Source organism: Bubalus kerabau, chromosome 13, assembly GCF_029407905.1.
Source record: "Bubalus kerabau isolate K-KA32 ecotype Philippines breed swamp buffalo chromosome 13, PCC_UOA_SB_1v2, whole genome shotgun sequence".
Taxonomy (NCBI): Eukaryota; Metazoa; Chordata; class Mammalia; order Artiodactyla; family Bovidae; genus Bubalus; species Bubalus kerabau.
The window spans coordinates 51,645,642-51,893,358 of record NC_073636.1 but is presented as its reverse complement, the minus strand read 5'-3'; the positions used below and the strand labels follow the sequence as shown (position 1 = coordinate 51,893,358).

The following is a 247,717-nucleotide window of genomic DNA, read 5'->3' as shown; positions in this document are numbered from 1 at the left end:
GCTGACAGCTGTGGCCACCTCTGCCCAACTCACAACCCATCGTAGTCAGTTGTGATCGCTTAGTCTGCCCCAAACACTTTTACCTAGTGTCTCCTAATCACACCAGGTCACACATTTAGCTCATTTTGCAGGGGAAACAAGAGGAAGGGACCTTGATCAAGTGAGGACAAGAGTCTTCCCTGAGAGAAGGCCTTGGTGCCTGGGCCCGGTAGAGAGGGTGCTAGGGTACACCTCTCCAATTTGGGCTGGGCCAAGACCTCCCTGTCCTGGGAATTTCAGGGGATAGGGCAGAGGTGCTGCAGTCCCTATCAGGAAGAGAAGATATAACTTTATTCCTGGATGATCAAAAAGAGGGGTGGATCAGGCAAGGAAGCGGTTTAAAATCCTGGGCTGTCAGCCAGTTTTAAAGGTTGTTTTGCTTATGCCAAGTCAGGGCAGGAATTCCCACCTCTGGCTAGGAGCCTGGGAGCAGCCACATGCAGCCTACTCACGGTTTAAGAGTCACACAGGATCCTGTGCTAGGCCTGACAGAGTCAGGGGGCTGGGGATCATTGGATTTGCTTGCTATTTGTCATTTGCAATGACAATTTAAAGAATGTTTTCTTTTTAATTTGGGTAAAGACTGACATTTCCTCAAAGGTACATATCTTAAACATAGGGCACAGATGTGAGAAGGCACCACACAGCTCAACGTGTCGACATGTCTAGCATCCCAGAAGGTTTCCTCCAGCTCTCTCCCAGTTACCTACACTCTGGACTCACCACTAGTTGACCTCAATTGTAGATTCGTTTTACCTGTTCTTGAGCTTCATACAGTTTTGTGTCTGACTGTTTTCACTCAGCATAATGATTCGAGGTCCATCCTGTTTCTTTTACCAATAATTTATTCTCACTATATGGATATATTCCTAAATTAAATTGTTCGTTCACTTTTTTTCTTCTGGCCTTTAAAATTTGGGGGGTTGGGGGCTTGCCATCCATCTTGCAGGATCTTAGTTACCCAACCAGGAATTGAACCTGAGCCATGGCAGTGAAAGAGCAGAGTCCGAATCACTGGATGCCAGGGAATTCCCTGGCATTTATTTGTTTACTTATTTGGCTGCACTGGGTCTTAGTTGTGGCCTGTGAGATCTAGTTTCCTGACCAGGGATTGAACCTGGGCCCCCTGCATTGGGAACATGGAGTCAGTCACTGGACCACCAGGGAAGTCCCTCCCTAGTCTTTAAATCCTTTAAAAATTAAAGCAAAAGATTCAGTCTTTTGTGTATATATTTCTGTGAGTTTTGATAGATGTACAGTTTGGTAACTGCCACCACAATTAAGAGATAGAACATTTTCATTCTGCCCGTAGATTGTTTGAGACTATTTCAAAATGTGATGGAACTATACCAGGGGTGGAACTGTTGGATCATAGTGTGTGTATTTTCCACATAGTTCTCCAAGGTTGCTATACCAACTTAGCTCCCACCAGCTGTGTCTGAGAGTTTTGTTGTCCCATATTTTCATTAGGATTGGTAAATTTTAATTTCTCTCTTAACCAGAAAATGTGATTGTTTATAGCAAAGAGCTCTGTTCACTGTCCAGAGCTGCATGCACCTACATGCTGGGGTACGGCAGTAACAGGAATTTCAGCCTGTTTTCTGACTCTCCTATGTTGAAATGCTAATCTTAGTCTTAATTTTTTCTCAAGTCAGATTCTTTAAAAAGTTAAAGTGACCCTTTAGGTCACTGGCTTGTAGGTCACTGGCTTGAGTCCATCCAGTGACCACAGCTCACAGTCATCTAGAAAACTTGATGATTTTTTAGAAGTCTTTATCCCTGGGATTGAACACAAAAGCACCCTACTTTCCAGAAGCAATAAAACTGTTGGTACAGAAAGGAAGGATGTTTAGACAAGAAGGTCTGTAGCCATGTGGAATCTGGAAACAATCAGGAGAGGGAAGTTGAGCAATGATGGAGAAGTTGCTGTTCTGCAGCCTTGAAATCCGTGCCTTGAGAGAATGTTGGATAATGTGAAGTTATTCAGCCTATTGTTCAAAAGAGACAGTTGGTTATGAGACAGAAGCTAAGAAGCATTCCCACCCAACAGGAGTTTGTGTGGATGCCAAGCAGTGCTGCTAGGATTGCCTCCTCCCCCACCCTGCCCACACCAGCGCTCACACCCCGGGGAAGGGTGGTGACCGCAGCTGCCAGGCTCTGAGTCATCTGGGCCTGGGGCAGCGGGAAGGGAAGGGGCCTCACGTGGCCGGGTCTGAGCTGCCTCGTTGGGCCTCCTGGCTCTCAGCCCTGCAGGAAGAGCAGCCTTTTGAAAGGACAAATCACAGACTGCCTAGTCCTCCTGGAGCCCAGCCAAACATGGGGCCTGGGGCTCCCTGAGGGGAGGGTTCTGGAATGGGCCTTCTGGGTTGGGGGTGGGAATACCAGGGAAGGAGGTTATCCAAACGGGGTGGGAAGGGAGCTCCCAGGGTTAGATTATTGCGGGTAAGCAGAGCTGGGGTTATGGCCTCTAGGAGTTGGCGGTGGGGGCTGACAGTCTCTGTGGTGACCCTGAGGGGATGGAGGAGAAGGGGACACAAGGGGACGGCATGAAACACACTGAAATTTATGGACAAGGATTGATCTCAGTGCTTCAATTTCCTCATCTGCAAAATGGAGATAGTAAAGCCCCTCCATCAAAGGCTTGTGAATTGGATCAAATGAGTTGGTGTATACAAAGCACTGAGAACAGGGCCTGCCTATTCCAAGTGCTATACAAGAGTCTGCTATGGTTGCTATTACTTAGAGCCAACATGGGAATTACAAGACCAGATGGGTAAAAAGGATAATCCTAAAAACATTTAATTAAAAGAAAGGGGCCAACTTGAGGGTTTGAGCCTTTTCTGCACATGGACATGCCCCTAGGTGATGGATTACAAAGGAAAATCCCAGCTACTCTGTGTAGGAGACTGTTGTCCTACTGCACCAGAGAAGCAGTTAGGAGGCTGTGGATGGGATTTGGTACAGAGGCAGAGGGAGCTGTCTGGTGACCCACCTAGGGCACGTCATCTCTGAGATGGCCCAGGGAGGTGAAGGGGGATAGAGGTACAAGGCTTGCCTTACTTTGGTCTTCTTTATTCTAGGGCAGCCATATCCACTCAATCTCAGCCTACCTGAACTCGCAGTAAATCTCTTCCTCTTAGTTTCCTCCTCTACAATTTGAGAAACAGCTAAAAATTCTTGAAAGTGAAAGTGTAGTCGCTAAGTCGTGACCAACTCTTTGTAACCCCACGGACTGTAGCCTGCCAGGCTCCTCTGTCCATGGAGTTCTCCAGGCAAGAATACTGGAATGGATTGCCATTCCCTTCTCCAGGGGATCTCCTCCACCCAGGGATCAAACCCAGGTTTCCCATATTGCAGGCAGATTCTTTACTGTCTGAGCCGTCTGGGACATTCTTATCAAACATTAAAAAAATCTGCCTGGGGCTGACAGAATCCATGGAATTGCCCTCCCCTCATCCAGATGTAGGTGATGGCTCAACTGGTCTGGCCTGAGGTCTCAGGGTTTGTAAAGATCATCAGTAAGCATTCCCAGCTGTCTTGGGGGTGGGTTTCCTCTGTCCCTGGAGGTGTGTAAGCAGAACCTAGGGGTTGGTCCTGATGTCTGGGAGAAGCAGTATAGCTTTCTAAGCCAGGCTGCCCATCAGTGTTTCAGGACCCTGCAGTGGCTTGGGTGAGTGGGGAATGGAGACTGCTGTCCAAATTGAGTATCAGTCATGATGTGCATTCTGGTGGTGGGCGTCAAGGGGGATGGGAAGGGGAAAACACAAGGCTGCCTGCCACTGTGGGGCAGGCCTCACCTAGAAGTAGGCAGAGAGCAATGGAGAATGAGAGTGTGGGGAAGGGACTTCAGGCAAACCCCCCAACTCAGACGGCCACTGAGAAGGGTGGAGCTGGGGATCAGGGTAATGGGCATCTCTGCCCACAGCCAGAGTAGGGGAAAGGGAAATGATGGGAAAGTGTAGCCCCTGGTCGCTCCTAGGCAGGTGAGTGAGGCCTCAAATCCAGCCAACTGCTTCCTTCAAGTTCCTCTAATTTTTTTTTCTCTAATTTTTTTATAGTGCTTTATTTATTTCAGTTTTTTTATAATTGATTTACAATGTTGTGTTAGCTTCTGGTATACAGCAAAATGATCCAGTTATGTATATAATATATATATATATATATACACATACATATTTATAAAGAATATACATATATTCTTTTTCATTCTATTCCATTGTGGTTTATTACAGGATACTGAATTGTAGTATTTTATTTCACTTTTCTTCTTCTGAAACTGCCTCCAGACCAGAAGGTTCCACCTGCTTTCCAGTACTGACCAAGGCCTTTCTGACACCTTCTCCTATCCTGCTTCTGCATTAATGTTTGTCAGCATTTACTGAGTGCTGACTATGTGTCAGGCTCTACTCTTTCCACTTCACATGTTGCCTCACTTAACTCATTTGAGTTAGGCTGTACCTAATAGACTGCTTAATAGATCATAGCCTTGTTGTGGTAAATAAGTAAGTAAGTGTTAGTCGCTCATTTGTGCCCGACTCTTTGCGACCCCATGATCTGCAGCTCACCAGGCTTCTGTGTCCATGAAATTTTCCAGGCAAGGATACTGGAGTGGGTTGCCATTTCCTTCTCCAGGGGATCTTCCCAACCCAGGGATTGAACCCAGGTCTCCTGTATTGCAGGCAGATTCTTTACTGACTGAGCTACAAGGGAAGCCCTGTTGTGGTAAAGGGATTTGCATAACTCAATGAAGCTACAGGCCATGCCAGGCAGGACAACCCAAGATGGATGAGTTCCAGAGAAGAGTTCTGACAAAATGTGGTTCACTGGAAGAGGAAATGGCAACCCACTCTAGTATTCTTACTGCGAGAATCCCATAAACAATATGAAAAGACAAAAAGATATGATACTGGAAGATGAGCCCCCTAGATTGGAAGGTGTCCAATATGCTACTGGAGAAAAGCAGATGGCAATTACTAATAGCTTCAGAAAGAAAAGTGGCTGGGCCAAAGGGGAAATGACGCTTAGTTGTGGATATGCCTGGTGATGAAAGGAAAGTCTGATGCTCTAAACGACAGTATTGCATAGGAACCTGGAATGTTAGATCCATGAATCAAGGTAAATTGGAGGTGGTCAAGCAGGAGATGGCAAGATTGAACATTGACATCTTAGTGAACTATAAGTAAAATGGATGAGAACAGGCATATTTAATTCAGATGACCATTATATCTACCACTGTGGGGAAGAATCCCTTAGAAGAAATGGAGTGGCCCTCATAGTCAACAAAAGAGTACAAAATGCAGTATTTGGGTGCAGTCTCAAAAATGACAGAATGGTATGTTTGTTTCCAAAGCAAATCATTCAACTTCACAGTAATCCAAGTCTTTGCCCCAACCACTAATGCTGAAGAAGCTGATGTTGAACAGTTCTATGAAGACCTACAATACCCTCTAGAACTAACACCAAAAAAAAAGATGTCCTTTTCATCATAGGAGATTGGAATACAAAAGTAGGAAGTCAAGAGATACCTGGAATAATAGGCAAGTTTGGCCTTGGAGTATAAAATGAAACAGAGCAAAGGCTAACAGAGTTTTGTCAAGAGAACACACTGGTCATTGCAAACACTCTCTTCCAACAACATAAGAGATGACTCTACACATGGACATCACCAGATGGTCAACACCAAAATCAGACTGATTATGTTCTTCGCAGCTGAAGATGAAGAAGCTCTATACAGTCAGCAAAAACAAGACCTGGAGCTGACTGTTACTCAGATCATAAGCTCCATATTGCAAAATTCAGGCTTAAACTGAAGAAAGTAGGGAAAACTACTAGGCCATTCAAGTATGACCTAAATCTAATTCCTTATGATTATACAGTGGAGGGGATGAACAGATTCAAGGGATTAGACCCATTAGAGAGAGTGCTTGAAGAACTATGGACAGGAAGTTCTTAACATTGTACAGGAGTCAGTGACCAAAAACACCCAAAAGGCAAAGGAATACTAGAAGGCAAAATGGTTGTCTGAGGAGGATTTACAAATAGCAGAGGAAAGAAGAGAAGTGAAAGGCAAGGGAGAAAGGGAAAGATATACCAAACTGAATGTAAAATTTCAGAGAATAGAAAAGGAGAGATAAGAAGGCCTTCTTAAATGAACAATACAAAGAAATAGAGGGAAATAATAGAATGGGAAAGACTAGAGCTCTCTTCAAGAAAATTGGAGATATTAGGGAAACATTTCATGCAAGGATGGGCATGATAAAGGATGGAAATGGTAAGGAAGGACCTAACAGAAGCAGAAGAGATTAAGAAGAGGCAGCAAGAATATACAGAACCATACAGAATGAATATACAGAAGAATATACAGAATATAAGACCAAAAAGGTCTTAATGACCTGGATAACCACAGTGGTATGGTCACTCACCTAGAGCCAGATATCCTGGAGTGTGAAGTCAAGTGGGCCTTAGGAAGCATTCAGTTCAGTTCAGTTCAGTTCAGCCGCTCAGTCGTGTCTGACTCTTTATGACCCCATGGACTGCAGCACGCCAGACTTCCCTGTCCACCAGCAACTCCTGGAACTTGCTCAAACTCATGTCCATTGAGTTGGTGATGCCATCTAACCATTTCATCCTCTGTCATCCCCTTCTCCTGCCTTCAATCTTTCCCAGCATCAGGGTCTTTTCCAGTGAGTCAGTTCTTCACATCAGGTGGCCAAAGTATTGGAGTTTCAGCTTCAACATCAGTCCTTCCAATGAATGAATATTTAGGACTGATTTCCTCTAGGATTGACTGGTAGAAAGCATTAAACAAACAAAGCTAGTAGAGGTGACAGAATTTCAGCTGAGCTATTTCAAATCTTAAAAGATGATGCTGTTAAAGTGCTGCACTCAGTATACCTGCAAATTTGGAAAACCCAGCAGTGGCCATAAGACTGGAAAAAGTTTTCATTCCAATCCCAAAGAAGGACAATGGCAAAGAATGATCAAACTGCTGTACAACTGTGTGCATTTCACAAGCTAGCAAGGTTATACTCAACATCCTTCAAGCTAGGTTTCAGCAGTATGTGAACTGAGAACTTCCAGATGTACAGGCTGGGTTTAGAAAAGGCAGGGGAACCAGAGATAAAATTGCCGGCATTCACTGGATCGTGCAGAAAGCAAAGGAATTCCAGAAAAATATCTACTTCTGCTTCATTCATTACGCTATCATCTTTGACTTTGTGGATCACAACAAACTGGAAAATTCTCAGAGAGATTAGAGTACCAGATCACCTCACCTGTCTCCTGAGAACCTGTATTCAGGTCAATAAGTAACAGAACTGGACATAGACAAATGGACTGGTTCAAAATTTGAAAAATATTATGACAAGGCAGTATATTGTCAGCTTGCTTATTTAATTTATATGCAGAGTACATCATATGAAATGCCAGGCTGGATGAATCATAAGCTGGAATCAAGATTGCCAGCAGAAATAGCAAAAACCTCAGGTATGCAGATGATATCACTCTAATGGTAGAAAGCAAAAAGGAACTAAAGAGCCTCTTGATGAAAGTGAAAAAGGAGAGTGAAAAGGCTGGCTTGAAATGCAACATTCAAAAAACTAAGATCATGGCATCCAGTCCCATAACTTCATGGCAAATAGGAAGGGAAAAAGTGGAAACAGTGACAGATTTTTATTTTCTTGGGCTCCAAAATCACTGCAGACAGTGACTGCAGCTATGAAATTAAAAGATGCTTACTCCTTGGAAGGAAAGGACAAACCTAGACAGCTATTAAAAAGCAGAGACATCACTTTGCCAACAAAGGTCCATATGTTCAAAGCTATGGTTCTTCCAGTAGTCATGTATAGATATAAGAGTTGGACCACAAAGAAAGCTGAGCGCTGAAGAAGTGGTGCTTTCGAACTATGGTGTTGGAGAAGACTCTTGAGAGTCACTTGGACTGCAAGATCAAACTAGTCAATCCTAAAGGAAATAAATCTGATGCTGAAGCTGAAGCTCCAATACTTTGGCTACGTGATGTGAAGAGCTGACTCACTGGAAAAAACCCTGATGCTGGGAAAGATTGAAGGCAGGAGGAGAAGGGGACGACAGAGGATGAGATGGTTAGATAGCATCACTGATTCAATAGACATGAATTTGAGCAACTCACAGAGATAGTGGAGGACAGTGTAGCCTGGAGTGTTAGTGTCCATGGGATGGCAAAGATTCATCCACAACTTAGCGACTGAACAACAGCAGCATCTAACAGAAACCCCATACAGCAGTTGAACAAAATAAATATATGTGCTCCTCATTCAGCAAGAAGTTTCTGCAGTCTTTGGGGACCCAGGCCCCTTCCTGCCTCACTGTCTCAGCACCTTGCTTTGACCTTGGGGGCACAAGTTGGCCTATGACACAAGTTACCAAAAGTTGAAAATGACATCTGAGCCTGCTATACTTACCTTGACACCACCTCCATCTGGGTCACCCCTGACCTCCAGAAGCTCAGGCCAGCTTCTCACTGCTGTCTCCTCCATGTACCTCACACTAGCCTGGGACCTGGAGTGGACTCACTGCCTGAGGAGTGGACTGAGGCCAGAATAGTGTGTTCCAGATGTCACTTGGCCCCCAGCAAACAGTGCCCTTGGTCAGCTCTTTGCTGTAATCAGCTGGCAGACATGAGTCCTGCCTGAGAGCGATAGGGACCAGGAACTGAGCCAACATCATCCCAGTCTATTGGCTGAGGCCCCACTATCTCTGGGATTGCCCCTCCACATACAAAAATATTTACATATTGTATCTGTGACCAGAATGCCCACATGCTCTGGCCAGCACCCAGGCTATCTCCTCTAGCTTCCCTTCCCTGCCTCTTTGCCTGAGTCCTATGGCCAGAGGAGCCCAGTCTGCACACCAGTTTCTCTGCCTGAGCTGCACTGCCCTTCTTTCTTCAGTCACCAAGGAGTGTGTTTGGGTTGCCTGCAGGTCGACCTTGTGTTTGGCCCTGGTGACTGAAACTGGGCATCACAGCCAGGGTGTATCCCATAGGAGACATCAGCACCTTAGGCAGACCCTCACAGTGGGTGTAAACAGGACAGCAGACCACTAATGGGCAGTCTAGAAGGAAGGCTTCCCCTAAGTTTTGGTCTGAGTACCTTTTGAAGGGCTAATAAAGGGGAGGAAAGGGCAGGCCAGGCCGAGGGAAATCACCAGTGTGGGGTTCTGAGGCACAGAGCACATCTGGGTAGGTTGCAGCAGTTGACCTGCCGATAGGTAAAATGATTATGTGTTGGGAGGTAGGGGGCTGGGGAGACCAGGGCAAGCCACGTGGCCCAGAGAAGTCTTGCAGGGCGCCAAACACTTCTAAGCCAAGACTCCAATAGGGAAGTACTTACACATACACATACACACGTGCACACACGCCTTTTAACATATATTTATTTGGCTTCACCAAGTCTTAGCTGTGGCACACAGGATCTTCCAATGCTTTGGCATGTCCACTCTTAGTTGGAGCACATGAGATCTAGTTTCCTAACCAGGAATGGAACCCAGCCCCCCGCATTAGGAGCACCGAGTCTAGGCCACTAGACCACCAGAGAAGTCCCCTATGTATACTTCTGATAGCCTCCCTCAAAGAGGGGGCAAGGAAGAAGCTTGTTAGAGGCAGGAGTGTGAAAGGAAAAAATTAATCGGTCTACTAAACCCTATGGGGCTTCACTGGGGCCCAGTAAAATGACTGAACTGTCCGTGACAGCTGGAGACACGACTGGGACCACAGTTTTAATCAGTCCACTCCAAGTCAAGCCCTAGTCTTTTCCCCTCCCCTCCTCAAGCCCTAGTCTTAACCCATCGGAGGAACACACACACAGAAGCCCTGCTCCCTCAACTTCCTAAATATGCTTGTTTTCCCCCAAGCCTTCATTCTCTGGGCCAAAGCCCAGCAACCTGAATTTTAACAGGTGCCCTCAAGATTCTCTGGGGCTTTCCTGGTGGCTCAGACGGTAAAGAATCCGCCTGCTACGCGGGAGTCCTGGTTTCGATCCCTGGGTTGGCAAGATCCCCTGGAGGAGGGCATGACAACCCACTCCAGCATTCTTGCGTGGAGAATCCCCATGGACAGAGAAGTCTGGCAGGCTACAGTCCATGGGGTCGCAAAGAGTCGGACACGACTGAGTAAGCACACACACACACCGCGGGTTCCCACGCAAGTGGGCCAGTTTGACATCCGCCCGCCCTGCCCCTTCAGACCCTGCCTCTTCCGGAAGCGCCACAAGCCGGATCGCTACGCCCCCTCGCGGCCGCAGGGGAAAATGGCCTGAGACTCGGCTGGTGCAGGACTACCAGTGGGAACCTCGCATACTCAGTGAGTGACCAGCATAGGCCGCACGGTGAACTCGGGGCTAAGGGTCTTTGTCAGACCGTGCAAGTCGCCCACACCCCGCCCTCGGAGCGCATTTCCGGAAATGAGACCTCACCCACCCTGAGACTGTCACGCTCGGACGCGCGCCCGCTACTGACGTGCGCAGGCGCCCCGGTGCCGCGCAGCCGCCATTTTGCCCCTTTACCGAGGGACTTGGCCCGTTATTAGAAGTTTGCAGGCACGAAAGGAAAGGTGAGTACCACGCCTTGAGGACAGCGGCCCGGGGTTGCGGTGCACACTCAATCCGCCCCACCCCACCCCACACAGTTGGTTAGCTGGGGGCAAGCAACTACAACCCCCCAGATGCACTGCGCCTCGGGGTTGCGCGAGACCCGTGGCGAAGGTTGATGACGTAATCTTCTCGTGGCTAGAGGGTCATGGGAGGTCAGCTCAGGTCTTCGGGCTCCGGTTTTAAAACGCCTTCTGGAACCTTCATTTTTAACTGGTTTAAACCGACGATCTATTTACCCTTAGTCACAGATCCCTGCTACCTTTCAATCCCGGGTGGTCACTTAGCCAGTCAGACATTATTATTATTTCTATTTCATGGTCTTTGTTTGGACTTGATCTCACGGAGAAGGCAATGGCAACCCACGCCAGTACTCTTGCCTGGAAAATCCCATGGACGGAGGAGCCTGGTGGGCTGCAGTCCATGGGGTCGCTAAGAGTTGGACACAACTGAGCGACTTCACTTTCACTTTTCACTTTCATGCACTGGAGAAGGAAATGGCAACCCACTCCAGTGTTCTTGCCCGGAGAATCCTAGGGACGGGGGAGCCTGGTGGGCTGCCGTCTATGGGCATAGTTGGACACGACTGAAGCGACTTAGCAGCAGCAGCAGGCTTACAAATTTCAAGACTGAAAGAAACTTTTTATAAAGAAGTCCTGTATACGTAATATTCTAATTCAGTTTGTTGCAGATATGATGCTCCTTCACCTGTGTATTTAGAAGTACTTAAAGTGTGTATTTTCTAAAAACAAGGATATTCCCCTACGTTCAAAACCAGGTAGTATTGATCAAGACGATTATTTAACCTGTAATGCATATTTAAATGCTTCCAGGTATCCTAATAATGCTGTAATTTGAAGCTACCTATTTCTCTGCCAGGGTTGTATTCCTCTGTCCTGTGTCTTTGGCCTTCTTCAGTTTGGAGCATCTCCCCAGTGTCCCTTTACTCTGATAACTTACAGTCTTCAAAATAAAAGAGAGAGAGAAAATGCTTTATAAAATTACATTTCAAATGAAACTTTAATTTTATAAAATTAAGATGAAATAAAATGAAAATAAAATTAATTTCATAAAATTAAAAAAAAATACTATGACCAATAAACCTCATGCCTACTACCAAAAAAAAAAAAAAAATTCCTGGCCAGCAGTTTGTAGATTTGGCTTTGGGGTTGTCCAGGATATCTTAGCCACTAGACTCTGTTGTGGGCAGAGGTGCTGGCCAGAGCTGGGCATGTGTCTTGGGTGGCTAAGGAGGACCAGTGACCAGCCACACCGCCCTCCAGACGGAGCTAGGCCAGACATTTTCTGTGGTTGCCTCCCCTGCTGGGGTTATACACTCATTTCACTGAAGTGTCTGACTTCTCTGTATCATCATTCCAGAGCCATGGTCCATGCCTTCCTCATTCACACCCTGCGGGCTGCCAAGGCTGAGGAGGGCTTTTGCCGAGTGCTCTACTCCTGCTTCTTCGGCGCCGAGAATTCACCCAATGACCCCCAGCCACACAGTGCTGAGAGGGACAGACTTCTCCGAAAGGAGCAGATTTTGGCTGTGGCCAGGTAACCATACCATCCAGCCCTGGCCCAGGGCTTCCTAGTCAGTGATTATGATAGGTTTTCTGGGATGGCACAGAGAAACAGGAGGACTAAGGAGCAGAAAGTTTTTAGACTAGTGGTTTCAAAGTCTTCCCGGTTGTTCACAAGTATTACATGAAAAGGGGTTAAAGAAATAATGTTATTATCATGATTATTTATTATAGTTATTTAGCATTTACTATAACTTTTTTGTAGTTAATATTATTTAGCCTGTATGTAGTAAGCATTTTATGTTCTGAGTATTTCATGTATATGAACTCGTTTTATCTTTGAAACAGTATTTTGAGGTAGGTATATTATTCCTACCTTACAGATGAGTGTATAGTGAGTTAAAGGAATTTGAAGATTATGGATGAGCTATAGAGAGTCTAGAAAGTGAAAGAGCTGGGATTTGAGTGTAAACAGTACAGATTAAACATGCTTTGAACGCAGGACTTTTCAGGGCCCTTAGTGTGCCTTTAAGCTTTATGAATCCTTAAAGAGGCGAGAGAATGTAGTTTATGGGAATTGGCACCAAAGGCCTCCTGAAAGCCTAGGATCCAGAGAGTATACAGTTGGGAAACACTGTTCCAGATGGGGTAGCTGGCCTGGGACCTTTTCCTCCCAGACCCAGACTGAACCAACAGGTGCCGGAGTCTCCGGGCCGCTCTGCATTTTGGGTGGAGGTTAACACTCTGGGGCAACTGTGGGCCAGCCTCTTGTTACCTCTTTGTTTCTCTGGGCCTCCTCCCGCTTTATGTGGCACAGAAAACCAAACATGTCTTTAAGAGCAGCCTTTACATGGCCCAGGTTGAAAGGTGATTTCATGAGAGGTCAGAGAGTGATTTCAAAAGCCTGGATGTCCAAGTGGAAGGTTTTTCTTTTCTATTTGCAGAAGGCTTCAGGATGGGGTGAGGGTGGAGAGTTTACAGAAATCCTGGGTTGGATGTAGCTTATACTCCACTTCTCATCTCTTGTTGAGATGTTGAGGAGGCCTCTGTGAATCAGTTAGGGGAGGGATCTTCTTCCCCTGATGCCCTTTCCCAGTCCAAGGAGCTGTGTTCAGTGCCTGCCTTCTCTTGGCTGCATAGAGTGAAATGGTTCAGAACCTGGAGGCTGGAGCCTAAATTCCTATCTGGGCTCATGCTTTCTGTAGTGTGGTCCTGGGCAGGGTCACTGCACTTAGTCTTTCCAGGTCTCAGTCTCTACATCTAGTTAGGGGGATAATGGCAGCTCCTAGCTCCAGGGGTGATCCTGAGGATGACAAGTCCATGACCCACCTATTTTCCATAGGCAGGTGGAGTCCATGTACCAGCTGCAGCAGCAGGCGTGTGGTCGGCATGCTGTGGACCTGCAGCCCCAGTCCTCAGATGACCCAGTTGCCCTTCATGAGGCCCCATGTGGGGCCTTCCGCCTGGCGCCAGGGGACCCTTTCCAGGAGCCTCGGACAGTGGTGTGGCTAGGCGTGCTCTCTATAGGCTTTGCCCTGGTGCTGGATACTCACGAGAACCTGCTGCTGGTGGAGAGCACACTTCGATTGCTGGCTCGCCTTCTCCTTGACCACCTCCGACTGCTGGTCCCAGGAGGTGCCAACCTCCTGCTGAGGGCTGACTGCATCGAGGGCATCCTCACCCGCTTCCTGCCCCATGGTCAGCTGCTCTTCCTCAATGACCAGTTTGTCCAGGGTCTAGAGAAAGAATTCAGCGCTGCCTGGTCCCACTGACCCACACTGGGATGGGAGTCCTCACAAGGTCAAGGAGATGGTGTTAAAGGGACATACAGGTAAAATTTGGCATCTGCCTCCGCCTTCCCAGCCTGCTCTCAGCTCTGGCATGCTGCCACACCCAGGACAAATGGATAGGACAAGCTGGCAGAAAAGGGGTCTGGGAAGAGGGTGGAGAGGCGGAATCACAGAACATCCTGTGCCTGGAGCTGCCTTGTGGCTTATTCAGACCTCCGCATTGGGCCAGCCCTGCTTGTCCTTGACCCCATTTTTCCCCATCCCTGCCAGCCAGCCCGCAGTCCACCAGTCCCTAGTGCTGGGGTAGTAAGGAAGAGCTACTTGGAACTCAGCCCACTTTCTTCTTCGAAACCCATAGTCATCGGAGTGCAAAAGGAGTCTCTTGAGACTTTCAGAGTTGGGGAGCTGGCCTCTGCCTTTGCACCTACTTAGGCACCATCATCAGGGATTTTGTTTGTCAGTGTCCAGCCCTACCACAGTTCACAGAGGTGTGAGTTGTTCAGCAGAGAGGTTCCATAACTCTTTTTGAGCCCAGCCCATGCCCACCAGCAGTCTGTGGGGTGAGAAGGTGGTGTCAGGTGGATGCTAGAGGTCTGATGATGTTGTTTTCATTTTGAATTAAAAGCACCGAGTGTGTGATTTCACCTTCTGTTTCTGTGAATTTCATTAATGCACGTCTGCTCCTCTGCTACCCTGAGTTGGGTGTCTGAGCCTTCGTGGTCAAGTATGTCCTCAGGAGGCTTCTTGGGAGGTCTCCACTTCTTGTCCTTCTTATCACCTCTGTCTCCTTATATGCCTCGTTTGGATGGTAGCACTTGCTTCCTCTACTACAATGTGGTGAGTTGGTGTGGATCCCTGAGGAGGAGCGCCTGAGACAGGATTAGGTACAAGCAGTTTATGTTGGAGGTGATCACAGAAAGCCCTGGAAGGGGAGGCAGATTATGTGTTAAGAAGAGTAGTTAGGGGGCTTAGTGCATCAAGTGCTTCTGGGGCCCAGTGCACAACAGTTGCCTCTGAATGACCTCACCTAAGGGTTGAAGGACTGTGGTTGTTTGCCTGGAATTCCCTTCCATTTGATTGTGAGATGCTCCCAGGGCAAATTCCCTGGTTCTTTCTATACCAACAAAAAGCCATTGGGCCTACCCTGTGGTCAGGCCCAAAAAGTTATGGGGCAGGCTACCCAGCTCCTGTAAGGGAGACTTTACTCAGCAGTTCCTAGTGACGGTTTAAAATGATTCAGTTGAGGTCTTCCTCGGTGGTCCAGTGTTTACGACTCCGTCCTCTTAAGGGTTCAATCCTTGGTCGGGGAACTAGATCCCGCATGCCACAGCTAAGACCCGGCACAGCCAAATAAATAATTTTTTTTAAAGAGTATGAACATTATCTCTCAACTTAATGAGCACCTATTACAAAATAAAATGATTCAATTGGGCAAAATCTCAGTTACATGTGTTTTCATGATCTACTTGTGACCTGTGAGGTATGGCTTTCTTACATGGGCATAACGGGCCCCACTAATGTAGTCAATCTGCAGGTGTGGGCCCAGTCTCATGTTTACCAAATGTCAGTTGCCCTTTGGCACCCAGGAAGGACCCACCAATATTCATTTAGGAGGCAGCACTTGTAGTTGGAGTTTTGCCCTTCCAAGTGCATCCAAGGCCATCAGCCATGCCATGCCTTCCACTACCACGGTCACTGTTGGGACAAGGCCATGTTCTCCACCCTAGGGTGCCACAAATTACGTTCTGACCTTGAAGCCCTAAAGGGATCCCAGTATGTATCTGTGGCAAGCTATGCCATTGGAAATGTCTCAGAGGCCCCCATTATGACACCCCTGCCCCTCTCCTCTAAGCTGGTGGTCCTGGTGGAGTGGCTGTATTCTTACAAAAACAGGCCCCTTCAACTTTGGTTTAGGGCTCAAGCTTGGCTGCCTGAAACTTTTCTGCCTATTTTTCAAACTGAACTTGAGGATGAGTTGTGGTTTAGTTGCTAAGTCATGTCTGACTCTTTGTCATCCATGGTCTGCAGCATGCCAGGCTTCTCTGTCCTCCACTGTCTCCTGGAGTTTGCTCAAACTCATCTCCATTGTGTTGATGATGCTATCTAACCATCTTACCCTCTGTCGCCCCTTCTCCTGCCCTAAGTCTTTACCAGCATCTGTTCCCATGAGTCAGCTCTTCACATCACATAGCCAAAATATTGGAGCTTCAGCATCAGTCCTTCCAATGAACATCCAGGGTTGATTTCTTTAGGACTGACTGGTTTGATATCCTTGCTGTCCAAGGGACTCTCAAGAGTCTTCTCCAGCACCACAGTTTGAAAGCATCAATTTTTCAGTGCTCATCCTTCTTTATGGTCCAACTCACATCTGTACATGACTACTGGAAGAACCATAGCTTTGAACATACGGACCTTTGTTGGCAAAGTGATGTCTCTGCTTTTTAATAGCTGTCTAGGTTTGTCATAGCTTTCCTTCCAAGGAGTGAGCATGTTGAGTTTTAAGCCAGCTTTTACACTCTCCTCTTTCACCTTCATCAAGAGGCTCTTTAGTTCTTTTCTGCTTTGTGCCATTAGGGTGCTATCATCTGCATATCTGAGGTTGTTTATATTTCTGCTGGCAATCTTGATTCCAGCTTATGATTCATCCAGGCTGGCATTTCACATAATGTACTCTGCATATAAGTTAAATAAGCAAGGTGACAGAGTACAGCCTTAACTTATTCTTTTCCCAATTTTGAACCAGTCCTTTATTCTATGTCGGGTTCTAACTGTTGCTTCTTGACCTGCATACAGGTTTCTCAGGAGGCAGGTAAGGTGGTCTGGTATTCTTATCTTTAAGAATTTTTTACAGTTTATTGTGATCCACACAGTCAAAGGCTTTAGTCATAGTCAATGAAGCAGAAGTAGATGTTTTTCTAGAACTCTCTTGCTTTTTCTGTGATCCAGCAGATGTTGGCAATTTGATCTCTGGTTCCTTTGCCTTTTCTAAATCCATCTTGTACATCTGTAAGTTCTAGGTTCATGTACTGTTGAAGCCTAGCTTGAAGGATTTTGAGCATTACCTTGCTAGCATGTGAAATGAGTGCAGTTGTACAGTAGTTTGAATATTCTTTGCCACTCCTCTTCTTTGGGATTGTAATGAAAACCTATTCCAGTCCTATGGCCGTTGCTGAGTTTTCCAAGTTTGCTGGCATATTGAGTACAGAACTTTAACAGCATCATTTTTTTTTTTTTTTAGGATTTGAAATAGCTCAGCTGGAATTTCATCATCTCCACTAGCTTTGTTCATAGTAATGCTTCCTAAGGCCCACTTGACTTCACACTCTAGGATGTCTGGCTCTTAAGTGAGTGACTACACCCTGAGGATGAGAGTGAGACGCTCTTCTCCGAGAAGCTCTGGGAAGTTGGGATTAGGGGAGGCTCGTGGTGTTGGTTCCCATCAGGTAGAGGAAACTAATATACAGAGAATGACAGAGGTGAGACACATCTGTAAGGTCACTGAGTCCTTGGTTTCTGTTCAAGATGTCCAGTTAGTACTTGGGTTTTCTTAATCATGCAAGTTTGTCCAGCGCACTTGCTGTATATTTCCACTTTTGCCCCAGGACTTCTGAGCTGGCTTTCCACCACAACTTATGCTTACTTCACTTTCATTGAGCCTGCCATGGACCTGACACTCTGCTAGGTGCTATGCAAGGTGTTGATTGGGATTGCATTGAATAGATGTGGATGAAGCTGGGAAGAACTGAGATCTTGACGGCATTGAGTCTTTTATCTGTGAATAGGGACTATCTTGCTACTTATTTACTTCTTAGATTCTTTTTAAAAATTACTTATTATTTGACTGTCAGATCTTTGTTGTGGGACACAGGATCTTCATTTCATCATGAGGGATCTTTCTTTTCGGTGCATGGACTCCAGCTGTGATGTGTAGGCTCTCTAGTTGTGTTGAATGGGCTCAGTAATTGCAGTGTATGGGTTTAGTTGCTCTCTGACATGTGGGATCTTAGTTCCCTGGTCAGGGATTGAACCCACATCCCCTGCATTGCAACTGGACTACCAGGGAAGTCCCAGTTCTTGGATTCTGTCATCATAGTTTTCTTCAAGGAGATCTTGTACATATTTTGTTAGACTTTACTTAAGTATTTCATTTTGGGGCGTTAATGTAAATGGTAATTATTCATTTTTTAATATTATTGAAGACCCTATTACCTGAGAAGCTGCGGGAAGTTGGGGTATTAGATGAGGCTTGTGGTGTTGGTTCCCATCAGGTTGATTTACAGTGCTGCATTAGTTTCTGGTGTACAGCAAAGTGGTTCAGTCAGTTATACATACCTGTTGGTAGATATTTAGGTTGCTTCCATGTCTTGGCAATTGTAAATAGTGCTGCTATGAACATAGGGGTACATGTTTCTTTTCAAACTAAGTTTTCTCTGGATATACACCCAGGAGTGGGATTGCTGGATCATATGGTAACGCTGTTTTTAGTGTTTAGAGGAACTTCCATACTGTTTTCCATTTGTGTGTGCTCAGTTGCTCAGTTGTGTACGACTCTTTGTGACCCCACAGACTGTAGCCTGTAAGTTCCTCTAGCCATGGTTACAACTTTGCTGTGATTGTTTATTAGTTCCAAGAGTTTTTTGGTTGATTCTTAAACAGATTTTTGTCATAGACAATCACATCAAATGCTAACAAATACAGTTTTATTTCTTCCTTCCCAGTTTACTTTGGGCTCCCCCGGTGGCTCAGTCGGTAAAAAATCCCCTGCATGCAGGAGACACAGGAGACGCAGGTTCAGTCGCTCTGTTAGGAAGATCCGCTGGAGGAGGGCATGGCAACCCACTCTAGTACTCTTGCCAGGAAAATTCCATAGTCCATAAGGTCGCAAAGAGTTGGACATGACGGAAGCGACTGAGCACACACCATTTACTTACCTTTTATTTCCTTTTCTTGTCTTATTGCATTCCTTACCTTGTTACTGATCTCAGTGGGAAAGCTGGTTTCTCACCATTAGGTATGATGTTTCTTGTAGGTTTTTGTAGACGTTCTTTATCAGATTGAGGAAGTTCCCCTCTGTTTCTAGTTTGGTGAGAGTTTTTTATCATGAATGGATGTTGAATTTTGTAAAATATTTTTCCCTTGTCTATTGGTATGATCATGTGATTTTTCAGTCTGTTGATGTGATGCCATTAATTAATTTTCAAATGTTGAGCCAGCCTTGCATACCTGGGATAAATCCCACGTGATCATGCTGTATAATTCTTTATACATTGTTGGATTCTATTTACTAATATTTTGTTGAGGCGTTTTGCGTCTATGTTCATGAGTGATATTGGTCTGCAGTTTTCTTGTCTGCTTTTGTCAGGTTGTGGTATTATGGTAATGCTGGTTTCATAGAATGAATTAGGAAGTGTTTCCTCTGCTTCTCCATCTTTGGAGCAGATGTTAACAAATTGGAGTGTTTTCTTTCCTAAATGTTTGGCAGACTACTTACCTAGTGGACCCATTTTGGCCAGCCTTGAATTTAAAAAAAATTTTTTTTTTTTTTTAAATTAAATTCTGTGGGATTTGCTTGGTGGTTCAGTGGCTAAGACTCTGCACTCCCAATGCAGGGGGCCTGGTTCAATCCCTGGTCAGGGAACTAGATCCCACATGCCTCAACTAAAAAAGAAAATCCTGCATGCTGTAACCAAGACCTGGTGCAGCCAAATAAATAAATACTAAAAAAATTAAATTTTGCTTTCTAACTAAGTAACATGGTTTAGAAATCAAAATGATAAAAACATTTTTACTGAAAAACTTGGTCCTGCCTCCTCATCTACCTTGTTTCACTCTCTGCTTTGTTGGATAATAGCCTTCTAGGTTTCCTGCATATGTTTCTATTTCTCTTTATACAAATATAAGCAAATGTGTACATTATGTACATATGTACAAATATGTGTTTTTTTATTTAATACTTCCTGCACTGTTTTCTTACACAGTCGGTTGCCTGCTGTATATAGGATTCTACACTTGTTTGTTTCCCTTAACAGTATATCCTGGTGATGTTTTTAGAGTAGTACATAACATTCTTATTCTTATCCATTGTGTGGATCCCCTTGAGAAGGGCATGGCAAACCACTCCAGTATTGTTGCCTGGAGAATCCCCATGGAGCCTGGTGGGCTACAGTACGTGGGTTCACAAAGAGCCAGACATGACTGAGCGAATAACACACACATTGTGTGGATATATTGTAGTTCATTTATTTAACAAGCTAAAAATTACTGTGAAATAGTTCAGGTTTAAAAAAAAGTGCAGAGGGGGACTTCCCAGGTAGTCCAGTTGTTAAGACTGTGCTTCTGTTGTAGGGGGTGTGCGTTCGATCCCTGGTTGGAGAATTAGGATCCCACATGCTGCACAGCACAGCCAAAAAAAAAAATTGGTATTAGTTTTTAAGTTATGAATTTTCCTCTCACTGATGCTTCCCTCTCACAAATGTCAGAACATTTGGTGTTTTCACTGTTGAATATTTTCTAGAAAATCTACATCTTTAAAAAAGTTTTTTTTTTTTCCTTCCTCTGATTCCCTATTTCTGTATGACTTCTTAAGAATGCTATTCCTGAATTCTTGTATGTTCAAAAGCAATTTTTTTGGAGCCTTTATACTTGTTCTTTTTGCCTGAGTGCCTCAAGGATTCTTTGTTTTCTAGTATTTTTTTTCCTTTTTACTGTATTTGTAATATTTTTTTAAAATTTCAAATTGTATTTTATTTTTAATTGGAGGATAATTACTTTACAATATTGGGATGGTTTCTAGTATACATCAGCATGAATCAGGGAACCCAAAGCCTCTGCTCTGTGACAACCTAGAGGGGTGGGATGGGGAGGGAAGTTCAAGAAGGAGAGGACATATGTTTATCTATAGAATATGTCTTTTAATATAAACATTGTTGTGATTTTTTTCAAATGTAGATTGAGATCCTTTATTATTTCAGAAACATTTTCCTAAATTATATTTTTAAATGGCTACTGTATTTCATTTTTTTTTTCCCTTTCAGGCATTCCAGTTAGGCACTACTTGGTTCTCCTTTGCCTGTCATGCATAACTATCTTTTTTCTCCATAATCCTGTTAACATGCCAGATCCCAGAAAGCACAAAAAAGAAAGTGTACTTCCTGAAGATGAATCTCATATTTCAGTGAGGCAGAAACTATATCACAATGGCCTCAATGGACTCAGTTTAGCTTAACCTAGGAGAGAACCTGCAGACTATGAAGTTCATGAGGCTCACGCACGTGACTCAGATCTCTGCCTTCTGGGTGGTTCCAGGTCTTCCACCCCTGTGGAACTGGTCTGTCCCTTAGTATTCCAATACCAATTGCTTGACGTACTCCTTTCCCAGTTTTGAACCAGTCCATTGTTCCATATCTTGTTATAACTGCTGCTTCTTGACCTGCATACAGGTATCTTAGGAGGCAAGTAGGGTGGTCTGGTATTCCCATCTCTTAAGAATTTTCCACAGTTTGTTATGATCCACACAATCAAAGGCTTTAGCATAGTCAGTGGAGCAGAAGTAGATGTTTTTCTGGAATTCTCTTCCTTTTTCTGTGATCCAGTGGATGTTGGCAGTTTGATCGCTGGTTTCTCTGCCTTTTCTAAATCCAGCTTGAACATCTGGAAGTTCTCGATTCATGTACTTTTGAAGCCTCACTTGGAAAATTTTGAGCATTACTTTGCCAGCATATGAAATGAGTGCAGTTGTGCGGTAGTGTGAACATTCTTTGGCATCTTCTTTCTTTGGGATTGGAATGAAAACTGACCTTTTCCAGTCCTGTGGCCACTGCTGAGTTTTCCACATTTGCTGGCATATTGAGTGCAGCACTTTTAACAGCATCATCTTTTAGGATTTGAAATAGCTCAGCTGGAATTCCATCACCTCCACTAGCTTTGTTCGTAGTGATGTTTTCTAAGGCCCACTTGACTTCGCATTCCAGGATGTCTGGCTCTAGGTGAGTGATCACACCATTGTGGTTATCTGGGTTATTAAGATCTTTTTTTGTGCAGTTCTTCTGTGTATTCTTGCCACCTCTTCTTAATATCTTCTGCTTCTGTTAGGTCTATACTGTTTCTGTCCTTTATTGTGCCCATCTTTGCATGAGATTTTCCCTTGGTATCTCTCATTCTCTTGAAGAGATCTCTAGTCTTTCCCATTCTATTGTTTTCCTCTATTTCTTTGCATGTTCACTAAGGACTTCCCTGGTAGCTCAGGTAGTAAAGAATCTGTGTGCAATGCAGGAGACCTGGGTTCGATCCCTGGGTCAGGAAGATCCCCTGGAGAAGGGACTGGCAATCCACTCCAGTATTCTTAATCTGGAGAATCCCATGGACAGAGGAGCCTGGAAGGCTACAGTCCATGGGGTCGCAAAGAGTTGGACAGACTGAGCGACTAACACTTTCACTTTTCACTTTCACTTAGGAAGGCTTTCTTATCTCTCCTTGCTATTCTTTGGAACTGTGCCTTCAGATGGTTATATCTTTCCTTTTCTCCTTTGCCTTTCGCTTCTCTTCTTTTCTCAAGTATTTGTAAGGCCTCCTCAGACAACCATTTTGCCTTTTTGCATTTCTTTTTCTTGGGGATGGTTTTGATCATTCCTTGGGGAAAGGAGTACATCAAGGTTGTATATTGTCACCTCGTTTATTTAGCTTATATGCAGAATACATCATGAGCAATGCTGGCCTGGATGAAGCAGAAGCTGGAATCAAGATTGCTGGGAGAAATATCAATAACCTCAGATACACAGATGACAGACACCACCCTTATGGCAGAAAACAAAGAGGAACTAAAGAGCCTCTTGATGAAGGTGAAAGAGGGGTGTGAAAAAGTTGGCTTAAAACTCAATATTCAAAAAATTAAGATCATGGCATCCTGTCTAATCATTTCATGGCAAATAGATGGGGAAACAATGGAAACAGTGACAGACTTTATTTTCTTGGGCTCCAAAATCACTGCAGATGGTGACTGCAGCCAGGAAATTAAAAGATGCTTGCTCCTTGGAAGAAAAGCTATGACAAACCTAGAGAGCCTATTAAAAAGTAGAGACATTACTTTGCCGGCAAAGGTCCATCTAGTCAAAAACTACTGGTTTTTCCAGTAGTCATATATGGATATGAGAGTTGGACTCATAAAGAAGGCTGAGCACTGAAGAATTGATGCTTTTGAGCTGTTGTGTTGGAGAAGACCCTTGAGAGTCTATTCGACAGCAAGCAGATCAAACCAGTCAATCCTAAAGGAAATCAACCCTGAATATTCATTGGAAAGACTGATGCTGAAGCTGAAGCTCCAATACTTTGGCCACCTGATGCAAAGAGCCAACTCACTAGAAAAGACCTTGATGCTGGGAAAGATTGAAGGTAGGAGTTAGGGAAGACAGAGGATGAGATGGTTGCATGGCGTCGCCAACTCAATGGATATGAGTTTGAGCAAACTCCATGAGATGGTGAAGGACAGGGAAGCCTGGCGTGCTGCAGTCCATGGGGTCGCAAAGAGTTGGACATGATTGAGTGACTGAACAACAGTAACAATTGCTTGAGCCTTCATCCTGCCTGAAGTGGGACACTCAGTATTGCCCTGGCACATCATATGTGTCTCATGAGCGTCACTTGTCCTTGTCCTCATCTTCTGCGACATTGTCCATCTTACTTGGGTCTCAGTGCATGTGACTTCTCCCTCTCCCTGCCCTGATATATTTGCTTAGGTGCAGAATACATGCTTTTTGCCTTGATACCACCAAAGAATCAGGTTTTTGAGCACAACAGACTTTTTCTAAACTTTGGGGGATAGTGGATGGTTATCTTATAGAATGACAAAGCAAAAAACTTAAGATTTAGTGTTAGACACTCATGTTTCCTGGTTCTCTTGACCATAACCCGTAAGGGGGTCTTATCACTCCTAGTTAGCCCTTGTCCTTGGCCTCCCATCAACTTTCAAGCTGCTCCCTTCTGCTTTATTATTATTATTATATTTACTGAAAACTTTTTTCATTTTTTTATTATAAAATATACATAACATAAAATTGAACATTTTAACCATTTAAAAAAAATTTATATTTCTTTAAAATTGTGAAAGTATAATGACATATTTACAGGAGACTTGGAAAATACAGAACAAGGTTCCACTGTATATTACAGTTGTTTTATTTAGGTAGATAAATTAAGATTTTTAGTTAGAGTTTCAATATCAAACTTTCAAAAATTAATACAGTGAATATACAGAGAAGTAGAAGGGTATAGTAGACCTGAAATGCACTGTGAACCAATACAACATAATGAAGATTTATACAATCTTCATGCAACAGGAGGAAACAAATTCTATTTAAGTTCCCATAGATTGTAAACTAGGAGATACTGGAAAATATCCAGGTATATAAAACAAAGTGTAAAATTTTCATGGTCTAAAGGTATTAAAATCATATAGAATCAAAAAGAAATACAGAATCTGTTCTCTTATCACTGTGGAATTATGTTAGAAGTCAATATCAAAATATTTGAAAATAACACATATTTTTAAGTGAAATGTGACATTTACCAAGAGAGATTCTTCAACTTAGCCATTGAAAGTCTCAATAACGTTAGACTGAAAAAAACACAGAGGATGACTGCAGAGAGGAAAGCATTTAAATGAGAAATTACTATCAAAATGAGAAATTAATGCTAAGAATACAAAAAAAATCCCATGTATTTGGGAATGTCCACTTTTAAATGATGGGTATATCTAAGAAGCCATAACAAGGAAAATTAGAGAATATTTGCAATAGAAAAGAAAAGAGAATTTATGAAATTGAAAATGAAAAGAGAATTTATCAGAATTTGTTGCATGCAGCTAAAGCTGCTCAATGCAGTTAAATATAGTGTGGAGTCTTGAATAAGTTATGCAAATAAATGATGGACACTAGCATAAAATTTTATGAAATTTGAACAAAATCTATAGTTAATAATACTATATCACTTATTAATTTCCTGTTTGTTTGTTTTTTTTTACAGCATAGTATTTCTAATCCAATTCTCAGAATTGGATTCGAGGTTTCAAGCCTGATTCAATTTTTTTCTTTAAATCACTAAGATCATAAATTTTCTAGAATTTTAGCAGTAATACTAGATGCCAAAATACTAGGAACTATATCAAAGTTTTGAGTGAATATAAATTAAAAATCTAGCATTCTATTCATACCTAGTCAAGTGGGATCAAAATGTCATAATTTTTTTAGGCAAAAATTCATAAATTTTCAAAAATATATATATTAGAAAGTGAAGGTCGCTCAGTCATGTCCGACTCTTTGTGACCCATAGTCCATGGAATTCTCCAGGCCAGAATACTGGAGTGGGTAGCCTTTCCCTTCTCCAGGGCGGGTCTTCCCAATCCAGGGATCAAACCCAGGTCTCCCACATTGCAGGCGGATTTTTTACCAGCTGAGCCACAAGTGAAGCCTAAGAATACTGGAGTGGGTAGCCTATCTCTTCTCCAGTGGATCTTCCTGACCCAGAAATCGAACCAGGGTCTCCTGCATTACAGGCAGATTCTTTACCAACTGAGCTATAAGGGAAGCCCCATACTCTTATACATGCTATACATATGTATACAAAAGCTTTTTTACTATGCTTGATAAAGGCTTGAGAAAGAATAACAACAAAAAAAAAGAGACGGAGAAATTGGAAAACAAACTGAATGAAATAGGAACACTGAATATGAAATAGAAAAAGTGAAAGAAATGAGATAAAAGCAAAAAAATCATCATAGAGTCCAGTTTTTAAACATGGATGCTCCTTAGAAACACATATGGAGCTTTGGAGAAAAATAGCGATACCTGGGCATTTGTATTTTTCAAAAAATTACAAGATAATTCTGTATGCATCTGGATTTTAAAAAGCAATTACAAGGTTTTCTATTAAATGGTAGTTTTAGTGATAGATAATTCTCCTATTTTCTGTTGACTAATCATGATATTGTGTGCTTAATCACTCAGTCGTCTGATTCTTTGCGACCCCATGGACTGTATGTAGCCCGCCAGACTCCTCTGTCCATGGGGATTCTCCAGGCAAGATACTGGAGTGAGTTGCTATGCCCTCCTCCAGGGGATCTCTCAACCCAGGGATCAGACCCAGGTCTCCTGTGTTGCAGGTGGATTCTTTACTGTCTGAGCCACCAGGGAATCCCATCATGATATTAAGCAAATAATAGGTACATAATAAAAATAGTAATTGACAGTTTTCACAGTCAATACCCAAAGAAGAAATAAAAGAATTACATTGCAAGCCATAATGGAAACATGATTAATCTAACAATATAAAATAATTACATACGATTTGAGGGGTTAGGTTGAGTGATGTGGTAAGTGGAAGTGCATACACACACATGCTCTCATCTGCCCTGCTGCTGCTGCTGCTAAGTCGCTTTAGTCGTGTATGACTCTGTGCGACCCCAGAGATGGCAGCCCACCAGGCTCCCCAGTCCCTGGGATTCTCCAGGCAAGAACACTGGAGTGGGTTGCCATTTCCTTCTCCAGTGCATGAAAGTGAAAAGTCAAAGTGAAATTGCCCAGTCATGTCTGATTCTTCGCCACCCCATGGACTGCAGCCTACCAGACTCCTCCGTCCATGGGATTTGCCAGGCAAGAGTACTGGAGTGGGTTGCCATTGCCTTCTCTGCATCTGCCCAGCTAGTCTACTCTATTGGATGGTGCATTTAATCCATTTACAGTTAAGGTAATTATTGATATGTATGATCCTGTTACAATTTTCGTAATGTTTTGGGTTTATTTTGTGTAGGTCTTCGCCTTCTCTTGTATTTCCTGCCTAGAGAAGTTCCTTTAGCATTTATTGCAAAGCTGGTTTGGTGGTTCTGAATTCTGTTAACTTTTGCTTGTCTGGAAAGTTTTTGATTTCTCCATCAAATCTGGAGGGTGTTGCTGGTAGATTATTCCTGGTTGTAGGTTCTTCCCTTTCATCACCTTAAATATATTGTGCCATTTCTTTCTGGCTTGTAGAGTTTCTGTTGAGAAATCAGCTGATAACCTTATGGGAGTTTCCTCCTATGTTATTTGTTGTTTTTCCTTTGTTGCTTTTAATAATTTGTTTGTCTTTAATTTTTATCATTTTGATTACTATGTATCTTGGTGTGTTCCTCTTGGGTTTATCCTTCCTGGGACTCTCTGTGCTTCCTGGACTTGGTTGACTATTTCCTTTCCCATATTTTCCTTACCCTTTCAGCTATTATCTCTTCAAATATTTTCCGGAGTCCTTTCTCTCTTCTCCTTCTGGGACCCCTATAATGAGAATGTTGGTGCATTTCCTCTTGTCCCTCTTGTCTTTTAGGCTGTCTTCATTTTTTTTCATTCTTTTTTTCTGTATTCTGTTCTGCAGCAGTGATTTCCACCATTCTGTTCTCCAGGTCATTTATCCGTTCTTCTGCATCAGTTATTCTGCCATTGATTCCTTCTAGTGTACTGTTCATCTCTGTTTGTTCTTTAGTTCTTCCAGGTCTTTGGTAAACATTTCTTGCATCTTTTCAATCTTTGCCTTCATTCTTTTTCTGAGATCCTGGATCATCTTCACCATCATTATTTGGAATTCTTTTTCTGGAAGGCTGCCTATCTCCACTTCATTTGGTTGTTTTTCTGGGGTTTTATCTCGTCCCTTCAAAGATCTGGGGCAAAACCTTTTGCTTTTTCATCCTGATTAACTTTCTGTAATGTGATTTTGTTTCTAGCTGCTGCAGGATTGTGGTTCTTTTTGCTTCTTCTGTCTGCCCTCTGTTGGATGAGGCTAAGAGACTTGTATAAGCTTGCTGATGGGAGGGACTGATGGTGGAAAAACTGGGTCTTACTCTGGTGGGCAGGGCTGTGCTCAGTTCAGTCGCTCAGTCGTATCTGACTCTTTGCGACACCATAGACTGCAGCATGCCAGGCTTCCCTGTCCATCACCAACTCCCGAAGCTTTCTCAAACTCATGTCCATCGAGTTGGTGATGCCATCCAACCATCTCATCTTCTGTTGGTCCCCTTCTCCTCCTGCCTTCATTCTTTCCCAGCATCAGTCTTTTCCAGTGAGTCAGTTCTTCACATTAGGTGGCCAAAGTTTTGGAGTTTCAGCTTCAGCATCAGTCCTTCCAATGACTATTCAAGGTTGATTTCCTTTAGGATTGACTAGTTTGATCTCCTTGCAGTCCAAGAGACTCTCAAGAGTCTTCTCCAACACCACAGTTCAAAAACATCAATTCTTCAGTGGTCAGCTTTCTTTATAGTCAAACTCTCACATTCATACATGACTATTGGAAAAACCATAGCTTTGACTAGATGGACCTTTGTTGGCAAAGTAATGTCTCTGCTTTTTAATACACTAAGTTTGTCATAGCTTTTCTTTCAAGGAGCAAGCGTCTTTTAATTTCATGGCTGCAGTCACCATCTGCGGTGATTTTGGAGCCCCCCAAAATCAAGCCTCTCACTGTTTCCATTGTTTCCCCATCTATTTACCATGAAGTGATGGGATTGGATGCCATGATCTTAGTTTTTTGAATGGTGAGTTTTAAGCCAACTTTTTCACTGTCCTCTTTCACTTTCATCAAGAGGCTCTTTAGTTCTTCGCTTTCTGCCAGAAGAGTAGTGTCATCTGGGTATCTGAAGTTACTGACATTTCTCCTGGCAGTCTTGATTCTAGCTTGTGTTTCGTCTAGCCTGGCATGTCGCATGATATATTCTGCATATAAGTTAAATAAGCAGGGTGACAGCATACATCCTTGACATATTCCTTTCCCAATTTGGAACTGGTCTGTTGTTACACGTCTAGTTCTAACTGCTGCTTCTCAGTAAAACTTTAATCCAGTTATCTGCTGATTGGTGGGGTTGTGCTCCCTCCCTGTTAATTCTTTGGCCTGAGGGGCCCAGCCCTGGGCTCTATGGTAGGGTTAATGGTGACCTCCTAGAGGACTTACACCAAGGGGCCCCTTCCAGGACTGCTGTTGCCAGTGCCTCCATCCCCATGGCAAGCCACTGCTGACCCAAATCTCCATAAGGGACACTCCAGCACTAGCAGGTAGGTCTGGTTCAGTCTTCTGTGAGGTCACTGCTCCGTTGCCCTGGGTCTTGGCACACACAAGATTTTGTTTGTGTCCTCCAAGAGTGTAGTCTCTTGTTTTCCCCAGTTCTTTGAAAGTTCTGTAATCAAATCCCACTGGCTTTCAAAGTCAGATTCCCTGGGGATTCCCAGTCCCTTTGCATGATCCCCAGGCTGGGAAGCTGACATGAGGCTCACATCAGTGGGAGAACTTCTTTGATAGCACTCTTCTCCGGATTGTAAGTCATCCACCCAGCTGGTATGGGATTTTATTTTATCATGTTGGGCCCCTCCTACTATCTTGTTTCAGCTTCTTCTTTGCCCTTGGACATAGTGTATCCTTTTTTGGTGGGTTCCAGCATCCTCTTGTTGGTGGTTCATAACTAGTTGAGATTTCGGTCCTCTTGCAGAAGGAGATGAGCACATGTCCTTCTACTTCACTATCTTGAACTGGAAGCCCTTAACCATTTTGAAGTGTCCAATTTAGTGGCATTAAGTACACTCATATGATTGTATCTATTTTTTTGGCCAAGCTACACATGCAGGATCTTAGTTCCCTGACCAGGGATTGAACCTGTGACCCCTGGAGTGGAAGCACAGAGTCTTAATCACTGGACCACTAGAGAAGTCCCTATTATATTTATTTTTAGAATGTTTTCATCATTCAAAATAGGAATTCTGTACCCATTAAACAATAACTCTCTGTGCTCCCTTCTATACCCTCTGGTCTCCAGCACCTCATTTTTCATTCCTTCTTCCCTGTTCATGTTAAGCAGTTTAGGTCTCCATCCCCATCCAACTTGGTTCCACACCTAACTTTAATAGCATAGCTGTGTCCACCTAAAAATGAGAGCTGCTCCGTCTTCAGCAGCTCAAAGCATATTTTGAATTCTGCTTTGAAATCCCAAACTCTTATGGAATGTGATTAAATTCTCAGGGAAGACTTCCTTTGTCACTAATGTACATAAGCTGAAGAGGATCATAGAAAGATATATCTTCGAGAGATGAATCATGTGTTATATATTCCCCTGAAGGGGCAGGTGTAGCTGTACTAATTTTTTTCTTCTTGGTTTGCATCACAAGCCTTTTAGAATCTTATATCCCTGACTGAGGATCTAACTGGGGCCCCCAGCGGTGGGAAGCATGGGGTCTTAATTGCTGGACCACCAAGAAGTCCCTGTATTAATTTTTACTAGCTTTGTTCACTCCACTCCAATTGTGTGTTTTATTTGTGTGTTTTATAGTTTAATGTTTCTTTTTCCCATCACGTTATAGCCTCCAAGAGGGTTTATATTGGGTCTGTTTTCTACGTTATACTTACCCCTGGTACATAGCAGCCACCCAATATAGAATGAATGAATGAAAGTTGGTTTACAGAAGTCTCCTGGGGCCAGAAATTCTGCAACATCACCATGTAACAACTTTTTCTTTCTCCTGGGGAGCAGAGAGAAACAATAGACTGTGTCTGATATCTCTTAAGGTTGGTAGTGCCCAGGATCAAAGGTCCCTTTCACAGATGATAAGCTGCTTGTTATAGCAAAGGAAACATCATGCACCATCCGCAAGTTTCCTGCTGCAAGGTCCCCTGTGTTCAGAAGTTATACTTGCTTGCTTTCACATTTCTTTTAATGAATAGGAATTTATCCCCTCAGTGTTTTGAAAGAGGTCAGAATTATGATCGACTATTACTACAGGCCTATAATTTCTGCCCCTAGGAAAAATGAGTAAAAAGGTGGACAGAAATCCTCTTTCTGAAAGTCACCTGGAGATGGCTTTGTCCACCCTAGTTATACAAGCCACATCAGCTTGAGGGCCAAAAAAGTCTTTGGACCAGTAGAGACTCCACCTTCAGCTAGAGCTGGGAGCAGAGCATTTACTATCTGGACATTATTTGAGATTGATATTTAATCAGAAGCAAAAGGGCATTAAAACCCTTTGATAGGTCTCTGGCTCATATGGCTCCATAATATCCATGTAATGAAAACAAAGTAAATCATGGGCAAGAGGAGTCTTCTATGATCCAGAAAGGTCCTAAGGTAGGTGGTGGATAACAAAAATGATCAGTAAAAATAACTTTCTTATGTCCATGAATAACAAGTTAGTAAATGTAATGAAAGACAAGATCTCACTCAGGATAAAGACAAAAATTAGAAAATGCCTAGATCCAATATAATTAGAAATACATTTGTCTGTACAAAGAAGATGTATGAACTATGCTCAGATGCTATTATAAAACCGGTCAGTGAAAGATTGATGAGCAACAGGATTTTTATGTAGCCTTTCCATGAATTACTTATTAGTTACAAATGAGGAAATAGTAAATCTATGGTGGAGAAACTGGAGGACACCCTCTTTATCAAGTGATTGAAGTGAATATCCTTAGTAGTGGGACAAATGGACATCCAGTGCCTCCTGATGTGCAGAAAGGACACAGTGTCACTTCTGAGCATTAAGAATGTTTACCCTGAATCTGATTAGGAGGATAAAACCAGACAAACCCAAGAAGAGGAAAATTCTGACATACAGTTTTCAAAAATATCAAGGCAGTTAAAGGCTGAGGAACTGCTTCGTCTAAAAAGAGAAAAAAGAAACATGACAACTCAAGGCAATGGGTGATCACAAGTTGGATCCTGAATCTAGGAAAAATTGTTATTGTCAGGGCATTATTGGGACAGTGATGGGACCTGGAAGCCAGGACCCTCAGTGGATCCATGGAGAGAATTCATGGAATTCTGCAATTCAGATGAGGAAGAAATGCATCTTTTTCACTAATTACTAGCTAAAATTAAATTTTCATTGTTCTTTTCTCTATGTTATTATATGAAATGTGTGAAATGCTGCCCAGACTTTGTAGTGTCTTGTGAAGTACCTGCATGTTTTTAACTGATTGCGTTTTCAGTGTTTTCTCGCTCCTCTGTGTTGGTGCATAAAGGCGTTTCCCCAACACTACAGATATTTAAATTGTGTGATTGATGAGATTTGATATATGTATATATACCCATGAAACAGTCACCACAAACATGATAATGAACATATCTATTACTCCTCCCCAAAAGTGTGCTTTTTGTAATTTCCTTCCATTTAAAATGTTGGCTAAAAATGAATGCTATTAGCCGGATCTAAGACTGGGTCACCAAAAGAAATTATGGGTATTTTGGTATTATGATAGAGTTGATGCAGATACCTGAGATTATCATCTATGCATGACACTGCTTACATATTTTACTTATTTACTGAAACAATTGTTTAATACTTTAATGTATTTCAGTAGTGAGTTTTTTTTTTTTTTTTGTAACCCTATATATCTTTGCTGCTGCTGCTAAGTCACTTCAGTCATGTCCAACTCTGTGCGACCCCACAGACTGCAGCCCACCAGGCTCCTCCGTCCATGGGATTTTCCAGGCAAGAGTACTGGAGTGGGGTGCCATTGCCTTCTCCGTATATATCTTTAAATGCCTTTAAAAACATTTTTATGGCCTATGAATGTTACCAGAGAGCCCAAGGAATCACTGGTCCACACCAAGTTAAGTGCTCATGTTTTAAAGATGAGCAGCCCCATATGTAAGACCCTCCTGTTCTGGCCTGTGTGACTTCCACAGGCCAGTCCCTATCTGCTCCTTCAAAAGCAAGCCAACCCGTGGATGTGCACAAAACTTCCCTGATGCTTTTTATTGACTCGCTCTTTTCTTAAAAATATTTATTTATTTGGCTGTGTTGGGTCTTAGTTGTGGCACTGGGGCTTACTTGCCCTATGGCATGTGGGATCTTAGTTCCCCAACCAGGGATTGAAGTCACAACTCTTGTACTGCAAGGCAGATTCTTAACCACTAAACTACCAGAGAAGTGGTGGTTCATCTTAATATGAGCAAAGTTCACCAGATATTTGGGGAAAGCCTCCAGTGTAAAAGAGAAACTTTATTTAGTTTTTTTGCAAACAGCAAGAAATGGCTTCAGAGAAAAACCATGTAGGAACATAAAAGAATTTTTTTTTTAAAGAAGATGTTTTAATTTTTCTTCTCAGTAATGAGATTCAGGAAGAGATCCCATCCATAAAGCAACACCAGGAAGAACAGATAATGAGTTCTCAATAAATTGTTATTCCTTAAATTAAAAATCAATTAGAAGATTTAGAAAGGTTAAGGAACCTAAGAAACATGATATAAAAAAGGGACAGAAACAGGTAATACAGGGAATCTTGTTGCTTTGCACAAAAGAGAATCCGGGTACTTGGGATTTGCTGGCTAGTTCCAGAAGTGGGAGACATGGCAGGGGCTGTGGACTAGTGTGGTAGATTACCCTAACTTTTCAACCCACCGTTATTCCCACTGTTGCAGTGTGGCTTTACATTACCTTCTAGACTCCATTACCTTCTGGTAGTGGAGTCTATTTCCACTACCCTTGAATTTGGGCTAATCTTGTAACTTGTTTTGATCAATAGAATGTGGCTGAAATGATGTGCCATTTGGAGCCTAGGTCTAAAGAGCATTTTGCTCTCTCTTGGAAACCTGCCCAACCACCATAAAAAACAAGCCTAGGCTAGCCTGCTGGAGGATGAGATACACGTGGAGCAGAGATGATCCATTTCAGCAGAGCACATCCAAACCAGTGAGTTCCCAACAGACTGGCAACTGACTGCAAAGTCATGAATGAGCTCAGATAAGAACTACCTAGCTAAGCCCAACCTCAAAGCACCAACCCACAGAAATGTGAGCTAAATAAATAGTTGCTGTTTTACTCTAACATTTTGGGGTAGTTTTTTAATCAGCAAAAGCTAACTGATAAAACTGGCTCCCTCTATCTCCTTACAGAATGCTTTCCTATATTGGGCAGAGGCTACAAAGTAAGAAACTACATTTCCCAGATTCTTTTGCAGCTAGAATTAAGAATATTAAGATCTGACAATTAGATGCCCCACCAGAGTTTGGGTTGGGGGGCAGAGCCCATTTTCTTGCTGAGACTTGTGCTCACAGCAGGAGACAGAGAGGTGAGGGTCTCGAGCCAGTCTCAGATGCCAGACTCAGCCAGATGTTGAGACAGAGCTATGTGGAACTGGAGGTGGCATCAGTGGCCTTGCTTCCAACTGTGGTTATGGTGATGTGCTCTTGAACTCAGTTACTCCAGTGGCAGCCTTCTGACTCCTGCTCCTCCAGTCCCCTTCACTTATTATGCACCAATTCCTTGCATGAAATTCCTTACTGTGAAAAAACTGAGCATGTCAAGTGTTGGTGAAGAAACAACCTGGAGCACCTGGAGCCATTGACACACTTGCTGGTGGTAGTGTAAAGTGGTGCACCACTTTGGAGAATTGATTGGAAACTTCTAATAAAGTTAAACATACCTTACCCTATTGTCCAGCCATTAAAAAATTATTTACTTTTGTTATTCATTTTTGACTGCACTGAGTCTTCATTGCTGTTCATGGGCTTTCTGTAATTATGATGTGCTGGCTGCTGCTTGTGGCTTCTCATTGCAGAGATCTAGGGTGCAAGGGCTCAGTAGTTGTGGCTCACAGGCTGCTAAGATTGCAGCATGTGGAATCTTCCTGGACCAGGGATCTAACCCATGTCTCTTGCATTGGCAGGTAGATTCTTAACCATTGGACCACTAGGGAAATTTTAACCACTGAACCACCTGTCCATCAATTTTTAAATGAGTGCATAACTTCACAAAAAGACTTTCATGTGAATATTCACAGCAATTTTTTTTATATATATAAAGCATTTCTTTTAAAAAACATTTGTTTTTTGGCTGTGTCAGGTCTCAGTTGTGTCATGAAGTATCTTTCATTGCGCACGAAGTCTCCCATCTGAGGGATTTCTGTTTTCTTCACCGAGTTCCAGATTCTGGGGGAAGGGCCCTAGGCAAGCAGATGGCAAGAGGGGCTGAATGCAGGTTGGGCACCAAGAAGGGGACTTCCCTGGGGGTTCAGTAGTTGAGAATCTGCCTTCCAGTGCAGGGGATGTGGCTTTGATTCCTGATTAGGGAACTAAGATCTCGCGTGCTATGAGGCAGCTAAGCCTGAATGTCCCAACTATAGAGCCCTCACCACAACAGAAGATTCTGCACACTGCAAAGAAGATCCTGCATGCCAATTAAGGCCTGAAGCAACCAAAAAATAATAATTGATTTTAAAAAAGAGTGGGAGGAAGCTGGGGTCTTGGAGGGATGTGTCTGCAGGGAGGGCCAGGGAGTGTCTTCTGCACTGGGAGATGTGTATGAATTTTAGGAACTCCAATTTGTAACTTCAAAGGCATGTCCTACCCATGCACTCATTTTCCTGTTTTTGCCGCAACTCCAAGTAAATGTCTGTTGCCAAACAACTTATGTCAGTAGTTCTCAGAAAGGAAGGGCAGGATGGCAGCCCCTGAGTGGCAGGTGATGGATGGGCAACATGATCTCCTGAGCCTGACGAGGCCATACTGACCATAGGGGGCTGGATAGCCCCAGAGGAGCTTGGCTGCAGCAGGGAACTGACCCACGAGCTGACACAGACCAAGCCCCTGCCTTCTCCTGAGACCCTTGAGAGGTAAGGTGGATTCATACCAGACCCTTTTATGTCCTTCCTATGCAGCTAGTGAGGCAAGGGTGATTCCAGAACTGAGGACTCGGAGTCTCATATTGTAGAAGAGAAAATACTAGAAGAAAAGACACCAGAGTGTCACCAGCAGATTTTTTCTGGGTGGTGGCATTATGAATATGAATTTTGATTTTCTTCATCAAATATTTTTGGTTTTCTCCATACTAAATATGTAAGCATATATTAATTTTTTTTACAATAAAGTTGACAGTGTGAAAAGATAGTTTAAAGAAATGCAGTTTAAAAACTTACTTTAAATTGTAAAGGCAAGGATTGTATTTTGTTTTTCAGTTCGGAGAGTCCCCTGAAGGGACTTAGACATGAAAAATGTCCATTTTGGGGGCACTCTGGGACTGTCTTTGGATTTGACTTTGCTATCTGGTGGGAAACATGAGCTAGGTGGTTGTCGACTTTTCACATGTGAGCCACAGCCTTTCTTGGAGCACTGGTTTGGAGACCTGAGCCACTTTTACTGGGGAAGGGGCCTCTGAGGATGCTCTCTGGACTTGCCCTTCCTCTAATAAATGGAAAATGATCAATAAATCCTATTCATGAAATAGGGTGGGATGCAATCAACAGTAAAATATAAATAGCCAGCTAGATGCTTTTAAAATTTTATTTCACTTAAAATTTTCATTTTGAAATAATTTCAGACTTAGGAACAGTTGCAAAAATAATACAAATGTTCATATCTTATGTAACCACACAGTACAATGACCAAGACCATAAAATTAACTGTAATAGAATATTAATTAATCTAAAGGCCTCCGTAAGAGTCCATTTGTCCCACTGATGTCCTTTTTCAGATTCAGGGTCCGACCAAGAATCCCACATTGCTTTTAGCTGTTCAGTCTCTTTATTCTCCTTTAATCTGGAGCAGTTCCTCAGTCTTTCCGTGTCTTTCATGGCCTTCACATCTTTGGAAAGTTGTTCTGTAGATGAGTGTTGTCCAATACAAATAATAAAAAAACTAATAGAACTCTCTGTGATGATAGAAATACTCTGTGCTGTCCAATATGATAGCCATTAGCCATGTGAAAATAGCATTTGAAATGTGGCTATTAGGGTTGAGGAACTGAATTTTACATTTTATTTAATTTTGATTAAAATGTGTGTGTGTGTGTGTGTAAAAGTCACTCCATTTTGTCCGACTCTGTGACCCAATGGACTATACAGTCCATGGAATTCTCCAGGCCAGAATACTGGAGTGGGTATTCGTTCCCTTCTCCAGGGGATCTTCCCAACCCAGGGAGGGATTGAACTGGGGTCTCCTGCATTGCAGGCAGATTCTTTACCAGCTGAGCCACCATTAATTTTATTTAATAGTGGCAACTGGCTACTGTATTGTATTGGAGAGCTGTTGAATGTTATTTTGGGTTGTTTACTGTTTCCTCATAATTCACTTCAGATTATAAGTTTTAGTAAAAATACCACAGATGTGATGTTGTGCCTTTTTGGTTCCCTGACAAAGGTGGCAGGAAACCACCTAGATCTGGATTTTTGTGTGTGTGACAAAATATATGTAATGTCAAATTTACCATTTTAACCACTTTTAATTATAAAGTTCTGTAGTATTAAGTACATTTATATTTTGTGCATTCCACCATCCATTTCCAGAACTTTTTCTTCTTCCCCAGCTGAAACTCTACCCATCAGACACTAATTCTCCATTCTCCAATGCTTCAAGACCCTGGCAACCACCACTCTACTTTCTATGAATTTGACTACTTTAGATACCTCCTGTCGGAGAAGGTGATGGCACCCCACTCCAGTACTCTTGCCTGGAGAATCCCATGGACAGAGGAGCCTCGTAGGCTGCAGTCCATGGGGTCGCGAAGAGTCGGACACGACAGAGCAACTTCCCTTTCACTTTTCACTTTCATGCATTGGAGAAGGAAATGGCAACCCACTCCAGTGTTCTTGCCTGGAGAATCCCAGGGACGGGGGATCCTGGTGGGCTGCCGTCTGTGGGGTCGCACAGAGTTGGACACAACTGAAGTGACTTAGCAGCAGCAGCAGCAGCAGCAGCAGCAGCAGATACCTCCTGTAAGTGGAATCATACAGTTGTCCTTTTGTGACTGGCTTATTTCACTTAGCCTAATGCCTTCAATGTTCAACCTTTTATAGCATGTGTTAGAATTTTTTTCATTAAGTCTGAATAATATTCCACTGTATGTATATACTCTATTTTATTTTATCCATTCATCCATCAGTAGAGACTTGGGTTGCTTCTTCTTTAGGCTGTTGTGAATAAGGCTACTATGAACATAGATGTACTGTTTGAGTCTCTGCTTTTACTTTGGGTGTATATCTAGAAGTGGAATTCCTGGATCATATTGTAATTCTGTTTACTTTTTTGAGGAACTTCCATACTATTTTCCATAGCAGCTGTACCATCTCACATTCCCACCAGTGATGTATAGGGGTTCCAGTTTTTCCATATCCTTGCTGATATGCCATTTTGTTTGTTCTGAAATATCCATGCTAATGGTTAATATTTCTATAGACCGAATGGTTATGTCTACTCCTCCTCCCATTCATATATTGAAAACTAATCCCCAATGTGATATTTGGAGGTAGTGTCTCTGGGAGGTGATTAGGTCATAAGGGTGAAGCTCTCATGTATAGAATTAGTGCTCTTTTAACAGACCCCAGATAGCTGCCTTGCTCCTTCTGCTGTCTGAGGACACAGTAAGAAGACTGCATCTGTGATCCAGAAAGACAGCCCTTATCAGATACCTAATCTGTTGGACCTTGATCTTGGACTTCCCAGCCTCCAGTAATAAATGTTTGTTGTATAAGCTGCCCAGCCTATGGTATTTTTGTTAGATAGACCCCAATGGATTGAGGCAATATCTCATAGTGTTTTTGAGAAAGCTGTATTTTTTAATGCTTTGCGAGGTCCAGCAGACAGGGAGTGACAACTGCATTTGGAACTCAGTCACCATATTCCCAATAGTTTTCCTGTGAGAATTAGATACGAGGTAACTGAATTTGGGGTGGGTAGCAAAGTGAGAAATAGATTTAAGGGCCTAGATCTGATAGATAGCGTGCCTGATGAACTATGGAATGAGGTTCGTGACATTGTACAGGAGACAGGGATCAAGACCATCCCCATGGAAAAGAAATGCAGAAAAGCAAAATGGCTGTCTGGGGAGGCCTTACAAATAGCTGTGAAAAGAAGGGAAGCGAAAAGCAAAGGAGAAAAGGAAAGATATAAGCATCTGAATGCAGAGTTCCAAGGAAGAGCAAGAAGAGATAAGAAAGCCTTCCTCAGTGATCAATGCAAAGAAATAGAGGAAAACAATAGAATGGGAAAGACTAGAGATCTCTTCAAGAAAATTAGAGATACCAAGGGAACATTTCATGCAAAGATGGGCTCGATAAAGGACAGAAATGGTATGGACTTAACAGAAGCAGAAGATATCAAGAAGAGGTGGCAAGAATACACAGAACTGTACAAAAAAGATCTTCATGACCCAGATAATCACGATGGTGTGATCACTGACCTAGAGCCAGACATCCTGGAATGTGAAGTCAAGTGGGCCTTAGAAAGCATCACTACGAACAAAGCTAGTGGAGGTGATGGCATTCCAGTGGAGCTATTTCAAATCCTGAAAGATGATGCTGTGAAAGTGCTGCACTCAATATGCCAGCAAATGTGGAAAACTCAGCAGTGGCCACAGGACTGGAAAAGGTCAGTTTTCATTCCAATCCCAAAGAAAGGTAATGCCAAAGAATGCTCAAACTACCGCACAATTGCACTCATCTCACATGCTAGTAAAGTAATGCTCAAAATTCTCCAGGCCAGGCTTCAGCAATATGTGAACCGTGAACTTCCTGATGTTCAAGCTGGTTTTAGAAAAGGCAGAGGAACCAGAGATCAAATTGCCAACATCTGCTGGATCATCAAAAAAGCAAGAGAGTTCCAGAAAAACATATATTTCTGCTTTATTGACTATGCCAAAGCCTTTGACTATGTGGATCACAATAAACTGTGGGAAATTCTGAAAGAGATGGGAATACCAGACCACCTGACCTGCCTCTTGAGAAATCTGTATGCAGGTCAGGAAGCAACAGTTAGAACTGGACATGGAACAACAGACTGGTTCCAAATACGAAAAGGAGTACGTCAAGGCTGTATATTGTCACCCTGCTTATTTAACTTCTATGCAGAGTACATCATGAGAAACGCTGGACTGGAAGAAACACAAGCTGGAATCAAGATTGCTGGAAGAAATATCAATAACCTCAGATATGCAGATGACACCACCCTTATGGCAGAAAGTGAAGAGGAACTAAAAAGCCTCTTGATGAAAGTGAAAGAGGAGAGTGAAAAAGTTGCCTTAAAGCTCAACATTCAGAAAATGAAGATCATGGCATCCAGTCCCACCACTTCATGGCAAATAGATGGGGAAACAGTGGAAACAGTGTCAGACTTTATTTTTTTGGTGCTCCAAAAATCACTGCAGATGGTGACTGCAGCCATGAAATTAAAAGACGCTTACTCCTTGTAAGGAAAGTTATGACCAACCTAGACAGCATATTCAAAAGCAGAGACATTATTTTGCCAACAAAGGTTCGTCTAGTCAAGGCTATGGTTTTTCCAGTGGTCATGTATGGATGTGAGAGTTGGACTGTGAAGAAGGCTGAGCGCTGAAGAACTGATGCTTTTGAACTGTGGTGTTGGAGAAGACTCTTGAGAGTTCCTTGGACTGCAAGGAGATCCAACCAGTCCATTCTGAAGGAGATCAGCCCTGGGATTTCTTTGGAAGGAATGATGCTTAAGCTTAAGCTCCAGTACTTCGGCCAGCTCATGCAAAGAGTTGACTCATTGGAAAAGACTGATGCTGGGAGGGATTGGGGGCAGGAGAAGAAGGGGACGACAGAGGATGAGATGGCTGGATGGTATCACTGATTCGATGGATGTGAGTTTGAGTGAACTCCAGGAGTTGGTGATGGACAGGGAGGCCTGGCGTGCTGCGATTCATGGGGTTGCAAAGAGTTGGACACGACTGATCGACTGAACTGAACTGAACTGATGTGCTCAGGCATTTGCAAGTGATCTCAGCCAAACCTCTTAGCTCTCAGTTGTCTTTCTTTTTAAAGTCACAATATTAAATGTAACGATCTTAAGTGTACAGCTGATGCATTTTTGCATATGTGCAAGCCCAGGTACTCACCAGCACATCAAGATATTGAACAGTTCCATCACTCCAGAAGGCTCTCTTGTACGCAACCCTTAAGCATTCCCCAGAGGTAACCAGTGGTATGAATTCTATTTATATAGATGAGTTTTGCATGTTTTTGAACCTTATCTTACCTTGTGACTGGGAACAGACAGCATGTTCTTTTTGTACTTAGCTTGGTTAGTCATAGTGCCTATTCATCCTGGGAAGATTCATCCTGTTGTCTGTATCAATAGTTCTTGTCCTCTGTTACTTTTTGCTACTACTATACACCAGGTTTGTCTCTCCCTTCTGTCGATGGGCATTTGGGTTGCTTTCAGAGTTGCCTATTGTGAATAAAGCCACCATGAACAGTATAGTGCATGTTCCTAGGTGGACTCATAGGTCAACCAGGAGAGGTTGCTGGGTGATAGGGTTGGCATATGTTTAAAAATTGCCAAACATTTCCCCAGATCTTTAAATCTCTCTTTAAAACAGGAAAAAATAAACTTCTATGTGGTTATTTTGAGAATATTTAATGGGCCCTAAGACTTTAAGTCTGTACCTGGAACAGAGTGGGCACTCGGTAATTGTCCTTTGGCCCAGGAGAGGAAGGGCGAGCACTGTCGGGAGGTACCACCCTAAATCCTTGAGCCTAGAGGCCTTTCACACGCAGCACTCAAGGCCCACACCCTGTGTGCAGAGCCAATCTTGGCGCCCTTGCTCTGCATACACCTACACATCCCGATCCTGCCTTCTCAGGCCCAGAAAGGGTGTCACTTGGTTGAGCACTCGAACCCTTGTGACACCCGACATTTATTGAGCACTGACTGTGTGCTAGGCCCTGTGAGTCCAGGAGCGAACGACATAAAAGCCCTCAACCCTCACGTTATTTCTCGGAGGAAGGTAGGTTTGTGTAGGAAGCGTTGGGACTGAGCCCAGCTCGGTTTCTACTTGGTTTCTAGCCAGACCCTAGACTTCCCCCTGGAAGTTGCTCGAAAGAAGGAAAGATCATCTTCCCTTCCGATCACGCAGTAGAAAACCAGGTCAGTTCTGATCCCAGGTCCAGCGCCGCCAGGCTTGTCAACCGAGGTCAAGTGCCGGCCCACGCTGACCAGCCAAGACAGCAGGCCGCGAAGCCCCGCCCCCGCGTCTGGCCAATGGCCGCGCGGTCCCGGCCTCTCTCGTCCCTCCCAGCTGGGGAAGGTTCCCAGCAGGCGCAGTTGAAGGCAGGTCGCCGGGTCGCGGCTACCCTAGGTAAGATCGCCGACTCAGGAGCTCGGTCCTCTGGGCTCAGGGAGCACGGACGCCTTTCGGGGAGGTGGTCCGCGGCGCAGAAGCCGAGTGGGACTCGGAGTCCGTCGGGGCGCAAGAGGCTTAGGGCGCAGGGGTACTGGAAACAGCGGATCTTAATGCACAGCGGGGTTCGCGGCAGCGAGAGCTCCGCGTGCCGCATCCAGCACCTGGGGCTCTGGAGGTGGGTGGCGCGGACGTCTGCCCGGGCTGCAGGGGAAGTTGGGCCGGAAGGAGAAGGGCTCTGGTTACTGAGTTCCTCCAGCCATCCGCAGGCCCAGGGTGACCCCAAGGCGAGGCCTAGCCCGGGTGCGTGAGTCTCAGCGGCCGCACCTTTAGCGGTCGCGACTGCTGCCCTCCCCAGGTCTTGGCTGTTCTCGGAGATGACACCTCAGAACAGCCTCCTGGCCCTCGGCGGACCTGCCCTGGCCCAGGAATTCTGGATTCCGAGCAGAGGTTGTGAGGCCTCGTCCCTTCCGGGATCGGGGGCGGGGGCTGCTCTCTGAGACTCTGGTGCCCTCCTAGCGGCGACCGTCAGGAACACTCCAGAACACTCCGCGCACAATCTTTTCTGAGACCCGGAAGGCGGTGCCAGGAAAACTTTGGAAAAAACAAAACTGACATCCTTATTTTGAGGACTCAAAAACATCTGGAAGGACCTGAGAACTGGCACCTGTGGAGGGCAGGGCTAAAACGTCCTCAGACCTGGCCGAAAGACTTCCGTTTCTCACAAGAGAAGGGACTAAATATTGCATCTTAGGCACACTCACACTCAGCGACCTCTCCTCACCCAGGCCGTGTCCTTCGCCTCTCCGAGGGCTTGAAGGCAGGGGGCTGTGTGAGTCTCACTTGCCACAGAGGTCTCTGCCCTCAAGATGTATGGTGAGACATGCCATGAGGCAGCAAGTCCTGGGTTCCAATTCTGTTAGGCCACTGGTCAGCTGGACAACTTGGCATCACTTCTCCTCTTAGGATTATGGTAAGAATTAATGAAAGAAATTTAGGGTGTGCCTGCCTATAGTAGAGGGCTTACGTGATAGCTCAGTTGGTAAAGAATCCGTCTGTAATGCAGGAGACCCCGGTTGGATTCCTGAGTGGGGAAGATCCACTGGAGAAAGGATAGGCTACCCACTGCAGTGTTCTTGGGCTTCCCTTGTGGCTCAGCTGGTAAAGAATCTGCCTGCAATGCGGGAGACCTGGGTTCGATCCCTGGGTTGGGAAGATCCCCTGGCGAAGGGAAAGGCTACCCACTCCAGTATTCTGGCCTGGAGAATTCCATGGGCTGTATAGTCCATGGGGTCGCAAAGAGTCGGACATGATTGAGTGACTTTCACTTTCACTTTACCTATAGTAGACCTTCAGTAAGTGTGAACAAATATGAGCTTCCTTTTTTTTCGGTTGAGACTATTTTATACATCCACACTTCCCAAACTCTATACCTTGAGGGCTGAGGTTGGAATGCAGAAGAATGTATCACCTGACTCTCTCCTGGGGCCTCCCTGGATCCTGTGGGAGGGAAGAAGGGATTGGGTCACCACGACAGAGTTCTGTGTTCCTCTCTTGAAGGCTCAGAGGACCCCTGCCCCACCTCCCTGATCCTCTTGACTTCTGTTGTTGGTTCTTGCCCCACAAGAGGTATAGCACTTGTGGTTGGCAAAGAAAGTCATGCAGCATGCGGCCATGGGGCCAGTGGGCAGCAGGTAGGCAGGACATCTGCACCATTTCCCACGTGGCAGGGGACTGGGAGCCTCAGCAACTTTTGGGCACTCTCTGCTTTGCAACACTGTCTCCTAGAGGTCTCACCAAGCTTGACACCCATGTTTCGACTCCAGTCTCCCCCTCTATCCTCTGCCCACTTCTCTCCCTGAAAACCCCTTTGAATATCTGATAGCATCTCAAGCTTCACTTGTTGAAAATGGAGTTCTGGAGTCTTCTCTGCACCACTGCTTCTCCCCCGGATTTTCTGGCTTGCTAAGTGACACCCTCCATCCACCCAGTGCCTAAGGAGTAATCCTTGATTCCTCTCTCTCCTTCATCTCCCATATCCACAAAATATCTGAATCCAGTCACCTGTCACCACCTCCATGGTTATCATCCTGGCCATACCTGTCATGCTGTGACCTCCTGACTTGTCTCTCTGCTTCCATCATGATCCCGCCACAGCCCAGGGTCCTTAAAACCACCACAGAAATCTTTAACATAATCAAATCCTCTCCTTTTCCTGCTTAGAACCCTCCAACGGCTCCCTGTTTCACTCCAAATAAAACACAAAGTCCTTTCCTATAATGTCCTACATCAGCAGTCCTTCCCAACCTTCTTGACCTTGATATCTGCCCCTCCCCCTCGCTTTCTAAACCTGGACAACTCCAGTCTACTTTCTATTCTTTAAACATGTCAAGCTTGTTCCCACCTTAGGACTTCTAACTTGCTGTGTCCTATGCCCAAAATACTGCAGCCAAGAACCATTCAGCTCAAATGTCAATTCAAAAAGACTTCCTTCCCCACTCCAGTTCAGGAAGCATCCCCATCTTCAGGGACTGTCTCATCTGCTTTATTTTCTCTATAACCTTTATTGCTATCTGAAATCCTTATTTATGTATATTTTTACTGATTTGTCTGTCCCATTCCAGTAGAATGTAAATTGGATGATGGCAGAGATCTTGTCTGTCTTATTCCCTGCAGCTCTCTCCCATAAGAAAGGCAAATAAGAAACAAGCAGGCACTTCCCTGGTGGCCCAATGGTTGAGACTCCATGCTACCACTGTAGGGGACACAGGTTTGATCCTAGTTGGGGAACTAAGATCCCTCATGCTGCTTGGAGGAGCAAAAATAAATAAAATAGAAAAATTTTTTTAAAAAGGGAGCCAGCAAACAGATCTATAATTGAAAATTGTGGTGAGTGCTACATAAGCAACCGGCAGCAATTGACTGTATTTGGAGCACTTTTATGCGTGTGTGTGTGTGTGTGTGTGTGTGTGTGTGTGTGTGTGTTTGGCCATGCCTTGTGGCGTGTGAAATCTTTGTTCCCACCAATGACCCCTGCAATGGAGGCATGGAGTCTTAACCACTGTTATGCCAGGGAAGTCCCTGGGGCATTTTAAAATTTCAGTCTTATAAGACTGAACTACTGTATTTTCAGAACAACCTCTTGAACCATTTTAGGGGTGAGGATAAACCTGGGAAAGGCTGATAACTTTCCTGGAGTCATACCCATGAATGGAACTTAGCCTCCTACCCTGAAAATATGTACGTGGCAAGTTTTAATGTAATGGTGGGCCTGCAGTCAAGTTCTGGGAAGAACCTGATCCCAGATCCTAAAGACCTCAGTTCTTTGCTCTTCTACTAACTAGCAAGCCCCCTTAATTCCTTGGTACTGCATTTTCTTCATGGTAGGAATAGGCCTGATCCTATTATTATGTTGGGTGCCTTGTTCTTCTCCGCATTCTCTTCCCCTCCCCCTTCCCCTCCCCCCATTTCTTCCCCCTCCTCCCTCTCTTCCCCTTCCCTCTCAGTATTCTCCAAAGAAGCGGCCCTGTTGCTATCAGCAGCTGGGGGCACATTCAGACCTGGGGATGATGAGGCAGGAGCCAGAGCTCTTCCCAAACACTGACCAACCTGATGGGCAGAATTGGGCCCTAGGTCTTCTGAATCTGATTTTTTTTTTCCCTATCAGTTTGTTTTTAAGCAAATTAATTGAGGGCCTCTGATACTAAGACAATAATAAAGTAGGATGGCGACTTCCTTGGTGGTCCAGTGGTTAAGATTCTGCCTTCCAATGCAGGGCTCATGGGTTTTATCCCTTGTCGGGGAACTAAGATCCCACATACTGTTACTAAGATCCGATGCAGCCAAATAAAAATAAGCAATAAAGTAGGATGATTAAAAAAGCGAACGTTCCAAAGAGGTGGAAAAGAAAGAATTGCCTTTTGTCCAACCCTACCCCCAACCTGGTTGCCATGAATGCTCTGCTTTCTTCCAGCCTTTATTCCTCTCAGTCCATCCACCCTTCATGGGCCAGTTCAGAACCCAGACAGTGATGACGTTTGCCGAGGACAAAACTTATGAGTATATCCGCTACAATCACAGCAATTTTTGCAATATTCATGTTCTGGATATTCTGCCTCACCTGTCCTGCCTCACAATACATGACCAGGTAAGCCAGGGCCCGACAGCCAGGCACTGACTGGGGGCAGGGTTGTGGAATTCAGAGCTTCTCCCAGGCCAGGACCAACTCCTTCCTTCTCTGTCGTCTGTATCCTGTTTCCCATTGTTGACAGTTTTCTAACATTCAGAATGACGTGTGGCTCGGGGTGTCCTTTCCAACCCCACTGAGGTTCTTGTGTTGTTTTGGTATAGTGCTCCAAAATATAGCACTGAGATTTCTGGGCTCGGGGCCCCTTACTCGCTTTCACTGGGACCTTCTCCATCTCTTGTCCTTCTTCCTGCTTAGTCTCAATTCCTTTCTCCTGGTCATGGGACCCATTCTGGCAGAGTCCCAGGGCTCAGCTTTCATAGTCCTTGGGAGCCAGATGGTGCTAGCCCTTTTGGCACTTGCTGCGGGCTCCTAGTGAGGTGATCCCAGCCCCTCCCAGTTTTAGCTGTCTCCACATTGAACCCCGAGGCCTCCTTCAGCTTCCTGCATGCAGATGCTGGTGGTATTTGAGTTTGTGGCTGGTGGAGTTTGGCTCCTTTCTCTTGTATTTTGGTGTTTGCAGGAATTCCTTATCATTTAGTTCTGCTGTAAATGTATTCTGTGGGTTTCTGTTATCTGGTCACTTGTTTGTATGTGCTAAGCCTCAAGTTTCCTCATCAGCTGAGTAGGGATGATAATAGCATTAAATAAGACAATTCACGCAAAGCCCTGAGAAGAGAGCCTGGGACACAGTAAAGACCTATTTCCTGGATCTGGAAACTTGGGCTCAAAACTCTGGCCTTGTCCTGGGCTCTGACCCAGCTTCAGATGGCTGCCTCCATCTTGTAGCTTTCTAGGTACCTCCACTTGTAGCTGTGGGAGGGGGTCAGGGCTACCTGACTTGATCTGGGTGGCGGGGCTGTGTCTTTCAGGACCGACTTCGGGCCCACTTTGACCGCTGGGGGAACCAGGGCACCCTCTGGAACCTCTTCGACAGTCTTCGGCGGAGGAACGGCTGGGTGGATTCCTTCATCCGGGCACTGAGGGCCTGTGAGCACACTGTTCTCGCTGATGAAGTGGCCCATGTCTACCAAAGCAACCTGCCACGTGAGCCACCTGCCCTGGCCCTTCTTCTGGAACTCCTCTCTGATTCCCCTGGCCTTTGCTCTCCCTCTCCCCTTACCCTATACCTGCTGTCTTCCTCTGTCACCCTCTCTCCCATCACTTCTGGGCAGTGGGCAAACCTGAGTGTAGATCCCTACTTAGCGACTTATTAATCTTTATTAACCCTTTGACCAAGCCCCTTCATTCCCTAAGTCTCAGTCTTCTCTGTAAAATGGGACTAATACCAACGTCTAGCTTGTAGGGCTGCTGTGAAAACCACAGGATGATGACATGTTGAGCACTTAGCAGGAGCTGGCACCTTCCACGTGCCCAGCAAATGGAGCCTCCTCTAATTTTTGCAGCTATGATGTTTGCCTGCCACGCTTTTCTCACTTCCTCCTGTCTCCTCTCCCGTGTTCACCTTCCTTCTCTCTATTCATCTCTTCTCTCCCCATCCCATGACTGTCTCTGCTTTCCTCCTCATGGGCTTCTTCCTTCCTTTCCCCTCATCTCCTCCCCTCCCCCTGGTTTCCCCTAGAGCCTCCTAACCGCCCACTCCCTCCAACCCCCAGTTGCCCCGCTATCCCTCCGTGCGCTCTCAATGCTCCCTGCCAAGCCAAGTACTCAGAGGGGGTCCACTGGGGCCAGGGTCTCAGGGCCTAGGCAGGAAGAAAACTCACACAAGACCTGTCTATATTTCAGATAGAGACAATTCCTGACACACTACTCAGATCCACAGCCTTAAAAATATCACCATGTTTGCCTTTCTTTCTCCCCACCCCTCTTCTTTCCTTCCTTCCTAACTCATCTCTTCATTTGTGGAGATTAACAATTTGTGATTTCCCCAGACACAAACAGCTGTGGTAGGACCAGGCATGGTTGGAGGGGGCCAAGGGGAGGGGTTAAGGAAGCAGCTTTAGGTCAAGGGTCAGTTAGTGGTGAAAGCCACCCACAAGGAGGAGAAGAAAGCCACTGTGTCCAGAATGCCTGGGGACAGAGAAGTGGTGACTGCTGATACAGGCATGGTGGTGAGAGGCTTCTGAGGCGCACCCTGCGCTCTCCCGTCTCCTGCCTCTACCACTCCTTGCCCTCTCCATCTCCACTCTCCCTCTAGTACCTACCTTCCACTTGGTGACATGGGTCTCCTCTGAGGAATGCCTTCCACCTCAGGGTAGCTGTTGATGCTGTGGGGAAACTGATAACCATGACCTGGGAGTACCCAGGCCTCTCCTGTCCCTGAGAGTCTCCAGTTCCTCCTTGACTGTACTTTATCTTTATCCTTCAGGGCATCCAAACCACCCTCCAGCCCCACTGGAGCCACCATCAGTTCCTGCTGAGATTCCAAGGCCCTCCACACCTGCTGTGGCCCCCAGCATCCCTGGCAATGGCCACACAGAGTACAAGCCAAGTTACCCTATGCCTGTCCAGGATACCCAGCCACCAGAGTCCCTGGGAGAGGTGCGTCCACACACCTCCTGCTTTTGTGTTCCTGTCTTCTTGCTTCTGCCCACCCAGCCTTCTGGAAGCCCCCCATAGATCCTGCCTAAACTCTGCTCAGAACAATGTGGATCTGCCCCAGACCAGCTGCCAGACTGTTGACCAGGTCTTCACCACATGGCAGCCTCACCCCTCTGTCATCAGTCAGCTGTGAGGTCACAATTTTGAGGTCTTTGCAATGGTCCATTTAAGATGTTGAGCTGAGTCAGGGGATCAGGGTATGACCAGATAGGGGGAGTGAGGGAGCAGGAGGTGGTGGGGTAAGGGATGGATGGTTGGAGCTGTAATCATCACCAGTAAAGCCAAGTTTTGGGGAAATATGTCTGCTTCTATTGGGATATGATGACTGGGCAGTTAGATGTCCAGGAGACACCAAATCATGAACCTGAAGCCTGAGAAAGGGTCTGTGCAGTGGCCCCAGAGAGGGAGACTTTTCTTTAGGGCCAGACAGATGAGTAGAGACTCCCCCATACGATGATTTTCTATGAAGGAGGTTCACAGTCACCTGTAGACAGACGTTCTGGCAATGGCCAAGGCCGAGGTAAAGGCTTCCTTGGTCCTGTGCTCTATGGCATGGACTGTGGCCTGTAGGAGCTGTCTTAAGCATAAGTTGCCCTTTGCCAGCTCCCGGAAGAAGCGACTGCCTTATTCCTATATTCCCTCTTGCAGAATTCAGAGAAAGCCCCACAACCATCCCATTCTGGGGCTGTCCTGAAGAGGCTGGGTGGCCCCCTGGAGCCCTTGTCTGACACGGTGGCCCTCAGCACTCTGCCCTCCAGTGTACATCAGGAGCAAGACACAGAACTGGGCAATACCCACACAGCAGGTATGCATGGACTCTGGAATTATAGTGCCTTTCTGACCACCCAGTGAGGGTAAGAGGGTTGTCCCTCTGGCTTTCTTGGACAAGAGGCAAAGGTGGTATTCCCCAGGGAAGAACCTTCCTCAGAGGACATATTGGTTAGTATCTGCTTGTAACATACAGTCTCAGAATTTGGTAGCTTAAAATAACAACTATTTATTCAGCTCATGATTGTGTGGGTCAGCAATTTGGGCTGGCTCAGCTGGGCTGAATTCCCTCTTGTATACACATCAGTTTACATATAAGTTGTTTATGGCTCTTGGTTGGAGCATCTCGGTTCTCTTCCATGAACCTCTCGTCTCCCAGTATACAAGCCCATTTCATATACCTAAGCTGAGCTTTGTTCTGAGAGAGGGAGAGAGGACTCCTGGGTCACAGGTTCAAAACTGATGCATTTTTCCTCCTGCTTCTTTCTGTGGGACAAAGCAAATTACCAGGCCAGCCCAGCATCGAGGAGTAGAAAGATAGACTCCATCCCTCGATGAGAGGACTGATAAGGTCACATTGCAGAGGGCGTGGATACAGGTAGAAGAAGTGAATTAGGGCCATGTCTGCACTATGCCTAAGGGACTATATAAGGGATGTGCCAGGACCTAGAGGACAGTGTAAGGAGAGTACAGGCTGGGCCAGCTGTTGGCAGGGAGCACTGCCCCATCCCAAAGGGGTCTCCAGCTCCCAGAAAATCACTCAAACATTTCAGTCTCCAGAGGAAGTATATTTTTCATCATCCAAGGGCCTGGACCCTCACATCAGACGTCTCAGGAGTATAATACTGTCTACTCTGATCTTTCAGGCTGGCATATTTCCTAAACTGAGTTCCACATAACATTGGTGCCCAGCCAGCCCCCAGTGCCCATGGAACAGCCACAAGCACATGAGCAGTTAAAGGTTCAGAGAAGCCATCCTTAGTGTTCCATGCTCCTGTCACTCTATCTCAAGCATCCTTTTGCACTTGGCGTGCCAGCCTGCTGTGGAACACCTTTTCAGAAAATACTGCTGTGGACCAGGGAGACAAAGGGCACTTTGATTTCAGTATAAGTATGGACACAGGTCCCATGAGATGTTATGGTGGTAGATTTGGGGTAGGGGTGGGGTGGACATCAGAATCACTCCTGACCTTTGTCAGATGTAGGGCCTGGTATGTGTGTTTTCAGAGTTCCATGGCAAATCCTTATATAACTGCCTTTATGGACCATCACCACCTACTCCCTCCTGCTTCCCCCAGTTCAGGCCCTCTTCCCAAGGATGGTTTTGTCTCTGCACCCACAAGCCCTTAGGCCTCCTAGAAGGGGGCGCTCACTGGGCCTCTGGTGCCATATGACTGGTGTGAGCTCTTCTGCTTGAGCCATCCTGCTGCCCCTTGCCCTGGCCTCTGATTGTTCCTGCTGAGAAGAAAGATGGCAATGGGAGCAACAGTCAGGATTCTGCTAGTCTAAGAAGAGGTTGAAAGAGGCAGACAAGAGAAAAGAGGGTGTCCCAGGCAGGAGAAAAAAATGCAGAGAGGAAAACTAATAATGATTTTCAGGCTCCTAGACCCTGTTAGAGGGAGGGATCATTTTGCTCTTGTGAGACAACAAGTCAGGGACCGAGGAGGGACAGGACCAAGGATTTATCTGCAACCTTTAGGCCTTCAGCCCTGGGATCAGTGACTAAAGGGACTGGAGACTCCTCCACGGGTGGGAGGTTGGATGCAGTAGGGATGGTGTGAGTTTGGACAGAGAGACCCTTCTCTATCCCTCTGATCCAAGGATAACACTCCCGTGGGTTTGTGTTTCTCGTTTTCTTTCACCAGCTGCAGGCGTGGTCTCCAGTTCCATGTCACTCCATGGGCCTGTGTCTCCGACTGTCTCCGTCCAGCCCTTGGCCCGTTCTACCCCCAGGGCAAGCCGCTTGCCTGGACCCCCAGTGTCAGCTCCATCTGTTGGCACCTCCTCCTCCTCCACTGGCTTGACCTCTGCAGGAGGTGCTGGTGACCAGGCTGAAGGTACCATCTGCTCCAGTGGGGCAGGGGTGCCCAACAACCCTATGACTGCCAGCACAGTGCCCTCCAAGGTGCCCACCAACTCAGCATTTGGCAGCTCAGTGCCTTCCAAGTTGCCCACCAGCTTGAAGCCCCCTGGTGCAGTGCCCACCAATCTAGCACCATCCAGATTGCCCATCAACTCAGTGCGTTCTGGCATGGTGCCACCCAAAGTGTCTACTAGTGGGATACCTGACCACAGGATACCTGCAAGCACAGTGCCCAGTAAGGTGCCTGCCAACACAAGGCTCGCCATGAGGAGCAGCAATAGACTCGTGAAGGTGAGTTCTTATCCCTCCTAGCAGTGATCCAAGCCTCTCCCCCCAGCCCCTCTCCAGTCTCCATTCTGACTCCAGCCTGATCCAGGGCTGATCCAGGGATCAGGATCACAAAATCCTGCTTTTTGAGGCAATAGGGGAACTGAGACCCAATCTCATCCAGACCTAACACCCTATTCTTTAGAATAATAATGGTCAAGTGTGGATGCTTCAGGAGGGTCAGGCTTGCTAGACCACCTCTGCTGGTCATGTGCATTAACCCATTTAGAGCTCATGGCTCCCCTTTAAGCTCAGCAGTGTTATTTTGCAGATGAAGAAATATTCCTATTTGCCTCAACACCTTGCTCTTCACTGCTGGGATATCTGGCTTGCCCCACCGTGACCAAGGTTTTACAAACTCTAGTCCCAGCCCATCTACTCTGACCTAGTAGCCTCCACAGTTGCCTCTGAGCCTGCTTATCTAACCCTACTTCTGCTGTCTGCCTGGCGGAACCAAGTCTATGGCCCAACCTCTGACCCTGTGGCTGCTTCATGGCCATCAAGCCCAGGCAGAAAGTCAAAGTAGAGCGAACCACACATGACCAACGGTTCCCTGGGGTAGAAGTGAGCTCAGAAGCAGGCCAGTGAGTAGAACTCTCAGCCCTGGAGGAAGTCTTACCACTGATGCTCCTGCAAGGCCTTAGTCCCCTCTTCCCCAACTGTCTTCCTGCACCATCAGTGAGTTGAGTCCCCAAGAGAAGATTGCCTTTTGGCACTGTGGGCTGGTTACTGAAGGGTTGGGGTTTCAGTTTTTGGCCTGTCCTGGGAGTGGGGCTACCCGACCTGGCTTGTCCCCTACCATCCTCAGTCCCTCTAGTTCCTCCTTTCTTTCCCAGGAGACTCCAGCATCACCAGTGCCCACAGGCACTGCCACTGGAGGCACATCACTCTGGCCAGACAGCAGCTCTGACTGCTGTGGCTCAGAGCCGGAGCTGAGCAAGCCTGGCAGGCTGGTATCTATGGACAGCCAGCCGTTCTCAGGCTGCTCCGCGGATCTCGCCATCAGCCACAGTAACTCCCTGGGCATGGGGCCTGACAATGCCCCCGAGGAGAACGAATATGTGTCGGAAGACACCATTAGGATCCATGAGAACCCCAGCACCTCCCTCCTGGGGGACAGCCCCGGGACACACACTACCCCGGAAGAGGACGAGTTGGAGGAATTGCCTGTGGTCAGGACCATGCCCTGGGCTCCGTGGCTCGGGGTGGCCATGGCCGGGGCACTTCTAGTGCTCCTGGCTTCACTGTACCGGCGGCGCGTACCCCAGTGAAGCTCCTGGGTCCTTGCCATTCATCTTCTCTCTTTCCCATGGTACATCTGCCTGAGTCACAGAGCCGAGCTGTCTCACCATCCTTGACCCTTTTCTCAGGGCTGGCAGAAGCTGGGTCAGAAGGGAGGCAGGGGGCCACAGGCCTAGTCCTTGGGGGCAGTATTTCTGCCCCATCTCATGCCCTTGGTGGCTCCCCCACCATCCTTGGCTTACCGGGCCCTGGGCTGCTTGCTCCTGGTGTTCCAGTCCTCGCCCAACTGGCCATCTGGTTGTTGCCCTTAATTCCTGGAGGAGGTGCTCCTGTCTAGGCCTTATCCCTCTTTACCCAAGTGCAAGAATCAGGAGGTGCCACTGGGGACCACAGTGGGTCGGAAACCTTCCCCATCCTGCCTGGTCCCTGCAACCAATAGATGGGGTAGGGGACATCGCTCTAGCCCTCAGTGGCCCAGTAGCCCCCTGCAGAGCAGCAGGGAGCTGCTGCTCATTTTTAAGGACTTAGTCCCCTGTCTCTCTGGTTCCCCTCCCTACCGCATAAGGATGGGAGGAGGTCCAGAGAGTCCCATGGACCCCCATGGGAAGCCTGATCATGTGCTAGACGTGAGGAGCACCCAAAGAGCCCCTCTCCAGCCTCCTGATCCCAGTCTCTGTTCTCTTCAGCTCCCTATGGGGGTTGGAGAGGGAGAACGTGCAGGCCAAGGTTTGGATTTCAGCTCCACCTCTTCGTGGGCTGTGTGGCCTTGGCAGATAATCAGACTTCTCCGGTCTTGCTTACACATGTGGACAATGAGGATTGCATCTCATCCTTCACTGAATTCTCCTGAGATTGGAGCATATGGATCTTTGTCAAGTGCCTGGTCCAAAGCAGGAGGCTACTAAATGCTCCCCTCACCTTTCCCTGCCTAGCCAGGTAGAGATGAGGGCATGAGAGGCAGAGTGCCCAGTGGGTATAAGTATGCACTGCTGCAGTGTAGGGTAAGTTAGGCCCTGTTCTGTCTCTTACTAACTCTGTGCTCTTGGGCAAGGAGTTAATCTCTCTATGCCTCCGTTTTCTCACCTGTATAATTGGTATGAATAGTAAAATTATATAGATACATATGTCCTAATATTGTGAGGATTAAATGAGTTTATCTACATAAACCTTAGAATGGTTCCTGGCATTTTACTTACTGAAGTTTGCATGCATGTTGGTTTTGTCACTATTCAAATGTGGAGGGGCTGGAGCACTTGACCACACATTTAGAAGCAGACCCAGCCCCTCCTGCCTATGCCCCTTTCATATTTATCCCTTACTTTGTTCCATGCATTGGGGATTGTTGGGGAGTGAGGAGGGAGACATGTCTACTGGGGCATCTGTGCAGGGTTGGGGCTAGGGTGCCCCCTGCAGCAGCCAGATGGATTGAAGGATATCCTTGTGGGTGCTTTCCAGGCAGCCATTGCTGGACAAGGGCCAGGCACAGGAGCCTCAGGAGCTACCTTCATTTCTGGGCTCTGGAAGGGATAGGGACTAGAGCTCTAGGGAGACATAAGAGTTAGGGGGTCACTGTGGCCCACCCCCAAGCTGTCAGTCTGCAGAGTCCTGCACCCTGCTTTGGCTACTACAGTCTTTCTTTGTACTGCCCTCAGGGACTTCAGCAACCTAATGGCTTCTACCTCTACCTCTGAACTTATCTTCAGCCCTCTCTCCAGACTGAACCACCTGTACCCTGAAGCCAGGAATGGTCCCTAGTGAAGCTGTCTGCAACCACTCCGTGTCACCTTTACTCTTAACCAGCCTTCTGGGCTCCTTCTTCCTAGGTACCTAGATCAGTGAACAATTCATGAACAGGTATTGTTTTTAATGTGTTATCCTCCCAAGATAGCTTTGGAAAAAAGTATCTCCAGAAAGCAGTTTGTAAACCCAAAGAATGCTTCTTAAATTGCAGGATTTCAAACAGAGTGACCAGCTGTTTTGGAGAAATCTGTGGATAAGGTGTGTAGGAAACATTCAGGGACTGTCCTGGCACTTTTCAAATTATGCTGCCCAGAAGCCCTGACTTAGCCTGCGTTGTGCAGCATTCCTATTTTGGCTGTTGTAACTAAAATGCCAACTTCAGGCAGGATTGGGATTGGCTGTTGGCAAGGAGAGGGCTTGGGGTAGTTGATGAGATGCATCAGATCTCAAGAGTCCTGGGTTTGGAGTATGGTTTCAGTTGCAGGAGGTTGCATGTAGGAGGGAAACCCAGGCAAGTCACTGTGGTCTGGATGATGTGAAGGGAGTGAGGAAGGACCTTACCCCCAGACAGGGGTCTAGTCACCTATACTTGGAGATGGGAAAGTACCTTCACCTTGGGGTAAAAGCAGGGCTGAGGTCAGAGAGCCCTAAGCACTTAGGGCAGACTTGGTGATAGGTATCTGCATATAAATCTCTCTCCATCTTTTCTCTTCCCTGTTGAAGCATTTCCTTCAAAGCCCAAGAGTCACCACTGCTTCTCTTGCCCTGGGAAACACCTGCCAACTTCGCTTGATGACCCACTGGAGGCAGGCTAATACCACCTTCTCACCTTGTTTCCTTGGTTGGACGTGCTCAGATTTAGTTGATCAGGGGAATTTCTAGTCAGAGAGCAGTATGCCCTTTACTTTTTCAGCCCTTGGGTTATTCATAGTCTCTTTTATGAAACTTTTTTATTATGGAAAACTTTTAAGGACACACAGAAGTATAGAAAATAGAATAATTACTCCTCCCCTCCATATGCCCATTGTGCTATGTTCTGTTGCTTCAGTCATGTCCAACTCTTGCAACCCTATGGACTGTAGCCTGCCAGGCTCCTCTGTCCATGGGATTCTTCCAGGCAAGAAGACTGGAGTGGGTTGCTCCTCCTCCAGGGGATCTTCCTGACCCAGAGATCGAAACGGTCTCCTTCATTGAAAGGCGGGTTCTTTACCACTAGTGCCACCTGGGAAGGCCATATGCCCATTACCCAGCTTCAGTAATTATGGACTCGGGACTTCCCTGGGGGGCCAGTAGTTAAAACTGCTTCCATTGCAGGGAGCGTGAGTTCAAACTGTGGTTGGGGAACATGCTGTGGTCATGATGGTGGTTTAGTCACCAAGTCATATCTGACTCTTTGCAACCCTATGAACTGTGGCTTGTCAGGCTCCTCTGTCCCTGGGATTTTCCAGGCAAGAATACTGGGGTGGGTTGCCATTTCCTTCTCCAGGGGATCTTCCCCACCCAGGGATCAAACCTGGGTTTCCTGCATTGCAGGTGGATTCTTTACCAACTGAGCCACCAAGGAAGCCCCCACATGCCGTGGGGTAAGGCCAAAAATATTAAAAAAAAAAAAAAATATGACTCCTGTCTTGTTCATCCCTGCCTGATCCCTCATTTTTTGTACAAGTTCTTTTTGTAAGTCAGAAAGTGAAGAGTTCAAAAAGTCAAGGGGAAGACTTAGGACAGGAGGATTTTGTAGCCAAGGCCCTCTTTTAAAAATTTTTTTTCCCAAGACATTCTCCACTTGTCTTTTTAGTCTCAGTGGGTGACATCCCTTTTGAACCAGTTCAGAGTATGAGCAGCACTGGTTCTCTGTCTTAGGAGGAGAGAACCAGAGGAATTTCCTTCACTGACAAGCTCCTTGAAGGTGTTTGGCTACTGCTCCTGTCCCAGAGAGGTGGGGACCAATGGGTGTGTCCAATGGCAATTTGCTCCATTGCATTAGGGGTCTCCTTTAGGCTTTCACAGAGCCCTTCCATCTGGCAGAAATTCCCATCCTTGGCCAGATTCAAACTTCACAGCATGACTCCTGATCTTATAGGAGTCTCCTTGGGATGGAGTCATTCAGGCCTTAAGGTCCTTTGCTTCCTAGCAGTGCACTATGGTAGCGTTCAGGATCCCTGGGCTAATCTGTGCTGTGATAACTCGTTATGGGTGAAAAGCACATGCTCCCTTGTGCTCCTCTTTCTGCCCTTTCCCTATAGCCCAGGGTCATGAAGTTCACATTTGGTGCAAGGCGTGGTCACTCAACATTCCTCACTCCTGCTGCTGTTGCTGTTAATAACAGCAAAAATAAAAAGGGCTACCACTTACCCCATACCTTGTTGCATGCCAGGTGCTAGGCAAAGTGCCTTACATGTATTAACTTGTTTAGTCCTCGCAATGACCCTATGAAGGGGGATATAATTGTGACCCAATTTATAGCTGATCTGCAAGACCGAGAGGGAGGAAGGGTCAGAGAGGACAGTCCAAGGAAAACTGGCCCCTGAGCCTGAGTTGGATGTTTTCCATGCCCCTGACCCTCAGCTGATCAGGTATCTGTAGAACCTGGGGCCCCATTTCAGGTGAGATTTCACACATCTCTTCCTGGTGTTCCAAGAACTGCCACTTGCACTAAGAGTATAATAATATTCAATATATAATTTAATATAGTCTCGGGGATTTGTGACAATATGAATATAATCATATGTGTGTCCAGACTCAATGGCCTGAGGCTGCATGAGGCGAGGCAGCAGGCACAAGCCGGTCCTCTGGAGGCCAGTTTGGTTTAATAGATGTTTTTAAAGGATTCCCGTGTGCCAGGTCAAAGGCCTAAATTGAGTAAGTCAGTTGTACCCTTCAGAGGCCAGGAGTGACTCACAGAGTATGGTGGAGACAAATAGGCTTTCATGTCATTTTTTTTCCCATGTATTTACAACAAATATTTATTTTGCTCCTACTGAGTGCAGAGTATGAGGATAGGCCTTGGAGACACATAGTAATAAAGCAAAAAGCCTACCTTCAGTGCCCCCTTCTATCACTTACTGTCTTCAATTTAATTGTGAGTGGCTTAAAAGCATGAACAGGAGTGGGATAGAGGGAGAGAAAAATGTTGTTTTGATTATGTATGTATGTTAGTCACTCAGTCGTGCCCGACTCTTTGTGACCCCATGGACTGCAGCCCACAAGGATCCTCTGTCCATGAGATTTACCAGGCCAAGGATACTGGAGTGGGTTGCCATTTCCTTCTCCAGGGGATCTTCCCAACCCAGGGATTAAACCTGGGTCTCCTGCATTGCAGGCAGATTCTTTACTGTCATGTACTATTAACAATTATAACAATGAAATCCAGGGAAACAGTAAAACTTAGAGCCTCTAGGGAACAAGAAAAATTTTAAGTATAAATTTACAGACACCTACCAGAAAGGCTAAAATGAAAGTGTCTGACAAGATCAAGTGTTGATGAGGACCTCCCTGGTAGTCCAGTGGTTAAGAATCCACCTACCAATGCAGGGCGCATGGGTTCCATCCCCTAGTCCAGGAAGATCCCACATGCTGCAGAGCAACTAAGCCCATGTGCCACAACTTCTGAGCCGGTGCACCTAGAGCCTGTGCTCCACAAGAGAAGCTACCAAGATAAGCCTGTGCACCTCAGTGAGCCCCTGCTTGTGACAACTGGAGAAAACCTGTGCAAAGGAACGAAGACCTAGCACAGCTGAAAAAATAAAAGATCACATGTTGATGGAAATACAGAGCAATTTCTTAAACTTTAGGAGGAATGTAAGTTAGTAAAACTCTGTTGGAAAATTGGCAGTATCTACTAAAGCTAAACACATGTATAACTTATGACCCAGCAATTCTACCTTGGGTATATACATGACAGAAGCAAGAGCTCGTGTCTACCAAGATATGTGCAAGAATTTTTCTAACTGCACTGTTCATAATAGCCTCAAACTGGAACCGATCCACAAGGCCTATCCATAGTAGAATGCATATATAAGTTGGGGTAAAGTCATACAGCAGAATATTGTTGTTGTTCATTCACTCGGTCTTTTCCGACTCTGCCACCCCAAGGACTGCTGCATGCTAGGCTCCCCTGTCTTTCACCATCTCCCGGAGCTTGCTCAAACTCATATCCATTGAGTCGGTGATGCCACCCAACCATCTTGTCCTCTGTTGTCCCCTTCTCCTCCCGCCTTCAATCTTACCCAGCATCAGGGTCTTTTCTAATGAGTCAGTTCTTCGTATCATGTGGCCAAAGTACTGGAGCTTCAGCTTCACCATCAGTCCTTCCAATGAATATTCAGGGTGATTTCCTTTAGGATGGACTGGTTGGATCTCCTTGCAGTGCAAGGGACTCTCAAGAGTCTTCTGCAACACCACAGTTCAAAAGCATCAGTTCTTCGATGCTCAGCCTTCTTTATAGTCCGATTCTCACATCCATACATGACTACTGGAAAAACCATAGCTTTGACGATATGGACCTTTGTCAGCAAAGTAATGTCATAGCTTTTCTTCCAAGGAGCAAGTGTCTTTTAACAATGAGTTTGAATGAAAATATTGCTACACACAGCATGGATATATCTTACAGACATGATATTGAGAAAGAAGTCAGTATACACCGAATGGAATATGTGATTCTATTCCTATAAAAAATACAGAAATAAAACTGATCTATGGCATTGAAAGTTTACCTTTGTTACATTTGATTTGGGTGTCAACTTTCATGAGTACTTTGAGTTTGTGTCCAGACTCGCTGTTAGAGATAGTGGAGGTAAACCAAGGTCATCCAAGTGAGAATAAACAGAAGCTGTTCATTCTGAGCTTGCAAAAGCACGTACCATCATTTGCATTTGGCAGGGAGGGAATCAAAGACAGGCAGGGACTAGGAAAACATGGTGAGTGAAAGAAAGGGAAGGCTTCAGAAGTGCTATGATAGGAGGTTGTTTGCCTGGGACACTGGAGGTTGGCTAACTAGAAGAGAGGCATCTTACTATGATTTGTTGGTGAGTATATTTGGCTTCCTCTGGTTGGTCCTGAATTGGAAAAGAGGGAAGAGGTGGTTGTGGATTGGGAAGAAGGTGGCACACTTTATCCAAGACCTGATGATTCTGGGATGATTGCTGCAGAAGTGGTCTGGCTTTCCAGGCTGATTACTGCAGAGAGTTCTATGGTCATATATGGTCTGGCCACAGTCCTTTTGTGTATTCAGTCTCTTAGAGGGAAAGAACTGCTGGAGTAGGTTGGGAGTGGGCACATACACACTTTATCCAGCTCCCCATCCCTCCCTGAGGTCAGTGGTGCTGCCTGTGAGGATAAGGCCAATGGCTGGAGGACTGTGCTCCAATTCATTGCTTATCTACCGCACCCACTAAAGTTGTTTTCTTTAAGGCCTAGCTTAAAGCCCAGCTCCTATTGGAAGTTTTCTTTGAATAGATCCCTCTCAGTTATTAGCCTTCCTAATTCTTGTGGCTTACCTCAGATTCTTCAGAGCAAATTCTCATCTTCCTGCCTGTGTTTTGAAAACTTACATTGAATATCTTCCTTCCACTTACTCAATGCTGTTTCTTTGAAAACAGCAACAAAACCAAAATACCCCCTCAACCCCACAGCTTTTTATTGAAGTAAAATGTACATGCTGAAAAGGGTACTCAGAAAAAGAAGGGAGGTGGTGGGGGAAGCAGCCAGAAGGGTGGTGGTGGAGACAGAAAATGAGGGGTGGGTGTTGAGAAAGATGAAGAAGGGAAGGAGCCCTGTGTTCTAGTTTTGGGTCCACAGCCAACTTCTGGCATCTCTTTCCTCCCTGGATCCATAAACTGTGAGGCTAGACCAGGTGATGTCAAATTCTCTCTCCTCCAGAGCTCAGTCCCATCAGCCCTTGAGTGTCCTTGGCACAGCCGGGCTGTCCTGGCTTCCCCTGTTGTGTCCCCCTTCCCCATCCCCAGGTGCTATTGCCCTACTGTCTGAATTGCTGACTTCCTAGCAATCAGATGCTGTTTCCTATTTAATCAATTTACTTGTATTTAACAGAAAGAAAAATCCTTTCATTATCACATGCAGCCAGAAATGAGCTTCTTGCAGGAGACCTGTCCAAAGGAATCAGAAAAGAGAGAAAATGTGGTAATTATTGAAAGAATGCTTTTTTCCCTACTTGCTGTCAGGACAATGTCTTTAGAATTATGGGCACATGTTTGCAGAAATTCAGCTATTATTACCTCTATGACTTAAGATCCTTTAACATTTTCTTTATTTAAGCCCAGGGTTCTGAGAATCTACCCTGGCCAGATATCTGCTTCAAGCAAGGCTTCTGCAGTGAAAGTAAACAAAACTTTAAATCTAGGGGGCTTGTTCAGGACCACCCCCCACCATTTCCCTCCTGCCTTCACTTTCAAGAATCTCTCCTCAAGAGACAAGCACCTCTGTTCCTTACATGTGGCCCTCACCTTCTGGCCTCAGTAGACTCCTTCCTTCCCACCCAGTGCAGGCCAGGGGTGGAGGGGGTCAGTCTCTCCTCAGGATTTTCACCTTCCTTATAATCTAGTGTTTTTATTTATTTATATTTAATATTGAGTCTGTAGAGTGTATTTATTAGTTTTGGCTGTGCTGGGTCTTCATTGCTGCACGCGGGCTTTCTCTAGTTGTGAGTAGGGGACTACTCTTTAGTTGCAGTGAGTGGCTTCTCACTGCAGTGGCTTCTCGTTGCAGAGCATGGGCTCTAGGTGCTCGGGCTTCAGTAGTTGCAGCACAAGGGCTCAGTAGTTGTGGTGCACAGGCTTAGTTGCTCTGCAGCATGTGGCATGTGGGATCTTCCTGGACCGACGATTAAATTTATGTGTCTGCATTGGCAGGTGGATTCTTAACCACTGGACCACCAGGGGAATCCCATAATCCAGTCTCTTTAAATCATCTTCTAATTACACAGGTAATACATGAATATGTGCTCACAGTAAAAAATTTAAATTCCAGAGATTTCCCTGGTAGCCTCGTGGATCCCAGCTTTTCATGGCCATGGCCTGGTTTCAACCTCTGGTTAGGGAACTAAGATCCCATAAGCTGCATGGCATGGCCAAAAAATAAATAAATAAAAAAAATTCCACAGCTAGAGAAAGAGAAAGACTAATACCATATGATATCACTTATACGTGGAATCTAAAATAAAATTTATATATGAAATAGTAGATGCAAACTATTACATATAGAATGGATAAACAACCAGGTCCTACTGTATAGCACAGGGAACTATATTCAATATCTTGGGATAAACCATGATGGAAAAGAATATAAAAAAGAATGTATATATGTGTATACGTGAGTCACTTTGCTGTACAGAAGAAATGAACACATTGTAAATCAACTATATTTCAATTTAAAAACGTGAGATAAAAAATTCCAGATTATACTGAGTTATATAGGCCAGACTTTCTCAAACTTCATTAGAGATACAGATCCTTTGGGGATCTTCTTAAAAGCAAGTGCTGACTCATTGAGTCACTGCATTTCTAAGAAGACTTTTGTGACTTAGGACAAAAGAGCAACAATTGATAATGTCCTTCAATCCCTTGCAATTCTGTTTTGTTTTTAAGGGGATTGATAGACATCACTCCTGGCCTCTCTCTTGTACTTCTGTGCCATTTGGTAGCCCTGACTTAATCCTATCTTTGGCCTGGGGCTGGGGATGCTCTCTGAAGTCCTTTTCATAGCAGTTGGGGTGCAGGGCCTTCTGGCCTCTGGCCTTCTCTACAGCTCCCTGTAGTGCTCCACAAACTATTGTTACCAAACTTAATGATTCTTTGTTGAGTTGAATTTAGCTCATGCAACAATCAAAACAATTTGGTCATTGTTTCAGTTGGTTGAGGGCCCTCTGATTCTGGATTTTTCTCCACCATGTGTAGGATAAGCCACCAAATCACTAATGAAATGGAGAAGAGGGCAAAGCCAGAGCCCCCCCACACAATGCTACTCAAGACCATTGGTCAACTGACCTCATCATTTATTGATTAAGCAACACTCTACTTTCCCTACTCATCTAAAAGCTAAGTATACATAACACAACCGCTATGGAGGTGTACTCATTAACTAATGCTGCAAGAGAAATTATTCCAAAACTTTATAGCTTAAAACAACACATTTAGCATCTCAGATTCTGTGGGTTAAGATTTCAGGTGCAGGTTTGATGGGTCATCTGGCTCAGGGTCTCTTACAAGACTGCAGTCAAGGTGCTGGCCAGGGCTGCAGCTATCTCAAGGCTCAGTTTGGGGAGGATCACTTTCAAGCTTACTCATGTGGTTGTTGCAGGGTTTAGTTCCTCATTGAATTGTTGCTCTGAGGGCTGCACTTCTTTTTTGGCTGTTGACCAGAGATGGTGCTCAGTCCCTCACCACATGGGTTGATCCATTATTATTGTTCAGTCTCTCAGTCATGTCCAACTCTGTGCAACTCCATGGACTGCAGCCCGCCAGGCTTCCCTGTCCTTCATCATCTCCTGGAGCTTGCTCAAACTCATGTCCATTGAGTCAGTGATGCCATCAACCATCTTATACTCTGTCATCCCCTTCTCCTGTCTTCAATCTTTCCCAGCATTAGGGTCTTTTCTAATGAGTCAGCTCTTCGTGTCAGGAAACCAAAGCATTGGAACTTCAGCTTCAACATCAGTCCTTCCAATGAATATTCAGGACTGATTTCCATGAGGATCGACTGGTTTGATCTCCTTGCAGTCCAAGGGAAGAGTCTTCTCCAACACCACAGTTCAAAAGCATCAATTCTTTGGCGCTCAGCTTTCTTTATGGTCCAATTCTCACATCCTTGCTGCTACTGCTAAGTCACTTCAGTCGTGTCCGACTCTGTGCGACCCCATAGACGGCAGCCACCCAGGCTCCCCATCCCTGAGATTCTCCAGGCAAGAACACTGGAGTGGGTTGCCATTTCCTTCTCCAATGCATGAAAGTGAAGTCGCTTAGTTGTGTCCGACTCTTAGCAACCCCATGGACTGCAGCCTACCAGGCTCCTCCATCCATGGGATTTTCCAGGCAAGAGTACTAGAGTGGGGTGCCATTTGACTATATAGACCTTTGTCCACAAAGTAATGTCTCTGCTTTTTAATATGCTGTCTAGGTTTGCTTCCAAGAAGCAAGCATCTTTTAATTTCATGGCTGCAGTCACCATCTGCAGTGATTTTGGAGCCCAAGAAAATAAAGTCTGTCACTATTTCCCCATCTATTTGCCATGAAGTGATGGGACTGGATGCCATGATCTTAGTTTTCTGAATGTTGAATTTTAAGCCATCTTTTTCACTCTCCTCTTTCACTTTCATCAAGAGCCTCTTTAGTTCCTCTTCACTTTCTGCCATGAGGGTGGTGTCATCTGGATTTCTAAGGTTATTGATATTTCTCCCAGCAGTCTTGATTCCAGCTTGTGCTTCATCCAGCCCAGCATTTTGCATGATGTACTCTGCATATGTTAAATAAGCAGGGTGACAATGTACAGCCTTGGTGTACTCCTTTCCCAATTTTGAACCAGTCTGTTGTTCCATGTCTCTGTTGTTCCATTTCTAGTTCTAACTGTTGCTTCTTGACCTGCATACAGGTTTTGCAGGAAGCAGGTAAGGTGGTCCAGTATTCCCATCTCTTTAAGCATTTTCCAGTTTGTTGTAATCCATACAAGTCAAAAGCTTTAGCGTAGTCAATGAAGCAGAAGTAGATGTTTTTCTGGCATTCTCTTGCTTTTTCTGTGATCCAACAGATGTTGGTGATTTGACCTCTGATTCCTCTACCTTTCTAAATGTAACTTGTACATCTGGAAGTTCTTGGTTCATGTACTTTTGAAGCCTGGCTTGGAGAATTTTGAGCATTACTTTGCTAGCATGTGAAATGAGTACAGTTATGTGGTAGTTTGAACATTCTTTGGCATTGTCCTTCTTTGGGATTGGAATGAAATCTGACCTTTTCCAGTCCTGTGGCCACTGCTGAGTTTTCCAAATTTGCTGGCATATTGAGGGCAGCACTTTAACAGCATTATCTTTTAGGATTTGAAGTAGCTTGGCTGGAATTCCATCACCTCCACTTGCTTTGTTTGTAGTGATGCTTCCTAAGGCCCACTTGACTTCGCACTCCAAGATGTCTGGCTCTAGGTGAGTGATCACACCATCGTGGTTATCTGGGTCATGAAGATATTTTTTGTATAGTTCTTCTGTGTATTCTTGCCACCTCTTCTTAATATCTTCTGCTTCTGTTATATGCTATAGGGTGGCATGTAACATGGAAGCTTGCTTCATTAGAGCAAGTAAGAAGAAATTTAAATCTCTAAAAATAGAATCAAAATGGAAAAAAAAATGGACTCAGTTATATATTGAGTTGTTGGCTGAACTACACAGAAATAAATTATTTCAAATGGCTTTAAACCACAATTTGCTTTTTCATTCCTAGTAGAAGGCATTCTAAGGACAGAAAGGACTGCATAAAAATCTTAAACAGTATTTAGTAATTACATTATTGATAATATTGATATTTTTACTCTGAAACTATTATCTATATATTTAAAGATAAAGCAAATAAGTAATGAATGTTGTTAAGTCCTTTGATTTTCAGGTTAAAATAAAAGAAATTAGACAAAAACTCTGTAACCTTAAAAATGAATGCAAATTAGTATAAATCCATGATATATTTTTTTTCTTTAAAATTTTCTAGCTCTATCCATCAAGATGGCCTAGAAAAAATGAACAGCCCCGTAGCAATGCTCACTCTGAGTGTCCAAATCGTAGCTTTTAAATACCATGTTCCATTGAAAGGAACAATTACTCCTTGAAGAAATGGCTGATTCAAGATTTGGACTAAAAATTTAGAGTTGAGGTTGGAACTTCTTGTTATACAAGGCAGCTGTTTAAGACTACTAGAGTCACTTTTTTTGTTTGCTTTTTAAGTTTTTAAAATTAATTAAAAAATTTTTGGTCATGTTGTATGGCATGTGGGATCCTAGTTCCCTGACCAAGGGTCAAATCCATGACCCCTGCAAAGGAAGCATGGAGTCCCAGCCACTGAACCACCAGGGAAGTGTCTATAGTCATGTTTAAATGACCAAGGAGTCAATCTAAAGGGCAAACATGGAACAATTTGAACTCAAAAGGGAGAGTGACTCTAATGTATTGAAAGAAATTGAATATATTTTAAAAAGGCTTAAGTTTAATAATAATACTTAACAATACTTAAAATAATTCATTGGTCACCTCTAGAAGATGCTAGAAAATGAATTCATTCCAAAATACCATGTTCATGGTCAATAAAAGGGAAGAATCAATCCTGCATTTTCCATATAAGTTGTACTTCAGGATACCATAGAGTTGATGAGGGAAGTTTCTTGTTTATTAGATAATTCCAGTTAATCAAAGGCAGAAGAGACAACAGAATTAAAATATCACAATTTCATAGCCCTTAATCAAATAATATATATCACCATTAGGCAGTATTACCAACAGGTAATAGGTAAATAGCTTTCCAGTAGGTGGAAAGCTGGGATGGAGAACTTTATAATGGTTGGACCGGTCTGATGATCCCTGAACCAAATCAAAAAAAGATCATAGGGGCTTCCCTGGTGGTCTAGTGGCTAAGATTCCATGCTCCTAATGCAGAGGGCATGGGTTCAATCCCTGGTCAGAGAACTAGATCCCTCATGCCCTAACTGAGACCCAGTGCAGCCAAAAAATTAAACATTTAGTATATGTGCTGCAGAAGCAAGCAGTAAACAAATATATTTTAAAAAAGAGATAGTGATGCAAAGTAGTTGATGTTATGAACTAGAATTTTTCTGTTCTCCTGAGGAGATGAATAAGAAGTAAATAGCTCCACCTGTGAGGAATTATTTTAAAGAAAGCAAACCTAAATCTAATCAAACCTCTAGCTCTATCAGATTATAAGAACTATAGGGGAGAGAAGAACAAGTTAAATTACAAACATTCAGTCATCAAGATCCTGTATGTGGAAGCTCTTCAAACAAACAACCTGGTTTCTTCAATAAATAAAATGCAAAGGAAAAATAGAGGGAAAACCTAGAGGTTAAAAAAGATTAAGAGACAAAATAATCAGATGCAATATGTTGACCTTATTTGGAAATTAATTTGAGCAAAACAATTGTTTAAACAAAGACTGACAATAATGTAAGTTTAAACACTGTAGTTAATGATATTGGAAAAATTAATTTTTTGTGTTATAATGTGCTCTGTGAAAGTGTTAAAAAACAGTCTTTATCCTTTATGAGTATCCATAAGAGTATTTATGATGAAGGAATTCTGTGGCAGTTCTAGTGGACAGGTTAGAACCCAGTGCTTTGGGACCCAGGTTCGATCCCTAATTGGGACCTAAGATCTCATAAGCTGCAACTTGCAGCCAAAAAGAAAATAGAGTATTTATGATAAAGTGATGTGTCTTGGATTTACTTCAAAATAATCCACGCAGGCATAGAAGGGGTGAGAGCAAAGATGAAACAAGAAAGACTATGAATTGAATATTGTTGAAGTTGCATGATAGGAAGTAAGTGTTCATGATGTCTGACTTTTGTACAGTTTTGATGTTTTCCAGAATAAAATCTTAAGTGTTAATTGCTCAGTCGTGTCTGACTGTTTGTGACCCCATAGACTGTAGCCCACTAGGTTACTCTGTCCATGAAATTCTTCAGGCAAGAATATTGGAGTGGGCAGCCATTCCCTTCTCTATGGGATATTCTAAACCTAGGAATCGAACCCGGGTCTCGGGCATTAGCAGGTGGACTCTTTAATGTCTGAATACCAGGAACCCACATTTTTCTTGTGTCCTGATAGCATGACTTCCCAAATCAATTTGCTGAAACCAGAGAGCCATGTTCCCCACGTCATTTATGGTGGAGTAGAAGGATGTGTGCTTATCTCCTGTGAGGACACCAAAATTGCAGCTAGCTGCTGAACAACCATCCACAGGAGGATGTTGGAACCCACCACAAAAAGATACCACACATCGAGGGACAAAGGAGAAGCCACAAGATGGTAGGAGGAGTGCAATCACAATAAAATCAAATACCAAAGCTGCTGAGTGGGCAACTCACAAACTGGAGAACAAGGATAGCAAAGTAGTTCTCCCATTGTTGTGAGGGTTCTAGGGCCCACATCAGGCTTCCCAACCTGGGGATCCAGCAAAGGGACTGGAAATCCCCAAGGAATCTGAAGCACAGCAGGATTTGATTATAGAGCTTCCACAGGACTGGGGCAAACAGAGATCCTTGGCAGGCACAAACAAAATCTTGTGTGCACCAGGACCCAGGGGAAAGGAGCACTGACCCCACAAGAGAACGAGCCACACCTACCTGCGAGTCTTTGAGGATCTCCTGTGGAGGGAGAAAAAGTTGATGCTGTTAAAGTGCTGAACTCAATATGCCAGCAAATTTGGAAAATGCAGCAGTGGCCACAGGGCTGGAAAAGGTCAGTTTTCATTCCAGTCCCAAAGAAAGGCAATGCCAAAGAATGTTCAAACTACTGCATAATTGTACTCATTTCACACACTAGCAAAGTAATGTTCAAAATTCTCCAAGCCAGGCTTCAACAGTATGTGAACTATGAACTTACACATGTTCAAGCTGGATTTAGAAAAAGCAGAGGAACCAGAGATCAAATTGCCAACATCCACTGGATCATCAAAAAAGCAAGAGAGTTCCAGAAAAACATCTATTTCTGCTTTATTGACTATGCCAAAACCTTTGACTTTGTGGATCACAACAAACTGTGTAAAGTTCTTCAAGAGATGCGAATACCAGACCACCTTACCTGCCTCCTGAGAAATCTGTATGCAGGTCAGGAAGCAATAGTTAGAACTGGACATGGAACAACAGACTGGTTCAAAACTGGGAAAGGAGTATGTCAAGGCTGTATATTGTCACCCTGATTATTTAACTTATATGCAGAGTACATCATGGGAAATGCTGGACTGGATGAAGCACAAGTTGGAATCAAGATTGCTGGGAAAAATATCAATAACCTCAGACATACAGATGACACCAGCCTTATGGCAGAAAGCGAAGAGGAACTAAAGAGGCTCTTGGTGAAAGTGAAAGAGGAGAGTGAAAAAGTTGGCTTAAAACTCAACATTCAGAAAACTAAGAACATGGCATCTGGTCCCATGACTTCATGGCAAATAGATGGGAAAACAATAGAAACAGTGACAGATTTATTTTCTTGGGCTCCAAAATCATTGCAGATGGTTTCTGCAGCCATGACATTAAAAGACATTTGCTCCTTGGAAGAAAAGCTATGACCAACCTAGACAGTATATTAAAAAAGAGTCATTACTTTGCCAACAGAGGTCCATCTTGTCAAAGTTATGGTTTTTCCAATAGTCATGTATAGATGTGAGAGTTGGACTATAAATAAAGCTGAGTGCCAAAGAATTGATGCTTTTGAACTGTAGTGTTGGAGAAGACTCTTGAGAGTCCCTTGGAGTGCAAGGAGATCAAACAAGTCAATCCTCAAGGAAATCAGTCTTGAATATTCATTGGAAGGACTCATGCTGAAGCTGAAACTCCAATACTTTGGCCACCTGATGTGAAGAACTGACTCATTGGAAAAGACCCTCATGCTGGGAAAGACTGAAAGCACAGGAGAAGGGCATGACAGAGGATGAGATGGTTGGATGGCATCCCTGACTTGATGGACGTGAGTTTGAGCAAATTCTGGGAGCTGGTGATGGACAGGGAAGCCTGGTGTGCTGCAGTCCATGGGGTCACAAGGAGTCAGACACAACTTAGTGACTGAACTGAACTGAACTATGGAGGGAGGATCAAAAGTGACCTGCAGGAAGGACAAGGGCTCTGGCAGCAGCAGTCCTGGCAGGCATGTGTTGGCTTAAGTCCTTTTTGGAGGTCAACAGTAGCCCTACCACAGAGCCTGTAGACTCCAGGACTGGGTTGCCTCAGGCCAAACAACTAACATGGAGGGAGCACAGCCCCACCCACTCAGCAGACAACTGGATTAGAGATTTACTGAGCATGGCCCTGCCCACCAGAGAAAGACCCAGTTTTCCCCACAACCAGTCCCCCATGATCAGGAAGCTTGTACAAGCCTCTTATCCTCATCCATCAGAGTGCAGACAGAAGAAGCAAGAACAATAATCCTACAGTCTCCAGAACAAAAATCACAATCACAGAATGTTAACCGAAATGATCACATGGATCACAGCCTTGTGTGACTCAACGAAGCTCTGAGCCATGCTGTGCAGGGCCATCCAAGACAGGTGGGTCATGGTGGAGAGTTCTGACAAAATGTGGTTCCACTGGGGAAGGGAATGGCAAACCATTTCAGTGTTCGTGCCTCGAGAACCCCATGAACAGTATGAAAAGGCAAAAAGATGACACTAGAAGATGAGTCACCTAGGCTGGTAGGTGTCCAATTTGGTACTGGGGAAGAGTGGAGAAATAGCTTGAGAATGATGTGTCTGTTGGTGAAAGTAAAGCCTAATGCTGTAAAGAACAATGTTGCATAGGAACCTGGAATGTTAGTTCTATGAATCAAGTTAAATAGGACTTGGTCAAGCAGAAGATAGCAAGAGTAAACATTGACATTTTAGGAATCAGTGAACTAATGGACTGCAAAATGGACTGGAATGAGCAGATTTAATTCAGATAACCATTATATCTACTGTTGTGGGCAACAATCCCTTATAATAAATGGAGTAGCCCTGATAGTAAAAACAAAAAAGAGTCTGAATACAGTACTTGGGTGCAATCTCAAAAATGATAGAATGATCTTGGTTCATTTCCAAGGCAAACCATTCAAATTCATAGTTGTGGAAGTCTTTGCCCCAACAACTAATGGTGAGGAAGCTGATGTTGAACGGTTCTATGAAGACCTACAAGACCTTCTAGAACACACAGACAGACAGACAGACAGACACACACACACACACACATATCCTTTTCATCATAGGGCACTGGAATGCAAAAGTAGGAATTCAAGAGATCCTTGGAGTATCAGGCAACTTTGCCCTTGGAATACAAAATGAAGTAGGGCAAAGGCTAACAGAGTTTTGCCAAGAGAATGCACTGGTCATAGGAAACAGCCTCTTCCAACAACACAAGAGATGGCTCTACACATGGACCCAGGTGGTCAATACCAAAATTAGATTGATTTTATTCTTTGCAGCCAAAGATGGAGATACTCTATGCAGTCAGCAAAAACAAGACCTGGAGTTGACTGTGGCTCAGATCATGAGCTCCTTATTGCAAAATTTGGACTTAAATTGAAGAAAGTAGGGAAAGCCACTAGACCATTCAGGTATGACCTAAATCTAATCCCTTATGATTATACAGTGGAGGTAACAATAGACTCAAGGGATTAGATCTGGTAAACAGAGTACCTGAAGAGCTATGGATGGAAGTTCGTAACACAGTACAGGAGGTGGTGACCAAAACCATTGCAAAGAAAAAGAAATGCAAGAAGGCAAAGTGGTTGTCTGCGGAGGCCTTACAAATAGCTGAGAAAAGAAGAGAAGCAAAAGGCAAGGGAGAAAGGGAAAGATATACCCAACTGAATACAGAGTTCCAGAGAATAGCAAGGAGAGATAAGAAAGCCTTCTTAAGTGAACAATGCAAAGAAATAGAGGAAAACAATAGAATGGGAAAGATTAGAGATATCTTCAAGAAAGTTAGAGATACCAAGGGAACATTTCATGCAAAGATGGGCACAATAAAGGACAGAAATGGTATGGACCTAGCAGAAGCAGAAGATATTAAGAAGAGGTGGCAAGAATACACAGAAGAACTATATAAATAAGGTCTTAATGACCCAGATAACCATGATGATGTGGTCACTCACCTAGAGCTAGACATCCTGGAGTGCGAAGTCAAGTGGGCCTTAGGAAGCATTACTACAAACAAAGCTAATAGAGGTGATGAAATTCCAGCTGAACTATTTAAAATTTAAAAGATGGTGCTCTTAAAGTGCTGCACTCAATATGTCAGCAAATTTGGAAAATTCGGCAGTGGCCACAGGACTGGAAAAGGTCAGATTTCATTTCAATCCCACAGAAAGGCAATGCCAAAGAATTTTCAAACTACTGTACAATTGCTCTCGTTTCACATGCTAGCAAGTTAATGCTCAAAATCTTTCAAACTAGGCTTCAACAGTCTATGAACCAAAAACTTGCAGATGTACAAGCTGGATTTAGTAAAGGCAGAGGAAACAGATCAAATTGCCAACATCTTTTGGATCATAGAAGAAGAAAGGGAATTCCCCCAAAAAATCTACTTCTGCTTCATTAACTATGCTATAGCCTTTAACTGTGTGGGTCACAACTGTGGAAATTTCTTAAAGAGATGGGAATACCAGACTACCTTACTTGCCTCCTGAGAAAGCTGTATGCAGGTCAAGAAACAACAGTTAGAACCAGATGTGGAATGATGGACTGGTTCAAAACTGGGAAAGGAGTATGTCAAGGCTGTATATTGTCACCCTGCTTATTTAACTTATATGCCGAGTACATCATGCGAAATGCTGGGCTGCATGAATCAGAAGCTGGAATTGAGGTTGCAGGGAGAAATATCAACAACCTCAGATATGTAGATGATACCGCTCTATTGTCAGAAAGTGAAGAGAAACTAAAGACCCTCTTGATAAGAGTGAAAGAGGAGAGTGAAAAATATGGCTTAAAACTCACCATTCTAAAAACTAAGATCATGTCATCAGTCCCATCACTTCATGGCAAATAGATGGGGAAAAAGTTAAATAGTGAAATTTTATATCCTTGGGCTCCAAAATCACTGCAGACGGTGACTGAAACCATGAAATTAAAAGACTCTTGCTCCTTTGAAGAAAAGCTGTGACAAACCTAGACAGCGTATAAAAAGCAGAGATATCACTTTGCCTACAAAGGTCCATAAAAATCAAAGCAATAGTTTTTCCAGTAGTCATGTATGGATATGAGAGTTCCACCATAAAGAAGGCTGAGCACCAAAGAATGCTTTTTTGATGCTTTTGAATTGTGGTGCTGAAAATGACTCTTGATAGTCCCTTGGACTGCATGAAGGTCAAACTAGTCAATCCTAAAAGAAATCAACCTTGTATATTCATTGGAAGGATTGATGATGAAGCTGAAGCTCCAATACTTTGGCTATCTGATGTGAAGAGCTGACTCATTTGAACAGACCCTGATGCTGGGAAAGATGAGGGCAGGAGAAGGGTGGACTTACATGAGATGGTTGGATAGCATCATCAAGTTAGTAGTTGTGAATTTGAGCACACTGTGAGACAGTGAAGGTCAGGGAAGCCTGGTGTGCTGCAGTTCATAGAATCGCAAAGAGATGGACATGACAGTGACTGAAGAACAACAACCAAATAGTAACTGTACAACAAAGGAGTATTTGTTAATACTTGTTAAATAGCTGATATTTGTTAAGCACTTACTCTGTTGTAGAAAAAATGCTAACTGCTCAATGTATATTATTTAATTATCCCCGAAGCCCCTTTTAAAAGTTTTTATCTTTCTATAACACAGACTATATATGTGTTTATATATATTTTTTCAGTTAAAATATTGTAGGAATCACTCCATAGCATAAAAAAATTTTATAAATTCCTTTTGATGGCTGTATAGCTTTCCATTGTTTAGACCTGTCATAGTTTATTCAAATAAGGTTTAGCTAGGGTAAGCAGCTTAACCTAAATCACTCAGTTGGTGCAGCCAAGATTACAAAAGTTTTTGTTGACTCTTAAATATACATTTGAAACTACTCTGTCTCAAACTTTAATACATGTATTAATCACCTGAGGCTCTGGCTAAAAAATGTAAATAAAGTGGGTCTGGGGGTATGGCCTGAGAGTATTCATTTCTTACAAACTATTAATTATGCCAAAGAAAGTCAGCCTAGTATGCTGGCTATCAACCTTGACTGCACATTGGAATCACCTATGCTATGCTAAGTCACTTCAGTCATGTCCGACTCTGTGTGACCCCAGAGACGGCAGCCCACCAGGCTCCCCCGTCCCCGGGATTCTCCAGGCAAGAACACTGGAGTGGGTTGCCATTTCCTTCTCCAATGCATGAAAGTGAAAAGTGAAAGTGAAGTCGCTCAGTCGTGTCCGACTCCTAGCAACCCCATGGACTGCAGCCCACCAGGCTCCTCCATCCATGGGATTTTCCAGCAAGCATACTGGAGTGGGGTGCCATTGCCTTCTCCGTGGAATCACCTGGGGAGTATTAAACATTACTGATGCCTGGGTCCCACCTCTAGAGGTGCCAACTTTATTTGTCTGGGATATAGCCTGGCTATCTTTTTTTCCCCAAAGCTCCCCAGGTGATTCCTGGGTGCAGCCTGGGCTACTCACTACTGCCCCAGAAGTCTGATTTGTTCTGAGGGATTCTTCTGCTATCATTAACCTGCTCCTAATCAAGCTGGCTTCTGCTCAGGAGTGGATTGGCATCAGAAGAATTCTATCTGAGAGTAGTCTGATGTCATATTATAGCCTGCTCCAATCATCTTATCTGAAGTTAGTTCTGCTTTTATATTTTTGGCCCACTGTGTGCTAGCCATGTATCTTTTGGGCTGGGAGAGGGTATACAAAGATGATAAAGCCACAGCTCTTTCTCTCAAAAATGTTTGTGAACCAGCTGTTTTTCTCTTTGAGGTAAGCCCTAGAAACAGTAAGAAGAATAGAGAGTATTGAGTTTATGAGCCCAAAGCATCACACCCCTTTCTAATATTTTTCTAGGAGACAGAGACAGGAGTCCGATAGTGTTCAAAATACCATTCTTCTAAACTTCTGAAGCTGGTTGAAGAGTATGGTTTTAGGTCTATGGCTCATGCTCCAGCCTTGATTTTGACAGTCTTGTCCATCTGTTCACAGTGTTCTGTATACTTCAGGCCTCCCCCTCATCCCCACAGGGGTGACTTCTTACTAGGTGGTAGGTAGCAGAGCAGAAAGCACATACCTGACAAGCCCCTGACACCGACAGGGGAGGGAGTTAAGGCCCAGCCAAGCCTGCCCAGTTCCTTCTTTCAAATTTATCAGTGAGATGATACATTCCTCCTTCTATGGGGAGAGAAGCATCCTTATCTTGTACCACATGGGTAGCTGCCATCTCTGGCCATGCTTAGGGCCAGCCCCAGTGCCATGGCTGGTTGTGCACATGATTGGAGCTTACTGGCTCTTGGAGTCGGTCAGGTTTATTTGTTAACGTCCCAGAACCTCAGCTGCTCTGACTTTTGTGGTCTTCAGGAAAGGTACGTCAGTATGCATGCTTCATCCTTGAGTATTGATAGGTGTTTTTGGAAGAGTTTTGTTTTTGCTTTGTTTTGTTTTACAAATCATTTGATTCCTTTGGGGTTTATAGTTAAGGCCTCATTCATTTGGAGACCTTTGATTTCAAATTGAAGATATTTCAGGCAGGGGCCAATCTGATTTTTCTTCTGCTCAGATAGTCAGAAATATTTATTAAGAGCACTGGACTAGGCCCTCTGGGCTCAGTGACACACCAGTGACCCAGGGTCCTTGCCTTATGGAATTTCAGTCTAGTAGAGAGCTGAGTGGGAAATGAAAAAAGAAGTATGCAACAAAAAGGAGTTTTAAGTTATTGAAAGCTGTAACGAAGAGTATATGAGGGAAAGTTTCTTTTTTTTTTTTGGCAGCATGGGTTGTGGGACTTCAGTTCCTTAACTAGGGATTGAACCTGGGCCCTTGGCAATAAGAATACAGTGTCCTAAAAAAAAAAAAAAAAAAAGAATACAGTGTCCTAACCACTGGACAGCCAGAGAATTTCAAAGGGAAAGTTTCTTTTCTTTTTTTTAACCCTTTATTTCCTATTGAGGTATAGCTGATTAACAATGTTGTGATAGTTTCCGGTGAACAGTGAAGGGACTCAACCATATGTATGCATGTATCCATTATCCCCCAAACCCTCCTCCCATCCAGGCTGCCATATAACACTGAGCAAGAGTTCCATGTGCTATACAATAGGTCCTTGTTGGTTATCCATTTTAAATATAGTAGTGTGTACATGACCATCCTAAACTCCCTGTTTGAAGGGAAACTTGCTTATAAACATTTGCCATATGACTCAGTCCTTGGGATGAAATCACATACACACAAACAGAGTTGTACACGAATTTCATAGTAGCTTTGTTTGCAATAGCCAACAATTGGAAACAACCCAAAGATGCCCACCAGGTGGTGAAAAGAGGTATTTTCTGTATAGTGGAGTACTACTCAGCAATAAAAATGAACTAACTACTGATATACCAACATGGATGCATCTCCAAAACATTATGCTGACAAAAAGAATTTAGCCTGAAAAGAATATATTCTGAATGATTCTCTACATATAAAAGCCTGGAAAAATCAAATATAACCCAAAGAGATGGAAATCAGAGTGGTGATTGGCTGGGTCCAGGGGTGGGAATGCTTGGGAAGGGGTACAAGGAAATCTTTAGGATGATGAAAAAGTTTTTGATTTTGCTGATGGTGGCTACATTTATCAAAACTCATCAACCTGTGCATTTAAAATGGGTGCACTTTATTATATAAATTATACCTCCAATATTTTGGCCACCTGATGCAAAGAACTGACTCATTTGAAAAGACCCTGATGTTGGGAAAGATTGAAGGCAGGAGGAGAAGGGGACGACAGAGGATGAGATGGTTAGATGGCATCACCGACTCAATGGACATGCGTTTCGGTAAACTCTGGGAGTTCGTGATGGACAGGGAGGCCTGGCGTGCTGTGGTTCATGGGGTCGCAAAGAGTCGGACACGACTGAGCGAATGAGCTGAACTGAACTGAACTGAAATTTGATCAAAATGCAATTAGAGTAGAGAGGAAGGAAGTGAAAAAAAGAGATGAATAATGGGCAGGAAAGGGAATAATACCTATTTAGAGAGGGTGGTGGTGAGGGGATTCTCTGAGGGAGAACATTTAAGCTGAATGTTCTGCTTAAATGTATCTGCCTGCCAATGCAGGAGACACAGGAGATGCGGGTTTGATCCCTGGTTCAGGAAGATCCCTTAGAGGAGGAAATTACAACCTACTCCAGTATTCTTGCCTGGAGAATCCAATGAACAGAGGAGCCTGGTGGACTATAGTCCACGGGGTCACAAAGAGTTAGACATGACTGAGCTTCTGAGCACACCATGCTATGCATGGAAAGGACTAAAGGAATAAAGGATGAAGACAGTTGGGCTGGAGTGGGGAAAGGGGTTCTCCAGGCAGGAAGAATAGCAGATACAAAGGCCTTGAGGTAGGGAAGAGAAAGTAAAACTGCTTTGGCTGTGATAATTAACTGGATGAAGAAGATTGACTGGAAGATGTCTGGCCTACTTAAAGTAACAAAATATCTGAGAAATTTGAGTAGCACCCCCATAACCTGCAAATGTTAATGATCAATAACAAAGCATCTTCATCTGTTCACTGGTACAGGTCCCATAAAGACCTCTTGATACTTTATAAGCCACTCTTAAGTCAATATAAGAGCGTAGTGAAAATACGCTCTTGAGAGTAGTGAAAATAGTTTTCATTAAAATCACTTTCATTAATGTAGATTGGTGTTCTCTTTCAGTGACTATGACCAGTAGTAGGGATTCTGAGAGGAGAGTATAATAGAGAAAGTTCTGCAGAAGACTCTATTTGCCAAAATAAGGTAGACATTTCTTCTTTTGTGCATTTCAGTCTCTTCAGCTGCCTGAAATTTAAGGTTCCTTCAGAAATGGATTCTTAGCCCTTATGGTTGTTGTTTAGTTGCTAAATCATATCTGACTCTTTTGTGACCCCATGGACTGTAGCCCACCAGCCTCCTCTGTTTATGGGATTTCCCAGGCAAGAATGCTGGAGTGGGTTGCCATTTTCTTCTCCAGGGGATCTTCCTAACCCAGGGATTGAACCCTAGTCGCCTGCATTTCAGGCAGATTATCATTAAGCCACCAGGGAAGTCTCAGCCCTTAAGGTGGGAAAGTTAAAATTCAGGACATTAGATCTAGGGAGAGGACAGAGTAAGTGGCCTTGACAATGAGGGCTTGATCTCCATAAGCTCTGGTTTCAGGAAACAATGAAAGCTAGATTAAGAAAAAAGGGGGGGATAGGGTGACTTTGGAAGTGTCTCTGAATGTTATGGAAAGAACCAAAAGACATGCATGTGTTTAGTTCAGGAAAAGATGAAAATAGGCAGGACTGGGAGAGCTGGAAAAGCATTCTGTTTTGCTTTGTGTATCTGTTTATTCTTGGGTTTATTTGCAGACCAGCTTTCTCTGTTTCTTTGCCTTCATGCAGAATATTACACTTTCAGAAGTGAGTCCTCATTTCAAAGTAGTATGGTTATGAAGTATACAAACTTGGCTGTTGGGGCCTAATCTATCCAAGGATAGGGGGAGTTCTTGGAGAAGAGCGGATAGTTGGAAGCTAGGCAGATACCAAACTTGTTTACTACAAAGATGTTAGTATTTTAAAGAATTCCAAAGTTGCTCTGTTGGCTTCCCAGGTAGTACAGTGGTAAAGAATCTGCCTACCAATGCAGGAGACCTAAGAGATGTTGGTTTGATCCCTGGGTTGGGAAGATTCCCTGGAGAAGGATATGGCAACCCACTGCAGTATTCTTGCCTGGAAAATCTCATGGTCAGAGGAACCTGGTGGCCTACAGTTCATGGGGTCACAGAGTTGGACACAACTTAGTGACTGAGCACGCAAAGTTGCTATTGCCACTGTAATTATTTCATTATCAACACATTTGTGTGTGTGTGTGTGTGTTACTCTGTGACAGGCACTGTAGGTGATATGAAGAGGCAAACTCTTATTTTAGTAGTTCTCATAATCTAGCTGGGATTACTAAGTATACCAAGAATTTTACGACAAGGAATTGTTGTAAATGCCATTAAGAGTGATATAACATCTCTTCACAATTAATTAAAATTTGAGATATTTCCCTTTTTATTATTTCTAGTTTTGTCTATTTGAATAAATTTTTTATTTAGTTAATACTATGAAAGTTCAGTTCAGTTCAGTCGCTCAATCGTGTCCAACTCTTTGCGACCCCATGAATCGCAGCACGCCAGGCCTCCCTGTCCATCACCAACCCCTGGAGTTCACTCAGACTCATGTCCATCGAGTCAGTGATGCCATCCAGCCATCTCATCCTCTGTCGTCCCCTTCTCCTCCTGCCCCTAGTCCCTCCCAGCATCAGAGTCTTTTCCAATGAGTCAACTCTTTGCATGAGGTGGCCAAAGTACTGGAGTTTCAGCTTTAGCATCATTCCTTCCAAAGAACACCCAGGATCGATCTCCTTTAGAATGGACTGGTTGGATCTCCTTGCAGTCCAAGGAACTCTCAAGAGTCTTCTCCAACACCACAGTTCAAAAGCATCAATTCTTCAGTGCTCAGCTTTCTTCACAGTCCAACTCTCACATCCATACATGACCACTGGAAAAACCATAGCCTTGACTAGATGGACCTTTGTTGGCAAAGTAATGTCTCTGCTTTTGAATATGCTGTCTATGTTGGTCATAACTTTCCTTCCAAGGAGTAAGCATCTTTTAATTTCATGGCTGCAGTCACCATCTGCAGTGATTTTGGAGCCCCCAAAAATAAAGTCTGACACTGTTTCCATTGTTTCCCCATCTATTTCCCATGAAGTGATGGGACTATGAAAGTATTAACTTTTAATTTCTTCATTTTGATCCTTATACTATGGTTGTGCAGGATGTTAACATTAGGAGTAGCTGAGTAGTGGTATATGGGAACTCTCTCTGTATTATTCCTGAAACTTTTCTGTAAATTGAAAAATTGTTCAAAATAAAAGTTTTTTTTTAAAGCAGAAAAAGTGAAATATTATAAAAGATCAGAAGGTTTACAGCTAACTGTAATCAATGAAGACTTTAAGGAGGAGGTATCATTTGGTGTAAGCCATGAAAGTTGGATTGGATTTCAATAGGCAGAAATAGGGTGGGAAGGAATTTCATGTTGGATGAGCCAAGTCTTAGAGCAGAATAAAAGTAAGGTGTCTATCTGGAGAACTGTGAAATTTACTTTGCTGCATGTTGTATAAGCATATGAGAAGTAATGAGGAAAAGTGGAAAAATGCCAAATAATGGGGTTCTTTGGATATTAAGTTGTTTGGACTTTATTCTGTAGGCAAAGAAGCCGTTGAAATCTTTTAAACAGAGGAGAGATTATAAATAGGATGATGGGGAGTTCTCTGGTGGTCCAGTGGTTAAGACTCCAAAGCAGGGGGCACAGGTTTGATCCCTGATTGGGAAAATAAGATCCCACATGATGTGCAGCATGTCCAAAAGATGTAAAATAACAGCACAATGGTTTAGTAAGATTAACTGACCAGTAGGCCAGAAAGTAGAGAAACTAGAAGTGGAGCACACATTTAGGAGGTAACTGAAATAAATGACTGATTAGATAATGCCTCTTTGTCCAGATGATAGCCACTAGGCACTGTGGCATTTGACCACTTGTCATATGTTGAAATGATAGTATTTGGGATATATTGGATTAAATAAAATATAATATTAAAATGAATTTAACCTGTTTCTTTTTACTTTTCAAAACATGGCTACTAGAAATTTTACTTTTTTTGAGGGGTGGAGTCTGTGCTGCTTGTGGGATGCTAATTCCCCAACTAGGGATTGAACCTCACTCTCCACAGTGAAAGCATGTAGTCCTAACCACTGAACCACCAGGGAATTCCTTAGAAATTTTAAATCACACACATGATTTGCATTATATTTCTATTGAACACTGCTGGATGCAAAGAAAGAGGGAAATAAATCAAGTTGCTCAGGGCAATGGAAATGGCACTATCAATAAGAGAGCTAAGGAAAGTGGGACTGTGAGAAAAGAGGATAAGCTTGTTTTCAGAAAAAAATGCTTTTACATAGATTTATTTGGGAGTGAAATAAAAAGTTGTACTTAATTTTACCTTAAATTTCTCAAACTTATTTGACCATAGATAGTTTTTCTAACAATTATTAAGTGCTAAAATATTAGTGCTTATCTAGTGTGCGGGTGTGCTCAGTTGCTAGATTGCGTCTGACTCTGTGACCCCCATGGACTGTAAGCCACCAGGCTCCTCTGTCCATGGGCAAGAATACTGGAATGGGTTGCCATTTTCTCCTCCGGGGGATCTTTCTGACCTAGGGATCGAACCTGCATCTCTTGTGTCTCCTGTGTTGGTAGGTGGATTCCTTGTCGCTGCTGGGAAGCCAATCCACATCAGAGACATTCAGTCAAAGATAAGATAGGCCTTGAGCTTGCAAACTAGGAGAAAATTTCAGTCCTTTCAATACCTGGGAAGGAATAGAATCTTCCATATCTAGGATCTCTATCCCTCCTCAATAGTAGATTGTGGGTCAGGGGTCAGGCCTTGGAAGACTGTCTAGGAGCTTAAGAACTTCGTGTTCTATATATCTTTGTCCTTTGGGAAAGACTGTAGGCAAGGTTTTCCCCAAACTCCCTACACTATTATACTCTGAAAAAAGTTCTTGTGCTTGAAAGAGGCCTGATCTACACTTTTTATTTCCTTGGCACTAATGGAGTCTGATGAAAGGAGAAAGAACTTGTGGCTTCACATGCTTGTGATCATATTTTCCTTTTTACTTTCCAGTGATCCTTTACTTTAGCTGCAAGAAAACTCATTGGAAACTCAGAGAGTCTGTCCCCTGGTTTTTGAGAAGTATTTAAGAGGATATGACTCATTAGGAACCAGAAGACACACTGTGGGCTCCAAGATTGTTTCCAGTGATTCTTTCTCTCCTGGTATTCTTATCCTTGTGTATTACCAACTCATGTTGGGCTGGTCTGTGTAATATGTGGAATATCGTAGAAATGACAGAATATGACTTCACAGGCTAGATCCTAAGACATTGCAACTTCTTCCCTGTTTTCTCTTGGATCACTAGCTCTAGAAGCTAACTGCCATGTTGTGAGGACACTCAGACAGTCCTTTGGAGAGCTCCCATGTTGTGGGAGCTGAGGCCTCCTGCCAACAGCCAGTTTTGTGAGTAAGTCATGTTGGAAGTGGATACTGAAGCCTATTATGCCCTCACATGAAAGACCCTAAGCCAGAACCACGCAGCTAAGTCACTCTGAATTCTTGACCTACAGAAAGTGTGATAATATGTATTACTATTTTAAGCTACTAAATTTGGGGTTATTTTACCTAATAATCAAATTCCCACACGTGTGTGTGTGTGTGTGTGTGTGTGTGTATAATATATATAGTCTCTTGATTTTTCTTGATTTCTCTGTACTATAACTGGGTGAATTACTCATGTATTGGGCTTTCTTCACAGCTCAGTTGGAAGAATCTGCCTGCAATGTAGAAGACCCAGGTTCAATCCCTGGGTCAGGAAGATACCCTGGAGAAGGAAACGGCAACCCACTCCAGTATTCTTGCCTGGAGAATCCCATGGGCAGAGGAACCTGGTGGGCTACAGTCCATGGAGTTGCAAGAGTCGGACATGGCTTAGCGACTAAACCACCAATGTGGTAGAAGTGTGTTTTAAATGACGTTTTGTTGCTGAAATGGCTCTAAATTTGCAAGTCATTACTTTAGAATTTGATTAGTTCTTCTGAAGCACTATGCTTACCATGACCCCTGTTCTTCTTATTCTGGTGTGTACATCACAATATTCACTTCTCCCCAAGGATAAATAATTGAGAGAAATGATAAAGAACTTAATAACTGAGAGAAGTGATAAAGAACTTAATAATGCTCTCCCTATAAAATAAACTAATAATCACAGAGAAAGAAAACCTCTTACTTGCTACTTTAATTTTTTTTTTTTTGCAAACTGCCCCCCTCCCTGAAGCTTAATCATGAATTTACTTTGCTCCAAGTCAAATATTCAATTTTTTAAAAAATAAGTTTTACTTAGATATAATACACATACAAAAAAAGTGAACATCTTGATGAAATGTTACAAAGTGGACACACTCATGTAACCACCATCCAGACCAAAGAAACCAAACATTAGCAGCCTTTTAGAAGCCTATCTGGTATCTTCTACCTACTACTCTTTTCTCACCCCTCAAAGTAACAAGTATTCTTCCTTCTAAATCATTTATTTATTTATTTTATTTTTATTATTTTTTAACACCAAAAACATTTTATACTGGGGTATAGCCAATTAATAATGTTGTGGTAGTTTCAGGTGAACAGTGAAGGGACTCAGCCACACATACACATGTGTCCATTCTCCCCCAAACCCCCTCCCATCCAGGCTGGCACACAACATTGAGCAGAGTTCCATGTGCTATACAAAAGGTTTTTGTTAGTTATCCACTTTAAATATAGCAGTATGTATGTGACCTTCCCAAAGTCGTTAACTATCCCTTCCTCCATCAGGAACCTTGAGTTCATTTTCTAAGTCTGTGAGTCTCTTTCTGTTTTTTAAGTAAGTTCTTTTGTATCATTTTAGATTACACATACAAGGGGTGTCATATGATATTTCTTTCTCTGACTTACTTCGCTCAGTATGACACTCTCTAGGTCCATCCATGTTACTGTAAATGGCCTTATTTCATTCTTTTTAATGACTTAGCATTATTCCATTGTATATATATACCACATCTTGTTTATCCATTTCTCTGTCAATGGACATTTAGGTTGCTTCCATGTCTTGGCCATTGTAAACAGTGATGCAATGAACATTGGGGGTACATGCATCTTTTCAGGCCATGTTTTTCTCTGGATATATGCCCAGGAGTGGGGTTCCAGGGTCATATGGTAGCTGTTTTTTCAGGAACGTCCATACCGTTCTCCATAGTGGCAGTACCAATTTACATTTCCACCAACAGTGCAGAAGGGTTCCCTTCTTTCCACATCCTCTCCAGCATTTGTTTGGGATTTTTGATCATTTTTAACTTTTACTTTTCTTGGTTGTGCCACACAGCTTGCAGGATCTTGATTCCCTCACCAGGGACAACCGTGAGTTCCCTGCAGTGGAAGCATGGAGTCCTAACCACTGGACCACCAGGGAAGTCCCTAACATTTTTTATCAATGTTGAACTTCACATAAGTGGAGACATATAGTATGTATTCTTTCATGTATGATTTCTTTTCCCCAATTTACATTTTTTTTACTTAGGATTATAAACACCTTGCCTAATTGTCATTTGTTTCTGCTTCATCTTTTATTTTGGATAAACTTTAATGACAGCCACAGACTGCAAGTCCACACTAGTGAGTGAAGCTGTGTGTATGTATTTAAAACAAGAAAAAGCCTCCCAGTAATTTATTGGAATGTCACTGAACCTGTGCCTTTTGGTTATCATAAGGCAGTAAGTAGTTGAATTTCTCAGGAATCCAGACTGTCAGTTTTTCAAGCTGTATGCCTCTGAATAAGTTGCCACATCATCCAAATGTTCCTAGGAGGATTAAGTAACACGTAAAGACATGTAAAGCTCAACATTCAGAAAACTAAGATCATGGCATCTGGTCCCATCACTTCATGGGAAATAGATGGGGAAACAGGGGAAACAGTGTCAGACTTTATTTTTCTGGGCTCCAAAATCACTGCAGATGGTGACTGCAGCCATGAAATTAAAAGACGCTTACTCCTTGGAAGGAAACTTATGACCAACCTAGATAGCATATTCAAAAGCAGAGACATTACTTTGCCAACAAAGGTCCATCTAGTCAAGGCTATGGTTTTTCCAGTGGTCAAGTATGGATGTGAGAGTTAGACTGTGAAGAAAGCTGAGTGCTGAAGAATTGATGCTTTTGAAGTGTGGTGTTGGAAAAGACTCTTGAGAGTTCCTTGGCCTGCAAGGAGATCCAACCAGTCCATCCTAAAGGAGATCAGTCCTGGGTGTTCATTGGAAGGACTGATGCTAAAGCTGAAACTCCAATATTTTGGCCACCTGATGCGAAGAGTTAACTCATTGGAAAAGACCTGGGTGCTGGGAGGGATTGGGGGCAGGAGGAAAAGGGGATGACAGAAGATGAGATGGCTGGATGGCATCACCCACTCGATGGACATGAGTTTGAGTGAACTCGGAGAGTTGGTGGACAGGGAGGCCTGGTGTGCTGTGATTCATGGGATCGCAAAGAGTTGGACATGACTGAGCAACTGAACTGAAAGACACATAAAAAAGAAAGGGTACACATATTTCAACTGTTGTTTTGATGTTCGGTTTGTCTTGGTGTCTCAGGTGATGATTCTTGATTCTTCAGAATGATTTATTGTAGCTCAGAGACTTGATGTAAAGTCCCTGAAGTCAAGGAAAACCATATTATTTTTTGTTGGGGGAGGCAGAATATGCACTGTTGGGCACCGAGATTTAGAAGAGTAGCTATAGGTTTTCTTGGTTCTTGTAGGATGCCTATGGTGTGGCTTCCTGCAGGAGACAGAATTTCCAGAGGTAGGAAATTGGATTTCCAGTTATTCCTACAGTGAGGGGAGCTAGTTTTAGGTGAACACGGTAATTCTATTCAACAAGCAAGAGAAAAGCTCATCCTTCTTGTTCAACTTACCACTAGCTGTCTTAACTAACAGGAAAGATGAACACAAGGGGCATTACAGTCTCTGAGGGAAAGCACTTATGATATAATTAGTGAGCCAGATCCCACTAAACTTGACGGAGTGCCTAGGGGGAACAGCGTTGTGGATCATTCCAGGCGTGGGCAACCTATGGGAGAAGAGCTGCTTGGATGGACCTTCAGTATCTCCGGTGAGTATCTCAGGGCTGGAGGTGACCATGTTCTCGCCCCCCAAAAGGTGATGATTCAAAAATAAAAAAAACCAACTAAGCAAAATCTCCAACAACCCAGGCCCCGAGGCGACCACCAAACCCTTCTACGTCCCCCAGCGCACACCACACAGGAGGGTCCAGATTCCATACAAAAGCCAACCCTACTTCCTGGCTCCCACACCCTCCCTCCTTCACTACAGGAGGGTGGTGAAGGATTTATAACCCACTTCTTTCTTCCAGTTGCCATGGATACCAACCCCAGTCCTTTCATTCCTTCTGGTACTGGGAACAGTCTCTAACGCAAGAGGAATGGAGGGCTCTTTACCCAAACCCGCCAGTGGGAGTGATGGGGGAGGGGGTGGCGGTTAAACAGAGCGCGGAGGACTGGTGGTCTAGACTGCAGCGGTAGAATCAGGACAAAAGCTAAGTTCAGCCGCGGTTCAAGCCCTTCCGTTCGCCAACACTTGCGACCAGACCCTGCGGGACACTGCTGGGCTTAGGGGAGGGGCAAGCCGAGACGACGGGACGCGGGCTGCGGGTCGGGGCGCGAGGCGGCTCCCGGGAGAGTTCCGGGGACCGGAGCGCCGACTTGTGCACTACTAGCTCAGGAGGGTGCAGAGGCTGGAAGAAGGTGCAGGCCCCTCCACCCACTAGTCCATTGGGCGGCGGCACCATCACGCTCTGCTCGGCAACACCGCTCTCCACCTCCGCCCAGCCAGGATCCCCTCCCCCGCCGTCCTCTGCTCCGCCCCGTCCTGGGAGCTTTTCATTGGACGGAGGCGCGGTCGATTCGCCTCGAGTTAGAGAGCCGATTGGACAGGAGGCCGTCGGGCCGCCCCCAACCAGCTTGGATTGGCTTGCTTCGCGTTGGCGCAACGGAAGAGGCGGCCTGCCGAAGGTGCTCTTTTGCTCCGACTGACTTGCCGCGGAGGAGGCGAAAAGGGGACCAGCGCTGGGGGGCTGGCTCGGGCGGCAGCGGTGGCTGCTGCGGATGGGAGCCGGTTGGCTTGCCGTGCCCATGGAGCGCCACGGCAGGGCCGCCGCCACCTCTGCCTCGTCGGCCCGGGAGCCGGTGCCCGGGGGCCCCGATGGGCGGCGGCGGGAGCCACTGCGGCGCCGGGCGAACAGCGCGTCAGCTCCTGCCGTCGGGGCCTCGGCTTCGGCCTCGCCTTCGGTGGAGGGCGTAAGGCGGGATCGGCCAGGTTCCTACAGCGGCGCTACCTCGGCCTCCCGTCAGCGAGTCGAAAGCCTCCGGAAGAAGCGGCCGCGTAAGTGCCCGGCTGGGCGCCTTCGCGCCTCGCCCTGCCCCCTTCCGGCCCGGCCGCCGTTTTTCCCGCGCGCGCCGGCGCGGAGACAGTGCCCCCGCACGGTGGTCCCAGTTGGTGCTTGAGGCTGCAGGCCTCAGGCCCCCCAACACGAGGGCCTCGGGTTCGGCTCCGTCCGCCCCTTTTGTGCAGTGGTTCGCTCTTCTGCTTCTCAGTTGTCCGAGTGGAGCGTCTTTTCTCAGGACCTTTTCTCCGGTTCTTAGCTCCTTGTGCATTCTTTGTCCGAGAGTCACATGATTTTTTTCCTCGAGAAGGCTTCTTTTTCACTCTCTTTCACCACCTCCCTTCCCCCCTGAGTTGTTTGAATCACCAATGTCTCTTCAAGACGTTACATCCTTTTTATCTGGAGATTTTGGGCTCAAGGGAGATGGTTGAGTTGTTGCAAGCCTAAAACTGGATTCCGTGTTCTGTGCGCTAAGCTTTGGCTGCTTTTCTTCCCATGAGAATTTGGGTCTTCTCTCATCCAGATATCGTCTCTATTTTCTTTCCATCTCATTGCCGATGTTCACAATTCAGTATTGTTGCGTTCTGGGCTTTTTAGGAATTTTTCTTTTGAGGGAAAAAGACATCTTTCTGACTACCGTCTAGGCGATAGCACATGCCTTTCCCAAAGAATCGGTTTCCCTGTTTTATTATAGCGTCTCTTTTTCTGCTTTGTGGTCTAGTCCATATATATATATTTTTTTTTTTTTTTTTCCTTCCCCTTTCTCTTTACGGGTCTTCAGTTCAAGTCTTCTATCAAGCGGCCATTGCAACTCTTGAAAATATCCACTGTCTTGATACTCTAATATGAACTTTTGGATGGAATAACAGTTTACTAATCCATATGGTTATACTGTTTTTTTCGCTTGTTGACAGATTCCTATTTCAGGAAACCAACTTGTTTTAAACGCAGAATTTGAGAGTGAGAAAGTGGCAGTAAGGTCTTTATTGGATAGTACCTCAGTCTTTATTGGATAGTACCTCAGCCCAACAACCCATTTGCTTTACTCTTCTATGATTTGAATCATTAAATATTAAATGCAGCTCTAGTTGGCTGTGAAAAGTTTGAGAGTTTTCAGTTCTTTTGTCTTTCCCCGTGTTCTTGAAAGAAAGTTAGGAAAGAAAAAAAGAAAAGAAATTGTATACTCTCAGCCTATGCCATTTTTAGAGCCTGGTGTTGAGAAGCACCTCATTTTTAAGTGATGCAAAACTCCTTCATGGTTTTGAACTGCCTCAATTCCAGAGATTCAGCAAATAATCGCAGCCAGGCAGCCAGCTCTTTGTGACCATTGACTACAAAGATTCTAAGTAAGTATTGTAATTTGGGTGTTTGCCACAAGTCAGGCACTCTTTAAAAATTTTTTTCATGTACTCTTCTGAAAGTTTTAATAAACTCCTTTTGACCCCATGGACTATACAGTCCGTGGAATTCTCTAGGCCAGAATACTGGGGTGGGTAGCCTTTCCATTCTCCAGGGGATTTTCCCAACTCGGATCGAACCCAGGTCTCCGCGTTGCAGGCAGATTCTTTACCAGCTGAGCCACAAGGGAAGCTTGCTAACAGGTGTACCACTGGACAATACAGAAAGAACAAATGGAAGGAAAAACACTACCATGTCTATTTCTTTAGGTCTCGTTATCTGAGAGATGGCTTTTCATGATTCTTATAAGGACTGTGAGTTCATTATAAACTCACAAAGGGCTTTCCCAGGTGACTTAGTGCTAAAGAACCTGCCCGCCAATGCAGGTTTGATCCCTGAGTCGGGAAGATGCCCTAGAGAAGGGAATGGCAATCTACTCCAGTATTCCTGCCAGGAGAATTCCATGGACAGAGGAGCCTGGCGGGCTATAGTTCATGGGGACATGACTGAGCGACTTTCACTTCACTTCACACCAGTTAGCTGTATTGACTGCTGATCCCTTCAAGAGTTATGCTTTGGTGTTAACTTTGAGAGAATTCAATAAAGGTGAAATCTTTGTATTTTTTATTAGAATTAGGTATAGGGTGGTGCCACCTTTTTTGTTCGGAAACCTCATTCTGATGTTATTGTACTACTTATCTAAAGGTATAGGAGGCTAGTTGTTATTAGAAATTAGAAAGAGCTGTTTGGTTTATCTTAGGAATTATGAACCCTGATTATAGTCATGTTCTGCTACACATGTTCCCTAGAGCAGCATGATTCCCAAATCTGTCCCCATCTCAGACTTAACACCACACATCGCAGTCATTAGAGAGATGGCTAGGTATGTGTGTGTCTAAGAAGTTCTTTGAACATTTTAGATTAGCTGGAGTATGTTTCATAGGTCTGCTGCTAAATCGCTTCAGTCGTGACCAACTCTGTGACCCCATAGATGGCAGCCCACCAGGCTCCTCCATCCCTGGGCCTCTCCAGGCAAGAATACTGGAGTGGGTTGCCATTTCCTTCTCCAATGCATGAAAGTGAAAAGTGAAAGTGAAGTCACTCAGTCGTGTCCGACTCTTGGTGACCCCGTGGACTGCAGCCTACCAGGCTCCTCCGTCCTTGGGCTTTTCCGGGCAAAGAGTACTGGGGTGGGTTGCCATTTCCTTCTCATAGGTCTGAGAGAAATATAAAGATTGGTTTAAAATGATGGAAACAAAGATGCTAATGATAGTAACATAATACTTAGGTGTTTATATTAAACACTGTGCCATATACATTTCTTTTGAGTCTTGCAGTTATTCTCTGAGATGGGTATTTGTGATCTCCAGTTTCCAGATGAAGAAACAGGCTCAGAAATTTTCTCTTGGTCCAAGGCCATATAGAGAGTTAGTAAGGGAGCTGTGTTTTGATTCTAGTTTCGGGTGTCTGACGTCAGACCTGGTGTTTCTTGGACTTTCCCCATCTTGGAAGGTACAGGAGACATAATCCAGAGTAGTGGTGGAATCACTCAGAAGCTAAAAAACAAAGACTCTGATCTGCAGAGAGGTCCAAAAACATCTTTTAATTGTTAAAATCTTATTTTTTTAAGTTTATTTATTTTTGTCGTGCTGGGTCTTCATTGCTGCATGGGGTTTTCACCAGTCACAGCAGGAAGGGGCTACTCTCTCATTGTGGCGCACAGGTTTCTTACTGCCATGGTTTCTCTTGTTGAGAAGCAGGGACTCTAGGGTGCCCAGGCTTCAGTAGTTTTGGCACACGGACTTTAGTTGCTCCAAGGCATATGGGATCTTCCCGGGTCAGGGTTCAAACCGTGTCTCTTGCATTGATAGGTGGATTCTTTACCACTTAGCCACCAGGGAAGCTCCAATTTAAAAAATTTTATTGAGGCATAATTACATACAGTAAAATGTACGATTTTGACAAATGTAACAAGAGAACATACATTTTAATCTGGAGCCCCAGATGTACAGCAGATGTGCAGGAGGTGTGTGGAACTCGGGGATCACAGTGCTTTATGGCAGTGTGGGGGGATGAGCTGGATCTTGGAAGGTGATGTTTAAGCATGTAGAGCATGTTTCAGCACTCCAGGGAAAGTTTCATGACCTGCTGATTTTGAACTCATACCAATCATTGAATGTCCTTAACCTCCATTAGTCTAGAAAGTAAAGCTTTTGTTTGTAGCTTGATAGTACTAATCTAGAAAATAGTTAGCTTTTCTTTGGTATTTGGGGGCGCATCAGTGTTGTCAGAATGAGACTGGTGCCTGGGTCCTGTGAGGCTGCCTTTTATCTGGTGCAGTGTTTATCTTCAGTTAGGGAATTAGAAAGGGCCACCACCAGGAGCTCAGGGAAAGTTAGATTTCTATTTCTTTGTAGCCCATTTTTGAGGGACAGAGTAGGAGGGGATGCTTTTTTTTTTTAATTCATTTGGCTGCATCTGGTCTTAATTGCGGCAAGAGGGTCTCCCCTCGCGGTACATGAACTGTCTAGTTGTGGCATGGGCTCGGTAGTTGCTGTATGTACTCTGGCTCAGTTGCTCCGTGGTGTGTGGGATCTTAGTTCGGCCACCAGGGATAGAACCTGCATCCCTTGCATGGCAAGGTGGATTTTTAACCACTGGACCACCAGGGAAGTTCATTAACTGGTCACTTAAAAGAGCATTGAGGGATTTCCCTGGTGGTGTAGTGCTTAAGAATCTCCCTGCCAGTGCAGAGAACAGGGGTTTGATGCCTGGTCCTGGGAAGATGTCACATGCTGCAGGGCGACTAAACCTGTGCGCCCTAGAGCCTGTGCTCCACAACAAGAGATGCCGCCACGGTGAGAAGCAGGCGCTGCAACTAGAGAGCAGTCCCCGCTTGCAGCAACTAGAGAAAGCCCCCAAGCAGCAAGGAAGACCCAGCGCAGCCGAAAATAAATACTTTAAAAAAAAGTATTGAGGTTCTTTGGGCTTAAATTTATAACCTTGTGAGCTCTTTTCAGGTTCATAACTTGGGGGTATGAAGTTCGTAACTTTAAACACTTCTTTCTCAATGTTTTCTCTGTTTTTGTCAGCAAGGTAGACTAAGATGTGAAAGTCCTTTATAATGGCTTAAAGTTTGCTTTCTAAAAGTGAACGCTATCTTGCAGTTTTTAGTTGGCTATTAGGTTTTGTTATTCATACTTCTTGAATATAAAATTTATTATTGATTCTGCTGGTTTTATAGTAGGTAGTATTTTATAAGTATCTGGTCCCTGAGTTAAACTATTTTGGGAATATTTTTGAGGTCTGTCTTTTAATCTGAGGCCAAAGCTTTCTGCTTAGAGCAGCCTAGGGGTTTGGGTTTGCAGTGTCTTAACCATGTGTGGTGGTAAAGATTTAGTTCATAATGTTGAAAAATTGAGCACACTTTTATAAATCATATATTTCTCATTGGAAAGCATTTCAGTTGTTGGCACCTATTATCAGAGTGCTAATAATGATTTTACATAGATTTGTGAGAGAAAGTTTAAATTCTTTCTAGGAAAGTATCCTAAGTCAAGTGCACTTTGTCTAGACAGAGTGCCTTGGAGGAAATATATCAGAAAATATGCTGAAGGCTGAAAATAGACTCAAATATCTGTGAAAATTGAAAGTGATAAAATAGGCCTTCCTTTAAGAGATGAGGGGTTTGATGGCATAGCAAAAGCTACTTTTCCCATGTCTTTTCTTGCAAGAAATACGTAATTTTTGAATGAGAATTGGGAGGCTTAATCCAGTTATGTTATAGTATATGGGGCAGTCTCTCAGTTATTGAGAAGGATCTAACCCCCCTTTGACAGGCTGAATGTTTAGAAATAACAGAATGTATGGGCTGAGAGATTATCAGAGAGCGTGCTTCTAATGGACCTCCCATGTCTTTCATTGTCTTTCAGTTCTTATGGGTATGTAAATGGTTTGATTAGTAGTATAATGGAAAAGCCAGAAACCAGTGCAGTCTGAAACCAGTGAATAAGACTATGAACTGAGCTATTTACTCTTTCAGCCTAAGACTCCTTACTTTTTCTTACAGATTGTTGGTAAGAATACCAACATACCTCTTTTTCCTAAGGTATGTGTATTTTTTTAAACTACTTTTTATTAAAAAAAAAAAAAAATTAACCCCCAAATATGTGTTTTGTGCTCATAGGTTTGTATATACACTGGTTAAAAGATACTTGTTAAAGGATTTAGGAAATCTGGGCTTGAGTCCCACCTTTTCCTTTTCTTGACTGTGACCCTGGGCTCCTTTCTTCGCACTTCAGTTTCTTAACTGAAAGTAAAGTGGGGTGATTACCTTGCTTGGTTATTGTAAACATTAATTAAGTTCATGCAGTGAAGTGCTTGGCTATTAATAGATGATCATTTAAAACAAAATAGCCAGTAAACTAATGTTTCACCTTTTTAATCTAAGGAAAGGGGAAAAAGGCTTAATTTGTTTTAAGCCTTGCAATCTAAAGACCATTGGTGTTAGTTATGTCCAAAACTTCAGATTCCAGTGCTGTTGATGAGATATATTTGTTAGTAGAGTGCTCTGTCTTTGCTATCCACAAGGTTGGCATCATCTTAAAGTTGATACTTAAAGAATGGTGCTTTTAGTAGAAAAATAGGAATTGAATCTCCTTGCTTCAGTCATACCTAACATTGTTGTTTCCATGATTGCAGAAACTTTTTATTCTTCCAGTCAGGGCCAGACTTCATGACTTATGCAGTGGGAATGGAGTTTCTGTGGGCATTTAAAAAAAGAAAAAATCATGACTCCCTGCAACTGAGGTGAATGGCTGCTGGGGAGTCAGCCGCAGTGTTCTTCTCTTTAGAATTGCATTGACACTGTTAGATTAATTTGGGGGAGAATTGGTGTTTAATAGTAAAGTTTTCCTTCCTGGAACATGGTATATCTTTCCATCATTATGTCTTTCAGTACATCATTTTAATAATAGTCATACATGTTTTAGTATTTATTTCTAAATATTTTATGGGTTTGTTATGCATGACATTTTTCATATTATTTTAGTATTTATTTCTAAATTTTTTTTTATGCATGACATTTTTTTCATATTGTTTTCTTGCTGGATTTTGCTTATATAGGAAAAGCTATTGGTATGTGTTTTTTTTTTTTTGGTGTGTCCAGTTACTAAAAATTTTTAAATTCTGTTGGCCAATTAAGCCAACAGAATTTATCTTAATTTTTGTTTTATGGAGTCTTATCGAGATAATCATGGTTTTTCTCCTTCAATGTACTAATGCACATTTTCTCCTTAAGTGGAATTTTAATTGTGAAAACTGTCCTTGCCTTTCAGAGAAGAATCCCTTTTGGCTGTGGTATATTACTCTTACTGCATAACCGGATTCTGTTTAATACTTTAATGTTTTTGCATTTATGTTGTGGGACACTTCTTTTGTAGTTTTGATGAGGTTAGAATGACTTGAGAATCTTTCTAGATTTTTGTGTGTATGTGCCCCAGAAGCTGTTAGTGGTTTGCCTGGAAACTGTCAGGGCCTGGTACTTTTTTGTTGTTGGTTGTGTGGTAGATCTTTGACCTTTAAAAATTTTTTCAGTGCTTTTGACTGCGTTTTCTACTTCATTTTGAGTCTCTCTTTGTATTCTTTTTTCCTCTCTGTTTATGGTACATTTTAAATTCACTGTTACATAGATTGTAAGTTGGCTTATTTGTACAATTTCTGGTTATGTACTTCATCTTCCTTGACTTTTTTTGTTTTTTGGTCTAAAGAAAAGCTATATCTTTTTTTTTCTTGGATATACTTACCAGAAATTTGTTTGTTTTAATGGCTTTTTCAAAGCTTGATTTTACTGATTAGCTCTGTTGTGGCTTTGTTCACAATGATGTTTTTCTAATTACATTTACTTCTTGCTTTCATCTTTAATAACTTTCTTCTGCTTATTTTGGGTCTGTTTTATTTTTTTAGCATTTCAAATTATATGTGACATTCTCTTTCATTTAGACTTCCATATTTTGAATACATTTGATATCTAAGGCTAGAAGTGTCCATTGGAGTTCCACCTTGGGTAGATATCCTATTCTTTTTGACACATAGAGTTCTCATTGTCATTCATTTAAAAACACATTTTGTTTTGATTTCATCTTCAATCTCAGAATTAATAGAAGTGAGTTTGAAGATTTCCAGGTGGATAGACTTATTTCTTCGTGTCTGTTGGATTCATTTCTTTTTAGGAAAATAGTTTATTTGGCTGTGTCAGGTCTTCACTGTGGCATGTGGGCTTAATTGCTCTGTGGCATGTGGAATCTTGTTCCCCAACCAGGGATTGAACCCTCATCCCTGCATTGCAAGGTGGATTCTTAACTACTGGACCACCAGGGAAGTCCCCTTAATTTCTTATTTTGAGGTATTGTGGAAAGTGTGTGTGGTTTTGTTATTTGGAATTTTAGATCTGCTGATTTGTAGATTTGATAATTTCTTGTTTTTAATGTTTTTTGAAGCATATGTCAGGGTCATATCAATTATACTTTTATATGCACGTGACATAATTTCTTTTTGTCCCCTTATAATGCTTTTTGTTTTGAATGCTTTGTAGACTTCTAGTATTGTATTTGCTTTCTGTTAATATTTGCTTGATAGAGTGGAGTAACACTGTCCAGGCATTTGTTTTGCTTACCTGAATTCAGCTGTATAAATGTGACAAAGCATGGTGTCAATGACTGCTTACTGCTTTAGTCAATGAATATATAATTGCAAGTGAGTTTAGGGATGGTAGACCACTGTTTGGAGGGGCACCCCTTATATTGTGAGCCCTTGATAAATGCAGTGTTGGTCTTGAAACATGAGGTTTGACTTTTACTGTATCATGTTTCCTGAATGTAAGTCAGCTGCTCTATCAGTCTGCAGTGAGGTGCTTAAGATTTTGATTTACTCATTTTTGACTGAATGTCATTTTCATCTTAAAGCATCCAGCTCCTCCTTATGGAACTGCATTGTGTTTTACTGTTTATTTACCTTCAATCTATTTGTGTTATCTTATTTTAGATGTCTTTTTTTATATAAGCATATAGTTGAATTCTCTTTGCTTTTGAACTGATCCCCCCCCCCCCCCCCCCCCCCCGGGGCCCCTTCCAGTTGTTTGAAGGTCTTATGTTCATTTTCTCTTCTTCTGGAGTTGCCTGTAAATTTTTAACACATTTAAACCATCACTTCTTTATTCTTGTTTAGAAATAATCAGAATCTGTATTTTCTGTTCCCTCACAAGACAGAGCTGCTGCTTGCTTTGACTTCCCTCCCCTTTCTCTTCCCTTTTCGACTTCCTATGTTGAAATCATGTAAATATTTTAGTTCCATGTTGCTTATTTTTCTAAAAGTCAGCATGTATTGCTTCCTGTGCTTATCATTGTTCCTTATAACTCCTATCATTTTGGGTGATTTAAAGTGTTATATCGGAGTGTATCTACTAACTCTTTCAGAGAAGGTCTTTGAGTAGTAAATGTTGAGCTCTTTCATGCGTGGAATTGCCTTTCTCTTGTACTCCCACTTGAGAGCTGATCTGACTGAATACGAGTTTCACATTATTTTTCCTTCTAACTTTGCTGGTGTTCTGTTATCATCTAGTGTCTGTGTTACTGGTGTGAAGTCTAATTTTACCTTTATGTGATCTATGTATCTTTGTAGGAATTCACTTTTTTCCTTTGGGAGTTTTCAGGATTTCCTGAAATTTCAATAAGATGTCACTGTAAATCTTCCCTTATTCCCCACAGAAAATTTCTACAACTCCTAAAACATAGATGTTGGGCTTTCTGGTTCTGTGATTTATATATCTACCTTTCTTTCATACTCGAGGCATTTTGGGAGAATTTCTTAGTTTTGTTTCCCTTTTTTTTTTCTGCAGCTTGTTTGTTATTAAATGTATCTGTTGAACTTTATTTTGGAAAGAAATATTTTAATTTTTCTATTATAAAAGTGACTATTGAATATAATTTATATATAATAAATTATATCTACTTGAAGTGTACAGTTCCATGCATTTTGATAGATATATGCAGCCATAAATCTCCCCTATTGCCCCCAACAATTAAGATTTAGGTTATCACAGAGTTTTCTCCTACCCCTGTACAGTCCTTCCCTCTCTCCTTCCCTAAGCCAGTGAATGGCTTTCTATCAGATGCAGAAATGGTTAGTTTGCATTTTCTAGCATTTCATATAAATGGACTCATATATTTGCGGAGAGTTTCTTTCACTAAGCCTTTTTAAAAAATAAAAAAGTATTTATTTATTTGGCTGTGTTGGGTCTTTCTTGCGGCATGCTGGGATATTTAGTTGCCACTTGCAAAGTCTTAGTTGTGGCGTGTGGGATCTAGTTCCCACACAGGGATCAAACCCGGGCCTCCTGCATTGGGAGCCTGGAGCCTTAGCCACTGAACCACCAGGGATATCCCCACTTACCCTGTTTTTGGGAGTTACTTGTAGCTCAGCTGGTAAAGAATCTGCCTGCAATGTGGGAGACCTGTGTTCGATCCCTGGGTTGGGAAGATCCTCTGGAGAAGGGAAAGGTTACCCACTCCAGTATTCTGGCCTGGAGAATTCCATGGACTATACAAGTCCATGGGGTCGCAAAGAGTCAGACACGACTGAGCTATTTTCTTATTTATTATTATTATTACCTTAAGTGTATTGTTACCACCCCCCAGAATCCTTTTTTGGTTTTGAAAGCTTCATATATCACACGAAATGCTGGGTTGGATGAAGCATAAACTGGAATCAGCATTGCTGGGAGAAATATCAATAACCTCAGATATGCAGATGATACCACCCTTACGGCAAAAAGTGAAGAGGAACTAAGCCTCTTGATGAAAGTGAAAGAGAAGAGTGAAAAACTTGGCTTAAAACTCAACATTCAGAAAACTAAGATCATGGCATCCGGTTCCTTCACTTCATGGCAGATAGATGGGGAAACAAGGGAAATAATGATAGACTTTATTTTCTTGGTCTCCAAAATCACTGCAGATGGTGACTGCAGCCATGAAATTAAAAGATGCTTGCTCCTTGGAAGAAAAGCTATGACAAACTTAGAAAGCGTATTAAAAAGCAGAGACATTGCTGACAAAGTTACATCTAGTCAGAGCTATGGTTTTTCCAGTGGTCATGTATGGATGTGGGAGTTGTACCATAATGAAGTCTGAGCACCAAAGAATTGATGCTTTTGAGCTGTGGTGTTGAAGAAGACTCTTGAGAGTTCCTTGGAATGTACAGAGGTCAAACCAGTCAATCCTAAAAGAAATCAAACTTTGAATACTCATTGGAAGGACTGATGCTGAATCTCCATACTTTGGCCACCTGATGTGAAGAGTTGACTGGTTAGAAAAGACCCTGATGCTGGAAGAGATTGAAGGCAGGAGGAGAAAGGGACAACAGAGGGCGAGATAATTGGATGACATCACCAACTCAATGTACATGCGTTTGAGCAATCTCCGGGAGATGGTGAAGGACAGGGGAGCCTGGCATGTTGCAGTCCATGTGGTCGCGAAGAGTTGGACATGACTGAGTGACAAAACAACACCCCCCCCCCACTAGGAAATTAACATTGATACCACAGACCTTATTTAGATTGAACCTTAGCTCTTTTGTGAATGTGTATTTAGTTCTGTATACTTTTATCACATGTGTAGATTCTTGCAGCCAAAACCATACTTGGCAATAATATCTTAATTTCTAATTTTTCTTTATGGCAGCTTATTCATTTTTAAAATTAATTTATTTTTTATTGAAGTATAATTGATTTACAATAGCTTATTTTTCGTGGATGAAATCTCCTTTTACCTTGGCCAATATTTATGGTTCTTTTAAAGCCTCCTCTTTGTTCCTGCAACTGTTTCTTAAGATGTTAGCATCTTGTTTTTGTGGTGTTGCTTTCCCTTTGGGTAATTCTGGTTTGTAAAGTGATAGTCTCTGGTTTAAGGAATGCTATTCTCCTGTCGGTGGGTGCCCTGTGAGTTTACTCATTGGTCAGGATGGATTGTAGGGGAGAGAGGGGAAGTGTGGCCAGTTGTAGGGGCTTCCCACTTCCGGGTAATAGTAGCTGTGTGGATGCCATACTGATTGTTGAGCTCAAGTGCCTGTGCTCAGTGAAGAATTTGCCTCCTTTGAGGCTGAGGAAGGGAGTGACTGGCCTGTGCAGTTGTGCCAAATGCATTTTCCCACCATATGTCTTGCAGCTGCACCAGAGCCTGCTTCTGTTTCCCCGTGGCGGCTACCCCATCAACACCTTGAATGGAGCACCCCTCTGCTTCCCCCACCTTCATAGCTGCTCCCTGTTTTAATAGCGTTTTTCTCTTGAGGGTTCTGGACAGTTACTGCCTCTGTTAGCTTAGTTCTGGTGATAGTGTCACTTCTTGTTTCTCACAATTATTTTAGAAAATCAATACATCTGTCTTAGTCATTTCTAGGATTTAAGATGGGAGGAGAAGACATGTATAGGCAATGTAGTTTTATCTTGATCCAGTCTCCTTAAGGCATTTTTTGGGGATGGATTTTTTGGGGGATGCTGTGCCGCATGGCACGTGGGATCCTAGTTCCCTGACCGGGGCTTGAGCCTGCACCCCCTGCACTGGGATCATGGGAGTCTTAACCACTGAACCTTCAGGGGAGTATTGGGGTAGATTTTTGGAGATGGATATTTGAGTCACTGGTAAAGAATCTACCTTACCAACGTAGAAGATGCGGGTGTGATTCCTAGATCAGGAAGATCCCCTGGAGAAGGAAACAGCAACCCTCTCCAATATTGCCTGGGAAATCCCGTAGACAGAGGAGCCTGGTGCAGGCTACAGTCCATGGGCTTGCAAAAGAGTTGGACACAACTTAGCGACTAAACAACAAATTTGGGTATTAACTTTGAAATACCTGTTCTGTTGATGGCCATTTAACCCTGATTGATTGACATTGACTGCTGGAGCTTATAATGTTACACAGGGTTCGGAATTTCCTCTGCCTATAAGTTGGGTTGGCTGTCACCGTGATATTTTTCTTTTTGATCTTTGTAGTTTTTTTAATAGATTTGCTTCCAGATCAGACAATCATATTTCTTCTCCCTCAGATCTTTTTGTTTATATTTTGTATGGTTCTTGGAAACCTCAGGGTATGAAATGGTTAATAAGTGTGAATTTAGTTTTCAGGGGGATAAAAGCTGTTTTGACTTTTTTTTTTCCTTTCCTCATTTAGTTTTTCCTTGGTTTGGCTTGGATATTGGTGGAACCCTGGTCAAGCTGGTTTATTTTGAACCCAAAGACATCACTGCTGAAGAAGAAGAGGAAGAAGTGGAAAGTCTTAAAAGCATTCGGAAGTACCTGACCTCCAATGTGGCTTATGGGTCCACGGGTATTCGGGACGTGCACCTGGAGCTGAAGGACCTGACTCTGTGTGGACGCAAAGGCAATCTGCACTTTATACGCTTTCCCACTCATGACATGCCTGCTTTTATTCAAATGGGCAGAGATAAAAACTTCTCAAGTCTCCACACTGTCTTTTGTGCCACTGGAGGTGGAGCGTACAAATTTGAGCAGGATTTTCTCACAGTATGCATTTTTTAGCTTATATACAATTATAGTAATTTGATTGTTAAAAATAATACCCATAGCAAGTGGTGGAATTGTTTCCATCTCTAATGGAATTTGAATTTTCTTGAGTCAAATTAAGATTAAATAGTGATAGGAATTGCCATTTAGAGATTGTTGTATAGTTTACTTTTTGCCCAGTTCAGGTGAGTTGAGAATCAGAACCACTGAAAGCGTAGCATTTTGTTGTTATTTTAGTATGAAAAAACAATAAAATTGTAATAAGCAGAGGACGGAACTACCAGTGAGGAGCTAATATCATTGTTTTGAACAACTAAATTGAAAAATAATTTTAAAAAATTAATATCATTTCATGTTAAAAAGTTGTTTCCAGTCTTATCTACCACTTAATTTTCTTAACCTCCTTGTTTCTTGGCGGTTTTACTATTTAGAAATATGAGGAGCTCAGGTCCAAAGCAGTGTATTTTCCAGGCCTCAGGGCTAGTCAGAGATGTTGACAGGGCTCTCTGTGCTTAGTCGCTTAGTCGCTCAGTTGCGTCTGACTCTTCGCAACCGTGGACCAGCCCTCCAGGCTCCTCTGTCCTTTCGGATTCTCCTGGCAAGGATATTGGAGTGGGTTGCCATGCTCTCCTCCAGGGAATCTTCCCATCCCAGGGATCAAACCCAGGTCTTCTGCATTTCAGGCGAATTCTTTACCGAATGAGCCACCGTGGAAGCACCATTCTGTTTTCCCCCAAATGCCTTTTGGTGTATCCTGAGCTGCATGCTTGTTACCAGGAGTCTGGACACTAGGGGGAGTGCCAGTGGGCACTTGATTTTGTTTTCATTCAGTAAGCGTCTGTAAGTCCTTGAGGCTAGGTCTTTTGAGGGTGGATGTGGGCATAGATGGTAGAATTGATAAATGAATTTGCCAGGACTCTCATCTTCAGGGAGCAGTGTAGATTTAAAATATCTTCAGTGACCATGGTTTTTATGCCACCAGTGAAATTGCAGAGATTCTGTCTTTGCTTATGTTATTTTTCATCCATCTCCCTGCTTGAGTGTCAGTGTGTGTTTGTGACTTCTTTCTTTGTCCTCTATCTTCTTTCTCCCATAACCTGAGTATAACCATAAATAGGATTGACATGAATTTTATTTTTATTTATTTATTTTTTTTTGACATGAATTTTAAAATGAGGTTTTGCTTGAGTTTTTCGTGGTTTCTTTTCTCCCTGTGAGTTAATGGAAAGATAGCAGGAGGAGAGGAGGTCCCCTTCCTTTGAGGTTGTAGTGGACTCTGGATTGTAACTGATAGGTAAGGGTGAAACTGATAGGCATCACCACCCCGATAGCATGAGTTTGAGCAAGCTCCAGGAGTTGATGACGGACAGGGAAGCCTGTCGTGCTGCAGTCCATGGGGTCGCAGAGTCAGACACGACTGAGCGACTGAACTGACTGAAAGAAGAAAACCTACATATTTCTCTAACTGGAGAGGTGCCTTTGAAACATATTCGAAAACCATTCAGAGAGAATAAGGGCTTCCCTCATAGCTCCGTTGGTAAAGAATCTGCCTACAATGCAGGAGACCTGGATTCAATCCCTGGGTTGGGAAGATCCCCTGGAGGAGGAAATGGCAACCCATTCCAGTATTCTTGCCTGGAGAATCTTATGGACAGAGGAGCCTGGCAGGCTACAGTCCATGGGGTCACTAGAGTCAGACGTGACTTAGCAACAAAACCACCACCAGAGGTTGTGTAGTAATCCAAGGAGAGAGGCAGAGTAGCTTTTAGACCTTAGTTGCCTCCTAGGCTGTTGGGGTTTCTAATCTGTGTGCATCAGTGCTGTTCTTGGAAACTGTATGAAAATGAAATGCCTTACTAATGCTGCTTGTGCATTGGGAGTGATGATTATTTAATAAACCACAGTGAAATATTTCTAATAATACGGAGTTTATCCTGTCTCTTTTTTAATGTGAATCAGATTTCCTTGTATTGAGTTTTCTTGTTGGTACAACACCTACATTATGAGTAATTTGATGAAATAACCTATGTATTAGACATATTACTATGTCAATTAGCCTGAGATTCATTAGGAATAATGGCACAACAGGATGGGAAAGATAAAAGGAGGTCTTAGTTGGCATACAGTGGCAGAAAACTACTTTGATTTCACTTAGGCCACTAATGAAAATGCTGACACTTGAGATTCAAGTGTCAGGAAGTCAAAATTGAATTCATTGTGACAGGGAGGGCATGAGCAGATGAAATAAGTACAGCCATGAACATTTTCAAGGGTTTGGGTTTTATCCGAGGAGTAACTTAATATTCTTAATTAGGGATTAATTAAGGATTAAAATGAAGTTACCTGTTAACTTCCATCTCCTCTGGATCAGAATAAATTGAATATAAATGTAATCAAACAAGAGTTGAATGAAAAGGGGGAGGACTTACGGGGCTAAACTTGGTTGTAAACAGAAATAGTTGTTTTATGGAGTTGAGGCATCTTTGTTGCATATATTGAATAGATAGATATGCTGGTAGCGTTTGTTTGAAGGTTGGGGTAGAAGTTCATAGGTAAAAAGTGAAAGTTTATATCATCTCTCCAAAGTTAGCACTGTTAAAGGTTTGTGTATCTTTTGTTTCTCTGTGCATGACTGACATAAACATGGGCATCTAAACATGGTTTAAAGATAGGTAGATTGAATCATTTTATAAAATATTTCTCAGCTTACTTATTTTTTTTGACTTGTCTTGGAATTCTTCCCACTTGATCTTAATTGAGTAAAGATCCTCTTCATTCTTGGGATTTCCCTGGTGGTGTCCAGTGGTTAAGACTCCACACTTCGACTGCACAGGGCATGAGTTCTGTCCTTGGTTGGGGAGCTAAGATGCCACACACTGCATAGCATGCCCAAGAGAAAAATAAACAAAAAAATGTGCATAAGGATCCTCTTCATTCTTAATTACTATACAGTGTTCCATAATACGAATAATAATTTAATCATTCTTTCTGAACTATTTAAATGAAATTAAGTTGATAACACTTATTTATGTTTTATGGCCTGAGAAAGACTTATTTATACACCCACAATACAAATAACATTGTTCCTAACTTTCTAGTGGTTGTTTCATTGCTTTTGTCCTTTTTATGGACAACATCCAGTAATTATTTACATACAGTCATTTAGATCATAAAGCAGATAACATTAATGTTATTTGCCTCTATCACAGGGACTACAGTATCTGGAATTTTTATTAAGAAGGCTTAATTTGAGTGGTGAATTCTCAACTGTGTATCTTATGACTAGAAAATGACACTTTTAACTTTTAAATTTTGATTGTGCTAAACTCCCTCCACCCCCCGCAGGTTATCACCAGTTTAAATAGTGAAATATTTTACTTTCTTTGGGCCCCCTGTGTTGGAAGGTGGAATCTTAACCAGTGGATACCGGGGAAGTCCCCTGGCCACTTTCAGTCCTTTGGCTGGTTGTTATTAATATAAATTGTGGCCTGCTTTAATACTGCTGTATAGCCTTGAAGGTAGTCTTTGGAAGGTAGATGTTAAGAGTGCTTGTTGCTCGCACCATATGTTTCTAGGTCCTTGCGTCTTAGATTTCTTAGAGTTTGATTTCTGATGGGACTGTGGCCTTAGCTGTGCTCCTGCCCTGTGGTCCCCATAACAGGTATCTTGGTTTCTGCTTGGGTTTTTGGCACATTTCTTCAGCTCCTGTGGTGGTTTATAGGTAGAGTGTATTGGATCTGTGGGAGCAGGAATCTTGACAGTCCTTCCCTATATTTGTTGTCTCCAGACAACAAAAGCAGATCTGTTGTGTAGTTCAGTTCAGTTCAGTTGCTCAGTTGTGTCCGACTCTTTGCGACCCCATGGACTGCAGCACGCCAGGCCTCCCTGTCCATCACTAACTACTGGAGTTTACTCTAACTCATGTCCATTGAGTCGGTGATGCCATCCAACCATCCTATCCTCTGTCGTTCCCTTCTCCTCCTGCCTTCAATCTTTGCTAGCATCAGGGTCTTTTCCAACGAGTCAGTTCTTTGCATAAGGTGGCCAAAGTATTGGAGTTTCAGCTACAGCATCAGTCATTCCAATGAATATTCAGGATTGATTTCCTCTAGGATGGACTGGTTGGGTCTCCTTGCAGTCCAAGGGACTCTCAAGAGTCTTCTCCAACACCACAGTTCAAAAGCATCAATTCTTTGGTGCTCAGCTTTCTTTATATAGTCCAACTCTCACATCCATACACGACTACTGGAAAAACTATAGCTTTTACTAGATGGACCTTTGTTGGCAAAGTAATGTCTCTGCTTTTTAATAAGCTGTCTAGGTTGGTCATGACTTTTCTTCCAAGGAGCAAGCGTCTTTTAATTTCATGGCTGCAGTCACCGTCTGCAGTGACTTTGGAGCTTAAGAAAATAAAGTCTGTCACTGTTTTCATTGTTTGCCCATCTATTTGCCATGAAGTGATGGACTGGATGCCATGATCTTAGTTTTCTGACTGTTGACTTTTAAGCCAACTTTTTCACTTTCCTCTTTCACTTTCATCAAGAGGCTCTTTAGTTCTTCACTTTCTGCCATAAGGGTGGTGTCATCTGCATAACTGAGGTTATTGATATTTCTCCTGGCAATCTTGATTCCAGCTTGTGCTTCATCCAGCCCAGTGTTTCTCATAATATACTCTGCATATAAGTTAAATAAGCAGGGTGACAATGTACAGCCTTGACATACTCCTTTTCCTGTTTGGAACCGGTCTCTTGTTCCATGTCCAGTTCTAACTGTTGCTTCTTGACCTGTATACAGATTTCTCAAGAGACAGGTCGGGTGGTCTGGTATTTCTCATCTCTTTAAGAATTTTCCACAGTTTGTTGTGATCTGCTCTGTAAAGAATGCACAAATAATACACATCAATGAGCACTTTTATGGTTTGTCTTATGTAAAGGACATATTATGCCTTATTAAATGGAATTTTTATTGCTGTTTGGCTTGTTAAAAAAATCTGCATATATTTTTATTTCATTACAGATAGGTGATCTTCAGCTTTGCAAACTTGATGAACTAGATTGCTTAATAAAAGGAATTTTATATATTGACTCAGTTGGATTCAATGGACGGTCACAGTGCTATTACTTTGAAAACCCTGCTGATTCTGAAAAATGTCAGAAGTTACCATTTGATTTGAAAAATCCATACCCTCTGCTGCTCGTGAACATTGGCTCTGGGGTTAGCATCTTAGCAGTATATTCCAAAGATAATTATAAGAGGGTCACGGGTACCAGGTAGGTCTTTTATATAAAGGTCATTGTTTATTCTTGATATTATAATGGGTTAAAACTGAGTTTTCCAGTATTGTTTATCAGTACATCTTCAAGAACTTGTTAAAATTATGTGAAAGGTATATTTCTGTGGGATTATGCAAGCAAATATTGTTACTCTTTGAAAATTATGATTTCATGATCTACTTTTCTTTAATCTCTAATCCTGAAGTTTCATTGCCATAGTTTTACAAACTATCTCATCAGCCTCATTGCACCCATGGTCCCTGTCCTCAGGTAGTGTATGCTGTGTCTATACCATAAAGTAACCAAAGCTGCTAGGTGGCATTTATAAGGAGAGGGCAAGGCAAGATCCAGCCTTTGAAACTGGTCTAGATTTTACATTCATACATACACATATGTAGCTAGGGGATGTTGTGAGCTGGAAGTTGAGGTGCTGAGCAGTGGAAAGATAATTGGGGGAAGGTAGTTAAAAGGGAGGATTAGGTGGCAGATGAACATAAATACTTTTTGGTTTAAGGATTAGTGATCACTTGAAAAACAGGAGCTGGAGATTGGGATAAGCAAGTTTCGAACATGTGTAAGTTAAAGAAAGAAAGGAATAATTTTGAGAGAGAAAACATATTCATGGAGGAGTTCTAGTAGGGTAGAGGGGGCTAAAGACCCTGGATGACAAGACTCTTGGATGAGGATGACGCGGGGCTTGTAATTGGAGAGAGAAAGGAAAGAGGTGCCACCGTGGCCCTGGTGGGCTGATCTGTACCTGAGGCTCCTGGTACCCAGCAGGTGCCCAGTGTGCATTGGCAACATAAGGAGGTGGGCCCTGTGTTTTGCCACTTTGTTGGCTTATGTGAATATGTTATCCTCAAAGTGTCTGTTAGGCGCTTTGTTTTTATCTTTTCACAACCTTGTTTTCTACTAGTGGCATCTGCATAATGGAGATGGGGCAAAATTGGATTGATACATGAATATGGTTTTCAGTTCATAAATTCTACTTTCCTCTTATTTTGAAAAATGTTTCAATACTATGTTTGTTTTTAATCACAGTCTTGGAGGAGGAACTTTTTTTGGTCTTTGCTGTCTTCTTACTGGTTGTACCACATTTGAAGAAGCTCTGGAAATGGCATCACGTGGAGATAGCACCAAAGTGGATAAACTAGTGAGAGACATTTATGGAGGGGACTATGAGAGGTTTGGACTGCCAGGCTGGGCTGTGGCTTCAAGGTAAGGGAAGGGGCATGTATGCTCTAAGAAATACGGGATGTACAGTGGGATATTATCAGCTGTAAAAAAGAACAAAATCATTTGCAGTAACATGGATGAACCTAGAGAGTCTCATGCTGAGTCAGGTAAGTCAGAGAAGAACAAATACATGATATTTCATGCAGAATCTTAAAAAAAAGCTACAAATGAACTTACCTACAATACCAAAACAGAGTTGCAGATGTAGAAAATAAACTTCCCATTATGGTGGGGGAGTGGTAAGAGGAGGAGGGAGGGGTAAATTGAAAGATTGGGGTGACACACACACACTGCTGCACATAAAACAGACAACTAGTAAGGCCCTACCGTACAGCACGGGGAACTCGACTCAGTACTCCAGTGTCCTGTGTGGGAAAGAATCTACAAAGTAGATACGCGTGTGTGTGTAACAGATAGACTTTGCTGTGCACCTGAAACTATCACAGTGCTGTAAGTCAGTTATATACACCCCAAGAAAACTTTAAAATAATACGGGAATAAAATATTAAGTATTGGGTCTGTTTTTTACTCTTTAAATAGCTTTGCATGCTCTGAAGTCAGCTGTTTAAAGTGTACAATTTAGTAGTTTCTAGTATATTTATAGAATTTTGCAGTCATCTTTGTAATGTAATTTTGGAATATTTTCATCATCCCAGAAAGAAACCTTGTTTCCATTAGCTCTCTCTTCCCATTCCCTCCCTCTTCCCATAGTTCCTGGTAAACACTAGTCTGTTTTTTGTCTCTATGTGGCATCATCATACAAGTGATTTTTGTGACTGGCTTCTTTCACTTAGCATAACATTTTCAACGTTCATCCATGTTGTAGCATAAATCAGTACTTTGTTCCTTTTATTTGAATAACATTCCATTGTATTGATATACAACATGTATCTTTTGGGTTTTAACTGCCTTAACAGGTATAGAAGGATGTCTCATTTTGATTTGTATTTTACTGATGACTAATGATGATCACCATTTTTTAATGTTTAATAAGTTTAATATTTTAATAAACATTTTAAATATTTAATAAGATTTGGCTTATGGGATCTTCCTGGACCAGGGATGGAGCCTGTGGCCTCTGCATTGTCAGGCAGATTCTTATCCACTGTATCACCAGGGACGTCTGGGTGCAAGGCTTTTAATACTAAGAAAAGGCACTTGTATACTTGTTTACTAATTTTAGGTATTTTGTAAATTCTGTAGATTTCATTTTCTGTGTTTGCAACATTTGATGAATGATAAGATCCCTTTTCTGATTGGTTGGGTTTGTGATAACTCATAGTTATTTATGTATCCGTTTTGCTCATCAGGCTTCCCTGGTGGCTCTGACAGTAAAGTGTCTGCCTGCAGTGTGGGAGACCTGGGTTCGATCCCTGGGTCAGGAACATCCCCTGGAGAAGGAAATGGCAATCCACTCCAGTACACTTGCCTGAAAAATCCCATGGACGGAGGAACCTGGTAGGCTACAGTCCATGGGGTTGCAAAGAGTCAGACATGACTGAGCGACTTCTCTCTGTGCTTGTCGGGTGCTTTGAAATACTTGATCTTCTAGGGAAATCGGAAACTCTTAGTTTACTTAGGGACTCAGCTGTCTGTACTTTGCTTTGCTCAGATAAAGCAATTTACCGGATGTGAATGTGACCATTCAGCTGAGTGGAACAGCTCTACAGTTGGGAGAAGATCACTAATTGAGGCATGTTCCTGGAACTTAGCCTGGTTTCAGAAGGAGCATGGTGCCTTCAGTGGATCTTCCTGTGCAGATGTGTGTGCTTAGTTGCTCAGTCGTGTCTGACTCTTTGCAACTCCATGGACTGTAGCCCGCCAGGCTCCTCTGTCTATGGGGATTCTCCAGGCAAGAATACTGGAGTGGGTTGCCATGCCCTCCCCCACCTCCTCCAGGGAATCTTCCCCATCCAGGAATCGAACTTGGGTCTCCCCATTGCAGGCTGAACCTGGTGTCAAAGCTGGATTTCATAGAAACCTCAGGGAATGCCATTTGCTCATTCAGAATGCTTGAGTTCTTCAAGTTGCCTTTCTTTTTGAGCAGATGTTCTGTTATTTTGTAACAAAAGTTCGAAGATTTGAACAGTGTTGCCCTGAAAGTTACTTTTGTTCTGTTATGCTGTTCTACCTTTGGTTTAGCAACCATTTATTTATTTATTTTCCATCACAGCTTTGGAAACATGATGAGCAAGGAGAAGCGAGAGGCTGTGAGTAAAGAGGACCTTGCCAGAGCGACTTTGATCACCATCACCAACAACATTGGCTCAATAGCAAGAATGTGTGCCCTTAATGAAGTAAGGGGACATGGATTTCTTTAGTTGCTCTGAGGAAAATACAGAACTTACTGTGTGGGCCCCACCTTGTATACAACGTCTTGTCTTCTCCGAACAGTGCCTAAATGTAGTTGTAAGTGGTGGATTTTGTTTCATTGGCATAGTTAAACTGCTTCACATGTAGATTAACCTGAACAGATTTTTATTTTCTTACTCAAGATAAACACTGCTACTGTCTAGAAGTAGAGCAGAAAGCAGAGGAAGGTAGGGAAGGTAGCCAGTTTTGCAGATAAAGGGGACTGTTGGGTGGTGGTGAAGGGTGGCGATGCTGAATATAGATGCCATGCTCACCGTTGAGCTCAAGAGGCCCTGGGAGTGAATCCAGAGGAAGGCACTGAAGCTGGGAGACACTGAGTGGGCCGAGGCGCGCCCACCCTGCTCCGCTCCCGCTGGCTGCAGCAGAGCTGTCTTTGTGCTTTCAGCTTCTTTACAGTGCTGCCTTGTAGCATTCAGGTCAAGCAGCATTGTACAGGGCTATGAAAGAACTAAGAATGGCCTTCCTTGGGGATCCAGTTGGTGTAACTTGTCCCTATTTATACACTTTGTTTAAAATAAGGCTTTTGAATAGATAATTCAGGCATGTGACTTAAAGAAATCTCAAGTTACAAAAGGATTGTCTCATTTTTAATTAAAAAGACACTATTTTCATGAAGAAATTTAAAATTCTTTATTTGAATGTTTGAACACTTCTATTTTCTTTGTTGCACGTTCCTTTTCCTGTGCCTATGTATTTTAAGATATTTTAGTTGATGTACATACAATTTTGTTTTTTACTTATGTATTATAAATTGCAGGGTTGTATATTTGATTTCTTTTTCTATCATAAGTCATTCACATAGAACTGGGCATTTGGTTGCTTGTCAGTGATCACTCTGTGATAAAACATTTTTAAGCGTGAAACTATTTCCTTGGATGGATTTATTCTTTTTTTTTTTTTTTTTTTTTAATGCTTCTTTTTGTTTATTTGACTGCAATGGGGTCTTCTTGCGGCATGTGGGATCTAGTTCCCTGACCAGGGATTGAACCCAGGCCCCCTGCATTGGGAGTTTGATGTCTTACCACTGGACCATCAGGGAGGTCCCTGGATTTATTCTTGATAAAGGATTTATTCAGGAGTGAGATTTCTCATCTAAAGAATATCATACCTGTGGGACTTGCGTGGTGGTCCGGTGGCTGAGACTCCACGCTCCCAGTGCAGGAGGCCCGGGTTTGCTGCTTAGTCAGGGAACTAGATCCCACATGATGCAACCAAGACCTGGAGCTGCTAAGTAAAGAGATAAAATAAATATTAAAAGAATACCATGGTTATGAATCTTGATGGATATTGCCAAGATGCCTTTGCACAAGGGCCACACCATTTTAGATCATTTTTAGCAGTGAATGAATGGATCGGTTTTACCACAACTTGACTAATATTGGGGGTTAGTTAGAGTTGTTTTGCTGACTTTTTTTTCTTTTAGTGCCTATTTGAAATACAGTTTTATTTAAGACTGTGTTTTCTACTTACAGTGCTTATAAAGTACAATGTTATTTCCTTTCCCTGTGTGGATATTCAGCGTTATCAAGAATGCCCAGTTGTTCACTATAGGAGCTCAACTTTAAAACTGCCTTGGAATTTGCTTGTCCTTCAGTGTTTTGTGTGAAACAATGCTAAATCCATACTAAGTTGGTGTAGTCAAGCTTCAGTGGTGGGCCCAGATGAAGGTGCTCCGCCACCAGGGAAGCCCCCAGGCATTCCTCCTGGCTGGCCTCTCTTGCTCTGGTACAGCTTAGTAATGACAGACTTGCAGACTTTTTTCCAGCTCTGTCTGCCTTTGTTTCGATTCTTCCTTCACAGTATGTAGTATGTAAGATCTTGGGTCATTCAGACATCCATGGAAGGAAACTGTCAACATCTAGAGTCTTTGCTAACTTTTAATGGCTCTAAAATTTTACTTTTTTTGCTTATTTAGTGAGGTTGAATTTTTGTGTATGTAATATTTTCTCTTATAATTTGCCTGTGTGTTACTTTTCTTCTTTGAATTGGTCTTAGTATTTTTTTTTTAACTTATCTGTATAAAATTTTGTATTTAATTGTAGTTATGGTTTGTCATGTTAATTCAAATGCTTTTCCTAATCTTTATTCTCCTGTGACATTTTCTGGCATGCTTTGAAGTGGGTTTAGAGTTGTCTGGGGCTCAAATTTAAGTAGCCCTGGATCAACTGAAGTAAATGTAAATACTTTCTTTGTATCAATAGTCAACTAACAGAAACTATGTACATGATACTGTCTTTGGGGTAGCTTTTATGAGAGAACAGAAATTAACATGAAAACTAATTGCCTTTTTTTGATGTGCTCAGAACATTAACCAGGTGGTATTTGTTGGAAATTTCTTGAGAATTAATACGATCGCCATGCGGCTTTTGGCATATGCTTTGGATTATTGGTCCAAGGGACAGTTGAAAGCACTTTTTTCGGAACATGAGGTAAGCAGAGTTATTTCCTGTGACATGTTACCTTCATAAAGGGCATGCTGTTCACCCTATGCTGGAATTTAAAGCAGTATTTATTGTTTCTGTACTTGTATAATATGGTTAACTTTGTTCATGTTCAAAAGCTATTTCTTACCTGATTTAACGTAAGGTAAATATTGGTTAATTTCATTGTGAGCTTTAGCAATTTTAAAGAAGAAAGTCTTGACAAACATCCAGCTATATTCCTGATGCCATTTTCTTTTCCGAACCATCCTTTGTATTTTCCCCGTTGCAGTTTGTACTTACGTTGTAAGTGTACTTAACTCTGAGTTCTTTTTTCATTTTTCGATGTCAGTTTTTATCATGTTAATATAGTTCTTGTGCCAATTATTTTATTTAAGATGCATGTCCTCAAACCAAACTCCATCAGTAAAAAGCATTCCAGGATTAGAGCCACACTGTTGTAAGAACTTAACACATAGGCTATGTGAAAAAGAATACTTGAATTGCCCAACCTGATATCCTATTTTGGAAAGTGTCTTTCTGATTTGAGGAACAGTAAAACCAGAGCTATGAAAGGGACTTTGTCTTTCCTCCCCTTGGTGTTGGGGCAGTTGGACTCTTTCAAGTGTTAAAGTGGATTGTAGATACTGTTAGCATGAACACTTTTCACAATTGCGTCTGCATACTTACTTTAGGGTATGACCCTTTATGAAGTTTGGTTTTCCTCTCTGGCTAGCCTGTTTGCTGTTCGTCCTTGTATTTTCCATTTTCATTTAGGCCTCTGGCTCTGATGTTGATCTCTGTACTTGTGGAGCTCTGATTATTTTAGGTTCTCTGAGTCATGAAATACACTCCTGCCTGCACAGTGAAGTCATTGTGCTTACTGTTGTGAAAGCTTTGTATAGATTGTTTTCAAGCCTTTCTTTTTCATTGTTCACTGTTCTCATCTTAACACTTCTTGGCTTGTAACAACCTCTGTCTTTTACTAGATAGTAGCTTGGGTCTGGAGTGGAACTCAGTATAATGGCTAACTTTATCCCTTCTTTTGTTGTAAAATAAAACTCAGATATAGAATATCATGTAAAATAAAGTGTGTAACTAACTATTATGACTCTGTGTTTCCCCTGCAGGAGGCTCTGGTTTAATCCCTGGATTGGGAACTAAGTCTGCTTGCTGCAGGGCATGGCCACAGATTTAATAATAATAATAAAGTGAACGCCCTTGACTTCTGTCCTCTGGCTGTGGCTGAGGGTTTCTGAGTGTTGTGGAGTCTTGCCCAGCTGTGTCCTCCTACAGTTTCTGACTTTGTCGTAACACGTCTGTGTGGGCGCTTTTTTTTTTTAATTTATTTTTAATTGAAAAATAATTGATTTACAGTATTGTGTTGATTTCTACCATACACAAACATGAATCAGCCGTCGGTGTACGTATGTGCCCTCCTTGAACCTCCTCCCACTTCCCATCGCTCTAGGCTGTCACAGAGCACAGTGGGAGCTCTCTGAGTCACACAGCAATTCCCCTGGCAGCTTTACATGTTTGTCCTGCTCTCCCCACCCCAGCCCCCGTCCACACATCTGTTCTCTGCATCTGTCTCTGTTGCTGCCCCGCATATAGATTCATCAGTACCACCTTTCTAGTTTCTATATATATGCTTTAATATGCAATATTTGTTTTTTCTCGTTCTGACTTCAGTCTGTATACTAGGCTCTAGGGTCATCTACCTAATTAGAATCAACTCAAATGTGTTCCTTTGTATGGCTGAGTAATATTCCATTGTGTATATGTCCCACAGCTTCTTCATCCATTCGTCTGTTGGTGAACGTCTGGGTTGCGTCCATGTCCTAGCTGTTGTAAATAGCGCTGCAGTGAACATTGGGTTACATGTGCTCTCTCAGTTCTGGTTTCCTCAGGGTATTTGCCTCGTAAGGGGATTTCATATGGAAATTTTATTCCTAGTTTTTTAAGGAATCTCCATACTGTTCTTCATGGTGTTTGTATCAATATAAATTTTCACCAACAATGCAAGAGGGTTCCCTTTTCTCCACACCCTCTCCAGCATTTATTGTGTGTAGACTTTTTGATGATGGGCATTCTGACTGGTGTGAGGTGATAGGTATCTCATTGAAGTTTTGATTTGCATTTCTCTAAAATTGAGCATCTTTTCATGTTCTTGTTAGCCATCTGTTTATGGCTATGGCTATGTATGTCTTCTTTAGAGAAATGTCTTTTTAGGTCTTTTTCCTACTTTTTGATTGGGTTGTTTGTTTTTCTGATACTGAGTTGTATGAGCTGCTTGTATATTTTGGAAATTAATTCCTTGTCGGTTGTTTCCTTTGCTATTATTTTTTCCCATTCTGAGGGTTGTCTTTTCACCTTGTTTATAGTTTACTTTGCTGTGCAAAAGCTTTTAATTTTTAAATTTTTGTTTATTTTAGTTTTGTTTTTATTTCCATTACACTAGGAGATGGGTCATAGCAGACCTTGCTTTGATTTATGTCATCGAGTGTTCTGCCTATGTTTTCCTCTAAGAGTTTTATAGTTTCTGGTCTTATGTTAAGGTCTTAATCCATTTAGAGTTTATCTTTGTGTATGGTATTAGGAAGTGTTCTGATTTCATACTTTTACACATAGCTGTGCAGTTTTCCCAGGACCACTTTTTGAAGAGACTGTCTTTTCTCTATTGTGTATTCTTGTGGCTGCTTTTTCTTTTAAAGCCAAGAAATAGAGTGAAAGGGCAGGCCTCTCTTGTGTGGGCGCATGCTCTTTGAAGAAGCTTTTCTTGGAAAATAGACAGAACCTTAGTTATTTATAGTGTTTCAGAGACTTACCATGTGTTCTTCTCTTCCACAGCAGGTCTTTCAGGATCTTCCCACTCCCTTTGTGTTCACTTCTCTCTCGCAGTGCTTTACCGTGTGATTGCATCCTTTGGAGACTGACAGATCCTGTATCATTGTACGATTATTCTCTGTTACTGGCAGTTCCTCTCTGCCAGTGTGGGTTTTGTCTCATTTTCTGTTTTCTTTTTAATTTATTCACGTGTTGGTTGTTTTTGACCTCGATTGCTTAATTCAGGAGATGGTCCAGCATGGTCTTCTTCAGCCGCTGCTTCTCTGTCTCACGTTTCTGCCTTCCCCTCCGGTGCCTCTGTTCTTCAGATGTTGCTCCTGACCTCACCTGTCTCTACATGGTGCCTGAGGGTTCTGTTGTCCTGGCTGCTGCCCGGCTCCAGATCTAGACATCTGGTGGGTGTGGCTGCTTGGCTGCCTAGGGTACCTCAGCTTTGCACATCCTGTATGGAGCCCCCTTCCTTGCTCTCTACATCTCTTGCTCCTGTGTCTTTGTTCTCAGGGGTGGTGTGACCGGATGTGGGGGAGGGACCTCAGCCTCCTTGCCACCCTCATTCTCTTCTTCAGGCCAAGTCTTGAACCCATCCCACCCCATTCTTTGCTCTCCACCTCCAGCCCAACAGGGCCCTCACCCTCAGTGACTTGTCCCTGCTCCTCCTCCATTGCACTTCATGTCTCGTCTTCCCTTCATTCTGGAATTGTCTTGAAATGCTCCAGGCCCCCATTGCTTCTCATCGCCTCATTCCCCAGGAGATGGCCCAGGTACTCTCTCTTAACCAGAGGTGGTGGCCACTGTGGGCCTCAGAGCTTGTGGGGCCCCCACTGAGGGCTCTGGTCTGATGTGCCAGAGTGCCCTCCCCTGCCTGGGAGCTCCTCAGAACTTCTCTGCTGGCCTTGGGCTCAAGCAAAATGGGCGTCAGGAAATGAGTGGCAGGAATTAAGGGCCGTGTTGGCTTTAATACTAGTAATCATATTTATGGTAGTATAAGTAAGTCTAAGGAGAATTTCTCTTATTTTTCTTTCTTTTTGTTTTCAGGGTTATTTTGGAGCTGTTGGAGCACTCCTTGAGCTATTGAAGATCCCCTGACTGTTAACCTGGGGAGGGGTTCCTGGAACCTTCCACAATGGGATCTGTGGATGGACTCTTTTTTTTAAGACTTACTCAGTTTTATGATTGTCTACTACCTGAATCAAAGCGAGAAAGGACAAGTGTATTTTTCTAAGACATCAAGATAAATTCTTAAAAATTCAGTCTGAACTAATAACCAGTAAGGAAATGTATATGTATTAAAAAAAAAAAAAGTGGACCATGTCGGTGAGGATTCTCTGTATTTAAGTTGCTCTTCAGTATAGCTTTGTTCAACTTGCTGTGTAGTTTTGAAATTCAGCATCACTCAGTGGAGCCACTTCGGGAGAGAGCTGTTCTTTGTTCAGCTGGCTTTAGTTTTGTGTCGTGTTGAATCTGGTAAATATAAGGCAAGCAACTCTGTATTACAGTCTAATCATACTTTTTGTCAGTGTGGCCTTGGAGAGTGTCGTCTTTGTGTTAACTTTGGTGTGTATAGCCTTGTGTGAACGTTGAAAAACGTTTCAAGGTTCTGCAAACTTACTGGGTAGATGAATTCTTAATTCTGTGCCTGTGACTTTTAACAAGCTACTTTTGGAAGGGCAGTTCCAGGTTGTTTTACACTGTAGATCCTGGGAAGGTGTGTTTGGAATGACAGGACTTCTCCCCTGGGCAGGATTTCCTTGGGTATTGGACAGATTATGGACAATTATGTGACAGAAGTGAGTAAGCTAGTAGAAAAAGCATATCTGGAAGGGCCAGACAGAAAAACAGAAAGGGCTGCTAGTGTTGACATCTTTTCAGGGAATGGGGGGAGTCTGGTTATTTCAGGCCAGTAGAAAGGGAGGAATGGAGCTGTTCATCGATTAGCCCATGGAGAAAGGGCGGGGCTTCTACTCCTTGCCTTGTGCTTGCCTGAAACTGCCTGGGAGTTTGCCTCAGTTGGATATAGTAGCGGAGGGGTTGTATGTGGGAGGCTCAAAAGGCTGCTTGAGGAGAGGCAGATTTTTAGATGGAGTCTTGGTGGAGGTTGACTTTGAATTTTTTGTTTCTGCTGTGCAAAATGATTTAAAAACCTCCTTGGAGAGAGAGCAACATTTGTATCTCATTTTGGTATTACTTGGTGCCTGCATCCCTGGTGAAGCCAATGAAGGTTTTATATAAAGCAGCCTTTGAAACAGAAGGAAACCCCAAGGCTCTCTGGCCTCTTTGTGCCCCTTGGCTTCAGGCGAGGAGACTGGCCTGGGAGGGACCACATATGGGAGGCAATGTTCCAAGGGACAGAGGGGCACAGGAGAGTGGGGTTGGATCACCGAGGGAGGAGGGAGTTTGACCCCACAGTCCCCTCCCTCTCGGCTGTTGTCGAGAGTCATGGTCTGCCCACCTGCAGGGAGGGCACAGCCTGCGCGGGGTCAGCCCAGTGCCGTTTCCCAAGGGTGGCCACCTTTGCACACTTTCCTGGGCACGTGTAGGTGGTGGTGCTGCTGGCTAGGGCAGGCTGTGGAGCTGGAGGGACGCTGGGGGGTGGGAACTGCTGCCCAGGGCCATGTGATCAGCTTCCTCTGTTGCTGCTGCCCCTCCTGGGCCTCAGCCTGAGTCACCTCCAGTCTTGTCCTCCTGTCTTCTGCCCATTCCAACCATGTGCTTGTAGCCCCAACTTCCCCCCGCGGCCACCAGAGTCAGTGCCACCACCCACTCACTGGTACCATAGTCATGCTTTTTAAGCCCCTTGCATGCCAGACCCTCTTTCCTGCTTCCACTGGGCAGAGGAAGGGAGTCCGAGTAAGCCTGGTTGCTGCCCGTGGACACCCAGGTTGGCCTCTGAGGCCTCGTGGGGTCCTGCCTTTTCTCCTTGCACTTACCGTGTTCGTGAGGCTGTGCCAGTGCCTTTTGTGGGTCATGTCACGCAGCCCTTGTCATCCCCACCATCTAACAGAAGAAGGCACCTGCCGAAAGTCACACATTTAGGATCCGGCAGAGCCCCCTTTCCTCTTACGCCTTGCAGTTGCCTTCTGTCTCCATGGATTCACCACTTCCTGCTCTGGAGAAACTGCTTCTGTGGCTACACTTTGTACTTCTGATTAGCCGATCCTTTTACTACAGCGAATCTCATTGCTAAATCTGATGGACATTTCATGTTCTCATCTTTAGTTCTATCATTGCAGTCCACACTTGCTTTTCCTTCTGTCTCCTACGCCACTTTATCTCTGCCAGTTTATTCTCCACTGAAGACAGAGATCGCCAGCTCTCAGGCTAAATCCTGGATCTACTTAAGCAGACATCACTCATTTTGATTTCCAGGGTAGCATGTCTGGCCCAGTCCTTGCCTCTAAGCTCATCTCAAGGCAGTGACTGCCCTTTTCCTTTGCCCCCTTTCTCCCTTTTCCTCTGTATTTCCAGGTCATCTTTACACAGAAATGTCTCCATCCTCTCCCCTGAACCTCCGCCAGCATCTTCTCCCAGTTACTGCTACTTCACTAACTCCAGTTTGGAAGATGCGTGGATGCTCAATCTCTCTTCACCACAGGCACCACCCCGATCTAAACCACTGCCCTGTCTCATCTCAGCAGTTATCCCTTCCAGTCTGCCAGCCTGGGTAGCCTGAGGGTCTCACCCCACACTCCCCCACTAGAGGCAGTGGGGGTGGTAGTGGCTGTAATAATGGTCCAGGTGTGAAAGGAAGGTGGGCAGCCTAAGATGGGAGCAGTGTGTGGTCAGGTAGAGAGAGGTGCTTTGGTGGGTTTAGAGATGTGGGGGAAGGAGGTTCTGTGAGGGTACTTAGGCTTGCTGGGGGGGGCTTGATCTTGGGCTGCCTGAATTTTGATGCTAAATAGGCAGCCGGATATTTAGGTTGGAGACAATAGACCTGAGAATGATGTGCATGTAGGTGAGGATTTAGTGAGTCCTAAGGTAGAGTGATGAAACCAGAGATGGGCAGAGGAGGACAGGGCTGCGAAGAACATTGAAGAGGGGACTAGCGCAGGTGGCCCATGGCTCAGGAGACTGGAGGAGAGAGGAACCCTGCAGGCACTTCCAGTAGGAGGAGGTTTCAGAGTTGGCACAGATTTGGTTGCAGGTCATGGATGACTGTGAGGGGAGCAGTTTCCCTGAAGCTGTGGAGCCAAAGCTGAGCTGTGCAGAGGTCCTAGTGAGTGAGGGTTGGTGAGTAGAAACAGTAGCTGCCACAGGATGGCTTTGGACTGAGATTTTGTTTCTCCTCCAACAGAATAGTTGGTATTTCCAGGCCTGGGATATAGCTAGAGGAGTGAGGTGTGGGCTGGTTCCACCACTGCAACCCTCCTGAGTACTGCCGTCCACATTCGGGAGACTGCTTGACTGTGTCCCCCCACATTTCCGGTGCTGAGGCCAGGGTGGCAGGGAGCCCTTGGCCTCTCTGCCTTCTCCCTTGCTGTGGCCTGATGCTGTACTGCTCATCCCTGACTGGCACCCCACACCACAAGGAGACAAGCTGGCGGCTCTCTGAGTCACCTGTTGCTGGAGATCAGTTCCATCTGTTCAGAAGCACTTACCTTGACTTTACAGCTCTTGCCACATGGGCTTAAAGGGGATGTGGGTGACCAAGGGTATGTATGTGCTTAGCACAAAGTATTTTTAAAATCTGCTTTTTATTTACATTTAAGTCAATTACATGCATGTTTTATTTTTTAAACGAGTAATTAGCAAAATGCATTAAAGTTTTAAAATAGCAATTAAATATACAAAAATATATAGCTTATAAAAAAACCGCAAATGTTTAAAAATATTCTGCTGCAGAATTCATAGTGTACAAACATGTCTATGAAACCTGAGGCTCAGCGTTTCATAAACTTCTTTTTTTGAAGGAGTTATACAATATCTAGTGAGTAAACCCCAGTAGGCTTAAAACTATAAGACTAATATCCCCTCTTTCTGGCAAAGATCTGTCAAGAGACCGAGAGAGGACAGTTCAGGAACACTTTCTTGGAAGACTGAGCTATCATCAGGAAAGAAACACTAGCCCCACCTTATTCTCCTGTTCTGGGCCTGAGAGGGAAGGATGGATGGAAGGATGGTGTGCACCTGGCCTGAGATGCAGATTTTCCAGGCTTGTACTAGCTCAGGGAACTGTGAGGGGCTTCATCGAAGTATAGCCAAGGCCCTTGACGCTGGTAGGTATGTGTCTCTGGAGCAGGGAGCCCCTGACTGTATAGCCAAAGAAGTGATTTCTGGGTTGGTAAGCCACATGTGCTGATGCTTGGTCTAAAAGTGGAATAAAACTCTGCATCTTGCAATAACAATTCAGGCTCTGAAGCTGAACTGGAACAATAACAGATTTACTGAATAAGCCCCTCTATTTTCCTCCTCATGTTCCAATCAAATGGAAGCACATTCTGTGGCACACGGGAGCCTTCATTAATCTTAGAACTAAAGGAACGTGGCCCAGCATTTTCCAGTTATCAACTGCAGATTTCATCAGAATTTAGACACAGTCATCTCCTTTGCTCAAATTCCTAAATACTAATAATGAAAGAGGTTCACCGATAGAAGAAGGGTGGTTTCACACATAGTTCCTTTCCAAATTTCTGGTCACAGGCTTAAGTTACACTTTTAATCCAGGGAATCCCTGGGCTGCTGCTGTGGGTGGCAGGATACTGGGGAGGTGGGTGGGTAAAGAATGAGAGGCACAGGTCCCTGCCCCTCCCCCCAAGGGCTGCCTGGAGGAAGAATCTTTTTTTTATTTTATTTTTTTTTTTTTTATTTTTTTTTTTTTCGGGGCACTCCTGAGAGGGTGGGGGTGGACGACCGGATGTTGATATTCTCACTGGAGGAAGAATCTTTAACTTTGATCTGCAGAGGGAAGAATGAACTTTTAAAAAAAAATTGGTGGGGTAATTTCTCATTGACTGGAAAAAATGTTGGGCGAAGAGAAAGTTCTGTGGGAACATTTGCTTTTTAGAGTGTGCATAGAGTTGGGAGGGAAAGGGAATAGGTTCACGAACTTGAACATGAACATTCAGGTATACGGCAGCTGACCACCTATTTGCTTAGCAACATTTGAGACATCTGCCCCACAAAACGAATTGCTCAGCCTGTTGCTCCAACCCCCGCCTCTCAGAAACATGGGTTTGCATAAGAAACCATGGCAGTTGTAGCCAGATGTCACTGCTGGGCTGTCAGTCCTCGCTGGAAACTGGATTGGGGGCTGGGGTGGGCCTGCAGCCTGTGCTGCTGCTGACTTTGCTCTCCCAGTGCAGGGGGCCCGGGTTCAGTTCCTGGTCAGGGAGCTAGATCCCACATCCCACATCCCACATCGGGGGAAAGAAAAAAAAAAATGGTTGTGCTCTCTTGTTGTTTGGGCATCTGTAGTTAGGGTCAGGGAGGGACTGTAGTTCGATTTGCGTAGGAAATGAAGATTTCATCATGCTGCAATCAGTGGAAAATATGCCTTACTCAAAAGGAATGTGATTACAAAAACATCCCCCAATTCTGGCTCACCTTTTTACAGATATTCTGACTTCTGGGATGGGTCTTCCCATGACTAGGAATGGTTCTTGAGTAGTACTTGTCTGGTATTACATAAGTGGAAAAAGAAAAAATTATACACATACAGTTGATTCTTGAACAAGATGGATTTGAACTGAGGTCTACTTACACATGGATTTTTTTCAATAAAGACATTCTACACGGTCCAAGGTTGGTTGAATCCACAGATGCAGAACCACCGATACGGATAGCTGACTGTCAGGTTACATGCAGGCCATACAGGGTGTCAGCACACCTAACCTGTGTTGTTCAAGAGTCAGCTGTGTATATATAGATACATATACACACACACATACCTACATACATGTACGTGTGTGTGTACTTGCTTGTATATGCATGAACGAACTCGGGAAGGTTCACAAGGAACCAACTAATAGTGTGTACTCAAGGGGTGGGAAACTTGGCTTACTGGAGTTCAGGAATGCAAGGACGACTTAACTTTATGATTTGTGAACCACATGAAGGGATTACCTATTCAAAGAATTTAGAAGGAATATTCAGCGCTGAGCGAAACCACATTGAGGAGCAATGTGTGGGCAATGAGTGGGCAAAAGTAAATGGAAATGACTGAGGCAGATCAGGAGGGGAAAGGGAAGGGAGCCAGGTGAACTGGGGCTCAGTGGAGAGCCCCTAAATCTCAGGAGGCTTTCAGCTGTGGTTTCTATCAGGACAACAGGGGAGTCCCATGTGGCCAGCATGATGATGTCACTTAGTAGCACCAGCTCCTATGACCCCCCAGGCCTGCCTGCTGGGCTCCAGACATGGTAGTCAGTCCCCATAAGGGCTGGTGGGGACACCCTTGGTACACACTCCTGGGTGAGCAGCTAAGGAAACAGGCTTTGAGAGGCTAACTTGCAGAAAGGCACATGGCTAGTGAGTGGCAAGGGGGTGGCTGAAAACCTGAGCAGCTTTTCTGTCCAAAACTCTGGGGAATGTCTCCTTGTGTGCATTTCCTCATTCCCAGAAAACCTCTCAGAAACAGTTACTGTAGTTGTTCAAATTAACTTAGAGTGGAATCAGGCCATGAAAATGATAGGCTTTGGAATAGGGATGTGGAAAGAAAGGATCTTTGTTAAGAACAGGGCATTTAGCCACGGTGGGAGGTCCTCAGTATCCCTTAGCACAGAACTCTCCATGGGCCACCTGCTCCTATCTGACCATTACTTTCTTGGCCTGACCAAATCTCTGTACCTACTCAGCCAAGAATCAGGTCAGGCTGGTTTTGTTTCCTTTTCCTGCAGCCAGCCAAATTCAGCTGTACCCCTAGTAACAACTAGATAATGATTGACCCACCCGTGGAGTTGAGTTGAGGCTAAGTTCTGCTCCTCTAGCCCATGGTACACAAGCCACACCCAACTCTGAGCTGCTTAAGACATGTTAAGACTAAGTTATAAAACCACGTCACCTGCCAGCAGCCCAAAAGCAGACCAGAGTCCTCACAGATTAACAAAAGGCGAATAACTCATGGAGATAGATCTGGACAGCACAGCCTCACTGTCTCACTGTGAGCCTGACCAAAGAGTGTTAAGGAATCTTTAACTTCCTTAATAATGGAGATTTTGACCTTGTCCTTCACATAAAACTGATTTTAATCAGAATTAAAGGAAGATGTAAATTAAACCCTGGCCACTCTGTTACAGCGGTGCAGCCCAGTTAAGTCCTGGAGGAGGACCTAGATGGGAGCAAACATTTGTGTTGCGTTGTTAGGAGGCATAAGAATCATGAGTGACACTGGCCAGGTGACACAGTAGGACACTAAGCCAGGAAAGGGACGCTGACTACTAGCAGAGTCAACACTCAACCACGTCAGTGTCAGGCCCCACCTTAGTGGAAGAGCCGAGTTTTTAAAAGCCCTTCACGTTCACAAATGCTGAGATGACTACAAATACAGGGACTTCGTGAGTCTGTCTCCTTGGTACTGATACATTGAAATCCTGTGAAAGCTGTGAGATGAAAATAATTTGCAAGCACAGAACACAAGAATTCCTCCTCTGAAGGGAAAAATTCTTTTTCCTATTGGAACTTTATAACGAAGATGTGACATTTGTCCCAAGGCTGTTACATGAAAACGGTGAGTGTTGGCTATTAATGAGGCAAGTCCAGAAGCAAGCCTGCCTCTGACATCGGTCACTGAAAACATTTCACTGGAAACTGAGTGCTTCCCAGCATTCACCTCTACTGTGCTACAGTGAGTGCAGAAACAGGGTGAAAGTACGAGTGTGCAAATAGCTCTTTGCATGGGCGCCAGACAGGCTAATAAGGCTTTCATATAAAACTATTCCACACTTCCCTTGCCCTGTTTAAAGCAGCAGTCCAGCTGGCATACCACAAATAGGTCACATAGGGTACAGCCAATTCTGACCAATGGATTTGTAATTTTCCAAACTGGATTCTGCCCAGCACTTTTCTAGGCTAATGGGAATTTTCCTCCTCATCTGATCCCAGCCATCTGAGCCAAGGATAGGTTCCCTCTCCCATCCTAAGACAGTAGAGGCTGGATTCCAAAAATATTCCTGGAGACATTCCCTGAACAGAGTAGCAAAGTTTCCTCCACCCCCGCTCCGTGTCATACATGCTGCATTTCCCATGAGAAGCTGCCCCTATTCGCACCTGTCGGGTGGAGCAGAGGCAGCGCTGTTGAGGAGGCCACCCCTAATCTGGAAGGAGGTGGAGAGCAGGGCTGTGGAAGAGAACTTGCTGTCTGACCCAATGCTGCTTCACATAGTGAACCTATAAAGTAGTCATGAATCCTGCTGGACTCAGTCATTTCTAGAAAAGTAGGACAAAGAACCAAAGAGCAGCATGCGTTTTTCTCCTGTAACGACACTCAGTTATCGTCGTCTGAATACTGAGGCACATGCCAATGATGAACAGCCCTGCAGGAGCTTCCTGAAACTACAATTCCAAGTGCATCCCTGGCTTCAGAATTACATCGGGATGTTATTTGCGATGCTTTAAAGTTAAAATGTCAACGACAGGTGTTTTCTCTTGAGAAGAAACAGACAGGGAAGGGAAGGGAGGAAAGAGAACAGAGGGCAGGACAGGGAGAGGCAAGGGGTTAGCAGCCTCCCCAGCTCAGCAAGGCCAGGAGGACTGGCCATTATCAGAGAGATGCTCCTTTCCGGAGCCATGGGAAGGGCTCACAGCAGCTTCCTACTGGGGCAGTGGGCCAAGACTAGCAGCTACACTGGAGCCACATTGTATATGTGGGGATGTGGGCAGCACCCTGGGGTGCTCGGGTCATACAGGGAGAGCATGGGCTCAGAGACCCACCCCCTGCTGGGGCTCCTGATGGTGGCTTGGCTGTGCCTCACTGGTGAGTAGGAGGGGAAATAAGAGGAAATGGCTTTTGACCAGACCATTCCAAGCACATGTACTGTTTTTAGCTCAGATGATTTGTAAGCAAATGTGGACTTGAAGAATCAGTGGCGGCAGCTACTGCTGCTTTGTTGTAACCAAGCCCCTGGGTTTCCAAGATGGCCTTACCAAAGGAACGTAATGTGAATGGCCTTGTTGACACTGCCTCCGGCACTGCAGCCGGCTGTGCCTGGGCTGAGGTAACCGCTGTTTTCACTTGGCTTAGAGGCTGCTGGGAGGGTTTGCTGCTGCAAAGGTGTGCAGGGTCTGCAGAGAAGCTCGTGTGTCCCCAGGGTGTGTGTGTGTGGGGGGGAGGGTAGGGGCTTTAAAGACCTGCCTTCAGTTCCTTTCTGTAACACTTGGGTTTATCTTCCCTTCTGGTTGATAAAGATTCATCTTGGCGTGGAGATGAGTGTCTGGGAGACAGAATGTAATGGAGTTAGCAAGAGATCCTCATGAGGTTTCTTGAACCAAATTGCGGGCTCATCCATTCCTCTTGGCACGGGGTAGTGTCAGAGTACTTTGGTTGTCACAAGACCCAGAAATCTGGGTTCCCAGCCTAGCTGGCCCGAGAGTTCTTCATGAGACAAAGGAAGCAGCAGCTGGTGCCCTAGGTAGACCAGCCAACACGGAGACCACTTGTGTTCCTCCCAGCTCTGCTCCTCCCAGATCCTGCAACAGTTTGATCATTGTGGTGAGCTATACAATGTTCTCTGCCCCAGGGAGGGGTCCCTGTAGGGGTCCACGGTCCTGCTTACTGTGCAACTGGGCCAGCTGCAGAACTGGCATGTTGCACAGTGGACATACTTTGCGAACTTCCAGCCATTTGATAAGGCACCTGCAGAATGAGACACCACAAGAGGCAAGATGTCAGTCTGTGTCTGCGGCACCACCTGCCCAAACACCTCACATGCTGAACATTTTGGAAACCCAGATCTGGGCAGTGGAGTGAACAGCCAGGTCCCGAAGAGTCCTACCACTGGGTGGAGAATGCATTTCATTCTCTGGAGGAACCAGAGACTCCAGTTTTCCAAGAAGCTACAGTCAGCATATATCCTCAGTCATCCATGATTTCTTAAAGAATGAAGTACACTGAGGAGGGTGGTGGGAAGGAGGAGGAATAAAGTTTTCTAGTACACATATAAAACATAAAATTGTAAGAGAGGGAGGAATCTTTAACATGTCTGTAGGAAGGGGAAGAGATGGTCCTACACTACTACTTACACTGACTTTTTTATTTTGATTTAAAATAATTATGGTTTTGATTAAACTTTTAGGAAAGGAAATTCTTATTGAAAAGTTCCAGTAAAATAGCTTTTTATAGCCTGGGTCTCCAAGGAGGTATGGGCTTGTCTGACTCTGCCTTAAGTCCTGCCTTGGTAGTCACATTACCATTACCCTGATCCCTCGTAATGTCTGTCTGTCTGTCTCTTTCTCTCTTACACACATACACACACATAAATACAAATGCCACTCAGTAGGGTGCTTTCAGCTTTCTACATTATAAACCAATCATGAAGTCATCAGGCTTGTCTGGCATTGCCCCAAGCCCATGGGTGAGTTGGTCAATGTGCCTCAGACTCAGGTCCTCTTAAATAATCCCACGCCAATACTCACTTTCTGTGGAAGGCATGCTTACATGGACAAATCCCCAACTCATCTCGAGGCTTGAAGTCTTCTAGACACACTGCACAGAGCTGAAAGACAGATTTGCAAATGAGGCAAAGTATCTGCTAAGTCATTCCCCAGGCCAAGGTAAAGTGCAGGCCCCTGAGGCCCAGCCATTTGAAAGGACTTCAGTATCCCACAAGTCTTTGAGTGAAAGAAACAGGATCAAATGGGCAAGGTCTTCTGAAGAAGAGTCTCCTGCTCTTCCTGCACATATCTCAAAATTTGAGGGCAGATGGGAGAAGACAGAAAGCAAGAGGCAGGTTCCTTTACTTCAGTCCATCAGAAGAGTCTGACTTAGGTTTTTTCTTATTAGATAGACTGAACATAATTTTTTGTGCTGTGCCAAGGAGCTGACTTTTTGTAGGAAATGCTCTGCCTACTCATCAGTAGAGCCCCTGAAAGGACTGCTCGGATCCTGAGGCAGGTGCTGGGGCTCTCCTTTTTCTGCTCTTCATAATGTGGAATCTGTAAACCATAGCACAGCCTTCGGTAATATGCTTCTCGTAGTTCCTGGGGTCCCTCACTCTGACACTGTCCTGTGTGTCTGTCTTTGTCATATAAAAACTGATTCAAGAGTCACTGAATTTAAACTTGGGAAAATGTGCAGATGGGGCCAGGATTGCTCTGATAGGTGGCTAGCCTCAACTGCTTGGAAAGAAGCCTTATTCAAACCCAGATGCTGGGTTCCAGCCACTACTTCTTGAGCACTTACCAGGGCCAAGGGACACCATTTACTCAGTTTACAGATGGGGAAACAGAAACTCAGAGCAGTAACCATGTTGCCTGGAGGCAGTGCAGTTGGTGAGTGCCAGGCCTGGCTGAGGATCCAGGTCTGTAAACACTTTCATTTGCCCAAAGCTTGAACTCCTCCCTGCTTGCTTCCCTGTCCATCTCCAGGGATCCTGGTTAAGCCATCACCATTTCTTGTCCAGACTGCTGACCAGCCTCCCTGTCACCCATTTCTTAACCTATAATATGTAATCCAATATTCTCAGGTTTTGTGACAGGACATGTGGCTCTTTGTGCCCTGTGGCCAGTGCTATGAATGTTGGTCTTCCATCACTCTTCACAGAACTCTCAGGGCCTTGTGTATACAGCAGACAAGATCTTCACAGGAGGAGGAGAATGGATAAGTGTCTTATCAGCTTGGATTACTGCTGAGACAGCATGAGAGGAGGGAGGAGAGCAGGACAGATGGCTGGCCTCGGCTGGGACACCCAAGCTGTGTGACTTCTGCCATCGTGATGCCCCTCAAGCTCTGTTCCTTCATCTGCAGGGTAAGGACATTATGTGCCTCTCCCTCCCTCCACCTGAGACTGTCATCATGTCATCAGCTCAAGCTGGGGGCAGGCCTGAGGAGGTAGGAAGGCATTCTACTGATACCAGTTTTTATTCATACTTAAATTTAGTGATGGGAACACTATTTTCAAGCCCATTTTTGTTTTCTGGAGGAAGGTTAAGAACAACCTGTGGGTAAAGATGAGGAACTAGCAGTTTTGGTCTTGGGATGATCTTTTGGGCTTCAGCTTCCCATCTGTAAAGGGGGAATGATGTTCCCACCTCCTACACTGTGTGAACAGGTCCTCTGGCCTTAACATCTAGCTTTCTTCCTGGCATAACCTTCTGAAAAAAAAAAAAAACTGAGGACTGCTGGCTCTGCCCTGTAGAGATTCAGTGCTGATCCTACCAAAGGGCAAGATGTTGGATGAGTCATTCATTTTTATTTGGTTATTTTCCCAGAATCCAAAATTAGATTTGTAGCTTTTTCAAATGGAGTTACTATTAATGGCTATTATGTTCTTTTAAAAAAATTCTAAAACCATAGTCACCTGAAAAAAAAGAACAAAATAAACTCTGACATGTTAACTGCTAAAGGTGACCAGAAGCCAAGGGCAGTCATGATGAGAAAAGCTTAGATCTGACTACTTAGCAGTTCGCTCAAGGGTCCAACTAATTTTACAAATTTACAGATTGTACTTTGCAAATGAGCTTTATTCTGCAGTATTTCAATGAGACTGTTTTTTTCACTCCTTCTTTTAAAATGGAGCTATAATTCATACACCATAATATTCACCCTGTAAAGCATACAATTCAGTGCATGCTAAGTCACTTCAGTTGTGTCTGACTCTTTGCAACCCCATGGACTGTAGCCCATAAGGCTCCTCTGTCCATGGTCTTCTCCAGGCAAGATACTGTAGTGGGTTGCCAGTTCCTCCTTAGGGGATCTTCCTGACACAGGGATTGAACCTGGGTCTCCTGCATTGCAGGAAGATTCTTTACTGTCTGTGCTACCAGGGAAGCAATTCAGTAGTGTGTGTTTTTATTTTTTTTTTTAAATATATTCACAGAGTTGTGCAACCATCACCACTATCTAATTTCTATGTCAGCAAATTTGGAAAACTCAGCAGTGGCCACAGGACTGGAAAAGGTCAGTTTTCATTCCAATCCCAAAGAAGGGCAATGCCAAAGAATGTTCAAATTACTGTACAATTGTGCTCATTTCACATGCTAGCTGGTGGCTCAGATGGTAAAGAATCTTCCTGCATTGCAGGATACCTGGGTCGGGAAGATCCCCTGGAGAAGGAAATGGCTACCCACTCCAGTATTCTTGCCTGGAGATCTCCATGGACAGAGGAACTTGGGACTACAGTTCATGGAGTCATAAAGAGTTGGACACAACTGAGCGACTAACACACTCACACATGCTAGCAATGTTATGCTCAAAATCCTTCAAGCGAGGCTTCAGCAGTACATGAACTAAAAACTTCCAGATGTATCAGCTGGATTTAGAAAAGGCAGACGAACCACAGATCAAATTGCCAACATTTGCTGGATCACAGAGAAAGCAAGGGAATTCCAGAAAAACATCTACTCCTGTTTCATTGACTATTCTAAAGCCTTTGACTGTGCAGATCACAACAAACTGTGGAAATTTCTTAGAGATGGGAATACCAGACCACCATACCTGTCTCCGAGAAACTGTATGCAGCTCAAGAAGCAACGTTTAGAACCAGACATGGAACAACAGACTGTTTCAAAATTGGGAAAGGAGTACATCAAGGCTGTGTATTGTCACCTCACTTATTTAACTTATATGCAGAGCACATCATGTGAAATGCTGGGTTGGATGACTTATAAGCTGGAGTCAAGATTACCGGGAGAAATATCAACAATCTCAGATATACAGATAATGATGCCACTCCAAAGGCAGAAAGTGAAGAGGAACTAAAGAGCCTCTTGATGAGGGTGAAAGAGGAGAGTGAAAAAGCTGGCTTAAAATTCAACATTCAAAAAATAAGATCATGTCTTTCGGTCCCATCACTTCATAGCAAATAGATGGGAAAAAATGTAAATAGTGAGAGGCTTTATTTTTTGGGGCTCCAAAGTCACTGCAGATGGTGACTGCAGCTCTGAAATTAAAAGATGCTTGCTCCTTGGAAGGAAAGCTATGAAAAACCTAGACAGCATATTTGTTGTCGGCAAAGCAGAGACATCACTTTGCTGACAAAGGTCCGTCTAGTCAAAGTTATGGTTTTTCCAGTAGTCATGTACGGATGTGAGAGTTGGACCACAGAGAAGGTTGAGCACCAAAGAATTGATGCTTTCAAATTGTGGTGCTGGAGAAGACTCTTGAGATTCCCTCAGACTGCAAGGAGATCAAACCAGTCAATCCTCAAGGAAATCAACCCTAAATATTCATTGGAAGGACTGATAATGTAGCTGAAACTCCAATACTTTTGGCCACCTGATGTGAACAGCCTACTCATTGCAAAAGACCCTGGTGCTGGGAAGGATTGAGAGCATGAGGAGAATGGGGCAACAGAGAATGAGATAGTTGGATAGCATCACCAACTTAATGGACATGAGTTTGAGCAAACTCCAGGAGATAGTGAAGGACAGGGAAGCCTGGTGTGCTGCATGCAGTTCATGGGGTCGCAAAGAATTGGACATTACTTACCAACTGAACAACAACAAATAAGCAGTCACTATCCATTCTGCCTTTTCCCCTGGTAACCACTGATTAATTTCCTGGCTTAATGTATTTGTTTATTCTGGTCATTTCAAAATGGACTGGAATCACGAAATGGCATCATACAACATGTGGTCTGTTGTGTCTATCTCCTTTCACTTAGAATGATACCTTTATGGGTCATCTATATTGCAGCATGAATCAACACCTCATTTTAATGGCAAAATGGTATTCTGTTACATTGAATATACCACCTTTGTTTATCCAGTCATCTGTTGATAGCAACTTGGGTTGTTTCTACCTTTTGGGTATTGTGAATAATATTGCTCAAAACATTAGTGTACAAGCATCTGTTAGTTTTCAGTTCTCTTGGAGTTTTCAGTTAGGAGTAGAATTGCTGGGTGTTTTTGAGGAACTACTAAACTGTTCTCCAAAGTGGTCAAACCATTTCACATTCCCATCAGCAGTGTATGAGGGCCCCAATCTCTCTGTATCTTCAGGTTATTATATCTTGTTGATTTATATACAATCTAGATGGTATGAAGAGATGCTTTATGTTTGAACTGGATTGCCATAATGACTAACGATGTGTTTATTGACCATTCATACACCTTCTTTGGAGAAATGTCTTTTCAGATTCTTGCCAATTTTTTAGTTGGGTAATTTTTCTTTTTCTTTTTGAGTTGTATGAGTTTTTTTATATATTCTAGACACAAATCCTTTATCAGATAGCCAGCTGACTTTGACAAGGGTGCAAAAGAGTCTATGGCAGAAGGATGGCCTTTCGGCAAACGGTATTGGAGCAACTGGACATCCAGAGGCACCAGAAGTATGATAGGATCCCTAAAGCAACCAAAAAAACTTGGTAAACTGGACTTCATCAAATTTAAAAACTTTTGTTCTACGAAAGATCTGTTAGGATAAAAATACTGGGATAAAGTGTTTGCAAATCTTTTTAATTTTTAATTAATGAGTGAATGAATGGCTGTGCTGGGTTTTTGTTGCCGAACATAGACTTTTCCTAGGTACGGCAAGTGGGAGCTACTCTTTGTTGGGATGCATAGGCTTCTCGTTGTGCTGGCTTCTCATGTTGCAAAGCACAGGCTTTAGGTGTGTGAGCTTCAGTAGCTGCAGCACATGGGCCCTGGAAAGCATAGGCTCCTGTAGTTGTGGTGCGTGGGCTTAGTTGCCCTGCAGCATGTGGAATCGTCCTGGAACCAGGGATTGAACCCACATCCTCTGCATTGGCAGGTGGATTCTTTTTTTTTTTAAATATTAAAAAAAATTTAATCAGAGGATAATTGCTTTACAATGTTGTGCTGGTTTGTGCCATTCATCAACATGAATCAGCCATAGGTATACATATATCCCCTCCCTCTTGAACCTCAGTAGCACGTAGATTCTTAACCACTGAACCACCAGGAAAGTCCCAGATCTTTTTATTTTGTAGGCTTTTTATTATTGAGTTGTAAAAGTTATTTATATACGCTGAATACCAAACTTTTCAGATAAAAGATTTGCAAATATTTCCTTCCTGTGATTTGTCTCTTTACTTTCTTGATAATGTTCTTTGAAGCACAAAAGTTTTAAGTTTTGATGAAGTTCAATTTATCTAGGTTTTTCTTTGGCTGTTTGTGATTTACGTGTCATACCTAAGAAACCACTGTCTAATCCAAAGCCATGAAGACATATATTTATGTTTACTTCTAAGAGTTTGGTTATTTTAGTTGTTACATTTAGGTCTTTGATTCATTTTTGAGTTATTTTGTGTATGGTGTGAAGCAGGGCTCCAATTTCATTCCTTTTTTTTTTTTTTTGCAAAAACTTTTACAGTTAAAACCCCCAATATGACTTCTAAGTTATTATTTTAAAAGCTTTTATTTGACTGTAGTAAGAATAATATAATCAAATCAATATAATCCAGTCAACATCCTTTGACTTATTTTCATTTCCAAGGAAAGAAAAATACTCTGTACATGAGTAAATATTGGCAAGTTGAGCACAAAGTTATATATGATGACTAATTTCCTTCTTTTGTGTGTGGGTATCTAGTTATCCCAGGACCATTTGTTCTCCCCACTTTTTCAAATTATGGGAGTAAGGCAACTCATTTACAGGAGACTTGGAAAATACAAAGTTACATATAGTTCTACTATATATTATAATTACTTTTTAAGTAGATAAATTAAGATTTTAATTGGAGTTTCAATATCAAACACTAAAAAATTAATAGAATGAAAAGACAGAAAAGTAGAAGGATGTAGTAGACCTGAAAGGCCTTATGAACCAATTCAACATGATTAAGATTTACACAGTTTTCACACAACAGCAGGATACAAATTCTATTCCAGTTCCCATAGACTATAAACTAGGAGACACTGGAACATATCCAGAGACATATAACAAGGTGCAAAAGTTTCATGGTCTAAAGGTATTGAAATCATACAGTCTCTTCTCTTATCACTGTAGAATTATGTTAGAAATCAAAATCAAAAGATACTCGAAAATAACCCACATATTTTCAAGTGCAATGTGACATTTACCAAGAGAGGCCTTTGACTTAGCCATTGAAAGCTTCAATGAAGTTAAAAGACTAAAAAAAAACAGAGGGCGATTGCAGAGAAGAAAACATTTAAATGAGAAATTAGTATCAAAATGAGAAATTAATATTAAAAATACTTTAAACAAAATCCCATGTTATTTGGAAATTAAATGTCCACTTTTAAATGATGGGTGTATCTAAGAAGCCATAACAAGGAAAATTAGAAAAATATTTGTAGTAGAATAAAAATGAAAAGAATTTATCAGAATTTGTTGCATGAAGCTGAAGCTGCTCAATGCAACTAAATATAATGTGGAATTTTAAATAAGGTATGAAAACAGATAATGGACACGAGCATAAAATTTGGTGAAATCTGAACAAAATCTGTAGTTAATAATACTGTATCATATGTTAATTTCTTGTTTTTTTTTTTTTTTTTTTTTTACAATATAGTATTTTTTTATATTCTCAGAATTGGATTAGAAGTTTCAAGCCTCATTCACCTTAAAAAAAAATTAAGAAGATAATACGCTTTCTAGACTTTTAGCAGTAATACTAAGTGGAACAATATCAAAGTTTTGAGTGAATATAAATTAGAAATCTAGCATTCTACTCAGTCAAACAAGTGAAACCAAAATGTCACAAAATTTTTAGCTAGGCAAAAATAGGATCCTAAGTTTCTTAAAATGTATATATTATATATACTATATATATATATATATATACACACACACACACATATACACAAAAGCTTTCTTATTATACTAGATATTAAGAAAGAACAGAGGAGAAATTGGAAAACATAAACTAAATGAAATGCAATACTGAATATGAAATAGAGAAATGAAACAAACTAGATAAAAGTAGAAAATCATCATATAATCCAGTTGTTTTTAAAGAAAGCTATTCATTAGAGTCACATCCAGAGCTTTGGAGAAAAAAACAATACCTGGGTATTTGTATTTTTCAAAAAATTCCAAGTAATATGCATCTGGATTTTAAAAAGTGATTACAGGTTTTTCTATTACATGGTAATTTTGGTGATATAGGGTTCTATTATTTATTTTGACCAATCATGATTTAATGGTACTAAGTGAATAACAGCTACATAATCACAACAGTAAAAGATGTTTATTAGTTTTCACAATCAATATCCAAACAAAAATAAAAGATAATTACAATTGCAAGCCATAATGGAAACATGACTAACCTAACAATATAAAATAATTACATACAATTTAGGGGATTAAGTAGAGTGATGTGGTAACTGGAAGTGCTTATGACATGCATATGTTTTCATCCATCCAGCAAGTCTATGTCCTGTGGTTGGCACGTTTAATCCATTTACAGTTAAGGTCATTATCAATATGTATGATCCTATTACCATTTTCTTAACTGTTTTGTTTTTTGTAGGTCTTTTCCTTTTCTTGTGTTTCTTGCCTAGAGAAGTTCTTTTAGCATTAGTTGAAAAGCTGGTTTGGTGGTGCTGAATTCTCTTAACTTTTGCTTGTCTGTTAAGCTTCTGATTTTTTCATCAAATCTGAATGAGTCTTCTTGGTTGTAGGTTCTTCCCTTTCATCACTTTAAATACACTGTGCCCTTCCCTTCTGGCATAGAGTTTCTGTTGAGAAATCAGCTGATAACCTTATGTGAGTTCTCTTGTATGCTATTTGTTGTTTTTCCCTTGTTGCTTTTAATATTTTGTCTTTAATTTTTGTCAGTTTGATTACTGTGTGTCTCAGTGTGTTCCTCCTTGGGTTTATCCTTCCTGGGACTCTCTGTGCTTCTTGCACTTGGTTGACTATTTCCTTTTCCATGTTAGGGAAGTTTTCAGCTATTAGCTCTTCAAATATTTTCTTGAGTCTTCTCTGTCTTCTCCTTCTGGGACTTCTATAATGCTAACACTGGTGCATTTAATGTTGTCCCAGAGGTCTCTTAGGCTGTCTTCATTTTTTTTTTTCTGTATGTTCTGCTTTGTGGCCATGATTTCCACCATTCAGTCTTCCAAGTCACTTATCCATTCTTCTGCTCAGTTATTCTATTGATCCTTCTAGTGTATTGTTCATCTCTGTTTATTCTGTAGTTCTTGTAGGTCTTTGGTAAACATTTCTTGGATCTTTTCCATTCTTTTTCTGAGACTGTGGCTCATCTAACTATCATTCTGAATTCTTTTTCTAGAAGATTGCCTATCTCCATTTCATTTAGTTGCTTTTTCTGGGCTTTTATCTTGTCCCTTCATCTGGGACATAATCTCTGCTTTTTCATTTTGATTAACTTTCTGTGATGTGGTTTTCGTTTTGGTGGCTATGGGATTGCAGTTTTTCCTTATTCTGTCTGTCATCTGGTGGATGAGGTTAAGAGGCTTGTATAGGCTTCTGGATGGGAGGGACTAGAGGTGGGGAAAACTGGGTCTTGTTCTGGTGGGCAGGGCTGTGCTCAGTAAAACTTTAATCTGATTGTCTGCTGATGGGTGAGGCTGCACTCCCTCCCTGGCAGTTTTTTGGACTGAGGTGACCCAGTCCTGGAGTCTATAAGCTAGGGTTAATGGTGAACTCCAAGAGGGCTCATGTGCCAAGGGGCACCTCCTTGGACTGCAGCTGCCAGTGCCCCCATCCCTGCAGTGAGCCATGGCCAACCCACAGGACATCCTCCAGCACTAAGCAGGTAGTTTTCTGTGAGGTGACCGTTCCTTTCCCCTGGGTCTTGGAACACACAAGATTTTGTTTGTACCCTTCAAGAGTGGAGTCTCTGTTTCCCCCAGTTCTGTGGAAGTTCTATAGTCAAATTCCACTGGCCTTCAAGGTCCGTTTCTGTGGGGATTCCTAGTCCCTTTGCCAGATACCCAGGCTGGGAAGCCTGACATGGGTCTCAGAACCTTCATAACAGTAGGAGAACTTCTTTGGTATTACTGTCCTCCAGTTTGTGAGTCACTCACCCCACGAGTATGGGATTTGATTTTATGGTGACTGCAGCTCTCCTTACCATCTTGTTGCAGCTTCTCCTTTGTCTTTGGACATGGGGTATCTATTTTTGGTGGGTTCCTGCATCCTCCTGTAGATGGCTGTTCAACAGCTAGTTGTGATTCTGGTGCTCTTGCAGGAGGAGATGAGCACATGTCCTTCGGCTCCACCACCTTGAACCAATCTACAGCACCGTTTGTTGAATAGACAGTTCTTTTCCTATTGAATGTCTTGGCATCCTTGTTGAAAATCAATTGACCATAAATGTATTGGTTTATTTCTGAACTCTCAATTCTATTCCATTGATTTTTATGTCTATCCATCTGCTTGTATCACACTGTCTTAAATACTGTAGCTTTGTGGTAAGTTCTGATATTGGGAAGTGTGAATCCTCCAGTTCTCTTCCTTTTTGAGATTGTATTTGGCCATTTGGGACTGTTACAGTTCCATGTGAATTTTAAGTTCTGCTTGTTTATTTCTACAAAAAAAGGGCAGCTGTGGTTTTGATAGGAGTTGTGCTGATTTTGTAAATATTTGGGGGGAATACTGCTGTATTTAATAATAGTAAGGACTTCCCTGGTGATCCAGTGGTTAAGAATCCACCTGCCAATGGACACAGGTTTGATCCCTGGTCTGAGAAGACTCCACATACCACAGGGCAACTAAGCCTGTGCACCACAATTTGAGCACCCTGGAGCCTGTGCTCTGCCACAAGGGAATCCATTGCAATTAGATGCCTGTGCAATGGCACCCCATTCCAGTACTCTTGCCTGGAAGGTCCCATGGATGGAGGAGCCTGGTGGGCTGCAGTCCATGGGGTCACTGGGAGTCGGACACGACTGAGCGACTTCACTTTCACTTTTCCCTTTCATGCATTGGAGAAGGAAATGGCAACCCACTCCAGTGTTCTTGCCTGGAGAATCCCAGGGACAGCAGAGCCTGGTGGGCTGCCGTCTATGGGGTCACACAGAGTCCGACACGACTGAAGTGACTTAGCAGCAGCAGCACTGTAACCAGAGAGTAGCCACAGCTAGAGAAAACCTGCAGCAGACATCAAGCGCAGAAAAAACAAACAAACCCAAAACAGTAGGTCTTCCAAATCATGAATACAGGATGTCTTTCCATTCATTTATGTCTTCTTTAATGTCTTTCAGTGATTTTTTTTTTTAATATTTAGCAGCTTTATTCATAATAGCCCCAAACTGAAAGAAACCCAAGTATTCTTCAACAGGTGAATGATTAAATGAACTGTACTACATACATATCATGGAATAATATTCAGGAATAAAAAGAAACAAACTATTGATACAACAGCTTGTATGAATCTGAGGAAATTGTGCTGAGTAGGAAAAATATCTTAAAATTTTACATGTTACATGATTACAGTTATATAACATTTGAACATCAAAATTTAAGACCACAAATAGATACAGACCTACTGAAGCTTCAGCTTTCTTTGACTTTTTCTGGACCTTCTTTTCAAAGGGCTTATCAGATGAGATCAGACCCACTCACACTCCAGAGGAGAGGATTGTACAGGGTATGCACATCGGTGTGCTGTTGCTGCTAAGTCACTTCAGTCATGTCCGACTCTGCGACCCCATAGACGGCAGCCTACAAGGCTCCTCCGTCCCTGGGATTCTCCAGGCAAGAACACTGGAGTGGGTTGCCATTTCCTTCTCCAATGCATGAAAGTGAAAAGTGAAAGTGAAGTCGTTCAGTCGTGTCCAACACCTTGCGACCCCATGGACTGCAGCCCACCAGGCTCCTCCATCCATGGGGTTTTCCAGGCAAGAGTACTGGAGTGGGTTGCCATTGCCTTCTCCTACAGTGATGTTTTATAGTTTTCAGTGTACAAATCTGAGCATCTTTTGTCAAATTTATTCCCAGGAATCTTACCCTTTTTGGTGCCATTGTAATTGGAATTGTTTTCTTAATTTCATTCAGATTGTTCATTGCCACTACAAAGCTGATTTTGTATATTGATCTTTATTCTGAAAAATTTCTGAACTCATTTATCTCTTGATTTTTGGTGCATCTAATTGCAATGGATTCTTTTGGGGTTCCTGTGGCTACAAAATCATATCTACAAATACAGTTTTACTTCTTAATTTCCAATCTGGATGCCTTTTACTACTTTTTCATGCTCAACTGCTCTGGCTTGACCCCCCCAGTACAATGTTAAATAAAAGTGATTAGAGTAGGCATCCTTGTCTAATTTCCTTTTAGGAGGAAAAGCTTCCAATCTTTCAATAAGTATGATGTTAGTTGTGGGTTTTTCATAGAAACCTTGATCAAGTTGCAGAAGTTCCCTTCTGCTCCTAGTTTATTGAGTATTTTTATCATAAAAGAATGTTGAATTTTGTCAAATGCTTTTTCTGCATCTATTCAGGTGGTCATGTGTTCTCCCTACCCCTTTATTCTATCAATTGGGTGTATTACATTGACTGATTTTCCTTTGTTCAACCAACTCTGTATTCCTGGGACAAATTATAATCCTTTTTATATGCTGCTGATTTTGGTTTGCTAGTGTTTGTTGAAGATTTTTACAACTATATTGATAAGTGATATTGATTTGGAGTTTTTTCTTTTTTATGATATCACTGACTGGTCCTGATATCAAGATGATACTGGCCTTACAGAATGAGACAGGAAATCACTCTTCATTTTTCAAAGTCAAAGAATAGATCCTATCAGCCCTGTTAGAAACTGGGCTAGGACATACATTTACTGATTGGTCACTTGAGGTCATAGATACTTGAGGCCATTTGTTTTACATGATAAAAGGCAGAAAGGTCCTTAACACATTGTTGACTAGAGATATATTAATTCATCGTTTGTTACCTGAACATTATTGACCAGAGATGTATTAATATATTTTTTGACAGTGATACAATTAACATTACCATGTGAAGTTGTTAGAGTTTAAAATTGATCAAGGCTTCATTATACAACTTATGATTGTCATGATCATTCACATTTTGCTCTGTTGGATTTTTCTTCCAACTTTGTGTATGTTATAAATGCAAGTTTATTACCGTAAAATTTTCAAAAATGACACATTGTGAAATTTTGAGTAAATAAGAATTTTCCAGTAAATTTTATGCAGATACTTTCTCTGTTGTCTGTGCAACATATATACTAGTGCATCAGAAGATGATTTTTCAGAATACACTTCTAATTCAGATATGAATATTCAGTTCAGTTCAGTCACTCAGTTGTGTCTGACTCTTTGCAACCCCATGAATCACAGCATGCCAGGCCTCCCTGTCCATCACCAATTCCCGGAATTCACTCAAACTCACGTCCATTGAGTCGGTGATACCATCCAGCCATCTCATCCTCCGTCGTCCCCTTCTCCTCCTGCCCCCAATCCCTTCCAGCATCAGAGTCTTTTCCAATGAGTCAACTCTTCGCATGAGGCGGCCAAAGTACTAGAGTTTCAGCTTCAGCATCAGTCCTTCCAAAGAACACCCAGGACTGATCTGCTTTAGAATGGACTGGTTGGATCTCCTTGCAGTCCAAGGGACTCTCAAGAGTCTTCTCCAATACCACAGTTCAAAAGCATCAATTCTTTGGTGCTCAGCTTTTTTCACAGTCCAACTCTCACATCCATACATGACCACTGGAAAAACCATAGCCTTGACTAGACGGACCTTTGTTGGCAAAGTAATGTCTCTGCTTTTCAATATGCTATCTAGGTTGGTTGTAACTTTCCTTCCAAGGAGTAAGCGTCTTTTAATTTCATGGCTGCAGTCACTATCTGCAGTGATTTTGGAGCCCCCAAAAATAAAGTCTGACACTGTTTCCACTGTTTCCCCATCTATTTCCCATGAAGTGATGGGACCAGATGCCATGATCTTCGTTTTCTGAATGTTGAGTTTTAAGCCAACTTTTTCACTCTCCTCTTTCACTTTCATCAAGAGGCTTTTTAGTTCCTCTTCACTTTCTGCCATAAGGGTGGTGTCACCTGCATATCTGAGGTTATTGATATTTTTCCCAGCAATCTTGATTCCAGCTTGTCCTTCTTCCAGCCCAGCGTTTCTTATGATGTACTCTGCATAGAAGTTAAATAAGCAGGGTGACAATATACACCCTTGATGTACTCCTTTTCCTATTTGGAACCCAGTCTGTTGTTCCATGTCCAGTTCTAACTGTTGCTTCTTGACCTGCATATAGGTTTCTCAAGAGGCAGGTCAGGTGGTCTGATATCCCCATCTCTTTCAGAATTTTCCACAGTTTCTTGTGATCCACACAGTCAAAGGCTTTGGCATAGTCAATAAAGCAGAAATAGATGCTTTTCTGGAACTCTCTTGCTTTTTTGATGATCCAGCAGATGTTGGCAATTTGATCTCTGGTTCCTCTGCCTTTTCTAAAACCAGCTTGAACGGTTCACGTATTGCTAAAGCCTGGCTTGGAGAATTTTAAGCATTACTTTACTAGCGTGTGAGATGAGGGCAATTGTGCGGTAGTTCGAGCATTCTTTGGCATTGCCTTTCTTTGGGATTGGAATGAAAACTGACCTTTTCCAGTCCTGTGGCCACTGCTGAGTTTTCCACATTTGCTGGCATATTGAGTGCAGCACTTTCACAGCATCATCTTTCAGGATTTGAAATAGCTCAACTGGAATTCCATCACCTCCACTAGCTTTGTTCGTAATGATGCTTTCTAAGGTCCACTTGACTTCACATTCCAGGATGTCTGGCTCTAGGTGAGTGATCACACCATCGTGATTATCTTGGTCGTGAAGATCTTTTTTGTATAGTTCTTCTGTGTGTTCTTGCCACCTCTTCTTAATATCTTCTGCTTCTCTTAGGTCCATACCATTTCTGTCCTTTATCGAGCCCATCTTTGCATGAAATGTCCCCTTGGTATCTCTAATTTTGTTGAAGAGATGTCCAGTCTTTCCCATTCTGTTGTTTTCCTCTATTTTTTTGCATTGATCGCTGAGGAAGGCTTTCTTATCTCTCCTTGCTATTCTTTGGAACTCTGCATTCAGATGCTTATATCTTTCCTTTTCTCCTTTGCTTTTCGCTTCTCTTATTAGACCAACAAAAATGACAAAAGACCTTAGTGATTGATTCTGATATGGAAAGTGAAAATGAAGCTCGTGGTGCTGGAGAAGACTTCACAGGTGTGTCAGGTGTAACTATTGAATGTAATAACCTGCAAAGTGTTAGTGAGGCAACAGAACTGATTTTTGGCCAGCCAAAATAAAAATCGCCATCCACAGGCATTAGTTTCGGCAAAAATCCGCTAGTCAATAGCAAGTTAACTGACAGCTCTTCAGAGAATAGAAGGGAGCTGGGATTTCAGAGTGATTTTTTCAGCTTGGGGAACAGCAGAAGCTTCAACTTTGTGGGTACAATAGGGGCATCATAACGTGAAGGCTCCAGACTAAAAAAGATAAAGGGCCATCTGTTTTTCTCCACACTCAGAAGTTGGAGGATATGTCCATTCTCCTCAACTTTTTTAAACCTCAACTGCTATAAAAGCAAAACAAGGAATAACACTTACCCTACCTAACCTTCGGAGAAGGCAATGGCACCCCACTCCAGTACTCTTGCCTGGAAAATTCCATGGACAGAGGATCCTGGTGGGCTATAGTCCATGAGGTCGCTAAGAGTTGGACACGACTGAGAGACTTCCCTTTCACTTTTCACTCTCATGCATTGGAGAAGGAAATGGCAACTCACTCCAGTGTTCTTGCCTGGAGAATCCCAGGGACGGGGAGCCTGGTAGGAGGCCATCTATGGGGTCACACAGAGTTGGACATGACTGAAGTCACTTAGCAGCAGCAGCAGCTACCTAACCTAAATTTTTTATAGTGTGAGTTCCCTTGCTCCTGAGATAAATTATATGAAGAAACAGACATCTTGGTAATCTTGCCACCTGGAATACATGATTCCATTTTTTTTTTAACTTTGACATTATACCCATAAAAAAAACAAATTTTAAGGGAAAATGGCTTTTAGGGACCATAGCACACTGGGAAGAAGACTTAATTTTCTAGTACTCACAGAGTATATGATCCCTAAAATGCCCAAGAAGGAAGGATTTGACATTTTCCAACGGGCTGACACAATCTGTAAATTTACCTCAAATGCGAGCTAGGGAATGGAGAGTCACATGGGGAAGACAATGTCATACAATGAACATGACCCACAGCTTATGTCATTTAGCCAAAATGATTTTCTTTTAAATAGACAATCATTCTTTGATGGTGGTAGTGGACAATAATTATTACACTTTTCCTTGAATAGTTACAAGGATAATCATATATTTGCAAAGGCAGCATTCCCAATTCAGAGGTGTCATTTAATGTTGGAATCTTTGAAAGCTATGAAAGCAACCTAAACATGGCTGTGCTGCTCAGAAGAGATCTGACTTTCTTGTTCCAGCCTGAAATACAATGGGCAGTCCCTTCCATGGCCTTCATGTATTCGTGTGCTCAGCCCATTACTGTCCTAGCCTCATTGGCTTATGACTTTCTCTCCCTCTTTGAGGGAAGGGAGGGACTATACTCTGTTTACTCAGTCTCTAGGGTCTAAATATTGTCAGTTCCCTACACATGCTTTGGGCTTTTTTTTTTTTTTTAAACAATTTTTTACAATGTAAACTTGGGACAAACCTCAGTTGGGTTCTAAGTACTTATAATTTAAAAATAAATTTCAGTAATGTGATTTATAAGAAGATTGATCAGTAATCTCAGAAAGATGAGTGGGTTTAAAATCTCCTCCCACATAAGAAAGGGATGTAGTAAAACTTATAGCAACAGAGTCACCTCCTCACTGGACCAAAGGGAAAGGAGTGGGCTTGTGGGGAAGTGAGAAGGAAAAGATATTCTTAAAAAAATTTTTTTTATTTCATTTTTGGCTGTGCTGGATCTTTGTTGCTGCCCAGGGGCTTTCTCTAGTTGCAATGAGAAGGCTACTCTAGTTGTGGTGTGCAGACTTGTCATTGCCGTGGCTTCTCTTGTTGTAGAGCATGGGCTCTAGGCGCTCTGGGTTCAGCAGTTGTGGCACTTGGGCTCAGTAGTGGTGCTGCATGGGCTGAGTTGCCCTGTGGCATGTGGGATCTTCTTGGACCAGGGATCAAACTGTGTCCCCTGCATTGACAGCAGATTCTTTTCTTTTTAATTAAAAAATATTTATTTTATTATTTGGCTGTACCAGGTCTTAATTGTGACCTGTGGGATCTAGTTCCCTCAAGAGGGACTGAACCCCCTGCATTGGGAGCATGGAGTCTTAGCCACTGGACCACCATGGAAGTCCCTAAAATATTTTTTAATGTTAACTTTTTAAATTGAAATATAGTTGATTTGCAGTGTTTCAGGTATACAGCAAAGTGATTCAATTTTTTATATATATGTGTATGTATATGTATATAGATATTAAAGGTGGCGCTAGTGGTAAAGAACTTGGCTGGCAGGCAGATTCTTAACCACTGGACCACCAGGGAAGTCCGGAAAAGATGTTTTTAACTTCATTTTACACAAGGGGCGACTTCATGGGGTTACCTTCCTAGAGTCTCTTTCTGTGGAAACTAGGGTAGAGCAAGGCCATAGCGTGTTTGCCACATGACTGCTCATTCACTCTCTGCCTGACCCAGGAGTTTTCCTGGTCCTTGTGCAGCTAGGATCCTAGCTGCTGAGATGCAGGAAGGAGCAGATTCTCCTTTCCTTTCTGCAGTATCACCCTAACAGAAAAGGTGATGGACCCAAACGTACTCAAATTTGGAAGCTACGTGGATGTCTGTATCACTGTATTGTACTGTGTAGATACAGGCCTAACGTTCTGATTGGCCCACGTGGCCACAGAAGGTGGATAAGGCTTGCTCTGGGAGAGTGGCAGGATAGAAAGAGTACAATACAGAAAAAATATTTGAAGAAATAATAGCTAAAAAGCTTGGTGAAAGACAAATCTACATATTTATGAAGCTGAGTAAACTCCAAACAGGAAAAATCCTAAGAAATCCATGCTGAGACAAATCATAATCAAAATGCTGAAAACAAAAGGCAAAGAAAAAAAATCTTGAAAGTAGCCAGAGAAAAAGGACACATTATTGACAGAAGATCAATGATTTGAATGACTACGTTTTTCTCATCAGACACCACAGAGGTCAGAAGGAAGGGGAACAACATTTTAAAAGCGCTGAAGGAAAAGAAACGTCAGCCTAGGGATAAAGATGAAATAAAGACATTCTCAGCTGAAAGCAAAGTAACAGAATTCATAGCCAGCAGATCTACTGTAAAAGAATTGCTAAATGAGATTCATCAGATAGAAGGAAAATTACATAAGAAGGAAACTTGGAACAACAAACTGTTTTTCCCCTCCAGAATTCTTTAAAATATATCTAATGGTTGAAAGTAAAAAATACAACACTGTCTGATGGGATTTTCAATGTATATAGATACTATATACTTACTATATATAGGGGTGAAAGTAAAGGGATCTATATGGTGGGAAGGTTTCTACATTCCAACTGAAGTGCTAAAAAATTGATTCTAGGTATTTATTTTGTAATCCCTAAGCAACCACTAAAAAATTATACAAAAAGATAAAATCATAATATGATTTTATGAATGTTTAAATGAATGTTTAAATGACCCAAAAGAAGGTAGGAAAGGGAAACAAAGGAATAAAAAAGAGAGGGAAAAGAAGATGATAAAAAAGAGTTGACCTAAGTCCAAACATAGTAATAATTGCATTAAACATAAATAGTCTAAGCACATCATTTAAAAGACAGATTGGCAGGGTGGACTAAAAAACATAACTATATGCTGTTTATAAAAACACTACTTCAAATATAAATAGACATAATGTGTTTACAGATTAGATGACTCAACATGGTAAAGATGCTAATTTCCCCCTAACTGATTTACATATTTAATGCAAATAATAATAAAAAAGCAGGATGTTTGTGTCTCTCTGTGTGTGTAGTTATAGACAAGTTGCTACTACAATTTACACGAAAGAGCAAAGGAACTAGACCAGCTAAAATAGTTTTGGAAAAAAAAATAAAGTTGGAGGAATCATACACCTGATTTTAAGACTTGCTATAAAGGTACAATAATCAAAACTGTGGTACTGGTGAAGGAAACAGGCACAAAAATCAATAGAACAGAATCCAGAAATAGACTCATAAGAATATGGCCCTTTGATTTTTGATAAAGGTGCAAAAAAGATTTAATGGAGAAAGCAACCACTCACCATAACCAGAGCTGGGGATACTGTGGTGAACAAATCAAAGACTAAATGCAAATGACAAGGCTCTCGGGCTGTTCTTAAAACAAAACTCAGATCTGGCGATAGCTGGCCTCTATTCCCCTGGAGCTGAGTGCTGACGATTTCTTTAACACAAGACCTTGCCTGCCACAGTGTGTCACAGCTTCCAGGGCACCTTTCTGTTTCTCTTGATACCAAGATTCCATTAGATGCAATTCATTATCCCACTTACATGACTGTCCTGTTGTTTTCTCTCAGAAATCTGTTTCTCTGGATCTATGTCTCTATTAAAAGATGGAGGAATAAAAGATAAACAAGGAAGACTATGGGTTTTAAAAGAAGGTATTTTTTCTTTACAGAAGGGCAATATATTCTCATGATTTTAATATGTACACATCATCTCCTTAGTTTCACATGTTGAGTGTTGCTCAACTCCTAGACTGGTAGAACAATGTAAACAAAAAGTGATATAAATAATCGTAGCTGTAGAGTGGTCTAAGAAGTAGGAGGGGTGGGTGGTGTTTGGGCAGCTGAGTCTGCAAGGTCCGAGGAAGGTTCCATTAGGGGAGCAAAAGCCAAGAAGAAGCAATTGTGCAATAGTGGAGCCCTCAAGAGCTTCTCACTGTTACTTCAGATAACACAAGGCACCCTTCTGTACATTCGTGTGTGATTCTCATTTATAGTCTTCTGTAATAGATGGTTAATGTCTTAAAAGCAGAGATTAGTTATGTTTCTCTGTGTCTCCATGGTTTATTACAATGTCTGATATATTTTATGTATTCAGTAACTTTTAAAATTACAGTTGACCCTGGAACATAATGCAGGGGGCTATGGGTTGCTGACCCTACATGCAGTTGAAAAATCCATGTATAATTTCTAGTCAGCCCTCTGTATCCATGGTTCCTTTGTATCTTTAGTTCCTCTGTATCCACAAATTCAAACAACACAAAGAAGTCTGACAGAAAATAGTTTCAACACAAAGAAATGCATCCAAAAAGAACCAAATGAACTGTGAAAAATATATGTTCGGCCTCTGAAAACAGTTGTACAGCCAGGTTAGGTTTTCTTAGTTACAGTGAAACTGGAATTGATAGGTGCAGCTGGGATAACAATTCTGACACAAAATGATACACCACAATGTACTTTTTCAGGATAAAGATGCTAAACTAATGGGTCAAACCAATAAGGAAGACTTCTATTCCTGACAAACATGGTTATTCAGTATTGTTAATGTGTGTTAGAATTTGATCTTTTCAATTATGGTCATCAAAATGACCCCAAACAGAAGAGGATCACTTTCTATTACTGTTTTGGGAAAATTTTTAAAGTCAAATAGTAACTGATGCTTGAGTTTAATTCATGATTAAGTCTGAAATGCTGTACAGATTCTGTACCAGCTGAGCTACCAGGGAAGCCCAAAGGGCGTGTTGCCTCCCGGATGGGGAACCCTGGTCTCCCGCATGACAGGCGGGGATACTCACCACTACGCAATGAGGAGGGTGTAACCATATCAACTCTTTGATAAAATATATGAAGAAAGAGTAAAGAAGCAGTGTGTGTGTGTCTGTTGCTCAGTTGTGTCCAGCTCTTTGCGACCCCATGGACTGTAGCCTGCCAGGCTCCTCTGTCCATGGAATTCTCCAGAATACTGGAATGGGTTGCCATTCCCTTTTCCAGATAATCTTTCTGGCCCAGGAATTGAACCCAGGTCTCTTGCATTGCAGGCAGATTCCTTTTTACCATCTGAGCCACCAGGGAAGCCCCCAAAACCAGCAATTCAACAATAACACAAATCATTATTTTTATTATTATTCAAATACTTTTACAGATTAACTCTCTTTGAAGAGATTGGCAATGTAGCTTCACCATAGTTAGGTTATATAAAACATAGGTATTATAATGTGAAGCTTTTCAAGTCCTTACTTTAAATACCAATTAAAAAACTCAGTAAGGGTGGAAGAGATAGGGCTCTAAAAATAAAAATTCTGAACATTTATAATCAGAGGCAACACAGGAATAAAATAAACAAGAATTACTATAGATTATTTGTCTTAAGGTGTACAGCAGGACACACACACACTTTTGTATTTACTTTAGATAGCATAACAACATAGTGAATATCCCAACCCCACAACCTCATCACTAAGTAACAACTGCAAGAGTTCTTCTCTCTCCTTGTATGTTCTTCCCCGTTCCATCTTTCCGTCTCACCTCCCCAAATCCCCACTGTCATGAAGCAATCACTGCCTTTTTTGTGGCATTGGTAAGAAAAAACTTCTGGGAACATTTTTAAGAGTGAAATTAATGCAAATTCACCTTGAGTAGAAAAACTTGTTTAGATTTGTCTCCTACTCACATAGTATGGACAGCAAGCAGCATCCCTGCTGCTATGATATCTTATGTTGGCAACAATCCCATTAAAAATGAGTTATTTTACTCTCTTGTAAGTCTTTACAAAATGGATTTTTATGTGACCTCACCCTCAAATATTCTATTAAGCTGATCAAAATAAGCCTAATTTTTTTTTCAGCTTCTGAAAATAAAGACATTTAAGCATCTTAGAATATACTCAGTGGTGGTGTGTGTGCTCAGTCATGTCTGACTCTTTGCAACCCCATGGACTGTAGCCCACCAGGCTCCTCAGTCCATGGAATTTTCTAGGTAAGAATACTGGAGTGGGTTGCTGTTTCCTACTCCAGGTGATCTTCTGACCTAGGGATCAAACGTGAGTCTTCCATTTCTCCTGTATTAGCAGGCAGATTCTTTACCACTGAGCCACCTGGGAAGCCCCCAAATAATCAAGAACAGATTAAAATACTTATAGGCAACTTACCTCATGCAAATTCAGTTCTTTTACTTTTTCTTTTAATATAACCTGTAAGACAAAAACGTATGCTTTTATGCCCATTTATATCTGTAATTTGAAATATGTCTCATTTTACTCACAAATATTTTTCTTTTATATTCTTGTGTATATAGCTCATATCACCTCATATTCAGTATTGGGGAGAATCTCTTTTACAGTTTGAGACAGAACATTTCAGCAATATTCTTTTAACTTGAGCAATGGTGCAATATTCTTAAAAGCAATTTTAAAATCTCTTTGAGAACAGATTAAATTCTGGGAGACGACATTAATACACAGCAATCTGGAGTAATTGCTAATATGGGGGGAAAGTAAATGAGATTGCTTGCCTCATGATTTGGTAAAACACAGTTTTGACTCATGGGACTGACTGGTAATTTATAAAAGAATGAAAGGTAAGGTCAACCTTAATTTTTGAAGCTTTGCTTATTATTATACATCACTATCCTCAGAAAACTTTAGCTCTATCTAGAGTTATATAAATGGGCTTGAAATTCATCCAGGTGCTGTCCCTAACCTAACTTTATGGAGATTGCATGTATGTGTGCTCAATTGTGTCCAACTCTTTGCCACCCCATGGACAGCAGCCCAACAGGTTCCTCTGTCCATGGGATTCTCCCCTAAGAATACTGGAGTGAGTTGCCATTTCCTCCTTCAGGGCATCTTCCCAACCCAGGGATCAAACCCATGTCTCCTGCATTGGCAGGTAGATTCTTTACCACTGAGTCACCTGGGAAGCCCAAAGGAAACCATAAACAAAATGAAAAGATAACCTATAGACTGGAGAAAATATGTGTCACAATTGACATTTCAGTCACAAATGATGTGACTGAAAAGGGCTTAATTTCCAAAATATACAAACAACTCATACAACTCAGTAACAAAAAACAACCCAATTGAAAAATGGGGAGAAGACCTAAATAGACATTTCTCCAAAGAAGACATACAGATGGCCAACAGTCATGTGAAAAGATGCTCAACATTACTAATTATCAGAGAAATGCAAATCAAAACTACAGTGAGTGCCACCTCACACCAGTCAGAAAGGCCAGCATTAAGAATCTACAAATAACAAATGCTGGAGAGGGTGTGGAAAAACAGGGAATTCTCCTGTGCTGTTGGTGGGAACGTAAGTTGGTGCAGCCACTAACTACGGAAAACAGTATAAAGGCTTCTCAAAAACAATTTGAGACAAAATTGAGACAAACAGATTCATTCCATTAGAAAACTAAGACATTTATCTCTGTAAATGAATCCCACGGGACCCATGGAGAAGAGTGGGGTTACCTATGAATATCAGTGTGGACATCCAAGGAACTCACCAATGAGCTCAGATTTCAAAGCAACACAGACAAAAGATGGACAAAAAGATATGTAATTCTAAAATGATGACATGGTTCTGTAACATCAGTATCAGCAAGATTAAAGACCCAAATAAACTGAAGTTTGTGCCCCGCCTTCTTTCCCTCTCCCAAACTACTAAGGATGACAAAAATAATTTCAAAAGAAAATTAAGGAACACCTAGGCCCACTGTTTGGTGTCAGTGGTAAAATATTAATGGATGACACATGGAAGAAAAAAAATTTTATGGGCCTTCAAGAAAAGCTAAATTTATTACCTTAAAGAGCAAATCAGCAAAGGGACAGTACTGAGGGCAAGGAATTAACAACAATGACAGAAGTATCTGGACTTCTCAGTGGTATGATGTGAACTAATATTTAAAGTAAAAAGGGAGGAGATGAGATCAGTATAATACACCTGGTTACCTCCAAGGAACCAGTATGTCTTTTAACAAGGAGGAAGGTAAAAAATTCATTTACTGGACCTCTGAACTCCATTAGAATAATGGTAACTTTAGGATTTTAAGCTACAGCATTTCCCTTTAGCAAAATGTTCTCCAGAGTTCCCTGTTAAATTGTATTATTTTATCATTTGAACTTTCTATAATTTCAAGTAATACTTAAGAATACTTAAAGTGAAGTGTATTGTACCGCAAACTGACAAGCAAAATGCTAAAATGAACACAAGCAAATCCAGTCTCAGTTCAAAATATGTGTGGAAATCTGAGCCCTCATTATTTGGTGAAAAACAAGATCAAAGCCAGTCTTAAGTAAATCTCTCTCACCTGTTTGTAGGCATAAAATTCTTTGTGTGCTTGATGTCTTAGCCTAAAAGACAGAAATGAGCAATGCAATATTGAGATTTCCATATAAGACTTTGAAAAAAATTTTAAACTTCCTATTTTTGGTATTAATTTGTATCATTTATGGTTTAAAATCTAGAATCTTTATTCTAGAATACACTCAAATGACATACCCACTACTATGTTATGAGAAAGTGACCAGTGAACCATAGAACATTATCCAAACATGTAAGATCAAGTGCAATCTCATTAAAACAAAATCTAAAATATTTTAATGAAGCGTCTTTTCCTATTTATAATATTTAATATATCACATTTTTCTTAATTAAAAATTGAAGTATAATATACATCTAAAAATGAACAAAAGCCTCAAGAATACACATTTTAAAAAATAATTATACACACTAGTTTAACTATCACCCAGATCAGTACATAGAACATTTCCAGCATCCCTGAAATGACTCTTCCCAATCAACATTCACCCGTAAAACTCCTAATTTTTATCACTGTAGATTAACTATGATTGTTTTTGACCTTCACATAAATGGATCATTTGGTGTATACTCTTCTGTGTTGACTTCTGTCAGTCAACAATTACTTGAGAAATGCATCTATGTTGCTGCAGTTATTGTTATTTTTGACGGACATAGTGTTTCATTTTATGAATAAATATGAAACTATCCATTTCACTGTTGGCAAATATTTAGGTTAATTCGGTTTGGGGCTATTACAAATAAAGCTGCTATACAAATTCTTCTGCGTGTCTTTTGGTGGACACACAGACTCATTTCTGTTGAGTATATACCTAGGAGTAGAACCGCTGCTCCAAAGTGCTTGTACAAGTTTTACTCCTATGGATAGGTAGTATACATGAAAGTTCTAGTTGTTCCACATCTTTGCCACAGCTTGGTAAGGTCAGTTTAAAACTTTTTGGCCAATCTGGTGAGTGTTCAGTGGTATCTCATTTTGGTTTTCTTTTTCTTAAGGTTTTTTTTTTTTTGATGTGGACTTTTTTTTTTTAAAGTCTTAATTGAATTTGTTAGAATACTGCTTCTGTTTTATGTTTTGGCTGCAAGGCATGTGGGATCTTAGCTCCCTGACAGGACTGAACTCACAGCCCCTGCATTAGAGGGTGAAGTCCTAACCACTGGCCTGCCAGAGAAGTACCCTCTCATTTTGGTTTTAATTTTGCATTTCCCAAATGATGTTTAGGACCCTTTCATATGCCTGTTGCCTGATTGGATACTTCTTTTTGAGGCAGGGCAGTGAAGCAGAAAAGGATAGCTTTATTAAAGTTTTGTCAGGCAAAGGGAGACAGGACAGGTTTCTGCCTTGAAAAACTATGTGTCTCAACCCCAGGGAACTTGATGAGGGTTTTTATAAGGGCTCAAAGGTGGTATCTGACAAGATTAAGGTGTAAGCAGGGCTTGCAACTCCTTTAATCTCAATAATCCTGCAATGCAGGAGACCTAGGTTTGATTTCTGAGTCGGGAAGATCTGCTGGAGAAGGGATAGGCTACCCACTGTAGTATTCTTGGGCTTTCCTGGTGGCTCAGCTGGTAAAGAATCCACCTGCAACGTGGGAGACCTGGGTTCTATCCCTGGGTTGGGAAGATCCCCTGGAGAAGGGAATGGCTACCCACTCCAGTATTCTGGCCTGAAGAATTCCATGGACAGTATAGTCCATGGGGTCACAGAGTCAGACACGAGAGACTTGCACTTAATCTCATCTCAGGTGACAGGTCTCCTAATCTTGATGGGCTTCTCTGGTCCCTTTAATCTTGCCTCACTGGTTTCTTGGCTGCTGCTCCTTCTTTGATTAGCAACTGTTTTAATCCACCCTTTGGAACTCAGGGAAGGTAATGGGAGACTGAAGTCTTGCCTACAAGAAATGGGAGACAGGGAGGGGACATATGTATACCTATGGCTGATTCATGTTGATGTTTGACAGACAAGAAAATTCTGTAAAGCAGTTATCCTTCAACCAAAAAATAAATAAATTAAAAAAAAAAAGAAATGGGAGACAGAAAGGCCTCCATCCTTGGGCACCCCATAGAGCCCTGCCTGGTTTCAAGATCACACCTGGTCTCTGGATGTAATGAAGCTCTGCTTCATTACAATAAGACTTTAAAGTCTCATTGCAGAAAGATTTAGTGAGAGAAAGTAATTGGTAAGAAGTGGGTTTATTTAGAGAGAAACACTCCACAGACAGAGTGTGGGCCAACTCAGAAGGTGAGAGCTGCCTGGATATATTCTTTTATGAAATGCCTATTCAAATATTTTGTCCATTTAAGAAAATGAGTTGACTGTCTTTTCCTTATTGATTTGTAGAAGTTCTTTAAATATTTTAGATGCAAGTCCTTTGTTGGGTATTGCAATTATTTTCTCCTACTCTATGGCTTTTTTCATTCTCTTAATGTTATCTTTTGATGAACAACAGCTTTTAATTTAATAAGCCCAGTTGGGTTTCCCAGGTGGCTCAGTGGTAAAGAATCTGCCTGCTGATGGAGGAGACTCAGGTTCGACTCCTGAGTCAGGAAGATCCCCTGGAGGAAGAAATAGCAACCCACTCCAGTATTATTGCCTGGATAATCCCATGGACAGAGGAGCCTGGCAGGCTGCAGTCCATGGGGTCACAAGGAGTTGGACAATGACTGAGCACACATGCACCAGTTTATCACCTCTTTCCAATAACATCAGTTCTTTTTGTGTGCAGTTAAAGAAATCTTTGTCAACCTCCAGATCATGAAGATAATCTCGTGTGTGTACTGTGAAAATAATTTATTTTACCTATCACATTTAGGTTTATGATCCATCTGAAATTTGTATGTATGACATGAGGTAGAGGTCAAGATTCTTTTTACCTACATGCAGATTTTCATTTGACTCATTTATTGAAAAGATCCTTCCCCACCGTGTTGCCATGATATATCTGCTGTTTAAGTCAGACCAGTATGTGGTTCTGTTTCTAGAGTTTCTGTTCTGTCCCATTGGTTTATTTGTCAATTCTTGTATACTAGATTGAACAGAGCCCCCTCAAAATTAATATAAAACTGCTACTTCAGAATGTAACCTTAATTGAAAATATAATTTTTGCAGACTATGTATTAGTTAAAATGAGGTCATATTATGATGAAGGTGGACCATAAATCCAATAAGACTGTTGTTCTTAGAGGAAGATGAGAGGACATACACAGGGAAGAAGGCCAGGTGAAGACAAAGGCAGAAACTGAAGTGATGCACCTACCAGTCAAAAAACATCAAGGATTGCTGATAACCACCAGGAACTAGGAAGAGGCAAGGAAAGATCCTCCCCACATAGCCTTCAGAGGTAGCATGGCCCTGCCAGCACCTTCATTTTGAACTCCTAGCCTTTAGAACTGCGAGAGATTAATACATTTCTATTGTTTTAAGCCATCTAGCTTGTGGTTCTTTGTTACAGAAACCCCGGGAAACTAATGTGCCTTGTGTCAATACCATGCCGTTTTTTTTTTTTTTTTTTTTAATAATCTTGGACTTACAGGAAAGCTGCAAAAAATATCAGAGTTCACAGATACTTCTCTCCCTAGTTTTCCAATATTCACATCTTACACAACCGTAGTACAATGATCAAAAGCAGGAAATTAACACTGATATTTTGATATTAATACTCATATAGAACTAACTAAGGAGAAGGCAATGGCACCCTACTCCAGTACTCTTGCCTGGAAAATCCCATGGATGGAGGAGCCTGGTAGGCTGCAGTCCATGGGGTCGCTAAGAGTCGGACACGACTGAGCGACTTCACTTTCACTTTTCACTTTCATGCACTGGAGAAGGAAATGGCACCCCACTCCAGTGTTCTTGCCTGGAGAATCCCAGGGACGGGGGAGCCTGGTGGGCTGCCGTCTATGGGGTTGCACAGAGTTGGACACGACTGAAGCGACTTAGCAGCAGCAGTAGCAGTATTAACCAAACAGATTTTATTTGAATTTCACCAGTTTTTTCATTAATATTTTTTTCTTATCTTGTGATTCAATTCAGGATCCCAGCTTGCCTCTAGTTACATCTCTTTAGCTTTTACTAATCTGTGACAGTTCCTTAATTTTTCCTTGTTTTTCAGGATTCTGATGTATCACTTGGCTATGGCAGTGTCTACTGGGTCTCCCCATTGTAAAGTTACTATTTTCCCCTTTGCAACTGATCGATACCAGTTGCAAATATCAATATAGTTGGGGGAGAGATGTTGAAATTATGAAAATTTATTTTTTCTCAAGCTTTTGCCCACTGATTTTAGCATCAAGACATGCTGCTTGCAACAATTCTGTATTGTTTGCCTAGTGGTGGTTTCATGGTTTCCTAATTCCTTGTCCATTAACTGGGATTATTCTGTAAGGAAAAGATGCCCGTCCTCCCTCATTTGTTTATATCAGCATGGACTCATGGATATTTGTGTTAATCTACAGGTTATAATTTAATATGATCATTATTTTGTTGCTCAGATTTAGGCTTTTAGGCCCTCCTTCAGATTGACTCTTGTGGCCTTTCAACATGTCCTCATCCTTTTCCATGCATTTTCTAGCTCACTGGCACCAAAACATGTTACAAGCTCATCTTTTACTTTCCATGCTCAGTTGTGGAGTTAATGACTTCTTTCAAAGAGCTTTGATTCCTTTTACTACAGAATATCTGGGTGCTGGGTGAAGAGCACTCTGTTTTCCGTACTGGACTTTTGTAACAAATTTTGGAGTCTGGTAGTGTAAGTCCTCAAGCTTTGTTCTTCTTAACTATTTTGGTTATTTTTGGGCCTTTGCATTTTCATATAAATTTCATGAGCTCATCAATTTCCACAAAAAACCTGTTGGGATTTTGACTGAGATTGTGTTTAATTTTTAGATTAACTGGGGAGAAGAACTGACATCTTTGTAAGATTGAATTTCCAACCTATGAATATAGCATACTCTATTTATTAGGTCTTCTTTCTCTGTACACATTTCTATGTGTAACACTTACATATCCTTCACTAAATTTATTCCGAGGTATGTGATAATTTTTGATTTACTGTAAATGGTATTTAAAAATTTTTTTAATTCGAATTCTTTGTTGCTACTACATAGAAAAAATTCAATTTTTGTACATTGATCCTGTATCTAGTGACTTGCAAAGTTCACTTATTAATTCTAAACAGCTTATCTGTGGAAGTTTTGGATTTTAAAATATACAATTATTTTGTCTGCATATAGTAACAGTTTAACCTTCATAGATTTTGTTCTTTATTCTTTATTTTACTTTTTTCCCCCTGCACTGGCTAGGACCTTGACTATAATATTAAATAAAAGTGGTGACAGTGAATGTCCTTATTAATGCTGCTGCTAAGTCGCTTCAGTCGTGTCCGACTCTGTGCGACCCCATAGACGGCAGCCCACCAGGCTCCCCCGTCCCTGGGATTCTCCAGGCAAGAACACTGGAGTGGGGTGCCATTTCCTTCTCCAGTGCATGAAAGTGAAAAGTGAAAGTGAAGTCGCTCAGTCGTGTCCGACTCTTAGCGACCCCATGGACTGCAGCATACCAGGCTCCTCCATCCATGGAATTTTCCAGGCAAGTTTTTCCACCCCACTGGAGTGGGGTGCCATCGCCTTCTCCCGTCCTTATCAATAGTTACTATTAAATACAATGTTTTCTCTAAAATTTTTGTAGATATATTTATTCAAATAAACAAAGTTCCCTGTATCCTAGTTTTAGATTTAAAAAAAAGTCATGAATAGGTATTAATTTTTGTCAAGTACTTTTTTTTCCCATCATACTTTTCCTTTTTACTGTTAATGTGGTACACTGTATTGATTGATTTTCAGATGTTAAAACAACCTTCATTTCTGGAACAAAACTCCATTTGGTTGTGATGTACCACCAGTTTGCACACCCCTGAATTTGATTTACTAATATTTTGTTCATGAGAGAGATTAGTCTATAATTTTCATTCTTATAATGTCCTTGTCAGGCTTTGGAATCAAAATTATCTGGCCTCATTATCTGAGTTAAGAAATACTTCTTCCACTTCTGTTCTCTGGAAAAGTCATATAAAAGTAGTATTTTTTCCTTAAATGGAGAAATTCACTGGTGAAGCTACCTGGCTTGCAGTTTCTTTGTGGGAATGCTTTTCTTATTAGATATATAGTTATTAATACTTTCTATTTCTTCTTGACTCAGTTAAAAATACTATCATTCTTTTATTTGTATTCATAAAACACACAATTAACCATCTTAAAGTATATAATCCAGTAGTACTTAGTATAGTCACAACATTGTGAAACCACTCAGTTCAGTTCAGTTCAGTCGCTCAGTCGTGTCTGACTCTTTGCGACCCCATGAATTGCAGCACGGCAGGCCTCCCTGTCCTTCACCAACTCCCGGAGTTCACTCAAACTCACGTCCATTGAGTCAGTGATACCATCCAGCCATCTCATCCTCTGTCGTCCCCTTTTACTCCTGCCCCCAATCCTCCCAGCATCAGAGTCTTTTCCAATGAGTCAACTCTTCTCATGAGGTGGCCAAAGTACTGGAGTTTCAGCTTTAGCATCATTCCTTCCAAAGAACACCCAGGACTGATCTCCTTCAGAATGGACTGGTTGGATCTCCTTGCAGTCCAAGGGACTCTCAAGAGTCTTCTCCAACACCACAGTTCAAAAGCATTGGTTCTTTGGCGCTCAGCTTTTTTCACAGTCCAACTCTCACATCCATATATGACCACTGGAAAAACCATAGCCTTGACTAGACCTTTGTTGGCAAAGTAATGTCTCTGCTTTTCAATATGCTATCTATGTTGGTCATAACTTTCCTTCCAAGGAGTAAGTGTCTTTTAACTAGTTCACTTTAATTTCAAAACTTTTTCGGGCTTCCTTGGTGGTCCTGTAGTTAAGAATATGCTTTGCAATGCAAGGGACACCAGTTCAATCCCTGGTTCAGGAAGAGTTAGGTTGTGGAAGAACTAAGCCAGAAAGCTGCAACTACTGAGCTCACACACTGCAACCACTGAAGCTTGTGTGTCTAGAGCCCATGCTCCACAACAAGAAAAGCCACTGTAATGAGAAGCTAGCACACTGCAGTGAAGAGTAGCCCCGACTTGCCACAACTAGAGAAAGCCTGAGTGCAGCAACAAAGACCCATCACAGCCAAAAAATAAAATAAATAAATAAATCTTAAAAAAAAAATTTATTCATCAAAAATATCTGGTACTCATTAAGTAGCTGGTCCCCATCCCACCTTCCCTGCTGTCTCTATGGATTTGTCTATTATAGATACATTACATAAAATAAATCATACAACATATGACATTTCTGTATCTGGCTTTTCATTTAGTATAATGTTTTCAAGCCTCTTTCTAGTTGTAGCAAGTATCAGTACACCGCTACTTTTTTATGGCTGAATAATATTTCACTGTATGTATATGCCACAATTTGACTACCCATTTATCTGCTGATGAGCACTTGGGTTGTTTACACCTTTTGGCTCTCTTGAATAATGCTATAAACATAGTATACAAACTTCCTTGTGGACATACTTCTTCATTTGTCTGGGGTATATACCTGGGAATGAAATTTCTGGGTCTTATGGTAATTTTATGTTTAACTTTCAAAGACCTGATGAACTCTTTTTCACAGTGACTATACCATTTTACATTCCCACCAGCGATGTATGAGTGTTCCTATTTCTCCATATCCTTATCAACACTTATCATTTTCCATATTTTTGACTATAGCATCTACCTGTTGTGAATTTTGTTGTGATTTTAACTTACATTTCCGTAATGACCAATGCTGTTGAACATCTTTTCATGTGTTTGTTGACCGTCTATATATCTTCTTTAGAGAAGTGGCTATTTAAGCCCTTCACCTATGTTTTTAAAAATATTCATTTATTTAGGCTGTGCTGGGTTGTGGTGGCTTCTCTTGTTGGGGAGCATGGGCTCTAGGCCGCACAGGTTTCAGTAGTTGTGGTGTTTGGGCTCAGTATTTGTGGTGCATGGGCTTTAGTTGCTCTGCAGCATGTGGGATCTTCTTGGACCAGGGGTTGAACTGGTGTCCCTTGCATTGCAAGGTGGATTCTTAGCTACTGGATCATCAGGGAAATCCCTTTTACTTATTTTTAAATTCAGCTGTCTTCTTGCTGTTAAGAAAAATATTATTTTTCTTTATTTTCTAAAATTAAGGAGAATATAATATGTTAAAAAAATTTTTATAATGTATTTTGAAAGCCTAAATAGGTAATATTCTTCCTTAGTTTAAACTGTTTTACAAAAAATTAAGGGTAGAAATCAGAATAAGTCTTCCTCATGTCTGACACCACAGTAGATTTTTAATAGAACAATCACCATTAAATATGCATAATAATAGTACTATGCTACACTAAATGTAAAATAACACCAGTAATACAGTCATTACCCCTGGGAACCTCAATCAAAAGCAGTCACCAAGGTTCAGTTCAGTAGCTCAGTCGTGTCTGACTCTCTGCGAACCCATGGACTGCAGCACACTGGGCTTCCCTGTCCATCACCAACTCCTGGAGCTACTCAAACTCATGTCCATCAAGTCGGTGATGCCATCCAACCATCTCATCCTCTGTCATCCCCTTCTCCTCCTGCCTTCAATCCTTCCCAGCATCAGGGTCTTTTCAAATGAGTCAGTTAGTCCCATCAGGTGGCCAAAGTATTGGAGTTTCAGCTTCAGCACGAGTCCTTCCAATGAATATTCAGGACTGATTTCCTTTAGGATGGACTGGTTGGATCTCCTTGCAGTCCAAGGGACTCTCAAGAGTCTTCTCCAACACCACAGTTCAAAAGCATCAATTCTTCAGCACTCAGCCTTCTTTATAGTCCAACTCTCACATCCATACATGACTTCTGGAAAAACCATAGCTTTGACTATATGGACCTTTGTTGGCAAAGTAACGTCTCTGCTTTTGAATATGCTATCCAGGTTTGCCAGAGCTTTCCTTCCAAGGAACAAATGTCTTTTAATTTCATGACTGCAGTCACAGTCTGCAATGATTTTGGAGCCCGAGAAAATAAAGTCTGTCACTGTTTCCATTGTTTCTCCATCTATTTGCCATGAAGTGATCATGGATGCCATGATCTTTGTTTTTTGAATGTTGAGTTTTAAGCCAGCCTTTTCACTCTCCTCTTTCACCCTCACCAAGAGGCTCTTTAGTTCCTCTTCACCTTTTGCTATAAAGGTGGTATCATCTGCATATCTGAGGTTATTGATATTTCTTCTAGCAATCTTGATTCCAGCATGTGCTTCATCCAGCCCAGCATTTCGCATGATGTACTCTGCATATAAGTTAAAATTAAATAAGCATGGTGACAATATACAGTTATGATGTACTCTTTTCCCAATTTTGAACCAGTCCGTTGTTCCATGTCTGGTTCTAACTGTTGCTTCTTGATCTGCATACACGTTTCTCAGCAGGCAGGTAAGGTGGTCTGGTATTTGTTCACAGTAAAATTTCCTAAGGCCCCCTTAACTTCACACTCCAGGATGTCTGGCTCTAGGTGAGTGATCACATGATTGTGGTTATCCAGGTCATTAAGACCTCCGAGGATTAGTTTTTCCATTTCTGTATCAAAGGTTATTAGAATTTTGAGTCTTTGCACTGAATCTGTTGATTGCTTTGAGGAATACTGCCATATTAATAATAGTAAGTCTTCCAGTTCCTGAAATCTTTCCATTAATTTAGGTTTTCTTTATTTCTGCAATATTTTATAGTTCTCAGTGTGTAAGTCTTTCACCTCCTTGGTTAAACTTATTCCTAGGATTTTAATTCTTTTGGATGCTACTGTAAATGTTTCATCTATTTCCTTTTCAGATTGTCCCTTGCTGGTGAGAAGAAATATAACTGATTTTTTTGGTGTTACTTCTATATTCTCAAAGTTTGCTTGTCTGTTACTCATAGATTTTGTGTGTGTGTGTGTGTGTGTGTGTATTCTATGGGATTGTCTATATATAGAATCAGGTCATCTTCAAAAAGAGATAGTTTTACTTCTTTCTTTCCAATTGAATACCCTCTATTTCTTTGTCTTGCCTAAATCTTCTGGCTAGAACTTCTAGTACAATGTTGAATGGTAATGGTGAAAGTGAGCCCTTTTTTTTTTAAATGAATATCAATGCTTTTATTTTTTTTTCCCCCACTGTTTCTGTTGAGAAATCAGATCCTTTTTTTTTTTTTAAAAAAAATACACAATGACAGGTATCTACCACTATGCTGTGCTTAGTCACTCAGTTGTGTCTGACTCTTTGCAACCCCATGGACTATAGCCTACCAGGCTCCTCTGTCCATGGGGATTCCCCAGGTAAGAATACTGGAGTGGGTTGCCATGCCCTCCTCCAGGGGATCTTCCCAACCCAGGGACTGAACCCAGGTCTCTGGCATTGCAGGCGGATTCTTTACCATCTGAGACCCCGGGGAAACTCAATGGAGTGAACTAGACATCCATGCATGAGATGGAAGAAAAAGAAGGAATGCTACTGATAAACTGTAATAAGTACTTCACCAAACGGTTATTCAGCCAAGTCGGAGATGCTTCCCAAATAAGAATTACTCAGTTAACAATGACTCAATTTGTCAAGGAACAGAGTATGATCACTACTACAAATCTATTAATATCCAATCTTGTTAGTTTTAAGCTAAACATAACATGTGCCTGATTGCAAATACTATCCCCAAAGCACTATCAGTCCTCCATCATACTCTTGGTGTGCTCAGTTGTGTGCAACTCTGCGATCCCATGGACTGTAGCCCACCAGGCTCCTCTGTCTGTGGAATTTTCCAGACAAGAATACTGGAGTAGGTTGCTATTTACTACTCCAATCATACTCTTATTATGAGGGAAATAATCAGAATAAGCTGAATAAGAAAAAAAAAAGAGAGAGAGAAAGCTGATTTACTCTGTCACAGAAAAACAAAATAACCAAAGTCATAGCAATTACATGCATAGATATATATGTATAACAATCACTGTGCTGTACACCTGAAACTAACATGGCACTGTTAACCAACTATATCCAATATAAAATTTAAAAATTTTAATAAATAAATAAAACATACATGCTTTTACTGGATATGCTAGAAATACTCCTTATGGATAACAAAATGAAGATGTCCTAGACCATGCAAATGAAATCCACCATTATAGTAACATATAAAATAGTCTTTCTGACCTACAGATTCTTTTGCTCCATCTGTTCATCCCTCCCTCTTCCCTAGCTCCTGGCATCAAGTGATCTTTTTACTGTCTCCATAGTTTTGCCTTTTTCAGTATGTCATATAGTTAGAATCATATAGTATGTAGCATTTTCAAACTGGCTTCTTTCACTTAGAAATATGTGTTTAAGATCCCTCTATGTCTTTTCAATGCTAGATATAACTCATTTACTTTCAGAGCTGAATAACATTCTATTATCTAGATCACTACAATTCATTCATTCAGTGAAAAATATCTTGGTTGCTTCTAAGTTTTGGTAATTATGGGTACAGCTTCCTTCTACAAACATCAGTGTGTTGGTTTTTGTTAGGATGTAAGTTTTCAAATATTTTAGATATACCATGTAGCAAAATTCTCTTTTTACAGAAATGCATTTCTCTCTCTGTGTATATGTGTGCATGTATGCATGTGTGTAATATTTGCTCTTAGTCGTGGATTGTCAGCCATTTTACAAGAAAACACTCCCCCGCCAAAAGCCCATTTTTCTGTGGTTTGTTGAACTTCTTTATTACTATTATTTTTTAAATTTTATTTATTTATTTTTGGCTGTGCTGGGTTTTTGTTGTTGCGTGGGCTTTTCTCTAGTTGTGAGCAGGGGCTACTCTCAAATTGCAGTGTGTGGGCTTCTCACTGCAGTGGCTTCTGTTGTTGTGGAGCATGGGCTCTAGAGTGTGCAGGCTTCAGCAGTTGCAATTCCCAAGCTCTAGAGCACAGGCTCAACAGTTGTGGCTCATGGGCTTAGTTGCTCCATGGTATGTGGGATCTTCCTGGACAAGGCTGGATTATCACTGAGCCACCAGGGAAGCCTTAACTAATATTTTAGATTAAACTATTTTATCTTGCATTTGCTATGGCAGATGCATTTAACAGAAATATCTTTTGGCTATTCTTCCAGGGAACATTCTAGTAATAATAAATTGTGACTTATTTAGCCATTCCCTTCTCTAGGGGATCTTCCCGACCCAGGGATCGAACCTGGGTCTCCTGCATTGCAGGCAGATTCTTTACCATCTGAGCCACCAGGGAAACTCAAAAGGAGGTAAGAATGGGGAATATTTTGTTTTTCTTAAGTATTGGGTGGGCCAAAATGTTCATTTGTTTTTTTCTGTAGCAAATTATGGGCAAACCTGAATGAACTTTTTGGCCAACCTAACAGCTTGTCATCCGTTACTAAAAGAAAAGTAAAGTAGGTTCTTGTCTTCATTAAAAAATTCCAGGTTCAAAAACGTTTTAATATTGTAAATCAACTGTATTTGAATAGAAAAGTTTTAGAATATCCTCAGTGTACAAATCTGTCCTTTGAGTGTGATTATGAAATTCTGAAATGGTTATTTTGGAAATAAAGCCTGATAAATATGATTTATTTTTATTTTTTTCAGTGGTTAAGAGCACATGCTCTAAGGTCAGATACAACTAGGTTTGGGTTCCAAGTCTAACCAATTTTTCATCTGTGTGACTATAGGGAAATTATTTAACTTCTGAAAAATAAAGATAATAAGGTTACCTTGTTTAATTGCAGTGCACACACAGCACAGGGTCTGGTACACAGTAAGTACCTAATAAATATTGATTCCTAAAATGTATTGAAGTGGTAAAGAATCTGTCTGCCAAGCAGGAGATGAGAGTTCAATCCCTAGGCTGGGAAGATCCTTTGGAGAAAGAAATGGCAACCCAATCTGGTATTCTTGCCTGGGAAGTCCCATGAACAGAGGAGCCTTGCAGGCTACTGTCCAGGGGGTCACAAAGATTCAGACATGGCTCAGTGACTAATAAAAATTTATAAATATTATATCTATAAATATAATATTAAAGAGAATGAGCTGGTTGTGGAGGATTTGTGAGAATGAATGAATCATGGACCCACCTTAATTTTAGAACATTTGTTAATTACCATAGGTTTAAAACACTTTAAGGACAGAAGGCTGATTTATTATTGACTGCTTAACATATATTAAAGCAACATAGAATGAAAATTGATTACCTAATCAAGTAGCAACAGAAGAGTAAACTAAGGATGAAGACAAATATAGCAGTGCCGAAAACCACAATATATATGTTGAGTGGCAGGTTCTGGAATCCAATATTAGGCATCCTGAAGTTGTAATGTGGGAAATCCGAGCTCATGGATGAACTGTGGGGAAACAAAAGAATGAAAAAAAATTAGGTTATAAAGACTAAGAACCATGATCACATTATTTTGTATAATACATGTATAGAGGAAAATTTTTTCATAAGGCTTGATCCCATTTAAAACAAATATGATAGATGAGGGTTAATATCCTTGCTATTAATTCATTTATCACACCACAAATACTTATTTAGTACTTACTATGTATCTGGCACTATTCCATAAGCTTGTGATCCTACCTAAAACGCTTTACAAAAAGGTATTCACAGAGAGGTACTTCACTGAAATAAAGGCAATAATCAATAAATACATGAAAATGTTCACCTCAAAGACATGGAAAGGGAAATAAAAGAAGTTTAAAGATTTTTAAAAACTCCTGAACTTTTAAAGTAATAATATTTATAGTGCTAAAATACTGGAAATAACTTAATGTCTCACAAGAAGATAATGATTAAATAATTATATAGAGTCATATGTTACAATATTATTTGGTCATGAAAAGCTGTTTTCATTAACTTTTAAATTTTAATAAACATATGCAGGAAAAATTAAGCAATATATAAATTGTATACAAAATACGATCCCAATTTGGTGGATTACATATGTAAATACACGTGTATATATAGGTGTGGACATGTGTGGCAGAAAAAAGCCTTAAAGCCAACACAGCAGAATGTTTTTTTAATTTGTTTTTCTCTTAATATTTATATTTTATTGAAGTATAGTTGACTTAGAATGTTTCAAGTGCACAGCAAGGTGAATATACACATATATTATTTTTGAAACTATTTTCCATTATAGGTTATTACAAGATATTGACTACACTTCCCTGTGCTATACAGTGAACCTCTGTTGCTTGTTGCATATGTTTTTTTAAAAATTAGAAATCTAGCACTCTATTCATACTAAGTCAAACAGGTGGAATCAAAATGTCATACATTTTTTAGTTAGGCAAAAATTCATAAGTTTTCTAAAATATATATATATTATGCATATTATTTATATATAATATGCAAAAGCTTTTATACTACATTTGATAAAGGCTTGAGAAAGAACAACAACAAAAAAAGAGATGAGACATTGAAAAACATAAACTAAATGAAATGGGAGCACTGGATATGACATAGAAAAAGTGAAACAAACTAGATAAAAGTAAAAGGTCATCATATAATTCAGTTGTTTTTAAACATGGCTGATCATTAGAAACATATCTAGAGCTCTGGTGAAGAAAAAGCAATACTTCGGCACTTGCAGTTTTAAAAAAATTCCTCGATAATTCAGATACGCATCTGGATTTTAAAAAGTGATTGCAGGTTTTTCTATTACATGGTAATTTTGGTGATATAGAATTCTGTTATTTTTTTGTTAACTGATCATGATACAATGGTATTAAGTGAATAATAGTTACACAATCACAATAGTAAAAGATGTTTATTAGTTTTCACAATCAATATCCAGAAAAAAAAAGATAATTATAATTGTGAGCCATAATGGGAACATGATTAACCTAATATAAAATAATTACATACAATTTGGGGGGTTAAGCAAAGTGATGTGGTAAGTGGAAGTGCATACACAAACATGTTTTCATCCACCCAGCCAGTCTATGTCTTTTGGTTAGTGCATTTATATTTAAGGTAATTATCAATATATATGATCCATTTTCTTAACTCTTTTGGGTTTATATTCTGTAGGTCTTTTCCTTCTCTTGTGTTTCCTGCTTAGAGAAATTCCTCTAGCATTTGTTGTAAAGCTGGTTTGGTGGTACTGGATTCTCTTAACTTTGGCTTGTCTGGAAAACTTTTGATTTTTTCATCAAATCTGAAGGAGAGTCTTACTGAGTAAAGTATTCCTGGTTATAGGTTCTTCCCTTTCATCACTTTAAATATATTGTGCCATTCCCTTCTGGCTTGTAGAGTTTCAGTTGAGAAATTAGCTGATAGCCTGATGGGAATTCTCTTGTTGCTTTTAATATTTTATCTTTGTTTAAAATTTTTGTCAGTTCGATTACTATGTGTCTTGGTGTGTTCCTCCTTGGGTTTATCCTGCCTGGACTCCCTGTGCTGCCTGGACTTGGTTGACTATTTCCTTTCCCACGTTAGGGAAGTTTTCAGCTATTAGCTCTTCAAATATTTTCTCAGGTCCTTTCTTTCTCCTTCTGGGACCCTACAATGTGAATGTTGGGGCATTTAATGTTGCCCCAGAGGTCTCCTAGGCTGTCTTCATTTCTTTTCATTCTTTTTTCTATATTCTGTTCTACAGCACTGATTTCCACCATTCTGTCCTCCAGGTCACTTATCTGTTCTTCTGCCTCAGCTATTCTGCTATTGATTCTTTTCACTGTATTATTCATCTCTGTTCTTTAGTTTTTCTAGGTCTGTGGTAAACACTTCTTGCATCTTCTTCATTATTTTTCTGAGATCCTGGATCATCTTCATTATCATTATTCTGAATTCTTTTTCTGGAAGTTGCCTATCTCCACTTCATTTAATTATTTTTCTGGGGTTTTATCTTGTCCCTTCTTCTGGGACATAACTTTCTGCTTTTTCATCCTGATTAACTTTCTGTAATATGATTTTGCTTAAGCCACTGTGGGACTGTGGTTCTTCTTGCTTCTTCTGAGGAGGCTAAGAGACCTGTGCAAGTTTCCTGATGGGAGGGACTGGAGGTGGAAAAACTCAGGTGGGCAGGGCCTTGCTCAGTAAAACTTTAATCCAATTATCTGCTGATGGGTGGGGCCACACTCCTTCCCTGGTAGTTGTCTGGCCTGAGGTGACTCAGCCCTTGGGTCTACAGGCTCTATGGTAGGGTTTATGGTGACCTCCAAGAGGGCTTACACCAAGGGGGACCTTCCCGCCCCGCTGCTGCTGGTGCCCCTGTTCCTGTGGTGAGCCCCTGCTGATCCATGCCTCCTCAGGAGACTCCGACACTAGCAGGTAGTTTGGGTTCTGTATCCTATGGGGTCACTGCTCCTTTCCTCTGGGTCTTGGTGTGGGCAAGATTTTGTTTGTGCCCTCCAAGACTGGAGGCTCTGTTCCCCTCTGTTCTGTGGAAGTCCTATAATCAAATCCCACTGGCCTTCAAGGTCAGATTCCCTGGGGATTCCCAGTTCCTGTGTTGGATCCCCAGGCTGGGAAGCCTGAGGTGGAGTTTAGAACCATTACAACAGTGGGAGAACTTCTTTGGTATTATTGTTCTCTAGTTTGTGGGGCACCCACCAGGTGGGTATGGGGTTTGATTTTATCATGATCGTGCCCCTCCTACCATCTCACTGCAGCTTTTTCTTTGTCTCTGGATGTGGCATATCTTTTTTGGTGGGTTCCAGTGTCCTCCTGTCAGTGGCTATTCAACAGCTAGTTGTGATTTTGGTGCTCCTGCAGGATGAGATGAGCATGCATCTTTCTACTTTGCCATCTTGAACTGGAAGCTCCAACATATCAAAATGTTAATAATGGCTTGTGGCTTACTAGTCATTTTGATTTTCTTCTTTTTTTTTTAAAACACTTTATTAAATCAGATTATGGGCAACTCCCTGATGGCCCAGTGGTAAGGACTTTGTGCTTCCATTGCAGGAGGCATAGGCTTGATCCCTGGTCAGGGAACTAAGATCTTGCAAGCTGTGTGGCGTGGTGAAAACAAAAAACAAAAAACACATCTCCCCTATTTTATAGATAAGGAGTTTTGGTCACATAGCCATGACTGACCAAGTATGTATGGGAGTCAAGGACTCTCCAACTCCAAAGCCAGTGCCCTCAGCCTATATGCTCTAGTCTGTATAATTAGAAAACAGCAAATATTGTTTAAGCACTAAAAGGGGACTGTTTCTGCTGATTAGTTTAATAATACTTACTGATCACTGTACAGTTAAAATACCATGAATGAAGGTTGCCTCCTTCTTTAGGTGATAAGCTATAGTGATAAAGTGGCTCATCATACCTTCATGTTAGAATTTTTCTTGTCATTTTGATTCACTAGAAAATAAAGAGCAACTGCCAGGCTTGATTATCAAGACCCATAATGGTAACTGGATTACAACTACTGCCAAAATCAAAACAAAATAAAACCTCATCAAACAAAATGATTCTACTTTTATTAATAGAAGGCACATTACAAATGTGTTTGCAAATCTTTAGTGTCCTTGTTGGTTCCTGGAAGAGTATATTTATATTATAGACAACGTTGAGATACTGACTGGTTGTATCAGGAACCTCAGTGTTATTATCAACTTAATTTCCAACTTCTAATAACTTATACCAGGAAGTCAACAGCTGCAAAGAACTATTTCATCTCATGGAAACTCCTAAGAACTTCCAGACATAAGTAATGTGTAATATTTAGTTATGAATATTCAGCCATTTTCTGCAGATTTTATTGAAATATATTATTTCCTTTTTCTTACACTCAAATCTTCTCGGAAGAAAAAGCAGTAGTTCAGGAGTACTTTACCAAATATATCTAGCACACATATTGTACAGCTCTAAGAAAGTTACAGCTGTGCAAACTTAACTCTTCCACATTGCTAATAGGGCTTCATTTGACTCCTGCTACAGTCAAGACTATCCCTCAATCCTTTAGAAATACCCCTCAGTAGACAAATTTTGCTTGGTAAAATAATTCTCACATTAGGAAACACAAGATTAAATGCACATGTTGGGAAGACTAAGAGAAAAACTAAGCAAACAGGTGGAAAAGGGGACAGGTTTGCAGTCAGCAACTCTGGATATTGTGTCCAGAATGTCACTAGGTAGATGTCAATATTTGGTCAATCTGTATACCTCACTGGGACAATGCTTCAAAGGATTCCTGAAAGGATAAAATAGATGATAGATACTGAAGTATCTGAAAACTCTAAGAGTTAGGACAAAATACTAAGGACAAAACATGTATGTGTGTGTGTGCTGTTTACAATAGCCAACACGTGGAAGCAACCTAAATGTCCACTGACGGAAGAATGGATAAAGAAAATGTGGTACATATATACACTGTAATATTACTCAACCATTAGAAAGAATGAAATTGTGCTATTTGCAGCAACATGGATGGACCTAGAGATTGTCATAATGAGTGAATAAGTCAGGCAGGGAAAAAATATTGTATGACATCCCTTATATGTGGAATCTAAAAAGAAATGATACAAATGAACTTACTTAAAAAACAGAAAGAGGGGTTTCTCTGGTGGCCCAGTGGTAAAGAATCCATCTGCCAACAAAGGAGTTGCAGGTTTGAGCCCTGGTCCAGGAAGATTCCACATGCCAAGGAGCAACTAAGCCAGTGCACCACAACTATTGAGCCTGTGCTCTAGAGCCCAGGAATCACAACTACTGAGCTGCAACTACGAAGTCTATACACCACAACTACAGAGTAGCCACTGCTCACTGCAACTTGTGAAAAGTGAGCAGCAACGAAGACCCAGCACAGCCAAAAATAAATAAAATTATAACCCCTGCCCCCAAACAGAAAGAGACTCACGGACTTTGAGAACAAACTTATGGTTGTGGGGGAAGGGGAATGATGGGGTGGGGAAGGATAGTTAGGGAGTTTAGGGTGGACATGTACACATTGCTATTTTAAAATGGATAACCAACAAGGACCTACTCTATAGTATACAGAACTCTGCTCAATGTTATGTGGCAGCCTGGATGGGAGGGGAGTTTGGAGGGGAACAGATACATGTATATGCATTGCTGAGTCCTTTCACTGGAAACTATCACAACACTGTTTGTAATCATTTATACCTCAATACAAAATAAAAAGTTTTTTTAAAAAAAGAATATACTGTACAGCACAGGGATTATGTAATGTTATACACAATAATATCTCAATTAAAAAAATGTTTGCCAAAAGAATCAGAGAACCAAAAGAATTAAAATCTTTAAGTAATAGAAATAGCTACAAAATATATTCTTATTTAAAATAGGATAGTTTAAGTGCTAGAAATGCATTAATATAATGCATTTAGGATCTTTTCTGTACTTGGCAAATAAAAAGCAGCCAATAAATGTTGATTATTACTGTTAAAAATGTGTTATTTTTATCAGATGACTGAGAAGTGCCTTAGTGAAAGCAAAAACACTGCTAAGATATATGTGAAGATTTACTAAAACAATGATACAAATGAACTTTCTTACAAAACAGAAAGAGACTCACACACTTAGACAAAGAACTTAGAACTGCCAGGGCAGGGGTGGTGGAGAGTGGTTGGTGGGAAAGAAAGGGGAAGGGATAGTTAGGGAGTTTGGGATGGACATGTACTTACTGCTATAATTAAAAAGGCGAACCAGCAAGGATCTACTGTATGGCACATGGGGCTCTGCTCAATGTTATGTGGCTGCCGGATGAGAAGGCAGTTTGGCGGAGAATGGATACATGCAGATGTGTGGTTGAGTCACTTCACTGTTCACCTGAAACTATCACAATGTTGTTAATTGGCTCTACCACAATACAAAATAAAAAGTTAAAAAAAAAATGTGTGTGTGTGTGTGTGTGTGTACATTTTGGCAAGGGGTAGGGGAGAGGGATGGAGAAGGAAATGGCAACCCACTCCAGTGCTCTTGCCTGGAAAATCCCAGGGACAGAGGAGCCTGGTGGGCTGCAGTCCATGGGGTCGCGAAAAATTGGACACGAGTGAAGCAACTTAGCAGCAGCAGCAGCAGGGGAAAGGGATGACATTTAAAAAAATAGTAGAGAACATAAAAGATTCCCTGGCAAAGGTAAAATCTCTATAAAGGATTCTACCAAACCAATTGCTCCTTCCTCAAGGAACTCCTCTGCACACACTGCCAACTTGTGCCAACACACATAACTTGTGCCAAACTGGCCACCAGAGGCAGGAAACCTATCCTGGCCAAAGGCAATCATCATATAGGCCAGCTGGGAGCCAGTGGTGTGAGAATCTCACCCTGTAGGGATCCTCGTACTGGGTGGCACCACCAACAAACTCTGGGGGAATTCTGAACGGAGATAGAGACAGGGAGTACTAGAGGTAGCACTGTCATCAGAAGGAAGAGATGCCTGCCTCAGTGCTCCTGGAGGCTGGCTGTTTCTTATGAGTCCTCCATTCTCACAGAGGAATGGGGGTTGACAGGGGATACACTGATGTAGAACACATTTTGGGAATCCCTAGCCTTTCTTCTGCTAAATGGAATTGCTTAGCTACAACTGATCTATTTCCCAACAGTCTAAGTAGATGGTGTATTATTCCAAGATGTTAACCTGGTCTAGATATATTAATTTTATAATATTTTCATTATAAAATTTTTGGCATGAATATAAATACTTTTTAAAAAATAAGTCAATCTTTAAAAAGAAAGATACTATTCAAGATCCTCATAATAAGCTAAGCATTCTTTGCTATTTAGCTATTACAAATATAAAAGTTACTTAGTAACTGCTCTTTGTGGGAATGAAGAGAAGAAATAGAAGATATAGTAAACTGTTGGATCTTACTTAGTACTTCTAACTTCATTCACATGAAAATCCTTTCCCCCTTTATGCAATTCTATAGTCCCTGAAATCTCTAATCTCAGTGTAAATTTCAAACTATCTAATAAGTTTATTAAAAAAGAAAGAAAAAGACAGAAATATCTGAGTTGTTTTTTTTTTTTTTAATCAGCAATGGGATATTTTTTTCACCAAGATACAAAAGGAATAGACATTTAGCCCCATTGAGGACCTTAGCTTAACACAGTACACCACAGTTAGATGGGCTGCAGCAGGTGTTTTGTTGAAGTATGTCTGGTGGCCTCATTCTTCTTAGAGTCACCCTGTTTGTTTAACTTCTATGCAGAGTACATCATGAGAAACGCTGGGCTGGAAGAAGCACAAGCTGGAATCAAGATTGCTGGGAGAAATATCAATAACCTCAGATATGCAGGTGACACCACCCTTATGGGGAAAGTGAAGAGAACTAAAAAGCCTCTTGATGAAAGTGAAAGAGGAGAGTGAAAAAGTTGGCTTAAAGCTCAACATTCAGAAAATGAAGATTATGGCATCCAGTCCCATCACTTCATGGCAAATAGATGGGGAAACAGTGGAAACAGTGTCAGACTTTATTTTTCTGGGCTCCAAAATCACTGCAGATGGTGACTGCAGCCATGAAATTAAAAGACGCTTATCCCTTGGAAGGAAAGTTATGACCAACATAGATAGCATATTCAAAAACAGAGACATTACTTTGCCAACAAAGGTCCGTCTAGTCAAGGCTATGGTTTTTCCAGTGGTCATGTATGGATGTGAGAGTTGGACTGTGAAGAAAGCTGAGCACCAAAGAATTGATGCTTTTGAACTGTGGTATTGGAGAAGACTCTTGAGAGTCCCTTGGACTGCAAGGAGATCCAACCAGTCCATCCTAAAGGAGATCAGTTCTGGGTGTTCTTTGGAAGGAATGATGCTAAAGCTGAAACTCCAGTACTTTGGCCACCTCATGTGAAGAGTTGACTCATTGGAAAAGACTTTGATGCTGGGAGGGACTGGGGGCAGGAGGAGAAGGGGACGACAGAGGATGAGATGGCTGGATGGTATCACCGACTCAATGCACGTGAGTTTGAGTGAACTCCAGGAGTTGGTGATGGACAGGGAGGCCTGGTGTGCTGTGATTCATGGGGTCGCAAAGAGTCGGACACGACTGAGCGACTGAACTGAAGTGAACTGACCCTAGCCAGCATCCTCCCAGTAGCCAGTACTCTACTTTTGTTTTAAAAATGCTCAGAAAAAGAAGAGACACCGGTCTTTTCTAATTACACCAGTAATTAGACTGCTGTATTCTTTAATTTATGGTTCATAAACTATTAAAGACCATATATTTCTTATAAATACAAGACATTCAAGAAAAACTTTCTAAGAAAAATTATTTTAGACTTTGTTAATCTTTAAAAAAACAGACATATAAATTTATATTAAAAATGAACCCATGTGTATAGGTCAAGGAATTTGCACAAATGAATATGCCCTTGTTACCACCACTCTAATCAAGATGCAGAACATTTCTTTATCCCCAGAGAGTTCCCTGTATCTCTTTGCCATTAATCACCACTCCTAACTACTGATCTGATTTCCATCATTACAGATTAATTTTCCTTATGTTAGGATTTCATATTTAAATGAAATCACACAGTATGTATTCTTTTGTGTTTAGTTTTTAGTCTCTCAATAGGTGAGAGACTCTTAACAAACAGATCTATAAAATAATTCATGTTATATCCCTAGTTTGTCCTAGTTATTCTATTATCCACAACTGGTATCTCCTAAAGATCACTAAGATCATCCCTGGTAGCTCAGACAGTAAAGCGCCTACAATGCAGGAGACCCAGGTTCGATCCCTGGGTCGGGAAGATCCGCTGGAGAAGGAAATGGCAACCCACTCCAGTATTCATGCCTGGAAAATCCCATGGACCAAGGAGCCTGGTGGGCTACAGTCCAAGGGGTCACAAAGAGTCAGAAACGACTAAGTGACTTCACTTTCACTTTCAAAGATCACTAACTTCATCTTTGAATGTATCAATTTTATGGTTAGTTTTTAGGTAGTTCTTTTTTTAAAAAAAGATTTATTTATTTTAATTTTTGGCTGTGGTAGGTCTTTGTTGCTGTGCATGGGCTTTCCCTAGTTGAAGCGAGCATGGGGTATGCTTCATTGTGGTGTGTGAGCTTCTCATTGTGGTGGTTTCTCTTATTAAAGAGCACAGGCTTCAGGCAAGTTGGCTTTAGTAGTTGTGGCTTGCAGGCTGTAGCGCACGGGCTCAGTTATTGTGGCCTATGAGCTTAGGTGCTCCAGGGCATGTAGGATCTTACTGGAACAGATATCAAACACCCATCCCCTGCATTGGCAGGTAGAATCTTAACCACTGGACCAGCAGGGAAGCCCTGGATATTTATTTCTAAAACAAAATTCCTGGTTATCCTATTTAGGTGTCCCTTGGACGGTCAAGGAGATCAAATCAGTCAATCCTAAAGGAAATCAACCCTGAATATTCATTGGAAGGAGTGATGCTGAAACTCCAATATTTTGGCCCCCTGATGCAAAGAGCCAATTCATTGGAAAAGACCTATGCTGGGAAAGATTAAAGGCAAAAGGAGAAGGGGGTGGCAGAAGATGAGATGGTTAGATAGCATCATTGACTCAATGGATGTGACTTTGAGCAAACTCCAGGAGACAGTAGAGGATAGAGAAGCCTGGCATGCTGCAATCCATTGGGTCACAAAAAGTTGGACACAACTTAGTGGCTGAACAACAACAATATTATTTTCAAGGAAGAACATTTCACCATGTCCTTTACATGGGTGCTCCTTTCCATTTTTAAGTCTTTCTTCAGTGCAATACTTTCTACCTATTATTTTTTTAAAGACTTCAGCAGAGGAAATGTATAGCTTGATTCACTCATCATATTTTGCCTCAGTCAAAATCTAAGGCAAAGCAGGAACTCCAAGGTGCTCAAGACTGGAATGGTGAAGCCCCTTTTATGGTGAGATATCTGCTGATATGGACATGTCTCCTGGGGCCAAGGGAACACAAACTCAAGCTTGCAGCCTAGCCTAGGTGCTGCTGCTGCTGCTGCTAAGTTGCTTTCAGTCGTGTCTGACTCTGTGCGACCCCATAGACGGCAGCCCACCAGGCTCCCCTATCCCTGGGACTCTCCAGGCAAGAACACTGAAGTGGGTTGCCATTTCCTTCTCCAGTGCATGAAAATGAAAAGTGAAAGGGAAGTCGCTCAGTCGTGTCTGACTCTTAGTGACCCCATGGACTGTAGCCTACCAGGCTCCGCTGTCCATGGGATTTTCCAGGCAAGAGTACTGGAGTGGGGTGTCATTGCCTTCTCCGAGCCTAGATGGGTTCCTGCATTAAGCCAGGAGGTAATATAAAGAACAGAGAAGGCAATGGCACCCCACTCCAGTACTTTTGCCTAGAAAATCTCATGGATGGAGGATCCTGGTAGGCTGCAGTCTGTGAGGTTGCTAAGAGTCGGACACAACTGAGCGACTTCACTTTCACTTTTCATTTTCATGCACTGGAGAAGGAAATGACAACCCACTCCAGTGTTCTTGCCTCGAGAATCCCAGGGACGGGGGAGCCTGGTAGGAGGCCATCTATGGGGTCGCACAGAGTCGGACATGACTTAAGCGACTTAGCAGCAGCAGCAGCAATATAAAGAAAGTGGATAAACACAGTCTCTTTCATTTATGCTGTTGTTCTTTGATTATTTTCACTGTTTACTTCCATATAATCATGAAAAAAACCCTCTGCATCTATTGTCCTATACATCTGTTTATAGGAAACATGTATAACTAACAAACACATAGTCACATAGTCAACAAGAGAGTCTGAAATGCAGTAATTGGGTGCAACCTCAAAAACGACAGAATGATCTCGGTTCATTTCCAAGGGAAACCGTCCAGCCTCACAGTACTCCAAGTCTATGCCCCAACCGCTGATGCCAAAGAAGCTGAAGTTGACTATGAAGACTTGCAACACCTTCTAGAATTAACACACACAAAAAGATGTCCTTTTAATCATAGAGAATTGTAATGCAAAAGTAGGAAGTCAAGAGATACCTGGAAGAACAGGCAAGATTGCCTTGGAGTACAAAATGAAGCAGAGCAAAGGCTAACAGAGTTTTGTGAAGTAAACACACTGGTAATAGCAAACACCCTTTTCCAACAACACAAGAGACAACTCTACACATGGACATCACCAGATGGTCAACACTGAAATCAGACTGATTATGTTCTTTGCAGCTGAAGATGGAAAATTTTTATACAGTCAGCAAAAAACAAGACCTGGAGCATACTGTGGCTCAGATAGTGAGCTCCTTATTGCAAAATCCAGGGTTAAACTGAAGAAAGTAAGGAAAACCACTAGGCCATTTAAAGGAAAGTGAAATAGCTCAGTTGTGTCCGACTCCTTGAGACCCCATGGACTGTAGCCTACCAGGCTCCTCCTCCATGGGATTTTCCAGGCAATAGTACTGGAGTGGATTGCCATTTCCTTCTCCAGTGGATCTTCCCGACCCAGGGATTGAACCCAGGTCTCCTGCATTGTAGACAGATGCTTTACGGTCTGAGCCACCTAAATCATGACCCTTATACAGTGGAGGTGACAAACAGATTCAAGGGACCAGATCAGTTCTTCAGAGTGTGAGGAACTGTGGACAGAGGTTTGTAGCACTGTACAGGGGGCAGTGACCAGAACCATCCCAAACAAAAAGAAACGCAAGAAGGCAAAATGGTTGGGGAGGCTTTACAAATAGCTGAGGAAAGAAGAAAAAGGAAAGGGAGAAAGGGAAAGATACACCTAACTGAATGCAGCGTTTCAGAGAATAGCAAGGAGATAAGAAGGCCTTCTTAAATGAACAAGGCAAAGAAATAGAAGAAAACAATGGAATGGGAAAGACTAGAGATCTCTTCAAGAAAATAAGAACAATTAGAACCAGACATGGAACTACAGACTGGTTCAAAATCAGGAAAGGAGGACATCAAGGCTGTATATTGTCACCCTGCTTATTTAACTTGTATGCTGAGTACATCATGTGAAAAGCCAGACTGGAAGACTCACAAGCTGGAATCAAGATTGCCAGGAAAAACACGAACAACTTCAGATAAGCAGATGATGCCACCCTAATGGCAGAAAGTGAAGAGGAACTAAAGATCCTCTTGATGAAAGTGAAAGAGGAGAGTGAAAATGCTGGCTTAAAACTCAACATTCAAAAAACAAAGATCATGGCATCCAGTCCCATCACTTCATGGCAAATAGATGGGGAAAAAATGCAAAGAATGGCAGATTTTATTTTCTTGGGGTCAAAAATCACTGTGGATGGTGACTGCAGTCATAAAAGACACTTGCTCCTTGGAAGAAAAGCTATGACAAACCTAGACAGCGTATTAAAAAGCAGAGACATTACTTTGTCAATGAAGTTCTGTATAGTCAAAGCTATGGGTTTTTCCAGAAGTCATGTGTGGATGTCAGATTGGGACTATAAAGAAGGCTGAGTACTGAAGAACTGGTGCTTTCAAACTGTGGTGCGAGAGAAGACTCTTGAGAGTCCCTTGGACAGCAAGGAGACCAAACCAGTCAATCCTAAAAGAAATCAACCCTGCATATTCATTGGAAAGACTGATGGTGAAGCTGAAGCTCCAACACTTTGCCCACCTGATGTGAAGAGCCAACTCACTGGAAAGGACCCTATCCTGAGAGAACTGAGGGCAGGAGAAGAAGGGGATGACAGAGAATGACATGGTTGGATGGCATCATCGACTCAATGGACATGAGTTTGAGAAAACTGCATGAAAGAGTGAAGGACAGGGAAGCCTGGTGTGCTGTAGTCCATTGGGTTGCAAAGAGTCAGATACCACTTAGTGACTGAACAACAAGAACGGTTGTTACCATTGTGGAAAACTTGGCAAAGTATATAAGGGATCTCTGTATTACTTCTTACAACTGCCTATGAATCTACAATTATTTTAAAAAATCAGTTAAGAAAAAATGTTTCAAAATTCAAATAACAAATTAAAATGAAAAATATCCATTTCATATAAAAATTCAGGAAAAAGGAAATGAAACATATAGAAAACAAATAGCAAATGGTACATAAATCAAGCACAGTAAGAATAACATATATGTGAATCAACCATTCCAATTAAAGGCAGGCATTGGCTGACTGGATTAAAAAAAAGCAAAAGCAAAACCAAAGCCCCAAACCCATAAAACAAGATCTAGCTACATGGGTTTTTTTTTTTTTTTTTAAGCAAGAATTGTACTTTATATTCAAAGACATAGGATGATGGAAAAAGCTACATCTTGCAAAAAATATGCATAAGAGAGATAGAGTGGCTATGTCAATATAGGACAAAATATACTTTAAGACAAAAAAATTTACCAGAGACAAAGATGTTTTACAATTAAATAGTCAATTCATCAGTAAGATAGGTCAACGTAACAACTGATCCCCAAAATACAAGACAAAAACTGACAAAATTAAAGGGGAAAATAGCTCAACAATAATAGTTGAAAACTTTAATATCTCATGCTTAATAATAGGTAGAACAATTAGACCAAAATTCATCAAAGATAACAAGAGTTAAATAACTATCAACCAACTTGACCTAACTAGCACTTAAAGAACACTCTACCTAATGAGCAGAATACACATTCTTCTTAAGCACAATTTGCAGTCATAGACTATACGGTAGGCCAGTGGCTGGCAAAAAAGTTTCTTAAAGGACCTCACAGTAAATATACTAGGCTTGCTGCCTATATAGTCTCTGTCACAGCTACTCAGCTCTTCTCCTCTCAGAAGCAGCCATGGACAACACTTTCATCAACAGGCATGACTGTATTCCACTGAACTTTATTTACATAAACAAGCAGGTTGTGCTTAGTTTGCAAACTCCTGTGCGAGGTCATAATATAAATTTCAATAAATTTAAAAATATTGAAACTCAACAAAGTATGTGCTCTGATCATAATAGAATTAAATTAGAAGTCATCAAAAGGATGCACAAGAAATACAAGTAAGCATATTTGTGGAGCAAGCACATAAAAGGATGCTCTACATTCAGCACAGGGAAGCCTAGTGTGCTGCAGTCCATGGGGTCACAAAGAATCGGACTGAGTGACTGAACAACTACAACCACATCATTAGAGAAATGCAAACCAAAACCATAATGATATACCACTTCATATCCACAAGGATGGGTATTTTGAAAACAGCACAGAAAATAATAAGCATTAGTGAGGAGCCTGGCACAAACCTAGACATATAGATCAAAGGAACAGACTAAAGAGCCCCAAAATAAACCTACACACCTATGGTCAAATAATCTTTGACAATACGGATAAGAATATACAACGGGAAAAAAACAATCTCTTCAGCAGGTGGTGTTTGGCAAGTTGGACAGCTGCATGTAAATCAATGAAGTTAGAACACATCCTCACACTGTACACAAAAATAAACTCAAAATGGCTTAAAGACTTAAATATAATACAGGACACCATAAAACTTCTAGAAGGTAACATTGGCAAAGCATTCTCTGACATAAATTCTACCAATATTTTCTTAGTTCAGTCTCCCAAGGCAACAGAAATAAAGGGAAAAACAAACAAATGGGATCTAATCAAAGTTACAAGCTTTTACACAGCAAAGGAAACCACAAACAAAATGTAAAGATAACCTTTTGCTGGGAGAAAATATTTGCAAATAATGTGACTGACAAGGGCTTAATTTCCAAAATATACAAAGAGCTCATGCAACAGAACAACAACTACAACGAAACAAGTAACCCAATAAAAAAATGGACAGAAGACTTAAAGAGACATTTTTCCAAAGAAGATACACAGATAAACAACAGGCACATGTAAAGATGCTGAACACTGCTGATTACTTGAGAAATGAAAATAAAAACAACAATGAAATACAGCCTCACCCCAGTCAGAATAGCCATCATTAAAAAGGCTGATAACAAATACTGGAGGGGAGGTGGAGAAATAGACACTCTCCTACACTGTTGGTGGGTGGTAAGTTGGTACAGCCACTATGGAAAACAGTATGCAGCCTCCTTAAAAAACTAAAAATAGAGTTGCCGTATGATCTAGCAATACTACTGGCATATAGGCAGATAAAACTAACTCAAAAACATACATGCACCTCTATGTTCATAGCAGCACTATTTACAGTAGCGAGGACATGGAAACCTAAATGTCCTAATGTCCATTGACAGATGAATGGATAAAGAAGATATAGTACATATATACAATGGAATATTACTCAGTCATTAAAAAGAATAAAATAACATCATTTGCAGCACTTAGATGAACCTGGAGATTATCACACTAAATGAAGTAAGACAGAGAAATTAAAAAAAAGCTTTTGAAAATAGAAAGTTAATAAAAGGATGTGGTATATATATGTATACACACACACAAAATGGACTACTACTCAAGCCATAAAAAAGAGTTCAATAATGCCATCTGCAGCAACATGGACAGACCTAGAGATGATCATGCTAAATGAAGTAAGTCAGAAAGTCAAAGACAAATGCCATATGATATGACTTACATGTGGAACCTGAAATATAGCACAAATGATCTTATCTGGGTTGCCAAGGGTGACAGGAGTTGGGGCAAGGATGGAGTGAGAATTTGGGGTTAGCAGATGCAAACCAGTATATACAGAATGGATAAACAACAAGGTTTTACTGTATAGCACAGGGAACTATACTCATTATTTTGTGATAAACCATAATGGAAAGCATTATGGAAAAGATTATGAAAAAGATTTATATATATATATATATATATATATATATATATATATAACTAAATCAATTTGCTGTACAACAGAAATGAACACAATGTTGTAAATCAGGCATACTTCAATATAAAAAAAAAGAAACTGTGGTACACCAAGGAAAAAAAGAGAGATCACAGCAAAGGAATCTGTTCACAAAACAGAAAGACAACCTACTGATTAGGAGAAAATATTTACAAATGATATGACCAATAAAAGATTAATAACCAAAATATATAAACAGCTCATACAACTCAACATCAAAAAAACCTAAGCAATCTGATTAAAAAATAGGCAGAAGACCCAAATAGACTTTTTTTTCAAAGAAGACATCCAGATGGCCAACAGGCACATGAAAAGATATTCAACATTGTTAATCATCAGAAAAATGCAAATTAAAAATACAGTGAGATATTACCTCACAACTGTCAGAGCAGCTATTATCAAAAAGAACACAAGTAACAAATGTTGGCAAAGATATGGAAAAAGGGAACCCTTGCACACTGTTTGGCAGAAAGCAATTGTGCAGGCACTATAGAAAACAGTATGGAGGTGTCACCAAAAGCTAAAAATAGAACTACCATGTGATCCAGCAATTTCATTCCTGGGTCTTAAGCCACAAAAACACTAATTCAAAAAGATCCAGGCACCTTAATGTTCACAGCAGCATTATGAGATTATATGATTATATAATTGTGTGCAAGTTATGGAACCAACCTGTCCATCACAAATGAATGGATAAAGATGTGGTGTGTGTATATACACACACATATACAGACAATGGAATACTACCACTCAGCCATAAAAAAGAAGGAAATTTTTCCATTTGCAACAACACAGATGGACTTCGAGAGTATTATGCTAAGTGAAATAAGTCAAGCAGAAAAGACAAATTATGATATCAATTATACGTGAGATGTAAAAAATAAAATTAATGACTACAACAAAACAGAAATAGACTTGAGATACAGAGAAAAAAATGAGTGGTTACCAGTGGGGAGAGATAAGGGAGTGGGGCAGGATAGCAGTAGGGAATTAAGAGGTACAAACTAGTATGTATAAGATAAATAAGCAACAACAATAAATAGTTAATAACTATAAATGGGATATAACCTTTAAAATTTGTAAATCATTATGTTGTACACCTTAAATATATATAACATTTTATATGAATAAAAAATGTGGTATATACATGCCTCTAAGGCTGGTGATGTGTGAAGTTCCACCTTCTGTTAGAGCTCTCTGCAGCTGCCCTGCCTCATGACCTCCAGAGACTAGGACAGGACCATGATGTGGATGTGCTAGCTTGCACTGTGCTGGTGGCAGTCACCAGGATCCACTAAGATTCACTCATCTTAGGACTGAAGTCAAGCTGGTGGGGTAAAAGAATTTGAGCTCACCTCTTCTCACAAAAACACCAAAATCACCACCAACAGATAAACAACCATCAACAAAAATTATTGGAACCTACCAAAAAAGATATTTTACATCCAAAGACAAAGAAGAAGCCAGGAGACAGCAGGAGGGGCACTTTCACAATATAATCAAATCTTAAAACTGCCATGTGGGCAACCCACAAAACTGTTATATCACAGAGGTTCTCCCACAGGAATGAGAGTTCTGAGCCTCATGTCAGGCTTTCCAGTCTGGGGGTCTGGTACTGGGAGGAGGAATCCCCAGAGCATTTGGCTTTGAAGGCCAGCAGGGCTTGGGTACAGGAGCTCCATAGGACTGGATGAAACAAAGACTCCACTCTTGGAGGAGGGTTCATGTACATTGGACCCGGACCAAAACAGTGACTCCATAGGAATCTGAGCCAGACCTACCTGTGGGTCTTTGTGGGTCTCCCGTGGAGGCAGGCATCAGCTGTAGCTCACTGTGGGACAAGGACACTGGTAGTGGAGGCCCCATGGAATATTCGTCTGCATGAGCTCCTGAAGGTCACCATTTTGGCACTGAGACCTGGCACCACCCAACTGCCTGATGGCTCCAATATTGGGACACCTCAGGCCAGACAACAGCCTGACCCATCACAGACAAGCTGCCAAAAGTTGTCTTGAGCTCCTGGCTGCCTCTAAACACATCCCTTGACATAGTCCTGTCCACCAGAGGGACAAGACCCACTTCCACTCACCAGTGTGGATACATCAGTTCCATCCACCAGGAAGCCCACACAAGCCCCAGGACCAACCTCATACACCAGGAGGCAGACATCAGAAGCAAGAAGAGCTACAAATCTGTAGCCTGAGAAATGGAGACCACAAACATAGAAAGTTAGACAAAATGAGACAGAAGAGAAATATGTTCCAGATGAAGGAACAAGATAAAACCCAGGAATAACAACTAAGATTCATAATAACAACAGTAAAGATGATCCAAAACCTCAGAAAAAGGATGGAGGCACAGTACAAGACAATACAAGAAATGTTTAACAAACAGCTAGAAGATTTGAAGAACAGAGTTGAACAATACAATAACTGAAATTAAAAACACACTAGAAAGAATCAATAACAGAATAAATGAGGCTGAAGAAAGAATAAGTGAAAAGACAGATTGAGGAAATCACTGCCACAGAACAAAATAAAAAAAAAAAAGAATGAAAAGAAATGAGGACAGTCTAAGTGACTTCTGGGACAACATTACACATACTAATATTTGCATTATAGAGGTCCCAGAAGGAGAAAGGAGAGAAGGGCCAGAGAAAATACTTGAAGCAGCAATGGTCAAAAACTTCCCTAAATGGGGGATAAAACCACTCAAATCCACGAAGCGCAAAGAGTCCCAAGGAGAAACATTCCAAGACACATATTAATCAAATTGATAAGAATTATAGACAAAGTGAAAATATTAAAAACAAGGGACAATCAACATATAACATAGAAAGGATCTCCATAAGGTTAGCAGCTGATTATTTAGCAGAAGCTGCAGGCCAGAAGGCAGTGGCACAATATACTTAAAGTGGTAAAAAGGAAAAAACTACAACCAAGAATACTCCATCCAGTCAGGCTCTCATTCAGATTTGATGGAGAAAATAAAAGCTTTACAGATAAGCAAAAGCTTAAGAGAATCAGCACCACCAAACCAACTTTACAACAAATGTTAAAGGAAATTCTCTAGGTGGAAGAGAGAAGTCCACATCTAGAAACAAGAAAACTATAAGTGGGAAAGCTCATTGGCAAGGTAAACATACAATAAAGGTAGGGAATCATTCACACACAAATATGATATCAAAACCAGCAATTGTGGGAAGAGGTCAAGTACAAATGTAGGATATTGGAAATGCATTTGAAATTAAGAGACAAGCAACTTAAAACAATCTGGTGTATATATAAACTACTATATCAAAGCCTCATGGTAACTGCAAACCAAAAGTCTACAATAGATATACATACACAAAAGAAAAAGCAATCTCAACATAACACAAAAGATATTCATCAAGTCATAAGAGAAGAGAGCAAATGAGTAAGGGAAGAAAAAAAGACTTACAAAAACAAATTTGAAACAATCAACAAAATGGCAATAAGAACACACATATTGATAATTACCTTAAATGTAAATGGATTAAATGCTCCAAACAAAAAGAAACAGATGGGCTGAATGGATACAAAAACAAGGCAAATGGATACATGCTGTCTACAAGAGTCCTACTTCTAATCTAGAGACACACAAAGTCTGAAAGTAAGGGGATGGAAAAATGTATTCCATGCAAATGGAAACCCAAAGAAAGCTGGAGTAGCAATACTCATCAGACAAAATAGACTTTCAGTTCAGTTCAGTTCAGTCGCTCAGTCGTGTCCAACTCTTTGCAACCCCATGAATCTCAGCATGCCAGGCCTCCCTGTCCATCACCAACTCCCGGAGTTCACTCAAACTCATGTGCATCAAGTCAGTGATGCCATCCAGCTATCTCATTCTCTGTTGTCCCCTTCTCCTCCTGCCCTCAATCCCTCCCAGCATCTGAGTCTTTTCCAATGAGTCAACTCTTCACATGAGGTGGCCAAAGTATTGGAGTTTCAGCTTTAGCATCAGTCCTTCCAAAGAACACCCAGAACTGATCTCCTTTAGAATGGACTGGTTGGATCTCCTTGCAGTCCAAGGGACTCTCAAGAGTCTTCTCCAACACCACAGTTCAAAAGCATCAATTCTTTGGTGCTCAGCTTTCTTTATAGTCCAACTCCCACATCCATACATGACCACTGGAAAAACCATAGCCTTGACTAGACGGACCTTTGTTGGCAAAGTAATGTCTCTGCTTTTGAATATGCTATCTAGGTTGGTCATAACTTTCCTTCCAAGGAGTAGGCGTCTTTTAATCTCATGGCTGCAATCACCATCTGCAGTGCTTTTGGAGCCCCCCAAAATAAAGTCTGACACTGTTTCCACTGTTTCCCCATCTATTTGCCATGAAGTGATGGGACCGGATGCCATGATCTTAGTTTTCTGAATGTTGAGCTTTAAGCCAACTTTTTCACTCTCCTCTTCAGACCATTAAATGAGACAAAGAAGGACATTATACATAATGATTAAGGGATCAATCCAACAATAAGATGTAATAACTGTAAATATATGTGCACCCAACATAGAAGCATCTCAATATATAAGGCAAATGCTAACAACCATAAAAGGAGAAATCAACAGTAATACAATAGTAGTGGAGGACTTTACATCTCACTTACACCAATGGACAGAAAATCAACAAGGAATCATAGGCCTTAAATTATACATTGTACCAGATAGACTTAACTGGTATCTATAGAACATTCCATCTGAAAGCAGCAGAATACACATTCCTCTCAAGTGCACATGAAACATTCTCCAGGATAGATCACATGCTGGGCCACAAAGCAAGCTCTGGTAAGTTTAAGGAAATGGAAATCATATCCAGGATCTTTCCCAAGTAAACACTATGAGATTAGAAATCAATGACAAGAAAAGAAAAGCTGTAAAAAAACACAAATACATGGAGGCTAAATAATATGTTACTAAACACCCAGTGGATCACTGAAAATGTCAAAGAGGAAATGAAAAAATCCCTAAACAACCTAGCTTTACACCTAAAGCATCGAGAGAAGGGAGAACAAACAAAAACGAAAGTGGAGAGAAAGAAATCATAAAGATCAGAGCAGAAATAAATGAAATAGAGACAAAGAAAAAAAATAGAAAAGCTCAATGAAACTAAAAGCTGGTTTTCTGAAACGGAGAAACAAAATCGATAAAACTTTAGCCAGATTCATCAAGAATAGAAGGGAGAGGGTTCAAATCAATGAAATTAGAAATGAAAAAGGAGAACTTACAACTGACACCATAGAAATACAAAAGATCATAAGAGACTACTACAAGCAACTATATGCCAATAAAATGGACAACCTAGAAGAAATGGACACATTCTTAGAAAGGTATAATCTTCCAAGACTGAACTTGGAGGAAATAGAAAATAAGAATAGACAGTCACAAGTACTGAAATTGGAAGTGTGAAAATAATTTTATTTATTTATTTTTGGCTGTGCTGGGTCTTCATTGCTAAGTGGACTTTTCTCTAGTTACAGTGAGTAAGGGCTACTCTCTAGTTGTGGTGCGTGGGCTTTTCATTGCAGTGGCTTCTGTTGCTGTGGAGCACAGGCTCTAGGGTGGGTGTATGTGCTTCAGCAGTTGCAGTGTGTAGGCTCAGTAGTTGCTGTTCCTGGACTCTAAAGCACACACAAGCTCAACAGTTGTGCTGCATGGACTTAGTTGTTCTGTGGCATGTGGGATCTTTCTGGATCAGGGATTGAATCCCTCTCTCCTGCATTGGCAGGAAGATTCTTTACCACTGAGCCAAATCTATGGTATGGAGAAAAGATCTAAAACTGTTTTTCTAAACACTCATTTATTCCAATAGCATTTGTAAGATTTTTTTCTCCACTGTTTTAAACTTCTACTTCTTTCACAGAGTCATTTTTATACATTCCTGGGTCTGTTTTTGGATTTTATAGTCTGTTCTTTTTTTCTGTTCATGATGACCTGGATCAGCACTCAAAAGTTTTAACATAACTTTAGCATAAGGACAATATTTCCGTCATTACTCTACCTTTTTAATATTTTCAAGGCTATTATTACACAATCTTTTCCAGATAAACAATTAAAAAAAATATCCTGTTGGGAAGTTGACTGAAAGTATATTAAATTTACGGCTTACTTTAGGGAGACTGGGTCTTCATAGCCAGGCACATGATATGTTTTTCATATATTCTAGTCTCACTTTATGGTTCTCAGTAGATTCTCATAGCTTTAGTCATACACGTTTTACACTTTTTGTTAGTTTATTTCAGCTATTGTATATATTTTTATTGTTAAGATTGGGAACTTTTTTCCATTGTATTTTCTGAGCTGGTTATTCCTGGCATGGAGTAAAGCTACTACTTTCTGTATTTTTATTTTGGAGCCTAACCTAAAGAAACTTTTAGGGCAGGTGTAACTAATTGCCTGCAAAAAAATAAATCTTAATAAAGCACCTACAGAACAACACTCATCTCTGAGCAGTGAGTACTCCATGAAAAACTAGCTGAACATAGTGACTTTTTACTTATATATCACCGAATACAACTTTTATTCTGAAATAACTGATTTATACATCATCTTTCTAGCAATAAAATAAAAAATTGTCAGTTTGTGAGGTGGATGAATCTAGAGCCTGTTATATGGAGTGAAGTAAGTCAGAAAGAGAAAAACAAATATTGAATATTAATGCATATATATGGAATCTTGAAAAATGGTACTGATGAATCTATTTGCAAGGAAGGGATGCAGACACAGACTTACAGAAAGGAATTGTGGGCACAGTTTGGGAAGGAAAGAGTGGGACGAACAGAGAAAGTAGCATCAACATATATATATATATATACTACTATGTGTAAAGTAGATAGCTGGTGAGAAGTTACTATATAACTCAGGGAGCTCAGTGTGCTGCTCTGTGATGACCAAGATGGGTGGAATAGGGGGCAGGCTCAAGAGAGAGGTGATGTGTGTATAATTATGGCTGATTTATGTTGTTACATGGCAGAAACCAACACAATGTTATAAAGTGATTTTCCTCCAATTAAAAAAAAAAGACTCTACCCACACAGGACAGTGCCCAAACACTGTGCTTTAGAAGATGTAATTGTTTTATTTTTTAATATATGCTTTTCAAAGCACTGTCTAGGTTTGTCATAGCTTTCCTTTCAAGTAGCAAGCATCTTTTAATTTCATGGTTTTTTGTTTATTCATATATATATATCTTTTGTATCTTTTAAAGTAAAAAAAATCTGTGAAATACTTGACCAAAATTTGTCTACAGCTGCATATAAAAGCTAGCTGAGACAATGTTACTAAAGGAATTTAACAAAGAAAATGTTAGTAGAAGTCCATCTGTATAGAAGCATAAATTATATATATATATATTTAAGCATATATTTTCTGCCATTTCCAGACTGTGACAGTTAATTTCAAACAGTTAGGTCCCCCAGAAAGCACCCCTACACCAGTGAATAATACTTTACGTGTCACAGAGAAACACTTCTAACCACCACCTATGTTTATTCTAATTCTAAATTCACCAAAGTTATACACTGTTTTAAATTCTGTTTTCCTCACATGACTCCCCTAGTCAACATTCAAGTTTACCTGAAAATTCAATTTCTCATGGTGAATCTATAAATTGGCAGTCTTGTGAATTTTGTAGCAAGAGTTTTCTAGGCTTCAGTTAGCCCTGAGTAAAAGGTAAGGTTGCATTTCTGTATATGTAAGAGGCCCAGACCCTAGAATGCAGCAATTCGAGTGGAGTGCCTGCACTGAGAGGTTTTGTTCCTGAATACTTAAGCTGCCACTCCTGGATGATTCCACTACCTCACTTCCTTCAAAGTGGTCTAGTCTTCACTGCTTACATTTCAGAAGCTTCCTCTGAAGGAGAAATCAAAAGCTTTATAGATAAGCAAAAGTTAAGAGAATTTAGCACCACTAAACCAGCTTTACAACAAATGCTAAAGAATAGACAGGAAACATAAGAGAAAGAAAAGGCCTACAAAAACAAATCAAAAACAATAAAATAAATGGTAACAGGATCATACATATCAATAATTACCTTAAATGTAAGTGGACTAAATGCTCCAACCAAAAGACACAGATTGGCTGAATAGATACAAAAACAAGACCCCTATACATGGTGCCTACAAGAGACCCACCTCAGACTTAGAGACACATACAGACTGAAAGCAAGGGGCTGGAAAAAGATATTCCATGCAAACACAAATCAGAAGAAAGTGGGAGTAGCAACACACATATCAAAACAAAACAGACTTTAAAATAAAGACCATTGCAAGAGACAAGGAAGAACACTACATAATGATCAAGGGATCAACCCAAGAAGAAGATAAAACAATTATAAACATATACATGCACCCAACACAGGAACACCTCAATACATAAGACAAATGCTAACAACTGTTAAAGAGGACATCAAGAACAATACAATAATAGTGAGGGACTTTACTGCCCCGCTCATACCAAAAGACACATACATCATCCAGACAGAAAACTAGTAAGAAAACACAAGCTTTAAACAATACACTGGACCAGTTGGGCCTAACTGATATCTACAGGGCATTTCATCCAAAAACAGTAGATTTCACTTTTTTGCAAGTGCATATGGAACATATTTCAGGATAGATCACATTTTGGGCCATAAACCAAACCTTGGTAAATTAAAAAAAATTGAAAACATTTCAAGCATCTTTCCTGACCAGAATGCTACAAGTTGTTCAGTCGCTCAGTCGTGTCCAACTCTTGTGATCCATGGACTGCAGCACACCAGGCTTCCCTGACCTTCACCATCTCCTGGAGCTTGCTCAAACTCATGTTTATTGAGTCGGTGATGCTATACAACTGTCTTGTCCTCTGTCGTCCCCTTCTCCTGCCTTCAATCTTTCCCAGTGTAGAAAAAATAAGTAGTGGCCTGGTGTTAGTAACTTTAGACCCTTAAGGTAGTAAATTCTTTCCTTTGTAAACCCATTACACATCCACCCTATAGGAACGTAATCTTATCTTCGGAGGATGGCGCCAAACCTTAAAATAATTACTCTTAGAGAAAATAAGTCTTTGTTGATAAGTCCTTGTCAAGAGTCATAAAATGTTAATAGGCCTCTGGCCAGAAGATGATGTAAATCACCTAAACCATTTGTATACGATAAATCTGCAGGAAAGAAACCCTGGTTTTTGATAAGCATCAAAGACTGCTGATTTTGCATCCCCTATTGTCCTCTATGTGTAACTTAGGGTATAAAAGCCCCTGTTGAAAATAAAGCTATGGGCCTTGCTCACCAACGCTTGGTCTCCCCATGTCATTCTTCCCTTTAACTTCTAGCTGAGTGTCCATCTGGAGCGTGGATGTCCTCTGCGACCATTTATTTGCCTGGGCTTCTAAGACCCACTCGAGAAGGTGTCTAAGGTGGGGCACCTTCCGCTATTCGAGAGGGCGCCTGCGGCCTCCGTGGTCAGAGCTAACCTGGTGTCACGGGTTATATTGATTTTCCGCGTAAACCAAGCCACTCAGCTTCTTTTCTCCACTGAATTTTCCTACTGAGCTATCCTCATTCTATTCCTCTTTATTATATCTAATTAACATTTGAATAGGTCGCCTAGCCGTCTCTCCTTCGAAGACCCTGGATCAGCCGGGGCTGGACCCCGGCATCCCAGCATCTGGGTCTTTTTCAATGAGTTGGCACTTTGCATCAAGTGGCCAAAGTATTGGAGCTTCAGCTTCAGTTTCAGTCCTTCCAATGAATATTCAGAGTTGATTTCCTTTAGGATTCACTGGTTTGATCTCCTTGCAGTCCAAGGCAACTCAAGAGTCTTCTCCAACATCACAGTTCAAAAGCATCAATTCTTCAGCACTCAAACTTCTTTATAGTCGAACTCTCACATCCATACATGACTACTGCAAAAACCATAGCTTTGACTAGACGGACCTTTGTCAGCAAAGTAATGTTTCTGCTTTTTAATATTCTGTCTAGGTTTGTCAGGAGTTTTCTTCCAAGGAGCAAGTGTCTTTTAATTTCATAACTGCAGTCACTGTCTGCAGTGATTTTGGAGCCCAAGAAAATAGTCTGTCACTGTTTCCATTGTTTCCCCATCTGTTTGCCATGAAGTTAGGGGACCAGATGCCATGATCTTAGTTTTTTGAATGTTGAGTTTTAAACTAGCTTTTTCACTCTCCTCTTTCACCTTCATCAAGAGGCTCTTTAGTTTCCCTTTGATTTCTGCCATAAGAGTGGTGTCATCTGCATAACATCACTATAAGATTAGATATCAACTAGAAAAAAAGCATAAAAACACAAACACATGGAGGCTAAACAATATGGTTCTGCTGCTGCTGCTGCTGCGTCGCTTCAGTCGTGTCCGACTCTGTGTGACCCCATAGACGGCAGCCCACCAGGCTCCCCTGTCCCTGGGATTCTCCAGGCAAGAACACTGGAGTGGGTTGCCATTTCCTTCTCTAATGCATGAAAGTGAAAAGGGAAAGTTAAGTCGCTCAGTCGTGGCTGACTCTTAGCGACCCCATGGACTGCAGCCTGCCAGGCTCCTCTGTCCATGGGATTTTCCAGGCATGAGTACTGGAGTGGGGTGCCATTGCCTTTTCTGAATATGGTTCTGAATAACCAAGAAATCACAGAAGAAATAAAAAAGGAAACTGAAATATACCTAGAAACAGATGACAATAAACACACATCTCAAAACCTATGGGATGCAGTAAAAGAACTGCTGAGAGTAAAGTTCAGAGCAATACAAGCCTACCTCAAGAAACATCAAATAAACATCCTAACCTTATACCTAAAGTAACTAGAAAAAGAAGAACAAGAAAACTCCAAAGTTAGTAGAAGGGAATAAATTATAAAGATCAAAGCAGAAATAAATGAAAAAGAAATGAAGGAAAGATCAGTAAAACCGAAAGCAAGTTCTTTGAGAAGATAAACAAAATTGATAAACCAGTAGCCAGACTTATAAAGAAAAAAAAAGAGAAGACTCAAATCAATAATACTAGAAATGGAAAAGGGAAAGACAATACAGAAATACAAAGGATAATATGAGACAACTATGAGCAACTATATGCCAATAAAATGGACAACTTGGAAGAAATGGACAAATTGTTAGAAAAACATAAGCCTTCCAAAAACTGAACCAGGAAGAAACAGAAGATATGAACAGACCAATCACAGGCATGGAAATCAAAACTGTAATGAAAAATCTTTCAACAAACAAAAGCCCAGGGCCTGATGGTTTCATAGGTGAATTCTATCAAACATTCAGAGTACAGCTAACACCTATCTCGCTCAAACTCTTACAGAAAATTGCAGGGGAAGGAAAACTCTCAAAGTCATTTTACGAGGCCACCATCACTCTGAAACCAAACCAAAGATGCCACAAAAAGAAAATTACAGGCCAATATCACTGATGAACATAGATTCAAGAATCCTCAAAATTCTAGCAAACAATAGCACATTAAGGAATCAAACAACACATTAAAAAGATCATACATCATGATCAAGTGGGCTTTATCCCAGGGATGCAAGGATTCTTCAATATGCACAGATCAATCAATGTGATACACTATATTAACAAACTGAAAGATAAAAATCATATTATCTCAGTAGATGCTGAGAATGCTTTTGACAAAATTCAACACCCATTTATGATAAAAACTCTCCAGAAAATAGAAACAGAAGGAATATACCTCAACATAATAAAGGCCATATATGACAAACCCACAGCAAACATTATTCTCAATGGTGAAAAACTGAAAGCATTTCCTCTAAGATCAGGAACAAAACAATCACACCATTGTTATTCAACATAGTTTTGGAAGTCCTGGCCACAGCAACCAGAGAATAAAAAGAAATAAAAGGAACCCAGTTTGGATAAGAAGTAAAACTCTGTTTGCAGATGATATGATTCTTTACATAGACAACCCTAAGATGCCACCAGAAAATTATTAGAGCTAATCAGTGAATATAGGAAACTTGCAGGATATAAAATTAATACACATAAATTCTTTGCATTCTTATACACTAACAGTGAAAATTCAGAAAAAGAAATTAAGGAAACAATCTCATTCACCACTGCTACAAAAAGAATAAAATACCTAGGAATATACCTACCTAAAGAGACAAAAGACTTGCATGCAGAAAACATTAAGACAATGATGAAATAAATCAAAGACAACGCAAACAGATGGAAAGATATACCATCTTGGATTGGAAAAATCAATACTGTGAAAATGACTATACTACCCAAAGCAATCTACAGAGTCAATGTAACCTCTATCAAACCACCAAAGGTATTTTCCACAGAACTGGAACAAAAAATTTCACAATTTGCATGGAAATACAAAAGACCCCGAATAGCCAAAATAATCTTGAGAAAGAAGAATGGAGCTGGAGGAATCTATCTCCCTGACTTCAGACAATATTACAAAGCTACAGTCATCAATATAGTATGGTACTGGCACAAAAACAGAAATATAGACCAAAAGAAGAAGACAGAAATCCCAGAGAAAAACCCACACACCTATGAACACCTTATCTTTGACAAAGAAGGCAAAAATAACAATGTATAAAAGACAGTCTCTTCAATAGTGGTGGTAGTAAAACTGTGCAGGTATGTGTAAAATAATGAAATTAGAATACTTTCTAACACCATACACAAAAAATAAAATAAAAACCTAAATGTAAGACCAGAAACCTTAAAATTCTTAAAGGAAAACACAGGGAGAAGACTCTCTGACATAAACCACAGCAAGATTCTCTATGACTCACTTCCTAGAGTAATAGAAATAAAAACAAATATAAACAAATGGGACCTAATTAAACTTAAAAGCTTTTGTACAGTGAAGGAAACTATAAACAAGGTGAAAAGACAACCCTCAGAATGAGAGATGAAAACAGCAAATGAAACCATCAACAAAGGCATCATCTCCAAAATATACAAGTGGCACATGCAGCTCAATACCAGAAAAACAAACAACCCAATCAAAGAATGGGTAGAAGACCTAAACACACATTTCTCCAAGGAAGACATACAGATGGCTAATAAACACATGAAAAGATGCTCAACACTGCTCATTATTAGAGAAATACAAATGAAACCTAGAATAAGGTATCACCTTACACTGGTTAGAATGGCCATTGTCAAAAAAATCTATAAACAATAAATGCTGGAGACAGTGTGGAGAAAAGGGAACCTTCTTGCACTGTCGGTGGGAATGTAAATTGATAGACACTATGGAGAACAGGATGGAAATTCCTTAAAAAACTAAGAGTAAAACCACCATATGACCCAATAATCCCACTACTGGGCATATACCCTGAAGAAACCATAGTTGAAAATGACACATGTACCCCAGTGCTCATCATAGCACTATTTACAATAGGACATGGAAGCAACCTAGATGCCCAGTGACAGATAAATGGATAAAGAAGTTGTGGAACATATATACAATGGAATGTTCAGTACAGTTCAGTCGCTCAGTCGTGTCCAACTCTTTGGGACCCCATGAATCGCAGCACGCCAGGCCTCCCTGTCCCTCACCAACTCCTGGAGTTCACTCAGACCCACGTCCATCGAGTCAGTGATGCCATCCAGACATCTCATCCTCTGTCGTCCCGTTCTCCTGCTGCCCCCAATCCCTCCCAGCACCAGAGTCTTTTCCAATGAGTCAACTCTTCGCATGAGGTGGCCAAAGTACTGGAGTTTCAGCTTTAGCATCATTCCTTCCAAAGAAATCCCAGGGCTCATCTCCTTCAGAGTGGACTGGTTGGATCTCCTTGCAGTCCAAGGGACTCTCAAGAGTCTTCTCCAATACCACAGTTCAAAAGCATCAATTCTTCGGCGCTCAGCCTTCTTCACTGTCCAATTCTCGCATCCATACATGACCACAGGAAAAACCATAACCTTGACTAGACGGACCTTTGTTGGCAAAGTAATGTCTCTGCTCTTGAATATGCTATCTAGGTTGGTCATAACTTTCCTTCCAAGGAGTAAGTGTCTTTTAATTTCATGGCTGCAATCACCATCTGCAGTGATTTTGGAGCCCCCCAAAATAAAGTCTGACACTGTTTCCACTGTTTCCCCATCTATTTGCCATGAAGTGATGGGACCAGATGCCATGATCTTCGTTTTCTGAATGTTGAGTTTTAAGCCAACTTTTTCACCCTCCTCTTTCACCTTTATCAAGAGGCTTTTCAGTTCCTCTTCACTTTCTGCCATAAAGGTGGTGTCATCTGCATATCTGAGGTTATTGATATTTCTCCCAGCAATCTTGATTCCAGCTTGTGCTTCTTGCAGCCCAGTGTTTCTCATGATGTACTCTGCATAGAAGTTAAATAAGCAGGGTGACAATATACAGCCTTGATGTACTGCTTTTTCTATTTGGAACCAGTCTGTTGTTCCATGTCCAGTTCTAACTGTTGCTTCCTGACCTGCATATAGGTTTCTCAAGAGGCAGGTCAGGTGGTCTGGTATTCCCATCTCTTTCAGAATTTTCCAGTTTATTGTGATCCACAATGGAATGTTACTCAGCCATAAAAAGGAATGCATTTGAGTCGGTTCTAATGAGTTGGATGAACCTACAGCCTATTATATAGAGTGAAGAAAATCAGAAAGAAAAATATTGCATGTACTGATGAACCTATCTGCAGGGCAGCAATGGAGATGCAGACATAGAGAACAGAATAGTGGACACAGTGGAGAAAGGAGAGGGTGGAAGAAATTTAAAGAGCAGCACTGAAACATATACATTACCATATGTAAAATTAGATAGCCAGTGGGAATTAGCTTCTTGGGTTTCACACAGGGAGTTGAAACCTGGTGCTCTGTGACAACCTAGATGGGTGGGAGGTGGGAAAGAGGTTCAAGAGGGAAAGGGCATATGTATACTATGGCTGATTTATGTGATGTATGGCAGAGACCAACACAATATTGTAAAGCAATTATTCTCCAATTAAAAATAAATAAATTAAAAAATAAAAAATTGATGTGGATAATGTTGATCATCTCTATGGGAGGAAAAAATGCTACACATTAACCACATTACTTATTATATATTTATTTAACAATCCGGATCTTTATTAATAAAATGCTTTGTAGCATTAAAAAAAAAAAAGGGAAAGAAACAATGAGATTTCCCTGGTGATCCAGTGGTCAAGAATCCACCTGCCAATGTAGGGGACATGGGTTTGATTCCTGGTCTGGGAAGATTCCACATGCCACAGAACAACTAAGCCCATGTGCCACAACTACTGAACCAGTGCTCTAGAGCCCACGAGCCGTAACTACTGAAGCCCACAGCTCTAGGGCCCACGAGCCACAACTAAGCCTGCATGCTACAACTACTGAAGCTCGTGATCCTACAGCCTGTGCTTTGCAAGAAGAGAAGCCTACACACTGCAACAAAGAGTAGCCCCTGCTTGCCACAACTAGAGAAAAGCCTGTGCACAGCAACAAAGACCCAGTGCAACTAAAAAAAAACTAATTAATTTTAGAAAAAGAAAAGATAAGAAAAAATATACAGAGGAAGATATGAATAACTAAAAAGATGTATCTGCTTCTTGGTTGTGGAAATGCAAATATTAGAAAGACAGCAATTTCCTTAATTTAATGCATGCCAATCACTTCAGTCATGTCCCACTCTTTGTGATGCTATGGACTGTAGCCCACCAGGCTCCTCTGTCCATGGGATTCTCCAGGCAAGAATACTGGAGTGGGCTGCCATTTCCTCTTCCGAGGGATCTTCCTGACTCAGGGATTGAACTCATATCTTTTACATCCCTTGCATTGGCAGGCATGTTCTTTACCACTAGTGCCACCTGGAAGATCCATAAATTTAATGCAGACACAATTAAAAAATTCTGACAATTTGGCTGTTTCTGGAGAGAGGAGGGTGGTTAGAGAAGCTAATTTTAGTTCAACAGGAAAAATGAAAATGAAACAACAGCCAGAAATGTCCCAAAGAAAGAAAAAACCTGTGTTATTACCACATGAATTGACAGATTAACAGGACAGGACAGAGATAAAGTTGTTAGTCATAGCTGCTGTTTGCCAAATAGCTTCAGTTTTCCAACTAGGCTCACGTATGACTGCAATTCCTGGCTCTTTTATAGTGGGTGAGGCCATGAAGTAAATACTTGTCAACAAGTTGTAAAGGGAATCGATATTTGTTACTTTCAGGCTAAGCAATGTATATGTTGATGGTTGTAAGACTCTCCAGAGCCCTATTTTCCTTAGCCAGGACAACTGGCAATGCTCAAGATGGTGGCAAAGAATTGATGCTTTTGAATTGTGGTGCTGGAGAAGACTCTTGAGAGTCCCTTGGACTGCAAGGAGATCTAACCAGTCCATCCTAAAGGAAATCAGTCCTGAATATTCATTGGAAGGACTGGATGCTGAAGCTGAAACTCCACCTGATTGGCCACCTGATGTGAAGTGACTCATTAGAAAAGACCCTGATGCTAGGAAAGACTGAAGGCAGGAGGAGAAGGGGACGACAGAGGATGAGATGATTGGATGGCATCACCGACTCAATGACTAAACTCCAGGATTTGGTGATGGACAGGGAGGCCTGGCATGCTGCAGTTCATGGGGTCACAAAGAGTCAGATACAAGTGAGTGACTGAACTGAAGATGGTGGCTTCCCTGTTAGCCTAAGTTTTTGAGTAGGGAGATGTGGTGCAGAGCCCCTAAACCCTTAGGGGGCATGTATCAAAGGGAAAGATATTTCTTGTTATACGCCATTAGGATTTTGAGGTTGTTTTACTAAGACATAATAGCCTATCCTGGCAGATACAAGAAAGTTGAAGAGCAGCCCACATTCAAGCAGAAACCTAGTATGTCATAAAGTTGATATTACCCATTAGTGAGAGAAAGCACTCTCATAACACATTTTTAGTGAAACTGTCAATCAGTAAAATTGGCAGCCTCCATGAGAGCAATTGAACAAAATTATGCAGGGACTTACCCACTGACCTAGCAATTTCACATTTAGAAATTTATCTTTCAAATGTGTTTACATGTACATTCAAAGTGTTCTTGGAGAGACATGGTGAATGGTTTTGAAGCAGGATCTTACCTTCTTGCCCAGAAATTGAACCTGAATAGCCTGGATGACAAACCAGAAATCCTAGCCACTAGTCAGAGTTGGACATGACTGAAGCGACTTAGCAGCAGCAGCAGCAGCAGCAGCAGCAGCAGCAGCAGTCTATGTGGGGCCAGAGGCTAGAAGCAAAGTTGCCTTGGTTCTTGCCTCTTTTGAAAGCAAGAATGTTTCAAGGAGGTAAAAATTGTAAGACAGATACAAAGTTTATTATTAGAAGCACAAGACAACATGTGGGAGAGCACACTGGAGAAGTATATTCAAGGCAGAAACAAAACAGGAATACACACTCACAGAGAAACGGTGTGGAGGACCCCCCTAATGAGGACTGCAGTAAATTCAGTTCAGTTCAGTCGCTCAGTCGTGTCTGACTCTTTGCGACCCCATGAATCACAGCATGCCAGGCCTCCCTGTCCATCACCAACTCCCGGAGTTTACTCAAACTCATGTCCATCGAGTTGGCGATGCCATCCAGCCATCTCATCCTCTGTCGTCCCCTTCTCTTCCTGCCCCTAATCCTTAGTGGTTAAATTTTGTTTTTCTCTGGCCAATTATCTCTTCTTTTCCACATGTGACCTGCCCTAGGACTCCTTCCAATATGCATATGCATCTTTTGTCAAGATGAATTCCACTGCAAAGGCTAAAAGGAGTATGGGCACACATATTATGGTATGATACCCCCTCCCTTTTTGATCACCGAGGAGCCTTCCTGAGTGTGTGTAGTAAGGGAGATTTCCTTGACCTCAGGAGTGATAGATATGGTCCTTTCATTTCTTTATTCCAGCAGACCTCAGCTCCTGCCATTAACTTTGTCCTTGGAGTGTCCAGGGAAAACAAAGTTCCAATTTACTCTGCATGACAAACTCCAGCAACTCAGCCCAGGGGCCTGTCTACCTTCTACCTTAAATGACACACATGTACCAAGGTTTTCTTTGCAGCTTTGCCTTTAATAGCAACAGGCTGGAAGCAATCTAAACATGCAACAGCTAAGCAGTTAACTTTGATGGTTAGAGCATATAACCATAATCTAATTCAGCAATTATTTAAAAAGTGTTATAGATTTATAGATCTGTTGATCTGGCAGTTTCCATTACAATATTACTATGTAAATAAAACAGAAACAAGGTACAGAACAGTGTATGTGGCATATTACTAGTAATGTAAAAAGAATTAAGAGAGAAGCTAGTTTTGCATATGTCTAAAAATTCTCTGGAAGGGAACATAAAAAACTGGTACTGGTGATTGCCTCTGACAGGGCTGGGAGGAGACTGACTTTTCACTGAATACTTGCTTATGATACCTTTTGTATTTTATAGTATGTACACACATTATGTATTACAGAGAATAAAATTTTAATTGTAAATGGAAACAGAAAGAAAGGTTCCCTGTGTTGTCTGTAAAGTTTTGAAAGGCTTTCTTGAACTCAATTCTTTTTTTTTAAAAATAATTTTATTTATTTATTTTTGGCTGTGCTGGGTCTTCAATGCTGTCCAGGATTTTCTCTACTTATGGCGAGTGGGGGTTACTCTCTAGTTGCAATGTGCTGGTTTCTCATTGTGGTGGCTTCTCCTGTTGCAGAGCACAGGTTCCAGGGTGTATGGGCTTCAGTAGTTGCTGCATGTAGGCTCAGTAGTTGTGGTTCCCGGGTTTTAGAGCACAGGCTCAATAACTGTGGTGCATGGGCTTAGGTGCTCCACAGCATGTGAGATCTTCCCGCACCAGGGATCAAACCTGTGTCTCCTGCATTGGCAGGCAAATTCTTTACCACCGAGCCACCAGGGAAGCTCTCAAACTCAATTCTTATTTAAAAGACTTGGCTGAAAATCCTGGCCTTTTCTGGATAGATTTGGTGAGAAAATTTTTCCACAAAGATTATTAGATATTTCATAAATATCCTGTAGCTGTCTTAAATCATCATTTGCTTACATAAGGTGATTACTGAACGATAATTTTCCTCCTTTACAATCATGTATATATAAATTATTTCTTCTCTAAGTTGTCTAATGTCTCTAGAACAATATTAAAAATAACATTAAGAGTGGGCATTCTTGTCTTATTCATAATCTAATGAGACTGCTCATTTTATCAGTAAATAGGATGTATATAGCTTAAAACAAACACATTTACCATATTAAGAAGTTTCCATCTATGTCTAATAAAGTACTTCTTACTGAATTGGAAAATACATTCTTTGAGGATAGATTTTACTTACTCATTTTATCAACTCAGTAACAATTAGCCTTTTTAATATTTCTCTCTACTCAAAAAAATCACTTACAGACTACTTATGAGTAACTCTGACTTCACTTGAAGATCTATTTCTTTGACCTCTTCTGGTCTTGGCTTTAGATTGAGATTTTTGAAAAAGAACTTTATTGATCTCTATGAGGCTGCTTTATTGAAGTGAGTAAATCAATAGACATTAGACACAGCACAGAGAATAATTAAGATCTAATTGAATCTATATACAGCAGCTCTTTATCAAATATCAAATCAGAGCATTTAACCATCTGAAATATGGACTTAGAATCAACTTTACATCTCTCAAGTGTAGATTTAAAAAAAACAAAATTTCATCACAGACAGTTGGCAATACTACTTAAATATTTTCACTGAGCTCCTTGCTTTCAATTTGTTACAGAATAATTTACTTTTGGAAATGAACTACAAGGTTAGAGGTCTCATATAATTGGCAAGTTGGAGACTATATCTTTCCGACGTCTCTCTTGAAAATAACTCCACAGATTCCATTGATAGTTTTTGCTTTAAATTTTAGTAAAACTAACAACCTTGGGGCTTTTATATTTGAAATTCTCTTCCTAGGGTCATGACTACCAGAGCAACAAGGTTTAAGCAACACTGGCTTAAATAAGTAAAAAAAAATGTGCTTAAATAAGTAAAAAAATGTGCATGTAAAATTTCTATATTAAATAGACTATAATTTTCGGCTTACTGCTTTGTGTTTCTTAATCATATTGGTTCAAGTTCAAACTGATTGTTAATAATACAATATTCAAAATATCAAAAGCACAATTATAAATATATCACCTATAGATTTTGACTGCACTCAATGCAGCAGTACAATTAATCTAGGAAAAATTACTGCAGGAGAGCCAGTCTAACATATTCTAAGCTGGGGAATCTTTTTTTCTTCAAACAATTCTTTAGGCTATTAATCAAAATAAACAATATGCAAAATGTTTTAGAGAGCTGATGACTAGCATTCACATACGTAATTATGAATATGCTGATACACCCTGTGTTATCTTCAATGCCTTAGAGAAAGAGGCCCAAGAAAGGCCAATACTGTACCATAATTCCCAATTTGGAACAGTGAGAAAAAAAATGTTTTAAAAAACTTTTAATTTTGAAATAATTTTAGATTTACAGAAAAGTTCACAAATTCCCATATACACTTCACCTAGCTTCCCCTCATGTTAAAATCCATCCCCTGATTTTTTTTTTGGGGGCTGCTCCATGCAGCATGCCGGATCTTAGTTCCCTAATTAGGGATTGAACCCACAAGCTGGGCAGTGGAAGCACTGTCTTCACCAATGGGCTGCCAGGGAAGTCCTCCCTAATGTTAAAATCTTACACAGCCACAATACAATGACAGGAAATCATAGTATTGTACAATGGTACAATAGTATTAACTAAACTTCAGACTTAGCTCAAATTCGACCAGTTTTCCCACTAATGTCCTTTTTGTTTTCAAGGATCCAATCCAAGATCCTGCATCACACTGTTATGTCTCTTTAGTCTTCAATCTGTGACAAAGAACTGTGACTTTTAAATTAAAATTAGTCAAGGTTAATTTGATTCTGAAAAAGTCATGGCATTTCTGGAAACAGCATTAAATATTGAAAACCTGCCTTGGGAATTGCTGGGTATATGTGATAATCAAGAAAACATCCTAAAATAAAGAGCTACTAAAAAGCTACAGTGGTCTTACAGATGGAAAAAAAGAATCACTCTTTAAATAAAAAGACGACTTTGCTGAGATAGTCTGAATCGGTCAGTTATATTTAACATACCTGTCCACAGAAAAGAAGTCAACAATCAGTTATAACTCCCTGGAAAAGCACAGGGTACCAGATAGAAATCAATACAACTCTGTTTAACAGAGTAGTCATGAAAGATTAATTTGTTTTTAAAGGACCTGAATGTGTTCCATCTACAGATAAGGGAACTTAATAACTAAATGTAAGTATACAAAAGGTTATTAGAAGGCACTAAATTTCCCCTACATATGGACTCTCTTTTCTCAACTATAGCATAAAAGTTGCTGAGTTGTGGGTGACTCTAATTGAAACCCTTAACCCTTTGGAAGGTACACAATCTCTACACACTATTTAAGCTACTCAGGGAGAAGTGGCAAGATGGTCCTCTACAAACGTGGGTAGGTTACATCCTATTCTTGAGGATTCTGGGTTGGAGCACATTAATTATAATGATGATTATAATGATAATGATTAAATATAAATATAATTATACTTTACTAATGGATTCTCAGTTACCTGAAAACGTAATGGTTTTTCAGAATTCCTATTGGAGCTTAGAATCCCTGAAGAGGAAAAATTAGAAGATATAACTGTGTATTAAAACTGAAACAAGGAAGTTTAGTAAGTCACAAGCAAATCTGGAGTGATCACTGTGGATGGTGACTACAGACATGAAATTAAAAGATGCTTGCTACTTGGAAGGAAAGTTATGACAAACTTAGACAGCATATTAAAAAGCAGAGACATCACTTTGCCAACAAAGGTCCGTATAGTCAAAGCTATGGTTTTTCAAGTGGTCATGTATGGATGTGAGAGTTGGACCATAAAGAAGGCTGAGTGCCGGGAACTGATGCTTTTGAACTGTGGTGCTGGAGAAGACTCTTGAGAGTCCCTTGGATTGCAAGGAGATCAAACCAGTCAATCCCAAAGGACATCAACCCTGCATATTCATTGGAAAGACAGATGGTGAAGCTCTAATACTTTGGCCACCTGATGTGAAGAGCCGACTCATTAGAGAAGACTTTGATGCTGGGAAAACTGAAGGCAAAAGAAGGGGCAGCAGAGGATGAGATGGTTAGATAGTATCACAGACTCAGTGTACATGAGTTTGCGCAAACTCTAGAAGACAGTGGAGGACAGAGGAGCCTGGCATGCTGCAGTCCATGGAGTCGCAGAGTTGGACATGATTTAGCAACTGAACAACAAAGAAAAGAACGAAAACAAGCTAACAAATAAAAAGATTCTGTTAGCATACAGCCTTAAAAACTAAGAGAAAACAATGTCTTTGTGGTTTTAAAATTTATCAGTCAGGAAATGAGGGTAAATTGGAAGGATCCATGGCAGTAAGTGGGCTCCACAGAAGATGCCATAGCAGAGGCATTGACTTCAGACTTGAGCTTAGCCATACCTGTCACTAAGACTGGCAAGTCTAAATTTTCACATGTATAAAATGAGGATAGTTACAACATCTGTTTCTGAGGGATGTGCCTAGCATATAGTGAGTGCTTATTATCACTAAGGTCTCTTGGTTCTTTGGTGCAAGATTAGCATTGGGGTTCGTGTCTAAATTTTCCTGAGCCAGAGCCTGAGTTGCTGGCTGGAATTGGGCCTGAGTCACACTTCCCTGGGCCACTCTGGTTCAGATACAAATGTTTGAGACTGGGCCACAAGTGGACTCCTTTCTGAATTGACTCAGATATAGCAGAGAATTTTGGGAAACAGGAATTAGGTTAGGTACATTTCTTCAATAACGATTTCCAGATGGGTAATTTGTATAAATCAAAAGCCTATCCATTTTTGGATCTTAATTTTGTAGAAGGAAAATTCTATAGCCTTAAAACAGCATCTAGCATGCTTATGACTAACTCAGCAAACCCCAAATAGTTACGAATATAGCAAAGTGTGCATGTTGCCAGATAGTTTGACACTCATGATAGCTTTAAGTTTCTACAGATTACAGTCCTAAGCATGGCTTGAAAGTCTCTGCCCTTTGTCTACTGGGAATCATTTTGTTCTTTTAAGAAAGATATGAGAAAATATCTTTAAGATGATTTCAGGCAGTTAATGGAACAGATGAGACAATGGCACAGGTAAAATATATTATTTCAATATTCTGGGGGGTGAGTCTGGTTCTGCTGATTTTGTATTTTCCAAAATTCTAAAAAAAAAAAAAAAAATCACAATCATTCCAGAATAGTGAATAATTCTCCACTAAATAGGATATTAAAGGTCAAGATTTGCTTTATCATCAGCCCTGGAAGCTCATATATACAAACATGTTATAAGACCACTAGTCATGCAAAGCAGTATTATTTTGATTTTATAGATGGTACAAATTTGTGATTTTTTTCCCTCCTTCAAGATCAGGAATGAGATGGGTGGCTCAGGTCAGATGAAGCCTTACAAGGTATATGTTCCCAGTAAGGTCACTGTACATCTAGGGTTGGGTCTATTTCCCCCGGCATTACTGGGCTCAGTGGGAAAAATATACACTAACTAAATTTGTATGAGGCTGGCTCATACATCATAATGTCAACTGATGAATTCAAACCAGGTAATGTGTCTAGCGGTTCTCTCTTGGAAGATCTTGTGATAACCCCAATTTACAGAAAAAAGAATAACATATTCTTAACAGATGTTTTATTATATTGTCAGTTTTTTTCTAAAGGACATTTCCATTTAGAGAACCAGTATCAGCAACTAAAAACAGAAGCATCCTTCTTTAGTGGAAGAGATATAATGACATATATTCCTTGATTTTCCTTTCTAAATATCTAGACAGCAGAGACACACCTTTCCTCCAATATCTCTTCTCTTTTTCTCCCACTGTAATCACAATTTTTAGCTTCCCAGCTTTCCTTGCAGCTGTACATGGCCACATGTTTCATGGATTCATACATGATGACTCCCAAGGAAGTAAATGGGAATTATGCTTAATAGAGCACTGAAGGTATCATCCACCATATTCTGTTTTATTCCTTTCTTCAGCCTGTAATGTGGATGCCATGATCTTGCTTAATAAGAACACGGTTTCACTCAAGGGGAAAACAGAGTACTAAGAAAAAGGGGATAAAATGGTAAAATGCCATCAAGTTCCCTATCAACATCAGTGCCAACTCTTATATGCATAAGAAATAAAATTTAAGCTTGTGTGAAACCAATTGTTTTGGATTTTGTTACAGCTGAACCCATCTATCTAATATACAGGTGTTCTGGATGAGTACTATTAAAAATTATTTTGTATTAATAGACATTGGTAAAAGGCAGACCATCTATCTTAGCTCCAGTTCAGAAAAATATGATTTTTGCTAAAACATTTCATTAGCTTTCTGTCATGATACCACATTATCTGAGGCACAGAGAGGCTGTTTTTTTCAAATTAAAAAAGCTGATTTTTTTCTTTTTTAACTGCAGCCACAAACTTGACAAAAATATGCTCTGAGGAATGTATTTCTATGTATCCTGTTTCTAACAATTCACTTCTACTAATATATAATCATTGGTTATCACCAAATAAAATACCTAGCACTTAGCTCATCAAGCTCACATAAAAATGAAAAATGTAGCATGTAACAACAGACAATTGTATGTAACTTGTAGCATGTGACCACAGACATTGTATAGTGACTGAATTATATAAAATGCTCAGCAGGAAAATTAGTTACAACTGGAAAATAGCAAATAAAAATAATGGTGGCACAACAGTTTTAGTTAAATAGTCCCATTGAGTTACACATTATTATAATCATACATTATTAATGTACATCAAGGCAGCAAATGGAGAAGGCAATGGCACCCCACTCCGGTACTCTTGCCTGGACAATCCCATGGACAGAGGAGCCTGGAAGGCTGCAGACCATGGGGTCACGAAGGATCGGACACGACTGAGCGACTTCACTTTCACTTGTCCCTTTCATGCATTGGAGAAGGAAGTGGCAACCCACTCCAGTGTTCTTGCCTGGAGAATCCCAGGGACGGGGGAGCCTGGTGGGCCGCCGTCTATGGGGTCGCACAGAGTCGGACACGACTGAAGTGACTTAGCAGCAAGGCAGCAAAAAGGAATTCTGGGACATAAATCTTTCCCACATTTATACTGAAACACCATTCTTTGTTTTGCAGCCACAGTAGTAACTGTTTATACGGCTTTTCTCATCATTTCTGACTGAACACCAGTCATGTGACACCAATCAACTTTCTTTATTTTAAAAAAGTCACATTATCTGTTCTTATAGGATACATTGGTGTGCCTCTGAAAACCTTAATGTAACAAAAAAGGGATGTACTTCTCTGGTGGTCCACTGGTTAAGAATCTGCCCCGCAGTGCAGGGAAAATGTGTTCAGGTCCTGGTTGGGGAACTAAGATTACACAGGCTGCAGAACAACTAAGTCTGCATGCCACAACTAGAGAGCCCATATGCTGCAACAAAGATCCTGCATGCTGCAACTAAGACCTGATGCAACCAAATAAAAAAACTCAGAAACCAAAAAGGGAACATGGAGAGATCTTGAAAACATCATGCCTAGGTAAAAGATGCCAGTCAAAAAGGATCACCTATTGTATGACACCATTTATCTAGGCTTTTATAGAAAGCCCAGAATAGGCAAATCTATAGGAAGAGTATGTTAGTAATTTCTCAAGGGTGGGAATGGTGTATGTTGAGGGATAGTGGCAGCACTGGGAATGATGGCTATGTGAGTAGGGCTTCTTTTGGGGATAATGATAATGAAAATATTCTAAAATTGATTGTAATAACAGATGCACAACATTTTGAATATGCCAAAAACCACTGGACTGTAAAATTTAAATGAGTGAACTATATGGGATGTAAACAATGTCTCAATAAAGCTGTTAAAAAAAGGAGGGGGGTAGTCTTAGCCACAGCAATCAGACAAGAAAAAGAAATAAGAGGAATCCAAACTGGAAAGGAAGAAGTAAAACTGTCACTGTTTGTAGATGACATGATATTATACACAGAAAATATTAAAGACATCACCAGAAAACTACTAGAGTTCATCAATGAATTTGGTAAAGTTGCAGGATACAAAATTAAAACCTGTTGTATTTCTATATACTAACAAAGAACTATCAGGAAGAGAAATTAAGGAAACAATCCCATATACCATTGCCTCAAAAAGAATAAAATACCTAAAAATAAGCCTAACTAAGGAAGTAAAAGACGTGTAGTTAGAAAACTATAAAACACTGATGAAAGAAATTGGAAGATGACACAAATAAATGGAAAGATATACCATGTTCATGGATTTTTAACAGACAATGACAATACTGTCAAAATGACAATACTGTCAAAAGCAATCTATTTCTCACAGGACTAGAACAAATAAATATAAGATTTGTATGGAAACATGAAAGACCTTGAATAGCCAAAGTAATCTTGAGAAAGAAGAGCAGAGCTGGAGGTATCATGCTCCCGGATTTCAGCACAAAGCTACGTTAATCAAAATAGTACAGTATTGGCACAAGAAGAGACACACAGATCAATGGAATAGAATGCATGCATGCGTGTGCATGCTCAGTCAAGTCCAACACTTTGTGACCACAGGGACTGCAGCTCGCCAGGCTCCTCTGTCTGTGGGATTTCCCAGGCAAGAATACTGGAGCAGGTTGCCATTTCCTACTCCAAGGGATCTTCTTGACCCAGGGATCAAACCCATATCTCCTGTGTCACCTGCATTCTCAGGTAGATTCTTTATCACTGAGCCACCTTGGAAGCCCATGGAATAGAATTGGAATGTGCTCAGTTGTATCTGACTCTTTGTGACCCCATAGAATGTAGCCTGCCGGGTTCCTCTATCTGTGAGATTCTCCTATCAGGGATACTGGAGTGGGCTGACATTCCTCCTCTAAGAAATCTTCCCAACCCAGGGACTGAACCTGTGTCTCCTAAAGCTCCTGCACCGGCAGGTGGATTCTTTACCAATGGGCCACCTAGGAAGCCATGAAATAGAATAGAGAGCCCCAAAATAAACCCATGGATTTATGGCCAATTAATCTATGACAAAGAAGGCAAGAACATACAACAGAGAAATTATAGTCTCTTCAATAAGTGGGGAAAACTGAACAGCTACATGTAAAAGAATGAAATTAGAATATTTTCTCACACTATATGTAAAAATAAAATAAAAATTGGTTAAAGAGCTAAATATAACACTGGAAACCATAAAACTCCCATAAGAAAACATAGGTAGAACACTCTTTGACATAAATTGTGGCAACATTTTTTTTTATCTGTCTCCTAGGCAAAGGAAACAAAAACAGAAATCAACATGTGGGACCTAATTAAACTCAAAAACTTTTGCATAGCAAAAAGCATGACAAAAGGAAAGCAATGACAAAACAAAAAGACAAACTACTGAATGGGAGAAAATATTCACAAATGATATGACCAATAAGGAGTTAATATCCAAAATATATAAATAACACATGCAACTCAACATCAAAAAAAAAAAAAAAGAAAAAAAGAAATCTGATTTAAAAATGGGCAGAAGACTCAAATAGACATTTTTCCAAAGAAGACACAAAGATGGCCAATGAGCACATGAAAAGATGCTCAACACTACTAATCACCAGAGAAATGCAAATCAAAACCACATTGAGATATTACCTCACACCTGTCAGAATGGCTATCATCAAAAAATACAAAAATAACAAATCTTGGTGAGGCTGTAGAGAAAAGGGAATCTTTGTACACTCGTGGTGGGAATGCAAATTGGTGCAGCCACTATGGAAAGTATGAGGTTTCTCCAAAAACTAAAAACAGAACTACATTCAGTTCAGTTCAGTTCAGTCGCTCAGTGGTGTCCGACTCTTTGCAACCCCATGAATTGCAGCACGCCAGACCTCCCTGTTCCATCACCAACTCCCAGAGTTCACCCAAACTCATGTGCATTGAGTCAGTGATGCCATCTAGCCATCTCATCCTCTGTCGTCTCCTCCTCCTGCCCCCAATCCCTCCCAGCATCAGGGTCTTTTCCAATGAGTCAACTCTTCGCATGAGGTGGCCAAAGTATTGGAGTTTCAGCCTCAGCATCAGTCCTTCCAATGAACACCCAGGACTGGTCTCCTTTAGGATGGACTGGTTGGATCTCCTTGCAGTCCAAGGAACTCGCAAGAGTCTTCTCCAGTACCACAGTTCAAAAGCATTCACAGTACCACAGCATCAATTTTTCGGCGTTCAGCTTTCTTCACAGTCCAACTCTCACATCCATAGTGTCTAGCAATTTCACTCCTAGGTATTTATATAACAACAACAACAACAACAAAAAACCCCCACCAAAACACTTATTCAAAAAGATAAATGTCTTCCAACATCCACAGCAGCATTATTTACAATAGCCAATATATGGAAGCAATCTAAAGTGTCCATCAACAGATGAATGGATAAAGAAGATGTGGTCTGTATACACAATGGAATACTACTCCATCATAAAAAAGAATAAAATCTTGCCATTTGCAGCAACATGGATGGACTTGCAGGGCTCTGCTGCTGCTGCTGCTAAGTCACTTCAGTCGTGTCTGACTGTGTGTGACCCCACAGACAGCAGCCCACCAGGCTCCTCTCTCCCTGGGATTCTCCAGGCAAGAATACTGGGGTGGGTTGCCATTTCCTTCTCCAATGCATGCATGCATGCTAAGTTGCTTCAGTTGTGTCTGACTCTGTGCGACCCTACGGACAGCAGCCCACCAGGCTCCTCTGTCCACAGGATTCTCCAGGCAAGAATATTGGAGTGCGTTGCCATTTCCTTCTCCAATTTAATTGCTAAGTCATGTCTAACTCTTTGGAACCCCATGGACCATAGCCCGTCAGGCCCCTCTGTCCATGGGATTTCCCAGGCAAGAACACTGGAGTGGATTGCTATTTCCTTCTCCATGCAGGGAACTATGTTAAATGAAATAAGTCACAGAAAAACAAATACTGTATGTCATAACATGTATGTAGAATTTAAAAAATACAACACACTAGTGTTGTTGTTGTTCAGTTGCTAAGTCATGTCTGGGTCTTTGCAACCCCATGAACTGCAGCACATCAGGCTTCCCTGTCCTTCACTATCTCAAGTTTGCTCAAACTAATGTTCACTGAGTCAGTGATGGAATCTAACCATCTCATCCACTGTTACCCTCTTCTCCTCCTGCCCTCAATCTTTCCCATTATCGGGGTCTATGCCAATGAGTCGACTCTTAGCATGAGGTGGCCAAAATATTGCAGCTTTAGCTTTAGCATAAGTCTTTCCAATGAATATTCAGGGTTAATTTTCTTTAGGATTGACTGGTTTACTCTTCGTGCAGTCCAAGGGGTTCTCAAGAGTCTTCTCAAGCACCCACAGTTTGAAAGTATCAGTTTTTCAGCACTCAGCCTTCTTTATGGTCCAACTCTCACAACCACACATGACTGCTGGAAAAACCATAAATTTGACTATATGGACCTTTGTTGGCTTTGATGTCTCTGCTTTTTAACATGCTTTCTAGGTCTGTCATAGCTTTTCTTCCAAGGAGCAAGTGTCCTTTAATTTCGTGGCTGCAGACACCATCCACAGTGATTTTGAAGCCCAAGAAAAAGAAATCTGTCACAGTTTCCAATTTTTCCCCATCTATTTGCTATGAAGTCACGGGACCAGAAGCCATGATCTTAGTTTTCTGAATGTTAAGCTTTAAGCCAGCTTTTCCATTCTCCTCTTTCACTTTCATCAAGATGTTCTTTAGTTCTTTGCTTTCTGCCATTAATATCATATCGTCTGCATACCTGAGGTTGTTGACATTTCTCCTGGCAATCTTAAATCCAGCTTGTAACTATTCCACCCCGGCATCTCGCATGATGTACTCTGTAAGTTAAATAAGCAGGGTGACAATACACAGCCTTGACATAGTCCTTTCCCAACTTTGAATGAGTCCATTGTTTCATGTCTGGTTCTAACTACTGCTTCTCATGCTGTATACAGGTTTCTCAGGAGGCAGGTAAAGTGGTCTGGTATTCCCATCTTTTTAAGAATTTTCCTCAGTTTGTTGTGATCCACACAGTCAAAGATTTTAGCATAGTTATGAAGCAGACCTAGATTTTTTAAAGGAATTCCTTTGCTTTTTCTATGATCTAGCCGATGTTGGCAATTTGATATCTAGTTTCTCTGCTTTTTCTATATCCAGCTTATACATACGGAAGTTCTTGGTTCACTTATTGTTGAAGCCTAGCTTGAGGCATTTTGAGTATTACCTTGCTAGCAAGTGAATGAGCACAACTGTGTGGCAGTTTGAATATTCTTTGGCATTGCCCTTTTTTGGGACCGAAATGAAAACTGACATTTTTCAGTACTGTGGCCACTGCTGAGTTTTCCAAATTTGCTGGCATACTGAATGCAGCACTTTAACAGCATCATCTTTTAGGATTAGAAATAGCTCAGCTGGCATTCCATCTCCTCCACTAGCTTTGTTCGTGTAATGCTTCCTAACGCCCACCTGATTTCACATTCCAGGATGTCTGGTTCTAGGTGACCACACCATCATGGTATCTGGTTCATTACGACCTTCTTTGTATAGTTCTTCTGTGTATTCTTGCCACCTCTTTTTAATCTCTTTTGCTTCTGTTAGGTCCTTGTCCTTTCTGTCCTTTATTGTGCCCATCTTTGCATGAAATGTTCCCTTGGTATTTCTAATTTTCTTGAAAAGATCTCTAGTCTTTCCCATTCTATTGTTTTCCTCTACTTCTTTGCATTGTTCATTTAAGAAGGCTTTCTTATCTCTCCTTGCTATTCTCTGGAACTCTCCATTCAGTTGGGTATATCGTTCCCTTTTTCCTTTGCCTCTCACTTCTCTGTTTTCTCAGCTATTTTTAAGGCCTCCTTAGATAATCATTTTGCCTTCTTGCATTTCTTTTTCTTGGGATGGTTTTAGTCACCACCTCCTGTACAATGGTGTGAACCTCCATCCATAGTTCTTCAGGCACTCTGTCTACCAGATCTAGTCCCTTGAATCTATTCATCACCTCCACAGTATAATCATAAGGGATTTGATTTAGGTCATACCTGAATGGCCTAGTGGTTTTCCCTAATTTCTTCAATTTGAGCCTAAATTTGCAACAAGGAGCTGATGATCTGAGCCACAGTCAGCTCCAGGTCTTGTTTTTGCTGACTGTATAGAGCTTCTCCATCTTTGGCTGCAAAGACTATAATCAATCTGTATTCAGTATTGACCATCTGGTGATGTCCACGTGTAGTGTTATGTCCTGTGATGTTGGAAGAGGGTTTTGCTATGAGCAGTGTGCTCTCTTGACAAAATTCTATTTGCCTTTGCCCTGCTTCATTTTGTACTCCAAAGCCAAACTTGTTTATTACTCCAGGTATCTTCTGACTTCCTATTTTTGCATTCCAGTCCCCTATGATGAAAAGGACATCTTTTTTTGGTGTTAGTTCTAAAAGCTCTTGTAGGTCTTCATAGAATTGTTTAACTTCAGCTTCTTCAGCATAGTGGTTGAGGCATAGACTGGATTACTGTGATATTAAATGGTTTGCCTTGGAAACGGACAAGTCACTCTGTCATTTTTGAGATCGCACCCAAGTACTGCATTTCAGATTCTTCTGTTGACTGTGAGAGCTACTCCATTCCTTCTAAGGGATTCTTGCGAACGGTAGTAGATATAATGGTCATCTGAATTAAACTCACCCATTCCCATCTATATTAGTTCACTGATTTCCAAAATGTCGATGTTCACTCTTGCCATCTCCTGTTTGACCACATTGAATTTACCTTGATTCATGGACCTAACATTCCAGGTTCCTATGCAATATTGTTCTTTACAGCATTGGACTTTACTTTCACCACCAGGTACATCCACAACTGAGAGTCATTTCTGCTTTGGCTTAGACTCTTCATTCTCTCTGGAGCTATTTCTCTGTTCTTCCCCAGTAGCATACTGGACACCTAATGACCTGGGGGGCTCATCTTTCAGTGGCATATCTTTCTGCCTTTTCATACTATTCATGGGGTTCTCAAGGCAAGAATACTGAAGTGGTTGCCATTCACTTCTCCAGTGGACCACAGTTTGTCAGGCCCTGACTAGCAGGGACATGTCCTTCAGCCACTTCACATAGCTGGATGGTATGCTTGGCGCTCAGGTTGTCCCACCACTGGCCTCGTTGAGTGTGTGACCCTTCACTGACTGTTGGATGTTGGTCAATGTGCTACCTGGGAGCTGAGGCAGCGGCTCTGCTGGAGTTGCAGGAAAGGGGTCTGGTGAAGGCTGGAGCTGATGTTGGAGGATGCCCAGGAACAGAAAGTTCCCTGGCCTCACTGTTGCTACTGGCCACTCTGGGGCTGATCTGCCACCCAGGAGCAGAGGGCACCCTGGTCTCTTCACTGCCATTCGCTGCCCTGGGGCTGATCCGTTGCCCCAAAACACTAGTGAATATAACAAAACAGAAACAGACTCACAAACTAATGGTTATCAGTGGGGAGAAGGAAGCAGGGAGGAGCAAGATAGAGGCAGAGGATTAAGAAGTACAAACTACTATGTATAAAATAAATAAGGTACAAAGAAATATTTGTACAGCACAGGGAATATAATCAACATTTTTTCATAACTTTAAATGGTATATAATCTATAAAACTTTTGAATCACTATGCTGTATATATGAAAGTAACATAATACTATAAATCAAGTATACCTCAATTTTTTTAAGTTACTTCCTGAAAAAAAAGGGAGGGAAGAAAACTGACTTAAGATAATCATCAGAAATGAGATACCCAAAACCTCCTAACAACTTAAGAAAGTATATAGTACTGTTAAGTGGTAACAATTTCTTATATCATCTGACCACTACTGGAATGGAACTTCTAACCAGCCACAGTTAGGCAGCCAGGTTGAAATGGCAGCATAACTGGTCTCATATTTATGAAAAGGACAGAACTCAGTAACAGAAAAGATTGTTCTTGTGTTCACCCTTTCCATTGCTCCACCCCTTGCCTTACAACAATTACTAGGACAGTACTTTATTAAAGGTGATAAACAATACTCACAATAACCTCTGAAGTTACTCAATTATAAATTCAATAATTCTTAAAGATTCCATTGTAATTATTCCTTTTGAGGCTAAGAGAGGTAGTACTTCACCAAAGCCAAACAGTTAATAAATACTAGGGCCACACAAGGGCTTCCCTGGTGGCTCAGATGGTAAAGAATCAGCCTGCAATGCAGGAGACTGGTTTTGATCCTGGGTTGGGAAGATTCAGCCCCTGGAGAAGGGATTGGCAACCCACTCCAGTATTCTTGCCTGGGAAATCCCATGGATAGAGAAGCCTGGCCGGCTATAGTCCATGGGGTTACAAGAGTCAGACATGACTTAGCTACTAACACACAGGGCCACTTAAGTTACTTAAATCTCAACTTAAAAAAAAGAAAGAAACAACTTACTTAAATGCCACATGCTTTCCACCACATCACCTTATTTCTTTTTTGCCTATATAAAAATAAACTTGTAACTTACTGTGTAAAAATATATGCTTAGGTTTTCAAGAGTTAGAAGTTGGTCTGAATAAAATCTAAATGCAGCCTCTGCTTTACTGATTTCATTGCACTTGTGGTTAGTTATCTTAGCCTGAAAAAAGTCCTGAATTTCCTCATGAGGAGCCAATTTTCTTCAGCTTTACAGGAACCTTTAAGTCATAATATATAAAATGTCAGAAAAAGAATATTAAAATTACAACCTCAGATCTAATAAATTCAGATGTTACTCATACTATAACTTCATTAAATATAGTGGAGTTATTCAACAAGAGTGTCTTATCATGAGATGTAGGATTTCTATAAATTCAGATTAAACAATACCTGGCACTTAAAAGATACTCAATAAATATTATTGGAAACTGGACAAAGGCTGCATGGTGGGGCACAAGCCCAGAGGCTTCTGGCTGCAAATGAGGGTAAGGAGACAACACAGTTGAAACACATATTTCCAGAGGGTTTTCTGAATAAAAGAAGTATGTATGAAAAAAATGTTTTTGTATTGAATTTTGTATGGCATATAATTAATTTACAATGTTGTATTAGTTTCATGTGTACAGCAAAGTGATTTATTCAGACATATATTCATTCTTTCTCAGATTCTTTCCTCATAAAGATTATTATAGAATACTGAGTAGAGTTCCTTGTGCTTTACATTAGGTCCTTGCTAGTTATCTACTTTATATATAGCAGTGTCTGCTTGTTAACCAAGCTCCTGAATTATCCCTCCCCACTACCTTTTCCTGTTGGTAACCATGAGTTTCTTTTTTGACATCTGTTTTGTAGATAAGTTCATTTGTATAATTTTTAAAAATTAGATTCCACATATGAGTGATATGGTATTTGTCTTTCTCTGTATGACTTACTTCATTTAGTATGATAATCTCTAGGTCCATCTGTGTTGCTGTAAATGGCGTTATTTTAAATCTTTTCATGGTTGGTTAATATTCTATTGTATATATGTACCACATCTTTATCCATCCCTCTGTTGATGTTGATGGACATTTAGGTTGCTTCCATGTCTTGGCTATTGTAAATAGTGTTGCAATGAACTGAGGTGAATGTATCTTTTCAAATTATAGTTTTCTCTGGATATATGCCAGGAGAGGGGCTGCTGGATCATATGGTAGTTCTAATTTCAGCTTTTTAAGGAACCTCCATACTGTTATACATAGTGGTTGTACCAATTTTTTAATACATTGCTACCAACAGAGTTAGGAGAGTTCCCTTTCCCCTACATCTATTTGTAGACTTTTTGATGATGGCCATTCTGACTGGTGTGAGGTGATACCTAATTGTAGTTTTGATTTGCATTTCTCTGATAATGTGATATTGAGCATCTTTTCATGTGCTTTTTGTCCATCTATATGTCTTATTTGGAGAAATGTCTATTTAGATCTTCTGCTCATTTTTTTGATTGGGTTTTGTTTTTGATATACAGTGTCTGAGCTATTTTATTGTATATTTGGGAGATTATCCTTTGTTGACTGCTTTGCTTGCAACAATTTTCTCCCGTTCTGTAGGCTGTCTTTTCATTTTGTTTATAGTTTCCATTGTTGTGCAGAAGCTTTTAAGTTTAATTAGGTCCCATTTATTTGTTTTTACTTGCACTACTCTAGGAGATGGATCAAAGAAGATATTGCTACAGTTTATGTCAAAGACTGTTCTATGTTTTCCTCTAAGAGTTTTATAGTGTCTGGCCTTACACATAGGTCTTTGATTCATCTTGAGTTGTTTTTGTGTATAGTGTTAGGGAATGTTCTAATCTCCTTCTTTTACATGTAGCTTTGCAGTTTTCCCAGCACCACTTACTGAAGAAACTTGTCTTTTCCCCACTTAATATTCTTGCCTTCTTTATCACAGATTAACTGACTATAAGTGTGTGGGTTTATTTCTGGGCTTTCCATCCTGATCTATTGATCTGTATTTCCGTCCTTGGGCAGTACCATACCTGTAGCTTTGTAGTAAATCTGAAGTCAGGGAATGTGATTTCTCCAGCTCTGTTTTTCTTACTCAGGATTTCATTGGCTATTTGGGGTCTTTAGTGTTTCCATACAAATTAACAAAAATTTTTGTTATAGTCTGTTAAAAATGTCATTGGTAATTTGACATAGGATTGCAGTGAATCTGTAGATTGCCTTGGGGAGTATTGTCATTTTGACAATATTGATTCTTCCAATCAAAGAATATGGTATATCTTTCTGTTTATATCATCTTTGATTTCTTCCATCAGCTTCTTATAGTTTTCAGAGTACAGGTCTTTTGTCTCCTTAGGCATGTCATTTTCAGGTATTTTATTACCATGATGGGATGGTAAATGGGATTGCTTCCTTAATCTTTCTTTCTGATCTTTCATTGTTAGTGTAGAGGAATGCAAGAGATTTCCATGTATTAATTTTTATCCTGCAATGTTACTGAATTCATTATTGAGTTCTAGTAATCTTCTGGTAGTATTTTGTTTCTGATTTTAGAGAGAGTGCCTTCAGCTTTTCACAGTTGAAAATGATGTTAGCTGTGGGCTTGTCATATATTGCCTTTATTATGTTGATATAGGTTCCCTGAATGCCCACTTTATGGAGACTTTTTATCATAAATGGATGTTGAAGAAGTATGTACTTTCTTCTTTATCTGAATAGTGAAAGCAGCCATACTACTCAGCACCAAGCATAATGACTTGCATAGAGTAAGTGTTTTGCAATCATCTGTTTTAATTCAATAGGTAGGGAAATGTAATTTTCAGCACTAAAACCATTTTAGAGTCCTGATGAGGAATAATCAGCTCAACTGACTAAAAATGATTATACTGATTTTATTATACTATGGTCTTTTGAGGCATCCCTCTATAAAGGTATTCTTTATTTTTCAGAAAAGACCCATAGTACTATTATTTTAAAATAAAACAGCATAATCATAGTAATATCTTGCCGATGGACAAATCATAATAGCACATACATTTAATGATCTCTCAAATATGATTAGAGGCTGTCTAGAGATGGTTATGAAGCTAAAAACACTTGTTTAATTTTCATTTGATATCAAAGTGACTTTCCCCAGAATACACAGATTCAGAAGATATATAAACACAACTGGCTTAAAGTAAAATGAAGCAAGAAAACTAAGTAAGGCTTTATATTTGCATGACTTTATTCAGTAATTTTACTGAATAAGAATGTCAAGACATGAAGTTAAACAAGAGGTATTATGAGAAATAGTAATCAAAAGATTTTTTCCCATAAAGTACAATTTAAAGAAAAAGAATGATATTCAATGAAGAATTCTCCCTGCCTTTGAAGATATTTAAGCATTAATTCTATAATATATAACCTTGATTTCTTTAGTCTAGACACAATCTCATGAAAACACTCACCACATGTTAGGGATATACTATGTGAAAAGATCAGTCTAAGAAGAGTGAATGGTTTAGACATTCAGGGGCTGGGTCATGCTGACTCTGGAAATCTCTCAATTTTAAAAACTAATTAAATAAGAAATTGAAGTACAGATGGTGTACAATAGTGTATAAGTTACAATCGAGTGACTCATAATTTTTAAAGGCTATTTATACTATAAACTACTCCATTTATAGTTATTACAAAATATTGGCTCTATTCTCTTCCAATTTTTAAATTTTAATCTAGTTAGTACTCTTTCCTCTTTGCTGCTTGATTTTAATTTATAAAAGCCTTTCATTTATCTTTATCTGTAACTTCCAAAGCAATTAGAGTGTACATTCTCAATTGTTAAAAAAAAAAAAAAAAGGACTTCTTTGGTGATCCAGTGGTTAAGAATCTGCCTTCCAATGCAGGGTACATGGTTTGATCTCTGGTCGGGGAACTAGGATCCCACAAGCTACAGGCCAACTAAGCTCTTGCATGGCAACTGGAGAAGCTTGTGTGCCACAACTACTAAGCCCTTTTGCTCCAGAACCTGTGCTCTGCAACAAAAGAAGCCCACGTGCCACAACTAGAGAAAGCCTTCATGCTACAACAAAGAGCCCACATGTGGCAATGAAGACCCAGAGCAGCAAAAAAAAAAAGAAATCATTCACATTTTTACTACAGTACTCAGAAGTTTGTTGTATATTTATTAAAACAAAAGATTACACAATTCCTTTTATCCTGATTCAAATTCATTATCTCTTATCAAGAACATTAGCAGTGTAAGATTACTTGGCAGTCTCTCATACAAAATGTATTTCAGAGTAACCCAAAACAGTCTTAGCTGATGATATACAGGTCTTTCTTTATAGAACTCCTGATAATAAATGTAGAAGAGAGGACAGGATAAGAAAATCACCATTTTGGGATTTCCCTGCTGGTCCAGTGGTTCCAGATGGAACGGTGGGTTCCATCTCTGTTCTAGGAGGCTCCCATACGCTAAGGAGCAACTAAGCCCTTGCACCATAACTACTGAGACTGCACTCTAGAACCCACGAGCCGCAGCAACTGAGCCCACGCACCACAACTACTGAAGCCCTCCTGCCTAGAGCTGTGCTCTCCAACAAGAGAAGCCACCACAATAAGGCCAAGCACCGCAACTAGAGGGTAGCCCCTACTGGCTGCAACCACAGAATGCCTGCATACAGCAATTTAGACCAGCGCAGCCAAAAATAAATAAATAAAAAAAAAAAAAAAAGAAAATTACCATTTTGTCATAAAGGATGCTGACATGACCATCAGTGTGGTCTTTCAGCATCACCAGAAGTGAGGTAGCCAGAACCACCCCACTACCCCAGCAGGACTCGGGATGTGATGTAATATTAAGCATCTCCTAAGCATTCTTACCAAAAAATTTAAATCTGTTTTAATAAAATCCCAAATATGAGAAATTCCATTGGACAATTGACCTGATTCCTGTAACTAGTCCATGACACACAAAGAAAAAGTGGGGAGAAAGGAAGGAGGAACTGCCCTAAATTAAAATAGGCATGAGGCACAAAATGACCAAACATGATCTGTAGACTCTGAAATCCTGGTGTGAACAAATCATCTGCGGCAAACCTTAACAGCATCTAGCTATTAGATGATACCAAGGAGTAACTGTTAATTTTATTAGGTACGAGAATAGCATTTTGGTTCTATAAGACAACATCCTTATTTTAAAAAGATGCATATAGAAGTATGTCAGGAAATATGTACAAAAATGCCTTGGCTTTGCTTTAAAATACCTCAGCAAACAAAGTAAAAGGAAAAAGGATAAATGACCTATTTTTAAATGTATTTACAGTTACCTATAACAAAAAAATTAAAAAGAAGAACCTCATTAGTGGAGAAACCTGAAAAATAGTACAGGTCAATCTAGTAATATTAATCTTGGGTAGAAAATAAACGGATCAATGAAAAAATTAATGCTGCAGTGCTTATTTAGATACTGAATGAGTTATATGGAAAATATCAATTTTCTCTTTGTATCATATGGTGAGTGCTAAAAATTGTGCTATAAAGCAAATATCCTGCACTGCTTTGCAAATTCACACACTGAAATCTAATCCCCAATGTAATGGTATCTGGAAGTGATTGTTGAGGGTGACACCCCCAAGAATAGGATTGATGCCCTTATATAAGAGGGCCCAATAAAAAAAGACTCTAGATAGCTTCCTCACCCCTTCCACCACAGGAAGACAAAGCAAAAAGACAGTGAAAAATACTATCTATGCACCAGCAAATGAGCCCTTACCAGACACTGAAACTGCTGGTCTTGGATTTCTGAGCCTTCAGAATTATGAGGAATTTCTATGGGTCTTTTGTATAGCAGCCAGAACAGATTAAGACAATCTGACACCTGTGAAATATAAAGTTTTATTCCTGAGGTAGGTTATACTACTGAAAGCCCATGGCAAAGACTAAGAAGTTTTACAGGATACATTAAAAAAATTTTTTTTAGGAATCCAACTTTTTCCTCTCCTCAAAACTGTGGAGTTTATATAATTCTGTAGTTCTAAATAGACAGAGGCAGTGAATTGAAATAGAGAAAACTGAAACACAGAAAACAGAAATCACAGTTTGCATTCTGAACTGAATTGTGTGAGCTTTGGATTATCCAGGTGGACTCTAAACTCAATGACAATGTCTTTATAAGAAAGAAAACGAAGACCATGTGAACATGGAAGCAAAGAATGGAGTTATGTAGACAAAAATCAAGGAATGTGTGGAGCAATGAAAAGTTGGAAGAAGCAAGGAAGGATTCTCTCCTAGTTTTTGGAGAGAGTGCAGCAACTCTGTTGACATTCTGATTTCATTCAGACTTCTGGCCTTTCAAACTGTGAGAGACTAAATTTCTACTGTTTCAGGCCATCAATTTTGTAGTAATTTGTTACAGCAATGCTAGAAAACTATACAGCCTCTTTGCTGCATTCTAACAAATCATTTTTATTTACCTCACTTTTATTTACTGCAAAAGATCTATAATGGTTAATTACTTCAAGAGTATCAAAAGAAATAAAAAATATATATGCTGCCAAATCTCTCCTTATTTGCCAGCCATTTCCTACAAAGGTCTCTAAATTTCCTTTATCAATAGTCTTTCAGGGAATTCCCTGGTGGTCCAGTGGTTAGGACTTGGCACTTTCACTGCAATAGCCTGGGTTCTATCCCTAGTCAGGGAACTAGGATCTCATAAGCCACTTGGTGTGCACCCCCTACCCTAGATTGTTCCAAAAGTCCCAGTGCAGGATACCAAGTGAAAGTGAAAGTCGCTCAATGGTGTGATTCTTTGATACCCCATGGACTGTAACCTGCCAGGCTCCTCTGTCCATGGAATTCTCCAGGCCAGAATACTAGAGTGGGTAGCTGTTCCCTTCTCCGGGGGATCTTCCCAACCCAGGTCTCCCACATTGCAGGCAGATTCTTAACCATCTGAGCCACCAGGGAAGTCCCAACTGAATAGCAAGATACCAACTGAATAGAAAAGATCTGTGTTCTTGTGAAAGTTGACAATATCAACTGAGACATGTGGTGGGTTGGAGAATAAAAGCCTGGGTTCTAAACCTGACCCAGGTGACTATGTGAACCTAAACAGCTTACTGCTTTGACTTTATGCTTTATCATTCATTAATAACCCTTTGAGAGATGCTGTAAGTAGTAAAGAAGAAATGCGTGTAAAGATTCTGATGTTGTTGTCTAGTTGCTAAGTTGTGTCCGATTCCTTTGCAACTCCATGGACTGTAGCCTGCCATGCTCCTCTGCAAGAGGAAGATTTTTCAGGCAAGAATACTGGAGTGGGTTGCCATTTCCTGCTCCAGGGAATCTTCTCAACCCAGGGATCGAACCCACATCTCCTGTATTGGCAGGTGGATTCTTTACTACTAAGCCAACTGGGAAGCCCAAAAAATACTGACATGAAAGGTTTTTACTATAGGTTTCAGTTCAGCTCAGTTCAGTTCAGTCGCTCAGTCGTGTCTGACTCTCCGCGACCCCATGAATCGCATCTAGCTAATGCGAAAGATGATTTCTGGGTACAATATTGCTTCTGGCTATTGATATACTGTTTTACTATATTAAAAAAAAACTTACTACCACAAAATTTCCTCTGGACTGCTTTCAAGGACAATTAATAAATTTAAGTAAAATCTTTTATTTAATTATAGCCAAGCATAAAATTTCCAACACACTTCTGAATAAGTTTCACAATTTCTTTTGCACTAAAGGAAAAGAATGAAAGCCTACACTTTTGATTTACATTTTCACCAATTTTTCATAAATTATACTGGCTCATACTTTGATGTTTGCCAAACTTTTTCTCTCAGTCTAAGATGAAGAGCCTATTTGGATATTTCAAGTTTATATCACCGAGCAAAATTTTTCATGCTCAGAGTTAGGAGAGAATAAAGAGGTACAAGTAATTTATAATATTTTGGTTTGCCTAGATGAACTTAACAAACAGGTAATACAGCACCATTCTATCTCCAAATTAAAAAAAAAATAAAGATAACATGAAGCATACTGATAGACTACTGGTGAAGTTATTAACTTTGAGAATTCAATAAACACTGTCATCAAATGAACTATTCATTATACCTGCAGTGCCATATTTGTACTTCTTTTGTTCTCAATTAAATAATTATAACACTAAGTTTGCTAGAGAAGAACTGTATCTGATACAAACACCTGTCTAGTTAGGAAAACATAAATAACAGACAAAATGATTTTAAGACAACATGTATAATTAATGTTCTACAGAAGCCACAAACTTCTATAGTTGCTAAAATAGTAAGCAACTCAAAATACACCTAACAGCATTGAATCCATAAAAATTCAAGTTGCATTACACTTTTTCAGAGCAAAATCACTATGTAATATGTTTACTTGTAATGCTATCTAAAAATTAGCTTCCTTTCCTTGCCATTCAGGTTTGTTCCAACTCAAATCCATGGAGGTGCAGAGCAACTATCTGGTGTCATACTGTCTTTACAGCAGGTGGAGGGCCTAGGCTGACTTTCCCAACCAAAAGTAAGGCCACTGTTCCTAGGTCAGCTAGTATGGAACAGTGTCTGATTCCTACCTTCAGAGCAGATAAAGCTCATTCAGCTGGCTTTCAAAGGACTTGCCTGCACTAGTGTTCACATTTCCTTTCAAAACATCTGGCATTCTTTTTGTATCTTAAATTTATCTAACACTACGTTCTAATGTCTGAAATGCTCAGATAATTGGAGGTGTTTTCACTGCCTACCTAGATAAGAAACAGGCAGAGTAACTGGTAAGTCAATTACTTCAAGAAACAATTTCTAAAATTAAAAATCAAGACAGAAAATAAGGGGTATAGACAATTTAACATGTGGAAAAGTTTTAAGACTCCCTTAAGGCTGGCTGGACACAACTCTCCCTACTTTGGACTTCTATTAATACATAGCCTGTCCTTATCCCTCAGTGAAGCCTGTAGAATGGATTTTTATTGTATCATATATTTATCTTCCTAGCTAGCTAGGAAGTGAAAAGAACAGCATCTTATAACTACTTAAAAAAATCTGTTGATGACATACTAGGTGTTTTAAAAGTTCCATTAGCATAAATAAGAAAATTTAATGAAAAATAACATGAATTAACACAAAGAAGCAGCCTCACCTCTGAGCAAGCCAAATAAACAAAGTACAGAACTTGGCTTGAAATAAAAATATTTCATCAAGTTATCAAAATGATTTCTCAGTGACCAAACTGCTGGGAAGTGCTAGGGGGTGCTCATCTGTCAATGAAGATCATTTAATCAATTTATTGATATTATGTGGGGGTAATGTGAGGAACAGAGGAGCAAGGAATTAGGAAAAAATCCAACAAAACTAAAAACAGGAGAGTCACATTCACAGTCAATATGCTCTAGGTAGTCAATACATTCGGAGAAGGCAATGGCACCCCACTCCAGCACTCTTGCCTGGAAAATCCCATGGACAGAGGAGCCTGGCGGGCTGCAGTCCATGGGGTTGCTAAGGGTCGGACACAACTGAGCGACTTCACTTTCACTTTTCACTTTCACTTTTCACTTTCATGCATTGGAGAAGGAAATGGCAACCCACTCCAGTGTTCTTGCCTGGAGAATCCCAGGGACCGGGGAGCCTGGTGGGCTGCTGTCTATGGGGTCGCACAGAGTTGGACACAACTGAAGCGACTTAGCAGCAGTAGCAGTCAATATATTCATAGTCAATATACTCCAACAAAACTAAAAACAGGAGAGTCACATTCATAGTCAATATACTCTAGATATAAATACTTCAAACAAAAATACTAAAGTGACAAAAAAGAAAACACAAAACTACAGTGACCAAGTCAGATCAAATATTAGAAAGCAGAGAAGAGTATACAAACAATAACTGTAACTACTTTCATTGTATTAGCCACCATGGCAAGTACTGGGTTTAGCATTTTACATGTTATCTCACTTGACCTACACAACATATGAGGTAGGTACTTTCTTATTTCCACCTTGCAGATGAGGAAACAGAGGTTAATCTGCCCAAGGTCACATGGCAAAAAGTGAAAAGAACTAAAATTCAACTCCAATCAGTCTGACTGATCAGTCAATCAATCCAGGTGTAAGACTGACAATTTAAATTATACTTAGACTTCCCTGGTGGCTCAGACGGTAAAGCACCTGTCTACAATGTGGGAGACCCGAGTTCGATCCCTAGGTTGGGAAGATCCCCTGGAGAAGGAAATGGCAATTCACTCCAGTACTATTGCCTGGAAAATTCCATGGACAGAGGAGCCTGGTAGGCTATAGTCCATGGGGTTGCAAAGAGTCGGACATGACTGAGCAACTTCACTTTCACTTTAGGAAAGAACAAAATGTAATGTAACATAGGTAAAATTCAACCATTAATACAGTCTTCATAATTTTTCAACTTTCAAGTGTAGCAAAAAGTAGAGAATAATTTAAAAAATAAATGAAAATTTATTTTCTTGTTAGAAATTTTTTTAAAAAGAGCTATTCTACCCAGTTAAATATGTCAGTTATGCCTTTTTTGCCCATGTACTGAGTAGGTACTTGTGTCAGTTGCTGTCCTAGGAACATAGTGGTAAACAGGATAGATGAGGTCTTGCTTTCCTGGAGCTCACTTTCCAGTGGAGGGTAAGAGACAAAAAAATTCAGTCAACAACAGAATTTCAGAGAGTGACACATAGTACAGAGGAGATAGGGAGGAAATGTGTAGACTACTCTTTTGAGACATTTAACCATGAAGGTAAACAGAAAGAGATGGATGTAAGGTCAGGGGAAAGTTGTTTTAATTTTTTGTTGTTTTTAAAGATGGGCAATATCAGAGCATGTATGTATGCTGATATTGGTGGTGCCTTGGAAAGTTGTTGAGGACGTGAAAGAGAGCACAAAAGCAGAAGTCAAGTTTTTGACTAGCTCTGAGGGAGTGTAAGGTGGGGAGGCAAGTTGGCCTCTGATGGGAAGAAAACAGAAAATAAGGATCCTAAGCAAGGTGGATTTATAGATTTGGTGAGGAGAGGATGAAGAGTATCTGTCTGATAACTTTTAAACCCTCAATGAAGTAAGTACACAGCCCACTTATCAGCATGGGGACGGGTGGGCTGCTCATGAAGTTAAAGAGTGTGGAGACATTAATATAGGCCAAAATTAAGAATTACAAGTTATTAAGAATCTGGCAATTTTCTGGGGGCAGTGATGAGAGTAGTCCACTTCAGATTTTTAGTCCTGAATCTGAAGTTCTCTAGTAATATTCAACTTATATGATATGGGCCCTTGGGGAAGGCTAGATGAGGAGTAAAGCAGCTGTAAATAGAAAAAAAATTCATGGGTTAAAAAATATTTAAAAATATGCATCCCTGAGATAAACACTAAGTCACTGACAATGTCCAAACAAGCCCTGGTCTATGTAACTCCATTTGCCTCTATCTTCTTATCACAGAAATTCTTGCAAATAATGTGTTTGTCTTAGTTAGTCATGATGTATTTAATCATGAAGCTTATAGATTGGTTTTTTTTTTTTGGTCATAAACGGCTCTATCATTTCCTAAAGCAGATTTAAAAAAAAATGCAACTGATGGTCTTCATGTTGATTCCAGAGGTGATTACATTTCAATGCTGAAAGACACTTTCTCTGGTGTTAACTCATATTTCTAGTCAAAAGTAAACTGATGACTTCATTTAAAAGTAAAAAATAAATAAATAAATAAAATATCCCCTCAAGGTGGCTGCTTTTGATCATCCAACTGTATTCCTAAACCATGATGTTGGCTCAAGACCCAAAACATCCTGGGAAGCACAGGCTGTCTGCACAGGTTCAAGTAGAGGAAACAAAGACCGCACCTCTTGATGGATGCATGTCAACATCATGAAGAATAGCATATTGGGTAAGACAGTATGTATGCCTGTGTGCACATATATATAGATATTTGGGGAAATATTATCTGCCCTACAAGCAAAAGGAAAGAAAAAGGAACACCATGAAACACCATTTTGAGGAACACCATGAAATGTCAGAACACCAGGGATAACTAGAAGATCCTCCCCGTCTTTCAGAGTGGGAGGAAAAAGAGAATGGGGATTACAACTGGAAGCCTTCAAGAGACAGACACTAATTTTCAATCTAGAATTCAACATCCAGTGAAACCACCATTCAAGTGTGCAGGTAAAATGAAGACATTTCAGACATGCAACTTCTGAATTCAGGAAGAAATTTCAGAGTTTGTAGATGTTCTTTCTCAGGAAACTACTAAAGAATAAGGAAGACACAGGATCCAGGAAATCAAGAATGCAACATAGGAGGAAGGCAAAGAGAATTCACAAGAAGATAAAAAGGGAGGTCCTATATGACAGCTAGGAAATAGAAATGAAACAGATTATCTGAATATATTGAAAGATGATCATTTCTGTCATAAAATTTGAGGAGAATTTGTGACTGGTAAAAATAAAACTAGGCAAATGAAGAACAAACAAAAGTGGCAATTATTTAACTCAGGAGAAATAAAGTTGTACAAAAAAGAAACATAATAGGTAATACATATCCAATACGGCTCATCTGTGAATTTAGGTACACTGCCACAGTCATATAAATACTGAATACTGACTTAACTGGAAACTGTAAAGTATAGATATGAGGTGGGGGAGTTAAAGGATGGTTATGTGGAACAATTAAGTACTCAACTTCCAAACTAGAACTCCATGGATAATATACAAAGGTAGAAAATCAAGGAATTGCAGTTTAAACATTGAAAATGAAATAAATATAAAGGTAAATACTAGAAAGAACTGCTAAGAATTCAAAATAATTGAACCATATGAAACCACTGATTTTTGGTAACTCCCCAATCTAAAAATAAATGGCAATTTCATATAGTTTAAGCTGCTATTAGGTTAGTGCAAAAGTAGTTGTGGTTTCAGACTGTGAATTTTAAATCATTATAACTAGGCTAAAACACATCTTTTTTAATCAAAATAGGAACCATTACAATCAACACATTTTTGTCAACAAGTTTTTTTATTCCTGTTGTGTAAAAATCTGTGCTTTGGGATTAGATAAACTCTTGGAAAGCATTTTCTGCTTCCTGATGGTTGTGGAAGCATTTTCCCTGGAGAAAGTTGTTGAGATGCTTGAAGAAGTGGTAGTCAGTTGGCAAGAGGTCAGGTGAAGATGGCGTTTGAGGCAAAACTTCATAGCCCAATTCATTCAAATTCTGAAGCTTTGGTTGTGTGACGTGTGGTCAGGTGATGCTGTGGAGGAGAATTGGGCCCATTCTGTTGACCAATGCCAGCTGCAGGTGTTGCAGTTTTCAGTGCATCTCATCGATTTGCTGAGCATACTTCTCAGATATAATGGCTTTGCTGGGATTCAGAAAGCTGTAGTTGATCAGATAGGCAGCAGACCACCAAACAATGAGTATGACCTTTTTTTCAGTGCAAGTTTGGCTTTGGGAAGTGTTTTGAGAGTTTCTTCTCGGTCCAACCACTGAGCTGGTTGTCATATAAAATCCACTTTTCATCACACATTATAATCTGATGGAGAAATGGTTCATTGTTGTTGCATAGGCTAAGAGAAGACTACACTTTAACATGATTTTTTTGATTTTCAGTCAGCTCATGAGGCACCCACTTATTGAGCTTTTTCACCTCTCCAATTTGCTTCAAATGCAGAATGACTGTAGAACGGTGGATATTGGGTTCTTTAGCAACTTCTCACGTAGTTGTAAGAGCTTTGATGATTGCTCTCAATTGGTTGTTGTCAACTTCCAATGGCCAGCCACTGCGCTCCTCATCTTCAAGGCTCTGTCTCCTTCGCAAAACTTCTTGAACCACTACTGCACTGTATGTGTGTTAGCAGTTCCTGGGCCAAATGCATTGTTGATGCTGCGAGTTGTCTCTGCTGCTTTATGACCCATTTTGAACTCCAATAAAAAAAAATCACTGGAATTTGCTTTTTGTCTGACATCATTTCTATAGTATAACATAGCCACATTTATTTAAGAATGTATTCCAATATCAAATGGCAAACTTCAACAATGCAAAATTGTAATTACGTTTGCACTGATCTAATAATACATTATGATAAGATTATTACTGATTTTAGAATAAACTGCCATTTGAAACAGAAAACAATTAGTATTTGGCTGCACAGCATATAGGAACTTAGTTCCCCCACCAGGGATCAATCCATGCTCACTGTAGTGTAAGCAAAGTCCTAATCACTAGACCACCAGGGAATTCCCAGAAAATAATCACTGACAGAATACTGGGAGGATAATGTATCCCAGTTTGGGTGACAAAGTGTCATCATATATACTATTACTAACATAACAATATCAGTATTTCTAATGAATATAAAGATTATATTTATTAATAAAACAGCATGTAACCTATTTTGGCAATATAGATATTACTTTGGAATTTTTCCTCAATCATCATCCTACAAAAATGCAAAACTATGGACTGGTAAAGATTTTGATTAACAGAATGCTGAATAACAAGGCCAGGATGTTTTTAGTTTCCTTTGTTGGTACAAACAATAGCTAAGTCATGCTTGCAAAATTAAAGTTGCCCAATATTGTAGTACTATGCAAGCCTATTTCAGTGATAATTCCGGTTACACTATGCTGTTTATTTAAGACTTCCCCTTATAATTTGTTTTAAAAGGCTTCCTAAAAGAGAAAAATCTTATGCAGGCAATTCATAAGTTATTTGGGTTGCTTCAGTATTAGTGACACTAGTTAATGTAATTAATGAAGCACTCATTTATAAGTTGCCTTATTTTGAGTTAAATTCATAAAAATTTTATTTAAATCTGACATCATAAAACCAAAATTTCAAATTAAAAAGTCAACTTTTATTAATTTTAACTTTTACAAAGAAAGAATTTGATCATGCTAACATAAGGTAAGATTTTTACCAAGAATAATGGATCCTGTTCCAACCAAATGGAAAATTTCTCTTTCAAATTAAAAGCAAATGTTTGCAACAGAGGGAACACACATAAACAGATGCTATGGAAGACTGCTTAGTTTCAATTTCATTTTGCACTGAAAACTACCAGGAATTAAAATACATGTTACTAAAAATAACCTTAAAGGGAATCTTAACACTGAATCAATTCAACTATTCATATCCTCTAATTAGCTCCTCACTTTTTTTTTTTACTGCTGTTATTCTGAATCAAAAGATCATAACAAAAGTATATTAATATTTGGAGGTATGTTCCTTACAACAACTGAGTTTAGCTAATTTCCTGTCACTCTGCAAAATTATAAGGGTACACACAAAAAACAGCAAATGCAACCAACTATCTTCTAAAACTTATACGTTTAAGAGAGAAAAAGGTCCAAGTGAAACAGCAAGGAATAGCTGGTGCTATTATAACTGCTTCTTTTTAATTGGTCCATATCAGCTGTGACTCCTCGTAACTTCACCAAGCAAACAAAGTCAGGCAGTCAGTCCCCGCAGAGCCAAAGTCTGTGGGAAACTGCGGAGCTTCCTCCTCTCTCTGGGGATGAGGACAAAAAAAAAAAAAAAAGGTATTCTGTTTTCCAATAGTCCTGTAAGAGGTGCCACTGAGCTGGGCGGCACAACCAGACAACAGAGCACAGGAAAATTCAGATCAAAGCAAGGGCGCATGCCAGGGAAATATGCAGTAACACCCTTTGCCAAAGAATTACGGGGAAAAAAAGGCAAGGAGGCGGAGAGAACCTGCTGGACCACCTTCTTATGAACACCGGGAGGCAGGAAGAAACAAAATCTGCCTGTACTGAGGAGCTGAAAAAAGTGTCCTAGATACACTGGAGCATTTCTATAGACAACGTATATCAATATACAGACATAATTACCAATTAACTAAAAAGCAGTGTTTTATATGTACTATTCTCATGTACATATACGTGAGTATATGACCATTTACCAACACTCGGAAAGCAAGTGTTCTGGATATACTGAGAATATAGAAATACATTGAGAATGTAGACACATATTTTCAGTTAAAAAACCCACTGGTTTTGCAGCAAGAAACAAAGAAATACTGTTTGAAAGAATGCCAGAGACAGAATTGGCTGAAGATCTGATGAAGGAATATGTCTTTTTTTCCTCATCCCCTTTAAATGATCTCCAATTCGCTCATTTCAGAGGTCACATACAAACCATTAAGTCTCTGGAAACAAAAGAGGGGCCTTAATTCTCTGCCCTGTGGAAGCACACACGGCCCCCCACTCACAAATATGAGGCCAGCACCTGACTTTCATTAATCAGTAAGCGAGGCAAGAGGTCTCATCCCAGACCACTGCTTATACCCAGTGACAAACGGGCATGAGACAGACGCCACAAAGAAAGGGGAGGAGCAGACGGGGACCAGGAAAACACTGCCACGCCGCGCCCCCCCAAGGCGCGTTCCCACGGCCAACAGGGAGGCAGCAGTCTTCGCCATCCTCGTCCTCGCTCCGGGCACATCCCAGCAGCTCCCACGCCCGGGGACCAGACGCGGGGCACGGGCTAGCTGGGCGCACAGGGCGCCGCGAACCTTTCTCTGTAGTCTCCCGGTGACAGCTCCGCGCCTCCCTTTGTGCGGGACTCACCCTCCTGTTCGTGCGCGGACCCTCTTCCGCGCCCCTCCCGGCCCAGGGCCGCTGTCCTGCCCGTCCCAGCTCCCGACCGAGGCGCCGGGAGTGTGAGTGGGGGAGGCTGGCGCGGGCCCACGGTCTCCTTAGCATCCCGAACCCGGACCTGCCCGGTCCCTTACTCTCCAAACCAGGGGGCGACGGCGCTCAGCGGCCCAACCCTCGCTTGCTTACTTACTCTGTCGTGCTGGCAGAGGCGGCGAGCGTGCTGGGACCGTCAGCTCCGGGCAGTAAGCAGCGGGCGTCTGGCTGAACCAAGCGCGGCTGAGGTGGCAGCGGCGGACGGCGCGCCACAGCCCCGGCGAGGGGCGGGCCCAGCGGGGGAGGGGCGGGCGCCGCGCCTCTCATTCATGCAGCGGGGGCGGGGTGAGGGAACCCGGATGGCCGGGCAGCCCCGCCCACCTCCCTCAGTTGGCCTGTGCTTCAGAGTCCGTAGTGCGCAGGCGCGGCTCTCTGGACTCCGAGCCTGCCTCACCCGCTGGGGATGTCCTAGGGAGGAGTTGCGGCTTTCTGCTTCTTATGTTTAGTATTTTTGCTCGACCTATAAAGTTTTAAAGTGAAAAACTGGAACTGCCACCTCTTCCTAGCATTCAGTCCACCAGCATCGCGGGGACACAGAGTAGCGTGAATAAGGAAGACACCGCCCCTTCCTCCAACTGCTTCATCTGCCGCAGGTCCTCTTAGACCTCTGAGACCCAGAATCTGCCCAAATAGTGGAGAGCAGCGTGTGCAAGAAAGAATGCATTACTTTATTTGCATTGACCTACTCTGTTCAGTCACCAGCTCCCATTTCATAGGGCAGGCAAAAAGCTATGCTGCATATACACAATGGAATATTACTCAGCTGTTAAAAAGAATACATTTGAATCAGTTCTAATAAGGCGGATGAAACTGGAGCCTATTATACACAGTGACGTAAGCCAGAAAGAAAAACACCAATACAGTGTCAGTTCAGTTCAGTCGCTCAGTCATGTCCTACTCTTTGCGACCCCGTGAATCACAGCACGCCAGGTCTCCCTGTCCATCATCAACTCCTGGAGTTCACCCAAACTCATGTCCATCGAATTGGTGATGCCATCCAGCCATCTCATCCTCTGTCGTCCCCTTCTCCTCCTGCTCCCAATCCCTTCCAGCATCAGGGTCTTTTCCAATGAGTCAACACTTTGCGTGAGGTGGCCAAAGTATTGGAGTTTCAGCTTTAGCATCAGTCCTTCCAATGAACACTCAGGACTGATCTCCTTTAGGATGGACTGGTTGGATATCCTTGCAGTCCAAGGGACTCTCAAGGGTTTTCTCCAACATCACAGTTCAAAAGCATCAATTCTTTGGCGCTCAGCTTTCTTCACAGTCCAACTCTCACATTCATACATGACCACTGGAAAAACCATAGCCTTGACTAGATGGACCTTTGTTGGCAAAGTAATATCTCTGCTTTTGAATATAATATCTAGGTTGGTCATAACTTTCTTCCAAGAAGTAAGTGTCTTTTAATGCTTACTCAAGAGGCAGGTCAGGTGGTCTGGTATTCCCATCTCTTTCAGAATTTTCCACAGTTTATTGTGATCCACACAGTCAAAGGCTTTGGCATAGTCAATAAAACAGAAATAGGTGTTTTTCTGGAACTCTCTTGCTTTTTCCATGATCCAGCAAATGTTGGCAATTTGATCTCTGGTTCCTCTGCCTTTTCTAAAACCAGCTTGAACATCAGGAAGTTCACAGTTCACATATTGCTGAAGCCTGGCTTGGAGAATTTTGAGCATTACTTTACTAGCATGTGAGATGAGTGCAATTGTGCGGTAGTTTGAGCATTCTTTGGAATTGCCTTTCTTTGGGATTGGAATGAAAACTGACCTTTTCCAGTCCTGTGGCCACTGCTGAGTTTTCCACATTTGCTGGCATATTGAGTGTAGCACTTTCACACCATCATCTTTCAGGATTTGAAATAGCTCAACTGGAATTCCATCACCTCCACTAGCTTTGTTCGTAGTGATGCTTTCTAAGGCCCACTTGACTTCACATTCCAGGATGTCTGGCTCTAGGTGAGTGATCACACCATCGTGATTATCTGGGTCATGAGGATCTTGTTTGTACAGTTCTTCTGTGTATTCTTGCCACCTCTTCTTGATATCTTCTGCTTCTCTTAGGTCCATACCATTTCTATCCTTTATGGAGCCCATCTTTGCATGAAATGTTCCCTTGGTATCTCTAATTTTCTTGAAGAGATCTCTAGTTTTTCCCATTCTGTTGTTTCCCTCTATTTCTTTGCATTGATCGCTGAGGAAGGCTTTCTTATCTCTTCTTGCTATTCTTTGGAACTCTGCATTCAAATGGGTATATCTTTCTTTTTCTCCTTTGCTTTTCACTTCTCTTCTTTTCACAGCTATTTGTAAGGCCTCCCCAGGCAGCCATTTTGCTTTTCTGCATTTCTTTTCCATGGGGATGGTCTTGATCCCTGTCTCCTGTACAATGTCATGAACCTCATTCCATAGTTCATCAGGCACTCTATCTATCAGATCTAGGCCCTTAAATCTATTTCTCACTTCCACTGTATAATCATAAGGGATTTGATTTAGGTCATACCTGAATGGTCTAGTGGTTTTCCCTACTTTCTTCAATTTCAGTCTGAATTTGGCAATAAGGAGTTCATGATCTGAGCCACAGTCAGCTCCTGGTTTTGTTTTTGTTGACTGTATAGAGCTTCTCCATCTTTGGCTGCAAAGAATATAATCAGTTTGATTTCAGTGTTGACCATCTGGTGATGTCCATGTGTAGAGTCTTCTTTTGTGTGCAGGTCAGGAAGCAACAGTTAGAACTGGAAATGGAACAACAGACTGGTTCCAAATAGGAAAAGGAGTACGTCAAGGCTGTATATTGTCACCCTGCTTATTTAACTTATATGCAGAGTACATCGTGAGAAACGCTGGACTGGAAGAAACACAAACTGGAATCAAGATTGCCAGGAGGAATATCAATAACCTCAGATATGCAGATGACACCACCCTTATGGCAGAAAGTGAAGGGGAACTCAGAAGCCTCTTGATGAAAGTGAAAGAGGAGAGTGAAAAAGTTGGCTTAAAGCTCAACATTCAGAAAACGAAGATCATGGCATCCGGTCCCATCACTTCATGGGAAATAGATGGGGAAAGAGTGGAAACAGTGTCAGACTTTATTTTGGGGGGCTCCAAAATCATTGCAGATGGTGATTGCAGCCATGAAATTAAAAGACGCTTACTCCTTGAAAGGAGAATTATGACCAACCTAGATAGCATATTCAAAAGCAGAGACATTACTTTGCCAACAAAGGTCCATCTAGTCAAGGCTATGGTTTTTCCAGTGGTCATGTATGGATGTGAGAGTTGGACTGTGAAGAAGGCTGAGCGCCAAAGAATTGATGCTTTTGAACTGTGGTGTTGGAGAAGACTCTTGAGAGTCCCTTGGACTGCAAGGAGATCCAACCAGTCCATTCTGAAGGAGATGAGCCCTGGGATTTCTTTGGAAGTAATGATGCTAAAGCTTAAGCTCCAGTACTTTGACCAGCTCATGCGAAGAGTTGACTTATTGGAAAAGACTCTGATGCTGGGAGGGATTGGGGGCAGGAGGAGAAGGGGACGACGGAGGATGAGATGGCTGGATGGCATCACTGACTCAATGGACGTGAGTCTGGGTGAACTCAGGGAGTTGGTGGTGGACAGGGAGGCCTGGCGTGCTGCGATTCATGGGGTTGCAAAGAGTCAGACACGACTGAGCGACTGAATTGAACTGAATGCTTACTCATGTGATTCATGGCTGCAATCACCATCTGCAGTGATTTTGGAGCCCCCCAAAATAAAGTCTGACACTCCACTGTTTCCCTATCTATCTGCCATGAAGTGATGGGACAAGATGCCATGATCTTAGTTTTCTGAATGTTGAGCTTTAAGCCAAGTTTTTCACTCTCCTCTTTCACTTTCATCAAGAGGCTTTTTAGTTCTTCACTTTCTGCCATAAGAGTGCTATCATCTGCAAATCTGAGGTTATTGATATTTCTCCCGGCAATCCTAACGCATATATATGGAATTTGGAAAGGTGGTAATGATAACCCTGTATGTGAGACAGCAAAAGAGACACATGTATAGAACAGTCTTTTGGACAATGTGGGAGAGGGCGAGGGTGGAATGATATGGGAGAATGGCATTGAAACATGTAAATTATCACATGTGAAACGAATTGCCAGTCTAGGTTCGATGCATGATACAGGGTGCTCAGGGCTGGTGCACTGGGATGACCCAGAGGGATGGGATGGGGAGGGAGGTGGGAAGGGGGTTCAGGAGGGGGAACACATGTACACCCATGGTGGATTCATGTATGGCAAACCCAATACAATATTGTAAAGTAAAACAAACAAACAAACAAAAAAACAACCAAAAAACTTACCTTTGAGGGGTTTGACTTCCCTGGTGGCTCAGCTGGTAAAGAATCTGCCTGCAGTGCAGGAGACCAGGGTTTGAGCCCTGGATCAGGAAGATTCCCCTGGAAAACGGAATGGCAACACACTCTAGTGTTCTTACCTGGAGAATTCCATGGCCAGAGGAGCCTGATGGGACCCCAGTTCATGGGGTTGCAAAGACTCGGATGTGGCTGTGCAACTAACACTTGGAGGGGGGATGGTTTAGCGCATCCTGTAACAACAAAGCGTAGGGTCAATCTAGTGCTGCTTCAAGAGCAGAAGAGGCGTCTTTTCTTCAGCATGGAGTGTATTCTCAAGAGACACCCTCCTGTTCCCAGTTCCTTGGCTCTGCTATTCCTGGGCCACAGAAATCTTTGGTGCTGTTGGGAGTCTGCAACAGGCCTCATGGTGATCTCATTTGAGGCGCTTCAGTTGAGTGTGTGGGCACTGCAGCTGAGGGAAGTTAGAGAAATGATTGCTCACTTTCCCTCATTTTCCCCCTTTGAGATTCTCCTTCTGTTGCAGGGAAGAGAGTGGGGGGTGTGTGGGTGTGTTAGGGGAAGAACACTGACTGAAACTGCCCACCCTGGCCAGGCACCATAGTGACCATGTGCATGAGTTGTTTTACAATGGGAGGTCCTGGTAAGTATGGAACTAATAAGCCACCACCAACCGGAAGAGTTTAGAAAACTCTTCTGAGTTTCCCAAAAGAAGGCACCATGTGTCTGACCACCTCCCAGAATCCTTCTTGCTGACATCCGTCTTGGCTGAACAATGCATGCACCACCAGGAAGGACTCTGAGTCAGAATGATTGGGCAAAGACAACCTGGAAACTAATTCCATCACCATAATACACGAGATTGCAAGCAGAGCATCTCTCCTGGTTTCCCTTACCCTACTGCTCTCCATCCAGGCTTCCTGTCCCAATAAAATCTCTTGGTTTGTCAGCACATGTGTTTCCTCAGACAGTTCATTTCTGAGTGTTAGACTAAGAGCCCAGTCTTGGGCCCTGATTGGGGGTGGGGGTGGGTGTCTCCCTTCCTGCAACAAATGGTGATTCTCTTCTTTGCTGTGACTGACATCCTGACCACTTGGGGTACTTGGGGACTAGCTTGCCTGCTGATGGACCAGACCAGTGGCCGCAACCGGACCCTTTTTCCCCTGGTCTCCTCCTGATGCAGACAACTAGCCAGAGTGCCCAGACTGGGTAAGGAACAAGAGACTTTATTGACCTCTCTCGCCTCCCTTCTCTCTTTCCTCTCTTTAACCCTTCCTATCCTATCCCTTTTTTCTAGTCCCCTAGTCTTGGACGCAGGAATCTGGTCGAAGAGCCTCAGCCTGAGCTGAGGATTGGAGGCTAATCACCTCCTTTTGGCAGAGAACTCAAATTCTGGTTCTGTTCTGTTCTGGTCTGGTTTCTGGTAGGGCTGAATTCCAGTCTTCCCTTCTCTGGAGGCTCAGGGCAAAGTCCCTTAATGCCTGGGTATCTGCAAGAGATATCAGAAAGGCCACCCATTTTGCTCCCTCTCCTCTTCTTTCAACTTGGCTTCCTTTTCTCCCTTTGAAATCCTTGAAGACCTGAGATATTTTCATTTACTCTGTTAGTACTTGGATCTGAAGTTCTATGTCTCTACAGGATGTTTTCTGAGAGACTGTAATCTTGTATTTAATGGAGTGTCTGATTAGGACTGCCAGGTCTATGTATGTGTTTTATACTCTGTGTTTTGTGTTGTAATTTGTGATGGCCATTTGGCTTTGTGTGGCCACCATTTGGTTTAGACCTGCTGCCATTTTGTTAGAACTTGATTTTCTTTCCCTGTGCCTTGAGACCAGGGCCCTCAGGAACACTTATGTAGGCCATCTCTAACTCCTGAGACTGAGGAAAAATGGGAAGAAGACTTTAAAAATTTTATTTACTCCAATTATTATTTATAAACTAGTAAATTTTATACTGTAATATCTAATTCATGACTAAGTTTAGAAATGAGGCTAGATATCACGTTGTGTCTGTCTGAATATGTGTCTGTCTTGGTATGTCTTTGTCTCTGGATAATATTTAATTATTTAATTGGCTTAAAAAATATAAGTGCTAACAAAGCAAACAATTCTAAATTAAGCTAAATGAATTCCGGATTCATGTGAACTGGGAAATATTCAGTATTAAGTTAATATCTGGTTTTTCAAACCATCAACAAGAATAATACTTCTGTTGTACCTAAGTTTGAAGTGAAGTGAAGTGAAGTCACTCAGTTGTGTCCGACTCTTTGCAACCCCATGGACTGTAGCCTCCCAGGCTCCTCTGTCCATGGGATTTTCCAGGCAAGAATACTGGAGTGGGTTGCCATTTCCTTCTCCAGGAGATCTTCCCAATCCAGGGATTGAACCCGGGTCTCTGGCTTTGTAGGCAGATGCTTTACCGTCTGAGCCACCACGGAAGCCATACCTAGGTTTACTAGAGGTCAAATAAGACTGTATTCTGTTACAAGTTTGTCAGCCAGAAATGTACCTCATTGTGGAAAATACTTTAGGGAAATTAAGATGTGTTTTCAATAGAAGAAGATATAAAAAATTACTGAAAAGAGTTATACATGATCAGGATTTTCTAAAATTGGATTAAAATTCATTGGGTAAATGGATTTCATTAGGAATGACTCAGTCATAGGAAAACTGGTTAAAACCAACTAGGTCCAAGATGGTGGAATCGACTTTGACTAGACTTTGAGCCTCTGTATGTACACCCATTGTAAGATATCAGCAGGCTAAGTGACACACCCATCAGCATTGGCTAGATCTCACTGAATGTTCTAAACCCTTTTGATTTTTTTGGACAAAATTTCCTAAATCAAATTCTATTAAAGTTCTTTTGACCTCTAGCTACCTTTGGGATGCTTCAAAGGGCCCCTGAAACATCCCAAAGAGATATTAAATTAATTGGGTTTATTTGGTTGGTTAAATTACATGGGAAATGTTATCAGATGAGTAATAAATCCTCTCAGGTTATATTGTATGGTAAGTATAACTAATATAGGTATCCTAGAAATTATATGGAGAAGGCAATGGCAACGCACTCCAGTACTCTTGCCTGGAAAATCCCATGGATGGAGGAGCCTGGTAGGCTGCAGTCCATGGGGTCGCTAAGGGTTGGACACGACTGAGAGACTTCACTTTCACTTTTCACTTTCATGCATTGGAGAAGGAAAAGGCAACCCACTCCAGTGTTCTTGCCTGGAGAATCCCAGGGACGGCGGAGCCTGGTGGGCTGCCGTCTATGGGGTCGCACAGAGTCGGACATGACTGAAGTGACTTAGCAGCAGAAATCATATGGATTTCCTAAAATTCCGACATGTTCTGGTATTCTAAGGAGAAGCCAGACTTTACAAAGGTTAACAGAAGAACTGAACTGGTAAATATGCTTATAACTTTTATGGTTTCTGTCTGAAAAGTTGTGGGTTTGAATCTGTGTTTGCCAGGAGTAGGGAAAACCTTCCCCTCAAACTAATTATGACAATAATTTGGTAAAATTACACTTTATAAACAGATGGAAACATCTGTCTTTTCTTCCTGATCCCTCCAGAGATTGGAAACTCTTAGGTTTCCAGTAACTTTATCAGATAAGTTAAGAAGGTTATGCCATTAACAAGTACAGAAATCTCAAGGAATTTTTAAAACCTTGAAAAGAGAGGAATTCAAATTGATTTGTTAGGTGAAATCTGTGATAAGCCTTTGGCAAGACTTTCCTATCCCTGAAAGGTTTTGTTTTGTCACGTGAGTGTATGTTCCTCGGTTCTTTGTCTTGTCACAACAAAGATTTGGAGCAACGGAGATTAAAGCCCTCGGCGCATCACAGCTCTCGGGTCTTGGACAAACCGTGTTACAGCTCTTAGGCAAATCAGTGTTACAGCTCCATTTTATTTAGAAGATAGCAGGAGAATCCAAGACTCGAAGAGAAGAGAGTGGAGGAGTGCGTGGGGAGGGAGAAAGAGAGAGAGAAAGAGAGAGCGTGCGCATGCACGCGGGAGAGAGAGTCCCAGAGAAAGCGCTTTGGCGCTTCCTTTTATATGTTTTTTCCTCCACCTGGGCCTGCCCTATGCAAATTGGGCTTAGCCAGGAGTGCTGTTTGTTCTGTTTGTTCTGCCTGAAGTCCTCACTCTGGTCCTCGGACCTTCCCTGTCTTCCAGCCACCGCCATTTTGGACTCCTTTTCCCTATTCTACCTACCTAACAGTTTGAAAAGTTCAGCCTGAGACTCTATAAAAGTTTCAGCAAAGTAAAAACTCTATGATCAGTTATGGTTATATATATCATCAGGCCAAGTTTATTGAGACCAGACCTATTTCACAAACTAGTCTTAATTTGGTTATATTTGGCAAAAATGAGGATGATTTTAGGGAGAAAAGGATGTTTCAATGAATGTTAAATCCCAGTTTGTTAATAAAGGTCTGTATCTACTAAGACTCATTTCCTGGATAGTTCTTTGCTGTTAGGGTATATTAATTTAAAATTTAATTGAATTATTAAAAGATATCCTAAATTTGTTTCTGAAGCTTATTTCAGTAACCTAGCTTTGGACAAAGATCAGATGCCTCACAACCCACAAACAGGACTGGAAAAAGACATAATTTAAGGGACTATCTCCAACCTGGAGGGAAGGACCTTTTTATCAGAGGAGAAACTGCACTACACCAGGACAAGAAAAAGACATCAGAAATAAACAGCTTGCCCAAGATTCTGGACCTGATTTGTATAATCATTTATAATGTTTTCTTGACTTCTTGGACCTTTACATATAAATAAAATATTTTTCTATCATCGGCATGATCCTATGCTAGTTTTAGAAATCAATCCAGTTGTTGGGATCGTGGCCAATTACCTGTGTGTGGTTCTGGGTTACCTTGGTGAATTTCTCTATTCCAATGCTCAAATTGGTTGGCCCTGAAGAAATTTACTTTAAAAGGAAAGTTATAGTCATGTATAGGTCACTATTGATATTACTAGATGAGATCCCCTCACCTGGCCAATAAAGCCTGCTCTGACCCTGGCCATGAACTTGAGTTTTCTTCTATTACTAAAGCTCAATTAGAGCAACAAGCAAAGTTTCAGCAAAGGAAAAAATCTCCCTCAATTATGGGATGAATTTATATACATAACACCAGGCTATGGCAATTTAGGCTTAAAGTCTCCTCTATGCTGGGAAGAATTATATTATACTAATGATAATCAGTCTAAAAACACTAGAAAACTGGGCCATGTGGCTTATAGACAGTGCCAATATACAATTTCCCTAGAAAATAAAGATTACAGAATAGTCTAAGTCAGATGACCTGGGATATACTGCTGCTGCTGCTGCTAAGTCACTTCAGTCGTGTCTGACTCTGTGCGACCCCATAGACGGCAGCCCACCAGGCTCCCCCGTCCCTGGGATTCTCCAGGCAAGAACACTGGGGTGGGTTGCCATTTCCTTCTCCAATGCATGAAAGTGAAAAGTGAAAGGGAAGTCGCTCAGTCATGTCCGACTTTTGTGACCCCATGGATTCTTCACGACCCCATGGACTGCAGCCTACCAGGCTCCTCCTTACTGGGCTACATCTAATGGAAGCTCTTAGCTTAATTCTTACTTATGACTTTACTAATACCATTGGCTATGTTATTTGTATTTCACCTGTTTTACAAAATTGCTGATTCTTGCATTGCCAATGGAGAAGAAATGGCAACTCATTCCAGTAATCTTGCCTGGAAAATCCCATGGATGGAGGAGCCTGGCAGGTACAGTCCATGGATTTGCCAAAAGTCGAACACAACTGAGCAACTGCACTTTCACTTTTTCACTTTCACACTAGGAGCAAACCTTGGAGAAGGAAATGGCAACCTACTCCAGTATTCTTGTCTGAAGAACCCTATGGACAGAGGAGCCTGGCAGGCAACAGTCATGGGGTTGCAGAGTCAGACAGGACTGAGCAACTAAACAGCAACAACACTGCCAAATGTGTGACTGAGTCTCTGATGAAATAATATATAGTTGCATATGAGATCAATGATGGTAGCAGTGTAACTCTAGATACCAGAAGGAGCAGTAAGAGGGAATGTTTTCCTGGATGGAGAGTCTAGTAAGACAGGTGGTCCAGAGAATTTTGGATACAATTTTATGGCCTAGTGCAGTAACAGCACATTGAATGGCCTGTCAGCAAAATCTTTGTCAGACCTGAAAATGAGCATTCTCACCACTGTGGGATTAAATGGTCATGAAATGCCCCTTTACCCCCAAATCATGGTCAAGTTTATGACAAGAAGGAACCCTGCCAACTGGAAATTGGCACTTGCCATCTACCTCTTCAAAGATTAAATCATGGCCACTGCAGCTGCTGACCTTCAATACCCTTGAAAGGAATTCAGGGTAAAAATCAGTAATAAGGCACTCTGTGCTATGGGAAAAACTTGTGAACAGGCCTTCAGATAGTTAGATCTTTTCAGGAGAAGATTTTATGAGTCCCAGTTCTTATATCTTCTCATACCTAGAGAAACTCTGACATCGTTTATGGTGACATCTGCATTGGCTATTAAGGAGAATATTACAATTAAAAGTCAAGATAGAGTAGCTATGGTTCAGACATCCAAGGAAATAACTAGGTGACACTATGGATGCAATTTCAGACTAGTCCTTCTACTGCTAAAAGCTTGAGTTTTCTGAGTCGTGTCAGGCATGGATGCTGCCGAACATTTTCACAACAATGTCTGCTGGTAACTGTAACCTTACCTTTTATAAAACTAGACAACTGACTACCTGGCTACAAGTCTCCCTGAAGTGCCAGTTCTGGACTGGGTTTCAGGCCTATTCTTCTGAAAAGAAATGAGCTTTATATTGTCTATTAACATTCCAGTTGTCACTTTTCTAACTACTTCTAATTAGGTGTGTTACACCAAAATGGCAAACCAAGGTATTGAGATTTTAATCATCAAGACTCAGATCTAAGACTTGGAACTCAGAAATACTTCCGTTTCCATGTCTATTCTCCAAACTGAGGCAGTCCTGTGCCCCATTTTGATAGGAATTTAACAGAGTCATAGTTGCCCAGTTCCCTGAATTAAAACTGAGCAAGACTCCGTGGGGCTGTGGAGTACAGATCCATTCTCTGTTCCCATTTCTTGTTTGTAGGACATAGGCTTCATTCAGCCTCCTTCACCTTCCCTGAGTCCCAGAGGGCAGATTCAAACAGTTGCTGATCATGGAAGGGAGGGGAAACAGAAAATAGAGAAGGAGCAATCGAATGATGGTATGGCCTTGAGGCTGGGTCCTGGTTCCTGCTCAAGAAATACCCATAACAATGTCTTTGAGTTCTGCAGAACTGGGGCCCCCAACCCGGTGAAGGATGGTAACTTGAGGCTGAGCACAAGATTCCTGGAGCACTGCTCTGTTGCCTCACTACCATCAGAAGAAAGTCACATACCCTGCAGCCCTCACACCAAATGTTGCCTTCTGTTTCCGGGGCCCAGCGATGACCATCTTGTTAGGACTCCTGTTTGGCCCCTGTCTATTTCATCTCTTACAGGGCTAAATTGCCCTGTAAGTTTCAAGCTAAATTGCTGTTCCTACAAGGGTGAATGCTGGTTTCAGGCACAGAATACCTTGACTTAGATAAGATAGAGAGAGACTTCTGCTCCACTAGGCAGGCTTAGCCCATGCATAGCAGGAAAAAGTTACAGAAGAAAGAGACCTCCACCAAATTCCCAAGAAGTATCTTGAGTACCAAGCCTCTTGGGGGGATTTGTTAGGGGAAGCACACTGACTGAAACTGCCCACCCTGGCCAGGCACCATAGTAACCATGTGCATGAGTTGTTTTACAACAGGAGGTCCTGGTAAGGAACATGGAACTAATAAGCCACCACCAACTGGAAGAGTTTTGAACTTTTGAACTGTGGTGTTGGAGAAGACTCTTGAGAGTCACTTGGACAGCAAGGAGATCCAACCAGTTCATTCTAAAAGAAATCAGTCCTGAATATTCATTGGAAGGACTGTTGCTGAAGCTGAAACTCCAATACTTTGGCCACCTGATGCAAAGAACTGACTCACTGGAAAAGACCCTGATGTTGGGAAAGATTCAAGGCAGAAAGAGAAGGGGATGACAGAGGATGAGATGGTTGGATGGCATCACCGACTCAATGGACATGAGTTTGAGTAAGCTCTGGGAGTTGGTGATGGATAGGGTAGCCTGGTGTGCTGCAGTCATGGGGTCACAAAGAGTCGGACACGACTGAGTGACTGAACTGAACTGAACTGAGACAGGACTTAGTGACTAAACAACAACAATGTGTGGGAGGAGTATTCCAGATATTTTGAAGAAAGGATGAGGATTTCCAGAAATTGGGACAGCTACCTACTTTTTGACCTTATGGTTGACCTTGGAACTGTCAGGGTACCAGGAGGTGTGTTATTTAGCTTGCTGATGTGTTACAATGGGAGTTGGCTCATCTGCCGTCTTGGACCATGTCCTTGGGCAATGTCATTCTTTTAAAGGCTGTGTCCTGCCCCCTTCTTGTTTCACTTCCTTCTCCTACCCTCCAGGTCTCCTCAACAAAAACCATAAACAGCTCAGGCGCTTTGGGAAGCAAAGGTCCTTGTGAAAAGAGCCTGCAGGCAAGTTCCTTCTGCTCTGGCAAACCAAAAATGCCCAAGGTAAGAGGGGAAGTAAAGACAAACACCTGCAAACATCTCAAGTTACCAAATAGTCACAGTCCCCCAAGGTAAGAGATAGGTGGAGGCATGTGCTGGATAAAGTGTGGCAAAAGAAAGGATGCCTGTCAACAACTATCTCCCAGCTACTGACACCAAGAACTTTGAAGTCCTTTTCCTTTCTCTCTCTTCCTTCCTAGCTCAATTGGAGCAGTTACCAGGAGGGCCTTCACAACTCCAGTTGTTTGATACCTCTCTCTCTGTCTAAATCAGGCCTCCTCATCTCTGTCCAAGCCTATTGCTGAAATCTCAACCCATTCTCATGAAAGTCAATTCTCATGATATGCAGATTTGCCCATTTTACTGTCTTTTCTCTGTCCCTGCCTCAGTGACTCTTTAGCCCTTATTTTCTAGCCATTTCCAGAGCAGCACCAGGGTGTTTCACCTTCAGTACCTGTGTTCCTGCTGTTCCCTTGATTAGGGAGGTAACTTATCTAGCAACACTCAAAAGTCACTATTTTTTTTTAAATTGAAGGATAATTGCTTTACAGAATTTTGTTGTTTTCTGTCAAACCTCAACATGAATCAGCCACAGGTATACATATATCCCCTCCCTTTTGAACCTCCCTCCCATCTCCCTCCCCAACGCACCCTTCTAGGCTGATACAGAGCCCCTGTTTGAGTTTCCTGAGCCATACAGCAAATTCCTATTGGCTATCTATTTTACATATTGGTAATGTAAGTTTCCATGTTACTCTTTCCATAAATCTCACCCTCTTCTCCCCTCCTCTCCATGTCCAAATGTCTATCCTTTATGCCCATTTCTCCATTACTACCCTGTAAATAAATTCTTCAGTACCATTTTTCTAGATTCCATGTACATGCATTAGAATAAGATATTTATCTTTCTCTTTCTGACTTACTTATAATAGGTTCTAGGTTCATCCACCTCATTAGAACTGACTCAAATGCATTCCTTTTATGGCTGAGTAATATTCCATTGTGTATATGTACCACAACTTCTTTATCCATTCATCTGTCAATGGACATCTAGGTTGCTTCCATGTTCTAGCTATTGTAAATAGTGCTGCAGTGAACAATGAGGTACATGTGTCTCTTTCAATTTTGGTTTCCTCAGGGTATATGCCTAGGAGTGGGATTGCTGGGTCATATGGTGATTTTATTCCTAGTGTTTTAAGGAATCTCCATATCGTCTTCCATAGTGGCTGCATCAATTTACATTCCCACCAACAGTGTAAGAGCGTTCCGTTCTCCACACCCTCTCCAGCATTTATTGTTTGTAGACTTTTTGATGATGGCCACTCTGTAAAGTCACTATTTTTTTTTTTTTAATGAAGTCTTTCTGTCACTGAGTTCAAGCTTGCTCTGCTTGCTGCACAGTAGGCCAATGAATCATGAGATGAGGTGTTAAGGCAAGGACTATGACTTTTTTCGGAAAGCCAGCAGACTGAGAAAATATCTCAAAATAACCAAAAGCAGTAAAAAGCAAAGGTTAAAGTCAAAGAAACAGATCCAACATGGAGTCAGTATTGGCTCTTCCCTGTAGTATTTCTTTCTGCCCCTCCTTGTTACAGACTTTCTTTTGGAATCCCCACCTGTGCACTGTACCTATTTCTCAGCAACAGCCACACTTAGGGTTCCTACTTTGCATATTTTCTTCCCCAACCAGAATGTGAGAAGAACGTCTTTTGAAGACCCAGCAGATGACTGGCATACAGTGGGTGTGCAATGGTTATTGGTGATGATGTTCCCTTGTGGGTCAGGGAGGGTCTATGGGGGAAAGAAGGGGTAAACTCCTTTTGATTTCTCCTGCCTTCCCTCCTTCCTCCCCCTGCCCCATGTTTGGAAACCTGTTTTATTTAGAAGGCTCAGCTAGGAATTTGCTAGTCTAAACAGACTGTAAGATAAAGGGTAAAGCTCCAGCTTCTTGTCCTTTATCCTCGTGAAAATTAGGAGGGAAGGATACAGAAAGAGAAAGCTTAAAAATGTAAAGAGTAGGGGCCATGTTTAATTGCTGTTTTAATTTTCATATTAAAATTTTGTTGAGGTATCAGCTAGTCCAACTGCCCTTTGGGGTCAGGGAGAAAGTCTCGCCTTGAAACTGGACAGGTGGAACCCGTCCTCACAGTTTTCACAATATATAAAGCAGGATCCCACTCTTCTATCTGTAGTAGTGAATTGTTTCTTATCCTCTTTGGGGAAGCAGTGAATGTTTTTGTTCTCCTGGTGTCATTTGCTGAAGATTCACTGACTGATACGCGATCCTATCTGCTTAGTGGTACAGAAGGTTCTATTTTCCCCTCATGCCTCTCAACACCTGTTTCTTTAGGCAAAATGCATATAGTTGGGTATGGGTGTTTTAAGGAGTTCTGAGCAGTTTAGGTGGTGGTTAAACCTTCCCTGGTAGCTCAGCTGGTAAAGAGTCCACCTGAAATGCAGGAGGCCCCAGTTTGATTCCTGGGCTGGGAAGTTCTCCTGGAGAAGGGATAGGCTACCTACTCCAGTTTTCTTGGGCTTCCCTGGTGGCTCAGTCTGTAAAGAATCCACCTGCAATGTGAGAAATCTGGGTTTGATCCTTGGGTTGGGAAGATCCCCTGGAGGAGGGTATGGCAACCCACTCTAGTATTCTTGCCTAGAGAATCCCCATGGATAGGGGAGCCTGGGGGACTGAAGTTCATGGGGTTGCAAAGAGCCAGACATGACTGAGCAACCAAGCACAGCACAGCACATCCCCAAACAGCAGTCATCCATGAGGATTCTGGTGGTGGCAAGCATTATTTTGGAATCCTCCCTCTAGCTTATTAGCACTTGGATAAAGCCTTGTCCACTAGCCTGTTTGCACATGAACTGAGAAACCTCAGGCTAAGTAGCTAGTCAGATAGGGACACAGCCCCTCCTACCAGCCTGAGCACACAGCTGCCCTAGCGGGCCCAGGATCTAGCCCTGCCCACCAGTTCATCAGCACTAGTTATGGACTTCTGGGGCTCCCCTGCTAGTTGCTGGGACCTAGCCCTGTCCACCAGTGGGTCAACACTAGGACACACAGGGGCTGTAGCCAGAGACTCAGGGACTTGTCTCTGCCCATCAGCAGGCTGACATTACCACAGGGAGTCCTTCCAGGGTGCCAGACACACCAACTAACAGGCTGATACCAGCTCCAAGACACCTTGGAATCCTCAGCCAGCTGCCCTGGGATCGAGCCCCACTAACCAGTGGGTCAGCACTAGGTGTGAGACATCTCAGACCCCACAGCCAGCTGTATTGGAAGTGGACACCACCCATCAACATGTCATCACTAGATCCAGTTCTCCCAGCCCCTCAGCCTTTGACTCTGGAACCCAGTTTCACTCACCAGTGGGCCAGCACTAGCCTGGGGAACCAGAGCTGCATAGCCAGTCACTTTGTGACCCAGCCCCACCCACCAGCAGCCAGCAGTCTCTGTGCAAATAGGGCCGGGCAACCAACCAGACCAGGGACCAGCACATGTACCAGACGACCCAAAGTAGTTAGCCTGCCACAATAGAAGGGCCACACAGCCCACATAGGAAGCACCCCTAGAGTGTATAGATTTGCTGACTAGAGGAGTATGCTGCTGGGAGGCATAGGGCACCTCCTATAAAATGCCATTTCCCTAAGACTGGAAAATATAATTAACTTACCAAACACATGGAAATAAAAATAACAAATTAGGTGGAGTTAGGAGACAAAGAAATAAGTTCCAAATGAAGGAAGAAGCTAAAACCCCAGAAGAAGAACTAAGTGATGTGGAGATAAGCAATCTACTGGATAAAGAGTTCAGGTAGTGATTGTAAAAACGCTCAAAGAACTTGGGAGAAGAATAGACAAACTAAATAAGAGATAGAATTTTTTAAAATTTACTTTTTATTAAAGTATATTTGAATTACAATGTGTTAACTATTGCTGTACAGTAATAAACTCAGTTATACATATATATACATATTTATATATATTCTCTATATATAAATTATGGCTTATCATGGAATATTGAATATAGTTCCCTGTGCTATAGGGTAGGACCTTGTTGTTTATCCATTCTCTGTATAATAGTTTTCATCTTCTAATCCCAAACTCCTTCTCTGACACTCTTCAAACTCCCTTGCCCCTGAAAACCACCAGTCTATTCTGTGTCCCTGATTTTGTCCTCTGTCTCATAGATAGGTTCATTTGCATCATATTTCAGATTGCACATATCAGTGATATCATGTCGTATTTGTCTTTCTGACTTATGTCATTTAGTATGATAATCTTTAGTTGCATCTGTGTTGCTACAAATGGCACTAATTTGTTCTTTTTTATGGCTGAGTAAATTCTATTGTGTGTGTATATATAATATTATATATATATATATATGCCACGTCTTTATCCATTCATCTCTTAATGAACATTTAGGTTGTTTCCATGTCTTGGATACTGTGACTAATGCTGCTCTGAACATCGGGATGCAGGTATCTTTTTGAATTATGGTTTTGTCCGGATGTATGTCCAGGAGTGGAGTTGCTGGATCATATGGTTATTCTATTTTTAGTTTTCTGAGCAACCTCCATACTGTTTTCCACAGTGGCTATCCCAACTTATATTCCCACCAATGGTGTAGGAGGGTTCCCTTTGATAGACAGAATTTTTAAACTGAGAGTTATAAAATATAAAAAGAACTGAATAGAACTAAATACAATAACTGAAATAAAAAAAATAACTAGAAGGAAGCAACAGTAAATTAGATGATACAGAGGAATGGATCAGTGAACTGAAAACACAGTAGTGGAAATCATTTCAAACTGAATACAAAAAATAATAAAAAGAAGTGAGGACGGTTTAAGGAACCTTTCAAACAACATCAAACATACTAATATTCACTTTATAGAGATCTCAGAAGGAGAAGAGACAGAGGAAGGGTCAGAGATCATATTTGAAGACATAATAGTTGAAAGCTTCCCTAACTTGGGAAAGAAAATAGACATGCAGGACCAAGAAGTACAGAGAGTTCCAAACAAGATCAACCTAATGCTGGTGTTGTTTTTGCTGTACAGCAAACAGACTCAGATATATATATATATATATATATATATATATATATATATATATATACTACATATCAATTATGGCTTATCACAGGATATTGAATATAGTATAGATATAGAGCTTCTTCATGTTCAGCTGCACAAAATTTAATCAATCTGATTTCGATATTGACCATCTGGTGACATCCATGTGTAGAGTCATCTCTTGTGTTGTTGGAAAAGGATGTTTGCTGTGACCAGTGTAGTCTCTTGGCAAAACTCTGTTAGATTTCGCCCTGCCTTGTTTGGTAC

At 41.5% G+C, this 247,717-nt stretch overlaps 4 protein-coding genes and 1 long non-coding RNA gene across 19 annotated transcripts; 4 read left to right on the top strand and 1 right to left on the bottom strand.

The window, feature by feature from the left end:
- Positions 1 to 10,300: 10,300 nt before the first annotated feature.
- On the top strand, positions 10,301 to 14,610 carry AP5S1 (adaptor related protein complex 5 subunit sigma 1). Its single transcript, XM_055544299.1, has 3 exons — positions 10,301 to 10,627; positions 12,045 to 12,221; positions 13,530 to 14,610. The coding sequence occupies exons 2-3, from the start codon at positions 12,049 to 12,051 to the stop codon at positions 13,957 to 13,959; spliced, it is 603 nt and encodes a 200-aa protein (XP_055400274.1). The 5' UTR covers positions 10,301 to 10,627; positions 12,045 to 12,048; the 3' UTR covers positions 13,960 to 14,610.
- Positions 14,611 to 41,992: 27,382 nt separating this feature from the next.
- On the top strand, positions 41,993 to 86,488 carry MAVS (mitochondrial antiviral signaling protein). Of its 11 annotated transcripts, none has more exons than XR_008701577.1 (9): positions 42,313 to 43,074; positions 46,075 to 46,248; positions 47,160 to 47,334; positions 48,617 to 48,789; positions 49,498 to 49,654; positions 51,483 to 51,991; positions 61,058 to 61,147; positions 61,876 to 61,949; positions 82,311 to 86,488. XR_008701577.1 is itself a non-coding variant. In XM_055544292.1 (8 exons), the coding sequence occupies exons 1-8, from the start codon at positions 43,072 to 43,074 to the stop codon at positions 61,885 to 61,887; spliced, it is 1,293 nt and encodes a 430-aa protein (XP_055400267.1). In that variant the 5' UTR covers positions 42,313 to 43,071; the 3' UTR covers positions 61,888 to 82,298. The 11 variants fall into 11 exon arrangements, 6 of the variants coding, with proteins under 6 accessions (XP_055400264.1, XP_055400265.1, XP_055400267.1 ...); XR_008701576.1 differs by lacking the exon at positions 82,311 to 86,488 and adding an exon at positions 62,920 to 82,298; XR_008701575.1 differs by having other exon boundaries at positions 61,058 to 61,949.
- Positions 86,489 to 86,594: 106 nt separating this feature from the next.
- PANK2 (pantothenate kinase 2) lies at positions 86,595 to 115,590 on the top strand. Of its 2 annotated transcripts, XM_055544293.1 has the most exons (7): positions 86,601 to 86,981; positions 99,601 to 99,953; positions 104,970 to 105,223; positions 106,268 to 106,444; positions 108,636 to 108,759; positions 111,139 to 111,264; positions 115,138 to 115,590. In XM_055544293.1, the coding sequence occupies exons 1-7, from the start codon at positions 86,705 to 86,707 to the stop codon at positions 115,186 to 115,188; spliced, it is 1,362 nt and encodes a 453-aa protein (XP_055400268.1). In that variant the 5' UTR covers positions 86,601 to 86,704; the 3' UTR covers positions 115,189 to 115,590. The 2 variants fall into 2 exon arrangements, 1 of the variants encoding a protein (XP_055400268.1); XR_008701578.1 differs by lacking the exon at positions 115,138 to 115,590 and having other exon boundaries at positions 86,595 to 86,981; positions 108,636 to 108,871.
- A 3,184-nt stretch (positions 115,591 to 118,774) lies between these two features.
- RNF24 (ring finger protein 24) lies at positions 118,775 to 234,093 on the bottom strand. Of its 4 annotated transcripts, XM_055544297.1 has the most exons (8): positions 229,453 to 229,533; positions 180,892 to 180,941; positions 180,262 to 180,437; positions 162,645 to 162,794; positions 149,410 to 149,452; positions 147,251 to 147,292; positions 125,665 to 125,744; positions 118,775 to 124,885 (listed from the first exon to the last, which is right to left on the bottom strand). In XM_055544297.1, exons 4-8 carry the CDS (start codon positions 162,785 to 162,787, stop codon positions 124,747 to 124,749), a joined length of 447 nt encoding a protein of 148 aa, XP_055400272.1. In that variant the 5' UTR covers positions 162,788 to 162,794; positions 180,262 to 180,437; positions 180,892 to 180,941; positions 229,453 to 229,533; the 3' UTR covers positions 118,775 to 124,746. The 4 variants fall into 4 exon arrangements, with proteins under 4 accessions (XP_055400272.1, XP_055400273.1, XP_055400271.1 ...); XM_055544298.1 differs by lacking the exons at positions 180,262 to 180,437; positions 180,892 to 180,941 and adding an exon at positions 169,048 to 169,198 and having other exon boundaries at positions 229,453 to 229,583; XM_055544296.1 differs by lacking the exons at positions 180,262 to 180,437; positions 180,892 to 180,941; positions 229,453 to 229,533 and adding an exon at positions 233,822 to 234,093.
- On the top strand, positions 164,227 to 166,337 carry LOC129625661 (uncharacterized). The gene is made up of 2 exons (XR_008701579.1): positions 164,227 to 165,727; positions 166,172 to 166,337. It is a non-coding gene; the product is annotated as an uncharacterized LOC129625661 (long non-coding RNA).
- Positions 234,094 to 247,717: the final 13,624 nt, after the last annotated feature.

Bases quoted from the DNA above. Each gene is read 5' to 3' on its own strand.
- AP5S1 (XM_055544299.1), top strand. From the start codon at position 12,049: ATGGTCCATGCCTTCCTCATTCACACCCTGCGGGCTGCCAAGGCTGAG. The intron at 12,222-13,529 runs GTAACCATACCA...TATTTTCCATAG, and splicing joins CAGATTTTGGCTGTGGCCAG to GCAGGTGGAGTCCATGTACC.
- PANK2 (XM_055544293.1), top strand. From the start codon at position 86,705: ATGGGAGCCGGTTGGCTTGCCGTGCCCATGGAGCGCCACGGCAGGGCC. The intron at 86,982-99,600 runs GTAAGTGCCCGG...TTCCTCATTTAG, and splicing joins CCTCCGGAAGAAGCGGCCGC to TTTTTCCTTGGTTTGGCTTG. The intron at 108,760-111,138 runs GTAAGGGGACAT...TGATGTGCTCAG, and splicing joins GAATGTGTGCCCTTAATGAA to AACATTAACCAGGTGGTATT.
- RNF24 (XM_055544294.1), bottom strand. From the start codon at position 229,622: ATGAGAGGCGCGGCGCCCGCCCCTCCCCCGCTGGGCCCGCCCCTCGCC. The intron at 162,795-229,452 runs GTAAGTAAGCAA...GTTTCCCCACAG, and splicing joins GCCTCTGCCAGCACGACAGA to TTCATCCATGAGCTCGGATT. The intron at 124,886-125,664 runs GTGAGTATTGGC...CTCATTCTGCAG, and splicing joins AAGCATGCCTTCCACAGAAA to GTGCCTTATCAAATGGCTGG.
- MAVS (XM_055544286.1), top strand. The intron at 47,335-48,616 runs GTGAGCCACCTG...TTTATCCTTCAG, and splicing joins CTACCAAAGCAACCTGCCAC to GGCATCCAAACCACCCTCCA. The intron at 48,790-49,497 runs GTGCGTCCACAC...TCCCTCTTGCAG, and splicing joins CACCAGAGTCCCTGGGAGAG to AATTCAGAGAAAGCCCCACA.